Source organism: Lithobates pipiens, unplaced genomic scaffold (assembly GCF_037356315.1).
Source record: "Lithobates pipiens isolate NorthernLeopardFrog02 unplaced genomic scaffold, aLitPip1_a1.2 Scaffold_1, whole genome shotgun sequence".
Lineage (NCBI taxonomy): Eukaryota > Metazoa > Chordata > Amphibia > Anura > Ranidae > Lithobates > Lithobates pipiens.
In genome coordinates this window covers 158,312,386-158,600,743 of record NW_027507685.1, presented here as the reverse complement: position 1 = coordinate 158,600,743, position 288,358 = coordinate 158,312,386, and the positions used below count along the sequence as shown (strand labels likewise).

The 288,358-nt window shown below is 45.0% G+C and overlaps 5 protein-coding genes and 3 long non-coding RNA genes across 17 annotated transcripts in view; 5 read left to right on the top strand and 3 right to left on the bottom strand.

Annotated features, from left to right (window-relative positions):
* The window catches only part of G6PD (glucose-6-phosphate dehydrogenase), a 58,416-nt gene extending 35,800 nt beyond the window's left edge, over positions 1 to 22,616 (top strand). For all 3 annotated transcript variants that reach the window (XM_077478813.1, XM_077478810.1, XM_077478811.1), the window contains exons 3-13: positions 6,089 to 6,126; positions 7,395 to 7,503; positions 10,873 to 11,090; positions 13,529 to 13,687; positions 13,769 to 13,894; positions 13,974 to 14,067; positions 15,858 to 16,044; positions 16,387 to 16,622; positions 17,159 to 17,235; positions 17,315 to 17,407; positions 18,998 to 22,616. In XM_077478813.1, the coding sequence (XP_077334939.1) occupies positions 6,089 to 6,126; positions 7,395 to 7,503; positions 10,873 to 11,090; positions 13,529 to 13,687; positions 13,769 to 13,894; positions 13,974 to 14,067; positions 15,858 to 16,044; positions 16,387 to 16,622; positions 17,159 to 17,235; positions 17,315 to 17,407; positions 18,998 to 19,088 (1,428 nt within the window). In that variant the 3' untranslated portion in view covers positions 19,089 to 22,616. The remainder of the gene's footprint in view (positions 1 to 6,088; positions 6,127 to 7,394; positions 7,504 to 10,872; positions 11,091 to 13,528; positions 13,688 to 13,768; positions 13,895 to 13,973; positions 14,068 to 15,857; positions 16,045 to 16,386; positions 16,623 to 17,158; positions 17,236 to 17,314; positions 17,408 to 18,997) is intronic.
* Positions 22,617 to 53,083: 30,467 nt separating this feature from the next.
* LOC143977741 (uncharacterized) lies at positions 53,084 to 62,884 on the top strand. Of its 3 annotated transcripts, XR_013273863.1 has the most exons (6): positions 53,084 to 53,220; positions 55,735 to 57,081; positions 58,759 to 58,935; positions 59,240 to 59,333; positions 59,765 to 60,026; positions 62,580 to 62,884. XR_013273863.1 is itself a non-coding variant. In XM_077478801.1 (5 exons), the coding sequence occupies exons 1-5, from the start codon at positions 53,142 to 53,144 to the stop codon at positions 59,943 to 59,945; spliced, it is 1,878 nt and encodes a 625-aa protein (XP_077334927.1). In that variant the 5' UTR covers positions 53,084 to 53,141; the 3' UTR covers positions 59,946 to 60,085. The 3 variants fall into 3 exon arrangements, 2 of the variants coding, with proteins under 2 accessions (XP_077334927.1, XP_077334928.1); XM_077478801.1 differs by lacking the exon at positions 62,580 to 62,884 and having other exon boundaries at positions 59,765 to 60,085; XM_077478802.1 differs by lacking the exons at positions 53,084 to 53,220; positions 62,580 to 62,884 and adding an exon at positions 53,756 to 53,905 and having other exon boundaries at positions 59,765 to 60,085.
* Positions 62,885 to 68,915: 6,031 nt separating this feature from the next.
* On the bottom strand, positions 68,916 to 86,797 carry LOC143977798 (uncharacterized). Of its 2 annotated transcripts, XR_013273869.1 has the most exons (4): positions 86,636 to 86,778; positions 85,639 to 85,664; positions 69,746 to 69,868; positions 68,916 to 69,635 (listed from the first exon to the last, which is right to left on the bottom strand). It is a non-coding gene; the product is annotated as an uncharacterized LOC143977798 (long non-coding RNA). The 2 variants fall into 2 exon arrangements; XR_013273868.1 differs by lacking the exon at positions 85,639 to 85,664 and having other exon boundaries at positions 86,636 to 86,797.
* Positions 85,079 to 91,667, top strand: LOC143977772 (uncharacterized). 2 transcript variants are annotated; one of them, XM_077478804.1, is made up of 5 exons: positions 85,079 to 85,212; positions 87,849 to 89,120; positions 90,362 to 90,538; positions 90,843 to 90,936; positions 91,365 to 91,667. In XM_077478804.1, the coding sequence occupies exons 1-5, from the start codon at positions 85,134 to 85,136 to the stop codon at positions 91,543 to 91,545; spliced, it is 1,803 nt and encodes a 600-aa protein (XP_077334930.1). In that variant the 5' UTR covers positions 85,079 to 85,133; the 3' UTR covers positions 91,546 to 91,667. The 2 variants fall into 2 exon arrangements, with proteins under 2 accessions (XP_077334930.1, XP_077334929.1); XM_077478803.1 differs by lacking the exon at positions 85,079 to 85,212 and adding an exon at positions 85,776 to 85,906.
* Positions 91,668 to 103,632: 11,965 nt separating this feature from the next.
* On the bottom strand, positions 103,633 to 152,946 carry LOC143977720 (uncharacterized). 3 transcript variants are annotated; one of them, XR_013273860.1, is made up of 4 exons: positions 120,094 to 120,343; positions 119,104 to 119,129; positions 104,122 to 104,244; positions 103,633 to 104,020 (listed from the first exon to the last, which is right to left on the bottom strand). It is a non-coding gene; the product is annotated as an uncharacterized LOC143977720 (long non-coding RNA). The 3 variants fall into 3 exon arrangements; XR_013273858.1 differs by lacking the exon at positions 119,104 to 119,129 and having other exon boundaries at positions 120,094 to 120,336; XR_013273857.1 differs by lacking the exons at positions 119,104 to 119,129; positions 120,094 to 120,343 and adding an exon at positions 152,558 to 152,946 and having other exon boundaries at positions 103,634 to 104,020.
* LOC143987010 (uncharacterized) lies at positions 120,834 to 124,972 on the top strand. The gene is made up of 5 exons (XM_077485457.1): positions 120,834 to 120,870; positions 121,004 to 122,404; positions 123,650 to 123,826; positions 124,131 to 124,224; positions 124,669 to 124,972. The coding sequence occupies exons 1-5, from the start codon at positions 120,834 to 120,836 to the stop codon at positions 124,847 to 124,849; spliced, it is 1,890 nt and encodes a 629-aa protein (XP_077341583.1). The 3' UTR covers positions 124,850 to 124,972.
* Positions 152,947 to 159,358: 6,412 nt separating the features above from the next.
* Positions 159,359 to 229,919, bottom strand: LOC143977694 (ceramide kinase-like). 2 transcript variants are annotated; one of them, XM_077478798.1, is made up of 13 exons: positions 229,585 to 229,919; positions 220,312 to 220,413; positions 201,324 to 201,449; positions 186,576 to 186,707; positions 185,698 to 185,761; positions 184,885 to 185,030; positions 179,159 to 179,233; positions 177,233 to 177,385; positions 175,313 to 175,415; positions 170,881 to 170,930; positions 168,332 to 168,546; positions 160,981 to 161,165; positions 159,359 to 159,929 (listed from the first exon to the last, which is right to left on the bottom strand). In XM_077478798.1, exons 1-13 carry the CDS (start codon positions 229,700 to 229,702, stop codon positions 159,869 to 159,871), a joined length of 1,530 nt encoding a protein of 509 aa, XP_077334924.1. In that variant the 5' UTR covers positions 229,703 to 229,919; the 3' UTR covers positions 159,359 to 159,868. The 2 variants fall into 2 exon arrangements, with proteins under 2 accessions (XP_077334924.1, XP_077334925.1); XM_077478799.1 differs by having other exon boundaries at positions 186,576 to 186,704.
* A 6,501-nt stretch (positions 229,920 to 236,420) lies between these two features.
* On the top strand, positions 236,421 to 252,660 carry LOC143988484 (uncharacterized). The gene is made up of 4 exons (XR_013276871.1): positions 236,421 to 236,510; positions 247,354 to 247,725; positions 251,399 to 251,533; positions 251,619 to 252,660. It is a non-coding gene; the product is annotated as an uncharacterized LOC143988484 (long non-coding RNA).
* Positions 252,661 to 288,358: the final 35,698 nt, after the last annotated feature.

Sequence of the window (288,358 nt, the reverse complement as noted above, 5' to 3'; positions counted from 1 at the left end):
ACTCCCTACCCGCTATGCAGAGAATGTTCATTCATATATATATATATATATATATGTGTGTGTGTGTGTGTGTGTGTGTGTGTGTGTGTGTATATATATCCAGATCACATCCCATCACCTGTTAATGTGTGAATAGAGATGCAATGGATTCCCCCATGTTGCATGAAATTTATTGCGCAGTTATTATGCAAAAAATACACTAAAAATGAATTTTTGTGTAAACAAACATATTCTACCCAAATTGTGGTGTGTGTGTGTGGGGTTTATTTTTTTTTTTTATATTTTTTTTAATTTTTTTTTAAGAATATAAAATATGGGGTTGTGGAGATTAAATGGATACCAAAAATGTCAGTCTTAAAATTGCTTATACCCGTGAAATTTACAAAAAAACAATGGTATCCCAAATACTCCATAGCCGACCCTTTAAAAGTCTTTCTAGGCAATAAGTTTGAAATTAACAGTAAACTATGGCCCTGGAATTCTTGCTTTCACTCTGCTGTGCCTGACGATACCTTGCATGCGTGACGCAACTGATATTTACATGCATGTGCTCGGCTTAGGCTGGATTCAGACCTATCCGTTTTTAGTGCTTTTTGCATTTTGCGGGTTTGCACTACAGAACATGTTCCATAGTAAACAATGTTACATGGACTGTAGTGCAAAATGCACTAAAACTGCATGATGTGAATCCAGCCTTACACTGTGCTTTTATGTGTGTGTGGGGGAGGGGTGCTGCAAAATGTTTAATTGTATTTTTTAACACAAATTTTATTTTTTACTTCTATTGCTATCACAGGGGGGCTAAGCATTGGCAGGTGACAGATGCACATTGGCAACTAGATACATCCCAAAAGATCTGCAAGTTTTGGAGTTGTCCTAAACCAGTGGTTTAGCCATTACAATTTAGCCCTTGTAAGACCCCTTTCACACCAAGGGCGTTTTGCAGGCGCTATAGCGTTAGAAATAGCGCCTGCAGTCTGCCCACAAACTGCTGCTCCATTCATTCGAGTGTGAAAGCCCGAGGGCTTTCACACTGGAGCGGTGCGCTGGCAGGACGTCAGGAAAAGTCCTGCCAGCAGCTTCTTAGGAGCGGTGCGTTTACCGCTCCTCCACCGCTGCTCCCCATTGAAATCAATGGGGCAGTGCGGCATTACCGCCAGCAAAATGCCGGTATTGCGGCGTAGTGTAGGCGGTTTTAACCCTTTCTCGCCCGCTAGCGGGGGTAAAAGCAGCACGATAGCGGCCTACATGCGCTTCAAATCCGACGATAAAACTACACTAAAAATAGCACGTTTTACCGCCAACGCTATGGATGCGGCAGTATGAAAGGGGTCTAAAAGTTGCTCCAAAGCTTTGCGCTTTCAAAAATTTATTTTTATTTTTTTGTACTGCTTTCAACACAACAACTTCATATTCACTTGCTGCCTAATATATCCCATCCACTTTCAAATGCCATTGTAACCATATATTCACTTTACCTGTCAGTGGTCATAATGTTATGGCTTATCGGTGTATATTAAATAGGGCAGCTGTGAAATCAGGAGCCCCAGTGCTAGCATCAGGTGAAGCCTTTTCCCCTGACCTCCACCCTCCGCCATCTCACTTTGGTTGTCCCCTGTGAACACTTTTTTGCAGAGCATGTTAAGTGGATAGTTGATGGTCACATCCCCTACGGCCACTAGGGATGAGCCGAACACCCCCCGGTTCGGTTCGCACCAGAACTTGCGAACGACCCCCGCGTTCGGTACGAACGTTAGAACCCCATTGAAGTCTATGGGACTCGAACGTTAGAATTGGAAAGTGCTAATTTTAACGGCTAATATGCAAGATAGTGTCCTAAAAAGGGTTTGGGGACCTGCCTCCTGCCTCAGGGGACATGGGTCACTGCAAAAAAAAGTTTTAAAAACTGCCGTTTTGGCGGGAACACTGATTTTAATGACGATTAAAGTGAAAAAAAAAAAAGTTAAATATTCCTTTAAATATGGTGCCTGGGGGGTGTCTGTAGTATGCCTGTGAAGTGCCACGTGTTTCCCGTGTTTAGAACAGTCCCTGCACAAAATGACATTAAACGGAAATAACACCATTTAAAACTGCTTGCGGTTTTAATGTTATATCTGGTTCCTGCAATATGGTTGAAAATCATTGAGAAACATGGCATGGGTAGCCCTCCCTGCCCATTACCAGCCTATTTGGGTCTTGTACGCATATTAAGGGGAACCCCGTACCCATATTAAAAAAAGGAAATGCGTGTGGCCCCCAGGCCCTATATACTCAGAACAGCAGTATACAGGCGGTGCAAACAAGACAGGGACTGTGTAGGTTTGTTGTGTTAAGTTGAATCTGTTTGTCATTTTCAACCGGTACATTTTTAAAGTGTAGCTCCAGTCAAAAAAACTATCTTTAAGCTTTTTGGAAAACATAGGGAAGGGTTATCACCCCTGTATAATTTGTTTTGTTGTCCATCTTTTTTCATCTCACTTGCTGCTGTCTCCTTGCGTTTGCAAGTAGGAGATGTTTGTAAGTTGGATGTTTGAAAGTAGGGGCCTGCCCTATATTATAGCGGTATGTACTGGGTACAGAGCACGCAGACAGCACGCGCTCTCCTAACACTACTGACTGCAAGCTCTATTATTAACCACTTGTTAGCCCAATGTTTGCATAAAGTGAAAGATGAAGTTATGCTGAGTAAATAGATATCAAACATGTCACTCTTCAAAATTGCACATGCCCGTGGAATGGCGCCAAACGTCGCTACTTAAAAAATCCCCATAGGCTACGCTTTAATTTTTTTTTTTACTGGTTACATGTTTTGAGTTGCAGAGGAGGTCTAGGACTAGAATTATTGCTCTCGCTCTAACATTCTCGGCGATACCTCACATGTGTGGCACATGCGAGCACATGGGGACATGGGCGCTTTAATTTTTATTTTATTTTTTTATTGTTCATTTTACTTTATTTTAGTTTGACATTTTTTTTCCCCAAAAATATATTTTTGATCACTTTTATTCCTATTACAAGAAATGTAAACATCCCTTGTAATAGGAATATGGGGTGACAGGTCCTCTTTACAGTGAAATCTGGGGGTCAATATGACCCCACATCTCACCTCTAGGCTGGGAAGCCTGAAATAAAAAATAAAAAAAAGATTCTGGCTTTGATCGTACTGGCGAGTTGGTAGAAGCACCGGAGGGCGGTGAGGGGTGGGGGGCGTCTATGGCTGGGTATTTCAGGCTATCACCGAGTATGGCTGGGTATGGCAATTTATGGCAGGGTATTACAGAGTATTGGCGGGGTATTGGCGGGGTACTACAGAGTAATAGCAGGGTACTGCAGAGTAATAGCAGGGTACTGCAGAGTAATAGCAGGGTACTACAGAGTAATGGCAGAGTACTGCAGAGTAATGGGGGTTACTGCAGAGTAATGGGGGTTACTGCAGAGTAATGGCAGGGTACTGCAGAGTAATGGCAGGGTACTGCAGAGTAATGGCAGGGTACTGCAGAGTAATGGCAGGGTACTGCAGAGTAATGGCAGGGTACTGCAGAGTAATGGCAGGGTACTGCAGAGTAATGGCAGGGTACTGCAGAGTAATGGCAGGGTACTGCAGAGTAATGGCAGGGTACTGCAGAGTATTGGGGGTTACTGCAGAGTATTGGGGGTTACTGCAGAGTAATGGCGGGGTACTGCAGAGTAATGGCGGGGTACTGCAGAGTAATGGCGGGGTACTGCAGAGTATGCACTGGTATTGCAGAGTATTGGCAGGGAATTGAGGGGTTAAATTCGGTGAGCAGCGATGTGGGCACTTCAGATGCAGCCCACATCGCTGCTGACACCGATCTCTTTCCCCTCCGCTGTACCGATCGGTACAGAGAGGGGAGGGAGGAACCGGCGTCATAACATGACGCCGGTTTGTTTCCAAGTGATCACTCCGTCATTTGACGGAGCAATCGCGTGGTAAACGGCCGCTATGAGCAGCCGTTTACCGTGATCCGTGATGCGCCGGGTCCTGTGGACCCGGCGGTCACGGATGCTCTCGAGTGCGCACACCTCGGGGCACGCGAGAGCAGAATTCTGGGAGGCCGTTAATTAACGGCCTCTCAGAGTTAAACAACCGCCCTGAAGCCGTTAATCGGCAATGGGCAGTTGTTAAGTGGTTAAAGCTAGATCACTAGCTATATAGGTGAGGTGAATATAGTGGTGTATACTGCAGTCAGGGCACAGACAACAACCACTACACAGCAGCAAGATAGGAAATCAGCCAAAAACGATTGGTGTGTACTGTGTTGAAGGTACACAGAACACCCACTGCTTCAGATGCTAAGTAACACACTACACGAAGCCGCCTCAAAGGCGGCCTTATATAGTGTGGGGCGTGCACTACACAGCCTGAGCTATGATTGGCCACAGGCAGGATGCCTGTGGCCAATCATGGCTCTCCTCGCTGCCGGCGCTGCGATTGGCCAAGCATGCGGGGTCACAGTGCATGCTTGGCCAATCATCGGGCAGCAATGCACTGCGCCAACGCAGTGCATTATGGTCCGCGCGCGCGGCACTCGAATTTTGACGCGAACGGCCAAAACGTTCGGAATTCGCCGAACGCACGAACAGCCAATGTTCGAGTCGAACGTACGTTCGACTCGAACACGAAGCTCATCCCTAACGGCCACCATGGTGCTTCATTCCAATGCTTTCCCCCAGTCCTCTTGCCTGGGTTTTGTTAGAGATCACACAACACTGTCCAATCAGAGTGCTCAATAAATAAGTGCATGATGTCACTGCAGTTAAAGTGGTGAGCCCTCTACAACAGGGATGCAGGTGTGGTTGCTAACCCCTCTTATGCCAATGCTTTTACCAATAGACCCCTTCCATATGGTCCTTCTGGCAGTCCATGTTTGACCTGTGATTACACAGATTAAAACTGGACTACAATGTATTCCTATGGGCGGGTCGGTCTTTATCCCACTCGCATCAGGTTGATGGACTGAATACAAGAAGTTTGCACCCAGGTCCACTTTTACTGACTTGGCCGGATGTGAGTGGATATAGGCAGACACACATTTGATTACATTCAGCCACCTTAAGATATTACATAACTAGATGGAGGAAAGATCAGAAAGGACATGGATGTCACATATGAGACATCGGTTTCCATTGTGATCTGACTTGGCAGAGGATCAGTCTAATAGCTCCTGCTGAGACATGACGGGGGCGCCCTCAGGGTAGCCATCAGAAATTTTTAGGCCTGGGCCTGACCATCAATCTTAGTGGCTGTCCCATGGAATCTGACATCCCCATATATTCTGCAAAAAAGCCCAATCCAACAAAGATTAAGTTACAGCACAGGCCCATAGCAACATTGTCAATTTACTAAAAATATGATTTCTAACAACAATGTCTCCAGTTCAAAGTGAGCAGTCAGGCAGGCTCAAGGCAGCACAGTTCTTCCACATGGCTGAGCTGTGACTGCAGGGAGAGGCAGAGTGCAGATGATATCACTCCACCTTCCCCTATCTCTGGCTGCAGTCAGAACTAAGTGAGCTGCATTGGCTCACTCTGCAGCTACCCTGCTAAAGCAATAGTATATAGAGTGCTTCTCCCTCGCTGTCTCTGTTGGAGGTGCTGAAACACCGTTCCAGCACATTCTGCCAGAAAAAAAAAGCCCTGGCTGTAACTATACAGTAAGATAACAACTTGTTTTGGGGGCCTGGGTCCGTACCATGCTGTATTTGCTACTAAAGAACAGAGAAACTCTGTTGGGGCCTGGGCCCCTCGGGATGCCTGGGCCTCCTACATGTGTATGGGCTGTCCCCCTCTGACGGCAGCCTTGGGTGCCTTTTTAAAGAAGATGCAAACCCCTAAAATCTATTAGAATCTTAACCTGTTGATGTAGCATTTAAGTGATTTAAAGTGGCAACTTTCATTTAAAATAACTTCCTGAAATGCCATGCAAGCCTTCACTGGAGTACACGTAGATAGAAAGTTACTGCAGAGGATCAGCACCAATGAGAAAAATAACAGAAGCAGTATTTTGGAAAAATGGCATCATACAACATCATAAAACATAATGACATTCTGCTTTTGTGTTCTACAGGGTGATTTAGCCAAGAAGAAGATCTATCCAACCTTATGGTAAGAGGAGTAACATTTAATTAGATTTTAGTATATGATTCTGTTTATAAAGCAGTCCCTCCATTTCAGTTCAAGAGAACTTTATGATAGTAAAATACTGTTCTCTGCCTGGCATCTATTCAATGGCAAGCTGATTCTGGCTCCCTTGCAGGGCGAAGCAACAGGTTCTCTTTAAAGTGCAAGCAAACTCTTTCTAAACTTTCCCCTACATAAGTTTAGTATACTGTACTGAAGGTACCATACCTTTCCGTATTCGGGTTGTGATCCCTTTTTAAGGGGGACCAACATGAGGCAGTTTGGAGTACTCAGGGTTCTCACCTGTGCAGGGTGGGGGGTTCCGTGGTGATCCAATAGAGGGGAAATGGATTTGCAGTTCTCCCAGGATTAAGCCCTGATATGGGTATTGGAATTCAAAGGCTCAGATCTTGGGTGGGGAAAGAACCTCCAGTCCCGACCATAGGTACTGTGGTTCTGAGGGGGTTAACCCACCTGTAAGAGAGGCAGATAACAGCCACCAGGTACACATGAGTTATTGTATGGAGCAGGACACAGCTGTGAGTGAAGTGATCTGTTGCTGGGCTTCTGGGACCTTTGCCTGGACTCCTGAAGTAGTTCGGAATTTTGAATCTTGTTGTGGGTCAAGTTTATGCTAGCGGTCTTGTGATTCACATTTGCTATACTCCCTTACACAGCCAGGAACATCACTCTACAAATTCCTGGTTCAGTTTTATGTTTCTGAGAGGGTGACCTCCCACTGCCACTTGGACAGAAGTAACAATACTCAACCAGTATCCAATGAGCAGGCAGGAGGCAGCATAGGCAACTGCAATACCAACCTAGATAATGTGTCTCCTGCCTGGCTGTGCAGTGTGACTGAGGTGTGTAAATCGCAAAATTGGATGAACAGAGTTACAAATAATTTGGCATGTATACAGTTATCACATAAGTATTTAGCGGTTTACCTGGTGTGCCACTCTTTTTTAATTTATTTATTTATTTATTTTTTATGAAGGTTTTATAAAGATTCCATTTACTAGTCCAATGCAGTAATGATGTGCAAATTGCAGTAAACCATAACAATCAATCAGATCTCATAATGTTATAATTATCACATTGACTGGCTGCTGCAAGTTAATCCATGTTTTTATATTTGCTTTCAAGCCTGGTTGTACCTTTAGTGGAATGGTACTTGCAGGAAGAAATGCTATAGCACTATGCTGTGGTGGATGTGCAGGAATGAGATATTTTACTCTCTTACTGTATTGCAGGTGGCTGTATAATGACGGACTGCTCCCAGAGGATACCTATATTGTGGGTTTTGCCCGTTCAAAACTCCATGTACAGGACATCAGGAAACAGAGTGAATCATACTTTAAGGTAATGGTTTTATGAACGGTGGGTAGGCGCAGAGTGGCCCTACACATCATAGAATGAAACTCCAATGGAAATGGACCAAATAGGCCAAATAAAGGGTGTCTGTAGAAACAGATGATAGTTGGATACATTTTGGGGTGCACAAAGATTCCTGTTTTGGGCTTGTGTCAATGTTATCAGTTGGAGATGCTTCTGAGATCATTAAGAATTCATTGACAGGTGCAGTTGACCTCCTTTTTCACCTGATTTTATGGGTTTTGCTTTCCTGTATACTTACATGGGAATGCAAAACCCTTTCTAAGCAAACAAGAGCCTGTCAACATAGACCCTCATGTTTTACTAGGATAGAGGCAGACACCTACTGTCCCGTCTCATTATCAGGTGCCCCTTTTATTACCTTAGAAGGTGCACCCATAGCACCATCTCATTATCTTTGAAGGGGAACCTTTTAGCACCAACTGATTAGTTTGGGCAGAGCACCTGTAGCACCATCTCATTTATCTTGGGAGGGGAACTCGCAGCACCATCTCCTTGTCTGGAAGGGGCACCCACAGCATATATACACACTAGTTTTAATGCAAACTTGCTTTGTACATATTCTTAGATTGTAAGTAGGGGTGCAACGGATAGTCACCGATCCGTGATCCGAACGGGTCAGCCTGTTCGGATCAGAACACCCCGCGATCCACTGCCTCGGTCTAGCTCCGGAGCGGCAGCCGTTTACAATGTTATCACTCCGTCAAATGACGGAGCGATCACTTGTAAACAAACCGGCATCATGTCATGACGCCGGTTCCTCTCTCCCTTCTGTGTACTGATCTGTAGAGTGGAGGGGAGAGATCAGATGGAAGCAGCACTGTAGGCTGGATCTATAGTGCCCACAGTGCTGCTCTGTGACAAGTGCAGTCACAGCCATCCATCCATACTCTGCCATACTCTGCGATACCCAACCATGCTCAGCCATACCCAGCTATATGGTGGTGGAATTTTCACAGGTTTTTGCAAATTCAATTATTATTTGCTGATCCGATCCGTGAGTTTTTTTTGATCCGTTGCACCCCTACACAGCATCATCCCCTTGTCTGGAAGGAGCACCTATAGCACCACTTTATTATTTTGGTAAAAATGTTAGAAAAGGTTTTCAGACTTCTCGGACCACTTGTTCCCCCTCCATGAAGAACAATCCATGGAGCTCTGTTGGAGCAACAATGGATTATGATCATCCTGTTTATGATCAGGCTAAGCATATTGCAAGCATTGTAGCAAATTCCAGATTACCCAGTAGGCTACTTGCCTTGCTTTAACAAACTAAAGTGCCTTCTAAAGCACTGGTTAGAAACAAGCATGCAGCCAGTAAAATTGTAGCACCTACTTTTCATACTTGTTCTGCATTCGTTACTTAGAAAGCACTTACAGCTGATCAGCAATGGAAGCTTCCATAGTCATCATTAGGGATGGGCCGAATAGACCTCTGTTCATTTCGTACCAGAACTTCCAAACGCTGCAAACGTTCAGACCCAAATAACGAACCCCCATTAAAGTCAATGTGACCCGAACGTCAAAAATCAAGTGCCATTTTGAAGGCTTATATGCAAGTAATTGGGCATACAATGGTTATAGGGGTCCGGGTCCTGCCCCAGGGGACATGTATCAAAAAAAAAAAAAAAAAAAAAAAAGTTGAGGGGAATAACTATTTTTAAAATGAGCAATGATATTTTATTTTTAAAGTAAAAACCTAAAAATGAAAAATTCCTTCCAATATACTGCCTGGGGGTCCCCTTAGTCTACCTGTAAAGTGGCAGATCTGTACCATGTCTAGAATCTGCTGCAGAAATAATTGCATTTTATAGCCAACAAAAATTACATTTCTTTTTTTTCCCCTCCAAGCTGCTTTTATTTTGCTCAGCAACAGCTGGGAAGCCAGTGTGTATGATGAGGCCACAATGTAGTGCACTGGTAACAACCCTATAGAGGTGCTCCTGATGAAAAAATTGCAATGATCTGCATATGGTTGGTGTTTTTGCCACGTTTGATGTGCCTGAGACTCAGTTTGCAGATAGCAACGGTGCGATCTGCTGCAGATGTGCTGAAAAAAGGCCCAGACAGCTGAGCTTTGGGGAGTGGGCTGGGAGATGACAGCTACAGAATGTGATGGAATAGGGTGGTTGCTCTCTACTCGTTCTTGATATCTGCCTCATTGGGGTTGTGCTGCCTCACCTTCAGTTTCATCTCTCCCTGGCACCCAAGTCGTGTCGTTGTCATCATCTCCTCTCTCTAGGCTCATGTTCCTGTCCTCCTCAACCCCAGAACCAACATCTGAATCCAGGAATGGCTGGGCATCATCAAGGAGCAGGTGGCTGATGCAGTGGAGTCAGCTGACTCCTCAATGGCTAATGTTGGGGCTATGGCAGGTTTATCCACTCTGGCAACTGCAGGGGACTGCACACTTGCCTCTGCTTGTGTGACAGAGGATAAGGAAGGTTTAGTAAGCCAGTCCACCACCTCCTCTGCATGCTTTGGTTGGATAGATACACTTTAATCAATGTAAAGAGGCGTTTGGTGCACTTTAATTTGAGTACTCTCACTGCACGGATACTCTATAATATACTGCACCAAACGTACAGTGACACACACAGCACTATATGGAGTTAAACTGGCAGTGATGCACACAGAAGTAAATGGCATTGAACTGGCAGTAACTTTATCAAATAGTTGGTGTTCCACCGTCACTACACTGACGCTATCTGAACTGTCCCTACTCTAGCTATACACTAATGTAAAGATTACTGATATGGTCTCACTACACTACACTGAAACTATCTGACCTGTCTCTACTCTAGCTGCACACTCAGCAAAGCTGAATGGTGGTCCTCCTCACTACACTCACACTATCCGTAGACGGATACTAAACTCATATTCTACACTGACAATTGAAGCAATATAGCACACTAATTAATAGCACTGAACAGAGCCCTGTTTTATCTCGCTCCACGCTGAAATCACACTGAAAATGGTTGCTATTGAAAGAATACTTTTATACTGTGGGGCGGGAATGAACCATGACTGTGTCCAATCATCCCTCAGACAGTGCTCTGTTTCACTGCTTCAGCCAATCAGGGCTTGCAATGCATTGTGGCTGGTTCAGGAGGGGGCGAACAAACGTTTGGCTGTTCGTCAATTCGGCCCATCCCTAGTTAACATAGCAAAGATTTCCTCTAAAGTGCCTGTTCTGCATTTTGAGTGGATATCCTGTCAGGATTTATAACAAGCTCTACTTTTGATGCAAAGACTGACGTCACCACCATGTGGAATATCCATGTTACTACTTCAAAATAGCTGACTGTTTTTTTTGTTTTTTTTATTGTGCCATAGGCCACAGCAAGTGATGCACAGAAATTGGACTCATTCTTTAAGAGGAATTCCTATGTATCTGGACAGTACTCAGATGAAGCTTCTTTCAAAGCACTTAACCAGCATTTGCAGTCACTGCCTAATGGGTCCAAAGCTAACCGCTTATTCTATTTGGCAGTACCACCCAGCGTGTATCATGATGTCACTCGGAACATCAAGTTAACCTGCATGAGTGCAACGTAAGCAATGATATTCCCTTGTCTTTAATATTGAAGCATTATTTTTATAGGTCATGGCTCACATGCTCAGATATGTTCCCAAACTATGCTATGCAGGCTGTGTTCTTCTGATTTTTAAAGTGGTATTCAAATAAAAAAATAAATAAACAGAAAATGTACGACAGAAGAGACCCTGTTAGTCTCGTCAGTCAGCGGTAATGTACGCTGAGCCATGTATGCACAGTTCAAAGTAGATTATGTCACCAGCTCTGTGCTGTGATGACGTGACGCACGTGCTCATGTGCAGGAGTGACACCATCATAGCCGGGCCATTCAACCAACTGAACCGTGGAAGGACTGGGAGAAGATGGAGACGCCCAAGTGCTGACAGCGCAGTGCTGGATTCCTCCCTTGACAGGTTCAGTGCATATTATGGCAAGAATCTCCTGGGGAGGCGTTTAGAAAATGGGTTATCAACAGAGTTTAATTCCGCTTTAAGCTTGCTCTAGACATCAAAATATCAGATATGTGGGTAATTTGGAAGTGTCAAATTCTTCATATCACATTTGAATCACCCAAGCTAGGGCTGCATTAAGGCTAAGTAAGAACCCCAACTTCCACATTATTACCCTAACTTAAAGCCCAACTCTGGGCCTCCCAAAAAACCCTGCATTGCAAGGTTCATTACATCTAGGGGTGCCATAATAAATGGTAATCCCTACCATATTCCATGCTTTAGCCCCCCGCATCCTCCTTTCTAAGATGTTCATGGCCAGGGTCACACATTCACCACCACTATGTACAATACAGTATTTACATTGTACTGGGGGACCACCCACAGACTGGACCTTCGAGCAGATGAGGGCAGTGCTGGAACTTGCTGTAGATGGGGATAGGGTAAGTAATCCTGTCTGTTCCTCTACCTTCTACACATAATAATTTTAACCCTGGCAGTTCAGAGAGCCTCCACCGCAAGCGTAGATTATTATTTATTTATTTTCTAATTCCTGGAGTTGGGCATTAAACCTGCCTTTCCAATGCTCCTTCATTAGTGCCGGCATGTTCTTCTGTGTGCCAGTTTCTGTCCATCTTCATTGGCCCAAGCGGGATGACATCACTCCTGCGCAGATCTCGTCTCGGCACCATTCCAGCACTGTAGGCTGAGCTGCATCAAGGAAGACCATGAACGGGCAAGTAGGGGCATTTTATTGCCAAAGAGACATTGCAAGCCTGCCTGCTCACTGTTTGTTACAGCCAAACTTGAATTCTATTAAAAGGAAATGCTCATATGTCCAATTTGTAAATCGCCCTTATCCATCCTATTATCTATTTCCCCTATCTATTGCGTTATCCAATCTGGAGAGATTGTTCTGTGATAGGCTTGATGTGCACAGTAAAAGGGAGGTGGGAATATTACCGGTGCAAGCCTCTCCTGCTTTTGGCCGTGTTGAGGCTGTTTTTCTGAGTCTGGTGCAAATGATCTGAATGGAATACATTTCTGTTCCAGTATTTTGCATTGTGCTTGTCAAATGAGTCGCACACATGTGCACCCTTGTCAAGTTACACAAACCCTACAAATGATGGTTCCAAGTGTCAGCCTGTTCACAGCAACAGAATGTCTCAACAAAAATGGTTTGAGAGTTGATTTAACAATATCTCTTACTGGCTTGTAAATATGAAATGGTAATGAGCAAAGTTTCAGATTTTATGAATTAAAGAAGTTTTAAAGTGATACTAAGGGATAAAATTTGCGGGGGGGGATTAAAATGTAAAAAAAAAAAAATTCTATTTCCCTACTTTCTGTAACAATATTGCATAGAAAAGTCCCTTACCACCTCTTCTGACCCTAACCTGTCTGCACTTCCCCATTCCTCCTTCCTCCTGGCGCCTTCTTAGCAAGTCAGGTGCTATGGAGGCACGTGTGCATCCCTGGACACACAGTGCTGGCAAGCCACGCCCCTGTACCTCCTCAGAGCAGCGGTGCTGCCGCTGGGGCTGTGCTGGAGCGGTGTCAGGAGCTAGGTGTTTATGGATGGGGGTAGAACAGGTAGTGGGAAGTGTTTTACCTTAATACAAGTAATGCATTGGGGTAAAAAAAAAGACTTTCAATCCACTTTTAATAATTACACTTGAACATAATAAAGTTACAGAATTGCCATACATTCTTTTGTTGAATGAATGGATGAACAGCCCATGCACTGGCAGAATTACGATTGCGTTATCCTGGGAGCATTTTTCTAACATCAGCAAATTTTTAGCTGCAAACTGGCTTCACGCTTTTAGGTTTCGTGTCTTAGGAGTTCTAATCTGATACCAGCTGATGTCAATAGTGGCAAAGACGATTAGCTGCTTCGCCCAGGTCAACTTTAATTGCATCTTATATTTGCATTGTGATATTTTGACGTGTGTGTGTGCGCGCTTTATTTATTTATTTTTTTGTTCCTCCCCTTGTTATGAAGTGGCTGGAATCGGGTGATTGTGGAGAAACCCTTTGGGAAGGATTTGGAAAGTTCAAACAAGTTATCTGAGCACATCTCTTCACTCTACCAGGAGAACCAGATTTATCGTATTGACCATTATTTGGGCAAGGAAATGGTACAGAACTTCATGGTGCTCAGGTTAGATCAATGAACTCTCTTATTTTACTTGCATAATGCCTGCCTCTAATATTTTGCTGACCATCCTTTTGACGTATTTAGATTTGCCAACCGGATATTTGGGCCGCTATGGAACCGGGATCACATCGCTTCAGTGGTGTTGACCTTCAAGGAACCATTTGGCACTCAGGGTCGTGGAGGATACTTTGATGAATTTGGAATTATCAGGTAATATCAGTATAACAGGTACATCTGTTGGTTATCCCTAGGGATGTTATCTCATCCTTTGTGTATCTCTGTTCTCTAGAGATGTGATGCAGAATCACTTGCTGCAAATGATGTGCTTGGTAGCCATGGAGAAACCGGTGTCTACCAGCTCTGATGATGTGCGCGATGAGAAGGTAATGGGCCAACTGGGCCACTAAAAAGGGGGGGGGGGGGTGAAAATCCTACAATCATTCACCCACAGTTGATCCAGAGGAAGGTGAAAAATCCCAGCAAAGCATGATCCAATTTGCTACAGCAGGGAAAAAAAAAAAAAACTTTAGCTATAAATGTTAGTACGCTGTTTATATTTTGTACATTTTAGGAAAGAATCCAGGCCTTTCTTCAAGCAATCTACTGAGCTGGAAAGAACCACCTCTGGAGGGTGTTTATAAGCTACCCATAGAAAGCCAGCCAACCTAATCACCCAGGTTGGACTTATGTCTGAGCGCTAGCTTAACCTCCAGTCAGTAACAACTAACTGGACAAGCTAGAAAACCTACCCCGTTATCTGATTAGTTTTATTCTTCTCTGTGTTAGGTGGCAATGTCTGTAGCTCCCCCTCCCATTAGCTATAAATGTTTTGCTGAACCCTCCCATCCTGCCTAGGCGCATGTAACCTGAAAGTGCGATTAGCAACCACTACCAGTTAAGTTATCACCATGACTAACCAATCATGTTTATCACACAGAGAGCATTCTAGAACTGCATTTTTTTTCCCACATTTTTGTCCATTTCTCAGCTTTTCATATAAATATAAAAAGATATTTTTTTTTTAAAGCCCCAGAAGTGCTAAAGATGCGGTGTGAAAATGGTATTCATTTTAATTTAAACATTATTGCTGGAGTAATTTAAGTACCAAAGCTTCAAAATTTAGATCTAGCTGGACATAAACTGTTAATAAATTAGTTCTTGAGAGCAGGACTGGTCTTCCCCCCCCCCCCCCCCCCAGCCTCCTTATACTTTCCTAAGCCCAATCTCAATCCAGCGCTGTGCACAAGAGCAGTGGCCTTCTCCACTTTCTCCCTCAGACAGCAGTGGCACCCATAAGCTCCTAGTTGAACCGAACTGTGATATGTGTGTCTATGGATACACAGAGCCAGCTTGGGAGTGAGCTTTCTATGGTGGACACTCCGCAGGGGGAAGAGCCAAGATCTTTGGCAGGGAACCCCAGAATAGCAGTATGGGGCTGCGATGTGCAAAGCCACTGGACAAAGCAGGTAATTATAGCATGTTTGTTTGGGCCAGCCATTTTTTTTTTTTAAATAACAATTTGCTTCACTAACAGATACGACTGCTGGGAGAGCTGTATAAACTGTATGTAGCCTCGGCTGTGTTTTGGCAATGGTATGGGGACCTTTCAGTAACGTTCCCAGAACAAAATTAAGTCTGGCTGAGTGATGCTCCGCTATTTTACAGGTAGTATTGTATTTTTTTTTTATCAATCAATTCAGGGCACTGATTGGCTGAGTTGGAGATTGTGACATCTTCCAGCCTGTGTGCCTCATTCATTCATTGAGGAAATACAATGCTTCCTGTGAAGGGCTGAGCAGTACTCAGCTTGACTATTTTGTTCTGGGAATTGGATGGGAAATCTTCATGCCCCTGCCAGAATACAGCACTGTATACTGTATGCAACATCAGGTACATACAGTTTATACAGCACTACCAACAGGTGCATCTGCTAGCGAAGCAAACCATTTGTGTAGACCAGACAAACTATTTAAAGTCACAAGAAACCCGGAGTTATGCCCCATACACACTATCAGATTTTCTGCTGATTTTTTTTTTTTCCCCCCTTCAGGTTTACCAAAACCATGTAGTGGAAGGGCCTGCCTGGTTTGACCTCATATTATTATATGGTTTTGGTAAATCTGAAGGAAAAACTGATAGTGTGTATGGGGCTTTACGTTTGATCTCTTTGCAGGTGAAAGTTCTGAAGTGTGTTCCTGAGCTGACCCTTCCCAATATTGTTTTGGGACAATACGTTGGAAATCCGGAAGGAAAAGGTGAAGAGCAAAAGGGCTATCTGGACGATCCCACCGTACCTAAAGGATCTCTCACACCAACATTTGCTACTGCTGTGCTGTATGTACAGAATGAACGATGGGATGGTAAGAGGTCTTTCTGTCCTGTCTGTGTGCTCATTCTCAGTATATCTATTTCATATTGCAGCTTGGGGCGTACAGCTGGCATTTTTAGATTATGCTCATGTTTACATGTGCAGTAAGATGGCACTTGTAATGCCTCTACGCAGAAGGTCATTCTTAAACCATAAATAACTAGTTTACAAAGACAGCTGATTGGTTGAAGTTGGAAAGTTTGCAGAGCTGATTGGGTGAAGTAAGACACCTTGCATGGTCGATTGGTTGACATGAGACATTTTTGGTCTTATTTTAAATATCACAAGCTGCGTTCAGAGGTGAAGTACTCAGGTGTGATTGTCGTACCTCCAGGTGTCCCGTTCATCATGCGCTGTGGGAAGGCTCTGAATGAGAGGAAGGCCGAGGTGAGGCTGCAGTTCCGAGATGTTCCAGGTGACATTTTCCAAGGACAGTCTAAGAGGAACGAGCTGGTGATACGAGTGCAGCCCAATGAAGCCGTTTACACCAAGATGATGACCAAGAAGCCAGGGATGTTCTTTAATCCTGAGGAGTCTGAGCTGGACCTTACATATGGGAATAGATACAAGGTATCTGCAACACATGTAGAGGACCGGTCATGGGACGTGGGGTTCCTATTTAGAGGGGTTCCTTGATAAAATAAATTTCACAATAGTTATGTTGCGCATAGCTACATTTCCGTATCTGTCTAGCTACTACTATATGCAGACACCGTGGGTTTGATTTACTAAAACTGGAAAGTGAAAAATCTGGTTTCTATGCAGAGCTGCACCAATCAACTTCCAGGTTTTCTCGTCAAAGCTTAATTGAACAAGCGAACGTTTAAAGCGGATTGGCTACTATGCACAGCTGCATCAGATTTTGCACTCTGGATTTAGTAAATCGACCCCAATGGGAGTTGAGTTTTTACCTTGACAATGACATGCTGGCTGACCAAACCATAAACCTCGTGAGGAATATCTGAAGACATTGAACCCAAATTTTAGATTATCAGTTTTGTATCTGAAGGACTTAATTAACAGTTACATACATAAGAATGACATGTTACCATCTCATTGCGTATCGTGGCATTGTTGCTTATGGTTTGTCTCTGGTGCTCTTACAGGATGTGAAGTTGCCAGATGCTTACGAGAGGCTAATCCTAGATGTGTTCTGTGGGAGTCAGATGCACTTTGTGCGCAGGTAGGTCCCTCTCCGTATGAAAGAGGTAGGTAGATGGCTCTAGTCCTGTATCTGTAATTGTTTTGTCTCTTTATTCTAGTGATGAGCTGAGGGAAGCCTGGAGAATCTTTACTCCTATTCTGCACAAATTGGAGCAAGAGAAGATCAAACCCCTGCCTTACAAATATGGGAGGTGAGTAAGCCAGTCCCACTGGAGGTAATAATCACATGAGAGGGAACAAATTGGCTTTAAAAAAAAAAAAGTTTTACCACTTTTCTGTTTTAAGGCGTATGTAAAGGCAGAAATGTTTAATTTTAGACTTTAGACTCTGGCAGGATTCACCCTCTTTGTCCTGCTGACCACTGTTACCAAGGCAGAAAGTGAGTGGAATACCATACTTTCAGAGTTGTCACTAGAGTAAGAAGTGTGGAGAAAATCTTTAAGTGGGGATACCCCTTCCTATGGCAAATCTTTCCAGCAGCACTCAGACAAAAATAACCTTGATAGGGGGTTTAAACTCACACTTTGCTAAACAAAAAATAATCATAAGAAGGTTTTGGCTGGGGGGGGGGGGCTTTTGCTTCAGGGGCAGTATTTTGGGGATTTTCATTTATCTTTGGGTTTTATTGTAGAGCAGAAAAGGAGACAATACTCCTAATAGTCTCCAGAGGGAAGGAAACATGCACTAACTTGGTACCCTAAGCACAAGTTTGCATGAAGTAAAATATTTTCTTTATTTATACAAAGATAAAAAAGGACAAAATGTATCCACATACAAAGAAAGCAACAAAAAAAAAGAAATTTGATTGACACACAGTAACACTGCACTGACACTTAATAAGAGAAGACCTGCAGACTTGCATAGTGCTGGACTGAATGGGGGCTCAGGTAAGTATAAGGGGGGGGGGGCGGGTTATGCCGTCTCCCAAACATTTTTTACCTTAAGGCAAAAAAAATGTTTGTTTTACATCCACTTTAAGGCATACCAAAATATGTCACGTGGAAGATTTGTATATATTCAAGGTCCCCTAAAGCCTCATGAGAAGACCATCTACCTGCTGTATTTTTTTTTGGCCATTAGGAATAATATTCAAACAAGCATTGCCCCCACTAGACTAATATGATTTGTAGCTCAATTTTGGTGCGCTGAATTTCAAACAGGATATGCCAAACACAAGTAAAGTCGAACCTGAGCTCCTAAACAGTGTACCCAAACTGATCTTTTATTCTTTCCTTAAACAAAACCCTGCATGATGGCTGGCACGTAACTTGTGTCCAGCATTAGTAACATCCTGAATATGGGTGTAACCTGTTACAAAAGGTGAACTTATCCTTTTTACACCCCGAGCAAACTGATTGAAAATTATGCTACTTCTCTTGAAGTAGCACGATTTCAAAATAGCATTTCAGTGCTACTTCAGGTTCAACTTGTAAGAAATCTGTGTGCCTTCATGCACAGATGTCTATGTGAGTCACACCGGAACTTGCAAAAAGTGGTGCAGAAACTACTAGTCGCATAGATTTGACCACTTCCAGTGCAGACAATAGGGTGCAACTTTTCATGCGATTTGTCAAATCACACGACAAGTCACGCTGGTGTCTAATTGAACAAGCTGAAGTTAAAAGCTGATTAGTTACCATGCACAGCTGCACTGGAATCTGAGTGCTCCAGTTTTAGTAAATTTCCCAACTATATATCCTTAGAACTCAACTACAGCACTTTAAATATAGCTTCCTTCCACCATGTCTCTCCTCTCTGATTCTGACTTTGTTCTGTTTCAGCCGGGGCCCTGCAGAGAGTGACGTGTTAATGCAGAATGCTGGCTTCCGGTATGAAGGAACATACAAATGGGTGAATCCAAACAAACTGTGACCACCTCCCTGAAGACTTCAGAGCCTAAAACAATCTGAAGACTTGCCGGCACAATAGACCACAACCTCGGGAATCCCAGGGGACCAAAGCACAACTTCTCCTGCGCTGACTTCTCGGCTTGCACCCCACTTTTCATACATTGAACTGTCACTAGTCAGCGATACAAAGTAGCTGTGCTTCAACAAGTTTACATTTCATCAGTGTCGCAATTTCTTCTCTTAAATTGTATGCATAGACTTTTTTTTTTTTGAGATGGAGGAAAGCTTAGACCCATCCCCCCAGCCCCCCCTTGCAAGTTTTTATTGCTGTTTATCTCTGCAGCATTGATTCACATTGACCATTGTCCACAAGATAATGCCAGATTTTTACAGCCCTCACCAGAACAGGAAGTGAGGGTAAATCTTCCCATGAGCACAGCTGTTCTATTTGATATTGTCTAAAAGGGGAATTCACCTACGAATTCCTGTTGCATCTAAGGAAGTGAAAGTAAATGTCCCTAATGAGACAGACAGCAAAAAAAAAAAACTGATTGGGGTTTTACGTATCCCTGCCCTATACTGAAAAAAGAAAAGTTTTGACTATACATAAACTTAAAGAGTTAGGTCACTTTTAGCAGCATTTTACAAAAAGTCCCCAATGCAATTCCAGATCCACTGAATGGTACATACTTATTTTCAAATGTTGCACCTGCTTTCCACTGCATATGCAGATGTAGAGCGGCTCTCTGCAGAAACGACTGAACCCTTCAATCCCCACTGTGTTCTGAGGTTTGCAGGACAGGCTGGATGCAACCCTAACCCTAGCGGTTGCCTGGGCCCGTTAAAAATGTGCGTATCTGCAGTGAGCTCGCTCCTTCTCTAGCTGTAGCGACTATGTTCTGTTCTGGGGATCTGGAACTGCATAGGGGGGCTTTTTGTGACATGTTGCAAAAAGTTGAACTTGCACTTTAAATGGCCCATTCACACAGCTACAGCATGACATACAGAAAGCTTATCTCCATGTTTCATGTCATTTTAAAAAGTTTGTTTGGACCAAACTGGTCCAAATGAATGATTTGCTTCACTAAGTGCTGCAGTGTCTCTAAGCACTCTATGTAGTGCATGTAGCTTCAGCTACATACAGTACTGCAATTCATAGGCAGCTTTGTATTCTGTAAATGAATACAAATCTTCCTCTGATTGGCCGAGTCAGAAAGCGTGATGTTACCCAATCAGAGAAAGCTTTGTATTCATTCACAGAATAAAAAACTGCCTATGAATGGATGGGCGCTGCTCACCCAGACTTTTTTTTTTCCCCCGAATGTGAGACGTTGAGCTCACAACTCAGGCCCCAATGCTGCTAGTGCTTCCACAAGCTGATATCCATGTTTCATGTCACGTATATGGTTAGTGTGGACCAAGCTGGTCCAAAAAAAACATTTTCTTCACTAAGTACTGCAGTGTCTAAGCACTTTTTTTTTTTTTTTTTGTATTCTGTGAATGAATACAAATCTTCCTCTGATTGGCCGAGTCAGAGAGAGTGATGTTACCCAATCAGGGGAAGATTTGTATTCATTCACAGAATACAAAGCTGCCTATGAATTGCTGAGCGCTGCTCAGCCAGACTGTTTTGTTCCAGGAGACCGGAAGTCTCTCACAGCCTGTCCTGTACTGTATGTAGCTGAAGCTACATGCACTACATAGAGTGCTTAGAGACACTGCAGTACTTGGTGAATAGTTCTTTTGGACCAGCTTGGTCCGCGCTAACTATATAAAGTGACATGAAACATGGACATAAGCTTGTGGAAGCACTGGCAGCATTCGGGCCTGAGTTCACAAGCTTTAGTCGGCTTTCAATGGATTTTTCGTTACCATTCAAAATGTATAACCTGTTTTGAAACTAGTCAGGAGAAGATAAACTGCAGGTAAAATGCATCTGTCATTGACTTCTGATTGATCTCAGAAGCATCTCCTGTGGTCAAATTGATGCCATTGACATAAGCCCAAAGCACAGACATGGGTCCTTGGCGTGTATGCACATTCTACCAACTCAACTGTATTGTGTACAAGGGATGTCATTCACATGCAGTTCAGAAGACTTGGATACAGGAAACCCCCCCAGCAGACTGTCAACTCAACTGGGGCTGTAACACTAAACCTCATTTACATCAGATTTATGTGCCAGTTGCAGCAAGAACACAGTGTATTCCTGCAGCTGAATTCACAGGCAAATGCCATACTGCACAACCTGTTCAAAGCCACAGCAGGCGGACAGCTGTCACATCTGCCTGTGAGTGTTCAGATGTAATTGTGCATGATGTGATTACCCATGGTTGGGTGCAGATGATCGCACCTGGATGCAAACAGCTTGAGCCCACATTGGGTAGATTTGGCATGCGATTTGACATTCCCAAAACTAGTTCCTGTACTACTTTAGGTGACTTCAGGGGCGATTTGAATAGAAATCTGTGCATGAACTTGCAAAGGTGTCTGTCAAATCGCTCCTGATGTCGGACTGCATTGCTGGTTTGAAATGGTGTGCGTTCAGCCGAACTCTCATGATTCAAACCCGCATCGGTGTTAACCTGGGCTGAATGCAAATGAGGTCCAAGTCACACTGTTTAACACTGCCTGCAGCAGCTCTCGTTATTCTCACTATGCAGCGGGGAGATCTACGAAAAACAGGAGAGTGCAAAATCTGGCGCAGCTCTTCCTAGAAACCAATCGGCTTTCAGGTTTTATTGTCAACGCTTAATTGAACAAGCTAAAAAACGTAGAAGCCGATTGGCTACCATGCACAGTTGCACTGGATTCTGAGCGCTCCAGTTTCAGTAAATCTCCCCCAGGTTCTCCTTAATAGCATGACTTCACATGCTTCGCCTGAGCCCCAAGCAGTCATAATTGGGCAAAACTTCACCGCTTGCTGGTCCGCCCCCCTTCGGCCTTCTACACATTACTTGTGGCCAGCGAGGCAACCTGTCATACTGATGGGCCAATAGAAGTGTGGTGTACTGGTGAGCTCTGATTCTACCCATCAATTTTGGAGCTTTGCTTGATTCTAACTGTCCAGAATTCAGGTGGAGCCGAGGTTACGAAAAGCTTCTGCACTTTTGGGTAATTACGCTTTAAACCTGTCCACAGCTTTTATTATTCAGTATAAAGAGTCTCTTTGCGCAAGGTACATGCACCATAGGGGCGTATAAGGATGTTTGCATCTACTAATGCCCAATAGTACCCTCAGTCTTTTGGGGCATCAAGCTGTAGCTGTGTTTGGGCCCTTACAATCTGGGGAGATTCACTGAAACTGGTGCAGCTGTGCATAGAGCTGCAACAGACTGTGTGTGCGCCAGTTTTAGTAAATCTCCCTGTTTCTCATTCCTATCCAGCTCTGGTACCACAAGTGATGCAGTTTTTTTTAGAATTGTGCTTGCATATTAGCAGCCTCATTTACAGGTTTAGATGGTTACAGGATTGTTGCAATGTTTATGTGCTTAATTTTACCTTTTTTTTATTTTGATATTTCTGACTTTAGTAAATACTTTAATGCATACAGGTTGTCTTTGCTTTTTTTTTTCCCCATAAAGTGCACCTCTGTTTTACTGTGTTCAGAGCAGAATTTCTATAATATTGTATTGATCTGACAGATCTAATATTTTATAATCTAGTGGTTGTCAACTTAAGAGATAAAAGTGGCCTCAAATGCAGCCCCTTACATCACCAAAGGCCCACACATAATGTTTAATGTATGTAATGCTTGAGAGAAATGTCAACCTGCACACCTAATAGTAGAAATGAGGGTCAGAGAGTGGGGTCATGCCACATTTTTGGCTGTAGATATCCTGCAGAAGACAATACGAAAATGGGAAACATGTTACATGAGGCTAGTAGAGATCAATGCTATTTCTCTAATCCAGTGGTCTTCAAACTGTGGCCCTCTGCTTGCTTTTAATTTTGCCTTTGAGGCATTATTCCTGACACCAACTATTTCTCCCCAATACCAAAGGTCAGACATATTTTATTTCCACTAGGCACAGTCCAGCCCCCCTAAAGTCTGCAGGACAGTAAACTGACCTTTTCTTTCAAAAGATTGGAGACCCCTGCCCTAACCAATGTTCCCACTACAGGCTGCTTAGGTCAGAGAGCCATACATAATATGGCCCACAGGCCACAGGTTGGGCACTGGGGGTATAAATATTTGATTATGCAGTTGCCTATACAGCTAAAGCATTTTTTACATAATTCAATGAATTGCCGGAAGAGTGACTCCTCCTTTTATCAGATAACTGAGTTTGAGGTTTCAGTTGAGAAAAAAGTTGTAAAGCTAGCTCATTATTATACAATATTTATATAGCGCCAACAGTTTTTACATCATGAGGTCAGACAGTACAGTTACAATACAACTTTAATACAGGAGAAAATCGAGGGCCCTGCTCTTTAGAGCTTAACCATTAGGTGTCCGCACTATAGCCGAAAGACAGCTGCAGCGCGAACGCCAATTGCCGGGAGGCCGTCCCTGGACGTCCTGTTTACTTCCGTGTTGCATCAGGGAAGTTCTGTGCTGGCCGTGTCCCCTGCACACAGCCAGTAACAGATCGCTGTAAACGGCCAATCACAGCAGCCTTTTACAGTGCGATCGGCGTGCCCAATGAGAGATGATCTCATATGTAAACATATGAGATCATCTCTCATTGCTGGCTTTCCCTCCTCACACAGACAGCGTGTGAGGAGGGAGAGATGAACAGCTGCAGCTGTTTATAAAAATAAAATAATAATAAATAAAATAAAAAGGTCCCACAATGATGTCACTGCCATCAGTACCACATATTGGTGCCATCTGTCATCAGTGCCACCTGTCAGTGTTACGTGCCATCTGTTATCAGTGTCACATGTCATCAGTGCCATCTGTGCCACATATTAGTGCCATATGTCATCAGTGCCATGTCAGTGTCACTGTCCTGGTGCTCCAGGGCCTTCAAAAGTGTAATAGGTAGTCAACAAGTTAGATGTTTAATTTGTGCTCCTAGAACACCTGACGGTGCTCCCTGCATGTTGGGCCTCTCTGAAGTGGCCAGGCTGTGGAAAAGTCCCACACGTGTGGTTTCGTAATACTCGGGAGTAGCAGAATTTATTTTGGGGCGTCATCTGTGGTATACACATGCAAAGTGAGAGAAATAACCTATTACAATGACAATTTAATGGGGAAAAAAAAAAAACATTTTGCAAAGAATTATGGGAAAAAAATTACATCAAAAACTTCACCATGCCCCTTACTATATACATTGGAATGTCTACTTTCAAAAAATGGGTCATTTGGGGGGTATTTGTACTTTCCTGGCTTGTTCGGGTCTCAAGAATTGAGATAGGCTGTCAGTACATCAGATGTGATCAATTTTGTATGATTTGCACCACAGCTTGTGGATTCTCTAACTTTCCCAAAGACCAAATAATATCCACTAATTTGGGTTATTTTTACCAAAGATATGTAGCAGTATAAATTGTACCCAAAATTTATGAAGAAAAATTAATGATTTGCAAAACTTTATCACAGAAACAAAGAAAAATTTATTTTTCTTCAAAATTTTCGATTTTTTTTTTTTTTTTCATTTATAGCACAAAAAGCTCTATTTGTGTGAAAAAAGGACAACAAATTAATTTGGGTACAGTGTTACATGACTAAGTAATTGTCATTCAGAGTGTGAGAGCACTGAAAGCTGAAAATTGGTCTGGTCACGAGGGGGGTTTAAGTGCCCAGTTGTCAAGTGGTTAAAATCTGAAAGGGAGAGTCAAGTGATACAAAAGTAATAACTATGGTGGTGGTGGTGGTGGGGGGGGGGGGGGGGTGAGCTGGTGGAGAAAGTGGAAATACAGTAGTTAGGTGGTGTGATAGGCTTCTCTGAAGAAAAAGGTTTTCGGGGATCACCTAAATGTGGACAGAGTAAAAAGACAGTCAGACAGATTGGGGTAGGAAGTTCCATAGGAGAGCCTCTGGAGAAGCCCTGCAGGAGACAAGGGAGTTAGAGAGAATGAGGAATTAAGAGAACGATTTGATTGGTATTTTCAGACTAGGTGACTAGGTTAGTGATGTACCTGGGAGTTAAAGTTGTGGATGGCTCTGTAAGAAGTTTTTAGCATTTCAAATTTAATTAGTTGGGTGAGTGGTAGCCCATGGAGGGAATGGCAGAGAGGAGCAGACACTGAGCGGTTGGTAAGGTGGATGAATCTCGCAGTGCTGAGGGTCAAATCCAGACTGAAGGGAATCATGTAGGTTATTCTTAATGAGGTGGTTACTTGGTTGTAGACCAGGCGTTTGGAGGAAAAAGGGGAGTGTTACACATTTACTATATTTGAGATTTAATATCTCTCAGATATGATCTGGGTTAAATGAGAGTTCTTTGACCGTGAGTAAACGTTTAACACAATAACAAATTTATTGGCATATAGTAAAGTAGGCCTAGACTAACACACACACACACACACACACTCTATTTACAGATATATTCCTTAAAACATTAATCTATAAAAACGGTAGGACCTAAGACTTAAGACAAATATATTTAGTTACAAGTACAAGGCATACATTTCCCATAATTATCAGGCTATGACCCACAAAGCTTCCATTTGGATGGCCGCTCTACCAGATAGCGTTTCCCTCCCATCTAGTCTGTCTGTGTATATCATTACAGGCTGATGCCTCATTGGTTGGTGGGCTTCCCCATTCCTGGTTAAGGCTGCCTACATCTCCAATCCCTATACTTTGCATAAGTCAGCCCCCTTTTAATGCAAATTCTTGTGACTATTCTGAAGCAGGAGATTAACTTGACATTTTCCTGGGAAGTGAAGTATTGATTGCAGGTTGGCCTCCCTTCATTGCATATCCAAACACAGCAGACTTCTGTGAAGATAATGTTACACTCTACATAGATAGAAGCTAAATGAAATCTATTCATAATTGCAATATTTTACAGCTATTAATGGAAATTTCACAAACTCATAAGGAAACAGGAGCAAGGAGATGGGGCATAGGTTAAAATATTGGTTGGGTCCAAGGAAGCCTTTTTAAGCATGGGGGTGACTAGTGCATGTTTGAGAGTTGGGGAAGATACAAGAAGAGAGGGAGAGATTGAAGATGTGAGTTAGAGCGTACAATAGAGCCAAAGGGTGACTATAGTATTTGAAAAGGGGCAGGTGGTGAGGTGGGCATTAGAAAAAAAATGTTATTTATTTTTTTAGGAACCTCATCTATAGTGGCGGGGTTGAATAAGGGAAGTGATTGTACCTGTGGACAACAGGTGTTAAGTGGGGGAGATCTGTACAGTGGAGTGTGATACAATTTTGGTGATAATCTTATTTTTTTTAAGTTATGGGCAATGAGTGACTTAGTGGGTGGAGTACAAAGTAGAGAGTTAAGGCCCATACACACGACCAGAAAATCGGAAGTTAAATTTTGTCCGATGAACAATCTGCCGATTTTCTGATGGTTAGCATAGTGTTTTTGACAGCCGATTACGAATTTTCGGATGACAAAAACTGAATGTGCAGGCTTCAAAATTGGTGTCCAATGTGAACAAAACGTCTGATTTTTGTTAAGTACAGTTTTCGTCTAAAAAAAACAACCAACCAAACAATAATAAGAGCAAGACTACACATGCTCAGAAACAAAAAGAAAACGTACAAAACAATTCAACACATTACATCACTTCGGATGCTGAAATCTGTCGTACGAAAATGTTCTTATGGAGAGTAACCTCTTCACTTTCGATATGAAACTAGCATGCAACAAAAAACAGGAAAATTTGTCCAATAATCTGATCGTGTGTACAAAGCTTTAGGAGGTAGAGTTGACGGGGGACTGGATGAGAAGGTGGTAATGAGAGTGATAAAATAGTTTTTTTCTTGGCTGTGAGGGAGGCAGAAATTGTATTTTTGGAGGCTAGCTTTATATTATTTGAGGTCTCTGAAACTTGTCCTAAGCCATAGCTCAAGGGCACAGATTAAAAAAAAAAAAAATTGGACACGTCTGGCGTTTGGTTTTCTTAATAAAACAGCTTAAATAAACTTTAAAATAAAAAGGTGATTCCTGTTCTCAGCTTAAAGAGTTGTGTGCTCTTAGGTATTAACAGTATATCTACCATTATTACCAAATTGGTGCTTTTGCTTTCCAGGGTACATATTGTAAATGATGTATAGACCTAAAGGTTTCATTCACACCATAAGGTGCATTGGAGTGGCACATTTTTCATTTCAATTATTTTTTTATTGAGTTTTAAACATAATATACACAGAAGTCGATACAAAAGGGTTCCAAATAACCACAACAATTTGCCAAGGGCCACATTTGGACGACATTATATAAATTACTGACATCTGGAACAGTACAGCAGAACACAAAAGAAAAGAAAACAACATGAGTCAGGAGATATCTCATAGTAAGCAAAATCATGGCAATTGTTATTTAATTAGTCTTCAGTATAGATATAGTTCTTATAGTCTTCAGTCTTTCCAGGGACTCTATATCAATAGTGACATTAAAAGAGTCAGTAGCAAGTGCGTACATTTTTTCATAAGTGAAATGTTGGTGAACGAAGGACACAACTTCGGAGGTTGTTGGGGGTAGGTAAGGTATCCAGTGTCTCATCACGACTAGTCTTTCTGCTAACAATACAGGACTGTATTTCACAAGGGAATTGGGATACTTTCTATACCCAAATTCAATAAAGCTAAACCTGGGGAAATCTGTATTGGGACAGCTATGCTGTCTAAGTGTATTTGAAACCTAGGAAGCCAATATTAAGCTAGTGATATAGCGTACCTAATGTTTAAACAGCTCAACAAGACGTCAGCGATAGGCAGAGCTCTTTGACAAAGTGTGTTTGAGCACAAAACGTGTAAAAGTGTACTATACACTGATGTTTTTGCCACCACAATCTTGTGGTAGGAGCTGTGTTTTTCTTGCAATTCTTATTTTTATGGCCTTTTTGTACATGTGAGCTTTTTTACAGTTAAACCCCGCCAAAGAGGTATGCATATTTACTGATGCTTGCTGCTGCACCTTCATTGATGCAAGAACCGGCTGAAATCTACCTCTGTCCACGTAACACAAGGCTCACCTTCTGGCGAGTGCATTATATACTGGTGGAGGGATATCACGGTGGAGAACCTATAGATAAGAATAGGTGGCTAAAAAAAGCTTGTTTATAACAAATGTGTGCAGCCTATTATATTAGGACAGTGATAGAAAACTCCATTCCAAGTCGATACCTCATACGGGGATACGCATCGGGTGTAGCCATGTTCTGTGACGTCACTACTCACCAGCCTGCAGGACGAGGTCCACAGCTGTGTCTGTTTTTTTTTTTTTTTGCCTTCCTGAATTCTTGTAAGTGCAATCAGTTAGCTTTCAATAAATGTCCATTTTTGATACTTTTGTGCCAAAGAGCAGGAAGATTGGTGGAGCTGTGAGTGTGTTTGATATTTTAGTATCCAGCGAAGTTAATATCCTACCAGGAAGGAGCTTTCTTACTGAAATATCAGGAAGAGTGGAACATCACAGCTGATTTATATATAACAAGTGTGTGAGATCACGATCATCTGGAATCCATTACTTCTGGTAAGATGCGCATAATTTCCTGGGTGTTGGAGAGAGTACCGTTTTAAGCACAGTAGTGTATGAACTCACACAAAGAGCACCTTTTTGGACACTTTTGTTTACTATAGGATTTTAATAACACCTTCAAGTGTGGACGTTTCTTTTTGCAGAGCTTTTTAGCACGGTCATATTTGTAACACCCTCTACCATAAGTAGGTGGGAGGATTTTGCAAGGGAAATTGAGTGCAGGTAAATTGATCTGGGGGCAGGGAATGGTTAGTGCAGCAGTGGATGTGACCGCCTGTGCTTTAGTTCTGAGGCGCCCCCCCTGTTTCCAGGGAGAATGTTCTGGAAGGGTGGCAGGGCATGGCAGGCAGCTCATGTAAGGAGCTCTGACCAATCACTAACAGGAATTAGCAGGGGACAGGCCTCCCATATAAGCTGAGGTAACAGCCTGCTGGGGAGGAGTTGTCGGCCAGGAGACGTGGAGAATGGAGTACTGGGCAGCAGCAGGGACCCCATCCCCATCTGGGGGGGGGGGGGTGCACAAGGCCTAGCAGGGGAGAGCTGGGAGGGAGCTTCATCTTTGCATGGTTATGGATGAAGTGTTTTGGAAGAGAGGGGCTGGAGAAGCTGCCAGAATGTATGTCCAGTTAAAGCTCTCCATCATGGATTGGGGGCAGGAGAAGGTTGGTGAATGGACCACAGTGGAGTTCTGGATGAGGCATGCCAGGGGAGCTGGGTGCGAGGCCAGAGGACAGACTGTGGAGAGAGTATAAAATTGCTGCAGCCTGAGGACCTGCTGGGAGCAGTAGTCCAATCAGCACATACTACTAATTTACTAGGCCACCTGGGAGAGGTACTGCAGACCTTTGGCCTAGTAACAGTTTAACCAATTCTAGCCAGCAACTGAGACTGTTCAGAGTGGTCTCTTATCAAAAGAGGACGATATGACAAGAAGAATAAATGATATACAGTGTAAGTTTGTGCAGGAGAGTGGAAGTCCTAAGAGCAACAGTCTGCAGGAGATATGCAGAGAAGAAAAAATAGTCTGCATGGTGTTATGCAAGGGGAAGCGCCTGTAGATATTACATGCACATCAGTACTTCACGGATCAACCTCTTGTTAATTCTTAAATATGATTGCAAAGCAATTGTTCCATGGTCAACCCATGTTTCCTTTCCCCCAATAAACAAAGAAGGGAAAAAAAAAAAAAACACACAAAAACGCAAAATGACTGTTTATTGTCTCAGAAGTGATAGATGGAGGTCTGGTAGCAGGGTGACATGGTGGATGTTAGTTACTAGTAGTAACCAAGCGCTACATAGAATAATAGGTTGCACACTTATTTGTTATATGTATTAAAGTTAAGTATTTATACTTTATTTGCAGCACCTTCATATGCACATTTCATTTGGTTTTTGGGTAGGCGCGAGATATCTACTTTATACATAAGAAAGTTTGCTGCCATTGAGCAAGCGTATAGGTGGAGCCCAATTTATCTTCCCATGCTAGAAAGGTAGAGGACTTGGTAAAACTGCACTCATCTCCTATTACAGTGTAGGTAAGGGAAATACCACCCTTCGCAGCTCCAGGATTTTGGGAAAAAAAAAAAAAAAAGCTAGGAAGTTGACATGAAGTAACTATAGTATTCCCTGTCAGGTAGATTAAATTCATTCCTTAGAGTGAGGAAGTGTTTAAGCATGCCTGATAGAACATATTATGCACCCATAACACACCGTTGTGCAGCTATTCCTTATAATTGAAATTAGGAATAACTAGTTGACAGATTTCAAGGGGAATTGGTATAGTTTTGTTTGCAATAAGTTTTTATTCAAAAGTTGAACAAATTTCTTAGGCTACAAATAGTATATCAGTACAGAAAGATCCATGCACTCTTAAAAAGGTGAACAAGTGTCTGATCCATATGTCTATAACGTAAAATCATTTATAATGGTAATTACAGTTGAGTCAGGATACTGCCCGCTTGACCTGAACGGAATAACTATAACTTCTCAGCAATGTTGGCTCAAGCTGTAGCCCCTTTAGCATAGCTCAAGATTGGGGCCCTTATCACCAAAGTTGACCAGGTACTTAGAGAGAGGTATGTAGAGTTATTTTACATAGCTCCCACATTGGTGTCAAAAAATGAGAGGCTCCAGGACTATACATTTGTATCTAAGGTAAATCATTGAAAATAAAAAAAGAGGGAAATCGTTAAAATAAGAAAGAGATGAGGAGAGAGAAGGGAAGGAGAGAAAAAGGAGAAGAATAAAAAAAAGGTCAGAAATCCAAAGGAGGAATTGGTATAAAGTTTTGTATGGCATTGGAACCCAAGGTTAGAACTTTCCAAGCCTGGATAGTTGCTAAAACAGTGGGAGGTAGAGAAGATGGGGGAGAAACTGTTGAGAGAGAGTAAAAAGGCGACTAAAAGTTTACCTGGAATCTTTTCAGACTCCATCAAAGCCCACAAGGCAGGATAGGGATGTGTAAACCAACATTTTAACTGAGCTAGAATGGAGGCCAATTGCACAGAACCACATGACCCAAACACCCAGCCCTTCTATGCCTGGTAAGTTTGTTAAAGGCACAGCAAGATCTCCTCGTCTGCCATAGAAACCTGTTCACAGATGCTTGTAACTTACAGAAGTAAGAGGCAGGGACCAGGATAGGGAGAGTTCTAAATAGATATAATAACTGTTGTAGTACCATCATCTTAATGGCAGCAAGACAACTATTTTAGAGATGTGTAGTAAGGAAGTGTGGATTTTGGACATGAGGGGTAGGTAATTGGCTCAAAATAGTTTGGTAGGTTTAGTAAGAGTAATTCCAAAGATAGCAAAATTTCCTCATCCTTCCAAACAAAAGGATACAAAGCCACCAGTAAGTTTCTATCTGCAGAGTCTAACCTTAGGTCCAAAATATATATGGTTTAAGTTTTAAACATTAGGATGAGGTCATCCACAAAAAGACTGATAAACGAGACTTATTTTTCTACTACAAGACCATGGATGACTGGGTGGGACCCACAGGGCCGCCTTTAATATTGATTGGGCCCTGGGCAAAAATTTTCTTAGGACCCCCCTCCCCCCATGCAATTTCACTCTCCACCTTCTCTGAGATAAATAGCAGCTAGACTTAAAATCAGTTTACCGTTTCAGATGAGGCAGCTATTGAGATTAGTTGCCAGAGGTTACAGCATATCATTACTGCTTACTGACTGGTTGCTAGAGGTTACAGCACTCCTTAAAGCTCACTGATTAGTTGCTAGAGATTACAGCACATGATTTCTGCTTGTTGATTGGCTGCTAGAGATTACTGTACAGTAATACTGTTCACTGGTTGCTATAGGATACAACACATCATCTCCTCACTGCAGGGGGGCATGATATACATATGAATACTGCCTTATTTACATATCAATGCCATTGGCCTCAGCTAATTACATATGCATGTCACTGCTATTTACATATGAATGCCGGTTATTTAAATGTAAACACAGGTCTGCATGTGAGTCATCTGTACACAACGATAGGTCAGAGCTGGGCAGCAGCTATCAGGACACAGCACAGGACTAAAACCTCAAGGGACAAGGGAATGTAAACTGGGATAGTTGGCAAGTATGAGGCAGCTGCTTTGGGCCCCACGACAATGACAGGGCCCAGGGCAGCTGCCCCTTTTGCCCTGCCTTAAAGACGGCCCTGGGGACCCAACGTAGGAAGCTAAAGGCCCCATCAAAAGATTAAAAATTAGGAGGGGCAGCGGACAACCTTGGTAGGTGCCGTTAGTAGTATAAAAGGGATGGGACAGCATGCCATTTATATAAACTTGAGCTGAGGGGAAAGTATGCAAGGCCATAATTGCCAAGAGACTGACCAGAAAATTCAAAGTTTCTTGAGGACTTCCACCAGGTACTGCCAATGAATGCGGTCAAACACCCTCTCTGCATCCAATGGGAGAAGCAGAGAAGGCATTTTTTTGAGCCAGTGGCGAAGTGTATGATACTGACCACTCTTCTGGTGGCACCCAACATCTGTCTATCTTAGTGAACCCAGATTGATCAAGGTAGGTAAAATATCAACTAGAACGTAAAGCTATTAGTTTAGCATACAATTTTTAAATCACTATTCAATAAAGAAATAGGCCTAAAGATCTGAGGGACGTCAGGAGTGCCACATTTTTGACAGACCATTCGATTCAGTGGGCTTCCCAATGTACCAGAATGGGCAAAAAGTGCAGACATGATTTTTAAAATTATGCGGTTCCATGAGGTTTGGCAGCCATGAAAAAGTAAACAAAATGTTACCAGCACACCAAGGATTCCTCAAAAAAAGGTCCAAAGTATAATTCTCATGGTCCCATGGTACACATAAGGCAACAGTTTGGAATCACGCAGGGATCCTTCATCAGGCAAGTGACGAAGGGGCTCGGCTTGGCTCTGAAACATTGCCTTATGTGTACCATGTGACCAAGAAAATAAAGTTTTGGACCCTTTTGGAGGAATCCTTGGTTTGATGTGCTGGTGACCTTTCGTCACTTGAATTGTCTATGGTTCTCAGCCTGTGGTCATTACCAAATAGCCATTTTCAGGAATGTGTGCTTAGGGAATATTGCGTTTGGCAGCCAAGAACACACCTGCCTTTACTAGATGCGTGGTGATCAAATTCAGAAAATGATGGCACCTGTGCACATCTGCAGAATGCAGCACAATTTTGTGAAGCCATGATTTTTTAAATTGAGCCGCACCAAACCACAAGGTACTGTGGGACCATGCATTCTGGCAAATGCACCTGTATTTCCTAGATGCATGTGGGTGCCATTAAAAATGCCACCCACACATGTGCAGAAGGCAGCGTGTTTCTGAAATGAACAAAAGTATCCACAATGTTGTTACCTATTTGTAATTCAGACTCTACTGATATTTTGCTGCACCCCTAGAACAAGTCCAGTGCTGGATCATTCTGTCAGTTCCCCAGATGAAGTTGCAGCACCATGTAAAGAGGAGTCAGATGGAAGGACACTGCATCCTAATGGGCCAACAAGGTAGTGGATAAGGGCAAGAAACTGTGCATGAGCGACTCAAGAGAGATTTCTGCTGCCAATCGATGTTCTTCAGAGGTGGTGGCACTATCCTCCAGGACTGTACAAAAGGTGGATACATATTTTAAAGCTAATACTGGAAAGCATAAGCGCCGATTCATGGTGGCTATATTGTTTATCCTTAAGACCCCTTTCACACCAGGGTGTTTTGCAGGCGCTATAGCGTTAGAAATAGCGCCTGCAATCCGCCCTAAAGTAGCTGCACCATTGTGTGTAGTGTGAAAGCCCCGAGGGCTTAAACACTACAGCAGTGCGCTGGCAGGACGTCAGAAAAAAGTCCTGCCAGCAGCTTCTTTGGAGCGGTATGTTTACCGCTCCTCCCCATTTAAATCAATGGGGCAGCGCTGTAATGCCGCCGGTAAAACGCCGCTATTGCGGCGTATTGCCGGCGGTTTTAATCCTTTCGCGGCCGCTAGCGGGGGGTAAAAGCGCCCCGCTAGCATCCAAAATGCGCCGCAAATCCGGCGCTAAAACGCCGCTAAAAATAGCGGCGTTTTACCGCCGACGCAAAGGGCGGTGTGGTGTGAAAGGGGTCTAAGAGCACAAAACTTTTTTATGGCGAGTGCAGGAATGCACTTCATGTTTTTTTATTATCGTTATTTCATGATAATTAGGGGTATCGGATTTGGAGATTGTAGGAGCTACTACAAGTCTATAGAGCAGGGGGGTCTCCAAACTTTTTACTTCGAGGGCCACATAGTTTATTTCACACATACTTGCAGGCCGAAAAAAAAAAACATTTTATAAATAAATCTGCAGCGGTGGAATAGAATACAATTTGCCTTGCTGCATGGTGCACCTGTGTCCTCTGCCCATACATAATTGCCATAGCCTCATGCCTTACATCTTGTCTTTGCATCAGAGTCTCCCTGAAGATTTGTGTCCCCATTAGCTTTCCTCTGCAAATTGATGTCCCCATCATAGCCACCCCAAAGGCTTGTGTCCCCATCACCCATTGGAGTCTCTCCACAAATTTGTGTCCCCAGCAGAATCTCCCCGCACATTTGTGACCCCATCAGAGACCACCCCTCCCCACACACATTTGTTTCACCCTCAGAGGCATCACCCTCCCCTACAACTGTGTCATCACAGCTATCGACAGCCCCCCCCAACTGTGGGCCCATCACAGCCACCATCCACAACTGTGTCCCCATCACAGCCACCATCCCCCTTCACAACTACCATCCCCCTTCACAACTGTGTCCCCATCACAGCCACCGGCCCCCTCCCCCTTAACTGTTCCCCCAACAGAGCCATCACTCCTCGTCACAATGGTATCCACATCAGACAATCCCTTCCTGTCCGCACATTTGTTTCCTACCCAACACACTGTCTCTCTGCTGTACAGTGTGCAGACCTTCTGCACCTCCTAGCTCCCGTCCCACTGTATGCAAATATACAGCTTCAGGACACCAATGGTAACAGCGAGGCGGGAGCAAATAGGTGCAGCCTATCCTAGCAAGTAACACATTGTGGAGGCTCCGGGAGTGGTTGTGGGACCTGCACTGCATATTGCCGGTGTCTTGTCTAATAACGTCCTCCATCGGATAGTGTCCGCTGTGTACTGCGCATGCAGATTCCGAAAATTGCCGAGGATGAACGGCGCCTGCGCCGTGAGTCCAGGTTCTATCCCCACTATCCAAGTGGACATAGAGCAGGAATAAAAAAGAGCCGAGCGCAGCGAGGCCGAGCCCGAAGCGTGGCGAGCGAAGCTCCCCCACGAGGGGCCCTTTAATACTCACAACCCTATGTCCGCTTGGATGGTGGGGCTACCACCTCCACTCATGGCGCAGGCGCCGTTCAGCTTCGGAAATTTTCCGAATCTTCGTCTGCTCCAGTGCATGCGCAGTACGGGGCGGACGCTATATGATGGCCGGACACTATACGGCAGAACACTGGCCAGAGTATGCATTTCAGGTTTCACAACCCGATAAAGAGACTGTCCCTTCAGCGAGTATGATGACTCCAGCTGCGGGCCAGTAAAAACATCCTAGCGGGCCGGATGTGGCCCGTGGGCCGTAGTTTGGAGACCCCTGCAAAAAAACAAAACAAAAAAAGTACCCAAAACGACTATTTACCCCTTCAATTCAGTCATCTCCTTGCTTTTCTCTACAGGAAAGCAATGCAAACAGCCTTTAAAATACTTACCTTTTAGCAAATATAGCGGATTCCAGGTAGTGATGAGCTGGTCCTTTCTGGAACCTGTGCATCCAAGACACCGATTGGGTATTCCAGTAGAAGCAGCCAATCAATGTCTCTGCTTCTTAACGATACCACCCTGTACAGAGACTGATAAAGACACATCCATGGAAGAAGCTCCTGCTTGCTAGAAGGTAAGTGTCTCTGAAATATGATCATTACAAGTGTTTCCATTAGGCCCTTTCATACAGGGCAGATTATATTCCAATCAGCAGGGGGTCAGCTTGCTGTTCAGAGTGGGCAAATGACAAATCCGTGCCCGCTCAGTTTCTGAAAAGCACTCATGGGCAGAGCCCGCTTACCCCCAACTACCCTCCTATCCGGGGGATGAATCCCCTTTAGTTTTCTTTGGACCAGATCAGACCAGTAGGTAGGCAGATGTAAACAAACCCAAACCTGTCTATGGGATGTATGGACTAACCAATCAGGTCTGCCTGAAAAGCTGACGGGCAGACCTGATCGGATCACCCATGTGAAAGGGGCCTTAGTGTTGGTAGAATTTATGCCTGCTTCCGGCAACTTTTATGCTGCTAGCCATGTGCAGTGCCAAGTTATTTATACATTTTATATTACACTGGAAGCTGTCGGTAGCACTTACATACGATGACTTTCAAAAGGGGGATTGATTTCGCTTTGTGACTTATTACCCCAGGGGTTGACAAATTTGCTTGGAATCTAGGAGCCAGCTAAAAAAGTTAGGAGCCAGGTCCGTGATGGCGATCTGGACCTGTCCCTGGCCTGACATGGAGACGAGTGAGGGGAAGATAGCCCCTAGCCCCCCACCTGTCTCCAAGTCATTGCCCATAGCTCTTAGAGGGACATTTTATTTGTTTTATTTTTTTTCAAATGACAATTTTTTTTTTAAATTGCATTTTAGTGTAAATATGAGATGTGAGGTCTCTCTGACCCCCGATCTCATATATAAAAGAGGACCTGTCATGCTTTTTTTCTATTACAAGGGATTTTTATATTCCTTGTAATAGGAATAAAAGTGATATACCCGTATTTTTCCGTGTATAAGACGCTACTTTATCCTTAAATTGTTAGGCTGAAATTCGAACAGCGTCTTATACATGGTCAGTCAGCCTGGGAGAGAGCCGCGCGGGTGCGTAGCTTACGAACGGCTTCCTCCAATCACGAGCTGTATGCTAGTGACGTCAGCTGGAGGTAGAGGCGGAGGTGGAGAGTGCGCAGATGCGATCCCGTTCGACGTGGAGACTGCGCAGATGCAGAGAGCGGAGCGTTTTGAGCCCAAGATGTCACAGAATACCGGTAATAAAAGTAAGAGACTGTCTTATTCTGCAAAATTCAAACTCAGTGTAGTTAGCTATGCAAAAGAGCATGGGAATAGAGCTGCAGAGAGACAGTTTGGACCTCCCCCCACTGAGAGTATGATCAGACAGTGGAGAAAACAGGAAGAGCAACTCCTTAAGATGCCAAAAAAGAAGAAGAAGGCCTTAAGGGGAAAACCAGCAAAATGGCCAAATTCGGAGCAGAGGCTTAAAACTTGGATTTTGGAGCAGCGCCAGAGTGGCTTATGTGTGTCAACCAAACTTATTCAATGTCAGGCAAGAATGTTTGCAGGCGAAATGAACATTGTTGATTTTACAGGAAAGGCAAAATGGTGCTTCAATTTCATGAGGAGAGAAGGGCTGGCCATGAGAACACGAACAAAGTTAGCTCAGAAAATGCCACCAGTTTACGAGGATAAAATCCAACAGTTTCACTCCTATGTCATAAAACTTCGGAAAAAATATGATTTTGAACCAAGTCAGATTGCAAACATGGATGAGGTCCCTCTCAATTTTGATGTGCCTTCCAACAGAACTGTTGATGTGAAAGGAATCAAAACAGTGCCAATAAAAACAAGTGGCCATGAAAAGACACACTATACTGCTGTGCTTTCATGCTGTGCAGATGGTACTAAACTGCCTCCTATGCTTATTTTCAAGAGTTAAACCTATCCTAAAGAGACCATACCACCTGGCATTATTGTGCAAGTTCAAGAGAAGGGATGGATGAATGAAGACATTATGGCCATTTGGTTTGCAAAGGTTTGGTCCAGAAGACCTGGAGGGCTCTTAAAGAAGCCAGCTCTGCTTGTCTTTGATCAATTCCGAGCACATTTAACAGAAAAGACTAAAAGGGTTGCATCAGATTTGCGAACACACCTAGCAGTTATTCCTGGTGGACTTACAGGTCAGCTACAGCCACTCGATGTTTCAATCAACAAGCCATTTAAGGTCCTGATGAGAGAAGAATGGAGCAGATGGATGCAAAAAGCAGGTGATAACTTGACCCCGGCAGGAAGAGTGAAAAAACCAACCATTACCGAGGTCTGCAATTGGGTCCTAAACTCATGGCATGGCGTCAAACAAGAGGTGATTGTGAAGTCCTTCAAGAAATGTGGAATCAGCAATGAAATGGACGGAACTGAGGATGATCTCACATATTTAGACAGTGACTCAGAAGACAGCAGTGATGCAAAAAAAGTTGAAGAAATTCTGTCTGGAACTAGTGATGAAGAAGAGAACATTGATGCAACAGAGGTTGAATAAAGTGATATGATGCATAATATACTGGTATGTAAACTTTAATTACTAAATAAAACTGTGTTCTGTTTTACCTGTTTAAAATATGGATTTCTTAATTCTGGGTTGCAAAAGTGGGGGGCGTCTTATACATGGGGGCGTCTTATACAGGGAAAAATACGGTACATTTTTTTTTAAAAGAACATTGAAAAAAAATAAAAGTTAAAATAAGAAAAAAAATAATAATTTTAAACGCGCCCTGTCCCGCCAAGCTTGCGTGCAGAAGCGACCGCATATATGAAAGCGATGTTCAAACCACACATGTGAGGTATCGCTGCGATCGGTAGAGTAAGAGCAATAATTCTAGCCCTAGACCTCCTCTGTAACTCAAAACGTTCAACCTGTAGAACTCTTTAAACGTCGCCTATGGAGATTTTAAAGGGTAAAAGTTTGTCGCTATTCCATGAGCGGGCGCAATTTTAAAGCATGACATGTTGGGTATCGATTTACTCGGCGTAACATTATCTTTCACACTATAAAAAAAAAAAATTGGGCTAACTTTACTGTTGTCTTATTTTTTTATATTAAATAAATTATTTTTCCCCAAAAAAGTAAGTCCGCTGTGCAAATACGGTGTGACAGACAGTATTGCAACGACCACCATTTTACTCTCTAGGGTGTTATATATATATATATAGTTTAGGGGTTCTAAGTAAAGAGAAGGAGATAGGCTGGCAGGCAGGCAGGTCAAGCTCCATTAGCATTGCTGGTTGTAATTCCAATGGCCACCACAAGAGGGCGCCAGATTCCAGAAGGAACCATAGGATCACAGAAGGCCTCAAAGCCGCGGGCTCAGTTACCGGCCGCCGGCGGCGTGGCCCATCGCGATCACGCCGGGGGGGGGGGGTCTACGGAGACAGGATAACCCCAGCTGTGCTGCCCTAGGCGCCAATGCGACCTGGCGCCCGAGTTTTGTCGAGCCCTGTATTACCCCATGTTGTTGAATAAAGCTCTGGACAATAAAGTGTTCTCCTCACTTTGGCATATTTCTTCTAACTCCCTGTTGTGTATTTGGGACAGGAAGTTCTCTCAATGGTATACTCAAAAAAATTACTTGGCAGCGATTTGACCTCTCTCTACTCTATCCAAGACCAAACATAAAATGGCTAAAAGGTATACTTAAAGCGGAGTTCCACCTACAAAAAAATGTAAAATCAGTAGCTACAAATGCTGTAGCTGCTGATTTTTAAAAGAAGGACACTTACCTGTCCAGTGCATGTGCAATGTCCTCACCTGAAGCCAACCCGCCCCTCTGCCTTGCGGCTTCACAGCCCGTTTCCCTACTGCGCACACAGAAGAGGGGCCGGACATGGCATAGATTGCTGCGGATACTTCGGCAATCTTTCGCTATAAGTGGGAGCAAATACCTATATTAGACAGGTATCTGCTCCCCCCTTCCACCAAAAAAAGTACCAAATGTGACAGAAATGTGAGGAACCGGATAAGCGGAACTTCCATTTCTCCCTCCAGCCTGTCCATTGTACAATTATTATTAGACAGGATTTATATAGAGCCAACAGTTTGCGCAGCGCTTAACATGAGAGCAGACGGTAGTTACAATGCAGGAGGAATCAGAAGGCCCTGCTCCTTAGAGCTTTCAATCTAGAAGACAAGGGACCTACATACGTACCTCTGCTCAGTATACAGGTAGGCTCAGTCTAAGTACTGACACATCACTTCAGTCTTTCAGACTATCCTGTTTTGTAGCGAAAGCTATTTAACCTTTTCAGTACCAGGCAATTTCACCCCTTTCTGCCAGGACAATTTTCAGCTTTCAGCGCTGTTGAATGACAATTCCAGGCATGCATTACTGTACCCAAATTACAGTGGTGTGAAAAAGTGTTTGCCCCCTTCCTCATTTCCTGTTCCTTTGCATGTTTGTCACACTTAAGTGTTTCGGAACATCAAACCAATTTAAACAATAGTCAAGGACAACACAAGTAAACACAAAATGCAATTTGTAAATGAAGGTGTTTATTATTAAAGGTGAAAAAAAATCCAAACCATCATGGCCCTGTGTGAAAAAGTGATTGCCCCCCCTTGTTAAAACATACTATAACTGTGGTTGTCCACACCTGAGTTAAATTTCTCTAGCCACACCCAGGCCTGATTATTGCCACACCTGTTCGCAATCAAGGCATCACTTAAATAGGAGCTGCTTGACACAGTAAGGTCCAGAAGATCCTTAAAAGCTACACATCATGCCGAGACCCAAAGAAATTCAGGAACAATTGAGAAAGAAAGTAATTGAGATCTATCAGTCTGGAAAGGGTTATAAAGCCATTTCCAAAGCTTTGGGAATCCAGCGAACCACAGTGAGAGCCATTATCCACAAATGGCGAAGACATGGAACAGTGGTGAACCTTCCCAGGAGTGGCCGGCCGCCCAAAATTACCCCAAGAGCGCAGCGACGACTCATCCAAGAGGTCACAAAAGACCCCACAACAACGTCCAAGGAACTGCAGGCCTCACTTGCCTCAGTTAAGGTCAGCGTTCATGCCTCCACCATCAGGAAAAGACTGGGCAAAAATGGCCTGCATGGCAGAGTTCCAAGGAGAAAACCACTGCTGAGCAAAAAGAACATCAAAGCTCGTCTCAATTTCTCCACAACACATCTTGATGATCCCCAAGACTTTTGGGACAACATTCTGTGGACCGATGAGACAAAAGTGGAACTCTTTGGAAGGTGTGTGTCCAAGTATATCTGGCGTAGAAGGAACACTGCATTTCATAAAAAGAACATTATACCAACAGTAAAATATGGTGGTGGTAGTGTGATGGTCTGGGGCTGTTTTGCTGCTTCAGGACCTGGAAGACTTGCCGTGATAAAAGGAACTATGAATTCTGCTGTCTACCAAGAGATCCTGAAGGAGAATGTCCGACCATCTGTTCGTGTACTCAAGCTGAAACGAACTTGGGTTCTGCAGCAGGACAATGATCCTAAACACACCAGCAAGTCCACCACCGAATGGCTGAAGAAAAACAAAATGAAGACTTTGGAGTGGCCTAGCCAAAGTCCTGACCTGAATCCTATTGAGATGTTGTGGTATGACCTTAAAAAGGCCGTTCATGCTCGAAAACCCTCTAATGTAACTGAATTAGGACAATTCTGCAAAGATGAGTGGGCCAAAATTCCTCCAGGACGCTGTAAAAGCCTCATTGCACGTTATCGCAAACGCTTGGTTGCAGTTGTTGCTGCTAAGGGTGGCCCAACCAGTTATTAGGTTTAGGGGGCAATCACTTTTTCACACAGGGCCATGATGGTTTGGATTTTTTTTCACCTTTAATAATAAACACCTTCATTTACAAATTGCATTTTGTGTTTACTTGTGTTGTCCTTGACTATTGTTTAAATTGGTTTGATGTTCCGAAACACTTAAGTGCGACAAACATGCAAAGGAACAGGAAATGAGGAAGGGGGCAAACACTTTTTCACACCACTGTAAATTATCATTTTCTTTCCAGGGATAGAGCTTTCTTTTGGTGGTAAAAAAAAAATAAAAATGTGTCATAAAATTTTGTTTTCTACTTTTGTTTTCTCTGACGGGCACTGATATGTAGAAATCATGGGCACTGTTATGCAGCACTGATGGACACCAGTAGATAACACTGATAATGAGGTACTGACAGGTGTTACAGCTGCGTTCTGACAAACGTTATTGATGGGGCACTGACTGGCAGCTAATGATCAATGTGCTGATTACTACAACAGACCCTCCCCCAATAAGGAGAGCCACTAATCGGCTCTCCCTGACAGCGCAAACCGAGGAATGCCGTTTACCAGCACTTCCATGTTCACACAATGATCAGCTGTGATTTATCACCTGGTAAGAAGCCTCTGTCAGACTGACACAGCACCTCTCGCCTCACTGCCCCCCCGGCGCAAGCTGGCATGTTGTCCTGCTGGACGTCATATGATGCCCAGTCAGGATAACAGAACCACTGCCTGGCCGCCAATCTGCTATAGGCTGGGTAGGAAGTGGTTAAAACAAAAAATAAGTGCGTTTTTTTTTTTGCGCTATTAAAAAAAAAAAAAAAAAGAAGAGGGTGGGGGGGGTGGAAAGAAGGATGGAGAGATATAGATATCCATTCATCAGTTTAGGCCAATATGTAGTCTGCTACATTTTTTTTATTAACCAAAAAGAATCACAATCAGCATATATTGATTGGTTTGCACACAAGTTATAGCGCTTACAAAACAGGGGAAAGATTTATGGCATTGTTATTTTTTTTTGTTTTACTAGTAATGGCAGTGATCAGCGATTTTTAGCAGGACTGCAACTTTGCGGCGGACAGATCAGACTCGCCTGGGGACCAGCGACATTATTACAGTAATCAGAGCTAAAAATATCCACTGATCACTGTATAAATGACACTGGCAAAGAAGGGGTTAACACTAGGGGGTGAGAGATAGAGAGCTGTTCTTAAGGAACTAGGAACAAACGATCATACTGTACTCCCCTGACAGAACGGGGATCTGCTTTGTTTACATTGGCAGATCCCTGTTCTGCTTCTGAGGAGCGAACGCGGGTGGCTGGCGGACATAGCGGCCACTGAACCCATGCATCAGCTCTCCTGCTGTGTAGCCACGGTGTTTTGTATACGAAATGACGTACGGGTACGTCATTTCATGCAATAGGGCCGCCCTGCCGCAGTATATAGGCGGTGGGTGGTCCTCAAGTGGTTAGTAGTAGAGCTATAGGCAACACTTTTTTTTTCTTAATTTTGGATAGAGAAAGGGAGGGTTGTAACCGCTGCTGTCAATTAAATCCATTGAAGTGGGGCCAAGTCCTGCTTTCTGTGTGGATAGACGCAGAAGCAGGACACGGGAGCGTGCCCATACAGGTGTCTATAAGTAGAACATTTCCGATCAGATCCGATAGTCAGTTTTTCAGGCGGACCTGATCGGACACTCCATTCACCTCTATGGGGCAGCGATTGTCAGCAGGGACATGTTCGCTGACACCCGCTGTTATCCGATCCCATCCTGTCCGTGAAATCCAGACAGCTGGAAACCCTATTTTCCATCCGTCTGGTGGATCGGATGAAAGTGGACCATTTTCTGCAGAGGAAAATGGGGCTCTGACAGGTCCATCTCAGCACAATGAGCAGAGACAGAACGTTCATCTGCCTGCCCAGTGGATTAATCCAACGCTGAGCAAAACCGAGTCTGCTGGGTGAACCACCTGTGTGAAAGGACCTTAATGCCGCATACACATGGTCAGAATTTCGGCCAGCAAAAGACCGATGAGAGCTTTTCGTCAGAAAATGCGACCGTGTATATGCGCCATCGGAATTTCGCTGGCCGAATTGCCGCCAGCAAAAGATTGAGAGCAGGTTCTCAATTTTTCCGGCGGAAAAAGTTCTGATCGTGTGTATGCAATTCCGACACGCAAAAACTCCTGCATGCTCAGATTCAACTATGAGACGGAAACTATTGGTTACTGGCTATTGAACTTCCTTTTTCTAGTCCTGTCATACATGTTGTACATCACCGCGTTCCTGATGGTCAGAATTTGGTGTGACCGTGTGTATGCAAGACAGCTTGAGCGAAATCCCGTCGGGAAAACCATCAGAACCTTTTCCGACCAAAATTCTGATCGTGTGTACGCGGCATAACAATTGGGGTAAATCATTCTAATGATCAGAAGACTGGTCAACAAAAATGACAATACTGGTCGATAAAATTATATGTAAACTGTGCTTAGCTGTTAGCCTGACACCACTGTGGTGGCGATTTGATTCTCATTGTGATTATGTAGTGCAACTTGGCTGCATTTTGACCATGGGGCCTTTTGCTGGAATTACACCAAAGTAGCGCAGGACCCTTTTCCAAAATCATGCCGTGTTGCATTGATGTGAATGGGCACCACTGAAAAGGTGATTTCCATTGTCATGCGATTCTGTGCAACTCAGGCTGCATCTGAATTTGCACTAGTGTGAGCCAGGCTGTAAACTAGAGTGCCAATTTAAAGCAGATGTTTAATTTAAGCAGTCGCACTCGCAGAGCTTTAACAACTAACATTTATACTATTACAAAAAAAAAAAAAAAAAAAAAAAAAAAAGGTACCAAACACTGGTTTCTTCTATTTTAGTGGTGGTCATGTGACTACTATGCTACTCCTACCTCCCCGATTTCCGATCAGTGGAGACGTCCTCACACAAAGATTACAATACTCACAAACCAATGCAAAAAAAAAAGTGGCATATATTTATGTTGTAAAAATAATTCTATTTTTGAGAGATATTGGGGCCCGTCTATCTCAGTGACTTGCTGCTCTCATTTAGGCCTGGTTCACATCTATGCTTTTTTTAGTGCATTTTCAGTTTAGCAGAAACACACTACAGTGCATGTAACATTGTTTCCTATGGATGTAGTTCACATCTGTGCATTTTATAGAAAGGGCCAGGGACTTTTTTTTTTCTCAGGTTTTTGGTTCTATAGACTTGAATAGATCAAAAGTGTGTATCGAAAAGTGCAAAATGCACCTGGAATATGCAAACTGCATAGGTCTTAAGGAGGTTGTGTGCATGTTTAACCACTTCCCGACCAGTGCACGACGATGTACGTCGACAGAATGGCGTACATGTACGTCCAATATTCAATGCCGCCTTGCCATCAGTAGTGCGCCGTCGCGGGACCCGCAGACTCGATCGTCGTGGGCATCCCCGCGATTGTCTCACGGAGCGGCCGAATGGAGGAAATGCCGTGTAAACAGCATTTCTCCATTCTGCCTAGCAACTAGTGACGCTGATCTCTGCTCCATGTGATTGGAGCAGAGATCAGTGTTCACTAAATGAAAGCCCAACCCCCCCACAGTTAGTAACACACCCCTAGGAACACTTAACCCCTACACTGCCACCCACTGGTTAACCCCTTCACTGCCAGTGTCATTTACACAGGAATCACTGCATTTATATAGCAGTGATTACTGTATAAATGACAATGGTCCCAAAAATGTGTCAAAAATGCCGGATGGGTCCCCCACAATGTCGCAGTCACAATAAAAATCGCTGATCGCCGCCATTACTAGTAAAAAAATAAATAATAAAAAATGATTAATAAAAATGCTATAAAACTATCCCTATTTTGTAAACGCTATAACTTTTGCGCAAACCAATCAATAATCGCTTATTGCGATTTTTTTTTACCAAAAATATGTAGAAGAATACGTATCGGCCTAAACTGAGGGGAAAAAAAATGTTTTTTTATATATTTTTGGGGGATATTTATTATAACAAAAAGTAAAAAATAATGCGTTTTTTTCAAAATTGTTGCTCTATTTTTGTTTATAGCGCAAAAAATAAAAACCGCAGGGGTGATCAAATACCACCAAAAGAAAGCTCTATTTGTGGGGAAAAAAAGGACGTCAATTTTGTTTGGGAGCCACGTCGCACGACCGCGCAATTGTCAGTTAAAGCGACGCAGTGCCGAATCGCAAAAAGTGGTCTGGTCTTTGACCAGCAAAATGGTCCGGTCTGCAAGTGGTTAACAATGCTATGATGGGTCTGAACCCACAGTTGGCATTGCTAGAAAAGCTTAGGAGGCAGGGCGGCATAAAAAGGAGACTGGCAAGATTTTTTTTTTTTGCTTCATTGCCTGGCACAAAATATAGAAGAGGATGAATTATGAAGGATACACTTAATGATATCCATAATTTCTCCTCAGCCAAAACACAAACTGTTACTACACATTTAAGTGTTCTATCCGCATCAGAACATCTGTTTGGAGTCTGAAACATAATCCCTAATGGCTCATAGCACTTGTACAATCTGCTTGGGTAAGAGAACAGGCAGCCAGGTGTGACACATTACATGACTTCTCTAGGACACTCCTATCCTGCAAGCTTAATCAGTAAAGAATGAAGGAAAAAAAAAACGGGGGGGGGGGGGGGGTGGAATATACATCTCTTCTAGATTGTAAGCTCTAACAAGCAGGGTCCTCTGATCTGTATTGATAGTGTACCGTCTGCGCTCATGTTGTAAATCGCTGCGCAAACTGTTGGGGATAAATATATATAGGCTGTTACTGATTAAAATTTTCAGGTTCGATTAATCTTTTTTTTTTTAATCGACTAATTTCGATTATAACGCACATACAGATCCAACTACTTTTAGCTGGTCTCCTTGCATTGCAACTCTGCATTAGTCAGTGGTAAATGTGGTATACACTATATACAATCACTCGACACTAGTTAGTTTCCACAATCCATGACTTAACTTCACACAAGTGACGTTGATGTCCGTGGCGTCACTGGATCTCCGATGGAACTCCCTGAAGACCCGGAAGCCAGTGGAGAGGAGTACTGATCAAAAGAATTTTGATCGATAAAAAAACAGGAATTGATTAATCGAGGAATTAGTCTTTTGTTTCCACTATAATATATTTTTATTTACCAATGAAACGGACATAGCTAGGAATCACAGGGCCCATAGCAAAATGTAGATGGGGCCCCAGTCAGTGGCAGATGGTTTACATTGCACACCCCCATCAAATCATTCCCCGCATCTATTACCTTTTGTACCACCACCCCCTCCCGTTAGAATGAAAGCTCTACGGGCCGGGCCCTCCTGTCCCTTCTGTATTGAACTGTGCTGTAATTGTGCTGTCCCCCCTCTACATTGTAAAGTGCTGCGTAAACTGTTGGTGCTATATAAACTGTGTATAATAATAATAATAATAATAATTACACCCCCTTACATGACGTAGCCAGGTGATAAGAATTAGGTGCATGTAGGACTGCACAGTGGCTTACCTTTCTTCCTTTACGAAAACATTTTTTGTTCATTTCCAATTCGATAATATGGGGTGAACTGTCCTGATTGGCTCTCGAAAGCTCTGTACCAATGATCAGATTAGAGGTCGACTGATATGGGTGACCGATGGCCGATATACAATGCCGTTTTTTTTGTTTTGTTTTTTTGCAGGTGCCAGATTTCACAGCTGATAGTGTAACTGTGAAACGGAGAGAGAGAGACTGACAAATTCAGCGTGATGTTGGAGGTGGCAAGACCAGGGGTGGGCGGGACCCAGCAGCTATCCAGCCAATGACTGGGCTGTTTAAGAAGGGGCGGTGCCACATACACGTAGCGACCCACCCAGATCCCATCCCGTTGGCTGGTGTTGGTCTCCACACTTGGCTGGCAGAGGTACGGCCAGTTCTCCAAAATGGGCAAATATCAGCCGATATATCAGTCGACCTCTAGATCAGATCAGATTTTTTTCTACGATTTTCTGATTGTATGTACAGGGCTTAACACATTTACAAGCATGTCAACTGTTAGCAATATAATAAAAATGCCTGCTCTAAGGCTGGCCATACATTGTATAACTTTCTTTTAGATTCACCAAAACCATGTAATATGAGGTCAAATCTCAACACTTACAATTTGTATGCAATCAGGAGGGCCCTTGCACTACATAGTTGAAGGTAAATCTAAAAGGAAATTGAAAAAGAAATTGTATAATGTATGGTCAGCTTTAGGGCTTCTTTACTCCACATGCAGTCAGGTGCATTTTTAAACACGTGTAATTCAACAAGCCTAGTTTACACCTGCAGTGCTTTTATTGTTCATTTTTCTTAAAAAGCACTGCTGCATATTTCTGCACAGAAATGAACTGCAAAGACAAACCGCCGGACTTTGAAGCGGAGGACCGCCGGACTTTCCGAAAGAGCGGACCCGCCAACACACAACCGGACTTATCCGGCGGACTAGGTACGCCGGACTATGGCGGGAGTCCGCCGTACTTTTGAAAATGAACGACTTAACCACACACGGAGGAAAGTCCGTTTATTTTGAACACGGCTCCAGGTAGCTGGGACTAGTGAAGGAAGTCGATGTCACCGCCTTCGGCGGCTAGATTGACACGTCGCTGGCCGCGTCACCTGGTATGGACTTAAAGGGGAAGCCCTATGCCGAAAAAACGCGCGCCCCCCCCCCCCCGGTCCATATAAGACCCTTATCTGAGCACGCAGCCCAGCCGGTCAGGAAAGGGGGCGGGGACGAGCGAGCGCCCCCCCCCCCCTCCTGAGCCGTACCAGGCCGCGTGCCCTCAACATGGGGGGGTGCTTTGGGGAAGGTGGGGCCCCCCACCCCAAAGCACCTTGTCCCCTTGTTGATGAGGACAAGGGCTCCCGGATTCTGATAAGCCCCCTACCCGAAGACCCCAACAGCCATCGGCCAGGGTTGTCGGGGTCTGCGATCAGCAGACTGATCGGAATCCGGGAGCCCCTTTAATAAGGGGGCCCCCAGATACCGGCCCCACACCCTATGTTAATGAGTATGGGGTACAATGTACCCCCCTACCCATTCACCTGTGAAAAAAAAAAAGAAGAAAAGAAGTAGTAAATAAAACACAACACAAGGTTTCAAAATCATTTGTTGCACATCTCCGGGGGTCTTCTCGCCAGACTCCTTCGCCATCTTCTGCTCTTTTACTAGTGGAGGAGCCCGACTTTGGGGGTCTTGAACCCCTCTTCAGTTCTTCTTGCCGGGGCTCCGCTTTCTGCCTTTAAGCTCTTTTACTAGCGGTGGCCCGGTCTTCTGTCGCCGCCTCTTCTTCCGACTTCGGGGGTCTTGTCCCCCTCTTCAGTTCTTCGTGCCGGGCCTCTGCTCCTTCTTCCAGCTCTTTTACTGGCGGTGGCCCGGTCTTCTGTCGCCGCCTTCTCTTCTTCCTTGAGATGTTGACTCAATGCTGTCTCTGGTCGTAATGACAGGGATGTGTTGCGCGGCGACATATATAGGGACAATGGGCGGGGTCACCGGTGATGTCCCCGCCTATTATGAGGTCACAGTCCAGCATCCCATTGCCCCTATATAAGTTGCCGCGCAACATGTCCCTTTTTATTACAGCCAGAGACAGCGTTGAGTCAACATCTCAAAGGAAGAAGAGAAGAAGATGACAGAGGCCCGGCAAGAAGAACGGAAGAGGGGGACAAGACCCCCAAAGTCGTAAGAAGACCCCCAGGAGGCGATGAAGAAAGCCGGGCTCCTCCGCTATTAAAAGAGCTAGCAAAAGAGCAGAACATAGCGGAGGAGTCCGGCAAGAAGAACCCCCCCCCCAAGACGGAAGAAGACCCTCGGAGCTGTGCAATAAATGATATTGAAACCGTGTGTTGTATTTACATTTTTTTCACAGGTGAATGGGTAGGAGTACATTGTATCCCATACTCATTCAGATAAGGTGGGGGGGGGCTAGCAACATGTCAATCTCGCAGCCTAAGGCAGCAACATTGACCTCCTGTGCTAGTCCCTTGTACCTGGAGCCGGGTTCGAAATGAACTGACTTTTCTCCATGTGCGGGAAAGTCTGTTCATTTCAAAAGTGCGGCGGACTAGCACACACACGGCCAGATTGTCCGCTGCACTCTCAGTCCGGCAGACAATTTTTGAGTCAAAACTACTTTCTAAGTCCACCTTAATTTTGAGTCAAAACTACTTTCTAAGTCCAGGACTTTTAGGGGAAAAAAAAAAAAAAGTCCGCCGGAGCCCACACACAGGCGGATTGTCCGGATAGTTTGATCGTGTGTACGCGGCATTAAATGCACATTCAGAAATGCAGTGTGAACACAGATTGCTTGCACCACAAACCCTAAACCATGATCCTTCACTCCATAGACAGAGCTATGGCCACTGCTCACAGGAATGGTTGTTATATATGGAAATGTAAATTTCAGAGTGTTTGTGATAAACTTGGCGTCCTCGGACGGTAACTCCATAGAGAACACATACATCACATCTAAAAATTTGAGTAGTAAACAAGGGATGGATTTTCTTCATCAATTGGGATGTACAGAGCAGCCCAGAGGCCATAGACTTTCCACAGCTCCATATTAGGCCTCTCTAACACTTGTGCGACCTGAAAGTGACACGACTTGAAGTAATTCCTGTGTAATCTTGAGGTCTATGGAGCTCAAGTCGCATCAAAGTCGGGCCAAAGTTGTGCAGGGACAACTTTGAAGTCACATAGATGTGAATGGTACTCATTGAAAATCATGGGGTACATCTTGTCATGCGACTTTACAGTCCCAAGTCGCATGTCTTTATGTTCCTTTATTTGCGTAAGGGGTGGAGACTATCACTGCACCGAAGATTGTAACTCCTCCCAGTCCTGTCCCAAGTTCTCTTCTGAATCAAAACAAGTAACAAGTAGCTGATGATAGAACAGGAAGCAATGAGCAACACATATTTACATGCATGTCAACTGTTTGCATTATAATAAATGTCTGCTTATAGGGCCACATCACACCACATACAGTCCAGTGGGTTTTTTTTTTTCACATCAAAAATGCATTGAAAGTAGGTTATATAGTTTACAATAGCACAGTTCACACCAGTTGCAGTTCCATAAAAAGTAGAACATGCTGCATTTTCCTGCACTGGAACGCTGTAAAATGCATCAAAAATGCCCTGGAACACAGATGTCCTTATTTAGGGCCAGTTCACACCATAAAAATACAGTTCTGCATTTGACACATTTTTTTTATGTGCTTTTGACTCATTTTTGATGCAGTCCTATTTTCTTAAACCTTAAATAGGGACATGTGTTTTCCAGTAAGTTTTATGCATGCAGAAATGCATCTGGAACACATTCAGACTACGTTCCCATGGTGTGAACTGGCCCTAAATAAGGACGTGTGTTCTGATGCGTTCCAGTGTATTTGATGCGTTGCACAGCGTTTCAGTATGGACCAGTCCTGGAAAAATGCAGCATGTTCTACTTTTTTTCTGAAACTGCAAGCACTGGTGTGAACTATGCCATTGAAAACCATAACCTAATTTCCATGCATTGTTAATGCAGAAGAAAAAAAAAACCCCCACAGCACTGGAATAAGGTTAAGAAAATAGGGGGGGGGGGGAGGGAATATGCATTGTACTGCATCAAAAACGCACTGGAACACTGTACTGCATCAAAAACTATGCAAAAATGTGCATGCAGAAGTGCATCTGGAACAAATCTGGACTGCATTTCGATGGTGTGAACAGGCCCTTAGACCCGCTATTTTTAGCACTGCTTTACCGTAGTTTTAGTGGCGCTATTTCAATGGGAAGGAGCGGCGAGTTCACCGCTCCAAAGAAGCTGCTGGCAGGAATTTTTCTGATGCCCTGCCAGCGCACCGCTCCAGTGTGAAAGCCTTCAGGAGTGAATGGAGCCGCTGTTTTAAGGCAGTTTGCAGGTGCTATTTTAAACGCTTTAGCATCTGCAAAACGCTCCCAGTGTGAAAGGGGTCTCAGGTTTTATTTACAGCAGATACAGTCAGGTGCGCTTATAAAACACAGCAAAAACGCACATGCAAGAAAAATGAATATATTTCAATGAGCCTAGTTTACACTTTTTTTTTTTTTTTTTTAAATGAACATAAAAACACTGCAGAGTTCAGTAGCATGCTGCATTTTTCTGAATCAGAACGCACTGAAAACAAGCATAAATGCATATAATTATCTCAAAACTGAACATGAATGCATGTGAATGCATGCCAACATATCAAAAACACACATGAATGCAAGTTAATGCATGTAAACACTTAGTAAAGCATTTTAGGAAATTAAAAAAATAAATAAAATAAATAAATAGATTGCAAATGCATTTAAATGCACTGAAAACCCACTAACTGTACATTTCTGCGTTTACATGCATTTTAGTGAACATAGATTAATGTATAAATAAAGAGAGAAGAAAAACAAAAAAAAAAAACACTAGGCTCACCTCACTATAACATCACATGACTCACTCTACAGTGTGAAAAAACAAAAAAAAACAAAACAAAAAAAACGGCTCATGTTACTATGACAACACATGATCACATGACCTACTCTATACAGTGTGGTGCAGTGAAGGCAGAGCCTCAGATAACACGAGTGGTTTGAGGAGTGAGGACGTGTTAATCTTTGTCTCTGACAAAACTAGAAAAGCGACGATGACAAATTCAATGTTATTATTTCTAATCGCGTTGGCTGTGCCAATCGCATTGATCGATGGATTTCCGGTATCAAGAGGTAATATTACACACTATTATAGTTTTCTTAGGAATAAAAAGCAGTCACATTATACACATTGCACTCAATTCCCATCACTTTAATAGAAGGATCTTAGCTTCAGCCACATCATGACAATACATAACTAGAAAAGTCTACAATTTCTGGGGAAATTGTGTGAAGTGTTCTTGCCTCCACCTACTGGAGTGGATGGAGTAACTGTTGCGTGGTTGGAGTGGCTCGAGTAACTAAAAAGTGTTAAAAAGCTTAATATCAAAAAACTTTTTGGGGGAAAAAAAAAAAATTTTTTTTTTTACAAAAAAACAAGTTTTGAAAACGTTTTTTTGTTTCGTTTTTTCAAAAAGCGTCTTTTTTTTGAAAAAAATAAAATAAAAATAAAAAAACGGTTTTGAAAAAATAAAACCTAGGCTCACCTCACTATGACATCACATGACTCACTCTACAGTGTGAAAAATAACGGCTCATGTTACTATGACAACACATGATCACATGACCTACTCTATAAAGTGTGGTGCAGTCAAGGCAGAGCCTCAGATAACACGAGTGGTTTGAGGAGTGAGGACGTGTTAATCTTTGTCTCTGACAAAACTAGAAAAGCGACGATGACAAATTCAATGTTATTATTTCTAATCGCGTTGGCTGTGCCAATCGCATTGATCGATGGATTTCCGGTATCAAGAGGTAATATTACACACTATTATAGTTTTCTTAGGAATAAAAAGCAGTCACATTATACACATTGCACTCAATTTCCATCACTTTAATAGAAGGATCTTAGCTTCAGCCACATCATGACAATACATAACTAGAAAAGTCTACAATTTCTGGGTAAATTGTGTGAAGTGTTCTTGCCTCCACCTATTGGAGTGGGTGGAGTAACTGTTGCGTGGTTGGAGTGGTTCGAGTAACTAAAAAGTGTTAAAAAGCTTAATATCAAAAAACTTTTTTGGGGAAAAAATTTTTTTTTTTTTTTTTTTTTTTTACAAAAAACAAGTTTTGAAAACGTTTTTTTGTTTTGTTTTTTCAAAAAGCGTCTTTTTTTTGAAAAAAATAAAAATAAAAATAAAAAAACGGTTTTGAAAAAATAAAACCTAGGCTCACCTCACTATGACATCACATGACTCACTCTACAGTGTGAAAAAAAACGGCTCATGTTACTATGACAACACATGATCACATGACTCACTCTATACAGTGTGGTGCAGTCAAGGCAGAGCCTCAGATAACACGAGTGGTTTGAGTGAGGACGTGTTAATCTTTGTCTCTGACAAAACTAGAAAAGCGACGATGACAAATTCAATGTTATTATTTTTAATCGCGTTGGCTGTGCCAATCGCATTGATCAACGGATTTCCGGTATCAAGAGGTAACATTACACACTATTATAGTTTTGTTTTTTTTCTTCAAAATGTTTTGGCTAATAATGGGGTGGTTATAAATTATTTGGCTGATCATGGGGGGGGGGGGGTCATAATATTTTGGATGATTTTGGGGTGGTCATAATGTTTTGGCTCATCGTGGGGTTGTCAGCTTTTGTAACCTCCCACTCTAGTTTTGAAGATGTCGCTGTTCATTCCTGTGGGACCAATTTCCCCGCAAAAACTTTATTTCGTGGACCATTCGGCAAAACGTTCCACAAAGTAATATCACACCAATCGGGAACAATCCGCACGTTTCAGTATATTGTTGTGTATGTAGTGTAAAAGCTGTGGGAGGAGTTAGGGTGGTAAATTTGGCTATAATAAGAACATATATATGTGAGAGAACAGTAAGTGGTCTTGCTATGCAAGAACACTTAATAAAGTCCACAGATTCTAAACGTTTTTTTAGGCACAGCTCAGACTTAATCAGATATATCATGTAAATGTATGCAAAGTGACGAAGAGAGTTATAGAGCGTAAATCAGCGTGTTTACTGCATAAGATCCAAATATTTCCGGGTATTCCACTCACATTAACAACAGAGCAGAACCAGAAGTAGCCGAACAGCTTGCGTCTCACCGTCCGGAAATGACATCACTGCCTGTGGTCAGCTGACACGATTTGTCCCGCCCACAGGTCGCTTTCTAAGTGGTGTAGTATGTCAATATATAAGGCTCAACTCCCCCCAGCTATTCTGAATCACATGATGGTTGAGAGTAACATCACATCCTCTTCCTGTGTTTTGTTAGGAGGTGTAGCCCGCTTCACTTTCACTAAATCATCCATATTGGTACACCCAAAAAAAAAAAAATCTAAAAAAAAAAAAAAGATGGGACTTGAATATAAGTTTGTAACGGTCTGAGGAATATCCAAATCTAATTAATCGAGGGGAAAATATTACAAGGCTAAAATATTAATATGTGAATGTATTCCATAAATTATTACATTGTACAACTAATGACGTATACAGTCAGGAAAGCCAATACATTTAAATATGATAGTAAACTGGCGCCATCATGTGGGCACATCGAAATATTATTATTTTAATAAAATTCCAATTTCTATATACAAAGGTGTATACGATCTAGAATGGATTAGTAATGTGGACCCTGTGTCCATACATGAAATAAATCTGTTAGATACATTTTGTTACTGTCCAAACAATTCAAAACCCCAACCAAAAACAATCCCATCATCACCAGGCTCCAACTAATGCATCACTGAGTTTTCATATGTACTCCCATCTAAATGTAAACATCAGAACACACCCATACATCTTCACCCCGTCTCTTATGTATTGATTCTATAATTGGATTGAATTTGATGTTTGGAATTTAATGGGAAATAAATTAAATTATGATAACTAATAATTGGATATAATTTATATATATATATATATATATATATATATTTATATATCCTTATGCATATGGCATAAGGGAATAGAAGCCATAGAGATACATCTTATACACAGTACATGGGAATTCCAATATACATTACATGGAGATTACAATTAAATAGACTTTGTCGCAAAACACCTGTGCGAGAAGGCTGTACTGGAAGTAACCATCGCCTGACATGCTAGTTCCAGGGCAACTTAGAGAATGAGATTTCAACTCATCGTCCTAGAAATAGCATTCAGTAAATGGGTCAGGGAACAGCTACTAGACATACAATGATTGCATATAATATATTAGGATTGTACTCATCTTTCTTAGATAATATAAAACTGAGAAACTAATATTTTTATTTCTTTTCTCTTCTGTGATTATAGATATTAATGAACGATATAGACCTGCTGTGTACGAACCGCCAGGCGATGAGTACAAGGCGGAGTTATTTGCACCTACGTCGTTTGGGCCAACAGGGGAAGATACCAAAGATGATGAGAAGGATTTTCCTGCAGAGTCCGAGCACAAAGTGGATGTGCTATATGCACCTGAAGAGTCCAAACTCGCACCTGAGGCGCACATAGCGGACGTGCTATATACACCTGAAGAGTCTGAGCTCGCACCTGAGGAGCACAAATCGGACGTGCTATATGCACCTGAAGAGTCCAAACTCGCACCTGAGGTGCACATAGCGGACGTTCTCTATGCACCTGAAGAGTCTGAGCTCGCACCTGAGGAGCACAAATCGGACATGCTATATGCACCGGAAGAGTCCAAACTCGCACCTGAAGAGCACAAAGTGTATGTACTACATGCACCTGAAGATAAAACTGAGAAATTAATATTTTCATTTCTTTTCAATCCTGAGATTACAAATCAGAAAGAACGTTATGTACCTGAAGAGTCAGAGCTCGCACCTGAAGAGCATAAAGTGGATGCGCTATATGCATCTGAAGAGCCTGACCTTGCATCTGAAGAGCCTAGTCTCGCACCTGAGGAGCACAATGCGGAGCCCAATCTCGCACCTGAGGAGGACAAAGCAGATGCGCTATATTCACCTGAAGAGTCCAAACTTACAGGTGAGCAGCAAAAGTCAGACCTGCCATATGAGCCTGCAGAGTCCAAGCTCACAGGTAAGGATACCCAAGCAGATGAGATGGATTTATCTGCGGAGTCCGAGCTCACAGGTGAAGATACGAAGGCAGATGAGATGGATGTATCTGCGGAGTCCGAGCTCACAGGTGAGGATATGAAGGCAGATGAGATGGATGTATCTGCGGAGTCCGAGCTCACAGGTGAGCAAGACAAAATGGATATGCTATCTGCACCTGCAGAGTCTGAGCGCAATGGTGAGGAGCTCAACGTCAACAGGCCATATGAACCTACAGAATCCATACTCTCAGCTGAAAATACCAACGTAGATGAGACAGATGTACCTGTGGAGTCCAAGCTTGCAGGTGAGGAGCACAAAGTGGATGCACCAGGTGAACCTGCAGAGTCTGAACTCACAGATAGATTGCGATGGATGGCAGATGAGGAGGATTTAGCTGCAGAGTCGAATCTGTCAGCCGAAGATACCAAATCTGATAAGATGGATATATCTGCGGAGTCTGAGCTCACAGGTGAAGATAGGAAGGCAGATGAGATGGATGTATCTGTGGAGTCTGAGCTCACAGGTGAAGATAGGAAGGCAGATGTGACGTCTCAGCCCCCAGACACCCAGGATACAGGTAAGAGAATATAACGTGATCATTTGAAGTCAGTGCTCTAATCAATGACTTCAATTTTGTCCGATTCCTGCTGAAATGACAAACAGTGACTGCATCCTATCAGATGGAATCATTGTTTGGCAGCACCAGCAGCCATAGCTGCTTGAATATGATAGAGATTCCTCCATTCATGCTGCTATTAGGCTGCTTTCACACTGGGGCGAGAGCAGCGTCGGCGGTAAAGCGCCGCTATTTTTAGCGGCGCTTTACCGTCGTTTTAGCGGCGGTGTGCGGGCGCTAGCGGGGTGGTTTTAACCCCCGCTAGCGGCCGAAAAGGGGTTAAACCCGCCCGCAAAGCGCCGCTGCAGCGGCGCTTTGCCGGCGGTATTGCCGCGGTGTCCCATTGATTTCAATGGGTAGCAGCGGTATAGGAGCGGTGAATACACCGCTCCTTCACCGCTGCAAAGATGCGGCTGGCAGGACTTTTTTCACCGTCCTGCCAGCGCATCGCTCCAGTGTGAAAGCCCTCCGGCTTTCACACTGGAGTTAAAGGGGCCGGTTTTTTTCAGGCGTTACACAGGCGCTATTTATAGCGCTGTAACGCCTGAATACCGCCCCAGTGTGAAAGCAGCCTTAGGGAAGACTTGCACAGTGTGCAGAAAAACTATTTGAGGGGTTTGAAAACTTGGGTGACTTCCTGGGAATTGAATTCCCTGCACATCCTGTCCTGTCTCCCAAATCCTTGGCTATGCTGTGTACCGACTAGCTGCCGAGTCCATACTTTTATAGATGCTTGCCCAGTCTTTCTTTTATTTTTTGGTATTTCTAGGGGACTTCCATTCACCCCTATGGTGAGGTCCCTGCATGTATATTTTATGAATGTCCAATAGTCAAACCAATTATGGAATTTGGGGTTCTAAAAAAGGACAATTATCAGTTCTAAGCAAATACACATTCTTTGTCATGAAGCAAAACACCTGTGTGAGAAGGCTCTAATCTAATGGAAGTAACCATCCCCTGACTCAGGAACCACACGCTTATGTCAAGTCAGTGCCTCGGCGAATAGGTTCTGTCCCACTGCCCCAGAACTAGCATGCAGAACACGAGCCACGGAAAATCTGCTTCAAGCCAACAGGGCTTTCTCACAACAAAATCCTATCGTGTGTACTTTCATGCCCTGTACACACGATAGGATTTTTTGACAACAAAATCCATGGGATGTTGGCTCAAACTTGCCTTGCATACACACGGTCACGCAAAGTTGGTCGGAAATTCCGAACGTCAAGAACGTGGCGAAGTACTACACGTACGACAAGCCGAGAAAAATTACGTTCAATAGCCAGTGCTGCTCTTCTGCTTGATTCCGAGCATGTGTGGCACTTTGTGCGTCGGAATTTTGTACACACAATCGGAATTTCCGACGGACAACGGATTTTGTTGTTGGAAAATTTGAGAACCAGATCTCAAATTTTGTGTGACATAAATTCCTATGGTAAATGTGTTATGGAGCCTACACACGGTCAGAATTTCCGACAAGTCCTATCCCACATTTTCCATCGGAAAATCCTATTGTGTGTACAGGGCATAATCATATTTTTAATGTATAAATAACATTCGCAATTTTGTATCCTCATAGATAATGTAACCCAAGGATGTACCTGAGAAATTTATATCTTTATTTCTTTTCTGTGATTCTAGGATTAGATCATCATGAGTATACTGCTTTGCTGGATAGCGACTATCAGTATATTCCATCCCTGGGAAAAGATCATCAATACTTGAGCAATTTGCCGGGTGGTCAGAGGATGCTGGATGAACCCGGAGACCAAGATTCCTCAGAAGATGTCCGGGCTTGGTATCACATCCAGGTGCAAGGTAAGTGAAATGTTCTGAAATAATAATAGGCTTAATGCCGCTAGTGTAATATTAATTATGTTTTAAAGCAGAGCTCCAGCCAAAACGTTCCTCTTTTTGAGATGATATGGTGTGGGGAGGAGTTGGGAAGATTTCTTCTTACTTCCTGTGTGCTCTCCAGGAGACATAAAATGTGTTCTTAATTTCCCCACCTGGAATTCCACATGATTAATTTTACCCAGCTATGTTATCATCCAGATACATTTAGAAGTGCTTACATGTGCTCTTATCAGTGAAAATAACATCTTCTTTCCTTCTTTTATAGAAGTTCCTGTTTGGCTCCTAGCTCTCATGACAGTGATACTCAGTGGGATTTTCTTCATGTTGGTCCTCATCTGCATTTGCGTAGCAAAGACTCAGTAAGTATCCACAATTTATACAATTCAAGATGTGTGTTTTTTTGTTTTGTTTTTTTGCCATAATCGTACATATAAACAGCAAAGCCTGGAGCAGGGTGGTGCTGTAATAGCACATAGGCCCCTGATCCAGTATTTCCAGGCATGTGCCGGTGACTACCTGTGGTATGACATGGGCCAATGATCCAATACTTCTAGGCCTGTGCTGGTGATAGCCTATGGTCCCACGTAGGCCCCAAACCAGTATTTCTTGGTCTGTGCCAGTGACAACGATCTATAATCCAGTACTTTCAGGCCTGTCTTGGTGACAACCTGTGATACCATGTTGGGCCCCTGACAGTGTTTCCAGGCTTATCCTGCTGTTTACCTTCGACTGTGTTTGTTGTTGCCCATTTTTTGTATTGTCCACTAAAAACGTTTTCCTCTTTTTTCAGGTGGAAACAAAAAGCAAGACTAAATGAAATAGAGCAACTAATAAGCGTTGTTGTTATAAAAAACAATAGATTGCACAAAGAAAGGAAGTATTTTACCCAACCAACAGATGAGGAAATGGAACTATATCTCGAGGATGTGCTACTGGAAATGGAAAGAGAAGGGAGTATTGCCCCCGTTTAGAATTACAGTTGGCACTGCTAGCTATAACCTGCGGGCGGTGCTGATCAAGTGGGGAAAACCTGATGCAGTGGTTTTACAACAGTAAGTGCTGGGACAAGGCGTGGGCAGGAGGAGCGGCTGCCCTGGGCACTATGGTATTATGTGGGGTGGGTGGGGGGGCACCACAAGGAGATTGAGGGGACGGGATTTGTGTTGGATGGGGGAATTTGGGGGGTGGTAGGGGTTAATTGTTCTAGCAGGACAGATTTGGGGAGGTGTGCTAGGAATACGTGTGTGTGTGTGTGTGTGGGGGGGACAGAGGACACTGGTGTGTGTGTGTGTGTGTGGGGGGGAGACAGAGGACACTGGTGTGTGTGTGTGTGTGTGTGTGTGTGTGGGGGGGTGCAGAGGACACTGGTGGGTATGGGGGGTGCAGAGGACACTGGTGTGTGTGTGTGTGTGGGGGGGGGGGGTGGGTGGGTGGGTGCAGAGGACACTGGTGTGTGTGTGTGTGTGGGGGGGGATGGGGGGTGGGTGCAGAGGACACTGGTGTGTGTGTGTGGGGGGGGGGTGCAGAGGACACTGGTGGGTATGGGGGGGGTGCAGAGGACACTGGTGTGTGTGTGGGGGGGGGCAAAGGACACTGGTGTGTATGGGGGGGTGGAGAGGACAATAGTGTGTGGGGGGGGGGGGTGCAGAGGACACTGGTGTGTAGGACACTGTTTTGGGGGGCACAGGACACTATTGTTGGGGAAGGGTCAGAAGTGGCAGAGTACACAAGCACTACACTGACACCAGTTCACATAGACACACATTTAACCCCCTGATAACCCCCCCCCAGGTTACCATTTCACCCTCTGTCACAGTATCACTAAGTACTGTGTACAGATTTTTTTACCGATCACTGTATTGGTGTCACCTATGAAGCTAAATAGCATTAGGGCCAGTTAGCGTCAGTCCCAGATAGGTTCAGAGTACCTGCCATATATTCCCTAATAAATATTTAACCCCTTGATCACCCCCAGTTAACCCTTTTAGGCCCTGTCACAGTATCATCAGTACAGTGTACAGATTTTTTTTCATCGCTGTATTAGTGTCACGGGTGACACTACTTAGTTAGCATCAGTGTCAGTCTTATATAGGGTCAGGGTCCCGCCCTATATTCCCTAATGAAGATTTAGCCCCCTGATCACCCCCCCCCCCCCCAGTTAACCCTTTCACTCACTGTCACAGTGTGGTTAGTACAGTGTACAGATCTTTTTTTTTTCTGATCACTGTATTAGTGTCACGGGTTAGCGTCATTCCTAGACAGTGGCAGATTTGAACTCTTTGATTGGCAGTAACCCTAACACACACTATACTACCATTACTAGTATAGTGAAAAAGAGGGGTGTAACCGCGCTAGAATAATTAAACGAAGGCAATTAAAACACAACAAGCAGCAGCATACAGTGTAATATTGTGCATTTTATTACTACGCAATTGTAAGTGCAATCATGTATAAAATTGTGTATAATAATAACCTATCTCTGTGTTATTAGCAATTTATATTTGCACTTTTCACTTTGATATCAAATCTTATTTATGCACTCTGCATTTTGATGTTTGTGAATATTATTAATGTATTCTTATTCAAATTACATTTGTACTTCTACCTGTAGCAGTATATTCCCTTACTTTGCTGGGAACAGCGCAGCACCAACCCCCACCTAATTTTACTTTCCTATGGGTATGGTTTGACCCATATTCGGTGCCTGCAGCAGTTCCATCCTCATTTTTTCACACATGCTAGTGCAGGAATAACTATATATCCTTTCACAAATTTGACCCTTGCCAGATAATTTGGTTGGAAACCTTTAACAGTTCACGAATGTAAGACCTTTCTGGGCCTATCCCTCAACAAGCGTGCCAGATATGGGATCAAAATGTATAAGCTCTGTGACAGGGCAACACCAGTGGTGGCTGCTGCTCTAGCCGGGGAGGGGGGGGGGGGGGGGGGGGGCAAAAAACAAACCACCCTTCCTCCCCTTGCAGGTGATACTCACGCGGTCAGGCTCTCAATCAGTGCTGATGCAGAGCACTGAGAGATCACTCTGGGCAACCATCTCCACAGGCTCTAAACATGTGCTTCAAAAAAGAAATTAAAAAATGGATGTATTAAGGAGGGCAGGGCCCCTGCTCCCTGTATACCACTGGGCAACAGGCTATACATGGTGTTTCCTGGTTTATGAGGGAAAAGATAGCACTTTGACACCTCTTTCAAACTGCAGTTGGTGCATGTGGCACTGTGCGATCTAATCGCCAGGGCTTCCCCCAACAGTTTGTAAATGCCCCACTTAGACAGGGGGAGAAAGCCTGCTTGAGGTGCAATGAATTGCTTGCATTTCACCACCGCAGTTAACAAAAACAAAAAAGCATATATGCCGAAGCATAGGGGCTGGGGTGGACAGAGGGCGGATTGCCCCTATGCTTCGGCAAATATTTTAAGTAATTTTTCTTGGCAGATTTCTTCATCCATATCAATCAATGTCAATGAAGTAATCTGGAGGTTCTTTTTTTCGTTCTGCCCATGGGTGTCAGGGCTGGGCTCAGCCCTTCCTTCTCTGAGCTTGCCGCTCAGCTGTCGGCTAATTGCCAGCTCCTTTCTCTCCACAGTGACTCAGCTGTTGTTGATCTGCTCGTCAGTCCTGTCTACTTAAAGCCGTCCAGCTCACTTCATTTCTGCCTTCGCCTTTGGTCACATCTCAGAGACTTTTCTCCTGCGTTCCTGTTGAAGACTTGATCGGCTGACGTCCCTTCTGGCTCCTGATTCTGCTTGCCTTACTACTACATTGATCTCTGGCTCTTTGACATTGGCATTGGCTGACTACCCGCTCTGGTTACTGAACTCCTGGCTATGTATTAACTACACTTACTCTGTTTACCTTTTTATTATTATTAAACAAGTGTGATTAACTGTACTTCTGTCTCGGTCTGATTCATGGTTTCTGACAATGGGCTGAGCGGGAAAAAAAAGAACATTGCATGTATGCCCTTTATTAAAAGGGGGTGGATGCAGGGCGGTATTCTAATGATGGGCATAGCATACGCTTTTTTGATTTCACGTCGATCGATGTGAGTAGAGAAATCTATTAGGTTCTCTTTTTTCATGCATGAAAAAAAAGAACATTACAATATATGCGCAACAAGGACCAGCAACATACTGGTATGTTGCTGGACTTTGAGTGGTTATACCGGAATGATGTCTGCAGGTTTAGGCATCATCTCGGTATAGCTTTTTTTCAAAGTAGACGCCTCAAGCTCTTTGCTGAGAGATGTGTTGAATCCATGTAATATTTGATATTTTGCCACAAGTTTCAGGAAAATTGCATTTTTTTTTTTTTTTACACAAAGTTGTCACCAACTATACAGTACAACCTTGGATTACAAGCATAATCCGCTCCTGGGGCATGCTTGTAATCCAAAGCACCCGCATGTCAAAGCGAGTTTCCCCATAGAAGTCAATGGAAGCGAAGATCATACCATATGCAATACTGCATGTGGCCAGAGGTGGGGGCGTGCGGGAGAGACTTGGAATTACTCGGAGACTGCTTGGCTGCGCTCAGAAACCCTTGGAAAGGCTTGGGAACTGAGTATTTCCGAGTACTTTTGAATGACTGAGTGTCACTGGCGTCCCTGCACCTTTGGCCAAATGCGGTACTGCACACCGCAGAGGCTTGACTCCTGCTCGTGTTGCGATACAACACTCCCAAACCAAGTCAGGATTAATAAAAATAATTGCTCATATTGCGAAACGCTTGTTAACCGCGTTACTCCCAATCCGAGGTTCCACTGTATTGCTCACACATGCCATGGGTATATGTGGAATTACACCCCAAAATACATTCTACTGCTTCTCCAGAGTATGGGGATACCACATCTGTAAGACTTAGCCTAGCCGCGTACAGGACCCCAAAAACCAATCCCCATCTTCAGGCTAAGAGCATAAAATGGTAATTTTATTTCCTCACTACCGATCAAAGTTTTGGAGCCCTTGAAATGTCAAGATAGCACAATATCCCCCCAAATGATCGGTAGCACTGTCCCCGTAGGGCTTGCTGTGTGTTGACTTGTTAGGCCTCCCTCTGATTATCTGCAGACAGTTGCTGGGTTTTTCACGTATCCCTCCTTAATCCCATAACATCGTTACTCAAACAGTCCAGGGTATTTGTTTTGTTCATATTTATTGTGGAACTTGGATGAAGAAATGAATAGTGGGATACTCCAACTGAACTATTCACAGTAGATGACAACTCTCACTTGGCCTCACCGGATTACTTGTGGAAGCAGACACACTTCTTTTACCATACTGCCACTTGTATGGAAGAATTAAGTCTTCTTTCTCTCTCTAGTAACAGACTTGAAGCTACTTTATCTTCAGGATACTCTCTAGCATCCTCTTTACTGACACCCGTCCTCTGACTCTTCTAACTGAAGGTTTGGCCCTCACAGGACAGGCCCCATGACAGATGTGTACTCACAACAGGCAGAATCAGATCCTTCCTGGTGTCTATCTTGCAGTTAGCTCTGCAGGACCTCTGGGTTCAGCTTCTCTTTGCCCTTGTGCACACGGTCGGACATTCCGACAACCAAATCCATCGGATAAATTCCGACGGATTTAGTCCGGAATTGGTGTTGCATACACACGGTCGGACTAAGTTGTCGGAATTCTTTCAGTTGCCAAGAATGCGGGGACGTAAGCCGCGTACGACGGGACTAGAAAAGGGAAGTTCAGCACCACGTCCGGCACCATTTGGGCTCCTTCTGCTGATCTTGTGTTTATCGCGTGTTAGTAGAATTTTGGTGAGAGACGATTCGCGCTTTTCAGATTTGTGCTTCAGATCGTTACTGCTCTTCAGTTTGTGCTTGTCGGTGCATATCTGCTTATCAGTGTGTGTAGTCAGTTAGCATTTGTTGGTCATTGTAGACCAGTGTTGCCAACCGCCCGTTAATTTATGGGCAGTCTGTAAATTTCACCCCATTTTCGATGCGCCTGTAAATGTCCGTTACGGGCAGCGGTGCCCGTAAAAAAGATGACTGCAGGCCGACATCTCTACTGCGCATGCGCCGTTCTGAAGCCTGCCAAGCTCGGGAGAACTCGTACACGCTCGGTCGGGCGCCATGGGCGGGCGCATGCGCAGTGATGTAATGTCGCCGCCTGGCACCATTTTTGAATGGCCGCCGCTCGTTCTCGGCGGTGCATCACAATAGCAGGAGACCAGGTCCGGGGAGGTTGATAATGCCTGTGCCTGGCCTGGATAGGATTCGGGAACGAGGAGCACTGACTGACCATCCATCCATCCAGGTCAGTCAGAGCTCAGTCAAATGTGCTGACCTACCTATATACTGAGCCAAGTGTGGAGGAGGAGGAGGAGGGAGGACAGAGCCATCAACAGACAGACCCCCTCCTGTATCATGTCAATTGTCCACACAGCCCCTGACCCCCTGCACCATGTCCATACAGCCCCTGACCCCCTACACCATGTCCATCCAGCCCCTGACCCCCTGCACCATGTCCATACAGCCCTTGACCCCCTGCACCATGTCCGCACAACCTCTGACCCCCTGCACCATGTCCGCACAGCCTCTGACCCCCCCTGCACCGTGTCCGCACAACCTCTGACCCCCCTGCACCAAGTCCACACAACCCTTGACCCCCCTGCATCACATCCACACAGCCCCTGACCCCCTTGCACCGTGTCTGCACAACCTCTGACTCCCCTGCACCATGTCCGCACACAACCGCTGACCCCCTGCACCATGTCTGCACACAACCTCTGACGACCTGCACCATGGGTCCTGCCAGTAAATTTTACTTCGGGGGGTTGGCAACACTGTTGTGGACTATATCTTGGTATATAGTACGCTTTGATTTTCATTGCTTATTGTCTGCTCGTTTCTGGTTTTCAGTTCGTTCTTTCAGGCCTTGCTGTTTATCGGGGCTTTCTGTTGTCCATTCTGACCTGCCGACCGTTTTCAAGCCATGTTTCATGTACGTACTCGTCGTAGAGTTCGTGCTGTGCAGGGGCTTGGTGTTGGACTTTTAGCTTTGATACAAGCCCGGTCCATGAACAAGGCGAGGAGGAGTTTGTGGACCCAGAATTGGTTGCGTCAGTTCTCACACATGCCTTTGCTTCGTGAGATCCAGAACAATCCCGATGATTTCAGGAATTATTTTCGGATGACGGACCCGTTTTTCACCATCTGCTGGCTTTGCTGTTCCCTTATATCAGCAGGCAGGATACCTGCATGCGGCAAGCCATCACTCCGGAGCAGAGGCTCATCGCCACGTTGCGCTACTTGGCGACAGGGATAACTCTTCAGGACCTCAAGTTCGACAGGCATCTCCCCCCAGGCTCTGAGATCATTATTCCAGAGACCTGTTCTGCCATCATTCAGATCCTGCAGAAGGACTATATGAAGTATAAAGAGAGGGGCAGTTTGGGACTTTAAATGAGGCACCAAGAGGAACCGGATGTAGAACAGGTTATTTATTATTAAGCCATAAACATGACATCATACAGTGAAGGATAAAAATTGCAGTAAAGATGTTATTTACAAATACTCAAATAGTAAAAACATTGAACACGAGTGGTATATAATATACAGTAACAGTCCCGTTATTGCTCCATGAACACATTCATATGAAACTTTGAGAAAAAAATAAAAGGAATAAGTGTCCACATAGATACTGTTATCAGAGTATGCATCTTTGCAAGCTTGATGCGTTTCGGGGAATAATACCGCCTCATCAGGAGATGATGCATATGACATATCTGTGAAAAAGATGTATATCATTGAATATATATTGACCCCAATCATCAAGGGAGATATAGGGGAAAAGGAGACATAGACGGGAAATTGCCATTGAATCACTACTCACTTAACAGACTCGACATGCCATTGGCGATCACCGAGAGATAACCTGTTCTACATCCGGTTCCTCTTGGTGCCTCATTTAAAAGGGATTTAAAGTCCCAACCTATTCTTTTCGCTAAGGACTATATGAAGGTAAGTTTTCTCCTTTAACATCACATTCTATGTATTTAATGTTTGCTAATGTGTTGTATTTGTTCCTCATTCCCTAATTACCATGATTGCAATATGCTCTGATTGATATGCTGTCCCTTTTGTCCTCATGCATGCTGGAAGCTTTTCAAGTTCCTTTTTTGTCCTTCATGCATATTTGCCTTCACTAACTTCCCCAGTATGCTCTTCTGGGGCCATAAACCTATAGCCTAGTCACTTATCAATGTATTTTGTCAGCTCCATAGTATTGCTTTCCCCTAAACACCCCCTAAAATGTGTACAAATGTTATGCGTGTGCTTAAATTCATGCAGAGTGCCAGATTTTTTTTTTGGTTGGGCCAAACTCATTAGGAACCCCCTCCCCCCAACTGCTAGGTCAGCTGATAACAATCCTCTATCTGCTGACTCTGCCAAACCCAATACACACTATACCTACCTTTAGATTCTGGTCAGATTTATGGATGAAATTACCAAAGCATGTAGTGCAAGGGCCTGCCTCAATACTTTCAAATGCTACAGTTTAAAGTTTTTTTTGCTCCTATTATTATCTGGATAGGTAATAGCAGAATGTCAAAATGTGCTTCCATTTGTTCCTTTTTTTGTGTTATCACACTTCTTACCTGTCCGGTGGTCTGCCAATAGTGTTGATGTGCAAAATTAGTCATTTTTTTTTATTGTTTGACTCCACAGTTTCCTTCAAAGCCACAGGAATGGCAGACTGTGGCCTCCCACTTTGCCAGCCGTTGGGACTTTCCCAATTGTGGAGGTGCAATTGATGGGGAAACACGTCCGCATCGTCCCACCCCCTAACTCGGGGTCCTACTATTATAATTACAAGGGGTATAATAGTATCGTGATGTTGGCAGTGGTGTTAGTGACCTATGACTTCCTGTATGTGGACGTGGGGAAAAATGGGCGGATGTCGGATGGTGGAGTGTTCGCACGGATGGAATTCTACTGGCGTCTCCAGAGTGGCAGTCTGGGCTTGCCACCTCCAGAGGAGAATGTAGAAGGACTCCCGTTTGTTTTCATCATGGATGAGGCGTTTGCTCTGGCAAACCATCTGATGCGCCCTTTCACGATGAGGACCCTCACCCCGGATCTTTAATGTGCGGCTGGCCAGAGCCAGAAGAGTTGTGGAGAACACTTTCGGGATAATGGCCAGCCGGTTCCACCTATTTTTGACGCCAATACACATGGCGGAATATAAACCAAATTACATTGTGCTTGCCTGCTGCATTCTGCACAATTTTTTGAAAAAACATTCAACAAACTATGTGGCCTCAGCTGGCCCTGATGCAGACTTGCCGGAAAACGTCATCCTCGGGGCCCTTGAAGCTGCTCGTCCTGGCTTGCCCCCCCAAAGCGCCCGCAAGGTCAGAAACCAACACATGGAGTACTTTGTGGGTAGGGGGGCCATTGATATGCCAGACAATGTCAGAGGCATTTTTTTAATAAATTTTTCTTTGAAACTGCAATCATCTTTGTTTTCATTTACTGCTTGGCTTTGTTTTAGGTGTCTCCTAGGTTTTTTTGCTGTTTTTTTTTGTCCCTTTTTCTACAACAGTGCAAAATGAGATGGCAGTCTTTTCTTCAGATAATCTTATTATGTTGTGGGTCTGCTACACACACACCTTTTTTTGTTGATAATGTATGTTGTGCATTACTGACAAAAATATTGATCATTTTCAGCACCATGGCAGAAATATGTGGGGTCATGAAAATGGCGTGATTGGGGAAATTTGAACATCACTGTGGGTGTTATTTACTAAAGGCAAATCCACTATGCACTGCAAAAGTGTACCTGAAACTGCACTTGGAGTGCAAAGTGGATTTGCCTTTAGTAAATAACGCCCATTGCAACAGAAAACAACAACTTTACTCCAAATACTGCTTTTGCACATTGAAAAAGGAAGCCACACATTGTTGAGAATTTAACTTTTTACTCAAAGCACATTCACATGTGCGTGAGTTTGGTGTATATAACATTATTTTGGGTAACATTTTTATAACTTGGTATTTTTGTGTAAACAGGCATGTATCAAAGCGTAACATACAGAACACAGGAACTTACAAAGTATAACTTTGAAAAGTGAAGACAATATCAGACATGAGTATGTACAAACTGTGCTGACATTGCCTTCAGCAGATGGGGTGTCACCCCTGGAAAAGCCACATTTGGAAGATGCACACAAATTGAGAATCATAAAGTGGCCAGTTTCCTCCTGATCCCATGCCTAATGTCAACATGTGCTATCTCCCATTATGGGGTATCAATGTATGTGTTTTGGGGGTGTAACCCCTTTATCTCAGCCACTTTAGTAGCAAGGAAGGGGTTGCACTCACAAAACACGTACATTGATCCCCCATGATGGGAGATAGCACATGTTGACACACTGTGCGCATCTTCCAAATTTGGCTATTCTAAAAATATAAAAGTGTTTTTGAAAATGTAAAAACGATGCTAGCTAGTTTGGGGTGTTTCAGACTCTCCCCAATACCTCAATGATGTTCTTCATTTTTTGTTGAACATCATTGATGTTTTTCTGTATAGTCTCTAAATCGCGATTGCACCCCATTATCTCCCCAATGAGGATCTGGGCACTTTCACTGGTAAAATGTGTGATTCTTCTTCCACATCACCTAAAAAAAATAAAAAATAAATAAATAAAATAAAAAACAACACACCATGTATTATAAATATGCAGACATACATTGATAGCTTACCAGAAGCTGTGGTCTCCGACACTCACCTGTTGTTGTGCCAATTTCAACAATCTATCCTTCCTGCTCCTCTGCTTCTGGTGTTGGTATTTCCCCTTCTTTGGGAAGTGTGGGGTCCCTGGTGTCCTCAGACGTCCCGAGTCTTCTCTCCCCTATGAGAATGTAAAAAAGGAATACTTAGCATACAGAGGGCAGAAATAGGAATATGAAACATTGCTTGGAAGTGTCGTACAATTGTGTTTTTTGGCAGAGTTCAAAAGGTGAAAACATTATTTTTGACGCTTTCTAAAGCTGGAATACTAACCTGTAGTGTGAGAAAATGTAGTCAAGTGCAAATTGGCAAAACATTGTTTGGGAGTGGGCTAACGAACGATGTTTATTACAAACGATTGAACCCATGAACATGAAAGTTGGGGCCAAGTCCTGCTTTCTGTGTGAATAGACGCAGAAGCGTGCCCACACAGGTGTCTATAAGTATAACATTTCCGATCAGATCCGATAGTCAGTTTTTCAGGCGGACCTGATCGGACACTCAATTCACCTCAATGGGGCAGCGATCGTCAGCAGGGACATGTTCGCTGACACCCGCTGCTATCCGATCCCATCCTGTCCGTGAAATCCAGACAGCTGGAAACCCTATTTTCCATCCGTCTGGTGGATCGGATGAAAGCGGACCATTTTCATTCTGATCTCCCCGCAGAGGAAAATGGGGCTCTGACAGGTCCATCTCAGCACAATGAGCAGAGACAGAACGTTCATCTGCCTGCCCAGTGGATCAATCCAATGCTGAGCAAAACTGAGTCTGCTGGGTGAACCACCTGTGTGAAAGGACCTTAATGCCACATACACATGGTCAGAATTTCGGCCAGCAAAAGACCGATGAGAGCTTTTCATCAGAAAATGCGACCGTGTATATGCGCCATCGGAATTTTGCTGGCCGAATTGCCGCCAGCAAAAGATGGAGAGCAGGTTTTCAATTTTTCCGGGGGAAAAAGTTCTGATCGTGTGTATGCAATTCCGACACGCAAAAACTCCCGCATGCTCAGATTCAACTACGAGACGGAAACTATTGGTTACTGGCTATTGAACTTCCTTTTTCTAGTCCTGTCATACATGTTGTACATCACCTCGTTCCTGATGGTCAGAATTTGGTGTGACCGTGTGTATGCAAGACAGCTTGAGTGAAATCTCGTCGGGAAAACCATCAGAGCTTTTTCCGACCAAAATTCTGATCGTGTGTACGCGGCATAACAATTGGGGTAAATCATTCTAATTATCAGAAGACTGGTCAAAAAAAATGACAATACTGGTCGATAAAATTATATGTAAACTGTGCTTAGCTGTTAGCCTGACACCACTGTGGTGGTGATTTGATTCTCATTGTGATTATGTAGTGCAACTTGGCTGCATTTTGACCATGGGGCCTTTTGCTGGAATTACACCAAAGTAGCGCAGGACCCTTTTCCAAAATCATGCCGTGTTGCATTGATGTGAATGGGCACCACTGAAAAGGTGATTTCCATTGTCATGCGATTCTGTGCAACTCAGGCTGCATCTGAATTCGCACTAGTGTGAGCCAGGCTGTAAACTAGAGTGCCAATTTAAAGCAGATGTTTAATTTAAGCAGTCGCACTCGCAGAGCTTTAACCACTTTCAGACCGGACCATTTTGCAGGTAAATGACCAGAGGTCTTTTTACAATTTGGCACTGCGCTGCTTTAACTGGTAATTGCGCGGTCATGCAATGTTGTACCCAAACAAAATTTGCGTCCTTTTCTTCCCACAAATAGAGCTTTCTTTTGATGGTATTTGATTGCCTCTGCGATTTTTATTTTTTGCGATATAAACGTAAAAAGACCGCAAATTTTGAAAAAAAATGATATTTTCTACTTTTTGTTATTAGAAAAATCCAATAAACTCAATTTTAGTCATACATTTAGGCCAAAATGTATTCAGCCACATGTCTTGGGTAAAAAAAAAGTCAATAATTGTATATTTATTGGTTTGCGCAAAAGTTGTCACATCTACAAACTAAGGTACGTTTTCTGGAATTTACGCAGCTTTTAGTTTACGACTGCCTATCTCATTTCTTGAGGTGCTAAAATGGCAGGGCAGTACAAAACACCCCCCAAATGACCCCATTTTGGAAAGTAGACCCCCTAAGGAAATTGATAAGTGGCATGTTGAGCCCATTGAATATTTTATTTTTTTGCCTCAAGCGATTGAATAATGACAAAAAAAAATTTTTTTTTTTTTTACACAAAGTTGTCACTAAATGATATATTGCTCACACATGCTATGGGCATATGTGAAATGACACCCCAAAATAAATTCTGCTGCTTCTCCTGAGTATGGGGATACCACATATGTGGGACTTTTTGGGAGCCTAGCCGCGTACGGGGCCCCGAAAACCAAGCACCGCCTTCAGGCTTTCTAAGGGCGTACATTTTTGATTTCACTTCTCACTACCTATTACAGTTTTGAAGGCCATAAAATGCCAAGATGGCACAAAACCCCCACAAATGACCCCATTTTAGAAAGTAGACACCCCAACCTATTTGCTGAGAGGCATGTTGAGTCCATGGAATATTTTATATTTTGCCACAAGTTGCGGGAAAATTACAAACTTAAATTTTTTTTTATTTTTTTTACACAAAGTTGTCACTAAATGATATATTGCTCACACATGCTATGGGCATATGTGAAATAACACCCCAAAATAAATTCTGCTGCTTCTCCTGAGTACGGGGATACCACATATGTGGGACTTTTTGGGAGCCTAGCCGCGTACGGGGCCCCGAAAACCAAGAACCGCCTTCAGGTTTTCTAAGGGCGTAAATATTTGACTTCACTCCTCACTACCTATTACAGTTTTGAAGGCCATAAAATGCCAAGATGGCACAAAACCCCCACAAATGACCCCATTTTAGAAAGTAGACACCTCAAGCTATTTGCTGAGAGGCATGTTGAGTCCATGGAATATTTTATATTTTGCCACAAGTTGCGGGAAAATTACAAACTTTTTTTTTTTTTTTCACAAAGTTGTCACTAAATGATATATTGTTCACGCATGCCATGGGCATATGTGAAATGACACCCCAAAATAAATTCTGCTGCTTCTCCTGAGTACGGGGATACCACATATGTGGGACTTTTTGGGAGCCTAGCCGCGTACGGGGCCCCGAAAACCAAGCACCGCCTTCAGGCTTTCTAAGGGCTTTACAGTTTTGAAGGCCATAAAATGCCAAGATGGCACAAACCCCCCCCCCCCCCCAAATGACCCCATTTTGGAAAGTAGACACCCCTAAATTTAGGGGTACACTAGTGAGACTAGGTAATAAATGGCGGGTGCCCTGAAACTATAAAAAAATTACTAACCAACCAGCGTCACCTGTAACAGTTATATGGTGATCACTGGTGAAAGGGTTAACTAGGGGGCAATCAGGGGGCTTTATGCGGTAGTATATGGGGGTCCCTGGCGCTATAAAAAGCTGCGGCGAACCTAAATACCTACCTGCCTAACTAGCGTCACCTGTGACACTAATACAGCGATCAGAAAAACGATCGCTTATTAGGCTGGGTTCACACTGGAGCGATGCGGGAACGCCACGAATCCGCGGCGGGTTCCCGCATCGCATGCCTCCCGGCGGCAGTTCACACTGCCCTATGCGAACTGCTGGGAGTGTCAGTGAAATGTTAATGACACCCCCAGATCAGTTCGCATATCGCAGTGCGATCTGCAAACTCGGATCGCATGGTGTGAACACCCATGCGATCTGATTCTGCTGCGGGCCAAAAAAAGGGTCCCGTGCGAATTTGCGGCGGGTGCGATGCGAATTCAGCCATACTATCTGTATGGCTGAACTCGAATCGCACAGAGATCGGATGTGATTTGCACTGCAGTGCGGTGCGAATCACATTCGTTCTCATAAACCGCTGCAATGTGAACCCAGCCTTAGTGACACTGGCGACGGGGGGTGATCACGGGGTTAAACCTTTATTGGGGGGGTACATTAGAACTAAAGGGGGCTAACCCTAACTGCCCTAACAGTTATTACAGTCACAAATGACACCAATGCAAAAAAAAAAAAAAAAAAAAAATGACATTGGTGTCACTGTGACTGGGGGGCAGGGGTAATTGGGGGGATGATCGGGGGGGTGTGAGTGTGCCTGGCATGTTCTACTGTGTAGTGTCGTGTTGGTGCAACTCACCGATCCTCTCTCCTCGGTGTCGGAACAAAAAATACCGACACGGAGGAGAGATTACATCACTTCCTCTCCTGTGTTTACATTACAGGAGAGGAAGTGATGTGACGAAGGATTTCTATTCTTCGGGAGCGATCGCGAGGGGGTGGCCATGAATGAATGGCCGTCCCCTCATCCGGGATCGCTCCCGAACGAATACCGACCGCCGCAGGCACCGGGCAGGGGCCCGATCGGGCCCCCGACCCGCGGGAAGGCAAGGACGTACATGTAAGCCCTTATGCCTGCCCGTGCCATTCTGTCGACGTACATCGTCGTGCGGCGGTCGGGAAGTGGTTAACAACTAACATTTATACTATTACAAAAATAAAAAAAAAAAAGGTACCAAACACTGGTTTCTTCTATTTTAGTGGTGGTCATGTGACTACTATGCTACTCCTACCTCCCCGATTTCCGATCAGTGGAGACGTCCTCACACAAAGATTACAATACTCACAAACCAATGCAAAAAAAAAGTGGCATATATTTATGTTGTAAAAATAATTCTACTTTTGAGAGATATTGGGGCCCGTCTATCTCAGTGACTTGCTGCTCTCATTTAGGCCTGGTTCACATCTATGCTTTTTTTAGTGCATTTTCAGTTTAGCAGAAACACACTACAGTGCATGTAACATTGTTTCCTATGGATGTAGTTCACATCTGTGCATTTTATAGAAAGGGCCAGGGACTTTTTTTTTTCTCAGGTTTTTGGTTCTATAGACTTGAATAGATCAAAAGTGTGTATCGAAAAGTGCAAAATGCACCTGGAATATGCAAACTGCATAGGTCTTAAGGAGGTTGTGTGCATGTTTAACCACTTCCCGACCAGCGCACGACGATGTACGTCGACAGAATGGCACGGGCAGGCATATTGGCGTACAGGTACGTCCAATATTCAATGCCGCCCTGCCATCAGTAGCGCGCCGTCGCGGGACCCGCAGACTCGATCGCCGCGGGCATCCCCGGGATTGTCTCACGGAGCGGCCGAATGGAGGAAATGCAGTGTAAACAGCATTTCTCCATTCTGCCTAGCAACTAGTGATGCTGATCTCTGCTCCATGTGATTGGAGCAGAGATCAGTGTTCACTAAATGAAAGCGCAACCCCCCCCACAGTTAGTAACACACCCCTAGGAACACTTAACCCCTACACTGCCACCCACTGGTTAACCCCTTCACTGCCAGTGTCATTTACACAGGAATCACTGCATTTATATAGCAGTGATTACTGTATAAATGACAATGGTCCCAAAAATGTGTCAAAAATGCCCGATGGGTCCCCCACAATGTCGCAGTCACAATAAAAATCGCTGATCGCCACCATTACTAGTAAAAAAATAAATAATAAAAATTATTAATAAAAATGCTATAAAACTATCCCTATTTTGTAAACGCTATAACTTTTGCGCAAACCAATCAATAATCGCTTATTGCGATTTTTTTTTACCAAAAATATGTAGAAGAATACGTATCAGCCTAAACTGAGGGAAAAAAATGTTTTTTTTATATATTTTTGGGGGATATTTATTATAACAAAAAGTAAAAAATAATGCGTTTTTTTCAAAATTGTTGCTCTATTTTTGTTTATAGCGCAAAAAATAAAAACCGCAGGGGTGATCAAATACCACCAAAAGAAAGCTCTATTTGTGGGGAAAAAAAGGACGTCAATTTTGTTTGGGAGCCACGTCGCACGACCGCGCAATTGTCAGTTAAATTGACGCAGTGCCGAATCGCAAAAAGTGGTCTGGTCTTTGACCAGCAAAATGGTCAGGTCTGCAAGTGGTTAACAATGCTATGATGGGTCTGAACCCACAGTTGGCATTGCTAGAAAAGCTTAGGAGGCAGGGCGGCATAAAAAGGAGACTGGCAAGATTTTTTTTTTTTGCTTCATTGCCTGCCACAAAATATAGAAGAGGATGAATTATGAAGGATACACTTAATGATATCCATAATTTCTCCTCAGCCAAAACACAAACTGTTACTACACATTTAAGTGTTCTATCCGCATCAGAACATCTGTTTGGAGTCTGAAACATAATCCCTAATGGCTCATAGCACTTGTACAATCTGCTTGGGAAAGAGAACAGGCAGCCAGGTGTGACACATTACATGACTTCTCTAGGACACTCCTATCCTGCAAGCTTAATCAGTAAAGAATGAAGGAAAAAAAAAGGGGGGGGGGGGGTGGAATATACATCTCTTCTAGATTGTAAGCTCTAACAAGCAGGGTCCTCTGATCTGTATTGATAGTGTACCGTCTGCGCTCATGTTGTAAATCGCTGCGCAAACTGTTGGCGATAAATATATATAGGCTGTTACTGATTAAAATTTTCAGGTTCGATTAATCTTTTTTTTTTAATCGACTAATTTCGATTATAACGCACATACAGATCCAACTACTTTTAGCTGGTCTCCTTGCATTGCAACTCTGCATTAGTCAGTGGTAAATGTGGTATACACTATATACAATCACTCGACACTAGTTAGTTTCCACAATCCATGACTTAACTTCACACAAATACTTTTTAAATTCAAACCACAGTAGCGTGACTATCCCTGCATCTCTGGTCTAACTAATTACTCTCACCTTATGGCATGGACCCCTGTGCAAACAGGTGGTCATGCAAGCGGGTATCAAAAAAGGTTAACACGGACCATAAACTTCTCTTATGTCTACTTAGACCTTAGCAAGGACGCCAGGTCATGGGTATAAAGAAAAGATCGAAGTGCTCACCGCTTAAGTATAAGATGTCATTTTGTGTTCAAACAAACTACTCACATAAAGATGATAAAAACACAGCATGTAAAGCCGACAATCATGTTAGTTCCGTAGGGCAGCAGCGGGTGATGTCATGTGTAGCTCCTCCCCCATACGCATTAAGTTCAATCAGAATTTTGATGTCACCAGACTCCTCCCCCCTTCCCTTCATTAGCAGACAGAGGCACTTGGGGAAGAGGGGGGGGGGGGGGGGGGGTCCGGTGACGTTGATGTCCGTGGCGTCACTGGATCTCCGATGGAACTCCCTGAAGACCCGGAAGCCAGTGGAGAGGAGTACTGATCAAAAGAATTTTGATCGATAAAAAAACAGGAATTGATTAATCGAGGAATTAGTCTTTTGTTTCCACTATAATATATTTTTATTTACCAATGAAACGGACATAGCTAGGAACCACAGGGCCCATAGCAAAATGTAGATGGGGCCCCAGTCAGTGGCAGATGGTTTACATTGCACACCCCCATCAAATCATTCCCCGCATCTATTACCTTTTGTACCACCACCCCCTCCCTTTAGAATGTAAGCTCTACGGGCCGGGCCCTCCTGTCCCTTCTGTATTGAACTGTACTGTAATTGTGCTGTCCCCCCTCTACATTGTAAAGTGCTGCGTAAACTGTTGGTGCTATATAAACTGTGTATAAGGCCTCATGCACACGGACGTTTTTACAGCCACTTTTTTGAGCTTTTTTTGCAGCTTAAAAACGGCTGTCCATGTTAGTCTATGGCTTCATGCCCACCTAGGCGTTTTTGAGCTGCAAATGGCATAGGCGTTTTTAAGCTGTAAAAAAAACCCAGGACCAGTGCGTTCCGTGGCGTGGAGCTAGAGCTGTAAAAACGCGAATCGCGGGAAAACGCGCAAAAACGCACATAAACGCGCAAAAATGCGCATAAACGCGCAACATATTTTCTTTGTTTTCTGAGTGCTATAGCCAAGAGATGTATTTCTTAAAAAACGCTACTTAACGCTAACGCTAAAAAACGCCCAAAAACGCCAATGCAAAACGCGGTAAAAATCATGTTTTTAACAACGATTTTTCCAGGCATCGGAGCTAGCTTTGCAGCCAGTTTTTTAAAACGTCTGTGTGCATGAGCACTAATAATAATAATAATAATTACACCCCCTTACATGACGTAGCCAGGTGATAAGAATTAGGTGCATGTAGGACTGCACAGTGGCTTACCTTTCTTCCTTTACGAAAACATTTTTTGTTCATTTCCAATTCGATAATATGGGGTGAACTGTCCTGATTGGCTCTCGAAAGCTCTGTACCAACGATCAGATTAGAGGTCGACTGATATGGGTGACCGATGGCCGATATACGATGCCGTTTTTTTTTTGTTTTTTTTTTGCAGGTGCCAGATTTCACAGCTGATAGTGTAACTGTGAAACGGAGAGAGAGAGACTGACAAATTCAGCGTGATGTTGGAGGTGGCAGGACCAGGGGTGGGCGGGACCCAGCAGCTATCCAGCCAATGATTGGGCTGTTTAAGAAGGGGCGGTGCCACATACACGTAGCGACCCACCCAGATCCCATCCCGTTGGCTGGTGTTGGTCTCCTTACTTGGCTGGCAGAGGTACGGCCAGTTCTCCAAAATGGGCAAATATCAGCCAATATATCAGTCGACCTCTAGATCAGATCAGATTTTTTTCTACGATTTTCTGATTGTATGTACAGGGCTTAACACATTTACAAGCATGTCAACTGTTAGCAATATAATAAAAATGCCTGCTCCAAGGCTGGCCATACATTGTATAACTTTCTTTTAGATTCACCAAAACCATGTAATAGGAGGTCAAATTTCAAAACTTCCAATTTGTATGCAATCAGGAGGGCCCTTGCACTACATAGTTGAAGGTAAATCTAAAAGGAAATTGAAAAAGAAATTGTATAATGTATGGTCAGCTTTAGGGCTTCTTTACTCCACATGCAGTCAGGTGCATTTTTAAACAAGTGTAATTCAACAAGCCTAGTTTACACCTGCAGTGCTTTTATTGTTCATTTTTCTTAACCACTACAGATCCGCGCTATTGCCAAATGACGGCATTAGCGCGGACCTACATTTCCGGGACTACGTCTATTGACGTCGTCCCGGTTACGAGCGGCCTGCGCGCCCCCTGAGGGGCGCGCGTGGCGCGCTCTGTGATCGGCGAGTCCGTGAGACTCGCCTGATCACCGATCCGTGTAAGGGGTCGATCCCGACCCCTTATCACGTGATCAGCTGTCAGCCAATGACAGCTGATCATGTGATAGAACGGAGCCGGTAATCGGCTATTATTCCTCCTCGCGCTGACAGCGCGAGGAGAGAAAAAAAAAGCCGATCACCGGCGGCCGTGATCGGGACATCAGTCCCGATCACGGCCATCAATACAAGGGACCACCTGCCACCTGCCTGTGCCCACCTGCCTGTGCCCACCTGCCCGGTTACGAGCGGCCTGCGCGCCCCCTGAGGGGCGCGCGTGGCGCGCTCTGTGATCGGCGAGTCCGTGAGACTCGCCTGATCACCGATCCGTGTAAGGGGTCGATCCCGACCCCTTATCACGTGATCAGCTGTCAGCCAATGACAGCTGATCATGTGATAGAACGGAGCCGGTAATCGGCTATTATTCCTCCTCGCGCTGACAGCGCGAGGAGAGAAAAAAAAAGCCGATCACCGGCGGCCGTGATCGGGACATCAGTCCCGATCACGGCCATCAATACAAGGGACCACCTGCCACCTGCCTGTGCCCACCTGCCTCCCGCAGTGCCATCCTGAAGTAAAATAAAAGCAAAAGTAAGTGCCCCCCGTCAGTGCCCCCCGTCAGTGCCCATAGTGCCCACAGTGCCACCCACAGTGCCACCCCACAGTGCCACCCAATCTGCCTCAAAGGTGCTGCACCCCAGTGCCGCCCATCAGTGCCCAGCAGTGCCGCCCATCTGTGCCCAGCAGTGCCGCCCATCAGTGCCCAGCAGTGCCACCTATCAGAGCCACCTATCAGTGCCACCTATCAGTGCCCATCAGTCCCATCTATCTGTGGTACCTATCAGTGCCCATCCGTGCCACCCATCCGTGCCACTTATCCGTGCCACCCATCCGTGCCATCTTATCTGTGCCCATCTTTGCCCATCAGTGCCGCCTTATCTGTGCCCATCGGTGCCGCCTTATCTGTGCCTATTAGTGCCGCCTTAACTATGCCTATCAGTGCCCACCGGTGCAGCCTATCAGTGCCCACCAATGCAGCCCATCAGTGCCCACCAATGCAGCCTATCAGTGCCGCCTAATCAGCGCACTTCAATGAAGGAGAAAAATGACCCGTTTGCAAAATTTTATAACAAACTATTAAAACATGATTTTTTTTTTTTTTTTTGCATCTTTTTTTGTTTGTTTAGCAAAAAATAAAACTCCGAGCTGTAACTAAATACCACCAAAAGAAAGCTCTATTTGTGGGAAAAAAATGATAAAAATTTCATTTGGGTACAGTGTTGTATGACCGCGTAATTGTCACTCAAAGTGCATCAGCGCTGAAAGCTGAAAATTGGTCTGGGACTGAGGGGGGTTTAAGTGCCCAGTAAGCAAGTGGTTAAAAAGCACTGCTGCATATTTCTGCACAGAAATGAACTGCAAAGACAGGTAAATGCACAAAAAATACTCATGAATGCCCGTAAACGTATCAAAAACACATGTAAATGTAGTGCAAATGCATGTCAACATATGAAAAATGCATGTGAATACAAAAAGCTAAAAATAAAAAAAAATTCCATCAATGAAAACATTGTTCTTAAGAACACACTGCAAACACTTATGCAGCGTACACACGATCAGACTGTCCGGTGGACTTAGCCCAGCGGACAAACCGCCGGACTTTGAAGCGGAGGACCGCCTGACTTTCCGAAAGAGCGGACCCACCCACACACAACCGGACTTATCCGGCGGACTAGGTACGCCGGACTATGGCGGGAGTCCGCCGTACTTTTGAAAATGAACGACTTAACCACACACGGAGGAAAGTCCGTTTATTTTGAACACGGCTCCAGGTAGCTGGGACTAGTGAAGGAAGTCGATGTCACCGCCTTCGGCAGCTAGATTGACATGTCGCTGGCCGCGTTACCTGGTATGGACTTAAAGGGGAAGCCCTATGCCGAAAAAACGCGCCCCCCCCCCCCCCGGTCCATATAAGACCCTTATCTGAGCACGCAGCCCAGCCGGTCAGGAAAGGGGGCGGGGACGAGCGAGCGCCCCCCCCCCTCCTGAGCCGTACCAGGCCGCGTGCCCTCAACATGGGGGGGTGCTTTGGGGAAGGTGGGGCCCCCCCACCCCAAAGCACCTTGTCCCCTTGTTGATGAGGACAAGGGCTCCCGGATTCTGATAAGCCCCCTACCCGAAGACCCCAACAGCCATCGGCCAGGGTTGTCGGGGTCTGCGATCAGCAGGCTGATCGGAATCCGGGAGCCCCTTTAATAAGGGGGCCCCCAGATACTGGCCCCACACCCTATGTGAATGAGTATGGGGTACAATGTACCCCCCTACCCATTCACCTGTGAAAAAAAAAAAAAGAAGAAAAGAAGTAGTAAATAAAACACAACACAAGGTTTCAAAATCATTTGTTGCACATCTCCGGGGGTCTTCTCACCAGACTCCTTCGCCATCTTCTGCTCTTTTACTAGTGGAGGAGCCCGACTTCGGGGGTCTTGAACCCCTCTTCAGTTCTTCTTGCCGGGGCTCCGCTTTCTGCCTTTAAGCTCTTTTACTAGCGGTGGCCCGGTCTTCTGTCGCCGCCTCTTCTTCCGACTTCGGGGGTCTTGTCCCCCTTTTCAGTTCTTCTTGCCGGGCCTCTGCTCCTTCTTCCAGCTCTTTTACTGGCGGTGGCCCGGTCTTCTGTCGCCGCCTTCTCTTCTTCCTTGAGATGTTGACTCAATGCTGTCTCTGGTCGTAATGACAGGGATGTGTTGCGCGGCGACTTATATAGGGACAATGGGCGGGGTCACCGGTGATGTCCCCGCCTATTATGAGGTCACAGTCCAGCATCCCATTGTCCCTATATAAGTTGCCGCGCAACATGTCCCTTTTTATTACAGCCAGAGACAGCGTTGAGTCAACATCTCAAAGGAAGAAGAGAAGAAGATGACAGAAGACCGGGCCACTGCCAGTAAAAGAGCTGGAAGAAGGAGGGGAGGCCCGGCAAGAAGAACGGAAGAGGGGGACTAGACCCCCAAAGTCGTAAGAAGACCCCCAGGAGGCGATGAAGAAAGCCGGGCTCCTCCGCTATTAAAAGAGCTAGCAAAAGAGCAGAACATAGCGGAGGAGTCCGGCAAGAAGACCCCCCCCCCCCAAGACGGAAGAAGACCCTCGGAGCTGTGCAATAAATGATATTGAAACCGTGTGTTGTATTTACATTTTTTTCACAGGTGAATGGGTAGGAGTACATTGTATCCCATACTCATTCAGATAAGGTGGGGGGCCAGTATCTGGGGGCCCCCAGATTCCGATAAGCCCCCTGCCTGCAGACCCCGACAACCAACGGCCAGGGTTGTCGGAAAGAGGCCCTTGCCCTCGTCAGCATGGGGATAAGGTGCTTTGGGGTGGGGGGGGCATGGCCCCCCCTTCCCCAAAGCACCATCCCCATGTTGAGGGCACGCGGCCTGGTACGGCGGGGGGGGGGCCCCCCGTTTTTTTTTGGCGTAGGGCTTCCCCTTTAAGTCCATACCAGGTGACGGGGCTAGCAACATGTCAATCTCGCAGCCTAAGGCAGCAACATTGACCTCCTGTGCTAGTCCCTTGTACCTGGAGCCGGGTTCGAAATGAACTGTCTTTTCTCCATGTGCGGGAAAGTCTGTTCATTTCAAAAGTGCGGCAGACTAGCACACACACGGCCAGATTGTCCGCTGGACTCTCAGTCCGGCGGACAATTTTTGAGTCAAAACTACTTTCTAAGTCCACCTTAATTTTGAGTCAAAACTACTTTCTAAGTCCAGGACTTTTAGGGGGAAAAAAAAAAAAAAAAAAGTCCGCCGGAGCCCACACACAGGCGGATTGTCCGGATAGTTTGATCGTGTGTACGCAGCATTAAATGCACATTCAGAAATGCAGTGTGAACAGTTTGCACCACAGTTTGCACCACAAACCCTAAACCATGATCTTTCACTCCATAGACAGAGCTATGGCCACTGCTCACAGGAATGGTTGTTATATATGGAAATGTAAATTTCAGAGTGTTTGTGATAAACTTGGCGTCCTCGGACGGTAACTCCATAGTGAACACATACATCACATCTAAAAATTTGAGTAGTAAACAAGGGATGGATTTTCTTCATCAATTGGGATGTACAGAGCAGCCCAGAGGCCATAGACTTTCCACAGCTCCATATTAGGCCTCTCTAACACTTGTGCGACCTGAAAGTGACACGACTTGAAGTAATTCCTGTGTAATCTTGAGGTCTATGGAGCTCAAGTCGCATCAAAGTCGGGCCAAAGTTGTGCAGGGACAACTTTGAAGTCACATAGATGTGAATGGTACTCATTGAAAATCATGGGGTACATCTTGTCATGCGACTTTACAGTCCCAAGTCGCATGTCTTTATGTTCCTTTATTTGCGTAAGGGGTGGAGACTATCACTGCACCGAAGATTGTAGCTCCTCCCAGTCCTGTCCCAAGTTCTCTTCTGAATCAAAACAAGTAACAAGTAGCTGATGATAGAACAGGAAGCAATGAGCAACACATATTTACATGCATGTCAACTGTTTGCATTATAATAAATGTCTGCTTATAGGGCCACATCACACCACATACAGTCCAGTGTGTTTTTTTTTTTTTCACATCAAAAATGCATTGAAAGTAGGTTATATAGTTTACAATAGCACAGTTCACACCAGTTGCAGTTCCATAAAAAGTAGAACATGCTGCATTTTCCTGCACTGGAACGCTGTAAAATGCATCAAAAATGCCCTGGAACACAGATGTCCTTATTTAGGGCCAGTTCACACCATAAAAATACAGTTCTGCATTTGACACATTTTTTTTATGTGCTTTTGACTCATTTTTGATGCAGTCCTATTTTCTTAAACCTTAAATAGGGACATGTGTTTTCCAGTAAGTTTTATGCATGCAGAAATGCATCTGGAACACATCCAGACTACGTTCCCATGGTGTGAACTGGCCCTAAATAAGGACGTGTGTTCTGATGCGTTCCAGTGTATTTGATGCGTTGCACAGCGTTTCAGTATGGACCAGTCCTGGAAAAATGCAGCATGTTCTACTTTTTTTCTGAAACTGCAAGCACTGGTGTGAACTATGCCATTGAAAACCATAACCTAATTTCCATGCATTGTTAATGCAGAAGAAAAAAAAAACCCACAGCACTGGAATAAGGTTAAGAAAATAGGGGGGGGGGAGGGAATATGCATCAAAAACGCACTGGAACACTGTACTGCATCAAAAACTATGCAAAAATGTGCATGCAGAAGTGCATCTGGAACAAATCTGGACTGCATTTCGATGGTGTGAACAGGCCCTTAGACCCGCTATTTTTAGCACTGCTTTACCGTAGTTTTAGTGGCGCTATTTCAATGGGAAGGAGCGGCGAGTTCACCGCTCCAAAGAAGATGCTGGCAGGAATTTTTCTGATGCCCTGCCAGCGCACCGCTCCAGTGTGAAAGCCCTCAGGAGTGAATGGAGCCGCTGTTTTAAGGCAGTTTGCGGGTGCTATTTTAAACGCTTTAGCATCTGCAAAACGCTCCCAGTGTGAAAGGGGTCTCAGGTTTTATTTACAGCAGATACAGTCAGGTGCGCTTATAAAACACAGCAAAAACGCACATGCAAGAAAAATGAATATATTTCAATGAGCCTAGTTTACACTTTTTTTTTTTTTTTAAATGAACATAAAAACACTGCAGAGTTCAGTAGCATGCTGCATTTTTCTGAATCAGAACGCACTGAAAACAAGCATAAATGCATATAATTATCTCAAAACTGAACATGAATGCATGTGAATGCATGCCAACATATCAAAAACACACATGAATGCAAGTTAATGCATGTAAACACTTAGTAAAGCATTTTAGGAAATTAAAAAAATAAATAAAATAAATAGATTGCAAATGCATTTAAATGCACTGAAAACCCACTAACTGTACATTTCTGCGTTTACATGCATTTTAGTGAACATAGATTAATGTATAAATAAAGAGAGAAGAAAAACAAAAACAAAAAAAAAACACTAGGCTCACCTCACTATGACATCACATGACTCACTCTACAGTGTGGAAAAAAAAAAAAAAAAACGGCTCATGTTACTATGACAACACATGATCACATGACCTACTCTATAAAGTGTGGTGCAGTCAAGGCAGAGCCTCAGATAACACGAGTGGTTTGAGGAGTGAGGACGTGTTAATCTTTGTCTCTGACAAAACTAGAAAAGCGACCATGACAAATTCAATGTTATTATTTCTAATCGCGTTGGCTGTGCCAATCGCATTGATCGATGGATTTCCGGTATCAAGAGGTAATATTACACACTATTATAGTTTTCCTAGGAATAAAAAGCAGTCACATTATACACATTGCACTCAATTCCCATCACTTTAATAGAAGGATCTTAGCTTCAGCCACATCATGACAATACATAACTAGAAAAGTCTACAATTTCTGGGGAAATTGTGTGAAGTGTTCTTGCCTCCACCTACTGGAGTGGATGGAGTAACTGTTGCGTGGTTGGAGTGGCTCGAGTAACTAAAAAGTGTTAAAAAGCTTAATATCAAAAAACTTTTTGGGGGGAAAAAAAAAAATTTTTTTTTTTTTTTTTTTTTTTTTACAAAAAACAAGTTTTGAAAACGTTTTTTTGTTTAGTTTTTTCAAAAAGCGTCTTTTTTTTGAAAAAAATAAAATAAAAATAAAAAAACGGTTTTGAAAAAATAAAACCTAGGCTCACCTCACTATGACATCACATGACTCACTCTACAGTGTGAAAAATAACGGCTCATGTTACTATGACAACACATGATCACATGACCTACTCTATAAAGTGTGGTGCAGTCAAGGCAGAGCCTCAGATAACACGAGTGGTTTGAGGAGTGAGGACGTGTTAATCTTTGTCTCTGACAAAACTAGAAAAGCGACGATGACAAATTCAATGTTATTATTTCTAATCGCGTTGGCTGTGCCAATCGCATTGATCAACGGATTTCCGGTATCAAGAGGTAGTATTACACACTATTATAGTTTTTTTTTTTCTTCAAAATGTTTTGGCTAATAATGGGGTGGTTATAAATTATTTGGCTGATCATGGGGGGGGGGGGGGGGGGTCATAATATTTTGGATGATTTTGGGGTGGTCATAATGTTTTGGCTCATCGTGGGGTTGTCAGCTTTTGTAACGTCCCACTCCAGTTTTGAAGATCTCGCTGTTCATTCCTGTGGGACCAATTTCCCCACAAAAACTTTATTTCGTGGACCATTCGGCAAAACGTTCCACAAAGTAATATCACACCAATCGGGAACAATCCGCACGTTTCAGTATATTGTTGTGTAAAAGCTGTGGGAGGAGTTAGGGTGGTAAATTTGGCTATAATAAGAACATATATATATGTGAGAGAACAGTAAGTGGTCTTGCTATGCAAGAACACTTAATAAAGTCCACAGATTCTAAACGTTTTTTAGGCACAGCTCAGACTTAATCAGATATATCATGTAAATGTATGCAAAGTGGCGAAACAAATATCAGTGCAATCCCCCTCCCCCGGTGTTTCCTCCTCTCACTGGTATGCAGACAATAGGAGGACTGCTGGGCTCTGTAGTCCCACATGCTGCGGCTGCAGCTGCAATCCTTCTCCTCAACAAACCTCCAGGGGTGAGTACAAAGAGAGTTATAGAGCGTAAATCAGCGTGTTTACTGCATAAGATCCAAATATTTCCGGGTATTCCACTCACATTAACAACAGAGCAGAACCAGAAGTAGCCGAACAGCTTGCGTCTCACCGTCCGGAAATGACATCACTGCCTGTGGTCAGCTGACACGATTTGTCCCGCCCACAGGTCGCTTTCTAAGTGGTGTAGTATGTCAATATATAAGGCTCAACTCCCCCCAGCTATTCTGAATCACATGATGGATGAGAGTGACATCACATCCTCTTCCTTTGTTTTGTTAGGAGGTGTAGTCCGCTTCACTTAAACTAAATCATCCATATTGGTACACCCAAAAAAAAAAAATCTAAAAAAAAAAAAGATGGGACTTGAATATAAGTTTGTAACGGTCTGAGGAATATCCAAATCTAATTAATCGAGGGGAAAATATTACAAGGCTAAAATATTAATATGTGAATGTATTCCATAAATTATTACATTGTACAACTAATGACGTATACAGTCAGGAAAGCCAATACATTTAAATATGATAGTAAACTGGCGCCATCATGTGGGCACATCGAAATATTATTATTTTAATAAAATTCCAATTTCTATATACAAAGGTGTATACGATCTAGAATGGATTAGTAATGTGGACCCTGAATCTGTTAGATACATTTTGTTACTGTCCAAACAATTCAAAACCCCAACCAAAAACAATCCCATCATCACCAGGCTCCAACTAATGCATCACTGAGTTTTCATATGTACTCCCATCTAAATGTAAACATCAGAACACACCCATACATCTTCACCCCGTCTCTTATGTATTGATTCTATAATTGGATTGAATTTGATGTTTGGAATTTAATGGGAAATAAATTAAATAATGATAACTAATAATTGGATATAATTTATATATATATATATATATATATATCTCCTTATGCATATGGCATAAGGGAATAGAAGCCATAGAGATACATCTTATACACAGTGCATGGGAATTCCAATGTACATTACATGGAGATTACAATTAAATAGACTTTGTCGCAAAACACCTGTGCGAGAAGGCTGTACTGGAAGTAACCATCGCCTGACATGCTAGTTCCAGGGCAACTTAGAGAATGAGATTTCAACTCATCGTCCTAGAAATAGCATTCAGTAAATGGGTCAGGGAACAGCTACTAGACATACAATGATTGCATATAATATATTAGGATTGTACTCATCTTTCTTAGATAATATAAAACTGAGAAACTAATATTTTTATTTCTTTTCTCTTCTGTGATTATAGATATTAATGAACGATATAGACCTGCTGTGTACGAACCGCCAGGCGATGAGTACAAGGCGGAGTTATTTGCACCTACGTCGTTTGGGCCAACAGGGGAAGATACCAAAGATGATGAGAAGGATTTTCCTGCAGAGTCCGAGCACAAAGTGGATGTGCTATATGCACCTGAAGAGTCCAAACTCGCACCTGAGGCGCACATAGCGGACGTGCTATATGCACCTGAAGAGTCTGAGCTCGCACCTGAGGAGCACAAATCGGACGTGCTATATGCACCGGAAGAGTCCAAACTCGCACCTGAGGCGCACATAGCGGACGTGCTATATGCACTTGAAGAGTCTGAGCTCGCACCTGAGGAGCACAAATCGGACGTGCTATATGCACCTGAAGAGTCCAAACTCGCACCTGAAGAGCACAAAGTGTATGTACTACATGCACCTGAAGATAAAACGGAGAAATTAATATTTTCATTTCTTTTCAATCCTGAGATTACAAATCAGAAAGAACGTTATGTACCTGAAGAGTCAGAGCTCGCACCTGAAGAGCATAAAGTGGATGCGCTATATGCATCTGAAGAGCCTGCCCTTGCATCTGAGGAGCACAATGCGGAGCCCAATCTTGCACCTGAGGAGGACAAAGCAGATGCGCTATATTCACCTGAAGAGTCCAAACTTACAGGTGAGCAGCAAAAGTCAGACCTGCCATATGAGCCTGCAGAGTCCAAGCTCACAGGTAAGGATACCCAAGCAGATGAGATGGATGTATCTGCGGAGTCCGAGCTCACAGGTGAAGATACGAAGGCAGATGAGATGGATGTATCTGCGGAGTCCGAGCTCACAGATGAGCAAGACAAAATGGATATGCTATCTGCACCTGCAGAGTCTGAGCGCAATGGTGAGGAGCTCAACGTCAACAGGCCATATGAACCTACAGAATCCATACTCTCAGCTGAAAATACCAACGTAGATGAGACAGATGTACCTGTGGAGTCCAAGCTTGCAGGTGAGGAGCACAAAGTGGATGCACCAGGTGAACCTGCAGAGTCTGAACTCACAGATAGATTGCGATGGATGGCAGATGAGGAGGATTTAGCTGCAGAGTCGAATCTGTCAGCCGAAGATACCAAATCCGATAAGATGGATATATCTGCGGAGTCTGAGCTCACAGGTGAAGATAGGAAGGCAGATGAGATGGATGTATCTGTGGAGTCTGAGCTCACAGGTGAAGATAGGAAGGCAGATGTGACGTCTCAGCCCCCAGACACCCAGGATACAGGTAAGAGAATATAACGTGATCATTTGAAGTCAGTGCTCTAATCAATGACTTCAATTTTGTCCGATTCCTGCTGAAATGACAAACAGTGACTGCATCCTATCAGATGGAATCATTGTTTGGCAGCACCAGCAGCCATGGCTGCTTGAATATGATAGATATTCCTCCATTCATGCTGCTATTAGGGAAGACTTGCACAGTGTGCAGAAAAACTATTTGAGGGGTTTGAAAACTTGGGTGACTTCCTAGGAATTGAATTCCCTGCACATCCTGTCCTGTCTCCCAAATCCTTGGCTATGCTGTGTACCGACTAGCTGCCGAGTCCATACTTTTATAGATGCTTGCCCAGTCTTTCTTTTATTTTTTGGTATTTCTAGGGGACTTCCATTCACCCCTATGGTGAAGTCCCTGCATGTATATTTTATGAATGTCCAATAGTCAAACCAATTATGGAATTTGGGGTTCTAAAAAAGGACAATTATCAGTTCTAAGCAAATACACATTCTTTGTCATGAAGCAAAACACCTGTGTGAGAAGGCTCTAATCTAATGGAAGTAACCATCCCCTGACTCAGGAACCACACGCTTATGTCAAGTCAGTGCCTCGGCGAATAGGTTCTGTCCCACTGCCCCAGAACTAGCATGCAGAACACGAGCCACGGAAAATCTGCTTCAAGCCAACAGGGCTTTCTCACAACAAAATCCTATCGTGTGTACTTTCATGCCCTGTACACACGATAGGATTTTTTGACAACAAAATCCATGGGATGTTAGCTCAAACTTGCCTTGCATACACACGGTCACGCAAAGTTGGTCGGAAATTCCGAACGTCAAGAACGTGGCGAAGTACTACACGTACGACAAGCCGAGAAAAATTACGTTCAATAGCCAGTGCTGCTCTTCTGCTTGATTCCGAGCATGTGTGGCACTTTGTGCGTCGGAATTTTGTACACACAATCGGAATTTCCGACGGACAACGGATTTTGTTGTTGGAAAATTTGAGAACCAGATCTCAAATTTTGTGTGACATAAATTCCTATGGTAAATGTGTTATGGAGCCTACACGGTCAGAATTTCCGACAAGTCCTATCCCACATTTTCCATCGGAAAATCCTATTGTGTGTACAGGGCATAATCATATTTTTAATGTATAAATAACATTCGCAATTTTGTATCCTTATAGATAATGTAACCCAAGGATGTACCTGAGAAATTTATATCTTTATTTCTTTTCTGTGATTCTAGGATTAGATCATCATGAGTATACTGCTTTGCTGGATAGCGACTATCAGTATATTCCATCCCTGGGAAAAGATCATCAATACTTGAGCAATTTGCCGGGTGGTCAGAGGATGCTGGATGAACCCGGAGACCAAGATTCCTCAGAAGATGTCCGGGCTTGGTATCACATCCAGGTGCAAGGTAAGTGAAATGTTCTGAAATAATAATAGGCTTAATGCCGCTAGTGTAATATTAATTATGTTTTAAAGCAGAGCTCCAGCCAAAACGTTCCTCTTTTTGAGATGATATGGTGTGGGGAGGAGTTGGGAAGATTTCTTCTTACTTCCTGTGTGCTCTCCAGGAGACATAAAATGTGTTCTTAATTTCCCCACCTGGAATTCCACATGATTAATTTTACCCAGCTATGTTATCATCCAGATACATTTAGAAGTGCTTACATGTGCTCTTATCAGTGAAAATAACATCTTCTTTCCTTCTTTTATAGAAGTTCCTGTTTGGCTCCTAGCTCTCATGACAGTGATACTCAGTGGGATTTTCTTCATGTTGGTCCTCATCTGCATTTGCGTAGCAAATACTCAGTAAGTATCCACAATTCATACAATTCAAGATGTGTGTTTTTTTGTTTTGTTTTTTTGCAATCGTACACATAAACAGCAAAGCCTGGAGCAGGGTGGTGCTGTAATAGCACATAGGCCCCTGATCCAGTATTTCCAGGCATGTGCCGGTGACTACCTGTGGTATGACATGGGCCAATGATCCAATACTTCTAGGCCTGTGCTGGTGATAGCCTATGGTCCCACGTAGGCCCCAAACCAGTATTTCTTGGTCTGTGCCAGTGACAACGATCTATAATCCAGTACTTTCAGGCCTGTCTTGGTGACAACCTGTGATACCATGTTGGGCCCCTGACAGTGTTTCCAGGCTTATCCTGCTGTTTACCTTCGACTGTATTTGTTGTTGCCCATTTTTTGTATTGTCCACTAAAAACGTTTTCCTCTTTTTTCAGGTGGAAACAAAAAGCAAGACTAAATGAAATAGAGCAACTAATAAGCGTTGTTGTTATAAAAAACAATAGATTGCACAAAGAAAGGAAGTATTTTACCCAACCAACAGATGAGGAAATGGAACTATATCTCGAGGATGTGCTACTGGAAATGGAAAGAGAAGGGAGTATTGCCCCCGTTTAGAATTACAGTTGGCACTGCTAGCTATAACCTGCGGGCGGTGCTGATCAAGTGGGGAAAACCTGATGCGGTGGTTTTACAACAGTAAGTGCTGGGACAAGGCGTGGGCAGGAGGAGCGGCTGCCCTGGGCACTATGTGGGGTGGGGGGGGGGGGGGGGCAGCACAAGGAGATTGAGGGGATGGGATTTGTGTTGGATGGGGGAATTTGGGGGGTGGTAGGGGTTAATTGCTCTAGCAGGACAGATTTGGGGAGGTGTGCTAGGAGTGTGTGTGTGTGTGTGTGTGTGTGTGTGTGGGGACAGAGGACACTGGTGTGTGTGTGTGTGTGTGTGTGTGTGTGTGGGGACAGAGGACACTGGTGTGTGTGTGTGTGTGTGTGTGTGTGTGTGTGTGTGTGTGTGTGGGGGGGGGGGGGGGTGCAGAGGACACTGGTGGGTATGGGGGGGTGCAGAGGACACTGGTGTGTGTGTGTGTGTGTGTGTGTGTGGGGGGGGGGGGGGGTGCAGAGGACACTGGTGGGTATGGGGGGGGGGTGCAGAGGACACTGGTGTGTGTGTGTGTGGGGGGGGGGGGGCAAAGGACACTGGTGTGTATGGGGGGGTGCAGAGGACAATAGTGTGTGGGGGGGGGGGGGGGGTGCAGAGGACACTGGTGTGTAGGACACTGTTTTGGGGGGCACAGGACACTATTGTTGGGGAAGGGTCAAAAGTGGCAGAGTACACAAGCACAACACTGACACCAGTTCACATAGACACACATTTAACCCCCTGATAACCCCCCCCTAATAAATATTTAACCCCTTGATCACCCCCAGTTAACCCTTTTAGGCCCTGTCACAGTATCATCAGTACAGTGTACAGATTTTTTTTCATCGCTGTATTAGTGTCACGGGTGACACTACTTAGTTAGCATCAGTGTCAGTCTTATATAGGGTCAGGGTCCCGCCCTATATTCCCTAATGAAGATTTAGCCCCCTGATCACCCCCCCCCCCCAGTTAACCCTTTCACTCACTGTCACAGTGTTGTTAGTACAGTGTACAGATCTTTTTATTTTCTGATCACTGTATTAGTGTCACGGGTTAGCGTCATTCCTAGACAGTGGCAGATTTTAACTCTTTGATTGGCAGTAACCCTAACACACACTATACTACCATTACTAGTATAGTGAAAAAGAGGGGTGTAACCGCGCTAGAATAATTAAACGAAGGCAATTAAAACGCAACAAGCAGCAGCATACAGTGTAATAACACAAAAGTCAATAACATAGAAAAAGCTGCGCAAAAAAATTTTGAGTCCATAAAACAAACATGATGGCAGAAAATAAAATGTGAAGGTTGTAGTCACTGATGAATCACAACACCGCAGTGTGCATGCACAAACAGATAAAGTGCCTGACCACCGTAGCTGTCAATTATGCTTACCAAACAGCAAGTGTTTAAAAGCAGGTGGCTTGAACCCAGCCTGGGCCTTTAAACTCTCAGATGACCACAACCCAAAGATAATCGAATATCACTGCTCACTTCGTTCGTCTAATATCCGTAGCTTTCAGTAAATGCTCAGGAAGAGAAAAGGATTAGCTATAGTGTAATATATTCCAAACTACAGAAATGTATTAAGTATATATTACACTTACAATTTTCGTAGTTTATGCATTTTATTACTACGCAATTGTAAGTGCAATCATGTATAAAATTGTGTATAATAATAACCTATCTCTGTGTTATTAGCAATTTATATTTGCACTTTTCACTTTGATATCAAATCTTATTTATGCACTCTGCATTTTGATGTTTGTGAATATTATTAATGTATTCTTATTCAAATTACATTTGTACTTCTACCTGTAGCAGTATATTCCCTTACTTTGCTGGGAACAGCGCAGCACCAACCCCCACCTAATTTTACTTTCCTATGGGTATGGTTTGACCCATATTCGGTGCCTGCAGCAGTTCCATCCTCATTTTTTCACACATGCTAGTGCAGGAATAACTATATATCCTTTTACAAATTTGACCCTTGCCAGATAATTTGGTTGGAAACCTTTAACAGTTCACGAATGTAAGACCTTTCTGGGCCTATCCCTCAACAAGCGTGCCAGATATGGGATCAAAATGTATAAGCTCTGTGACAGTGCAACACCAGTGGTGGCTGCTGCTCTAGCCGGGGAGGGGGGGGGGGGGCAAAAAACAAACCACCCTTCCTCCCCTTGCAGGTGATACTCACGCGGTCAGGCTCTCAATCAGTGCTGATGCAGAGAGATGCAGAGCACCGAGAGATCACTCTGAGCAACCATCTCCACAGGCTCTAAACATGCTTAAAAAAAAAAATGGATGTATTAAGGAGGGCAGGGCCCCTGCTCCCTGTATGCCACTGGGCAACAGGCTATACATGGTGTTTCCTGGTTTATGAGAGAAAAGATAGCAGTGTGGAGCCCCCCCCTCAACTGCCCAGACTACATAGGAAGCAGTGGCAAGATTGTTTGGGACTTGGTGTTGACCTTGTTCCAAAAAGGGTACCATTTATACGTGGACAATCTTTATACAAACGTGCCACTTTGACACCTATTTCAAACTGCAGTTGGCGCATGTGGCACTGTGCGATCTAATCGCCAGGGCTTCCCCCAATGGTTTGTAAATGCCCCACTTAGACGGGGGAGAAAGCCTGCTTGAGGTGCAATGAATTGCTTGCATTTCACCACCACAGTTAACAAAATAAAAAAAAAAATAATGCATATATGCCAAAGCATAGGGGCTGGGGTGGACAGAGGGTGGATTGCCCCTATGCTTCGGCATATATTTTAAGTAATTTTTCTTGGCAGATTTCTTCATCCACATCAATCATTGTCAATGAAGTAATCCGGAGGTTCTTTTTTTTTCGTTCTGCCCATAGGTGTCAGGGCTGGGCTCAGCCCTTCCTTCTCTGAGCTGGCCGCTCAGCTGTCGGCTAATTGCCAGCTCCTTTCTCTCTACACTGACTCAGCTGTTGTTGATCTGCTCGTCAGTCCTGTCTACTTAAAGCCAATTTCCTCCCCTCGCAGCTGATACTCACGCGGTCAGGCTGTCAATCGGTGCCGATGCAGAGCACTGAGAGATCACTCTGGGCAACCATCTCCACAGGCTCTAAACATGTGCTTCAAAAAATAAAATGGAAGTATTAAGGAGGGCAGGGCCCCTGCTCCCTGTATGCCTCTGGGCAACAGGCTATACATGGTGTTTCCTGGGTTATGAGGGAAAAGATAGCAGTGTGGAGCCCCCCCCCCCCAACTGCCCAGACTACATAGGAAGCAGTGGCAAGATTGTTTGGGACTCGGTGTTGCCCTTGTTCCAACAAGGGCAATTTTTCAAGAACGTGGACAATTTTTATACAAACGTGGCACTTTGACACCTCTTTCAAACTGCAGTTGGCACATGTGGCACTGTGTGATCTAATAGCCAGGGCTTCCCCCAATGGTTTGTAAATGCCCCACTTGGACAGGGGGAGAAAGCCTGCTTGAGCTGCAATGAATTGCTTGCATTTCACCACCGCAGTTAACAAAAACAAAAAAGCATATATGCCGAAGCATAGGGGCTGGGGTGGACAGAGGGCGGATCGCCCCTATGCTTCGGCAAATATTTTAAGTCATTTTTCTTGGCAGATTTCTTCATCCACATCAATCGAATTCAATGAAGTAATCTGGAGGTTCTTTTTTTCGTTCTGCCCATGGGTGTCAGGGCTGGGCTCAGCCCTTCCTTCTCTGAGCTTGCCGCTCAGCTGTCGGCTAATTGCCAGCTCCTTTCTCTCTACAGTGACTCAGCTGTTGTTGATCTGCTCGTCAGTCCTGTCTACTTAAAGCCGTCCAGCTCACTTCATTTCTGCCTTCGCCTTTGGTCACATCTCAGAGACTTTTCTCCTGCGTTCCTGTTGAAGACTTGATCGGCTGCCGTCCCTTCTGGCTCCTGATCCTGCTTGCCTTACTACTACATTGATCTCTGGCTCTTTGACATTGGCATTGGCTGACTACCCGCTCTGGTTACTGAACTCCTGGCTATGTATTAACTACACTTACTCTGTTTACCTTTTTATTATTATTAAACAAGTGTGATTAACTGTACTTCTGTCTCGGTCTGATTCATGGTTTCTGACAATGGGCTGAGCGGGAAAAAAAAGAACATTGCATGTATGCCCTTTATTAAAAGGGGGTGGATGCAGGGCGGTATTCTAATGATGGGCATAGCATACGCTTTTTTTAAATTTCACGTCGATCGATGTGAGTAGAGAAATCTATTAGGTTCTCTTTTTTCATGCATGAAAAAAAAGAACATTACAATATATGCGCAACAAGGACCAGCAACATACTGGTATGTTGCTGGACTTTGAGTGGTTATACCGGAATGATGCCTGCAGGTTTAGGCATCATCTCGGTATAGCTTTTTTTCAAAGTAGACGCCTCAAGCTCTTTGCTGAGAGATGTGTTGAATCCATGTAATATTTGATATTTTGCCACAAGTTTCAGGAAAATTGCATTTTTTTTTTTTTACACAAAGTTGTCACCAACTATACAGTACAACCTTGGATTACAAGCATAATCCGCTCCTGGGGCATGCTTGTAATCCAAAGCACCCGCATGTCAAAGCGAGTTTCCCCATAGAAGTCAATGGAAGCGAAGATCATACCATATGCAATACTGCATGTGGCCAGAGGTGGGGGCGTGCGGGAGAGACTTGGAATTACTCGGAGACTGCTTGGCTGCGCTCAGAAACCCTTGGAAAGGCTTGGGAACTGAGTATTTCCGAGTACTTTTGAATGACTGAGTGTCACTGGCGTCCCTGCACCTTTGGCCAAATGCGGTACTGCACACCGCAGAGGCTTGACTCCTGCTCGTGTTGCGATACAACACTCCCAAACCAAGTCAGGATTAATAAAAATAATTGCTCATATTGCGAAACGCTTGTTAACCGCGTTACTCCCAATCCGAGGTTCCACTGTATTGCTCACACATGCCATGGATATATGTGGAATTACACCCCAAAATACATTCTACTGCTTCTCCAGAGTATGGGGATACCACATCTGTAAGACTTAGCCTAGCCGCGTACAGGACCCCAAAAACCAATCCCCATCTTCAGGCTAAGAGCATAAAATGGTAATTTTATTTCCTCACTACCGATCAAAGTTTTGGAGCCCTTGAAATGTCAAGATAGCACAATATCCCCCCAAATGATCGGTAGCACTGTCCCCGTAGGGCTTGCTGTGTGTTGACTTGTTAGGCCTCCCTCTGATTATCTGCAGACAGTTGCTGGGTTTTTCACGTATCCTTCCTTAATCCCATAACATCGTTACTCAAACAGTCCAGGGTATTTGTTTTGTTCATATTTATTGTGGAACTTGGATGAAGAAATGAATAGTGGGATACTCCAACTGAACTATTCACAGTAGATGACAACTCTCACTTGGCCTCACCGGATTACTTGTGGAAGCAGACACACTTCTTTTACCATACTGCCACTTGTATGGAAGAATTAAGTCTTCTTTCTCTCTCTAGTAACAGACTTGAAGCTACTTTATCTTCAGGATACTCTCTAGCATCCTCTTTACTGACACCCGTCCTCTGACTCTTCTAACTGAAGGTTTGGCCCTCACAGGACAGGCCCCATGACAGATCTGTACTCACAACAGGCAGAATCAGATCCTTCCTGGTGTCTATCTTGCAGTTAGCTCTGCAGGACCTCTGGGTTCAGCTTCTCTTTGCCCTTGTGCACACGGTCGGACATTCCGACAACCAAATCCATCGGATAAATTCCGACGGATTTAGTCCGGAAGTGGTGTTGCATACACACGGTCGGACTAAGTTGTCGGAATTCTTTCAGTTGGCAAGAATGCGGGGACGTAAGCCGCGTACGACGGGACTAGAAAAGGGAAGTTCAGCACCACGTCCGGCACCATTTGGGCTCCTTCTGCTGATCTTGTGTTTATCGCGTGTTAGTAGAATTTTGGTGAGAGATGATTCGCGCTTTTCAGATTTGTGCTTCAGATCGTTACTGCTCTTCAGTTTGTGCTTGTCGGTGCATATCTGCTTATCAGTGTGTGTAGTCAGTTAGCATTTGTTGGTCATTGTAGACCAGTGTTGCCAACCGCCCATTAATTTATTGGCAGTCTGTAAATTTCACCCCATTTTCGATGCGCCTGTAAATGTCCGTTACGGGCAGCGGTGCCCATAAAAAGATGACTGCAGGCCGACATCTCTACTGCGCATGCGCCGTTCTGAAGCCTGCCAAGCTCGGGAGAACTCGTACACGCTCGGTCGGGCGCCATGGGCAGGCGCATGCGCAGTGATGTAATGTCGCCGCCTGGCACCATTTTTGAATGGCCGCCGCTCGTTCTCGGCGGTGCATCACAATAGCAGCAGGAGACCAGGTCCGGGGAGGTTGATAATGCCTGTGCCTGGCCTGGATAGGATTCGGGAACGAGGAGCACTGACTGACCATCCATCCATCCAGGTCAGTCAAATGTGCTGACCTACCTATATACTGAGCCAAGTGTGGAGGAGGAGGAGGGAGGACAGAGCCATCAACAGACAGACCCCCTCCTGTATCATGTCAATTGTCCACACAGCCCCTGACCCCCTGCACCATGTCCATACAGCCCCTGACCCCCTACACCATGTCCATCCAGCCCCTGACCCCCTGCACCATATCCATACAGCCCTTGACCCCCTGCACCATATCTGCACAACCTCTGACCCCCTGCACCATGTCCGCACAGCCTCTGACCACCCTGCACCATGTCCGCACAGCCTCTGACCCCCCTGAACCGTGTCCGCACAACCTCTAACCCCCTGCACCATGTCCGCACAAACTCTGACCACCCTGCACCATGTCCACACAACCCTTGACCCCCCTGCATCACATCCACATAGCCCCTGACCCCCTGCACCATGTCCGCACACAACCGCTGACCCCCTGCACCATGTCTGCACACAACCTCTGACGACCTGCACCATGGGTCCTGTCAGTAAATTTTACTTCGGTAGGTTGGCAACACTGTTGTGGACTATATCTTGGTATATAGTACGCTTTGATTTTCATTGCTTATTGTCTGCTCGTTTCTGGTTTTCAGTTCGTTCTTTCAGGCCTTGCTGTTTATCGGGGCTTTCTGTTGTCCATTCTGACCTGCCGACCGTTTTCAAGCCATGTTTCATGTACGTACTCGTCGTAGAGTTCGTGCTGTGCAGGGGCTTGGTGTTGGACTTTTAGCTTTGATACAAGCCCGGTCCATGAACAAGGCGAGGAGGAGTTTGTGGACCCAGAATTGGTTGCGTCAGTTCTCACACATGCCTTTGCTTCGTGAGATCCAGAACAATCCCGATGATTTCAGCAATTATCTCCGGATGACGGACCCGTTTTTCACCATCTGCTGGCTTTGCTGTTCCCTTATATCAGCAGGCAGGATACCTGCATGCGGCAAGCCATCACTCCGGAGCAGAGGCTCATCGCCACGTTGCGCTACTTGGCGACAGGGATAACTCTTCAGGACCTCAAGTTCGACAGGCATCTCCCCCCAGGCTCTGAGATCATTATTCCAGAGACCTGTTCTGCCATCAATCAGATCCTGCAGAAGGACTATATGAAGTATAAAGAGAGGGGCAGTTTGGGACTTTAAATGAGGCACCAAGAGGAACCGGATGTAAAACAGGTTATTTATTACTAAGCCATAAACATGACATCATACAGTGAAGGATAAAAATTGCAGTAAAGATGTTATTTACAAATACTCAAATAGTAAAAACATTGAACACGAGTGGTATATAATATACAGTAACAGTCCCGTTATTGCTCCATGAACACATTCATATGAAACTTTGAGAAAAAAATAAAAGGAATAAGTGTCCTCATAGATACTGTTATCAGAGTATGCATCTTTGCAAGCTTGACGCGTTTCGGGGAATAATACCGCCTCATCAGGAGATGATGCATATGACATATCTGTGAAAAAGATGTATATCATTGAATATATATTGACCCCAATCATCAAGGGAGATATAGGGGAAAAGGAGACATAGACGGGAAATTGCCATTGAATCACTACTCACTTAACAGACTCGACATGCCATTGGCGATCACCGAGAGATAACCTGTTCTACATCCGGTTCCTCTTGGTGCCTCATTTAAAAGGGATTTAAAGTCCCAACCTATTCTTTTCGCTAAGGACTATATGAAGGTAAGTTTTCTCCTTTAACATCACATTCTATGTATTTAATGTTTGCTAATGTGTTGTATTTGTTCCTCATTCCCTAATTACCACGATTGCAATATGCTCTGATTGATATGCTGTCCCTTTTGTCCTCATGCATGCTGGAAGCTTTTCAAGTTCCTTTTTTGTCCTTCATGCATATTTGCCTTCACTAACTTCCCCAGTATGCTCTTCTGGGGCCATAAACCTATAGCCTAGTCACTTATCAATGTATTTTGTCAGCTCCATAGTATTGCTTTCCCCTAAACACCCCCTAAAATGTGTACAAATGTTATGTGTGTGCTTAAATTCATGCAGAGTGCCAGATTTTTTTTTTGGTTGGGCCAAACTCATTAGGAATCCCCCTCCCCCCAACTGCTAGGTCAGCTGACTCTGCCAAACCCAATACACACTATACCTACCTTTAGATTCTGGTCAGATTTATGGATGAAATTACCAAAGCATGTAGTGCAAGGGCCTGCCTCAATACTTTCAAATGCTACAGTTTAAAGTTTTTTTTGCTCCTATTTTTATCTGGATAGGAAATAGCAGAATGTCAAAATGTGCTTCCATTTGTTCCTTTTTTTGTGTTATCACACTTCTTACCTGTCCGGTGGTCTGCCAATAGTGTTGATGTGCAAAATTAGTCATTTTTTTTTTTTTATTGTTTGACTCCACAGTTTCCTTCAAAGCCACAGGAATGGCAGACTGTGGCCTCCCACTTTGCCAGCCGTTGGGACTTTCCCAATTGTGGAGGTGCAATTGATGGGGAAACACGTCCGCATCGTCCCACCCCCCAACTCGGGGTCCTACTATTATAATTACAAGGGGTATAATAGTATCGTGATGTTGGTAGTGGTGTTAGTGACCTATGACTTCCTGTATGTGGACGTGGGGAAAAATGGGCGGATGTCGGATGGTGGAGTGTTCGCACGGATGGAATTCTACTGGCGTCTCCAGAGTGGCAGTCTGGGCTTGCCACCTCCAGAGGAGAATGTAGAAGGACTCCCGTTTGTTTTCATCATGGATGAGGCGTTTGCTCTGGCAAACCATCTGATGCGCCCTTTCACGATGAGGACCCTCACCCCAGATCAGAGGATCTTTAATGTGCGGCTGGCCAGAGCCAGAAGAGTTGTGGAGAACACTTTCGGGATAATGGCCAGCCGGTTCCACCTATTTTTGACGCCAATACACATGGCGGAATATAAACCAAATTACATTGTGCTTGCCTGCTGCATTCTGCACAATTTTTTGAAAAAACATTCAACAAACTATGTGGCCTCAGTTGGCCCTGATGCAGACTTGCCGGAAAACGTCATCCTCAGGGCCCTTGAAGCTGCTCGTCCTGGCTTGCCCCCCCAAAGCGCCCGCAAGGTCAGAAACCAACACATGGAGTACTTTGTGGGTAGGGGGGCCATTGATATGCCAGACAATGTCAGAGGCATTTTTTTAATAAATTTTTCTTTGAAACTGCAATCATCTTTGTTTTCATTTACTGCTTGGCTTTGTTTTAGGTGTCTCCTAGGTTTTTTTGCTGTTTTTTTTTGTCCCTTTTTCTACAACAGTGCAAAATGAGATGACAGTCTTTTCTTCAGATAATCTTATTATGTTGTGGGTCTGCTACACACACACACACCTTTTTTTGTTGATAATGTATGTTGTGCATTACTGACAAAAATATTGATCATTTTCAGCACCATGGCAGAAATATGTGGGGTCATGAAAATGGCGTGATTGGGGAAATTTGAACATCACTGTGGGTGTTATTTACTAAAGGCAAATCCACTATGCACTGCAAAAGTGTACCTGAAACTGCACTTGGAGTGCAAAGTGGATTTGCCTTTAGTAAATAACGCCCATTGCAACAGAAAACAACAACTTTACTCCAAATACTGCTTTTGCACATTGAAAAAGGAAGCCACACATTGTTGAGAGTTTAACTTTTTACTCAAAGCACATTCACATGTGCGTGAGTTTGGTGTATATAACATTATTTTGGGTAACATTTTTATAACTTGGTATTTTTGTGTAAACAGGCATGTATCAAAGCATAACATACAGAACACAGGAACTTACAAAGTTCAACTTTGAAAAGTGAAGACAATATCAGACATGAGTATGTACAAACTGTGCTGACATTGCCTTCATCACATGGGGTGTCACCCCTGGAAAAGCCAAATTTGGAAGATGCACACAAATTGAGAATCATAAAGTGGCCAGTTTCCTCCTGATCCCATGCCTAATGTCAACATGTGCCATCTCCCATTATGGGGTATCAATGTACAGTGGTGTGAAAAAGTGTTTGCCCCCTTCCTCATTTCCTGTTCCTTTGCATGTTTGTCACACTTAAGTGTTTCGGAACATCAAACCAATTTAAACAATAGTCAAGGACAACACAAGTAAACACAAAATGCAATTTGTAAATGAAGGTGTTTATTATTAAAGGTGAAAAAAAATCCAAACCATCATGGCCCTGTGTGAAAAAGTGATTGCCCCCCTTGTTAAAACATACTATAACTGTGGTTGTCCACACCTGAGTTCAATTTCTCTAGCCACACCCAGGCCTGATTATTGCCACACCTGTTCGCAATCAAGGCATCACTTAAATAGGAGCTGCTTGACACAGTAAGGTCCACCAGAAGATCCTTAAAAGCTACACATCATGCCGAGACCCAAAGAAATTCAGGAACAATTGAGAAAGAAAGTAATTGAGATCTATCAGTCTGGAAAGGGTTATAAAGCCATTTCAAAAGCTTTGGGAATCCAGCGAACCACAGTAAAAGCCATTATCCACAAATGGCGAAGACATGGAACAGTGGTGAACCTTCCCAGGAGTGGCCGGCCGCCCAAAATGACCCCAAGAGCGCAGCGACGACTCATCCAAGAGGTCACAAAAGACCCCACAACAACGTCCAAGGAACTGCAGGCCTCACTTGCCTCAGTTAAGGTCAGCGTTCATGCCTCCACCATCAGGAAAAGACTGGGCAAAAATGGCCTGCATGGCAGAGTTCCAAGGAGAAAACCACTGCTGAGCAAAAAGAACATCAAAGCTCGTCTCAATTTCTCCACAACACATCTTGATGATCCCCAAGACTTTTGGGACAACATTCTGTGGACCGATGAGACAAAAGTGGAACTCTTTGGAAGGTGTGTGTCCAAGTATATCTGGCGTAGAAGGAACACTGCATTTCATAAAAAGAACATTATACCAACAGTAAAATATGGTGGTGGTAGTGTGATGGTCTGGGGCTGTTTTGCTGCTTCAGGACCTGGAAGACTTGCCGTGATAAAAGGAACTATGAATTCTGCTGTCTACCAAGAGATCCTGAAGGAGAATGTCCGACCATCTGTTCGTGTACTCAAGCTGAAACGAACTTGGGTTCTGCAGCAGGACAATGATCCTAAACACACCAGCAAGTCCACCACCGAATGGCTGAAGAAAAACAAAATGAAGACTTTGGAGTGGCCTAGCCAAAGTCCTGACCTGAATCCTATTGAGATGTTGTGGTATGACCTTAAAAAGGCCGTTCATGCTCGAAAACCCTCTAATGTAACTGAATTAGGACAATTCTGCAAAGATGAGTGGGCCAAAATTCCTCCAGGACGCTGTAAAAGCCTCATTGCACGTTATCGCAAACGCTTGGTTGCAGTTGTTGCTGCTAAGGGTGGCCCAACCAGTTATTAGGTTTAGGGGGCAATCACTTTTTCACACAGGGCCATGATGGTTTGGATTTTTTTTCACCTTTAATAATAAACACCTTCATTCACAATTTGCATTTTGTGTTTACTTGTGTTGTCCTTGACTATTGTTTAAATTGGTTTGATGTTCCGAAACACTTAAGTGTGACAAACATGCAAAGGAACAGGAAATGAGGAAGGGGGCAAACACTTTTTCACACCACTGTACGTGTTTTGGGGGTGTAACCCCTTTATCTCAGCCACTTTAGTAGCAAGGAAGGGGTTGCACTCACAAAACACGTACATTGATCCCCCATGATGGGAGATAGCACATGTTGACACACTGTGCGCATCTTCCAAATTTGGCTATTCTAAAAATATAAAAGTGTTTTTGAAAATGTAAAAACGATGCTAGCTAGTTTGGGGTGTTTCAGACTCTTCCCCAATACCTCAATGATGTTCTTCATTTTTTGTTGAACATCATTGATGTTTTTCTGTATAGTCTCTAAATCGCGATTGCACCCCATTATCTCCCCAATGAGGATCTGGGCACTTTCACTGGTAAAATGTGTGATTCTTCTTCCACATCACCTAAAAAATAAAAAAATAAATAAAAAAACAACACACCATGTATTATAAATATGCAGACATACATTGATAGCTTACCAGAAGCTGTGGTCTCCGACACTCACCTGTTGTTGTGCCAATTTCAACAAGCTCTCCTTCCTCCTCCTCTGCTTCTGGTGTTGGTATTTCCCCTTCTTTGGGAGGTGTGGGGTCCCTGGTGTCCTCAGACGTCCCGAGTCTTCTCTCCCCTATGAGAATGTAAAAAAGGAATACTTAGCATACAGAGGGCAGAAATGGGAATATGAAACATTGCTTGGAAGTGTCGTACAATTGTGTTTTTTGGCAGAGTTCAAAAGGTGAAAACATTATTTTTGACGCTTTCTAAAGCTGGAATACTTACCTGTAGTGTGAGAAAATGTAGTCAAGTGCAAATTGGCAAAACATTGTTTGGGAGTGGGCTAACGAACGATGTTTATTACAAACGATTGAACCCATGAACATGAAAGTTGGGGCCAAGTCCTGCTTTCTGTGTGAATAGAGGCAGAAGCAGGACACGGGAGCGTGCCCACACAGGTGTCTATAAGTATAACATTTCCGATCAAGTCAGTTTTTCAGGTGGACCTGATCGGACACTCAATTCACCTCTATGGGGCAGCGATTGTGAGCAGGGACATGTTCGCTGACACCCGCTGCTATCCGATCCCATCCTGTCCGTGAAATCCAGACAGCTGGAAACCCTATTTTCCATCCGTCTGGTGGATCGGATGAAAGCGGACCATTTTCATTCTGATCTCCCCGCAGAGGAAAATGGGGCTCTGACAGGTCCATCTCAGCACAATGAGCAGAGACAGAACGTTCATCTGCCTGCCCAGTGGATCAATTCAATGCTGAGCAAAACTGAGTCTGCTGGGTGAACCACCTGTGTGAAAGGACCTTAATGCCGCATACACATGGTCAGAATTTCGGCCAGCAAAAGACCGATGAGAGCTTTTCATCAGAAAATGCGACCGTGTATATGCTCCATCGGAATTTTGCTGGCCGAATTGCCGCCAGCAAAAGATGGAGAGCAGGTTTTCAATTTTTCCGGGGGAAAAAGTTCTGATCGTGTGTATGCAATTCCGACACGCAAAAACTCCTGCATGCTCAGATTCAACTACGAGACGGAAACTATTGGTTACTGGCTATTGAACTTCCTTTTTCTAGTCCTGTCATACATGTTGTACATCACCTCGTTCCTGATGGTCAGAATTTGGTGTGACCGTGTGTATGCAAGACAGCTTGAGTGAAATCCCTTCGGGAAAACCATCAGAGCTTTTTCCGACCAAAATTCTGATCGTGTGTACGCGGCATATCAATTGGGGTAAATCATTCTAATTATCAGAAGACTGGTCAACAAAAATGACAATACTGGTCGATAAAATTATATGTAAACTGTGCTTAGCTGTTAGCCTGACACCACTGTGGTGGTGACTTGATTCTCATTGTGATTATGTAGTGCAACTTGGCTGCATTTTGACCATGGGGCCTTTTGCTGGAATTACACCAAAGTAGCGCAGGACCCTTTTCCAAAATCATGCCGTGTTGCATTGATATGAATGGGCACCACTGAAAAGGTGATTTCCATTGTCATGCGATTCTGTGCAACTCAGGCTGCATCTGAATTTGCACTAGTGTGAGCCAGGCTGTAAACTAGAGTGCCAATTTAAAGCAGATCTTTAATTTAAGTAGTCGCACTCGCAGAGCTTTAAACAACTAACATTTATACTATTACAAAAAAAAAAAAAAAAGGTACCAAACACTGGCTTCTTCTATTTTAGTGGTGGTCATGTGACTACTATGCTACTCCTACCTCCCCGATTTCCGATCAGTGGAGATGTCCTCACACAAAGATTACAATACTCACAAACCAATGCCAAAGAAAAAAAAAAAAAAAAAAGAAGGGGTACAAACATCACCAATAACAAATTGAAGATTAAAAAAAAAAAGTGGCATATATTTATGTTGTAAAAATAATTCTATTTTTGAGAGATATTGGGACCCGTCTATCTCAGTGACTTGCTGCTCTCATTTAGGCCTGGTTCACATCTATGCTTTTTTTAGTGCATTTTCAGTTTAGCAGAAACACACTACAGTGCATGTAACATTGTTTCCTATGGATGTAGTTCACATCTGTGCATTTTATAGAAAGGGCCAGGGACTTTTTTTTTTCTCAGGTTTTTGGTTCTATAGACTTGAATAGATCAAAAGTGTGTATCGAAAAGCGCAAAATGCACCTGGAATATGCAAACTGCATAGGTCTTAAGGAGGTTGTGTGCATGTTTAACAATGCTATGATGGGTCTGAACCCACAGTTGGCATTGCTAGAAAAGCTTAGGAGGCAGGGCGGCATAAAAAGGAGACTGGCAAGATTTTTTTTTTTTGCTTCATTGCCTGGCACAAAATATAGAAGAGGATGAATTATGAAGGATACACATAATGATATCCATAATTTCTCCTCAGCCAAAACACAAACTGTTACTACACATTTAAGTGTTCTATCCGCATCAGAACATCTGTTTGGAGTCTGAAACATAATCCCTAATGGCTCATAGCACTTGTACAATCTGCTTGGGTAAGAGAACAGGCAGCCAGGTGTGACACATTACATGACTATGACACTCCTATCCTGCAAGCTTAATCAGTAAAGAATGAAGGAAAAAAAATAAAATAAATCTGATTTGTATTGATAGTGTACCGTCTGCACTCATGTTGTAAATCGCTGCGCAAACTGTTGGCGATAAATATATATAGGCTGTTACTATTTTCAGGTTCGATTAATCTTTTTTTTTAATCGACTAATTTCGATTATAACGCACATACAGATCCAACTACTTTTAGCTGGTCTCCTTGCATTGCAACTCTGCATTAGTCAGTGGTAAATGTGGTATACACTATATACAGTGGTGTGAAAAAGTGTTTGCCCCCTTCCTCATTTCCTGTTCCTTTGCATGTTTGTCACACTTAAGTGTTTCGGAACATCAAACCAATTTAAACAATAGTCAAGGACAACACAAGTAAACACAAAATGCAATTTGTAAATGAAGGTGTTTATTATTAAAGGTGAAAAAAAATCCAAACCATCATGGCCCTGTGTGAAAAAGTGATTGCCCCCTAAACCTAATAACTGGTTGGGCCACCCTTAGCAGCAACAACTGCAACCAAGCGTTTGCGATAACGTGCAATGAGGCTTTTACAGCGTCCTGGAGGAATTTTGGCCCACTCATCTTTGCAGAATTGTCCTAATTCAGTTACATTAGAGGGTTTTCGAGCATGAACGGCCTTTTTAAGGTCATACCACAACATCTCAATAGGATTCAGGTCAGGACTTTGGCTAGGCCACTTCAAAGTCTTCATTTTGTTTTTCTTCAGCCATTCGGTGGTGGACTTGCTGGTGTGTTTAGGATCATTGTCCTGCTGCAGAACCCAAGTTCGTTTCAGCTTGAGTACACGAACAGATGGTCGGACATTCTCCTTCATGATCTCTTGGTAGACAGCAGAATTCATAGTTCCTTTTATCACGGCAAGTCTTCCAGGTCCTGAAGCAGCAAAACAGCCCCAGACCATCACACTACCACCACCATATTTTACTGTTGGTATAATGTTCTTTTTATGAAATGCAGTGTTCCTTCTACGCCAGATATACTTGGACACACACCTTCCAAAGAGTTCCACTTTTGTCTCATCGGTCCACAGAATGTTGTCCCAAAAGTCTTGGGGATCATCAAGATGTGTTGTGGAGAAATTGAGACGAGCTTTGATGTTCTTTTTGCTCAGCAGTGGTTTTCTCCTTGGAACTCTGCCATGCAGGCCATTTTTGCCCAGTCTTTTGCTGATGGTGGAGGCATGAACGCTGACCTTAACTGAGGCAAGTGAGGCCTGCAGTTCCTTGGACGTTGTTGTGGGGTCTTTTGTGACCTCTTGGATGAGTCGTCGCTGTGCTCTTGGGGTAATTTTGGGCGGCCGGCCACTCCTGGGAAGGTTCACCACTGTTCCATGTCTTCGCCATTTGTGGATAATGGCTCTCACTGTGGTTCGCTGGATTCCCAAAGCTTTGGAAATGGCTTTATAACCCTTTCCAGACTGATAGATCTCAATTACTTTCTTTCTCAATTGTTCCTGAATTTCTTTGGGTCTCGGCATGATGTGTAGCTTTTAAAGATCTTCTGGTGGACCTTACTGTGTCAAGCAGCTCCTATTTAAGTAATGCCTTGATTGTGAATAGGTGTGGCAATAATCAGGCCTGGGTGTGGCTAGAGAAATTGAACTCAGGTGTGGACAACCACAGTTATAGTATGTTTTAACAAGGGGGGCAATCACTTTTTCACACAGGGCCATGATGGTTTGGATTTTTTTTCACCTTTAATAATAAACACCTTCATTAACAAATTGCATTTTGTGTTTACTTGTGTTGTCCTTGACTATTGTTTAAATTGGTTTGATGTTCTGAAACACTTAAGTGTGACAAACATGCAAAGGAACAGGAAATGAGGAAGGGGGCAAACACTTTTTCACACCACTGTACAATCACTCGACACTAGTTAGTTTCCACAATCCATGACTTAACTTCACACAAATACTTTTTAAATTCAAACCACAGTAGCGTGACTATCCCTGCATCTCTGGTCTAACTAATTACTCTCACCTTATGGCATGGACCCCTGTGCAAACAGGTGGTCATGCAAGCGGGTATCAAAAAAGGTTAACACGGACCATAAACTTCTCTTATGTCTACTTAGACCTTAGCAAGGACGCCAGGTCATGGGTAGAAAGAAAAAATCGAAGTGCTCACCGCTTAAGTATAAGATGCCATTTTGTGTTCAAACAAACTACTCACATAAAGATGATAAAAACACAGCATGTAAAGCCGACAATCATGTTAGTTCCGTAGGGCAGCAGCGGGTGATGTCATGTGTAGCTCCTCCCCCATACGCATTAAGTTCAATCAGAATTTTGATGTCACCAGACTCCTGCCCCCTTCCCTTCATTAGCAGACAGAGGCACTTGGGGAAGGGGGGGGGGGGGTCCGGTGACGTTGATGTCGGTGGCGTCACTGGATCTCCAATGGAACTCCCTGAAGACCCGGAAGCCAATGGAGAGGAGTACTGATCAAAAGAATTTTGATCGATAAACAGGAACTGATTAAAATCGAGGAATTAGTCTTTTATTTCCACTATAATATATAATTTTTATTTACCAATGAAAGGGACATAGCTAGGAACCACAGGGCCCATAGCAAAATGTAGATGGGCCCCAGTCAGTGGCAGATGGTTTACATTGCACACCCCCATCAAATCATTCCCCGCATCTATTACCTTTTGTACCACCACCCCCTCCCTTTAGAATGTAAGCTCTACGGGCCGGGCCCTCCTGTCCCTTCTGTATTGAACTGTACTGTAATTGTGCTGTCCCCCCTCTACATTGTAAAGCGCTGCGTAAACTGTTGGTGCTATATAAACTGTGTATTATAATAATAATAATAATTACACCCCCTTACATGACGTAGCCAGGTGATAAGAATTAGGTGCATGTAGGACTGCACAGTGGCTTACCTTTCTTCCTTTACGAAAAAAGAATTTCCAATTCGGTAATATGGGGTGAAGTGTCCTGATTGGCTCTCGAAAGCTCTGTACCAATGATCAGATTAGAGGTCGACCGATAGCCGATATATGATGCCTTTTTTTTTTGCGCAGGTGCCAGATTTCACAGCTGATAGTGTTAAGCCCCATACACACGGTCGGACTTGTACAAACTTTTCCGTGGACTTTTGTACAAAGTGTGTTGTCCACAAGTTTGTATTGCATACACACGGTCGGACTTTTTGACAACAAACACGAACGTAATGACGTCACAACGTACTGACGCCGCTTCAAAAGAGGACGTTCAATGACTCCAGCGCCACCTTTGGTCAACTTCTGTATTGTAGTCTGATCGTTTGCAATGGTTCTAAGCATGCGTGTTTGTACCTTGTACAAAAGTCCGATGCTTTTGCATACACACGGTCGGACTTTGCTCCATCGGACTTCTGTTGTCAAAAAGTTTGTCCGTTCGCAGAGCCAACAAAAGTCCGATGAAAACAGAAAAAGTTTGTCCGATGGAGCGTACACACAGTCGGATGTTGCTCCAAAACAGCTAATTTGCATGTTTGTTGTCAAAAAGTCCGACCGTGTGTACGGGCCTTAACTGTGAAACGGAGAGAGAGACTGACAAATTCAGCGTGATGTTGGAGGTGGCAGGACCAGGGGTGGGCGGGACCCAGCAGCTATCCAGCCAATGACTGGGCTGTTTAAGAAGGGGCGGTGCCACATACACGTAGCGACGCACCCAGATCCCATCCCGTTGGCTGGTGTTGGTCTCCACACTTGGCTGGCAGAGGTACGGCCAGTTCTCCAAAATGGGCAAACAGCCGATATATCAGTCGACCTCTAGATCAGATCAGATTTTTTTCTACGATTTTCTGATTGTATGTACAGGGCTTAACACATTTACAAGCATGTCAACTGTTAGCAATATAATAAAAATGCCTGCTCTAAGGCTGGCCATACATTGTATAACTTTCTTTTAGATTCACCAAAACCATGTAATATGAGGTCAAATCTCAACACTTAGGCCGCGTACACACGGGCGGACTGTTCGCCCAACTTTGTTTGTCAAACAGTTTCGGCAAACAGTCTGCTCAAAATTAGCATGGACGGACATGGCCACACACTGCACTTTTTGAGCGGACTGTTTCAGCGAACTGTTTGACAAACAGTTCGCTCAACTTTTGAAATGAACGGACTCGCCCACGTAAGGCGGAGGCAAATCCGCCCATTTCGAGTGCGTGTACAGGTAGGCGGGGCCCGCGAAGGAGACGTCGCGGGCTCCGCCGCCTGGAATGGACTTAAAGGGGAACCCCCACGCCGAAAAAAATCGGCGTGGGGGTTCCCCCAAAGTCCACAACAGACCCTTGTCCGAGCACGCTACCCGGCCGGCCAGGAAAGGGGGGCGAGCGAGCGCGCCCCCCCTCCTGAGCCGTACCAGGCCGCGTGCCCTCAACATGGGGGGGTGCCTTGGGGAAGGGGGGGCCGCGCGGCCCCCCCACCCCAAAGCACCTTGTCCCCATGTTGATGAGGACAAGGGCCTCTTCCCGACAACCCTGGCCGTTGGTTGTCGGGGTCTGCGGGCGGGGGGCTTATCGGAATCCGGGAGCCCCCTTTAAGAAGGGGGCCCCCGGATACCGGCCCCCCACCCTATGTGAATGAGTATGGGGTACAATGTACCCTTACCCATTCACCTGTGAAATAAAGTACAAAAAAAAACACAACACAGAGAAAAAATATTTTATTGCACAGCTCCGGGGGTCTTCCGTCTTCGGGGGTCTTCTCGCCGGACTCCTCCGCTATCTTCGTGTAGCTCTTTTACTAGCGGAGGAGCCCGGCTTTCTTCCTCCCCGCCGCCGGCCTCTTCTCCCGACTTCGGGGGTCTTGTCCCCCTCTTCGGTTCTTCTGCCGGGCCACCGCGCCTTCTTATAGCTCTTTTACAGGCGGTGGCCCGGTCTTCTGTCGCCGCTGCCTTCCGTTCTTCTGTCGCCGCCTTCGGTTCTTCTGCCGGGCCACCGCGCCTTCTTGTAGCTCTTTTACAGGCGGTGGCCCGGTCTTCTGTCGCCGCTGTCGCTGTCGCCACCTTCCGTTCTTCTTCTTCTTCTTGTTCTTCTTCCCCAGGAGATGTTGACACGTCGCTCTCTCCGGCCAGAATGCCAGAGCCGCGCTGTGCGGTCACTTATATAGTGACAATGGGGCGGTGTCACATGGTATATGTCACATGGGTTGGTCACATGGTGACCCCGCCCCCTTACGATGTCATAGTCCCCATGTGACATCAACCCATGTGACCAACCCATGTGACATATACCATGTGACACCGCCCCATTGTCACTATATAAGTGACCGCACAGCGCGGCTCTGGCATTCCGGCCGGAGAGAGCGACGTGTCAACATCTCCTGGGGAAGAAGAAGAAGAAGAAGAAGAACGGAAGGCGGCGACAGAAGACCGGGCCACCGCCTGCAAAAGAGCTACGAGAAGGCGCGGTGGCCCGGCAGAAGAACCGAAGAGGGGGACAAGACCCCCGAAGTCGGGAGAAGAGGCCGGCGGCGGGGAGGAAGAAAGCCGGGCTCCTCCGCTAGTAAAAGAGCTACACGAAGATAGCGGAGGAGTCCGGCGAGAAGACCCCCGAAGACGGAAGACCCCCGGAGCTGTGCAATAAAATATTTTTTCTCTGTGTTGTGTTTTTTTTGTACTTTATTTCACAGGTGAGTGGGTAGGGGTACATTGTACCCCATACTCATTCACATAGGGTGGGGGGCCGGTATCCGGGGGCCCCCTTCTTAAAGGGGGCTCCCGGATTCCGATAAGCCCCCGCCCGCAGACCCCGACAACCAACGGCCAGGGTTGTCGGGAAGAGGCCCTTGTCCTCATCAACATGGGGACAAGGTGCTTTGGGGTGGGGGGGCCGCGCTCGCTCGCCCCCCTTTCCTGGCCGGCCGGGTAGCGTGCTCGGACAAGGGTCTGTTGTGGACTTTGGGGGAACCCCCACGCCGATTTTTTTCGGCGTTGGGGTTCCCCTTTAAGCCCATTCCAGGCGGCGGAGCCCGCGACGTCTCCTTCGCGGGCCCCGCCTACCTTCACACGCGCTCGAAATGAGCGGACTTTCCTCCGAGCGGGAACAGTTTGCTCATTTCGAAAGTAGCCTACACACGGGCGGACTGTTCGCTCAAACACAGTTTCAGCGGACAGTTTTTCGGAATTTCCGAAAGACTTTGTCCGTCAAACTGTCCGCTGAAACTGTCCGCTGAAAGCCCACACACGAGCGGACTGTCCGCCCAAACACTGTTCAGCGGACAAGGTTGGGCGAACAGTCCGCCCGTGTGTACGCGGCCTTACAATTTGTATGCAATCAGGAGGGCCCTTGCACTACATAGTTGAAGGTAAATCTAAAAGGAAATTGAAAAAGAAATTGTATAATGTATGGTCAGCTTTAGGGCTTCTTTACTCCACATGCAGTCAGGTGCATTTTTAAACAAGTGTAATTCAACAAGCCTAGTTTACACCACTGCAGTGCTTTTATTGTTCATTTTTCTTAAAAAGCACTGCTGCATATTTCTGCACAGAAATGAACTGCAAAGACAGGTAAATGCACAAAAAATACTCATGAATGCCCGTAAACGTATCAAAAACACATGTAAATGTAGTGCAAATGCATGTCAACATATGAAAAATGCATGTGAATACAAAAAGCTAAAAATAAAAAAAAATTCCATCAATGAAAACATTGTTCTTAAGAACACACTGCAAAACACTTATGCCGCGTACACACGATCAGACTGTCCGGTGGACTTAGCCCGGCGGACAAACCGCCGGACTTTGAAGCGGAGGACCGCCGGACTTTCCGAAAGAGCGGACCCACCCACACACAACCGGACTTATCCGGCGGACTAGGTACGCCGGACTATGGCGGGAGTCCGCCGTACTTTTGAAAATGAACGGACTTAACCACACACGGAGGAAAGTCAGTTTATTTTGAACACGGCTCCAGGTAGCCGGGACTAGTGAAGGAAGTCGATGTCACCGCCTACGGCGGCGAGATTGACACGTCGCTGGCCGCGTCACCTGGTATGGACTTAAAGGGGAAGCCCTACGCCGAAAAAACGCCCCCCCCCCCCGGTCCATATAAGACCCTTATCCGAGCACACAGCCCAGCTGGTCAGGAAAGGGGGTGGGGACGAGCGAGCGTCCCCCCCCTCCTGAGCCGTACCAGGCCGCGTGCCCTCAACATGGAGGGGTGCTTTGGGGAAGGTGAGGCCCCCCCACCCCAAAGCACCTTGTCCCCTTGTTGATGAGGGCAAGGGCTCCCGGATTCTGATAAGCCCCCTACCCGAAGAACCCGACAGCCATCGGCCAGGGTTGTCGGGGTCTGATCAGAATCCGGGAGCCCCTTTAATAAGGGGGCCGCCAGATACCGGCCCCACACCCTATGTGAATGAGTATGGGGTACAATGTACCCCCCTACCCATTCACCTGTGAAAAAAAAAGAAGAAGAAAAGAAGTAGTAAATAAAACACAACACAAGGTTTCAAAATCATTTTTTGCACAGCTCCGGGGGTCTTCTCGCCAGACTCCTTCGCCATCTTCTGCTCTTTTACTAGTGGAGGAGCCCGACTTCAGGGGTCTTGTCCCCCTCTTCAGTTCTTCTTGCCAGGCCTCCGCTCCTTCTTCCAGCTCTTTTACTGGCGGTGGCCCGGTCTTCTGTCGCCGCCTTCTCTTCTTCCTTGAGATGTTGACTCAACGCTGTCTCTGGCCATAATGACAGGGATGTGTTGTGCGGCGACTTATATAGGGACAATGGGCGGGGTCACCGGGTGATGTCCCCGCCTATTATGATGTCACAGTCCAGCATCCCATTGTCCCTATATAAGTCGCCGCGCAACACGTCCCTTTTTATTACAGCCAGAGACAGCGTTGAGTCAACATCTCAAAGGAAGAAGAGAAGAAATTGACAGAAGACCGGGCCACCGCCAGTAAAAGAGCTGGAAGAAGGAGGGGAGGGGAGGGGAGAAGGACCGAAGAGGGGGACAAGACCCCCAAAGTCGGAAGAAGACCCCCAGGAGGCGATGAAGAAGAAAGCTGGGCTCCTCCGCTAGTAAAAGAGCAGAACATAGCGGAGGAGTCCGGCAAGAAGACCCCCCCCCCCCAAGACAGAAGAAGACCCTCAGAGCTGTGCAATAAATGATTTTGAAACCTTGTGTTGTATTTACATTTTTTTCACAGGTGAATGGGTAGGGGTACATTGTATCCCATACTCATTCACATAAGGTGGGGGCCAGTATCTGGGGGCCCCCAGATTCCAATAAGCCCCCTGTCTGCAGACCCCGACAACCAACGGCCAGGGTTGTCGGGAAGAGGCCCTTGTCCTCGTCAGCATGGGGATAAGGTGCTTTGGGGTGGGGGGGATGGCCCCCCTTCCCCAAAGCACCATCCCCATGTTGAGGGCACGTGGCCTGGTACGGCTCGGGGGGGGGGGGGGCGCTTGCTCGTCCCCACCCCCTTTCCTGACCGGCGGGTTGCGTGCTCGGATAGGGGTCTTATATGGACCTTGGGGGGGGGGACCCCCACGCCGTTTTTTTTGCCATAGGGCTTCCCCTTTAAGTCCATACCAGGTGTCGGGGCCAGCAACGTGTCAATCTCGCAGCCAAAGGTGGCAACATTGACCTCCTGTGCTAGTCCCTTCTACCCGGAGCCGGGTTCGAAATGAACTGACTTTTCTCCGTGTGCGGGAAAGTCTGTTCATTTCAAAAGTCCGGCGGACTAGCACACACACGGCCAGATAGTCCGCCGGAGCCCACACACAGGCGGATTGTCCGCCGGATAGTTTGATCGTGTTTACGCGGCATTAAATGCACATTCAGAAATGCAGTGTGAACACAGGTTGTTTGCACCACAAACCCTAAACCATGATCCTTCTCTCCATAGACAGAGCTATGGCCACTGCTCACAGGAATGGTTGTTATATATGGAAATGTAAATTTCAGAGTGTTTGTGATAAATAAAATTGGCGTCCTCGGACGGTAACTCCGTAGAGAACACATACATCACATCAAAAAATTCGAGTAGAAAAACAAGGGATGGATTTTCTTCTACAATTGGGATGCAGCCCAGAGGCCATAGACTTTCCACAGCTCCATATTAGACCTCTCTAACACTTGTGCGACCTGAAAGTGACACGACTTGAAGTAATTCTTGTGTAATCTTGGAGGTCTATGGAGCTCAAGTCGCATCAAAGTCGGGCCAAAGTTGTGCAGGGACAACTTTGAAGTCACACAGATGTGAATGGTACTCATTGAAAATCATGGGGTACATCTTGTCATGCAACTTTACAGTCCCAAGTCGCATGTCTTTATGGTCCTTTATTTGCATAAGGAGTGGAGACTATCACTGCACCGAAGATTGTAGCTCCTCCCAGTCTTGTCCCAAGTTCTCTTCTGAATCAAAACAAGTAACAAGTAGCTGATGATAGAACAGGAAGCAATGAGCAACACATTTGTCTGCTTATAGGGCCACATCACACCACATACAGTCCAGTGGGGGTTTTTTTTTTTCCCACATCAAAAATGCATGGAAAGTAGGTTATATAGTTTACAATAGCACAGTTCACACCAGTTGCAGTTTCATACAAAGTAGAACATGCTGCATTTTCCTGCACTGGAACGCTGTAAAACGCATCAAAAATGCACTGGAACACAGATGTCCTTATTTAGGGCCAGTTCACACCATAAAAATACAGTTCTGCATTTGACACATTTTTTTTATGTGCTTTTGACTCATTTTTGATGCAGTCCTATTTTCTTCACCTTAAATAGGGACATGTGCTTTCCAGTAAGTTTTATGCATGCAGAAAAGCATCTGGAACACATCCAGACTGCGTTTCCATGGTGTGAACTGGCCCTAAATAAGAACGTGCGTTCTGATGCGTTCCAGTGTATTTGATGCGTTGCACAGCGTTTCAGTATGGACCAGTCCTGGAAAAATGCAGCATGTTCTACTTTTTTTCTGGAACTGCAAGCACTGGTGTGAACTATGCCATTGAAAACCATAACCTAATTTCCATGCATTGTTAATGCAGAAGAAAAAAAAAAGAAAACCCCACAGCACTGGAATGCATGTGGTGTAAACTGGGCCTTAAGGTTAAGAAAATGGGGGGGGGGGGGGGGGGGGAATATGCATTGTACTGCATCAAAAACGCACTGGAACACTGTACTGCATCAAAAACTATGCAAAAATGTGCATGCAGAAGTGCATCTGGAACAAATCTGGACTGCATTTCGATGGTGTGAACAGGCCCTTAGACCCGCTATTTTTAGCACTGCTTTACCGTAGTTTTAGCGGCGCTATTTCAATGGGAAGGAGCGGCGAGTTCACCGCTCCAAAGAAGCTGCTGGCAGGAATTTTTCTGATGCCCTGCCAGCGCACCGCTCCAGTGTGAAAGCCCTCAGGAGTGAATGGAGCTGCTGTTTTAAGGCAGTTTGCAGGCACTATTTTAAATGCTTTAGCGTCTGCAAAACGCTCCCAGTGTGAAAGGGGTCTCAGGTTTTATTTACAGCAGATACAGTCAGGTGCGCTTATAAAACACAGCAAAAACGCACATTCAAGAAAAATGAATATATTTCAATGAGCTTAGTTTACACTTTTTTTTATTTTTTTAAATGAACATAAAAACACTGCAGAGTTCAGTAGCATGCTGCATTTTTCTGAATCAGAACGCACTGAAAACAAGCATAAATGCATATAATTATCTCAAAACTGAACATGAATGCATGTGAATGCATGCCAACATATCAAAAACACACATGAATGCAAGTTAATGCATGTAAACACTTAGTAAAGCATTTTAGGAAATTAAAAAAATAAATAAAATAAATAAATAGATTGCAAATGCATTTAAATGCACTGAAAACCCACTAACTGTACATTTCTGCGTTTACATGCATTTTAGTGAACATAGATTAATGTATAAATAAAGAGAGAAGAAAAACGAAAAAACAAAAAACACTAGGCTCACCTCACTATGACATCACATGACTCACTACAGTGTGAAGAAAAAAAAATAATAATAAAAAAAAAAAACGGCTCATGTTACTATGACAACACATGATCACATGACCTACTCTATACAGTGTGGTGCAGTCAAGGCAGAGCCTCAGATAACACGAGTGGTTTGAGGAGTGAGGACGTGTTAATCTTTGTCTCTGACAAAACTAGAAAAGCGACAATGACAAATTCAATGTTATTATTTCTAATCACGTTGGCTGTGCCAATCGCATTGATCGATGGATTTCCGGTATCAAGAGGTAATATTACACACTATTATAGTTTTCTTAGGAATAAAAAGCAGTCACATTATACACATTGCACTCAATTCCCATCACTTTAATAGAAGGATCTTAGCTTCAGCCACATCATGACAATACATAACTAGAAAAGTCTACAATTTCTGGGGAAATTGTGTGAAGTGTTCTTGCCTCCACCTACTGGAGTGGATGGAGTAACTGGGTGGAGTGGCTTGAGTAACTGTTGCGTGGTTGGAGTGGCTCGAGTAACTGAAAAGTGTTAAAAAGCTTAATATCAAAAACGTTTTTTTGAAAAAAAAAAAAAACGGTTTTGAAAAAAAACGATTTTGAAAAAAAAAGATTTTTTTGTTTGTTTTTTTTTTTTTAACTTTTTTTTATTTTTTATTTTTTTTCCTTCAAAAACAGTTTTTTTTGTTTTTTTTTTAAAAAAGGTTTTTGAAAAAAAAAAACGGTTTTGAAAAAAAAAAAAAAAAAAACCTAGGCTGACCTCACTATGACATCATATGACTCACTCTACAGTGTGAAAAAAACGGCTCATGTTACTATGACAACACATGATCACATGACTCACTCTATACAGTGTGGTGCAGTCAAGGCAGAGCCTCAGATAACACGAGTGGTTTGAGTGAGGACGTGTTAATCTTTGTCTCTGACAAAACTAGAAAAGCGACCATGACAAATTCAATGTTATTATTTCTAATCGCGTTGGCTGTGCCAATCGCATTGATCAACGGATTTCCAGTATCAAGAGGTAATATTACACACTATTATAGTTTTCTTAGGAATAAAAAGCAGTCACATTATACACATTGCACTCAATTCCCATCACTTTAATAGAAGGATCTTAGCTTCAGCCACATCATGACAATACATAACTAGAAAAGTCTACAATTTCTGGGGAAATTGTGTGAAGTGTTCTTGCCTCCACTTACTGGAGTGGGAGGAGTAACTGGGTGGAGTGGCTTGAGTAACTGTTGCGTGGTTGGAGTGGCTCGAGTAACTGAAAAGTGTTAAAAAGCTTAATATCAAAAACGTTTTTTTTGTTTTTTTTTTCAAAAAACTTTTTTTTATTTTTTTTCCTTCAAAAACAGTTTTTTTTTAAAAAAAAAAAGCTTTTTGAAAAAAGAAAAAAAAAAAAAAACGGTTTTGAAAAAAAAAAAAAAAAAAAAAAAAAAAGCCTAGGCTCACCTCACTATGACATCACATGACTCACTCTACAGTGTGAAAAAAAAACGGCTCATGTTACTATGACAACACATGATCACATGACTCACTCTATACAGTGTGGTGCAGTCAAGGCAGAGCCTCAGATAACACGAGTGGTTTGAGGAGTGAGGACGTGTTAATCTTTGTCTCTGACAAAACTAGAAAAGCGACGATGACAAATTCAATGTTATTGTTTCTAATCGCGTTGGCTGTGCCAATCGTATTGATCAATGGATTTCCGGTATCAAGAGGTAGTATTACACACTATTATAGTTTTTTTTTTCTTCAAAATGTTTTGGCTAATAATGGGGTGGTTATAAATTATTTGGCTGATCATGGGGGGGGGGGGGGGGGTCATAATATTTTGGATGATTTTGGGGTGGTCATAATGTTTTGGCTCATCGTGGGGTTGTCAGCTTTTGTAACCTGCCACTCTAGTTTTGAAAATGTCGCCATTTCTTCCTGTCGGACCAATTTCCTTGCAAAAATGTTATTTCGTGAACCATTCGGCAAAACGTTCCACAAAGTAATATCACACCAATCGGGAACAATCCGCACGTTTCAGTATATTGTTGTGTAAAAGCTGTGGGAGGAGTTAGGGTGGTAAATTTGGCTATAATAAGAACATATATGTGAGAGAACAGTAAGTGGTCTTGCTATGCAAGAACACTTAATAAAGTCCACAGATTCTAAACGTTTTTTAGGCACAGCTCAGACTTAATCAGATATATCATGTAAATGTATGCAAAGTGGCGAAACAAATATCAGTGCAATCCCGCTCCCCCGGTGTGCCCTCCTCTCACTGGTATGCAGACAATAGGAGGACTGCTGGACTCTGTAGTCCCACATGCTGCGACTGCAGCTGCAATCCTTCTCCTCAACAAACCTCCAGGGGTGAGTACAAAGAGTTATAGAGCGTAAATCAGCGTGTTTACTGCATAAGATCCAAATATTTCCGGGTATTCCACTCACATTAACAACAGAGCAGAACCAGAAGTAGCCGAACAGCTTGCGTCTCACCGTCCGGAAATGACATCACCACCTGTGGTCAGCTGACACGATTTGTCCTGCCCACAGGTCGCTAAGTGGTGTAGTATGTCAATATATAAGGCTCAACTCCTGCCCCCCTATTCTGAATCACATGATGGTTGAGAGTGACATCACATCCTCTTCCTGTGTTTGGTTAGGAGGTGTAGCCCGCTTCACTTTCACTAAATCATCCATATTGGTACACCCCAAAAAAAAAATCAAAAAAAAAGGCTGGGACTTGAATATAAGTTTGTAACGGTCTGAGGAATATCCAAATCTAATTAATTGAGGGGAAAATATTACAAGTCTAAAATATTAATATGTGAATGTATTCCATAAATTATTCCATTGTACAACTAATGACGTATACAGTCAGGAAAGCCAATACATTTAAATATGATAGTAATTGATTCTATGATAATTGGATTGAATTTGATGTTTGGAGTTTAATGGGAAATAAATTAAATAATGATAACTAATAATTGGATATAATTTTTAGAATATGCATATGGCATAAGGGAATAGAAGCCATAGAGATACATCTTATACACAGTACATGGGAAGTCCAATGTACATTACATGGAGATTACAATTAAATAGACTTTGTCGCAAAACACCTGTGTGAGAAGGCTGTACTGGAAGTAACCATCGCCTGACATGCTAGTTCCAGGGCAACTTAGAGAATGAGATTTCAACTCATCGTCCTAGAAATAGCATTCAGTAAATGGGTCAGGGAACAGCTACTAGACATACAATGATTGCATATAATATATTAGGATTGTACTCATCTTTCTTAGATAATATAAAACTGAGAAACTAATATTTTTATTTATTTTCTCTTCTGTGATTATAGATATTAATGAACGATATAGACCTGCTGTGTACGAACTGCCAGGCGATGAGTACAAGGCGGAGTTATTTGCACCTACGTCGTTTGGGCCAACAGGGGAAGATACCAAAGATGATGAGAAGGATTTTCCTGCAGAGTCCGAGCACAAAGTGGATGTGCTATATGCACCTGAAGAGTCCAAACTCGCACCTGAGGCGCACATAGCGGACGTGCTATATGCACCTGAAGAGTCTGAGCTCGCACCCGAGGAGCACAAATCGGACGTGCTATATGCACCTGAAGAGTCCAAACTCGCACCTGAGGCGCACATAGCGGACATGCTATATGCACCTGAAGAGTCTGAGCTCGCACCTGAGGACCACAAATCGGACGTGCTATATGCACCTGAAGAGTCCAAACTCGCACCTGAGGCGCACATAGCGGACGTGCTATATGCACCTGAAGAGTCTGAGCTCGCACCTGAGGAGCACACATCGGAAGTGCTATATGCACCTGAAGAGTCCAAACTCACACCTGAGGCGCACATAGCGGACATGCTATATGCACCTGAAAAGTCCAAACTCACACCTGAAGAGCACAAAGTGTATGTACTACATGCACCTGAAGATAAAACTGAGAAATTAATATTTTCATTTCTTTTCAATCCTGAGATTACAAATCAGAAAGAACGTTATGTACCTGAAGAGTCAGAGCTCGCACCTGAAGAGCATAAAGTGGATGTGCTATATGCATCTGAAGAGCCTGACCTTACATCTGAAGAGCCCAGTCTCGCACCTGAGGAGCACAATACGGAGCCCAATCTCGCACCTGAGGAGGACAAAGCAGATGCGCTATATTCACCTGAAGAGTCCAAACTTACAGGTGAGCAGCAAAAGTCAGACCTGCCATATGAGCCTGCAGAGTCCAAGCTCACAGGTAAGGATACCCAAGCAGATGAGATGGATGTATCTGCGGAGTCCGAGCTCACAGGTGAGCAAGACAAAATGGATATGCTATCTGCATCTGCAGAGTCTGAGCGCAATGGTGAGGAGCTCAACGTCAACAGGCCATATGAACCTACAGAATCCATACTCTCAGCTGAAAATACCAACGTAGATGAGACAGATGTACCTGTGGAGTCCAAGCTTGCAGGTGAGGAGCACAAAGTGGATGCACCAGGTGAACCTGCAGAGTCTGAACTCACAGATAGATTGCGATGGATGGCAGATGAGGAGGATTTAGCTGCAGAGTCGAATCTGTCAGCCGAAGATACCAAATCCGATAAGATGGATATATCTGCGGAGTCTGAGCTCACAGGTGAAGATAGGAAGGCAGATGAGATGGATGTATCTGTGGAGTCTGAGCTCACAGGTGAAGATAGGAAGGCAGATGTGACGTCTCAGCCCCCAGACACCCAGGATACAGGTAAGAGAATATAACGTGATCATTTGAAGTCAGTGCTCTAATCAATGACTTCAATTTTGTCCGATTCCTGCTGAAATGACAAACAGTGACTGCATCCTATCAGATGGAATCATTGTTTGGCAGCACCAGCAGCCATGGCTCCTTGAATATGATAGAGATTCCTCCATTCATGCTGCTATTAGGGAAGACTTGCACAGTGTGCAGAAAAACTATTTGAGGGGTTTGAAAACTTGGGTGACTTCCTGGGAATTGAATTCCCTGCACATCCTGTCCTGTCTCCCAAATCCTTGGCTATGCTGTGTACCGACTAGCTGCCGAGTCCATACTTTTATAGATGCTTGCCCAGTCTTTCTTTTATTTTTTGGTATTTCTAGGGGACTTCCATTCACCCCTATGGTGAAGTCCCTGCATGTATATTTTATGAATGTCCAATAGTCAAACCAATTATGGAATTTGGGGTTCTAAAAAAGGACAATTATCAGTTCTAAGCAAATACACATTCTTTGTCATGAAGCAAAACACCTGTGTGAGAAGGCTCTAATCTAATGGAAGTAACCATCCCCTGACTCAGGAACCACACGCTTGTGTCAAGTCAGTGCCTCGGCGAATAGGTTCTGTCCCACTGCCCCAGAACTAGCATGCAGAACACGAGCCACGGAAAATCTGCTTCAAGCCAACAGGGCTTTCTCACAACAAAATCCTATCGTGTGTACTTTCATGCCCTGTACACACGATAGGATTTTTTTGACAACAAAATCCATGGGATGTTGGCTCAAACTTGCCTTGCATACACATGGTCACGCAAAGTTGGTCGGAAATTCCGAACGTCAAGAACGTGGTGAAGTACTACACGCACGACAAGCCGAGAAAAATTACGTTAAAATAGCCAGTGCTGCTCTTCTGCTTGATTCCGAGTGTGTGTGGCACTTTGTGCGTCGGAATTGTGTACACACAATCGGAATTTCCGTCGGACAACGGATTTTGTTATTGGAAAATTTGAGAACCAGATCTCAAATTTTGTGTGACATAAATTCCTATGGTAAATGTGTTATGGAGCCTACACACGGTCAGAATTTCCGACAAGTCCTATCCCACATTTTCCATCGAAAAATCCTATTGTGTGTACAGGGCATAATCATATTTTTAATGTATAAATAACATTCGCGATTTTGTATCCTCATAGATAATGTAACCCAAGGATGTACCTGAGAAATTTATATCTTTATTTATTTTCTGTGATTCTAGGATTAGATCATCATGAGTATACTGCTTTGCTGGATAGCGACTATCAGTATATTCCATCCCTGGGAAAAGATCATCAATACTTGAGCAATTTGCCGGGTGGTCAGAGGATGATGGATGAACCCGGAGACCAAGATTCCTCAGAAGATGTCCGGGCTTGGTATCACATCCAGGTGCAAGGTAAGTGAAATGTTCTGAAATAATAATAGGCTTAATGCCGCTAGTGTAATATTAATTATGTTTTAAAGCAGAGCTCCAGCCAAAACGTTCCTCTTTTTGAGATGATATGGTGTGGGGAGGAGTTGGGAAGATTTTTTCTTACTTCCTGTGTGCTCTCCAGGAGACATAAAATGTGTTCTTAATTTCCCCACCTGGAATTCCACATGATTAATTTTACCCAGCTATGTTATCATCCAGATACATTTAGAAGTGCTTACATGTGCTCTTATCAGTGAAAATAACATCTTCTTTCCTTCTTTTATAGAAGTTCCTGTTTGGCTCCTAGCTCTCATGACAGTGATACTCAGTGGGATTTTCTTCATGTTGGTCCTCATCTGCATTTGCGTAGCAAAGACTCAGTAAGTATCCACAATTTATACAATTCAAGATGTGTGTTTTTTTGTTTTGTTTTTTTGCCATAATCGTACACATAAACAGCAAAGCCTGGAGCAGGGTGGTGCTGTAATAGCACATAGGCCCCTGATCCAGTATTTCCAGGCATGTGCCGGTGACTACCTGTGGTATGACATGGGCCAATGATCCAATACTTCTAGGCCTGTGCTGGTGATAGCCTATGGTCCCACGTAGGCCCCAAACCAGTATTTCTTGGTCTGTGCCAGTGACAACCTGTCATACCACAGATCTATAATCCAGTACTTTCAGGCCTGTCTTGGTGACAACCTGTGATACCATGTTGGGCCCCTGACAGTGTTTCCAGGCTTATTCTGCTGTTTACCTTCGACTGTATTTGTTGTTGCCCATTTTTTGTATTGTCCACTAAAAAAGTTTTCCTCTTTTTTTAGGTGGAAACAAAAAGCAAGACTAAATGAAATAGAGCAACTAATAAGCGTTGTTGTTATAAAAAACAATAGATTGCACAAAGAAAGGAAGTATTTTACCCAACCAACAGATGAGGAAATGGAACTATATCTCGAGGATGTGCTACTGGAAATGGAAAGAGAAGGGAGTATTGCCCCCGTTTAGAATTACAGTTGGCACTGCTAGCTGTAACCTGCGGGCGGTGCTGATCAAGTGGGGAAAACCTGATGCGGTGGTTTTACAACAGTAAGTGCTGGGACAAGGCGTGGGCAGGAGGAGCGGCTGCCCTGGGCACTATGGTATTATGTGGGGTGGGGGGGGGGGGGGGCACCACAAGGAGATTGAGGGGACGGGATTTGTGTTGGATGGGGGAATTTGGGGGGTGGTAGGGGTTAATTGTTCTAGCAGGACAGATTTGGGGAGGTGTGCTAGGAATACGTGTGTGTGTGTGTGTGTGTGTGTGGGGGGGGGGGGGGGACAGAGGACACTGGTGTGTGTGTGTGTGTGTGTGGGGGGGGGTGCAGAGGACACTGGTGGGTATGGGGGGGTGCAGAGGACACTGGTGGGTATGGGGGATGCAGAGGACACTGGTGGGTATGGGGGGGTGCAGAGGACACTGGTGTGTGTGTGTGGGGGGGGGGGTGGGTGCAGAGGACACTGGTGTGTGTGTGGGGGGGGGTGCAGAGGACACTGGTGGGTATGGGGGGGTGCAGAGGACACTGGTGTGTGTGTGGGGGGGGGGGCAGAGGACACTGGTGTGTATGGGGGGGTGCAGAGGACAATAGTGTGTGGGGGGGTGCAGAGGACACTGGTGTGTAGGACACTGTTTTGGGGGGCACAGGACACTATTGTTGGGGAAGGGTCAGAAGTGGCAGAGTACACAAGCACTACACTGACACCAGTTCACATAGACACACATTTAACCCCCTGATAACCCCCCCCCCCCCCCAGGTTACCATTTCACCCTCTGTCACAGTATCACTAAGTACTGTGTACAGATTTTTTTACCGATCACTGTATTGGTGTCACCTATGAAGCTAAATAGCATTAGGGCCAGTTAGCGTCAGTCCCAGATAGGTTCAGAGTACCTGCCATATATTCCCTAATAAATATTTATCCCCTTGATCACCCCCAGTTAACCCTTTTAGGCCCTGTCACAGTATCATCAGTACAGTGTACAGATTTTTTTTCATCGCTGTATTAGTGTCACGGGTGACACTACTTAGTTAGCATCAGTGTCAGTCTTATATAGGGTCAGGGTCCCGCCATATATTCCCTAATTAAGATTTAGCCCCCTGATCACCCCCCCCCCCCCCCAGTTAACCCTTTCACTCACTGTCACAGTGTTGTTAGTACAGTGTACAGATCTTTTTTTTTCTGATCACTGTATTAGTGTCACGGGTTAGCGTCATTCCTAGACAGTGGCAGATTTTAACTCTTTGATTGGCAGTAACACTAACACACACTATACTACCATTACTAGTATAGTGAAAAAGAGGGGTGTAACCGCGCTAGAATAATTAAACGAAGGCAATTAAAACACAACAAGCAGCAGCATACAGTGTAATAACACAAAAGTCAATAACATAGAAAAAGCTGCGCAAAAAAATTTTGAGTCCATAAAACAAACATGATGGCAGAAAATAAAATGTGAAGGTTGTAGTCACTGATGAATCACAACACCGCAGTGTGCATGCACAAACAGATAAAGTGCCTGACCACCGTAGCTGTCAATTATGCTTACCAAACAGCAAGTGTTTAAAAGCAGGTGGCTTGAACCCAGCCTGGGCCTTTAAACTCTCAGATGACCACAACCCAAAGATAATCGAATATCACTGCTCACTTCGTTCGTCCGATATCCGTAGCTTTCAGTAAATGCTCAGGAAGAGAAAAGGATTAGCTATAGTGTAATATATTCCAAACTACAGAAATGTATTAAGTATATATTACACTTACAATTTTCGTAGTTTATGCATTTTATTACTACGCAATTGTAAGTGCAATTGTGTATAATAATAACCTATCTCAGTGTTATTAACAATTTATATTTGCACTTTTCACTTTGATATCAAATCTTATTTATGCACTCTGCATTTTGATGTTTGTGAATATTATTAATGTATTCTTATTCAAATTACATTTGTACTGCTACCTGTAGCAGTATATTCCCTTACTTTGCTGGGAACAGCGCAGCACCAACCCCCACCTAATTTTACTCTCCTATGGGTATGGTCTGACCCATATTCGGTGCCTGCAGCAGTTCCACCCTCATTTTTTCACACATGCTAGTGCAGGAATAACTATATATCCTTTTACAAATTTGACCCTTGCCAGATAATTTGGTTGGAAACCTTTAACAGTTCACGAATGTAAGACCTTTCTGGGCCTATCCCTCAACAAGCGTGCCAGATATGGGATCAAAATGTATAAGCTCTGTGACAGGGCAACACCAGTGGTGGCTGCTGCTCTAGCCGGGGAGGGGGGGCAAAAAACAAACCACCCTTCCTCCCCTCGCAGGTGATACTCACGCGGTCAAGCTCTCAATCAGTGCTGATGCAGAGCACTGAGAGATCACTCTGGACAACCATCTCCACAGGCTCTAAACATGTGCTTCAAAAAAAAAAAAAATGGATGTATTAAGGAGGGCTCCCTGTATACCACTGGGCAACAGGCTATACATGGTGTTTCCTGGTTTATGAGGGAAAAGATAGCACTTTGACACCTCTTTCAAACTGCAGTTGGTGCATGTGGCACTGTGCGATCTAATCGCCAGGGCTTCCCCCAACAGTTTGTAAATGCCCCACTTTCACTGACACTCCCAGCAGTCCGCATAGGGCAGTGTGAACTGCCGGCGTGAGGCATGCGATTTGGGAACCCGCCGCGGATTTGCGGCGTTCCCGCATCGCTTCAGTGTGAACCCAGCCTCAAGCCACTTTCCTCCCCTCGCAGGTGATACTCACGCGGTCAGGCTCTCAATCGGTGCTGATGCAAAGCACTGAGAGATCACTCTGGGCAACCATCTCCACAGGCTCTAAATATGTGCTTCAAAAAAACAAAAATTGATGTATTAAGGAGGGCAGGGCCCCTGCTCCCTGTATACCACTGGGCAATAGGCTATACATGGTGTTTCCTGGTTTATGAGGGAAAAGATAGCAGTGTGGAGCCCCCCCCCCCTCAACTGCCCAGACTACATAGGAAGCAGTGACAAGATTGTTTGGGACTTGGTGTCGACCTTGTTCCAAAAAGGGTACTATTTATACGTGGACAATTTTTATACAAACGTGCCACTTTGACACCTCTTTCAAACTGCAGTTGGCACATATGGCACTGTGCGATCTAATTGCCAGGGCTTCCCCCAACGGTTTGTAAATGCCCCACTTGGACAGGGGGAGAAAGCCTGCTTGAGGTGCAATGAATTTCTTGCATTTCACCACCGCAGTTAACAAAAAATAAATAATAATGCATATATGCCGAAGCATAGGGGCTGGGGTGGACAGAGGGTGGATTGCCCCTATGCTTCGGCATATATTTTAAGTAATTTTTCTTGGCAGATTTCTTCATCCACATCAATCATTGTCAATGAAGTAATCTGGAGGTTCTTTTTTTTTGTTCTGCCCATGGGTGTTAGGGCTGGGCTCAGCCCTTCCTTCTCTGAGCTGGCAGCTCAGCTGCCGGCTAATTGCCAGCTCCTTTCTCTCTACAGTGACTCAGCTGTTGTTGATCTGCTCATCAGTCCTGTCTACTTAAAGCCACTTTCCTACCCTCGCAGGTGATACTCACGCGGTCAGGCTGTCAATCGGTCCCGATGCAGAGCACTGAGAGATCACTCTGGGCAACCATCTCCACAGGCTCTAAACATGTGCTTCAAAAAATAAAATGGAAGTATTAAGGAGGGCAGGGCCCCTGCTCCCTGTATGCCACCGGGCAACAGGCTATACATGCTGTTTCCTGGTTTATGAGGGAAAAGATAGCAGTGTGGAGCCCCCCCCCCCAACTGCCCAGACTACATAGGAAGCAGTGGCAAGATTGTTTGGGACTCGGTGTTGCCCTTGTTCGAAAAGGGAACAAGGGCAATTTTTCAAGAACGTGGATAATTTTTATACAAACGTGCCACTTTGACACCTCTTTCAAACTGCAGTTGGCACATGTGGCACTGTGCGATCTAATCGCCAGGGCTTCCCCCAACGGTTTGTAAATGCCCCACTTGGACAGGGGGAGAAAGCCTGCTTGAGGTGCAATGAATTTCTTGCATTTCACTACCGCAGTTAACAAAAAAAAAAAAAAAAATAATGCATTTATGCAGAAGCATAGGGGCTGGGATGGACAGAGGGTGGATTGCCCCTATGCTTCGGCATATATTTTAAGTAATTTTTCTTGGCAGATTTCTTCATCCACATCAATCAATGTCAATTAATTAATCTGGAGGTTCTTTTTTGTTCGTTCTGCCCATGGGTGTCAGAGCTGGGCTCAGCCCTTCCTTCTCTGAGCTGGCCGCTCAGCTGTCGGCTAATTGCCAGCTCCTTTCCCTCCACAGTGACTCAGCTGTTGTTGATCTGCTCGTCAGTCCTGTCTAATTAAAGCCACTTTCTTCCCCTCGCAGGTGATACGCGGTCAGGCTCTCAATCGGTGCTGATGCAGAGCACTGAGAGATCACTCTGGGCAACCATCTCCACAGGCTCTAAACATGTGCTTCAAAAAAAAATAATGGATGTATTAAGGAGGGCAGGGCCCCTGCTCCCTGTATGCCACTGGGCAACAGGCTATACATGGTGTTTCCTGGTTTATGAGGGAAAAGATAGCAGTGTGGAGACCCCCCTCAACTGCCCAGACTACATAGGAAGCAGTGGCAAGATTGTTTGGGACTTGGTGTCGCCCTTGCTCCAAAAAGGGTACCATTTATACGTGGACAATTTTTATACCAACGTGCCACTTTGACACCTCTTTCAAACTGCAGTTGGCGCATGTGGCACTGTGCGATCTAATCGCCAGGGCTTCCCCCAATGGTTTGTAAATGCCCCACTTAGACAGGGGGAGAAAGCCTGCTTGAGGTGCAATGAATTTCTTGCATTTCACCACCGCAGTTAACAAAAACAAAAAAGCATATATGCCGAAGCATAGGGGCTGGGGTGGACAGAGGGCGGATTGCCCCTATGCTTCGGCATATATTTTAAGTCATTTTTCTTGGCAGATTTCTTCATCCACATCAATCAAATTCAATGAAGTAATCTGGAGGTTCTTTTTTTTGGTTCTGCCCATGGGTGTCAGGGCTGGGCTCAGCCCTTCCTTCTCCGAGCTGGCCGCTCAGCTGTCGGCTAATTGCCAGCTCCTTTCTCTCCACAGTGACTCAGCTGTTGTTGATCTGCTTGTCAGTCCTGTCTACTTAAAGCCGTCCAGCTCACTTCATCTCTGCCTTCGCCTTTGGTCACATCTCAGAGACTTTTCTCCTGCGTTCCTGTTGAAGACTTGATTGGCTGACGTCCCTTCTGGCTCCTGATCCTGCTTGCCTTACTACTACGTTAATCTCTGGCTCTTTGACATTGGCATTGGCTGATTACCCGATCTGGTTACTGATCTCCTGGCTATGTATTAACTACACTTACTCTGTTTACCTTTTTATTATTATTATTAAACAAGTGTGATTAACTGTACTTCTGTCTCGGTCTGATTCATGGTTTCTGACAATGGGCTGAGCGGGAAAAAAAAGAACATTGCATGTATGCCCTTTATTAAAAGGGGGTGGATGCAGGGCGGTATTCTAATGATGGTTATAGCATACGCTTTTTTTATTTCACATTGATCGATGTGAGTAGAGAAATCTGTTGCCCAACAAGGACCAGCAGCATACTGGTATGTTGCTGGACTTTGAGTGGTTATACCAGAATGATGCCTGCAGGTTTGGGCATCATCTCGGTATAGCTTTTTTTCAAAGTAGACACCTCAAGCTATTTGCTGAGAGATGTGTTGAGTCCATGTAATATTTGATATTTTGCCACAAGTTTCAGGAAAATTAAATTTTTTTTTTTTTACACAAAGTTGTCCCCAAATATACAGTGCAACCTTGGATTACAAGCATAATCCGCTCCTGGGGCATGCTTGTAATCCAAAGCACCCGCATGTCAAAGCGAGTTTCCCCATAGAAGTCAATGGAAGCGAAGATCATACCATATGCAATACTGCATGTGGCCAGAGGTGGGGGCATGCGGGAGTGACTTGGAAATACTCGGAGACTGCTTGGCTGCGCTCAGAAACCCTTGGAAAGGCTTGGGAACTGAGTATTTCCGAGTACTTTTGAATGACTGAGTGTCACTGGCGTCCCTGCACCTTTGGCCAAATGCGGTACTGCACACCGCAGAGGCTTGACTCCTGCTCGTTTTGCGATACAACACTCCCAAACCAAGTCAGGATTAATAAAAATAATTGCTCATATTGCAAAACGCTTGTTAACCGCGTTACTCCCAATCCGAGGTTCCACTGTATTGCTCACACATGCCATGGGTATATGTGGAATTACACCCCAAAATACATTCTACTGCTTCTCCAGAGTACGGGGATACCACATGTGTAAGACTTAGCCTAGCCGCGTACAGGACCCCAAAAACCAATCCCCATCTTCAGGCTTTCTAAGAGCATAAAATGCTAATTTTATTTCCTCACTACCGATCAAAGTTTTGGAGCCCTTGAAATGTCAAGATAGCACAATATCCCCCCAAATGACCTGTAGCACTGTCCCCGTAGGGCTTGCTGTGTGTTGACTTGTTAGGCCTCCCTCTGATTATCTGCAGACAGTTGCTGGGCTTTTCATGTATCCCACCTTAATCCCATAACATCGTTACTCAAACAGTCCAGGGTATTTGTTTTGTTCATATTTATTGTGGAACTTGGATGAAGAAAGGAATAGTGGGATACTCCAACTGAACTATTCACAGTAGATGAGGACAACTCTCACTTGGCCTCACCGGATTACTTGTGGAAGCAGACACACTTCTTTTACCATACTGCCACTCGTATGGAAGAATTAAGTCTTCTTGCTCTCTCTAGTAACAGACTTGAAGCTACTTTATCTTCAGGATACTCTCTAGCATCCTCTTTACTGACACCCGTCCTCTGACTCTTCTAACTGAAGGTTTAGCCCTCACAGGACAGGCCCCATGACAGATCTGTACTCACAACAGGCAGAATCAGATCCTTCCTGGTGTCTACCTTGCAGTTAGCTCTGCAGGACCTCTGGGTTCAGCTTCTCTTTGCCCTTGTGCACACGGTCGGACATTCCGACAACCAAACCCATCGGATAAATTCAGACGGATTTAGTCCGGAAGTGGTGTTGCATACACACGGTCGGACTAAGTTGTCGGAATTTTTCGGTTGCCAAGAATGCGGGGACGTAGGCCGCGTATGACAGGACTAGAAAAGGGAGGTTCAGCACCATGTCTGGCACCATTTGGGCGCCTTCTGCTGATCTTGTGTTTATCGCGTGTTAGTAGAATTTTGGTGAGAGACGATTTGCGCTTTTCAGATTTGTGCTTCAGATCATATCTGCTCTTCAGTTTGTGCTTGTCGGTGCATATCTGCTTATCAGTGTGTGTAGTCAGTTAGCATTTGTTGGTCATTGTGGACCAGTGTTGCCAACCGCCCGTTAATTTATGGGCAGTCCGTAAATTTCACCCCATTTTCGATGCGCCCGTAAATGTCCGTTACGGGCAGTGGTGCCCGTAAAAAAGATGACTGCAGGCCGACATTGCTACTGCGCATGCGCCGTTCTGAAGCCTGCCAAGCTCGGGAGAACTCGTGCGCGCTCGGTCGGGCACCATGGGCGGGCGCATGCGCAGTGATGTAATGTCGACGCCTGGCACCATTTTTGAATGGCCGGCGCTCGTTCTCAGCGGCGCATCACAATAGCAGGAGACCAGGTCCGGGGAGGTCGATAATGCCTGGCCTGGATAGGATTCGAGAACGAGGAGCACTGACTGACCATCCATCCATCCAGGTCAGTCAGAGCTCAGTCAGATGTGCTGACCTACCTATATACTGAGCCAAGTATGGACGAGAAGGAGGGAGGACAGAGCCATCAACAGAGACAGACCCCCTCCTGTATCATGTCAATTGTCCGCACAGCCCCTGACCCCCTGCACCATGTCCATACAGCCCCTGACCCTGTGAGGATCAAGGTATAAGAATAAAAATGGTTGACAGTATGTTTCACTAAATGCTTATCTCGTCTGTTTTCAGTTGTTTTAAAGACACATCATCCTTAAGGCCGGATGGGTGCAGTCACGTACACATAAGAGGAAACCATGTCGTAAGGGTCATCTGCCACATCAGCTCTAAAAGCAGAAGACACTTAGAAATTGCCTTTTATAGAAGTTGTTTTGTTTCAACATTTTTAACGCCTGTCTTTTTTAGTGTATAAAAAGAGCTGTGTGATAATAAAGGACCTCAGAGTGAGTGCGACCGTCTGAGCAGACATACTGAGAACTTCTTTCCGTGTCTCCTTGCTTAGATAAGACTCTAATAATTATTGGGAAACGGTAACATAACTTATGAATAGGTGACTTGCAGTAGTCACGCCTAACATTTTTGGCGCACGAACAAGGGACTTCGCTAAAGAAACTACAAGAGGCGAACGAACATAAGGACGGAACGAAGAGGTCGGGCACATCAGGAACCACAGACAAAACCTGCGCAGGTAAGAAAAGCTTTATTTTCTTATAAACTCTGTGCTTCTTAGATTTGTGCCCACCCGATCTGTCTGTATTGTTCTTCAGGTAAAACCAACCTCTGTAGTAAGCGAGTCTTGAATTTAATATTTGACTTATGTTACCGTTGTTTCTTGTCTGTCTCCTTGTCATCTGTCTGTTGTGACTGAGATAAGCCCTGTTTGTATGGTGTGAATTGAAACATATATCATCTCAATGGGTAACGGAATGCGCCCTTAACTCGTAAGAGTACTTGGGGGTCCGACACTTAAGTTTGATATACGCTTTTTGATTCATGAGCCTAAAAACGGGTTGAAAGTATAAGTCCTGACTGCCTCAATAAAGCAGGAATAAGAAACGAATGCTGAGAAATTCCATGTTAAAGGGAAGGGAATAAGGTCTCCACAAAGTCCCGGAGATCTAGTCATATGTGTTTGGCCACCTACAAGTGATGATTGTGATTATTGTTTCTGTTGTATTAGTAGTCGCATTTATCTGGTTGGGGTGTAAAAGTAGTTCGGTTTCAGAATAAGTACCCCAGACAAAGTTTTAGTATTTTGGCACCCTAGGAGGAGAAGGCAACGAGACACTTAGTAAGTGATCCAAACGCCACCTAGGCAGGACTGTCAAAATGGGCCAGACACATGGTAAACCCCAGGAGGAATCTCAGAAATGTTATGCTGTTAAAGACATAATTACAATGTTGTATGGGAAGGACAAGGCACAGGGCACGAATAGGGTTCTCAAGAAATTTGGAATGGATGGAGAAAATGGGCTAAGTGTAGAAGGTTGGGAGAATATAAAGAGAGACAGACAGGGAGAGGTCCTGCAGAACAGATGGGTATCACAAATACAATGTTTAATTAAGGTTTCCAACAGGGCTAAAGAGGAGGGATGGAAGTATTGTCATGAACAGGGTGGATGGGACATGAAGGTCCGACGCAAGAGTCTCCCTTCTGCTCCCGAGGATGGAGTAAAAACGGAAGGTACTCCACCTCCTTATACCACTACCACACCAGGTAGCGAAAGACCAAAACTTTATCCTTCCTTAAGAGGAAGAGGATGGGTATGCCGAGTATGCGGTACCCAGAATACAGACTGGGCACAGGAATGTGTACATTGCGGAGCTCAAATACCAGAGTCCGTAGCTCCAGTCCACAGTCGGACTAGGGTAATACAAGTAAATAATCCAAATGCGGGTCAAGCAGGACAGCTACCTACAGTGACTCAACAAGTCGTTCTGAGGACATGGGCACCTTGGTCGGCTGACACTCTTATGGCATTAATACAGAATGCTCCTGATCCCATAGCAAAACCTGCCGCATTCTGTAGATTCGTGACACAATTACTAGACACACATGAAGCAACTTGGCAAGATGGGGAAGATTTGTGTAGACATAAAATGACACTAACGATGTTTAATCAATTTATGAATGAAATTGCTCCACATAGACCACAAGGGGATCCAGCGACAAATCCACCAGGAGTACACCCCCGTCATATAGACTCTAGACTCCTGTTTATTAATCAGTTACGAGAATTTTGCCAAAGGAAACAGCAGGAAAGGGGTTCGACAGCGCCCATAAAACAGGCCCCAGGTCAGACTGTTACAGAATTTTACCTCAACATGGAAAGCATGATGGCTGACGAAGGTCTAGATTTAGCCTTACCCGTCACCATTAGGGCTTTCAATCGACAGTTTATGGAAGGACTAGTACCCCAAATAGGTGACAAACTGAAGGCATGTACTCCCGAATGGAGAGCCATACGGGACAGAGGAACATTGTTGCAGAAAGCACAAGGCATAGAGGCTGATTTAGCAGAAGCTAAACCCAGGACACCGGGAGTTAACACTGTTGCCCGGGTCAATGAAGGAGGGAATTCCTCCCGTAAACCTCTTACCTGTTATTACTGCAACAAGGTGGGACATATAAAAAGAGACTGTAGGAAAAGAATAAAAGACGAACAGGAAGGAAACACGGACAGAGACACGAGGGACTACAGACAGAGGCGTACCAACGATAGGGACGATCCGACCGCATGACTTGCCCCAGTCCTAGCTGAATCAGAGAATAAAATGCTCCACATGTTGATGAAGGTGGAAGGTAAACATATTCCTTGTTTAGTTGACACAGGAGCATCACGCAGCTTATTATCTGATTCAGTAGTCCCTCCACACATGACATCCCGTGACACCATACCCATAAGTGGTTATGACGGTCTTTTGTCCGATGCCCCACTGACTAAACCTTTAAAAGTAAAAATAGGGAATCACATGTTTTTGTCACGCTTTTTGATTTCCAGAGGAGCCCCTACTAATTTATTAGGAGCAGATATTCTTCAGAAAATAGGAGCAAACATTACTTATCATCCAGATGGTATGGTCACCTTAGCAATAGGAGATGACCCAGAGGGTATAGAAATCTGTAATAAAATACAATGTTTGGAAGTAGAACCAGAACTGTCCAATACACCCTCGCCGGAAATAGATCAAATTCTGTCTAGCCTTCCGGAAGGGCTATGGGAAACACATCCAGCAGACGTTGGGCTTTTGCCCATACCCCCGGTTACTCTACAGCTGATTCCAGGAGCAGTTCTCCCCCAGCAGAAACAGTACCCACTCAGTGCGCCCCAGGAAGCAGCTATAGAACTACAAGTGGAGGCTCTACTCAAAAGTGGAGCATTAAAAGAAATACAGTCACCAGCCAATACCCCATTGTATCCGGTCAAGAAAAAGACATTGGGGGATGGCCCAGTAAAGTATAGAATGGTACAAGACCTAAGGGCGGTAAACAAAATATTGGCCCCAATAACGCCACTAGTACCAAACCCGCATACTTTACTTTCAGAAGTACCATCAGATAGCTCCTCATTTACTGTTATAGACTTGGCTAATGCTTTCTTTTCTGTACCCCTGGCGGAGGAATGTCAACCGTGGTTTGCGTTCCGTCTCAAAAACCGCCAGTTGACCTGGACACGCCTACCGCAAGGAATGGCGCATTCGCCAACTCTATACTCGCAAGCCCTACAGACAGTGTTGGGGGAATGGCAACCACCTGACACTTGTGTATTGTTGCAATATGTAGATGACCTATTGTTATGTTGTCCGGATAACGATACTTGTTTAAAAGCCACTCTATCATTGTTACAATTCCTGGCTGAAAAAGGGTGCAAAGTGAATAGAACTAAGTTACAGGTATGCCAGAAAAAGGTTGTCTTTTTGGGCCACTGTATATCCCAGGGTACTCGACACCTCACTGAAGAACGAGTCCAGGCCATAAGACAAATGAATGTCCCACGCAACTTTAAGCAACTTCGTATGTTTCTGGGAATAGTGTCATATTGTAGACAATGGATACCACATGCCAGTTCTCTGATGCAGCCATTATATGATTGCTTGAAAATAGTACCCTATGTACTCACAGAAGCAGGTCATAAGTCTTTTAGCACCTTAAGAAAGTTACTAATTTTGGCACCTGCGATCGGGATCCCTGACTATACCAAAACATTTCATTTGTACATTGCTGAAATCACGGGACACGCAACAGGGGTGTTGACACAACAACACATCAAACAAAGGCCGGTAGCATATTTCTCAGCGGCTCTCGATCCTGTCTCTAGAGGATCACCGTCCTGTGTACGAGCAGTCGCAGCAGTGTCAATTATCATTGACAAATCCTCAGAAATTGTCTTAGACAATCCTGTAGTGGTACATACCACACATGACATATATGCCATCTTGTCACAAGTTCAGCCAAAGCACATATCAATGGCGAGGCAGCTGCGTCTGCAATGCACCTTGCTCCTACCTCCCAATGTTACCTTCCAGCGATGCACTTCCTTTAACTTAGCACAACTTCTACCCTTACAGACAGATTTGACAGGGGGGAGTAATGGTGAAGGCACAGCACAAGAAACTCAGGATTCTGACACACTTTCATTTCATGACATAACATCTGATGAACACGATTGTTTTCAACTTATGGAACAAGAGATCACGGGGTTCCCACATGTCACAGACACACCCATTGCAAATGCAGAACACACACTGTACATAGATGGTAGTAGATTTGCCGATGACAAAGGTAAATATCACACAGGTTATGCTGTGGTAACGGACACACAGGTAATTGAGGCAAAGTCATTACCAGCACACATGTCTGCACAGGAAGCGGAACTAACAGCTTTAGAAAAAGCCTTAGAACACTTAGAGGGACAAGAAGGGAACATTTACACTGATTCTGCATACGCCTACGGTGTGGCACATGATTATGGCCACATATGGAAAGCTAGAGGTTACCTTACAGCAGCAGGTACACCTGTAAAACATGGTGAAGGAATCAAAAGAGTCCTGAACAATCTTCAAAAAGTTAGAAGAGTAGCCATTATGAAGATAGCGGCACACACGAGCGCAAAAACAATTGAGGCAAAAGGAAATGCATTTGCAGATTTAACTGCAAAACAAGCAGCTCTAGGGGAAGTAAGCCCTGAGACCTTAGCAACGGTAAAGGTGAGCATCCCAGAACCGACATGGCAGCAGATGAGTAAACTACAGGAGCAAGCAGGAGAGAGCGAGAAAGATAGATGGGTAAAAATGGGAGCAGCACCAGGCCTTGACAATATATGGAGGGAAGGAGGCAGAATATGCCTACCTGCCTCTCTATACCCCGCAATGGCAGCGGCTGTCCACTTGCCCACTCATGTCAGCTCCAATTCTATGTATAGGATTGTAAGCCAAGGATGGCTAGCCCCTGGATTCAGTAGTACTGCAAGGAACTACTGTGCTGCATGCCAAATCTGTCTGTTAAATAACCCAGGACAGAGAGTGAAAACCCCACGTAAACATCAGGTTCGGGCCCAATATCCCTTTCAGAGACTGCAAATTGACTATATCCAAATGCCTAAGAGCGGCCCATTTGAATTTTGTCTCGTGTGCATCTGCTTATTTTCAGGCTGGCCAGAAAGTTATCCAGTGAAGTCAGCCACAGCGAAAGCCACAGCGAAGAAACTGATCACAGAGTTAATACCTAGGTTTGGTCTTCCTGAAACCATAGAATCAGATAGGGGAACACACTTTACAGGAGAAATCATGCAGAATGTAATGGCTATGTTAGGGGTTCAACAAAGTTTCCACACCCCTTACCACCCACAGAGTTCAGGATCAGTAGAAAGAGTAAATGGGACAATAAAGTTAAAAATACAAAAAGCTATGCAAGAGTTAAATAAACCTTGGCCAGAATGTCTGCCTTTAGCTTTGTTCTCCATAAGGTATACTCCAACGGGAAAAACAGGGTTATCCCCATATGAAATACTTTTTGGGAATGCACCCAGACTAGGTTTATACTTTCCACAGAGTATGCAATTGCAATGTGATAGTTTGACTGCATATGTGATACAATTACAACAGCATCTAACTAAGATCCACAAAAGTGTGTATTCTTCTCTTCCAGACCCTAACTCAATAGCAGGTACTCATTCGCTGAGCCCCGGAGATTGGGTCTATGTAAAGAAACATACCAGAAAAGCTTTAGAGCCACGGTTTGAAGGACCATATCAAGTACTGCTGACCACTCCCACATCGGTCAAGTTGGAGGGTAAAGCAGCCTGGATCCACGCTTCACACTGTAAAAAGGAGCCAGTTGGAAAATGACAACATGTATCTTTTTATTCTTTTTGTTTTAGTAATCCTGACCAATAGTTTGGTTACCTCACAGAATGAAATTCACAAGGATGAAGGATTTTCTAAAAAAATGTTATTACTGAAGTTTAAATATGCTTATGCTCGGAAGTCAGGATATGAGAAATGTTGGATTTGCAGTAAATTACACCCCAGTACAGCAAACATACCACTGATGGCAGTTCCTATAAATTATACTGACCTTGCTAACAGTAGCATTAACATAACTGGAACAAATACCAGCAAGACAGTAATGTTTAAATCAAATGGTCTCGCCTTTCCCCCTGCCTGGTGTTTCAACTTAGGGAACACAACGGGAGGAAATAGAGAATGCCAAGACAGCAAGTTTAATTTGTCCATTGTCGTATTAAATGGAAGCTTCTACCCCAGTAATTCCAGCACACACCAGACATTATCTGACTTCCTCACTAACATTGTGGATAATAATGTTAGGTGGTTAGTATCCAACTTATCCCTCTATGGATACACCTCTCGTTATAGAAATGATATCAGTTCAAGATCAGTAGCTCTAGGAAACAATATATACATCTGTTGTGGGGATAAGTGTTATACCTGGATACCTAGAAGGGCTCAGGGATGGTGCTACCTCGCAAGTTTGGTACCAGTAATGGGAGTAGTGGGTGATGAACGAGGTGATCACCTACTAGAAGCTAGTATGCACCCCAGATATCCCCTCAGATATCGTAGCAAGAGAGAAATATTCTTAGAGCAGGACATGGCATGGGCTTGGTTCCCGTCCTGGACAGGATGGGGTATAGACTTAATGAAGCGACTAAATAACTATACTGGAATAATTAATGATATTTTGGAGAAAAACTCTGATGACATTACTAAGTTAAATCTAGAGACCAGAGCCATCACAAAACAAATAGAATTACATGAGTTAGCGATTGAAAGTATGAGTGCAGCATTAACAGGACTCTGTGAGGCTACAGAAGACTATAAATGTTGTACTTGGATACATAACACCAGCATCGAGATACCCGACTATTATGACATCATTGCACGACACCGCACGGAAGTAAAGGATCTACAGGAGAAGGCCCGTAATATTGGCCGTGACTGGGATCCGTTTGGTGGAACTTTTAGCTTCTCAGGGTTATTCTCTTGGCTTAAGAAGGCAGCGATGACAATTATAGTGGTGCTTTTATTTGTATTTCTTCTTTATGCGTGCTTTAAACTGCTCATGTGCTTTTGCAAGAAAGCCAAGGTAAATGCTGTAGAAAAGATGGAACTTTTGTAAGTTGATAAGTTGGATAAGATAGGTGGATTTGGTTCCTTGACATCACCCATCTGTCAGAAAAGCCACTCTTCCTGAATTTTAGATGTTGGTACTATCCAGGGGGATGGGTGTATACCCCTCTGACAACTCGCGGTCAGGGAGAGTACTTTGGACATAGGCCGACTAGAACTTGTTCAGGTGGACCCAGGGTAAGAGGGAAGGGTGATGTCAAAGGGGGAAATTGTGAGGATCAAGGTATAAGAATAAAAATGGTTGACAGTATGTTTCACTAAATGCTTATCTCGTCTGTTTTCAGTTGTTTTAAAGACACATCATCCTTAAGGCCGGATGGGTGCAGTCACGTACACATAAGAGGAAACCATGTCGTAAGGGTCATCTGCCACATCAGCTCTAAAAGCAGAAGACACTTAGAAATTGCCTTTTATAGAAGTTGTTTTGTTTCAACATTTTTAACGCCTGTCTTTTTTAGTGTATAAAAAGAGCTGTGTGATAATAAAGGACCTCAGAGTGAGTGCGACCGTCTGAGCAGACATACTGAGAACTTCTTTCCGTGTCTCCTTGCTTAGATAAGACTCTAATAATAATTGGGAAACGGTAACATAACTTATGAATAGGTGACTTGCAGTAGTCACGCCTAACAACCCCCTGCACCATGTCCATCCAGCCCCTGACCCCCTGCACCATGTCCATCCAGCCCCTGACCCCCTGCACCATGTCCATCCAGCCCCTGACCCCCTGCACCATGTCCATACATCCTTTGATCCCCTGCACCATGTCCGCACAGCCTCTGACCCCCTGCACCATGTCCACACAGCCTGTGACCCCCCTGCACCATGTCCGCACAGCCCCTGACCCCCTGCACCATGTCCGCACACAGCCTCTGACCCCCTGCACCATGTCCGCACACAACCTCTGACCCCCTGCACCATGTCCGCACAAGCTCTGACCCCCTGCACCATGTCCGCACACAACCTCTGACCCCCTGCACCATGTCCGCACAGCCCCTGACCCCCCTACACCATGTCCGCACACAACCTCTGACCCCCTGCATCATGTCCGCGCACAACCCCTGACCCCCTGCATCATGTCCGCGCACAGCCCCTGACCCCCTGCATCATGTCCGCGCACAGCCCCTGACCCCCTGCATCATGTCCGCACACAACCTCTGACCCCCTGCACCATGTCCGAACAGCCCCTGACTCCCCTGCACCCTGTCCGCACACAACCTCTGACCCCCTGCACCATGTCTGTACAACCTCCTGCACCATGTCCGCACAGCCTTTGACCCCCTCCTGTACCATGTAAATGAAGAAATATGTTTTTTGACTTTTGTTTAACTTAGCTTCATGTTTATTGTTTAAATATTGATATTTGCACTGTTTAGCCCTGAAAACAGGCATTGTAGGTACTTTTTTGCAGTGCCAGTAAATTTCATGATTTTTGCCAGTAAAAAAATGGTTGCATTTGTAAGTTTTGGAGTCCTGCCAGTAAATTTTACTTCGGGGGGTTGGCAACACTGTTGTGGACTATATCTTGGTATATAGTACGCTTTGATTTTCATTGCTTATTGTCTGCTCGTTTCTGGTTTTCAGTTCGTTCTTTCAGGCCTTGCTGTTTATCGGGGCTTTCTGTTGTCCATTCTGACCAGCCGACCGTTTTCAAGCCATGTTTCATGTACGTACTCATCGTAGAGTTCATGCTGTGCAGGGGCTTGGTGTTGGACTTTTAGCTTTGACACAAGCCCGGTCCATGAACAAGTCGAGGAGGAGTTTGTGGACCCAGAATTGGTTGCGTCAGTTCTCACACATGCCTTCGTGAGATCCAGGAGAACAATCCTGATGATTTCAGGAATTATCCCAGGATGACGGACCCCGTTTTTCACCATCTGCTGGCTTTGCTGTTCCCTTATATCAGCACGCAGGATACCTGCATGCGGCAAGCCATCACTCCGGAGCAGAGGCTCATCGCCACGTTGCGCTACTTGGCGTCAGGGATAACTCTTCAGGACCTCAAGTTCTCGACAGGCATCTCCCCCCAGGCTCTGGGAATCATTATTCCAGAGACCTGTTCTGTCATCAATCAGATCCTGCAGAAGGACTATATGAAGTATAAAGAGAGGGGCAGTTTGGGACTTTAAATGAGGCACCAAGAGGAACCGGATGTAGAACAGGTTATTTATTATTAAGCCATAAACATGACATCATACGATGAAGGATAAAAATTGCAGTAAAGATGGTATTTACAAATACTCAAATAGTAAAAACATTGAACACGAGTGTTATATAATATACAGTAACAGTCCTGTTATTGCTCCATGAACACAATCATATGAAACTTGGAAAAAAAAAGGAAATAGTGTCCTCATAGATACTATTATCAGAGTATGCATCTTTGCAAACTCGACGCGTTTCGGGGAATAATACCGCCTCATCAGGAGCTGATGCATATGACATATCTGTGAAAAAGATGTATATCATTGAATATATATTGACCCCAATCATCAAGGGAGATATAGGGGAAAAGGAGACATAGACGGGAAATTGCCATTGAATCTCTACTCACTTAACAGACTCGACATGCCACTGGCGATCACCGAGAGATAACCTGTTCTACATCCGGTTCCTCTTGGTGCCTCATTTAAAATCCCAAACTGCCCCTCTCTTTATACTGCAATTAGGGATTTAAAGTCCCAACCTATTCTTTTCGCTAAGGACTATATGAAGGTAAGTTTTCTCTGTTAACATCACATTCTATGTATTTAATGTTTGCTAATGTGCTGTATTTGTTCCTCATTCCCTAATTACCATGATTGCAATATGCTCTGATTGATATGCTGTGCCCCTTTGTCCTCATGCATGCTGGAAGCTTTTCAAGTTCCTTTTTTGTCCTTCATGCATATTTGCCTTCACTAACTTCCCCAGTATGCTCTTCTGGGGCCATAAACCTATAGCCTAGTCACTTATCAATGTATTTTGTCAGCTCCATAGTATTGCTTTCCCCTAAACACCCCCTAAAATGTGTGCAAATGTTATGCGTGTGCTTAAATTCATGCAGAGTGCCAGAATTTTTTTTTTTTTGGTTGGGCCAAACTCATTAGGAACCCCCCTCCCCCCAACTGCTAGGTCAGCTGATAACAATCCTCTATCTGCTGACTCTGCCAAACCCAATACACACTATACCTACCTTTAGATTCTGGTCAGATTTATGGATGAATTCACCAAAGCATGTAGTGCAAGGGCCTGCCTCAATACTTTCAAATGCTACAGTTTAAAGTTTTTTTGCTCCTATTATTATCTTGATAGGTAATAGCAGAATGTCAAAATGTGCTTCCATTTGTTCCTTTTTTTTTTGTGTTATCACACTTCTTACCTGTCCGGTGGTCTGCCAATAGTGTAAGTAAGGAGGGGTTGGCCAAAGTATCACACGTTATTTATGCATTCAGCTCTCAATGAAGTGGAGAGGGTTACCTGTCCAAAACACCCCCCCCCCCCCTCATTTTTTGCAATGACCCATTAGATGGGGGGTGGGGGAGGGATGGGGGGTGATGAATCTGATAAGGGGACCTTATACTTTAGGCTCAGTACTCATTTCCCAAAATGTTATACTGATATTGTCCAAAAATGTTTGTGTCTAATCTGCTTGCAATGTTGATCTGCAAAATTACTCATTTTTTTTATTGTTTGACTCCACAGTTTCCTTCAAAGCCACTGGAATGGCAGACTGTGGCCTCCCACTTTGCCAGCTGTTGGGACTTTCCCAATTGTGGAGGTGCAATTGATGGGGAAACACGTCCGCATTGTCCCACCCCCCAACTCGGGGTCCTACTATTATAATTACAAGGGGTATAATAGTATCGCGATGTTGGCGGTGGTGTTAGTGACCTATGACTGCCTGTATGTGGGGAAAAATGGCCGGATGTCGGCTGGTGGAGTGTTCACACGGATGGAATTCTACTGGCGTCTCCAGAGTGGCAGTCTGGCCTGCCACCTCCAGAGGAGAATGTAGAAGGACTCCCGTTTGTTTTCATCATGGATGAGGCGTTTGCTCTGGCAAACCATCTGATGCGCCCTTTCCCGATGAGGACCCTCACCCCAGATCAGAGGATCTTTAATGTGCGGCTGGCCAGAGCCAGAAGAGTCACAGAGAACACTTTTGTGATAATGGCCAGCCGGTTCCACCTATTTTTGACGCCAATACACATGGCGGAATATAAACTAAATTACATTGTGCTTGCCTGCTGCATTCTGCACAATTTTTTGAAAAAACATTCAACAAACTATGTGGCCTCAGTTGGCCCTGATGCAGACTTGCCGGAAAATGTCATCCTCAGGGCCCTTGAAGCTGCTCGTCCTGGCTTGCCCCCCCAAAGCGTCCGCAAGGTCAGAAACCAATACATGGAGTACTTTGTGGGTAGGGGGGCCATTGATATGCCAGACAATGTCTGAGAGGCATTTTTTTAATAAATTTTTCTTTGAAACTGCAATCATCTTTGTTTTCATTTACTGCTTGGCTTTGTTTTAGGTGTCTCCTAGGTTTCTTTGCTGTTTTTTTTTTTTTTGTCCCTTTTTCTACAACAGTGCAAACCCAAGTTCTGAGCAAAATGAGATGACAGTCTCTTCTTCAGATAATCTTATTATGTTGTGGGTCTGCTACACACACACACCTTTTTTTGTTGATAATGTATGTTGTGCATTACTGACAAAAATATTGATCATTTTCAGCACCATGGCAGAAATATGTGGGGTCATGAAAATGGCGTGATTGGGGAAATTTGAACATCACTGTGGGTGTTATTTACTAAAGGCAAATCCACTATGCACTACAAGTGCACTGCAAAAGTGTACCTGAAACTGCACTTGGAGTGCAAAGTGGATTTGCCTTTAGTAAATAACACCCATTGCAACAGAAAACAACTTTACTCCAAATACTGCTTTTGCACATTGAAAAAGGAAGCCACACATTGTTGATAATTTAACTTTTTACTCAAAGCACATTCACATGTGCGTGCGTTTGGTGTATTTAACATTATTTTGGGTAACATTTTTATAACTTGGTGTTTTTGTGTAAACAGGCATGTATCAAAGCATAACATACAGAACACAGGAACTTACAAAGTTCAACTTTGAAAAGTGAAGACAATATCAGACATGAGTATGTACAAACTGTGCTGACATTGCCTTCATCAGATGGGGTGTCACCCCTGGAAAAGCCAAATTTGAAGATGCACACAAATTGAGAATCATAAAGTGGCCAGTTTCCTCCTGATCCCATGCCTAATGTCAACATGTGCCATCTCCCATCATGGGGTATCAATGTACGTGTTTTGGGGGTGCAACCCCTTTATCTCAGCCACTTTAGTAGCAAGGAAGGGGTTGCACCCACAAAACACGTACATTGATCCCCCATGATGGGAGATAGCACATGTTGACACACTGTGCGCATCTTCCAAATTTGGCTATTCTAAAAATATAAAAGCGTTTTTGAAAATGTAAAAACGATGCTAGCTAGTTTGGGGTGTTTCAGACTCTACCCAATACCTCAATGATGTTCTTAATTTTTTTGTTGAACATCATTGATGTTTTTCTGTATATTCTCTAAATCGCGATTGCACCCCATTATCTACCCAATGAGGATCTGGGCACTTTCACTGGTAAAATGTGATTCTTCTTCCACATCACCTAAAAAAAAAAAAACACACACCATGTATTATAAATATGCAGACATACATTGATAGCTTACCAGAAGCTGTGGTCTCCGACACTCACCTGTTGTAGTGCCAATTTCAACAATCTCTCCTTCCTCCTCCTCCTCTGCTTCAGGTGTTGTTATTTCCCCTTCTTTGGGAGGTGTGGGGTCCCTGGTGTCCTCAGACGCCCCGAGTCTTCTCTCCCCTATGAGAATGTAAAAAAGGAATACTTAGCGTACAGAGGGCAGAAATAGGAATATGAAACATTGCTTGGAAGTGTCGTACAATTGTGTTTTTTGGCAGAGTTCAAAGGTGAAAACATTATTTTTGACACTTTCTAAAGCTGTAGTGTGAGAAAATGTAGTCAAGTGCAAATTGGCAAAACATCGTTTGGGAGTGGGTTAACGATGTTTATTACGAACGATTGAACCCATGAACATGAAAGTGGCCATTTTAAACTGTACAACATTAAATTAAAGCACATGGAGCAGTATGCAAGCAATAATAATAATATGAACACACAACAACTGCTTACTTTTTTGAAGAACTCGCTTGAACCTTCTGTACTGATCGTGCTCCCTCAGCTTCAGGTCTGACCAGCGTTTTCTCAGTTGATCCTTGGATTGTCGTACCCCAAAATTCTTCTGAAGACTCTTCACAACTTTAGTCATGATCTTGGCCTTTCTGATATTTGGGTTTGGGTAAGGTCCATACTTCCTATCATAGTCGTTCCTCTTCAATATGTCCACCATCTCCAACATCTCAACAAAATACATATTTGAGGCCTTAAATCTTCTCCTCCGGGGATTGGGACGTTTCAGGCTCCGGGCTTTCCTCGTCTTCCTCCTCGTTAGTGGAATTATTATTGCGCTCCTGCTGTGTCTCCGCCATGTGCTCTCCCCACTGCGCTGAAAGAGAAGGGGCGGGGAATAGTCTAGAAAGAACGTCAGGGGCGGGCGGAGTTTCACGCATGCGCACTATATATAAAACGCAACACGCATGTGTCGTACATACGATCTGTGAGCAGAGTGAGGAGCTGACGCGTGCAAACGAAGGTACAATTTTTAACTTGGTACATCACTAGCCTATACTACTTCTATATAGGCATTTGTTGGGACAAGATTAGGAGAGTTTAACATGGAATTATTAGGGTTTGTCTTGTGTTGTGTCTTGAAGACAAGATGGATCCCTTCCAGAAATTGCATTTTATGGGGCTATTCATTGATCTGCTCAGGGAGCTGCCCTGCCTGTGGCAGATGAACAACCCCTTTTATAATGACCTAAGAAAGAGGAAGGCAGCGCTGGAGAAACTGCTTCGTTTTGTAAAGACCATGGTCCCCACGGCAGACATGACCTATGTGAAGGCCAAAGTTGGTGCTCTGAGGAGTACATATATCAGGGAGCGCAAGAAGTACCAGGATTCCCTGAGATCAGGAGATCCAGATGCCATTTATGTCCCCAGGATGGTGTACTATGAGAGGCTGCATTTTCTGGCAGACCAGGGGGAACCCAGGCCACCACTCTACAATCTTCCTTCAAGGCTTCCTTCACCCCCAGCTGAGGCTTCCAACGTCCAACCTGGGCCTTCTAGGCAGCAACATGTGGACGGGCCCAGCTTGAGACAGGTATAGCATTGTTGAACATATTTCTTGTTGTACATTTAATGATGCTAACTAGATGTTATTATTGATCAGTAAGTTGTGATTTAACAAAGTGGTTTACATATCAATAGACAGTAATGACCAAAAATGATTGGGACAAGAATGAAAAATGCTGGGCTCAGAATGATAGTCTGTTCTATTTGGTAACATTCAATTTGTAACAGTCATGAGCACAATGATGGCCTGGGTTCAGTCTGGTCTGACAGAAGATGCAGCCTCTTGTAGGACAACAGGCTGGGGACATAGATGGCATCTGCTCTTCCTGATCTCTTGGACTTCTGGACCAGACTGCTCTCCCTGAGATATGTACTCCTCAGGCCTCCAATTTTGCATTTTCAAATTAGTTCATGTCTGCCCTGGGGGCCAAAGGCTTCGCCAAATTGACCAGTTTCTCCAGCGCTGCCTTCTTGCTTATTTGTTTGACACCTAAATAAAGGTTTTTTTTGGTTGACGAAATACTTGCCTATGTGTTTTAATTCAAAAAGGACAGTTTATTTGTCAGTGGGCAGGTACATTTCAAAAATACAAAGTCAAATGAATAACAAGGGGCACCAACACCAAACAACCTCCTCTAGATTAAAAAAAAAAAAACAATAAAATAAAAAGATAATAATGGTGTTGTGGTAAGTTGACACACAAAACACAACAAAAAAACTACGAAGATGAGCAAACTGTCAAAAAAGGAGATGTTGATTAAAAAAAACCATCCACCAAATTTAAAAACAAAAAAAAAAAAAAAATGATTGGGGAGATGTGACGAATTAAAATAGTTTATTCATGAAATGAGTAAAAAGAATAAAGAAATAAGTTTGAGAGAAGTGTGTGTGAATATGAGCAGCAAAACAACTTCATTCTTGTAGGTTTGTAAAGAAAAAACAGACAAATGTGCTATATCGATTACAAGCGGTAATTTTACCTGACCGAGCGCTTCCATCTCAGAATTTATTGTGAGCATGCGTGGTACCTTGTCTGTCAGACTAGGCTACACACGATCGGAACTGACGCGATCGGATCATGTTGTGGGAAAATTTTATAGCCAAGCTCTCAAACTTGGTCTGTCGGATATTCCGACTGAAACAGTCTGATGGAGCCCACACACTGTCGGATTATCCGACAACGCGGTCCGATCAGATATTTTCCATCGGAATATCCCACCGTGTGTACAAGGGCTTTGACTTTCAGGCCCTAAGTTCAATCCACTGAGGCCACATGGCAGCTTTTAAAGAGGAGGGGCAGCCCCCCTCCCTCTGGGACCCTGCTTTCCAGCTGAAGACCCCAAGAACACTTGCCCCTGGCTTTTAAACAGTCACCCAGCACGCAATGAGGCACTTTCCTCTGCAAATAGCCATGGCTGTAACAATGCCTGTGCCCTCACTTGTCAGGTTTACTCCCACTGTCCAATATGGCTCCCTATTGGACCAGTATGAAACATTCAGACAAGCTGAGCTGCACCTGAGCACCATGAGCAGACCTCACCAATACATCCTGCTCCCTCGTAGGCAGAGAGTATTGTAAATTTGCCTAATGTTCCTCCTGTTAGGCAGAAAGACCCTAAACTACATGTCTGGGGTATTGTTCAATTCCAGGCTGAATGCCATTTCCGTTACCCATAACATACCAGTAATACAACCAGACACCTTGCTCTTTGGGTTTAAATGGCAGCCTTTTATTAACAAAAAACATAACAGCAAAAACATTTTAAATCCTTAAGACATCTATAATCATCTGGTAACATAACTGCCTAGGATTTTTGAAGGCACTATTAACATCACTATCTGTATCCGGCACCACCTTGCCTCTTACCCGGCCCCTAGCTGTGACTTACGCCAGCACAGGGACATTCATTTGGCAAAACTCACCAGCCGATACAGCCACCCCTTACTTCTGCCCTCATTAGGGCAGGTTCACTCATTTCTGTGATGGGCCCAGCCAATCGTTCTCCAAATAACGTTACCATACCCCGCCTTCAAAAACCCTATGGCTACTGTCATAGCCGGCTGGCATGACACCTTACGCCTGGCCGGCCCGCCACACCTCTATGGCTCACTGAATACCGTCCTGTAGTCCCAAAAACCACAGGTCAATCCCCACCACATTCAGATGTACACCAACCCCTCTCAAAATCCATGGCTTCTTCTCCAATTCCCTGCGATGGATAGCCAAACCCCCATTGAGAACAAAGAAATTTGCCACTGCTTTATTCACTTTTATGCGGGCCCTGTTAACCCTGTCCACCGAAACAGCCAAACGCCAAGAAGCCCTAGCCACCATGTCTGACCATATGACAATGGTGTCAGGGAACAGGGTCCGCAACCGCAGCAAATCGTACTTGATGTCCCTGCACAATTCCCTGGAGGCCCTAAGCCCTAGGTCATTACTCCCTACATGCAGGACCAGGACATCAGGGGGCCTATCCAGCCTAGAATAATGATGCACTTCAGGGAGTACCCGTGACCACAGCATCCCGGGAACCCCAATCCATCGAATCTTAACCTGGTCCCTTTTAAAGCCCTACTGTCACCCCCCAAGGCCTAACTTTTACCCCAGAACACGTAAGAATGGCCCAAGATCCACACCAAACATTCAGAACCTGCAAAACAAAACAGCATGACAGTACAGAACCCCGGAAAGCCCGGCAACATGAAAAAACACCAGAACCACGGACGCTGACACGAGGACTAGAAACTAGGAACTAGGAACCGCAGCCCTACCCCTGAATTCCATTGTCTCAACCTACCTACAAGTGGGGCCACACGTACGACCTAAAACGACGCGACTCCCATTGCCCAATTCTTTTTACCAGTTCGTCCTCCATTCCCCACCGTACCGCCTCTGTGGCCGCACCAATCCGGAAGGAGTGAGAGGAGTAGTCCTTCACCTCAAACCCCACGGCCTGTAAGCTCTTATGAAACACCGCCCCAAACTGGAACCGAGACAACGCCGACCCATCTTGATGAATCGGATAACAAAGGCGATGCCGGGACGGCCGCCAAGGACACCCACTTACCCTTCCCGATCTGATCCGTCTTGGAACGCCTGACCAAAATCGAAAGGACCTCCCCCCGGAGCAGCACGTCTTCCAAATCCAAAACCCCCACACCCCCCCCCCCCCCCCGTTTTGACAAGCATACCAGTTGGCTGACGCAAAACGCCCCAAAGAATGCCAAGGTAAACGCCGTCCTGAGAGCTGCTTCATAAACTGAAGAGCACATCCCGTCCAAGGTGTTTGTGATAGCGCCCAGCAACTGGAAGGATACCGGGCGGCGCCTGTCCGGTGTAACCTTACCCCGATGGTAACACCTTAAAACCCTCCTCACCAGCACATGTTTAGTAACATCACCAACCCCTGACATCTGAAACAAAAAGGCTAAACCCACCACCTTTTTCCTCAATTTAGCTGAAGAAACCCCGTCTTCCACATCTTTTCCAATAGAGTCCAGTACCAAACCCAAGCGCTCCTCATCCGAGGAACACCCACCCTTTTCAGCCTCCAAGGCACGCCATTCACCCCATACCTTCTCATACACAATGTAGCTGTGCATACTGAGTTCCGGAGCAGACCCCCATAATACCGGAAGGAATGGGGAGATGACCAAGTCAGCCATCGGGGGTGCCCCAAACGGACCAGCCATCCTACCCAAAGCTACTTCCTTGGCCAGTTTAGCAGACACCACGGCCGGGTGCCGCTGTGTGGAAATCAAATTCCGAGGGACCGGCGGAACACTGGCCAATGTGTTAGGAATAACAAAACCCACAGGAAAACCCCTGAACAAAAGATCTGCCGCCGTCCTATCCGGATACCTACTTAGGAAGGGAGCCAATCTTTCACTTTCACTGTCGTCCTCCCTCTTTCCAGACTCACCCGACTTACCTTTGTTCTGTTTGAAACACTTCGGGAGCAGATGGGATCCCCCGCAGCCGGAGCACTCATGCCGGAAATGGCACGCTCCTCCAAACTTGCAGTTCCCCTCATTGAACTGCCAGCAGAAACCCTTCCTCTTTCTGGCCGATGAAGACGAGGTTCCCGCAGCAACACCAGCCCCCCTTGGAAAGTGGGAGCTGGATGCCCGCACCTGGGTCATCAACTTCATCCACAAGCTAATATCCTTGTGGTATCACCTAATCTACGACCTAACCGCATTCTGTTGCCTGAATTGCTCATCGTAGCGCAACCAGGACACGCCGCCATAAACCCGATGCGCTTCACCTACTGCGTCCGCATCTCCCCGATCATGCTAGCCAAAATATTAAACGCTTGGAGTCAATTACCAAACGTCCTGGGAATAAGCCAGTACCGCCGTTTTCTTCCTCCTCCTTCTTACTTTCATCTGGTTTGACCTTATCCAGATTAAACTTATCCAATGGTAAGAGGGAAAAAAATGTCGACATACTCAACCTTGAGGTGAGCTCCCAGCGGGCCCTCGAAGCATATATAAACTTCGCATTTGGCCGCATCAGCCAAACGCAAGCCATCCGAGACGCTCAACGCCTTCTTGTTCGCCTCCTGCGCCTTGTCCGGGGCCTGTGACAAACCCTCGCTAGCCACTTTGTCCCCCCCCAGCTGTCCTTCCCCCACCGGAGGAGACGGGGACACCACCGCCCCATCCAACTGTCTAGCAGGGGCTGCCGTTCCCCCTAAACTGGCCCCCAACCCCAGTGGAGCGGCTGGAATCGGTGCCGCCCTCCAAGCAGCTACTGGGGAAGCCCCCCCGCGGGTCCAGCGACCCGCCTCATACCGGGTCAGCGGTACTGCCTGCTGGGGTACTATCCCTGAGTCACCCTCGGACGCTATCCGACAAGCCAGAAGTGCAGCCACCCTTCAAAGCCTGACCCCCCCTTCCCATGCCCAGACACAGCCCCATGCACATCAGACAGACACTGATCACACTCACCAGGCTGCCCATCCCCCACAGCTGCATCTCCAGAGCCAGGACACCTCTCTCCTCCGTCAGCCAGGTCTTCCCCCTCCGAGGAGGAGAGCTCCCCTTCCGAACGGATCACAGCTCCCTGTCACTCTCCGCCCGATCGGTGCACTCTCAGAGCCTCCCACAGTCCGCTGACGTCACTCCCGGCCGCCGTTCGTCTCCTTGGTTCGCTCCGCCTCCCCCGCTGTGCTCTATGCCTGGATCCACTGAGAGGAGCGGAACGCTGGTCCTGATGAGTGGTAGCAGCACCATTGCTTCCTCCAGCCGCACCTCCGCTTCTCCTCCTGGCACCCCAGGCATCAGGCCAGCACTGGGTGAGCGTCCTCTCTCCCGCAGGGCCATTCTGACTGCAGGCCTGGAGCCTGCAGAGTCCAGAGAATCCGAAGAGGGGGGGGGGAGCGGGCAGAAGACCCGCTTTGCTCCCCAGGGGCACGCCTCTGACGGGGATTTCTCCAAGCACCCCCAGCCTGAGAAGGCGCTCTCTTGGCTGCAGAGGCTGAAGGGTCCATGACTTGTCTCCCAGTGCTGCAACAACCCCGTGGGGTCAATTGAGGGCTCAAACGCTCAGGAGGGTGTAACCTCCTAGCACGCTGACGAACAGGGGCTGGTGTAGCAGTCACCTGCCCTGACCCCGGCAAAATACCCACTAATTGGGTACATAGCCACTGCGGCCCATTAGTGACCGCAGCCGCATGGAAGGTGGACAGCATTGCCTTCAAGTCCTCCATCACAGAATTGAAAATGTCACTGGATGCTGAGAATGTCACTGGTTGCTGTCCCAAGATGAATGATTCTAGAATCCCCACACCCCTCCTAGCAACCCCTAAGGACCACCCAACCCCATCCTGCCACACCCTACTATCCAATTGAATATCTCTGTAAGACCCTCCTTAATTTCAGACCTCCTATTGTAACTGAATTATTTTAACCCCCACCTTATCTTAGTCTTACTGTACAAACCCCATCATGTAGGCCCTCAGCCTAAGCTCTGCTTCAGCTACTGGCCTGTACTCTCTCTTCCAGCACTTACCTAGGAGGGTTCTACAGACCTCAATTTCGAAAGTAGACACCCCAAGCTATTTTCTGAAAGGCATGTTGAGCGGGGGCGTAACTAGAAATTACAGGGCCCCATAGCAACATGTTGTATGCCCCCCCCCCCCCAAAATAATGAACTCTACATATGGTATTATTATATTAACTGTTATACAGTATTACATGTAACATACACCTAGTGGAATAATTGTAAATGTAGTGCACAAATAGGCTAGCAGCAGGGACTCCACTGAGCTCAGCATGCATGTTCTTATAGAATAGTGAGCACACACCTACTAATACATTACAAACCTGGAAGTTGGCTGGGGAGCCCTTCCTCAAGCACTCAGTTGGGCAGCTCGGATTGCGACCCTTGCGGGAAGGAGGAGCAGTCTGGCTGCGGGCAATGCACTGCAGGCAGCGGGAGTCGACCCGGGACTGGCTGGCACTGAGCACATTCTGCCGTGGATCTGCACTGCAGAATGCCGCTGGAGGAGGAGATACAGATGCTTGCTCTGGACAGGGCTCTAGCTGCTGCTCTCTCATTGCTACTGCGGCCGGAGGCAGAGAAGCAGAGGAGGTGGGTGGGCTCGAAGCGCTGCGCAGGGCAGCTCTGGGTAAGGTGGCCCTTGCAACGCTCAGCCTCTGACTGACTCTGCCAATGACGTCACTGGTTGCTAGATGCGAGGCAGGGCGGCCCTAACAAACAGTTTGGCAGTTTTTATTAAGGTGGCTATGTGTCCTTATTTCATTCTGGGACACTGTATTGTCCCAGAATGAAGGTGCCCAGGACACGGGACACATCTAAACTGAGGGACAATCCCACATGGGCACCCTACTGTGGGTCCTAGGGTCACAGACGCCTGGGTGCAGAAATATTTATGGTGCCCCCACATGGGCGTTGTCATCTTACCAACCCCTCCCCTTTACAAATGTTTGAATGGCAACAACTCAAACACAGAGATACACCCCTAAGAAGTCTTCGTTACCCTGGGATCCTCCCATGATCTTTTAACAATAAAGAAAATACAGGAAGAGCGTACACTGAGATCTGCAGGGGAGTCTCTGATGCACACAGAGAGGGCTTCTGTTACAGAGTCTGTTGCAAAGAACCCCCAGACATAGTACAGGAGACGGTCAAAGACTGCAGACATGATACAAGAGATGATCAGAGTCTGCAGACATAATACAGGATATGGTCAGAGACTGCAGACATTATACAAGAGATGGTCAGACACTGCAGAAATGGTACAGGTGATGGACAGAGACTGCAGACATAATACATGAGATGGTCAGAGACTGCAAACATAATACAGGAGACAGTCAGAGACTGCATTCATAGTACAGGAGATGGTCAGAGACTGCGGACATGATACAGGAGATGGTCTGAGACTGCAGTTCCTATGGACGTTAGTAGATAATGGCTGATCGGTCCTCTCACCTGAGCCAGCGATACAGCAACGGTTCCCCTGAACATGTCCCACAATCCTCTTCTCTGCTCCTTTTTCTATTCTATTTCTTCCCTGGCTGATATGAAGGCGGGGAAAGAAATATAGTGGGCGGCTGTGCTGGCAAGCGCCGCTCACTAGTACAGCAGCATGCGTAAGGAGGACGGGGGGGGGGGGGGGGGGAGAAGAGCCCGCAGCTGCAGTGGCGTCACTAGGGTTGGTGTCACTAGGTGCGATAAAACATGGTGTCACCCCCACTCCACCAACTATAGTTACCCCTCAGTACAGACCCCCCTTCACTAACTAGACCCTCCTCCGTCAGTGCAGACCCCTCACTAAGTATAAACCCCTCCCTCAGTACAGGCCTTCCTCAGTACAGACCCCCTCCATCCGTATAGAACCCCCCCCCCATTATTACAGACCCCCCCAGGACAACCCCCCTCCCATTATTACAGATCCACCCACCAGGTCAAACCCCCCTCCATTATTACAGACCCTGCCCACCAGGACAAAACACCCAGCGGCAGCTGGAGAGGACAATGTGCAGCCGCACGGCCCGGGTGAACAGATCACAGCAGGCAGGAGATAGACACAGTGAGGAGGAGGAGAACATATGTCAGGCCCGGACACCCCCAGCGACATCACTGCACAGCTGGTCCCCATCCACAAAGAGACAGCCGCTCCGATCTCCAGCTGCTTCCCTTCTCTGACAGGAGGAGGGAGGGGGGGACGGGCTTCATCAGGAAACACAGCGGTGACAGACGGAGAGAGCCGCCTCTGGACAAGGAGAGGAGGAGGGAGGGGAGCACTCTGGAGCTTCAGTGCCCCCACCTCTCTGGCGCCCGGGTGCACTGCACCCCGCGCACCCACCTGGGATCGGCCCTGTGTGGGCCCCACTCGGCTGTGCACCCCACTCGGCTTCCGCGACTGATGTTGAGTCCATGGAATATTTTATATTTTGCCACAAGTTTTGGGAAAATTACAAAAATGTATTTTGATTTTAAATTATATATTGCTCAAACATGCCATGGGTATATGTGAAATTACACCCCAAGAAACATTCTGCTGCTTCTCCTGAGTACGGGGATTCCACATGTGTGAGACTTTGTTAGTCTAGCTAAGTACAGGACCCCGAAAACCAATCACTGCCTTCAGGCTTTCTAAAGGCGTAAATTGGCTTATTTCACTTCCTCACTACCTATCACAGTTTCGGAGGCCATGAAATGCCCAGATAGCACAGAACTCCCCAAAATGATCCCTTTTCGGAAAGTAAGCACCCCAAGGTATTTTCTAAGAGGCATAGTGAGTATTTTGCAATTCTCATTTGTTTTGGAAAATGAAGAAAGAAAAGGGAAAAAATGTTTTTTCTTTTTCTTTTCCCAATTTTCAAAACTTTGTGACAAAAAAGAGAGATCTGCAAAATGCTCACCTTGCTTCTTAGCAAATACCTTGGGGTGTCTTCTTTGCAAAATTAGGTCATTTGGGGGTGGGGGGTGTGCTATCTTGAAATTTCATGGCCTTCAAAACTGTGATAGGTAATAAGAAAGTAAAATAAGCAATTTACGCTCTTAGAAAGCCTGAAGGCGGCGATTGGTTTAAGGGTCCTGTACGCGGCTAGGCTCCCAAAAAGTCTCACACATCTGGTATCCCCGTACTAAGGAGAAGCAGCAGAATGTTTTTTTGGGTTATAATTCCACATATACTCATGGCATATGTGAGCAATATATAATTTCAGTAACAATTTTGTTTAAAATGTAAATTTGGGGGGGGGGGGGGGGGGTTGTATTTCCCTACCATTTTAGCACCTCAAGAAATGAGATAGACAGTCAAACAAAAAGCTGCGTAAATTCCAGTAAATATACCATAGTTTGTAGATGGTATAACTTTTGCGCAAACCAATAAATATACGCTAATTGAATTTTTTTTTGCCCAAGACATGTGGCTGAATACTGTTTGGCCTAAAGCTGGGTTCACATTGGTGCGACGCGACACTTGTCTTACTTTGGATCCGACTTTGCCCTGCGACTTGAAGTCAGAGACGCGTCCGACTTTAATGAACGGGGATCCGACTTGGATCCCCACCAATACCAGGCGCTGTGTTTGGTATGAATCTTGAGGGGGAACTCCACGCCAAATTTTAAATACAAAACCAGCATGGGTTCCCCCTCCAAGAACATACCAGGTCCTTTGGTCCGGGAAGGATTTTAAGGTGTGGGGGTCCCGTGAAAAACTCCATACCAGACCCTTATCCGAGCACGCATCCTGGCCGGTCAGGAAAGGGGGTGGGGACGAGAAAGCGCCACTAGACATGTTTTTAAAGTAATTTATTAGGCAGCACCAGGGGTCTCTTCTGACTTGGGGGGTCTCTTCCTACTTTTCCGCTCTCTCCAGCCTCTTCTCCCACTCTCCGGCCCCTTCTTCCGCTCTCCAGGGGTCTTCTGCCGGGCTCCTCCGCTTTCTTCTGCTCTTTTGCCCACTCTTTTGCTAGCGTTGGCCCGGTCTTCTCCGTCACCGCCAGGGGCATTATGGGGCCGTGACATGGGTCAACGGATGACATCACCCGGTGACCACACTCCATGCCTATATAAGTCGTTGCGCACCTCGCACGCGGCATTACATCGGGAGAGAGCGTCGTGTCAACATTGGAAGAAGACCAGCCAACGATGGCAAAAAAGCGGGCAAAAGAGCAGAAGGCAGCGGAGGAGCCCGGCAGAAGACACCAAAGAGTGAGAGAAGAGGCTGAAGAGAGTGGAGACATTTCGGGAATAGACCCCCCCAAGTCAGAAGAGACCCCTGGAGCTGCCTAATAAAATTACTTTAAAAACCCGTCTAGTGTGTTTTTTTAATTGATACTTTTTTGCCCCAGGTGAATGGGTAGGTGTACGATGTACCCAATACTCATTCACATATGGTGCAGGGCTGGGATCTGGGGGCCCCCTTATTAAAAGGGGCTCCCGGATTCTGATAAGGCCCCTGCAGACCCCGACAACCAATGGCCAGGGTTGTCGGGAAGAGGCCCTTGTCCTCATCAACATGGGGACAAGGTGCTTTGGGGTGGGGGGGCCATAGTGTGCCCCCTGCCCCAAAGCACCCACCCCCCCATGTTGAGGGCATGGTTTAGGGGGGGGGGCGCTCGCTCGTCCCCACCCCCTTTCCTGACTGGCCGGGCTGCGCGCTTGGATAAAGGTCTGGTATGGGTTTTGGGCGGACTCCTACGCCGTTTATTCGGCGTAGGGGGGATTCTTCTTGAAATCCATATCAGAGTGAAGGGCCTGGTATGCCCTTGGGGGGGGAACCCATTCTGTTTTTTTAGTTAAAATTTGGCGTGGAGTTCCCCCTCAAGATCATCAGCACAAATCACATGCCAAAGTTGGAACAGGCAAGACGGCAATCCGAATTTGATCTGACTTCAATGATATTCAATGGGCTGAAGTAGGATCAAAGTTTGACCAAAGTAGTGCAGGGAGCATTTTCAAAGTCGGACCGACTTGTGTCAGACCAGTTAAGACGGCTCCCATAGGGAAACATTTATTTTCACACATCATGCGACATGAGCTCCCAATGTTGGAGCATTTGTCACACCAGCATGAACCTGGCCTCAGGCCCCTGTCAGGCAGGGTGGACTCCATCAAGCACATCCTAAAGCTCAGCGGGGGATCTCTCCATTGATCTCCACTGAGCAGGCGGATGACAAATTGGTGCCTGCTCCGCTGTGCAGAGCGGGCACAGCCCGCTGTGCAGAGCGGACACAGCCCGCTGTTCTCTATGGCGCAGTCGGATGGAAATGGACCGCTTGTCCATTTCCATCTGTCATCTGATCGCCGGACGGTTAGGGAACGAATTCCCCCATAGGTCTGTATTTAGCAGACAGGATCGGATCAGGTGCTGGCGAGTGTCAGATCCACCACTCCACAGAGAGCTATGGATGGTCCGATTAGGTCCGCCTGAAAAACTGACCAGTCAGTGTCAAAAGTGCCTTACAGTGGTGTCCAGAAGGCCATCCTTACAGACAGTACAAAAGTCATTGGTGTCATGCTGCCAGGTCTGCCTAGTGGTGTTGGCCCTGGAACTTTGCAGGCACTATCAAGTAGGAGGTCAATCAGTTACAGCCCAAGGCACCCCTAGCGGCCTCTGGAGCAAAGCTGGTTGAGAATGGCTGCTCTATAGTAATAAACCATCTTTATGCTGACATATGTTGGTCTTCAACCACTTTTCTGCCACCGCAAGGGCACGCTCTTAGCTTGGAAATAATCACTTTAATGCTGACACAAGAAAGCACTTGAGTCGATTTAAAGTAAAGGAATTTTAATGAACTAAATCCAGTCATCTCAGAAGCACCATTTATATACATTCACAGACCTCACAATAGTTCTTTACAGCCTGCAGGTAACTCTGACTGTACAATGCCCATTGTAGGAAGGTTTTGCTCCAGAAAATTTAGTCCAGGAAAATTAACGTTTGTCATGAATTCAATGCTGCTCCTTTACAAACATAAATAGTTCACTCAAGCTCCAGGCTTGTCATATTGGTTTTCTGTTTATAAATCAACAACATGTAGCTATAACTGGTGCCCCATTATGGGGTATAACAGATAAATATTGATAAAATTCTGCATTTGCCAAAGTTCATAAAGTAAATGGGAGATCTCTGGCAGTGGTTTAAAGTGCATGGCAGTGTGAAGAGTTCGTCCAGTCGGCACCGTACTGAGCTAGCAGCAAAAAATCATTCCTTCTGTTCTGAACACTGGCGTGTCATCACAAATGGGCTCCACCCATCACGGCGGACATAGCGGTCAGGCTTATCTGCTTGCCTTGTCTTCAATTCCCCGGGCGAAGAGCTGGATGAGCTGATGATGTACCCTACAATGGATAAGAATGAGACAATGAGACCACCTCCAACTGAAAGGGAATGTGTTTTTGTGTATATTTTATGTTCAAGACTACAAAAAAAATAAAAACTAGATTTAACCGTTAGGTAAATATAAGCACTGCACTGGAATATTTTATCCCAATTTTAGTCAGCAGGTGAAACTGTAGAGACTCATTTTCACAGGCTGATCTAACTTGCTGAGAAATGCCTCTTTTTATTTTTACAGAGCTCAATAGCTGAAGCTCAAATTACAATGAGATGCACTCATGTGCACGACAGAAAAATTTGTTTCTTTCGGATTCATAAAACATAGTAAAAACGCATAACAAATGCAATGCACTGTGGCAAAAACACACATGCGTATTTGCCACATTTTTGCAATGGAGCAGTGTGAAAGCAGCCTAAGGCGTGGTTCAAACTGCCATGACTTAAAAGTCACGTGCCGTTTGTGCGACTTTGAAACCGATCCCAGCGTGACTTCTTTAACCACTTAAGCCCCAGACCATTTTGCTGGCCAAAGACCAGAGCACTTTTTGTGATTCGGCACTGCGTTGCTTTAACTGACAATTTTGCGGTCGTGCTCCCAAACAAAATTGACGCCATTTTTTTCCCACAAATAGAGCTTTCTTTTGGTGGTATTTGATCACCCCTGCAGTTTTTATTTTTTGCGCTATAAACAAAAAAAGAACGATAATTTAAAAAAACAAAACATTTTTTACATTTTGCTATAATAGCAAATATATATATATATATATATATATATATATATATAAAAAAAAAAGTTTTCCTCAGTTTAGGCCGATACGTATTCTTCTACATATTTGTGGTAAAAAAAAAAAAAAATGCAATAAGCGTTTATTGCATAAATCTATGCATTTTTGTGCAGATCTGAAGACAAACTCAGGTCTATGTTTATTCTCAGTGGACCCTGCCCTCTATCAGAGGGGATAGATCTGTTGGGTAGGTTACAAAATGTTGGCCAGGAAAAAATGCTGAACTTCGTGCACTGAAGGCGTGCAAGCCTGATTTCCCGTTTCTGACCTGATGCTGAGCTGGGCACAATCCAAAATTTCTCCATCACAGTTCCACGTGCTGGCGACCGACTCCTCCCCACAGGGGCAGACAAACATGCGTTTCTGACGCCGCACTATCTCCTCGTCATCAAGCTGCTCGGGGGTAAAGCGCATGGCGTGTATCCGATGGACTTCCACGTTGGGAAAAGCAAACTGTCAGAGCAGGAATCAATTATGAGATATTATGATAATAATAATACATCAAAATACATTCAGGTATCATTACATATGGACTTTTTTATATTGTTTGATTACATTTTGCCTTTTAGTTTTTATATTCACATTATATTTAGTTGTGATCCCCCCCCCCCAATATAATATACTGTATGGGGCCCTTTCCAACACTTTTAGTAGCAGCCTCTGAAGCCCTGTGTTGACATATATACTTTTTATGACAGCATCGTGTAGTACGGTGATGCCTAATTGGCCAAATTCCAGGCATACCGCCAATCACACAGATTAAATATAAATCCGAGAGCTGCTTTGCCTGCCAAACAATTTGCATTTCTGTCCATCCAGTTCTGACATTTACACAGCTTCTTCCCTTGCAAATTCAATAACACTTATGGATCTCTTCCCCATTTCCAGTCTAAGCTCTGCAGTACAGGGACGACAAGAAGCTGATACCAGGTCAAATTTGGGTACTTACACTGCTTTAATTTAAAAACATATTTAATGATATACTAATGATTACAGAGCTGTGGTCATTTAACTTCCAAGTACTCTCATTCAGTAGGCCAGTAAGACAGAGGTAGTCACAATCACATATGCTAGTTCTAGATGAAAATATAATGATTCGCAGCAGGGATATCCCAACTACGGCCCTCCAGCTGTTGCGGAACTACACATCCCATGAGGCATTGTAAAACTCTCACACTCACAGACATGACTAGGCATGATGGGAATTGAAGTTCCTGAACAACTGCAGGGCCATAGTTTGGAGACCCATGTGTGAATGCAACAAATGGACCACATTTTATCTTTTATTTTTATGTAGAGTTTCTCCCTAAAGAAACACTAATTAAATGATAGAGACGTTTTCACTTTGCAAATAAAGTACTGTACATACAAATCACTATTGGCTATAATAAAAGGATACTCAGTGTTTCTTTGCTACCCCGCTGTTCTGTTTTTTTTTGGGTCTTTGAAAATATCTGCTACACCTGAATATTGGCGAGCATCTTACCTGCTACCCCCCTTCCTCCTAACTGCCAAACACTGTAATATGGCCGAAGAGGGAAGGTCATTAAAGGCTTAGTTCACCTTTACTAAAAAACTGCCTATGCATGTAAGAGACCACTTTCCTGTGATGGTGGGGGCGAGTAGCAACTGCTGGGAGTGTCTTAGCATTGTCCTAGCAACAAGACAGCATGTCCAGGCTTCGGGAGGTATGTAAACGGCCTACAGCTATGACAAGGGCTTCATCCAACTTTAGTTAAATGCAATGTTTTTTTATTACTTATTTTGTAAGTTTTGACAGACATGGAGCTTACACAGAGAAAAGGCTCCGGGAGGTGAACAGGGTGGAAAGGGGAGCACAGTGCAGTCATAGGCGTGCACAGGGAGTGTGCCAGGTGTGCCTGGGTACACCCTAATCACTCTGTGCAGTGCTAATTCCCCCTGGGGCTTCCCCCTGTGTTGGGCCGCCACCACAGTGCTGCTTCTCTCCACTCCCCTGGCTCCTGCGGGGGATGTTTCAGGATGGAGAGCATGGGAAGGGGCTATTCAAAATGTCATTTACCGGCCCCTTCCTTTTCTAAATGAACATGGTTAACACACTCACTGTGTTTATTCACAATTGAAGCATAGTAAACTGTTTACTATGCTTCAGGCTGTGAAAGAACAGGAAGCTACTCAACTCAGAGTACATTCATTCACTGTTCAGTGCAGCTGAGGCTGCAGAGAGAGATGTGTGTGTGTTTGAGCTTTGGGGTGTACACCCTAATGCCTTAGGCTGGGCACGCCTATGAGTGCAGCTATGCATCTATAGATGGGTGGAGGTGGGCTATCAATAGAACTTGTCACTTTGGTCTACACAAGCAACAGAACTATCCTCCTTTTCAAACAGTACAGACTTAGACCCCATACACACTGATAGATTTTATGCAGATTTTCATCTTCAGATTTACCAAAACCATGTAGTGCAAGGGCCTGCCTGATTGCATACAAATTGAAACTCTTAAGGTTTGACCTCATATTATATGGTTTTGGTAAATCTGAAGACAAAAATCTGCAGAAAATCTAATAGTATGTATGGGGCTTAAGGGCCAGTTCACACCATAGAAACGCAGTCCAGATGCTTTTCTGCATTTGCGTTTTTGATTCTTTTTTGGTGCATTTTTGATGCGTTTTTGATGCAAGCCAGTGCTTTTTTTATTTTTTGTCTTTTTCTTAACCTTAACTGCCAGTTCACACCACACGTTTTTGCTCTGCATCAAAAACACACGGAAAGTAGGTTATATGGTTTCCAATCACATAGTTCACACCAGTGCAGTCAGTTCAAGGGCTTTTCAGTTCCAGAAAATAAAGTAGAACATGCTGCATTTTTCCTGCACTGGACAGTACTGGAACGCAGTAAAACGCATCAATAATGCACTAAACCACACTGGAATGCATCAAAAATGCACTGGACCCTAGTAAAGTGGGGGGGGGGGGGGCAGGAAAAAAGCCACCTGGAATGCATCCGGAAACACATCAAAAATGCACTGGACCCTAGTATAGTGGGGGGAAACAAAAACAGGAAAAAAGAAGACAAAAGGCACCTTGAATGCATCCGGAAACACATCAAAAACGCACCAAAACGCATCAAAAACGTGCACGCAGAAATGCATTCAGAGTGGATCTGGAGTGCGTTTTTGTGGTGTGAACCAGCCCTAAATAAGACCATGTGCGTTCCAGTGTGTTTTGGATGCTTTTTACAGCATTCCAGTACAGTCTAGCGCAAGAAAAATGCAGCATGTTCTACTTTTTTGTTCTGGAACGCACTGGAACTATGCCATTGAAAACCATATAACCTACTTTCCATGTGTTTCTGATGGAGGAAAAAATGCACTGGTCTGCATGTGGTGTGAACTGGCCCTAAACATTTCATATGAGGACCTCTCTACAGATATTTGAACCTATACTTGTCTCTGCAAATATCCATTCAACAGTAATAACACTCCCTAGTGGCAGTAAAACAAACTGCATTTTCACATTTGAGCCAATATAGTTTTCCACTTTAAAAACATAAAAAGATTAATATCAGAGATAGCAATGTAGCGGCGGGCTCCTGAAGAGCACGCACGCGCTATGTTTTTCAAAATTTAACTTTACCCAAACTACAGTTTGGTTTGGGTCTATTTGTCTAAATTTGACTTCTGTGTCAGTCTGACCGGACTGTGAAATGTTCAGCCTGGGGGGGGGGGGGGGGGGGGGGGCACGGTCTCTGTTGGCAGGCGTGGAACTATGATCTGGTCAGGCACTTAAGTTACTTTCTTTCGGAGTCAGGTCGGGGGGAGTGGCCCTCTCGCTGTGCCCTCTGGGAGAGGGTATTTAAGATACGGACGTCACGTGGTTCGGGGTTTCGGTCCAGTATGCTGTGCTGATTACATGGTCCTGGTCCTCCTGACCAGCCCCCATTAAGACTATGGCCTGGGGTGCGGTTCCACCCGACTTTGATGTCTTGGGGCTGGCTAGCCCAAGGCATGGAAACTAAGGAAGGATTCTGAGGTGGATGGGTGCCGTCTCCGGTCCGGGAGAGACCCATTGGACTTGAAGTATTCCAGGGGAGGACTCTTTAGAACACCACGTGTGAGTTTGGTTTTCTTAACAAGAGGAAGGGCTGAAGTAACCGAGAGAATCCGGTCTTGTGGATATTGCCAAGTGGGCTGAAAGATCCAGGTATCCTACAAGTGTTCTACAGCTTAGTTTCCCCATGTGTTCTGCAATGTCGTCTGTGATAAAGACTTAGTTCCTGAGTAAGTACCTTGTTGGCTGCTAGGCCTTGTGAGAGAGGGACTGTCCAACCTGAGTGCTCATCCAGCTGCGAATGGCTATTCTCTGGATGCAGTCAAAGTAAGCAAGTTCCTTAACCACTAGAGATCCGCGCTATAGCCAAATGACGGCTACAGCGCGGACCTCCTTTGCCGGGACTACGTCTATTGACGTAGTCCCGTGCACGAGCGGCCTGCGCGCCCCCTGAGGGGCACGCGCGGCGCGCTCTGTGATCGGCGAGTCTGAGACTCGCCTAATCACGGATCTGAGCAAGGGGTTGATCCTGACCCCTTACCACGTGATCAGTTGTCAGCCAATGACAGCTGATCATGTGATACAACGGAGCCGGTAATCGGCTATTTTTCCTCCTTGCGCTGACAGCGCGAGGAGAAAAAAAAAAGAGCCGATCACAGCCAGCTTACCAGTGCCCACCTGCCCCCTGCCACCTCAGGAATAAATAAGTGCCCCCGTCAGTGCCCATAGTGCCACCCAGCAGTGCCCATAGTGCCACCCATCAGTGCCCACAATCTGCCTCAACGGTGCTGCACCCCAGTGCCACATATCCGTGCCCATCAGTGTCATCTACCAGTGCCCAGCAGTGCCACCTATCAGAGCCACCTATCAGTGCCACCTATCAGTGCCCATCCATCAGTGGTACCTATCAGTGCCCCTGCGTGCCACCCATCGTGCCACCCATCCTTGCCACCCATCCGTGCCATCTTATCTGTGCCCATCTTTGCCCATCAGTGCCGCCTTATCTGTGCCCATCAGTACTGCCTTATCTGTGCCTATCGGTGACACCTTATCTGTGCCTATTAGTGCCGCCTTAACTATGCCTATCAGTGCCCACCAGTGCAGCCTATCAGTGCCCACCAGCGCAGCCTATCAGTGCCGCTTCAAAATTGCAAAATTTTAGCAAAATTTTATAACAAACTATTAACCACTTGCTTACTGGGCACTTAAACACCCTTCTGCCCAGACCAATTTTCAGCTTTCGGTGCTCTCACACTTTGAATGACAATTATTCAGTCATGCAACACTGTACCCAAATGAATTTTTTGTCCTTTTTTCCCACAAATAGAGCTTTCTTTTGGTGGTATTTGATCACCTCTGGGGTTTTTATTTTTTGCGCTATAAATGAAAAAAGACCGAAAATTTTGAAAAAAAACGCATATTTCTTTGTTTCTGTGACAGAATTATGCAAATTATTAATTTTTCTTCATAAATTTTGGCCACAATTTATACTGCTACATATCTTTGGTAAAAATAACCCAAATTAGTGGATATTATTTGGTCTTTGTGAAAGTTAAAGAGTCTACAAGCTGTGGTGCGAATCGCACAAAATTGATCACATCTGATGTACTGGTGGCCTATCTCGCTTCTTGTGACCCGAACAAGTTAGGAAAGTACAAATACCCCCCAAATGACCCCTTTTTGGAAAGTAGACATTCCAATGTATTTAGTAAGAGGTATGGTGAGCTTTTTGATGTTGTCATTTTTTTCCCACAATTCTTTGCAAAATTAAGATTTTTCATTTTTTTTTTCTCCACAAAATTGTCATTGTAATAGGTTATTTCTCTCACATGGCATGTGTATACCACAAATGAAACCCCCAAAAAATTCTGCTACTCCTCCTGAGTATTACAATACCTCATGTGTGGGACTTTTTCACAGTCTGGCCACATAGAGAGGCTCAACATGCAGGTAGCGCCATCATGTGTTCTAGGAACATAAATTACACATCTAACTTGTTGACTATTTATTACACTTTTGAAGCACCAGGACAATGACACTGATGACAGATGGCACTGATATGTGGCAATGATGACACTTTTACGTGGCATTGATGACACGTGGCACTGATGACAGATGGCACTAATACGTGGCACTGATGACACGTGGCACTTATACGTGGCACCGATGACAGATGGCACTAATACATGGCACCGATGACGTGTGACACTGATGACAGATGGCACTGATAAGTGGCATTGATGACACGTGACACTGACAACAGATGGCACGTGACACTGACAGGTGGCACTGATGACAAATGGCACTGATACGTGGCACTGATGACAGATGGCACTAATACGTGGCACTGATGACAGATGGCACTATGTGGCACTGATGACAGATGGCACTGGGGGCAAATGGCACTGGGGGCAAATGGCACTGGGGGCAAATGGCACTGGGGGGCAGGTGGCACATGGCACTGGGGGGCAGGTGGCACTGGGGGCAGGTAGTACTGGGGTGGATGGCACGGGGGCAGGTAGCACTGGGGTGGATGGCACTGGGGGCAGGTGGCACTGGGGCGGATGGCACTGGGGCAGGATGGCACTGGGGCAGGATGGCACTGCTGGGGCAGGATGGCACTTTTTTTTTTACTTTTTTTTTTAACTCGAAGCAAAGCATAACGGCTGCTACTGCAGCCGTTCATCTCTCCCCTCTCACACTCTGTCTGTGGGAGGAGGGAGAGCGGCGCTGAGAGATGATCTCATATGTTTACATATGAGATCATCTCCCATTGGGCACGCCGATCGCGCTGTAAACGGCCGCTGTGATTGGCCGTTTACAGCAATCTGTGTTTGCCTGTCCCCGGGGGACACGGCGAACACAGAACTTCCGCGATGCATGCCCGTGGCGGCGCGCATTGCGGAAGTAAACAACAGGACGTCCAGGGACGGCCACCCGGACAAAAGCGCCTGCTCTACGGCCGTCATTCGGCTATAGGGCGGGCGCGAGGTGGTTAAACATGATTTTTTTTATTTTGCATCTTTTTTTGTTTGTTTAGCAAAAAATAAAACTCCCAGCTGTAATTAAATACCACCAAAAGAAAGCTCTATTTGTGGGGAAAAAAATGATAAAAATTTAATTTGGGTACAGTGTTGTATGCCCGCGCAATTGTCATTCAAAGTGCATCAGCGCTGAAAGCTGAAAATTGGTCTGGGCAGGAGGGGGGTTTAAGTGCCCAGTAAGCAAGTGGTTAACGTTTATAGACTTTGACATTGAGAGTACCTGAATTCCTTCCCAACCCTCTGATCCCAAGTTAAAAGACTGTTCAATGGTTGAAGTTTGCAAATAAAATCCATTCAAGTGGATCTGTTGTCAGTCTCAAGTTACTGGGCCATCTACCACGGGACATCCCCTAGACGTGCAACGAGAAGGCAGCGGTGGGTCCAAAAATGACCAGCAGCTCCTTCGGGGGTTAGTGCTACAGTTACTTTTTGCAAACCCAATAAGATTCATACCAGTGATGGTTGCTATGTATGTACTGTATAAAAGCAAACACAAGCACGAGAAAACGGTTCTGCTTTCCTCCTGCTCAGCACAATCTCTCTTACCTGGTCCTTGCCATTCGTGTGTCTGTTGAGATATTTCAGGAACTGAAGGGTGCTGCACTTTTGTACTATTATCAGATCAGCGGTGCCATCTGCCAGGTGTGCAGTTGGTGAAAGGCCATCCTGGCTCTTGGGACAGGCGCTGGACATGCTAGTAATGTTGAGTGCTGCAAAGGATCCAGTAATGGATTTCCACTTTTCTGATTTTGAACCATTATCTGTCAGGAATAAGGAGTGGATCATTTTAGAAAGACATAAACTCATTTTTTCTATTACAAATTACTCCGATATAACTTTAGAAATAGTAAATTGTGCTTAAGTAGTACCCTGGAAATCTATATTTTGGTCTGGGATTCTTCCTGGAAAGTTGCACTACACTTCCCTGGTGTATGACTGTGCCTAGGCACTCCTGTGATACCGCCTCCTAGTTGTATATCTGCAGTGGGGGATCTAAAGCAATCTGAATATATTGTAACAAGTAGGTGAGCTTAAGGGGGCTCTTCTCTATTGACCACCAATTTAAAGGGGCCCTTCCACTGACCACCCTTCTCCAATGTCCACCAATCTAAGTGAGTAAATTCTTGAATGTGTACTGAAGAGTGCCTGTATCATAACCCCACTCAGATACGAGGCATGTGTGCACCAATACACAAGCCAGGAACTTCCACCAGCATCCTCATTTGCACAAAGACGCATACAACTTGGCATGCCAGTGTGTGCGTGTCCAATTCCAGAACTGCCACCAAATGCCCTATTTAAAGCAACAGTGACAAGAGATTACTGGATGATATTCAGCTTGCCCACATATCCAACATTTATCCTGATTTCTTGTTACAGACTCCACTTGCCTCTGTTTTTTCCCTCTGCCTTATCCCTGGTTGTTACTTGGCTCATTTAAGGATTCTCCTGATCAACCTTGTCTGACCTTGACTCTGACTGCTGTTACCTCTTATCCTACTAACCCTCCGTGTATGACCTCTGCTCGTATCTTGACCTTGACCACACCTCTTCAGCTTCTCCCTACAAGTCTGTTTTTGCACCAACTTCATCCACTATGGGTGTCATAACACCACCTGCTGGTGAACTTGACCTAATCCACCACAATTGCGGTGTACCTTGTGTTCCCACTAACATCCTCACCTCCCTGCCTAAGAAATACCTAGTTGGACACCTCCTAGAGCAGCCACCAGCAGATCAGTTTATGGGCATGCTTTTTTGAGCCTTGCACTCCCTGTCATCACCTGCAGTGGTGAATGGACCATAGCAGCAAGGGAAGCCCTCTCATCACTTTGCTGTCCATTTAGGAAAATGGCAGCCTGGTACAAAAGTTTATTTCACCTAAAAGTCTTTTTGAAACACAGCCAGTGTGGTTCAGTCAATGGAATAATATCCTGTCACTTTTGTTCCTAACAATAAGTATAGAGAATTCTTTCTAAACAGTAATGCCCCGTACACACAATCGGATTTTCCAACAGCAAATGCTGGATGTGAGCTTGTTGGCTGAAATTCTGACCGTGTGTATGCTCCATTGAACATTTGTTGTCCTACTTTCCACAAACAAATGTTGGGTATCAGGTTCTCAAATTTTCAACCAACAAAACGTTGTTGTCGGAATTTCCGATCATGTGTACACAAGTCCGACGCACGTTGTATGCCACCACGTTTCCACGTTTGTAATTGTTGGTCAACATGTGTGTGACCAAGTGTATGCAAGACAAGTTGGAACCAACAACCTTCAAACAAAATTCCACTGTTTTGTTGGTGGAAAGTCCGATCGTGTGTACAGGGCATTAGACAGCAGTAAATACTGGGCTTTGAGGCTACATTCACATGACCACATAGCAGATGCCTGTGTTCTATCGAATACTGCCTCCTGTTGGATAATGTATTAGACGGTCTGTGCATGCGCAGTATGCAATGTTACTCCAGCTCATATGTTGATCAGCTGGCGCGACGTCAACATTGCCCATGCGCATGCTGCCCACTGATTTGTATAGAGTACAAATCTGACAGCCATCGCCTACAGCTGCTCTCGCACACAGTGTGCACAGGCAGTATTTACAACTGCTGGAAAGAATGTACTAATCTACTGAAATTTGCTGACAGTTGAGTGCGCTGCCTGTACACATTATGTGTGAACAGCTGCAGCTGTCATCAGCAGTTGTCAGATTTGTACTCTGTACAAATCAATAACCAGCACCGCCACCATCATGAGTGGTTGCATGTGGATAGAGTCCAAGACCCTGGAGTGTGCGTCCAGGATTGGCATTTTTGCAGTTTCAGCATCCATACAAACTGGCCACAGCTAAGCGTTTACCTACCTCTGAATGCAGCAAACTATATATACCCCATTGCCACATGAATTCAGCCCAATTAGAAAAAAGTGGGTGTGTCCTTCATTGAAACCAATTAGATTCCAGCTATATTTTTTCAGAATAAGTAAATGATAACCGAGATAGGATATACTATGCACTATAATTTCTTCTTTTGTTTCTCTATTGTTTCTATAAGCTGCCCCATCTGATAACAACAAGAACTGAATGACGTCTTACTTTTAAATTTTGCCGACAGTCTTTCTGATGACTCAGAGCAGACAAGACACCTGTAAAGAGAAAAGCACAAAGAGGATATAAAAAATAAACAATGAAGGTTGTTGCCTGTAAAGTCATTCACAAATTTTCCTGCTACATGAAACACAGGTGGAGCTATACTCTTATGAGGCAACAGATTTTTATGGACCACTGTGCCTCAACTTTCAGTTTTTTTTTTTTTTTTTTTTATTGTGTTTTTTATTGCATATTGAATATAGAGCATGGTATAGTACAGAAACTAAAAAAATACAAAGAAAACAACATCTGGCACATTGAAATAAAAGAAATAAAAAATTGTAGATTTAGTAACATCAAACAGATCTAGTACAAAATGTGTAACAATATTAAAGGGAATACAAAAGGGGTGTAATCAGAGGGCTATAACCTAGAAGTAATTGAAAACTGAAGATGAGGGACTGAAATGTTGGGTTGAGGGGTGTGATGCCGTACTCAGATTTGTCCCACAAATCCCAAACTCTATCAAATCTGTCCACTGCATCACCTACCTGGGCTTCCATGTGTTCCATGCTACGTATATCGGCAATAACCTGTAGAAATTGATACCAAGATGGGGGGGGGGGGGGGGGGTTTGGGTGGGGGACAACCAGCAGATTGGGATAACTCGCTTGGCGACCAGTAAGATATAGGAGGCTAATTTGTTCGAAGCTTTCCCCAATTCAGAAAAGGGGAGACAGAGAAGGAGATGTAACGGATCCAGCGGAATAGGTTGCTCAAATATACACTGGCGACATCACCATGGAGCAAAAAGGCACAATTAATTCACATTGCCAGAAGATGTGGTAGTGGGTGCCTCTAGATTTACCACATCTCCAACAAAGAGTAGAGAAGGAGGGGTCATAATGATGCAGTAGTTCTGGAGTACTGTACCAGAAGAGTAGTATTTTAAGTGCGGTCTGTCTCTGCATCACGCACCTGGATACTTTGGACGTTGATGTCCATATCTTAGCCCATTGAGGGAGACAGCTTGGCATTTGGGTGATATGGGCCCATTTTCGGATATAAGTGTGTAAGTCCTCAGAGAGTGGAGAGGACTCCTGCAGTAATTGGTATATGGTAGATATTAGCCGCATTTGATGGGGGCCTTGGGAACAAATTAGCTCAAAGGCTGTTGGTTTAGGTAGAGTATGGGTCAGAGAGAGAGTTGATAGGTAATGACTCCCTTGGAGATATGAGTAAAACAAATTGTTGGGTATCCAGTGCTTAGACTGGAGGTCCGCAAAAAGGTCGGGAGCTTTCGGGTAATTCGATGAGCAAATTGGCGGAGCTGGAACGACCCACTTGAGCCCAGGGAAGCATTTGAATGTGGGATAGGCTGTCTGGGATTAAAGGGTTGTAGAGAACATTGGGGGGGGGGGGGGGGGTATGGCGAACAGAGAGCGAACCTTGTAGTTTGAAGTTTAGGATCCTGGTGCAGTGGAGGCAACTAGATTAGGGAGCAGGGGTGAGTAGGGAACAGAGAACCCATCTCAATCTCCGACCACCTATTTGGCGGCGAAAGGCTAGACCAGGATATCACTGCACAAAGATGTGAGGCCAGGTAATATTTGTGAATGTCTTGGGCCCCCAGACCCCCTTGGTTTCTGGGAGAGAAGATCACTGAGCTCGCTACTCTGTGTGCCTTCCCCCATATGAATATTAGGAGCCATCGTTTGATCAGTTTCAGTTGAGACATGGGTATGGGAACTGGCAGGGTCTCAAAAAGGTATAGTAGTTTAGGCATGACCGACATTTTGAACACATTGATTCTGCCTAACCATGATATTGGAAGTAAATTCCAGCAAGTTAACATGGCATTTATGTGCTTAAACAGTGGTGTGTAGTTAGTTGAGTACAGGGAGGAGTAGGTAGGGGTAATTTGTATGCCTAGATATTTAAGAGATGTGGTATGGGTATGAGCTTTTCAGGGATGTTAGATCGGATATGTAAGGGCAAGGTTTCCGTTTTAGAGGTGTTGATTTAGCAAGCAGACAGGGAGCTAAGCCGAGAAAGCAGAGCGTGTAGGGATGGGAGGTAAATGCGAGAGTGGGTGAGTGTCAGCAGAATATCATCCGTGAATAGGGATAATTTATATTCCCTATGGCGCATTGGAACCCCTCAGATATCAGGATGAGACCGTATAGCTTCCGCCAAGGGTTCCAGACATAGAATGAATAGGAGTGGGGATAGAGAGGCAGCCCTGTCTAGTACCGTTTGACATAGGGAAGGTCTGGGATGTAAATGAGGTCATGAAGGGTTGGAATACAGGGCTGACAGAGAAGATATGAATGGACCATGAAACCCAAATTTGGAAAGGGTAGCAAACATGTAGGGCCAGCTTAGTCTATCAAATGCCTTTTGGGCATCTAGGCTGAGGATCAGTGCAGGTCTGCATACTCTGTTCAGCATATCGGTGATATCGATGGTGCGCCTAGTGTTGTCCAGCGTGTCTAGTAGGGACACTCTTGGAGAACTTATAGAACTTTTGCTTAGCCCATAGGAGGGATTGGTCTATAGCGGACATCTCCAGGGACTTTAGCCTGTTTCGTAGCAAGGTTATTGTCCGCAGTCAAGCCACCATGGAAGAGTGAACTAGGGAGCGCTCAGCTGTTTGCAGTTTGGCCAGTATGGATGATTTCAGGAGAGCGGTATCATTCTTTCTACAGGAGCTGACTGAAATACATTGCCCCCTGAAATACGCACTGTGAGCTTCCCATAGAGTGTATGGACTGGTGACAGTGCCTACACTGAGCTGGATGTATTCTGTCTGAGCGAGGGAGAGTACATCTTTAGTTTTGGGGTAATTTAGCAGTGATTTATTAAGTTTACAGTGACATTTCTTAGGTTACACAGTGGTGAGGGAGAGGTCTAGAATCAGGGGGGCATGACCCGACCAGCTGATGCTGACACTATGTTGGGTAGGAGAGGGGCCATCACAAAAAAAGTGGTCAAGTCTAGAGAACATTTTGTGGGGGGGGGGGGGGGGGGAGATATTAGAATAAAAAACTTTTTCTAGTAGGATTGTTTAATCCTCCAGGTGTCAAACAGGTTGTGGGCACGTGTCAGTTTGCGAAAAAGATGTGGATAAGGATTGCGCTGGCAGGGGTAGTTTAGCGTGGAATAGGAATCTCCTATCTCATGTAGGGGAGATTATGGCATTGAAGTCTTGTGGTCTGGCACCTGCAGGAGGTTTGGGAGCCAGAGACCTGTGGCCCCGATCAAGTCTATGGCCACTATGTCAGGAGCAAGATGGTTGAACAGGCCTAATAAGTACAGTCTGATGTTAGTGTCAGCCACATGCTCTGAGACCCCTGATCCTGAGATGTTGGCACCTGAGATGTTGTAGCTAGGACATGGAGTTTTTAAGAGAGGCATTTTCCTCTTCCAGGGCCTAAACATACTGTAATGTCTCATCAAACTTGATTTATAAAGTGGCTGTGCGCTCACCAAGCTGGTCGATTTCCCCTCTGAGTTCCCTAGAAATCTTCCCACCTCTTGGACTATTCCCCTTGTGAGCTGCTGTGCTAGAGCCTGTAATTTGACATCAAGCAGTTCAGGGGTTAAAACGGACTGAGAGGGTGAAAGGAGATGTGGAGGAAGGGCTTGCTGGGAGTTGTCATGTGCCATCTGGGTGCTAACGTATTCCTCCGGGTCTCCTTATGTAATCGAGACCAGGGATTGAGGCCTAGTCAAGTAGCAGTCCATTGTAACTACAGGCCGCTGTGCTTGCAGGGTCCGATAGTACAGTCGCTGGTCCCCGATCTTTTCCATGGGGAGCTAGGAGGCTCTAGGGGTCTATATGTCTTACCCCCATGGCGAATGTATGCCGATGTAGCTGTGCAGGTGTCACGGAGAGAAGAGCGGGCCTGGAGCTCACAGATCCCACGTCCATCATCTTGAAGAGCTGCGCATGCGTTCCCGTGCCCCAACTTTACTTTCTATGATTTCCTGTTGTCAGAACTATGGATGGAGCTGTGCTGTTATGAGCCAACAGACTCAAATTGGCTGCTGTAGCTTTAAATTCAGGGCTGTCCAACTGTCAGCTTATGGCACCTTTTGCAGCCAGAGAGGCCCCCTGGTTTCAGCTTACTCCACCATTCTTGTTGGTAAATTCCACCTGTCAAAATGACAGCCAGGGCTCTATTTATGCAGTAGCAGCTGGCACTATGCATAATTCCCTGTTTTTGGAAACATAGATGGATTTGAGCTTCTGAATGCCAAAAGACTCAGCTTGGCCACTGCAGTCTATAACTTATTTCCCATAATTCCTACTTTTGGAAGCTTGGATGGAACTAGGCTTCCATAAGAATGTGGCTACCCCTTTAAAGTGATTTATTCATGTGCCTATTCACAGAGAAAAATATAAAGCATATAATTGTGAAAAGCATTGTGTTACCCTGTCCTGCAGCGAGTATTGTCTCTTGGGCTGGAATCATCACTGGCCTCCAGGAATTCTACTGTTCCACGGTAAGAGCGGTTACTGAGTACCATCTTTATACCTAAGATAAAAAAGTATGTATGGATGTGTTTGCAGGTGCAGTAGTGAGGTTATTCCTCTCCTTTCCTGTAAGCATGTTCACGATGCTAAACTGACAACAATGTACAAAGCAAAAGAGCTTTCAATGAACCATAGTGTTGTATCACCCTCTCAAGTGCTGCTGTGGAGGGGTTACAGAAGGCTGCTATCTAGACATATTACAATGCCAATAATGGTTCTATTTGTAAGTGTAGGGAACCTCACATATGCTACAGTATTTTGCTTCTAAACCAATTTACTACGTTTGCAGAATAGGTTTAATCAGCCTCAGCATACATTTACTTTTTTTTCTAGGCTCTGCAGACCTTGACCAAACTCAGTGGGTTGGCAGGGCCTCCAGGACTGTTTCCTACCTTCTCAGCTTCTGTCTGGATAGGATGTGCGATTTGAATGCCACTCCGCTTGGGCCTTGCCTAAGCCGGAGAGCCATGTGCCAGAGGCCTGCGGACTTCAACTACCTGCTGGAATGGACCTCTTGAGGTAATTGAACTGGATCTTCTTGCTGAAGAATGTCACAGAGATGTTGCGAAGAAGCTACCATCTGGACATTGGAAGGAGGATTAATTGCCCAACATATAGAGTTGGATGTACCCATAGGGTGTCACTATGGATACCAGGAAGACAACTGGTGCCACGTCCTAAAATCAGTGTAGAATGTTGTATATAGAAAGTTATCGCCTTTATAGGCACATACACTACAAAACGTTAAAACAATTCTGTCTTTATTACAGTTACATTAAAATGAATCCACAGAGAAGATAGGACCTATATATTTGGAATTATTACCCCCTGTATACCCATGATCATAATAGTACTCAAAAAGCCAAAGAATATGAATGAGGGTTATTCATTTACCTTATGGGGGTTCCAGATTCCAAATTGTAGCTTGCTCTACATGTTTTGTGACTTGGCGTTGCTTGCTCAGAAGCTATATTGGTGCATAATGTGTGTATCAAACAACAATCAAGGTAGAGCGAAGGGGCAAAAGGCGGAAAGAAGCATGGGAGACACAGGCAAGCATCAAGGGGACATGTGGCTTGCTTTGAATTGCCTGAACCATAGATATCACCACAGAACAAATCACTCGAGTGATATAAACTCTATATGGGAACCGCATGCAACCTTTTTTTGTTAATGTAGTGAGTAACAGATATATTGTCATATCCAACATCATAGATGTAAATCCACATTGCTCTACACATAGAATCGTTTCCTATCTCCCAAAGGTAGTATGTCAGCAGACTAGGTGGAATTATATAGGGATATTCCTGGCCGCAGCCAGCTAAGGAGATCGGACTGCCTCCTCTGAGTTCCCTGAAGGAATAAGCCTCAATCATATTCTTTGGCTTTTTGAGTACAATTATGATTTTAACCTTTTGTAGTGTATGCGCCTATAAAGTCCATAACTTTCTATATGCAACATTCTACGCCTAATTGCCCAGCAATCAAGGCATCTTTTGATTCTGATCAGATTGTCAATGGACAATGTGATTAGAGAGAAAGAACCACTGTAACTTAAGAACTGCTCCTACTGATTGATCTATCTGGCTGCTCTCACAGGGCCAGAAATTACCCAGAGGCTGTACTCAAAAGGGTTTCACAGCTACTACAACTACTACTATTACTACTACCACTACTTTCAAAATACTAGTTCTATTGTTGTACTTTTTTCAGGCATCCTGCACCCTTAAACCCTCTCTCTTAAAATTCAGTTCAGCAATGAAAGTTGATAAACACTAAAGCGATTGTCGCCCAACCTATATAAACCCCAAGTCTCACCTGCTAGGTCATATCTCATAGGTCCCATCAAGCGCATACGCTCACTCTCCCTCAGAACATCCCCAAAGAAACCATAGCCGGTCAGAGACACAGAATATCTCATGAGTTGTCCTTCATGGTAGGAAGCACAGACATCCATGGGCTGTGTGTCTCCTGTGAATAAACACAATGTTCAAGTCTCTAAGGCTATTTGAATAAAAAAAAAACAAAAAAAAACGTTTATAGTTCAAGGGGAACAAAGTAAATGCAGTTTAAGTTACTCAGTTTGAATATTACTGTTACTATTGGCACTGCCTTAGCCTCATTCACACAGGCTTATTTGCCAGTGAGCAGATTCATGCAGCAAGAATCAGCAGATTAATGTGGCTGAAATCAAAGGTATGCCACTATTCGCATGTATCCACACAGGTAGTCAGATGACCAAGCCCTGGCAGACAAATAACGTCCTAGAGCAGTCATCTGTCACCAGCTGCAGGTAACCATTTTATGCCATTGTTCTGTGTAAGCGGCTGCAGCTGTCTAGAACCACCTGTGATTACAGCTGCAAGAATCTGCTTACCAGAAAATCCATGTGAATGAGGCCTATAACTGTATGTATAGACAAAACTTTTCTCTTTTCATTCTGGATAAAGTGGGGAAGGATTGGAACTCTTGTCAAGCTTTTATGGCTGTCTGTATCCCTGCTAGGTAAATTTTCCCTCTCTATTAGTCCTGGTAACCACTTTCACTTATTCAATCAGCAGCTTGCAGCTAATCGGCTGCAACGCTAATCAGTGTATTCCGACAGCGGAGAATCCCTGCTGTCAGAATTCAATGTCCCCGCATTGGGGATTCCTGCATCCACTCCTGAATCCAGGATGGTAAAAGCTGGGGATCCTAGTAGATGATAGGCTCAGCAATAGTATGCCATGCCAAGCTGCTGCTAACAAAGCAAACTGAATATTGGCATGCATTAAACAGGGTATTAACTTCAGGGATAAAATGATAATTCTCCCGATGTACAAGACTCTGGTCCAGCGGCACCTGGAGTATGCTATCCAGTTCTGGGCACCAGTCCTTAGGAAGGATGTACTAGAAATGGAGAGAGTACAAAGAAGGGTAACAGAACTAATACAAGTTCTGGGGGATATTAGTTATGAGGAAAGGTTGTGAGCACTACTTATTCTCTATGGAGAAGAGACGCTTGAGAGGGGAAATGATTTCAATTTACAAAAATACTGTACTGCTGACCCTGCAATAGGGATAAAACTTTTTCCCAAAAGGGAGATGAATAGGACACGTGGCCACTCATTAAAATTAGACGAAAAGAGGATTAACCTTAAACTGCAAAAAGGGTTCTTTACTGTAAGAGCGGCAAGGATGTGGAATTCCCTTCCACAGGCGGTGATCTCAGCGGGGAGCATCGATAGTTTAAAAAAACTATTAGATAAGCACCTGAATGACCACAACATTCAGGGATATACAATGTAATACTGACATAATCACACACATAGGCTGGACTTGATGGATTAGGTTCTTCATTCAACCTCACCTACTATGTAACTATGTAACACACTGATTGTGTGGATGCAGAAATCTTTTTTTTTTTTTTTTTCCAGCTAAACTTACAGTGTTTACCCAGCTATAGACAGAAAGAGATGGAAAATCGGGTTTCACCAGAACAAGAGGTGAGAGTAAATATTCCTATTGGGATATTTGTTCCGGTGATAACTAAGGGGGGAATTCCCCTCACCATCTTGAGGTTTCCAATCACTTTCTGCTATGTACTAGGACAGGAAGTGATGGAAAATCTCCCCAATGGGACACAGACCTCAAATAATAAACTGATGGGTTTAACCCTTCCCTGCTCTATCCAAAACAAACAAATGGCTATACATATACAGTACTTTTGTTTATAAATATGCTATATTACAAACATTTAGTTACCTATAATAATGTGCAAGGCTGATGTCACTGGGTCATTAATCCCCATTGTAGCAAAACACACACAATCTGTAGAACCTGCAAGAGATAAAATAGAGAATCAGAATATATGTTATGTGTACCTAAAGTAAAGCCATTGTTATTCAACATAAATAAGATTTAGTAATAATAAACCTCTGTATGATAAGTGCACAGGTCTGCTCTCATTGCAGATACATAAATGATGCAACTTGCTATGCTTTAGCCATGTCTGCACCACTGTATACCTGCCATAAAGAAGACAGGCACCCAAGCATGAAGTGTCATGTGATATGTCACAAATGAGTCCCAATTACGCTAAGCACTTACTAACATGCTGTAGGTGTGGTATTGCTTGTGAAAACATCTGTATCAACATATCAGTAGCGAGAACTGTCCCAGATTTCGAGGAACTGTCCCTCCTCCCTTGTCTCTCATTTTGGTCTGATCTATATAGTTGTATATAAAATGCACTATTTCTGTTTCAAAAAGTGTTTTCCAGCGCTAAACCTTTCATCCAATTTCAAAATTTCTGTATTTGCAAATTGCAAAAGCCGGTATAAAGGAAAAGTAGTGGTAAAAAGAAGCACTTGTGGGTTTAAAGGCACTTATATAAGACTATGCCAGCCCCTCTATAAGAGGCTGGCATAGCACACTGTGTAAGTTTTTTTAAAAAAACGAGTGTTCTAAATACCAAATTTCAGCTGTCTTCAGGCCGGTCACATTACTTGCGGCCACTTTACAGCTCCGGTGGATGTCTTCTGCGGCAGGGGCCGTGATCAGCCAGGGAGATGCAACTTGCTCCTCCGCAGAAGACGACTGCTCTATGCATACATTAGTGGCCAAGGGAGTGGAGAGAGATAAGGTCTTAGCTGCTAACTTTTAACAAAAGTCAAAATTTGCATATTCGTATCAGTCTGTCTAATCTACTCATGGGAACAGAGGGGCGCCAGACTGAGTGCAGTATAAATCATATATTTAATAAAAACAAGTAGTAACTCACAGGTTAAATTAGATGAGTTCAGTATGTGGTGAAAATCGCCAGTCCTGGAGTCCAGGACCAGTCCAGCAGTGTGCATTAAGACGACTCTCATTCACTTACATTGATTTTATCATGTTGAGCGACTTAAGGCAACTTGGGACGACTTCAAGTCGGATCCAATGTTGCTCCTGTGTGAATGGACTCTTAGGCTTGGTTCACACAGGGGGCGACATGAGGCGACACGACTTGCCGTGCCGCGACCTGACAAGTCGTCCCCGTTCTGTACTACGGAACCGTTCTAAGATGAGCGGCTCGAGTCGCTCCGACTTAGAAAAAAGGTTCCTGTACTACTTTTGGGCGACCTCGGGCGACTTGCATTGACTTCTATACAGAAGTCATTTGCAAGTCGCCGCTGAGGTCACGGCACGGCAAGTCGTGTCGCCCCCTGTGTGAACCAAGCCTAAGGCTCGGTTCACACAGGGGCGACTTGTCCAGGCGACTTCGCCGCCTGACAAATCGCCCCCGTTCTGTACTACGGAACCGTTCTAATAGGAGCGACTCGAGTCGCTCCGACTTAGAAAAAAGGTTCCTGTACTACTTTTGCGGCGACTTCGGGCGACTTGCATTGACTTCTATACAGAAGTCGTTTTGCAAGTCGCCACTGAGGTCGCGGCGCTGCAAGTCGTGCCGCGTCCTGTGTGAACCGAGCCTTAGGGAGCTGCCTCCAGGTGCTAATCATACATGATCTCGGATCATTTATGGACATTATGTTTTAAACAAATGTTTTAATATCATGTGTGCTTATTCACACACACATTTAATGTATACCTATATTCCAGTTGCTATATAATTTTATGTTATCACCATATCCAGCGCCGCTGTTCACCCCTGTTTTTACTGTCTAATCTACTCAGGCTGCACATTTCACATAAGGGAAGAGTAGGTTTGGAACGAACTATGGAGTCGTTTATGAAAATACCACAATGTTTATGTGCAACAGAAAGCTGCATTTAAAACTGACTCCAATGGAACTGTTCTAATTGGTGCGACTCAACTCGTTCCGACTTAGAAAAAGGTTCCTGCACTACATTTGGTGCAATTTTAATACAGATTGCATTGACTTCTGTTAAAGAAGTCATATGCAAGCCGCGATGAGGTCGTGCAGGGACATCAGATTCAAATTCGTGTGAAAGTCGCGTGACTTTGAAGTCGCAGCAGCTGAGCTGGAAGATCAAAGCTAACAGTGGAATAATACAAGGAGGAATTTTAACAATCTTTCAGACACAGTCTACCAAGAATTAAAGTAGAACTATAGGCAGAACTTTTTTTTTTTCATTTTGTATAAAGCAAGCAACGGTTATAACCCCGACAGTTTTTTTTTTTTTTCCTTGCCATCTGAGTCCCATTGCAGAGGTTTTACCTTCACTTCTTGTCCCACAGCCAAGCAGGAAGTGAGAGGAAATCTCGGCAAATGAAGGGAATTCCCTGGGGACCCCAAGGTCACCAGAACTAGCGTCCCCATTGGAAGATTTCCCCTCTATTACTTTTCTGGAGAAAATCCCAAATTTGCGATTTTCTTTTACTTTCACTTTTAATGATAACGGCAAACAGGCCAAATAGAGAGGGTGAATCTCCCTAATGGGGACACAGACAGCAATAAAAACTGTCAAGTGTTCTAATCCCTCTCCATTCTATCCAAAAAAAAAAAAAAAAAGTTCTGCCTTTAGTTAAACTTTAAGAGATAACCAAGCTGGACCCAGCATATGGTAAAAGAAAAAAAAAAATTCCCAGAGTCCCACTTAAAGCATATGATAGGAAAATGAAAAGACTGAACATTCTTTAATATCACTGATGTTTAACGCTTGACATATTGTCCCTTCCTTCAGAGCAGGGCTCGAGTCCTGCGGGAACGCATGGGAACGGCGTTCCCGTACTATTCCCACAGCGGGAACGCCGTTCCCATTAGCTGCCTGAGGGCTGAGGCTATGCAGCGCGTAGTTCGCCGCCGCTCCTCAGCCGCCGAGTGACTGGTTGCTAGGCAGAGGCCGCTCCGCATCTAGCAACCGGTCACATGACTTCGGCCGTGCACGTGGGCACACACTGGCGCGAGTCAGTGGGCAGGCTGACACACGCTGCGCGCCTGCTTGGATATGGAGTTCCGGACTGTCCCCCCCCTCCTCCCCTCTACCCAGTGCCAGTCAGTCCTGGCCTCCTGGGGCCACACGCTGCACTTTTCCAGGTTACTTCTCCCCGGAGAACAGAAGGGAAGAGAATACCAGGTTAGTCACTAGTGTGTAAGTTGCACTCTGCAATACCCTGCCAATACTCATCAATACTCTGCAATACCCTGCCAATACTCATCAATACTCTGCAATACCCTATCAGTATCAATACTCTGCAATACTCTGCGAATACTCTGCAATACCCTATCAATACTCTGCAATACCCTATCAATACTCTGCAATACCCTATCAATACTCTGCAATACCCTATCAATACTCTGCAATACCCTATCAATACTCTGCAATACCCTGCAATACCCTATCAGTATCAATACTCTGCGAATACTCTGCAATACCCTATCAATACTCTGCAATACCCTGCCAATACTCTGCGATACCCTGCCAATACTCTGCGATACCCTGCCAATACTCTGCGATACCCTATCAATACTCTGCGATACCCTATCAATACTCTGCGATACCCTATCAATACTCTGCGATACCCTATCAATACTCTGCGATACCCTATCAATACTCTGCGATACCCTATCAATACTCTGCGATACCCTATCAATACTCTGCGATACCCTATCAATACTCTGCGATACCCTATCAATACTCTGCGATACCCTATCAATACTCTGCAATACCCTATCAATACTCTGCAATACCCTGCCAATACTCATCAATACTCTGCAATACCCTGCCAATACTCATCAATACTCTGCAATACCCTATCAGTATCAATACTCTGCAATACCCTATCAATACTCTGCAATACCCTATCAATACTCTGCAATACCCTGCCAATACTCTGCAATACCCTGCCAATACTCTGAAATACCCTATCAATACTCTGCCAATACTCTGCAATACCCTATCAATACTCTGCAATACCCTGCCAATACTCTGCAATACCCTGCCAATACTCTGCAATACCCTGCCAATACTCTGCAATACCCTGCCAATACTCTGCAATACCCTATCAATACTCTGCAATACCCTGCCAATACTCTGCAATACATACCCTGCCAATACTCTGCAATACCCTGCCAATACTCTGCAATACCCTATCAATACTCTGCAATACCCTATCAATACTCTGCGATACCCTGCCAATACTCTGCGATACCCTATCAGTATCAATACTCTGCAATACCCTGCCAATACTCTGCAATACCCTATCAATACTCTGCAATACCCTATCAATACTCTGCACTACCCTATCAATACTCTGCACTACCCTATTAATACTCTGCAATACCCCGCCAATGCTCTGCAATACATACCCTGCCAATACTCTGCAATACCCTGCCAATACTCTGCAATACCCTATCAATACTCTTCAATACCCTGCCAATACTCTGCAATACATACCCTATCAATACTCTGCAATACCCTGCCAATACTCTGCAATACCCTGCCAATACTCTGCACTACCCTATCAATACTCTGCAATACCCCGCCAATTCTCTGCAATACATACCCTGCCAATACTCTGCAATACCCTGCCAATACTCCGCAATACCCTATCAATACTCTGCAATACCCTGCCAATACTCTGCAATACATACCCTATCAATACTCTGCAATACCCTGCCAATACTCTGCAATAAATACCCTATCAATACTCTGCAATACCCTGCCAATACTCTGCAATACATACCCTGCCAATACTCTGCAATACCCTATCAATACTCTGCAATACCCTGCCAATACATACCCTGCCAATACTCTGCAATACCCTGCCAATACTCTGCAATACCCTATCAATACTCTACAATACATACCCTGCCAATACTCTGCAACACATACCCAGCCAATACTCTGCAATACCCTATCAATATTCTGCAATACCCTGCCAATACATACCCTGCCAATACTCTACAATACTCTGCCAATACTCTACAATACATACCCCGCCAATACTCTGCAATAACCTGCCAATACTCTGCAATAACCTATCAATACTCTGCAATACTGTGCCAATACTCTGCAATACCTTGCCGATGCTCTGCAATACTCTGCCAATACATACCCTGCCAATACTCTGCAATACCCTGCCAATACTCTGCAATACTCTGCCAATACTCTTCAATACATACCCTGCCAATACTCTGCAATACCCTGCCAATACACTGCAATACCCTATCAATACTCTGCAATACCCTGCCAATACTCTTCAATACTCTGCCAATACTTATTCCTGTTTGTGGGATATTTTCTAATGGGCTGTGTAACAGAATTTGGAACAGGGTGTATTTGTGGTAGAAATTCCCTGCGAGGGAAAGATCATCACCCATTGTGTTGATTGTTTTGTTTGACACGTTATTTTGTTTTTGTAAACTGGCACTTTACAATAAATGTTGTACTGTATTTTCTGTGAAGTATATATGCATATGAGCGTACCTTTTTTTTTTTTTTTGGTGGGGGAATGGATCTTGGGTGGGAGTTCCCACACTTTTTTTCCCAGGACTTGACCCCTGCTTCAGAGTGACTATTCCTACCTGCAGGTATGATTCCAATGCGCAGAGTACACGGTGTCAGTTTTGTGCCCTCCTTGTCCTCACAAATGCCATTGTCAGTCTGGGTACGTCTCACCAGACCATGAAGCAATTCACTAAACATCCCATCGCCACCAACACACACAACCCTGCAAACACAAAGCATGAAAACTCACTACTAGTACCATCCATATGTATAATAAATTATGTCCCCGTATTTGGCCATATCCAAAATCTTTTGAAACGGCTACAAATATGTGAAGCCACCTCTAGGTAAAGGTGCCTAATACCTGTAGAAGTTTTTTTTACAATAGTTTTAACAGTAAAGCCTGGTAGACACTACAGATTTTTACACCCAGCGGGTTGCACGGAAAAAAAAACCTGTCAGCTCTGGTCGGAGACGCTGTACTAATATTCTGACATTAGTACAGTGATTTCCCCCCCCCCCCGCTGAGCTATTGTTTTCTGACAGGGGGACAGCCCCCCCCAACCCCTCCGATCAGTGCTCTCTTCCACTGGCTAAGAGCCAATGGCCTGTCCATTAGGGGTGCCCGGGCACCACCTCCTCCCTCCTTGCCACCCACTATATGAAGTGGGTAGATTTTTGCATAGCATTAATCTATCCATGGCCGCCCCCATTCATGTGTTCGGCCCAGGGCATTGGGTGCACAAATTACAGCGGCCAGGGTTTTTTTTTTTAAGCAGTGACATTTATACAGCAATCAGAGCTATAAAAATGCACTGATTACTGGGTAAATGTCACTGGTACTCCATTTTAGATTTATGTTTGCCTTTAATTTGGTGAATATTATTTACCCATCATACGTCTGGAGATCAGAGTCCAATATATGATCCCTGGCATGGTTAGCTCTGGTTGTTTCTGAAAGAAAAACGGATAGGAAAGTCATTTATGACTCATTTAGCTCTAAAATAGCACAGATTTATTAGAATTTCAGAAAAAGAAGCGACAACACCTTATGTAAAAGAAACTTTTTATGATGTCCTTATTTCTTTGTTAGAAAATGAGGTTTGAACTTTTAAACCCGTGTGTGTCCTCAGTGTCATTTCTATACAGATTGCAATTAGGAAAAATAAAGTACAGCTACTATGGTATATCAGTAAATTTTCTAATGCAGGAATCTCCAAACTACGGCCCTCCAGCTGTTGCGGAACTACACATCTACACAACTACACATCTACACAACTACACATCTCATGAGGCATTGCAAAACTCTGACAATCTTAGACGTGGCTAGGCATGATGGGAATTGAAGTTCCTGGACAACTGGAGGGCCATAGTTTAGAGACCCCTGTTCTAATGCTTACCTATGGTCATTTCTTATGTGATTCTCACATTTGGTGCTTGAATTTCTATATAACTTTTATTGTATTGGATACAAGTATAGTGGTAGAAAAGCTGCTGGAGGGAGCCTGTATCTGACTCAATCAATTCTCTTTGCAGTTACAGTGGTACCTTGGATTACGAGCATAATTCATTCCAGAAGAATGCTTGTAATCCAAAACATTTGTATATCAAAGCAAGTTTCCCCATAGGAGTCAATAGAAACTAAGATAATTCGTTCCACAGTGACTACTATTGTATGTAGTACCATATGGAGACTCATCATGATAAGATTATATTAATAAGGCTATTTTTTTTTTTAACAACATGTAAAACAAGAGCTGAAGCCTACCAATCACATCAGTTTCAATCCCAGCCAGCTGGAAGAGATGGCTTATTTCAGTGTAATAAATTCTCGGTGCTTTGCCACGCCCTCCATAGGGGTTAATGAATACAAGTAGTTTCTTTGGCCTTGTGTTACCTGCTGTAGAAACAGATAATTAGTGCAAAGAGTAATAACAATATGCAATAACATATTACAGTGGCATTACACTGTCAACCTCTGCAAGCAAAAATTAATGTTCTTCTTAGCCAATTTTTAGATGCCAATTATCCCAAAATGCAGGCCGCTTGCGATAATTGGAAGAGAATTCGGCAGGCTGGTTGTACCCAAGTTGATCGATCAATCAACTTTTGTACCTGCCCATCAATGGTTCGAATCTTGGCCAGTTCCGTCCGAGACTCAAACCATGTATGGCTGGCTTACAACGGAATCGTAGACAGAAAAGCACAATTCTGCCAACAATTCTGGAGCGTGCTAAAATCACAGCAAAAATGCACCAAATGTGCTTAGGTGCCATTCATTTTTAATGGCGTGCCAAAAAAGGGCATTATGACACATTTTTGTTGCGCAATTGCACATAGAACACACCAACGTTGCCTCCAAAGAAAGGTACAAGAGGTCATTTGGCGCGTTTCTGAAGAGGAAGGGTAGCCCATTCGTATGAGCAAATAAAGTACAAAAAGATCCTTATCGCGACACTCCCGCATCACTAGATGTGAATGGGGCCAAAGGCAAACAATGTTCTATATCTGTATTTTTTTTTACTGTTTATATAAAATCCTTAATTTACAAATTAAAATATTAACACAGAATATAACAATACATCCATGACACAATGGAGGAGATTTACTAAAACAGGTGCACACAGAATCTGGTACAGCTGTGCATCGTAACCAATCAAGTGTGAGCCCACATTCACACTGAGGGCAGGTTTGAAACTGTGCGAGATCAGCTGAACTCACATGATTTCAAACTGGCATTTCAGTCCGAAGTTCATGCACTGATGTCTTTTGAAGTTGTCCCCCAAGTCGCCAAAAGTAGTGCAGAAACCACTTTTGGGAATCGTTGCGGCGCTGCAAAGTCGTCATCACACCGATTGGCATGCGATTTGACATGTGAAATTGCTTGTCAAATAGATTGGCTACTATGCACAGCTCCACCAGATTCTGTGTGCTCCAGTTTTAGTAAATCTCCCCAATAACATCCTCAAGACACGGGCATGACAGAACACTATGGGTTTTCTAAACTGAGAATGCAGTAGTGGTTGTCTCCTTTCAGACACGGGGGGGGGGGGGGGGGGGGCATATGCTAAAACTAGAGAGTGCAAAATCTGGCGCAGCTCTGCCCAGAAACCAATCAGCTTCCAGTTTTTAATGTGAAAGCCTAATTAAACAAGCTAAAGTTGGAGGCGGATTGGCTACCATGCACAGCTGCACCAGATTCTGAATGCTTCAGTTTTATAAAATCTAACTCTTGGTCTCTGGAATTTGACAAATCTGATACATGTAAGGAAAGGGGGAGCCACTGGTATGAAATCAACTGTATGTGTAAATTTCTGCGTGACCTATTAAACTCTGTAAACACTGTTTTAAAACAAAAGAGCAAAGCAGAGTCTAAAAAAAAAAAAACAACAAATCTGATATTATTCATTAATAATTTTTGTTTTTATATTTGTATTGTGTTATATATTATAGTAGAGAGTACAATGAAAAAAAAAAATCAACATTTATAATTTAAATAAAAAATAAGATAAAAGAGTAAAAAAAAAAAAAAAAAATCCAAGACAAAATGTATAGAGTGAATAATACCATTTTTGTGAAACCTTGGCTTTAGTCTGAAATCAGACGTAATTAGATTCCAAAACTATGCTGGAAAATGGGTTGGAAAATTTTAATTATAATCTGATCGTCACAAAGAACAACAGTTCCTATTTTAAACATTAAGGGTGAATGAGGAGCAATGTGTTTACAATACAGGCACATGCCAAATAATGACTCAGGGACAAAGATGCTTAAGACTCAATGAAAAAAAATAAAAATAAATAAATAGTGAGATCCTTCCTAATGAGTAAGCGCGTCTCCTAATAAAGAAGTTCACAGCATTTAATCCATATTTCCATACATAAGCTGCCCAAGAAATTAGTCTGTAAGTAGATGACTGAGTTTTATAGGTGAGCCATTGTCATACCTACAACAATGTGCGATTTCTCCCCATCATGAATAAGCTGGATTAGGATGGCGAAAAAAACCATAGGTCAAAGTGTAAAGCTGACCAAAGATGGCTCAAATTTCATCCGATTCCTGCCAAATCTGTCAAAATTAAATCCTTAAAGCGGAGTTCCAATCTCACACTTAATTTTGCATTATTCAGCTGCATTAAATGCAATTAACAACATTTGGAAAAAATATATATATTTTTTTTTACTCACCTTTTCATGTCTGTTGCTAGGTAATCTGCCTCTTCCTCTCCATGGTGCCTGACATTTCTCTCACTGCCATCACAACGGGGGGCAAGCACTTCTGATGCCTGTTGTGATGGCAATGTCAGAAGTGTACGGCGCTACGCCATACATACTGCACATGCGTGAGAACAGGAGGTGCATGCTGGTTCCTCAGCTGCACCAGAGCCCGAAAGATAGTGCCTGTGGGATTCACCTGTAAACTGCCAGGAAGAGAGGAATATAAGATATATTCCTCTATGAAATCTGCAATCGAGCGCAGATTCAGCACTGAAACATGAGTGCTATAAATAAGCGTATCAAACAAAAGATATTCATCCTAAAAAAAAAATTTTCAACAGTAGGAACTCCGCTTTAAAGCTGGGTTCACACTATTGCGAATCGGATGCTGACAATTCGCATGTCAGAAGATTGTGACCAGCTCTCTATGGAGTCGGTTTACACATCTCCGGAGCAGCTCTGGTGCGAATTGCACAGCAGTCATGTGCGTCTTCTGTCCATTTCAGGTTCGAATTCAGCCAAAAATTCGGACTAAAATCGGGCCTGAAACGGTGAACAGGGATGCAACAGACCCCTGTTGTGATCTGCTCCATGCAACAGTGTGAAACCAGTCTTAGTAGCCTTGCAAGCATATTCTGACCCATTAAATGTCCATTTTAAAAAAACGACTAAGCCTGGTGGAAAAAATTGGCTGAACAGTGATTGAATCCTATGCAGTGAAGATTCCTTCATCCACGCTGTTGGCATGGAAGGAAGAATCAATTGATTTCTCTTATTTACACCATATACCGAATAGTTGGAATTTGAGATGATTCGTGCCAGTTGTAAATGACCATTTAGTATCAAAGAGCACAAGAACCTCTTTTTTCTATACTTTATGCAAAACTAAAAAATGTTTGGCTGGAGTTTGCTTTCAACTCACTACTAGCTTGTCTTTATCCAACATAGTGTAGCCGAATTTAAAATGACTACACAAGCATCTTAAAGGTAAAAAGAACTGGAAAGAATGAAAAAAAATGAAAAAAGGTAGAGTTTTTTTAGCTGCTTGAATAAATAGTGTATTATTCATAGTGCTTTAAAGCAGAACTAACGTCCCCAGAATACTCACCTCCACTCCAGTAATGAGACCATTGGACCTCTTGCTGGCCACTGACATCTTCTCCCCATGCTTCCGGATGTCAGACTCTTAGCCTCTTGATTTGCCATAGTGCACATGTGCATGGGGTTCACCTGCCCTGGCACGCTGGCATTGTAATGCAAATGTATGTTGAGCTGCACATGTGCAAGGACATTGCGAGCAGGCATTTGTATTTTTCTTTTGCAATAAAAAGCTTATTGCTCACAATTTTTGATATTAAAGCTTTAATTTCAATTTAACATTATAGAACAAATTCAGTTTTATGTGACCATGATCTGGCTAATTGAGAACCTTCACAGACAGCCCTTTAAAACCTAACCTAAGTCTGAAAATTAACCATCAGCACATAGAGCCAAATTAAACCCTTTTAATATGTTACTATAATGCAGTCAATGCATTATAAATATAATATTTTTTTTATTGCTGCCAGCACATAGGAGAGTCTGACCTCAGCTCATACACACAAGCTCTCCTGTGATCTCATAGCTCACTCCCTGAACCCATTGATCAAACCAGTTTTCAGGAGGGCTGTTGCGTGTGTATAAGAGCCTTAGTCTGACTCTCCAAGATCTGCCGACAAAGGGATTTTAACCTTTGCTGCAAGGCATATTCATTACTGTAAACACAGACTGACGGCATTACAGTAACATTATGAATAGTGATGGCCGAACGGTTCGCCCGGCGGTCGTTTCGCGGCGAATTTCCGACTTTCGCCGTCCGCGGGTTCGAACGCCTTTTTCCGTCGTTCGCCCCGGCGGACTTACGTGTTTAATGTATACAAGAACTTTAACCTTTCGTGACACGTTTATCATGTGTTACAGGACAACCAATTGAGACATGACAGCTCATGGACACTTGGACATTCCCCCTAACCTATAAATACACCCGATCCGGTGGCCATTTTACATTCTTTCTTCTGTCACTGTAGGGAAAGGATCCTGTGTGGAGTAGGGACAGAGAAAACGCTAGCTATTTGGTACACAAAAGTTCTTTTCAGGACTGGTATAGGTGTTAGGTCAGCAGCCTGAGTTTCTTTTGTCAGTTTAGATAAAGGGACAGAGCGCTGTATGCTGCTATTTTAGGGACAGCTCAGCCAGATTAGTCTTTCTTCATCATCATCATCATCATCATCATTAGCTGTTACTATCAGGTCCACAAAAGAGCTGTTCCAGCTAATCGTTCCAGCCTACTCTTTTTTGCCAATTTGTATAGGGACAGGCAGGAAGCAGTGTGTCAGGCAGTGAGGATAATTTTAAAGACTTGCTGTTACTATTAGTTCCACAAAGGTTCTTTTCAGGACTGGTATCAGTGGTACGGTAATAGGCTTGTACACGTATAATATTCTTTCTTCCAAATATAGAAAGAATATTATACTTGACTGCTGCCCTTCTGCTGCAGTCTGCTAATCATTCACAACTCACTTGTTCCACAAAGCTCTTTATCAGGACTGGTAACTTGGTCTGTCTAGGGTGCTACGGTACATAGGCTTGGGTGCGGTACAGTCTGCTGTTCTGTAAGGACCGCTATCGGTCCACAATACATAGGGTTGCCGTGCACTACTGCTGACCGCTGCCCTATACTGCAGCAGTCCTTCAGCGGTATAGGGACTGACGCACAGTCTGCTAAACACTAATACACAACCTGCTTGGTCCACAAAAGTTCTTATAAGGACTGGTAACTTGGTATAGGGTGCTACGGTACATAGGCCTGAGTGCAGTACAGTCTGCTGTTCTGTAAGGACCGCTATCGGTCCACAATACATAGGGTTGCCGTGCACTACTGCTGACCGCTGCCCTATACTGCAGCAGTCCTTCATTGGTATAGGGACTGACGTACAGTCTGCTAATCACTAACACACAACCTGCTTGGTCCACAAAAGTTCTTATAAGGACTGGTAACTTGGTATAGGGTGCTACGGTACATAGGCCTGAGTGCAGTACAGTCTGCTGTTCTGTAAGGACCGCTATCGGTCCACAATACATAGGGTTGCCGTGCACTACTGCTGACCGCTGCCCTATACTGCAGCAGTCCTTCATTGGTATAGGGACTGACGTACAGTCTGCTAATCACTAACACACAACCTGCTTGGTCCACAAAAGTTCTTATAAGGACTGGTAACTTGGTATAGGGTGCTACGGTACATAGGCCTGAGTGCGTTACAGTCTGCTGTTCTGTAAGGACCGCTATCGGTCCACAATACATAGGGTTGCCGTGCACTACTGCTGACCGCTGCCCTATACTGCAGCAGTCCTTCAGCGGTATAGGGACTGACGCACAGTCTGCTAAACACTAACACACAACCTGCTTGGTCCACAAAAGTTTTTATAAGGACTGGTAACTTGGTATAGGGTGCTACGGTACATAGGCCTGAGTGCGTTACAGTCTGCTGTTCTGTAAGGACCGCTATCGGTCCACAATACATAGGGTTGCCGTGCACTACTGCTGACCGCTGCCCTATACTGCAGCAGTCCTTCAGCGGTATAGGGACTGACGCACAGTCTGCTAAACACTAACACACAACCTGCTTGGTCCACAAAAGTTTTTATAAGGACTGGTAACTTGGTATAGGGTGCTACGGTACATAGGCCTGAGTGCGTTACAGTCTGCTGTTCTGTAAGGACCGCTATCGGTCCACAATACATAGGGTTGCCGTGCACTACTGCTGACCGCTGCCCTATACTGCAGCAGTCCTTCATTGGTATAGGGACTGACGTACAGTCTGCTAATCACTAACACACAACCTGCTTGGTCCACAAAAGTTCTTATAAGGACTGGTAACTTGGTATAGGGTGCTACGGTACATAGGCCTGAGTGCGTTACAGTCTGCTGTTCTGTAAGGACCGCTATCGGTCCACAATACATAGGGTTGCCGTGCACTACTGCTGACCGCTGCCCTATACTGCAGCAGTCCTTCAGCGGTATAGGGACTGACGCACAGTCTGCTAAACACTAACACACAACCTGCTTGGTCCACAAAAGTTTTTATAAGGACTGGTAACTTGGTATAGGGTGCTACGGTACATAGGCTTGAGTGCGGTACAGTCTGCTGTTCTGTAAGGACCGCTATCGGTCCACAATAGATAGGGTTGACGTGCACCACTGCTGACCGCTGCCCTATACTGCAGCAGTCCTTCAGCGGTATAGGGACTGACGTACAGTCTGCTAATCACTAACACACAACCTGCTTGTTCCACAAAAGTTCTTATAAGGACTGGTAACTTGGTATAGGGTGCTACGGTACATAGGCTTGAGTGCGGTACAGTCTGCTGTTCTGTAAGGACCGCTATCGGTCCACAATAGATAGGGTTGACGTGCACCACTGCTGACCGCTGCCCTATACTGCAGCAGTCCTTCAGCGGTATAGGGACTGACGTACAGTCTGCTAAACACTAATACACAACCTGCTTGGTCCACAAAAGTTCTTATAAGGACTGGTAACTTGGTATAGGGTGCTACGGTACATAGGCTTGAGTGCGGTACAGTCTGCTGTTCTGTAAGGACCGCTATCGGTCCACAATAGATAGGGTTGACGTGCACCACTGCTGACCGCTCACCTATACTGCAGCAGTCCTTCAGCGGTATAGGGACTGACGTACAGTCTGCTAATCACTAACACACAACCTGCTTGTTCCACAAAAGTTCTTATAAGGACTGGTAACTTGGTATAGGGTGCTACGGTACATAGGCTTGAGTGCGGTACAGTCTGCTGTTCTGTAAGGACCGCTATCGGTCCACAATAGATAGGGTTGACGTGCACCACTGCTGACCGCTGCCCTATACTGCAGCAGTCCTTCAGCGGTATAGGGACTGACGTACAGTCTGCTAAACACTAATACACAACCTGCTTGGTCCACAAAAGTTCTTATAAGGACTGGTAACTTGGTATAGGGTGCTACGGTACATAGGCTTGAGTGCGGTACAGTCTGCTGTTCTGTAAGGACCGCTATCGGTCCACAATAGATAGGGTTGACGTGCACCACTGCTGACCGCTGCCCTATACTGCAGCAGTCCTTCAGCGGTATAGGGACTGACGTACAGTCTGCTAAACACTAATACACAACCTGCTTGGTCCACAAAAGTTCTTATAAGGACTGGTAACTTGGTATAGGGTGCTACGGTACATAGGCTTGAGTGCGGTACAGTCTGCTGTTCTGTAAGGACCGCTATAGGTCCACAATAGATAGGGTTGACGTGCACCACTGCTGACCGCTCACCTATACTGCAGCAGTCCTTCAGCGGTATAGGGACTAAGAGTTTTGTCACAGGGTCATTTAAAAAATGACATGCAGAGGAAGAGGCAGGCCCTTCCGCAGGGGTGGTAGGGGTAGGGCAGGAGCAACAGGCTTGAGCCAAAGTGGGAAGTTGCAGAAGGTGCGTTCAATTACTTTAAAGGATGCACCAGACTTGGTTGAGTGGCTCGCTCAGCCTTACTCTTCTGCACCCTCCTCATCCTCTCGATCTGCACCCTCTTCTTCACTCTCTGCTATGTGCACCCCCAAAGACACTACCACCAACAACACGACCACCACCACCACCACCACATACCTTCCGCTTGAGTCACTGGAATTATTTTCCGATCCATATCAAGAGGACATTTCTGATGCGCAGCCACTCTTGGTATTGGATCAGGAAGAGGAGGTAGCAACAAGCGCTACTCAGCAGTCTGACGCCAGTACCCAGATCAGCCCAAGGAGGAGGTTGGTCCCCGGTGTTGCTGCCTACTCTACTTATAGCGGTGGGGAAGGTGACGTTGATGATGACGTGTCTAGTGATGTCACGTGGGTGCCCACAAGAGAGGAAGAGGAGGGGAGTTCAGAGGGAGATATGGACCAGCAGATAGGGAGGAGAAGCAGCAATGACTTACATTGCACAGCAGGGACAAAGCAGACTGCAAATGTATCAGGAGCGAGTCATCGACCATGTACGGTCACATCTGGCGCTCCCAGGACACCGGCACATGGCTCCGCAGTGTGGGCTTTTTTTAACGTGTCCGCTGCTGACAATAGCGTTGCCATCTGCAATCTTTGCAGTCAACGCGTTAGTCGCGGTAAGCCCAATACTCACCTAGGGACGACCGCCTTAAGAAGGCACATGAGCAGCCATCACCGAGCCCAGTGGGAGCAACGGAACACACAAAGCCACACTGCAGGCTCTCACCGTCCAGCCTCGTCTTCTACTTCTCCTTCTCCTCTCTCCTCACAATTGTCCTCCACTCCACCTTCCATCACGCCAAGCTCACATTTTTCTGCAAAAAGGCAGGCTTCCGTGGGCCTAATGTTTGAGCGTAAAAAAATGATGACGCCGGATAACCCTCTTGCCCAACGGTTGGCGGCTGGCTTGTCAGAACTCATAGCCCGCCAACTACTGCCATATAAACTGGTGGACTCGGAGGCCTTTCGCAAATTTGTGGCCATTGGAACACCACAATGGAAGGTCCCAGGAAGGAAGTATTTCTCAGAGAAGGGCATCCCAGAGCTATATGGCCATGTTCAGCGGCAAGTGAATGTATCTCTGGCACACAGTGTCGGTGCCAAGATACATCTGACCACAGACACGTGGTCTAGCAAACACGGGCAGGGAAGGTATATCAGTTTTACTGCCCACTGGGTGAACCTTCTGACGGCCGTCAAGCATGTAACCCGTGGCACCCGTGTAGATTTGGTTTTACCGCCACGGATTGCATGCAGGCCTGACTCTTCTTCTCCTCCTCCTACTCCATCCTCCTCCCTCTCCTCCTCAGCTGCCTCCTCCTTTTCCGCTGCTAGCGTCTCTTCCACTGCACCGCCCAAGCTCCCCAGAACCTATTCCACATGCCAGGTGAGACGTTGCCATGCCGTGCTGCGTCTGTTGTGCCTGGAAGCAAAGAGCCACACTGGCCCGGCACTCCTTTCAGCTTTGCGTTCACAGGCAGATGAGTGGCTAACACCGCTCAATTTGACAGTTGGTAAAGTGGTGTGTGACAACGGTGCCAATCTGCTTAGCGCATTGAAACAGGGCAAAATCACGCACGTGCCGTGCATGGCACACGTCTTAAACTTGGTCGTGCAGCGATTCCTTGTCAAATACCCTGGGGTCCAGGACATCTTGCGGCAGGCAAGGAAAATCTCGGCCCATTTCAGAAGATCTTACACGGCCATGGCTCGCCTTGCTGACATTCAGCGGCGACACCATCTGCCGGTCAGACGTCTTATTTGCGATTGCCCGACGCGATGGAACTCAACCTTCTATATGCTTGATAGGCTGCTCCAGCAGAAACGTGCAGTTAACGTCTACCTGTATGAACTCTGCGAAAGAAACGGTTCTGGGGAGCTGGGTTTTTTTTCACCGCGCCAGTGGCTGCTCATGCGCGACACATGCAGACTTCTGCGGCCATTTGAGGAGATCACCAAACTGGTCAGTCGCAGCCATGGCGCCATCAGTGACATGGTACCTTATGCCTTCTTTCTGGAGCGTGCATTGCGTCGTGTCATTGATCAGGCTGTGGAGGAGCAGGAGCGGGAAGATGAGGAAGTCGCAATGCTGGATGAATTCCCAGGGGGGGCTACTCTATCTGAGACAAGTCAACAACAGGAGTCTGATGAGGAGTCAGAGGAGGATGGTGCCGGGGCGGATGAGCAGGAGCAAGAAGAGCATGCTTTAAACCTTTCTGGGATCCCTGTTGTGCGAGGATGGGGAGAGGAGAATGAAGAGGACGACATTATCCTGGATGATGAGCAGGAGCCAGGCCACCACACCGCTTCCACTTTAGTGCAAATGGGGGCCTTCATGCTCCAGTGTTTTAATAGGGACCCCCGTATAAAAAGCATGAGGGTCAAGGACCAGTACTGGGTGGCAACGTACTTAGACCCCCGGTACAAACACAAAATGGCGGAAATGTTACCGCCGTCGCAGAGGGCTGTCAGAATGCAGCACTTCCAGGCCTTGCTTCGAGAAATGCTGCATTCTGCTTTTGCGTGCGCTGGCAGAGGAGCAATTCCCACTCCCAGAGAAGGATTTGCGGGTACCAATCCAACAGCGCCTGCAAGAAGAGGCCGGTTTGAAGATGTGTTGGTGACTTCGGATATGAGGTCATTCTTTCAGCCGACCCATCGACAGGTGTCATCCGGATCCAGCATCAGGGAACGCCTAGACCGTCAGGTGTCCGACTACATTGGGTTAACGGCCGATGTGGACGCTCTGAGGAGTGATGAACCCCTAGACTACTGGGTGGGCAGGCTTGACCTCTGGCCAGAGCTTGCCCAATTTGCAATCGAACTGTTGGCTTGCCCCTCATCCAGTGTCCTGTCCGAAAGGACGTTCAGCGCAGCAGGGGGGATTGTGACCGATAAGCGTACTCGCCTAGCTCACCACAGTGTTAACTACCTCACATTTCTAAAAATGAATGAGGCATGGATCTCGGAGGAATTCAACACATGTGATCAGTAGACCATGTATATGTCTATAAACAATTTTTGGAATCAAGCACACAGACCTTCTTAATTCATTTGGCTCACTTCCCTGACCCAAAAAAGCACACCGTACTATATGCCCCTACCCTCCTCTTTGAAGAGGTTGAGCGGTGTCATATTTCTACTGGGGCTGCTTATTATGAGGGGTTCCCACCATCCCTGTGCTGTGCTGACTTCCTCCTGGGTGTTCTTATTATGAGGGGCTCCCACCATCCCTGTGCTGTGCTGACTTCCTCCTGGGGGTTCTTATTATGAGGGGATCACACCATCCCTGTGCTGTGCTGACTTCCTCCTGGGGCTGCTTACGGTGCTGCTGTCAGCGCTGTATGTCACGGAGCTGCTGTCAGCGCTGTATGTCACGGAGCTGCTGTCAGCGCTGTATGTCACGGAGCTGCTGTCAGCGCTGTATGTCACGGAGCTGCTGTCAGCGCTGTATGTCACGGAGCTGCTGTCAGCGCTGTATGTCACGGAGCTGCTGTCAGCGCTGTATGTCACGGAGCTGCTGTCAGCGCTGTATGTCACGGAGCTGCTGTCAGCGCTGTATGTCACGGAGCTGCTGTCAGCGCTGTATGTCACGGAGCTGCTGTCAGCGCTGTATGTCACGGTGCTGCTGTCAGCGCTGTATGTCACGGAGCTGCTGTCAGCGCTGTATGTCACGGAGCTGCTGTCAGTGCTGTATGTCACGGAGCTGCTGTCAGCGCTGTATGTCACGGAGCTGCTGTCAGCGCTGTATGTCACGGAGCTGCTGTCAGCGCTGTATGTCACGGTGCTGCTGTCAGCGCTGTATGTCACGGAGCTGCTGTCAGCGCTGTATGTCACGGAGCTGCTGTCAGCGCTGTATGTCACGGAGCTGCTGTCAGCGCTGTATGTCACGGAGCTACTGTCAGCGCTGTATGTCACGGAGCTGCTGTCAGCGCTGTATGTCACGGTGCTGATGTCAGTGCTCTGTATTACGGTGCTGCTGTCAGTGCTCTGTATCTCCTGCACCCTCTTGTTTGCCTACCCTGGTCCCTGACCTTCCCTCTCCTCCATTGCCTTCATTAGCTCCATAGTCCTGAATTGTCAGAACAATTTCCCAAATAAAAAAAAAATGCTTGTAGTTATCGATCCCAAATTCACCTCATACATGTATTATGCTATTGTCCAGGTGGTGGGACTACGTGCTACCCCCTAATAATTACCCCGTGGCCGCAAATTCGACCTAAAGGTTTGCGAAATTCGCCTCCCATTGAAGTCAATGGAGCCCGCGGCGAACGGTCGTTTTCGCGAACGTTTGTGTCCGTTCGCGTTTCGCGTTCGCGAAACGTCCCGTCGGAAGTTCGTCCATCACTAATTATGAACATTCAGTTAGGTCAGAAGTCTGTATTTACTAATTTATTAGTTTGGGTATAGCAGTTGAGGTGTGGATTGGACACACACACACTGGGGTTGATTTACTAAAGGCAAACAGACTGTGCTTTTTGCAAATGCAGTTGCATACCACAAGAGCAGTTGCTCCAGATCTTAGGAAATGAGCAGAAGTTCTGCTGATTCCATCATCCAATCACGTGCAAGCAAAAATGCATTTTTTTTCCCCATTTTCCTTGCACGTGATTGGGTATTCTTTGCAAAGTGAAGCTTTACCTCATTTACTAAGCTCTGTAGCAACTGCACTTTGTAAAGTGCACAGTCTATTTGCCTTAAATAAGGCAGTAAATCAACCCCATAGTGTATTTTCTTGTCAATGGCTAGAAACTAATAAACAGAATTTTTAAAAAAGGATACAACTGGGCTTTAGGTGTTAAAGATTCATTTTCAAAATCTGGTTTAAGTATTAGAGGGTTGTTTGTGAAATTTAGTCCTCAATCTAAACATCAAATTTAAGCCCCTTACAGCCCGTTCACACCTGAACGTTTTGTAGCCCTACGCCTGAAGCTACAAAACGCTGGAGGGGAAAAAATACATTATTCTCAATGGAGATCGTTCACATCTCCACTCCATGTCGCCTGAAGCCGAACGCCTGAAGCTCAAACAAGTTCTGGACCCTTTTTTGTCGCGCGAATCGGGCTGATTTGGACGTTTTCATTCCCATAGAAACTAATGGAAACGCTCGATTCGAGCGACAACGCGCGACAACGAGCGTTTCTACGGGCGTTTTGACGCTGTATCTGCTCAAGAAAAAATAAGCAGATGAAAAATATTTTTCCTATTGGCTGAAAAAAAACGCCGAAGTTAAAAAACGCTCGTTGTCGCGCGTTGTAGTGTGACAAAACGCTCGTTGTCACGCGTTGTAGTGTGACAAAACGCTCGTTGTCGCGCGTTGTAGTGTGACAAAACGCTCGTTGTCGCGCGACAAAACGCCGGTTAAAACGTTCAAACACGCTACGCTCAGGTGTGAATGCAGCCTTAGTGCCCGTTCACACAGGGGCGACGCGACTTGCAGCGCGACTCACAGACGCGACCTGCACACGACTTCAGCGGCGACTTGCAAAATGACTTCTGTATAGAAGTCAATGCAAGTCGCCTGAAGTCGCCCCGAAAATACTACAGGAACCTTTTTCTAAGTCGGAGCGACTTGAGTCGCTCCTATTAGAACGGTTCCATAGTACAGAACGGAGCGCGACTTGTCAGGCGGCTAAGTCGCCTGACAAGTCGCGGTAGTGTGAACGGGCACTTAATCTAGTTAATTCCATAAACTAATTTTTAATCGGGTCTATTAGGTCAAGCTTACCTTTTGTAGCTTAGGCTTTAGTACAGATTAGTGGCGACAATTGGTCACAATTTGTTTTAGTGCAGAAATACTGTACCACCTCCTAAAACTGTGTCTTTGAAGAGTTTAGGTCTACTTTTTTTTTTTTTTTTTCAATTAATCTCAAGTATACTACTGTAGTATAAAAAAAAAGTGTGTCCTCAAAAGGTAGATACCAGCTGTCGATGTTCTTATGTAGACATGAGAGTTATAACTATGACCCTAAAGTGAAAGTTCACCCTAGAAGTCATCTATAACAATTAAAACAGCCAAATAACACATGTACCTTGATATGTGTAAGGCACAATGCTCTGGTTGGCCAACAATCATCACTGGAAGTTGACAGCCATTTATGGTTTTGCTCAGCCTCCCATGCTATCTAATTTCAAACCTCAACTGGGAAACCCTTTCTCTATGCCCTATAGACAGCGTGAAGGAGGCTGAGCAACACTATTGATCTGCATGGTGTCTCACATAAATGAACAGTAGGTTTCAGTGCTGTTTGCTGGACAACCAGAGCATGGACAGATATCAAACATGGTGCTATGCATTTATTGCAGTTTATTGTTCATAGAGACATTCTAGAGTGAACTTCCACTTTAATCTCTTGCCACCAACTTTAAGTGGGTGGTAATGTCAGAAAGCAGAGGTGGTTTTCCAATGATGTGATCCCTATGATTGAGAGCCCATTCTGCTGGCTCCTGTTCAATAATAATAATTGGGAGCTGCCCCTGGCAAATCTGTCAGTGTACCGGGCGCACAGTGAATGCGCTCTCAGCACAGAAACACGGAGACACATGAACGTATATGTGTAGTGGCTGGGCATTAAGGCCCACCCACCCCGCCGCTACGTGTTTGTGTTACGATACCGGTAAGAGGTTAACTAATGAAAAAAAATGCTACTTTTAGTTTCGTCAATAATATATATGAACACAGCTTCTAAAGCTCATAAACATATTTTTACCATGAGAGAGGTTTTACTCACCTGTCTGTTGTATTTTCTCTTGAATATGTTGTACCCAGCCATGAGCCACCTGTGCATCTGGAGCTGTGAACGTCACCGTTTGCAGAGACCAGCGCTTACAGGACTTATTACGCAGAACGTAATACACTGTAATGAGACATCAACAGTTCCCTTTCAGAAATTGCATGAATTACACAAAAAGATGGTGCTTATACAGGATCTGGAAATATGGTTATCTTTTAGAAGACATTTTACCTGATTTAAAAAAAAAAAAAAAGCTCAGGCTCACTTGAAACAATTAGAAAGGTTGAGTAAGGATATTGGAATAAGCATACTCATCCATCCATTGTAACAAGAAGAAGTTGTTCTGATTCCTGGGTCATGCAGCCAAGTATTAGGTTGTGCGCTCTACACTCTGGGCACAAATGTTAACAGATTCTTCACTCATATTGACTCAAGACTCTACTACATGAGCTTTTATGTCTAAAGCAGCATTAGATAGTGGGATTGATTTACTAAAGCTGGAGAGTGTAAAATCTGGTGCATCTCTGCATAGAAACCAATCAGCTTTCAGGTTTTATGTCAAAGCTTAACTGAACAAGCAGAAGTTAGAAGCCGATTGCCTACCATGCAGAGCTGCACCAGATTTTGCACTCTCTGGTTTTGGTAAATCAACCCCAGTGAGATCTAGAACCAAAGCAGCACTGAATAATGGCCAACAGAAAGTGTATAACCACTTCATGCCCAAGGACGTCATATGACATCCTTGACTGAGTGGAGATATCTGAATGATGCCTGCAGTTACAGGCATACTTCAGATATCATCTTTTTCAGCCAGCGATTCCCTGCTCCGTAACAACAATTATAGCAGCAGTTCAGCCGCTTGATACCTCTGGCAGCGAGAAGTCCCCCGATGCTTCTACTGGCTCACCCGTGCGTCGGCGAGCCAGAGAAGGAATCTGTCGGCAAAAGAAGTTAGCCATAAACATTTACAGTGACCAGATGGTCCCCAGCAGGGTCTATGATGTTTGAAGGTCGGGGTGCGACATTATAGCTTCACGCCCGGTCTGGCAGTTGTAAATACTGCCGTATACTTGGCAGAAATGTCCAAGATAATTTGTTTTTTATCTCAGCCTTTCCTGCGTAGAGGAGAGATCTGGGGACTTATTAACGCCTGATCTCTCCATAAAGAGGACCTGCCATGTCCTACTGCTATTACAAGGGATGGTTACATTCCTTGTAATAGGAAAAAAAGTGATACTTTTTTTTTTTAAAGGGAAAGCGAAAAAAAAAAGTGCCACTGTCCCTGCATGCTCGTATGCAGAAGCAAACGCATACGCCGCCCCCACATATGTAAACGGCATTCAAACCACACTTCCTCTGTAACTTTAAACATGTAATCTGTAAAAAAAAAAAAAAAAGAAAAAAAGAAAAAAGGGTCGTCTATGGAGATTTTTAAGTACCGAAGTTTGGCGCCATACCACGAGTGTGCGCCATTTTAAAGCATGACATGTTAGGTATCGTACTCATAGGTAGGTACTCGTAACATCTTTCACATCATACAAAAAAATTGGGCTAATGTTTAATGAATAAAAAAAAATAAAAAATTTAAACAGTTTTTATAAAAATGTTTGGGGGTTCTGAGTAATTTTTTAGCAAAAAAATGATGATTTTTACATGTAGGAGACCAGTGCCAGAATAGGCCCGGTATGGAAGTGGTTGAGCAAATTCTAATGAATCCATCCTCAGCATTAACTCCAACAGTGGGTCGTACACCACACAACACAAACTCACCCAATGCTTGGATGTCTTTTGACCAATGAACAGAGCCACAATGAGTAAATAAGCCAAAAGTTTAGGATAAATTAAACCATTAGAGAGGGTGAGTAAGGGTATTGGCATAAGCATACTCATCCATCTGCTGTAACAAAAAGAATCTGCAGTGTTCTGATTCCTGGGTCATGTGGCCAACTATTATGCCCCGTACACACGATCGGACTTTCCAACAACAAAATCGTGGATTTTTTTTTTTCCGAAGGTTGTTGGCTCCAACGTACACAAGGTCACACAAATGTTGGCCAACAATTACGAATGTGAGAACGTGGTGACGTACAAGACGTACAACGTGCAGATAAAAAGGAAGTTCAATAGTCATGTGACATCTCTATTACAAACGCTAGTTTCACAAGACTGAGCGCCTCCGGCTCGTACTTCCGGCTCGATTCCGAGCACGCATGAACTTGGGTGTGACGGACTTATTTACACACAATCAGAAAGTCCGACAACAAAGTTTTGTTGGCGGAAAATGTGAGAACCTGCTAGACAACATTTGTTGGGGAAAGTCTGACAACAAATGTTCGATGAAAAAAAACACACGGTAGGACTTTCAGCCAACAAGCTCACATCCAACATTTCCCGTCGGAAAGTTTGATTGTGTGTACGTGGCAATAAGGCTGTGCGCTCTGCACTCTGAACACAAATGTTAACGGAGTCTTTGCTCATGTTGACTGAAGATGCTACTGTATTAGCTCTTACAGCCAACGTGGCATTAGATGGTGTGATCTAGAATCAAAGCAGCACTGGATAGTGGCAGACAGGTTTGGCAAATTCTAATAAACCCACCCTCAGCAATAAGTCCAAAAGTGGGATGTATTGCACCCAACACCAAGGCACCCAAGCCTACACTTGGGTGTCTTTTGATGGCCAAAATGGGTAAAGAAGCCAAAAGCCTAAAGATATAAGATCAGGCTATAAGAATCAAGATTTACACTTATAAAAGGTGTATGACACCTGCAGCAATATTGAGCAATATCCATAGAATAAAGAGTTTTTCTTATAATGTAATCTTTTGATGCTGACTACCCGTCAAACTGTCATATCCACTGTTTGCATACCATTATTAAATATAGATCAAAAAAATTCAGAAGTCAGTTGCTGATTTCTTTACTTCCTGCTGCACACAAGGGCTGACATAAAGAATTGTATGTTGATTACTTTAATCTTCCAAATTCTATTGCATTTCCATGGAAAATCTATTAATAATGTTACTAACCATTTTTTAACTATCTCATCAAACAGCACTTTAGATGTTGATTGATTTTATGAATATCTGTCAACATACTGCTAGTAAGTTTTCCACAGTGATAAGTCATTTCTATTTGCAAAGGCGTTAAGATAGCAATGCACGCAAGACCACGTCCGCATGTAGACTTTGACCTGCTTGAGCTAAAAATATCAGCATTATTGCCTGTCAAGTCAAAGGAAAGATTGCAAAGGCCGGTATTTATAGCAATATAAGTACAATATATGTAACCCTGTTCTAGTGTATTCTACAAACTATATAACTGCCATAGACAATATGCAATCTCACAATTAAATGATTGCAAGTTCTGGTAAGCCTGCCTGGGCAGTGGACATCCCAATTGTGTGCTAAAGATGAAATTTAATTGGGCTGTAACCTGTGATCTTAAAGCAACCTTTTTAAATCCTGGGGGGGGGGGGGGGTCATGGCACTAGATGGAAAGGGTGGTTGGGGGGGGGGGGGTGACTGTAGGTGGATGCTGCTATGGGTAGTATGGCTAAACAGAAAAAATATATGTGGGGTGCTGAATGTATTCCCATAGTAATCTGATAGGGCAGTGGTCAGAGTGCAGCACAAAAGAGAATAAAGGAGACTAAATGTGCCTATAGCAGTGGATTCTGGTGGCCATTTTTGGTTAGCCCATGCTCTGTATGAATATGTTGCTCTTACAAGCATTTAGTAATCAAAACAGGTCATCTAGCCACTGTGATTGGAGTGTTGGGGGTGACTGTGGGTTGATGCCACTCCAGGTAGCATGACCAAGCAGAAAGGATCACAATGGGAACACATTTTCATAATCTAAATGTGTCTGTGGTAATGGATTCTTGGGGCCGTTTTTGGTTAACCTATGCTCTATATGAGTATGCTACTCTTGCAAGCATTTAGCCATCTAAACTGGTAATCTGGCCATTTGGATTGGAGAAGAGGGTGTGACTGTAGGTGGATGCCACTCCAGGTAGCATGGCCAAGCAGAAAGGATCACAATGGTCACATGCCTGATGAAGGGGTCCTGTGTGGCTCTGAAACGTTGCTTTCTGCTGTAACAATGTGATCATTGATTAAAGAGCTGTTGTGGAACTACATTTCCCATGAGGCATTGCAAGGCTGGCAGTTATAATTACTCCCACAGGCATGATGGGACTTGTAGTTCTGCATCAGCTGGAGGGCCCCAGGTTGCCTACCCCTGGATTAAAGCTTTGGACACATTTTTGGAGATCCTGGTGTGCTGGTGACACTACTTTCTTTGACTACACACGGTTCCAGTCGGTGGTTGCGTCAGCAATATTCCCAAAGCACACATTCCTCTACAGGAATGTGTGTTTTGGGAATATTGCATTAAGGTCACAATGGGAACAAATTTGTCTAAATGTGTCTGTAGCATTGGATTCTGGGAGCCATTTTTGGTTAGCTTAGGTTCTGTTTGAACATGGAGTTCTCACAAGCATTGGGCCATAAACAATGCGCTGTCATTGCTAAATGCCAGGTTCCGGTTTTTCATAGGTAACCTAGATCACTTTTTAAAAGGACTGCCATTAAAAACATTTTTACAGTCCACAGTGTCTGTACAAGACTGGAAGAATACATTTCTGACATGTCACAACATTGCTTTTAACATTAAAATAAGCTCTGGTCAAGAGACTTTGCCTAAACAGTGATTGTAAAAGTGAGGGGCCCCAAGGTAACGAAGAGGGGTGTGCCTATAGTTTATATAGGTATGTATGGGTAAGGTAGGAGGAAATGAAAAGTTGTAGTGATTCCAATAGTGAGGGGTGAAAAACATTTGAGAACCACTGTCTTAAAGACACCTAGAATGAATGTAACATGGAGGCTGCCATTGCTAACATCTCCTTCTGAAAATACTGGTTATCTGGTTATCATGCCAACCTATTAGCTTTAGTACAAATTGAGTCATTGACTTGTAAATCAGAACCTCATCAGGACATGTCCCAGTTTTATGATTAAAAGTATATCTAAAGGCAATATGGATTAGAAGTATATCTAAAGGCAGAGGGATTAGAACACCTGTCAGGTTTTATTGCTTTTTGCACTGTTTACCATTATCATCAAAATGAAAACGAAAGAAAATCCGAAATTTTGGGTTGTCAGCAGAACAGACGAGAGGGGAATCTTCCAATAGAGACACCAGTTCTGGTGACAACTGTGGATTCTCTCACTTTGGAGGGATTTTCTCTCACTTCCTGTTTTGCCAATGGGTCAGGAAGTGAAAGGAAATCATCCAATAGGACACAGCAGGTAAAAAAAACGAAAAACTGACACGGGTTTTAACCCACTTTTAATCTGTCCAAACTAAAAAATAGCAACTGCTTTCTTTTCTGTTGTGTAACAGATCTAGTCTAAAAGTCTAAAGCACCATTCCCGGTAATATATATATGTGTGTATTTTTGCATTGGACAGCGCATAACACCTGTCAGTTTTTTTGGCTGTTTCTGTATTAGTAGTACAAGCTTTTTAGCTAGAACGCTAAAATTGTCATCTGATCAGTAGTCATACAGAAACCATATGTTTATTTTGCTCTCATTTTTATCAGTGGATTGTGAATTCTGATACCAGGAAGTGAAGCAGCCATCTTGCTTCCTATAGCTCACTGGGCCGTACAGAGGCTATTACAACAGCTTCACTTAATGAAATCTTACTGTTAACATTTCAATGCTCAGCATTGCTTCCACCCCGTGAGAGAAAATCATCACATGAATAGAGTCTCGTCAATGCAGGCATTTAGTCAAATTCCAAGGTAATGCAGATCCACACCCCTGTAGAGCTATACATTAAATCTCAGATGCGTTGAGCCTGTGAGAAAATAATAGTGTTGACGTCACTGGAACTGCTGACAGAGAATGTGGCCAATCACAACCACAAGAAAACAAAGGTCACGTTTACCTGCAGGCTGAGGAGAAAGCCAAGTAAATGACCCGCTTTAAGTTGCTTATGACTGGGAGCTGCACCATTGTCAGTGTGACATGTCATTGTGAGATATAATCTGCTGTAGTTTCAGAATCTCACATTACATTTGAGGCTGGAGTGTCCATACCGGATAATCTATTCTCAATGTATACACAGGGGAGTTTTGCTAAGATGGTTGCTAGGACGTTGGCAGCTGGACCACACAGGGTCATTGGTTGTTATTGTTTAGGTGCCTGCCTTCACTATAACAACCAGTAACATTTTATGCCATTGATGCACAGTGCTGGGCCACAGCATTATTGTCTGCTGGGTCAGCATCCTAGCAATCAAAGGGGGGTTGTTGGACGTTAAAAACAAGGTGGCTTTCAGGGGGAGGGAGAGGTGTAGTGTTGTCAACCTTGGGGTGGGGGCAGCAAAAATGGCTGCCTCAGGCAAACTCCTGGTCATAAATATGTTTTGTAAATCTGTCTCATGATAGTGTGAGAAAAGGCGGACATTGTGGCAGATTCATGTACGTGCCAGTAGGGCATCTATGGATCGGTCACAACTCTGACAGAACTGTCACATGTTTCTCCCTGTAAGGCAGTGGTTCTCAACTCCAGTCCTCAGGACCCACTAACAGGCCAGATTTTAAGTATTACCTTGGGGAGATGTAGACTAGAATACTGCACTCACTGAGCAGCAAATGATATCACCTGTGATGTATTCAGGTATCTTGCAAACCTGGCCTGTTAGTGGGTTCTGAGGACAGGAGTTGAGAACCACTGTTGTAAGGTGTAGGAGTTTTACAGGTAGATAATCTACTTGGAGAAAATAGGAGGGCAATGGAAATGTATCAAATATCAGTTCCACAGGAACCCAAGGTCCACACGTCTGTTTCATGCAGGCCGCATTTACGCAGGCTATTCAAATGAGTGAGCTGCTGCCTCCATTTCCACAAAAAAAAAAAAGTGAATGCACCTTTTTAAAGACACATTCGCAGGGAAATTGCATGGTCTTTTGACCGTGCAATTTCCCTGCGGTTGTCACCCCCGCAAACGCGATGCATGTTTAGAATGAATGGTAGCCCTGAGTGTTTCCTAAGAGCAGAGTGATTTGGCTGTGGGTGGTTGCAGGTGTGGGAACAGATGCGATTCCTGCACCCACAAACAGAACACACAGTGTGGGCTAGTGTGAACCTAGCCGAACACAGAGACACATTTTGTTGCAAAGTTGTCTCAAAAATTTTACACAATAATACTAATACAAATGACTCCAACATTAATAACCTCCATTTTCCTTATCACCAATATGGCAGGATTTATGAATTGAATTGATGTGAACGTGGCTGTATAATTTCCTGGTGTTGCAGCGGTCACTGTGTGATAGGGGGCACCACTGATGGACTTTTTAATTATTTTTTTGTTATTATTTACAGTATTTGCAAGCTCCATTTTCTAGTTTATGCCGAGGCAGAGACTCACAGACATACAGAGCGTGCCACATATTTGTAAAGCTCCTCCGAATGGCAATTTGTTTATTAAAGTATTGTTTTTCATAAACAATTGCCTTGTTTTTTTTCCTTTAAATAAAATACCATATGTGCTTGTTTATCATGCTTTAATACACATTGGTGCTGCTTATCTCCTGTAGCCTCTTTGCAGCCACTTACTGTCTACACAAACACCAGTGATGGTTGCATGGCATTACACAGGGCAGGTTTCCTGCTGGTGACAACAGTGGGCCATGGCTACCTAATATATAATATATGTTAAAATGGTCACTTGTAGTCGCCATCAGAAACACTGGGACAAAGCATGAGCACTTTATCATATTAAAGTATTTAGTAACTATAAAATAAAAATGTGTATATGAGGTAAGTGCAGCAATAATGAACGTCCAGGAGATTTCCACTTCAGGGAAGGGAGATAAAAAAAGATGAAGACTTTCTAAGAATTTGCAGACTTCTCTTACTTACATCAGTTCACTCAGAAAAACGAGTAAAACATGCTGGCAAACACGTCATGGTCACTGCTGTAAAAGTCACCTGTCACATTAAGCTGTCCCTTTAAGCCATACATACATGGTGACATAGTTGAGAAGTATAGAAAGCCCTCAAGGAACCCAAACTCATTGAACTTTTTGTCCTCTCATCATCTGGCTTTTGAGGATCATAGGAAGAGTAGAGACAGAGGTCTACAATGCCCGCAAGGAAACCAAACGCATTGAACATTTTGCCGTCATTCTTCTGACTTTTGAAGGTCCTAAGAAGAAGAGTAGAGGCTGAGGCTTACATAGTTTATCTATAATGTTTTGGGCCCTAATTACTAAGAGATGCTCACGTTAAAGTGAACCTTCCATTAAAAATGGAAAGTCCACTTTACTGTTAGTGGAAAAAAAAAAACATTTAACTCATCCCTGGCTTCCGACCTTTCCAGTAAGCGTTGGTGAAGTCATGTTGCCTCTGGGGAAAGCTGGGAGCTTGAAATCCCACAAGAATTTAGCCAAGCCCATGGCAGGAGTGCATTTTTGTGGGATTTTGAGTCCCTAGTTTTCCCAAGCAACAGGTAACATCATCCACAGTTGCAGTAGCTCTGAGCTCAGCAATGCTGATGGAGAAGATAGTGAACCAGACAGATGAAGAAAAAAGTGAACCAGACAGGCAGGGCTTTGAATGCCTATTCCTGTGATGATGGGAGTGAGCAATAACGGCTGGGAGTGTCTTATAAAATGTCCTAGCAACAAGGCCGGACAGGGTGATGACATCTCTTGGAGTTTTTTTGGCTAGGTTTTGGGTGGTACATAAATGGCCTACACCTACATCCATCTTTAGTCAAAGTTGCAGTTTGTTTTTATCTACAGGCATAGCAGTTTATTGATACAAGGGAACTAACCCTTTAAAAGAGGAAGTAAACCCTAATGGGTGTTACTTTCCCTTTCATTCCCTGCAAAGGCAAAGCATAATGGACTACTATGCATCGCATAGTAGTCCATTATGTGTCACTTACCTGACACAGGAGTCAGCGAAGTCACCGCTGTCCCCTGTAGTTCCGAGCGTCCATCTTCTTGGTGGGTCTCCGTGGGTCTCGCTGCTCCGGCGCTGTGATTCGCCAGAGCAGCGATGACATCACTCCCGCGCATGCGCACGGGAGCCGAGACTCGCGGCATTGCCGTCATCGACGATGCCCCGCTCAGTGCGCCTGCGCACCGCTGTCTACGGCGCATGCGCCATAGATAGCGGTGCCCGTCTTTGGGCAAATATCTCCTAAACCGTATAGGTTTGGGAGATATTTCTTGGACCTACAGGTAAGCCTTAATCTAGGCTTACCTGTAGGTCAAAGTGGTTTGTAAGGGTTTACAACCACTTTAAAGCAGGCAGAACTAACCTCATTGTTTAACTGTTTGCCAAAACATTTGAATCCAATTCAAATTTCAAGGCATGCCATGAATGATAACTGTAACAGTTGCTTATGCCTCATACGAACCGTCAAGCCATCAAATGGCTGATATCATAACTGATCACATATGCAGCACCATGGCACTTGCAGATTAAGCAAAGACTAGTTGGCGGTATCCTTAGATATAAAGGATAGGAGGGTTTAGTTCTTAAATTTTGAATGTCGCCCAAAGTCCCTAGGCAGCTCATTGCTCTGCATTTTCATTGTAGTTAATATCCAGTTTTATGTGCGTTGTTTTTTTATTATTGTTATTATACAGGATTGTTTTAGCGCTAACAGTTTGCGCAGTGCTTTACAGCATGTTGGCAGCCAGTTCAAAATGAATGGGCTGCCAAAACACAACACATGTCAACACTCAAACACCACACATGTGTTTCCATAATGCACTGGTGTAAGAAATACTCAAGGTGACAGAGTTACCCATGTGGATATAAATGCTGGATATATTCCCAATACTCATTAGAGCTGAAGAAGCTACATGGTTGAGTGAAAAGACATCTTCAACATTACAGAACAAGTTTTATATGATTAAAGCTGGCCAAACACGGATGGAAATTGGGCTGGTTTAGCAGGAACCGGGCAAATTTGAATCCATCTATGGGCAGGCTGGTTGTAGTGAAGTCAATCCATTGATCAACTTTAGTACAACCAGGGTGTCAGTTTTTTTCCGCCATAATCTGATGGTGAGGAAGGCTCCCCGAATCCCCCCACCAACAGAACACAATAGTGCTGCAGAAAGGATTCCCCCATCAATGCTGATTGTGTTGATGAGGGATTCAAGCTGTTTGCTTGCCTTCAAACTGTGGTTGAAGGCAAGAAATTTGTAGAATGTATGATAATTTACTTTCTCAGACTCTTCTGTTTGCAACACTTGATAGCATGCCACCTCTGTAAATGATACAAAGACCATTCATTTAGCTCTTACTCTTAACTACGGTAATTTACACCCTATAATTATACCAAATCTGTAGCCTAATAGACAGTTGCTTCATCATCATTACACACATGTGACATAACTCATTTTTACAGGACATTGGTTCAATGTGCAGAGTGACTATGTCCACTGTAAGTTTTGTAACAGTTTATTATAAGACTGGCCCACCTGAAGGTGATGTTTTACCTATGTAAGGCTTGCCATACAGGGTTCAAATCTTGGCTGGTTCAGCAGGAACCGGCCGAGATTTGAACCATGTATGGCCAGGCTTAATGTATCAAATTGACCGAGCGATCAACCAGCCACCAAATTCTCTTGCAATTATCGCTAGCAGCTATTGTAGCCACTAGTGATAATCGCAAAAAAGAATCTGGCAGGCTGATTGTGAATAATCCCTGTCTTCTCTCAGCGGTGACAGCTGGTCAGCCTAAGATTTCCTAAAGATGGCCGTACACTAGTAGAATTTCATTTGAAATGGTTCCTTTTACGAACATTCAATTTTCTAATGGCTGATAAAGTCAAATAGATGTTCATATTCAACCTACTGTAAGTGACAAGAAAATTAGAAGGAGCGGATAGAAACTTTTTCTGGAATTAATTAACTTTTTTTTTTTTAATCAAGTAATTTTTACTAAACATTTTGTCAATACAAAGACGGATATACAGCAAGGTAGGAGCAACCTAAAGAGATGCTCAGAATGATATACTGTACAATAGAATGCACACACAAAAACCAAAAAAAAAAAATTTGTAGAAATATAAGAAAAGAAAATATAGCACTTTATGGACTCAATTAAGTTAGGGTTAAACACTTAAAATAATTAGAGTACATTTGTACATGGGAGAAATGACAGTCTTTTTAAAAAAGAATTAAGGGTCTGTTCACACCAGAAAGCGCTGTAGGAAACTCATGTTCTGTGCATGTTTCCCGCACCGCGTTAAAAACGAAGGTGCCAAAATCTTTCCAATGGGGACCAACCCAAAAGGAAATATCAGTTCTGGGTGGACTGACCCTTTAACCACTTATCTACAGGGCACTTTCACCCCCTTTATGCCCAAGCCATTTTTCAGCTTTGAGCGCTGTCATAGTTTGAATGACAATTGCGCGGTCATGCTCCACTGTAACCATGTGAAATTTTTATCATTTTCTTCACACAAATAGAGCTTTCTTTTGGTGGCATTTAATCACTGCTGGGATTTTTATATTTTTCCTGAACAAAAAAAAATCCGAAAATGTAAAAAAAATAAAAAAAAAGTTTCTTAGTTTCTGTCAGTAAATTTTGTAATGTAATTTTTCTCCTTCATTGATGTGCGCTGATAAAGGGGCACTAATGGGCACTAATAGGCTGCACTGATGGGCACTGGTGAGGTGGCATTTATGGGCACTGATAAGGCGGCACTTACGAGCACTGATTAGGTGGCACTCATGAGGCGGCACTGATATTTTGCACTTATGGGCACTGATAGACGGCACTGATAGGCATTGATAGGTGGCACTGATGGTCCGTGATAGCCAGCACTAGTGGGCACTGATAGACAGCATGGATAAGCGGCACTGATGGGAACTGATGGGTGGCACTAATAATCACTAATGGGCATTAATGGGTGGTATTGATGGACTTTACTGATAGGCATCACTGAGAGGTGGCACTGAAAGCCAGCACTGACAGATATCACTAATGATCACTGATTTCTGGCTGTGGTGGGCACCGATTGTTGGCACTGGTTGCTGCCCCTGGGTGCACCATCATATGACGTCCACCCAGAACGAGAGCCTCAGCAATTTGATGGTGGGCAGGCAGCAAGTGGTTAAATAATGTACTGCCCATGATGTATATAAAGTCAGTAGTGTTGTCTTAATAATATAACATTGTACAAACTGACATATGAAGCCAGATGTTGCCCCCCGTAAATTCCATAAGACCTGGGACCTTTGAGTGAATTCAGATCGCAATATACCACCTAGTACTTAAGGGAATGAAAGGAAAAGGGGGGAAAACTGTTTCTAAAACCCCCTTCCCTCATGGGACTATGGCAGCAGGGTTTCTAGTGTCCCCTTAATTAAAAATGCTGGATGTTCTATTACCTATCACCCAGTCAGTTTAAAAAAAAACGGTAAGGTGTGCTATTGGTCACCTTCCCCTGGCACTTAGTATCCAGGCAGTTTTGAAAAAGAGCAGGAAGGGGTTTTATTGGTCCTTTCCTTGGATAGGTCAGTTGTCCTAGTATCCAGGCAGTTTAGGAAAAAAATGGGAAGAATTGGAAATAAAAAGGGGTTCGGAACCCCTGAGGTTCAGTGGCTCCAGTAAGCACAAGCTGTGGTGTTCTCTCCCTCCCTCCCTATCTGTCATGGCTAATTATTATGTAGCAGTGTCACCTTTGTTTAGGGGGACAGTTTGAGAGCCTAGGTTTTCATGACTAGGTCTCTCAAAAGTGTTTATTATATGATTATCTTCTGAAAAAATAATGTTTAACCCTTTCATGACTAAGCCTATTTTTGGAATTTGGTGTTTACAAGTTAAAATCCATATTTTTGGCTAGAAAATTACTTGGAACCCCCAAACATTATATATATATTTTTTAGCAGAGACTCTAGAGAATAAAACGGCAATTGTTGCAATATTTTATATCACACGGTATTTGCGCAGCGGTGTTTTAAACGCAACTTTTTGGGAAAAGGGACACTTTCATGAATTGAAAAAAAAACAGTAAAATTAGCCCAATTTTTTTGCGTAATATGAAAGATAATGTTACGCCGAGTAAATAGATACCAAACATGTCACACTTTATAATTGCGCGCGCTTGTGGATTGACGACAAAGTACGGTACCTAGAAATCTTAATAGGCGACGCTTTAAAACATTTTTACGGTTACCAGGTTAGCGTTACAGAGGAGGTCTAGTGCTAGAATTATTGCTCTCGCTCTACGATCGCGGCGATACCTCACATGTGTGATTTGAACACCGTTTACATACGCGGGCGCGACTTCCGTATGCGTTTTCTTTGCTTCGCGAGCTCGCGGGGTAGGCGGGCGCTTTAAAAAATTATTTTTTATTTTTTTATTTTTTTTAAAATGACTAAAATTGTTTAAAAAAAAAAATTTGATCACTTTTATTGCTGTCACAAGTAATGTAAACATCCCTTGTGACAGTAATAGGTGGTGACAGGTACTCTTTATGGAGGGATCGGGGGTCTAAAAGACCCCCCACCCCTCCTTTACACTTCAATGTATTCAGATCGCCAAAAACTGCGATTCTGAATACCGTATATATTTTTAAAACCGGCGCCATTGGCAGCCGAGTAAACTGGAAGTGACGTCATGACGTCGTTACCATGATTACTATGAGGAGACTGGAACGAAGCCGATTACGGCTTCATTCCAGTTCCTCCCCGGCAGCCGGAGGCAGCGGAATTAGAATCGGTGCTCCTGATCGAGCAGGAGCACCGGTAACAGCGGCGGGAGGGGGGGGGGACGTCCCCTCCCGCTCCTCCGGCATAACAGCCGAGCGGTTTTTAGCTGCATCGGTTGTTATGGCTGGATAGCCAATCGCCTGCTGAAAAGAACGGTACCGGGATGATGCCTGCAGGTGCGGGCATCATCCCGGTATACCCCCCGGAAGCCGAGTACGCACATCTGGGGAAGGGGTTAATGTTATGTTATGCTATTTATTTATTGCCAATAATAATAAATGCCCCGGCCAACTTTATCCAACAAAAAGATGTGTAGCGTGTTTTACTTTATTGTTTAAAAACCTGATGTCTCCTGTCCCATGCCTAGAGCCAAGGAACTATTGCTGTTGCTTTTACTCAACTTCTGTATTTGTATACACTGTTATATTGATAATCGGCATTCGATCTATTTTGCATAAATGTTCCTTCAAGAGGAAGTAAACCAATACTTCCTCTTTGTCTCCCTGCAATGGTAAAGCATAACGGAGCCCATTATGTGTCACTTACCTGACACAGGAGCCAGCGATGTCACCGCTCTCCCCTGTAGCACGGAGCGTCCATCTTCTTCCGGGTATCGCTGCTCCGGCCACTCACAGTGCTGGAGCAGCGCACGGGAGCCGCCACTAACAGCATATGGCCGTTAGCAGCGGCATGCTCAGTGCGCCTGCACCGTAGACATCAGTGCCTGTCTTTTTGTAAATATCTCCTAAACCGTGTAGGTTTAGGAGATATTTCTTGGACTTACAGGTAAGCCTTAATCTAGGCTTACCTGTAGGTCAAAAGTGGTTTGTAAGGGTTTACAACCACTTTCAGTCCCTGATCGAAGTGTAATGAATAGACATTCTTTACATTTTGTATTGAGATACTTGAGCACTGTTTGCTCTGCCTTCTTTATACTATTTCTCATTTTGTTCTTGTAAATTGTATGTATAATGAAGTTACCTATTAATAAAAAGAAATTAACAGAATGTACTGTATTTTATACCACATAACACATCAGTTCAGGATATGCACTACACTTGGTGACAGGCCAGATCGTGACTAATACACAACAAAATGTCCTCCATAATGAATGTTAGGTCTGGGCAGGTGTGTACATCCTGTAATATAAATGGACGTGACACGTGTGCTATAGATGACAGCTACAGTATGTTAGTCAGGCTAGACTAGAACTGATTTACCAACGATCCAGAGTCTTCTACTGATAAATCTACCACATATCAAGGAATAACGTGAATGATTGACTAGACAATATGAAAACTTTTAGTTCTCACCAAGTACACATATACAATAGGTAGTGATACAAAATACTATTCAATGTTACATACTTACATAGTAGGCGAGGTTGAAAAAAGTCCATCAAGTCCAACCCGTGTGTGATTATATGTCAGTATTACATTGTATATCCCTGTATGCTGTGGTCGTTCAGGTGCTTATCTAATAGTTTTTCAAAACTGTTGATGCTCCCCGCTGAGACCACCGACTGTGGAAGGGAATTCCACATCCTTGCCGCTCTTTTGTTTTGGAAACAATGAGGAAGGGTTACAACTAATGGTGGGGTACAACTTACTGGTACTCCTTTAGGGCCCATTCACATTTATCTGGTCTGTTGTGATACATTAATGCACACAGGTAGACATGCAAAGTATAAAGGCAGCTCACTCATTTGGTGGGCTACCACCGCACCACAATGGATCCAAAAACAGGTATGATAATGCACCATTTCTTCCTACACAAAGCACTGCAGTGCACGGTAGTGGTACTAGGAGTACATTGTATTACACCGACCAAAAAATATAGACAGAAAAATGTTTAGCTTTCCTTCTCTTTTAAGAAATGTAGCTGATTTACTACTGTCTGAGTGCTCAATTGTGTGCATGGGAATTTAACCTCTTGCCAACCACGTAACGCAGGGGTCTCAAACTGGCGGCCCTCCCAGCTATTGTGAAACTACAAGTCCCATCATACTTCTGCCTGTTGGAATCATGCTTGTAACGGTCAGCCTAGTAATGCCTCATGGGACTTGTAGTTTTGCAACAGCTGGAGGGTTGCCAGTTTGAGACCTCTGATTAACCGCTTGCCGACCAGCTGTCATTAAAAAGTGGCAGGTTGGCATGATTCCGCAAACCCTTGTAGCTATACGTCGGCTCGCTGGATCGGGATGGCAGGTGCGTGCACACTGCCGGAGGCGCGCGCACGCTCCCACTGCACTGCAGGGGCGTCGGTGCTCGTGGCCGATGGTCACGATGACCGCCGGCCATGAGAAAACGCGAGCATGAGAGGCAGAACAGGGACATGTGTGTGAACACACAAATCCCTTTTCTGTTCTGTGAGGAGTGACAGATTGCAAGTTCCTAATAGCTAGGAACCACGATCTGTTATTTCCTCTTGTCAGTCCCCTCCCCCTACAGTTAGAACACACACATAGGGAACACAGTTAACCCCTTTATCGCCCCCTAGTGTTAACCCCTTCCCTGCCAGTGACATTTTTATAGTAATCAGTGGATCAGAAGATTTATAGCATTTTCATAGCACTGATCGCTGTATAAATGCCAATTGTCCCAAAAAGGTGTCAAAAGTGTCCAATGTGTCCGCCATAATGTTGCAGTCCCGATAAAAATCACAGATCACCACCATTACTGGTAAAAAAAATAATAATAATAAAAATGCTATAAAATCTATCCCCTATTTTGTAGACGCTATAACTTTTGCGCAAACCAATCAATATACACTTTATGTAGAAGAATACATATCGGCCTAAACTAAAAATTGTCACTTTTTTATTTATTTTTTATTTTTTTAGCGCAAAAATAAAATAAAATGCAGAGGCGATCAAATACCACCAAAATAGATCTCTATCTGTTGGAAAAAAAAAGCGCATACATTTTGTTTGGGTGGAGCGTCGCACGACCACACAATTGTCAGTTAAAGTGATGCAGTGCCAAATCGCAAAAATTGGTGCGGTCATTCAGCAGCCAAATCTTCCGGGGCTGAAGTGGTTAATGCATATGTGCAGCCACAGGGAGGGTTGGGCTCCTTGAGGGTAGGGACAAATGTGAGCGTGCAATGTACAGGGACAGGGACAATTGTACACACTCACTCAGGTTGGACTGGTGTCTTTATTCAACCTTACTATGTATCCATGTAACTACCTATGTAAAAGCAGTGTTCTGTCAGATTAGCAAACCTGTGAGATCAGCAGGCTTGCCTCTGCTTTTAAAATTCAATGTCTAAACAGTCAGATGGATTTTTAAATACTGCATTTTACTATATAAGCTCAGTTTACTGTTAAAAATAAGTGTGAAATGCATGATTCTGGTGAGTGTAACAAGATGTCCGTTTCGCCGCCTTCTCGCTGTATCCTTACTGTGGACGAGTGCGGGGTGTAGAAAGATGGCGGCGACGGAACGTCTCTTCCATTATAAAATCTGACGGGTCGCCTAATCTGATGAAATAACGGTTAAAGGGTTGCAGAGACGGGACAGCAAAAGGTTAAAAGAAGTACAGAAATTTGCCGCACATGTGACTGAACATAGCTCCACTCTATTCACTTTGCTAAGTAAACATTCTGTACTCCTTTAGTAAATCAATCCTAGTGTGTAGTCAGGTAGATGAGTCATGTAACTCAAACTGATATGTTGCTTCAATGCACAGCAATTAAAGTATTTCACTGAGAAAAATCAAGCCACCACCAACCCTTCCCTCTTCAATGTTGAGAAAAAAGGCCCACTGACACGTTTCATTTTTACCAGATGTGTTTTTCCACTGAAATCAATGCAAAAATAAGCCTATAAACCTCCTGTGTAATTCTCCTCCGCTCCACGTGCCAGTCTTGTAAGCAGCGTGTCAATGCCCATTGATGTGCAGTTTGGTGGGTTTCCATTTATTTCTAGAAAAAATGCATCTGGTAAAAATGGATTGTGTAAAGGGGTCTTAGGCTTGGCCCAAGTGTATGCAAGTGCACATTTCCGCACGTTTCCACGCATAGGGCAATCCATTTAGTTCTAGTTCTGGTGGGCCTGGTGACTACCTGGAATCTCCCTCACTTTGGAGGGATTTCCTCTCACTTCCTGTTTCTGCTATGGGACAGGAAGTGAAGTGAAGAGAACTCTCTTCAATGGGGATGCAGATGGCATAACCCTCCTGTACTCTATCCAAACTGAAAAAATGTTTTGCCTTGCCATTTCTACATATTTACATCTAAATGTAAGTTTTTTTTATTAAGTATATGTCCCTTATTTTTTGCCTTAGCTTTCCTTGTTTTTAGTGCAGAGTTTTAGCACCAGTAATTTGTGATTTACTTACTGTAAGGCTACATTCACATGGGCAGCCAGGGGCGCATAGTTTGCTGCGTTTATAGACTAAACGATGGATACAACAACACTGTGTGCTATGTCCGAATACAAACTGCCCGATCAGCTGAAGTCAGTGTGTGTGCAGCCAGAACGCTGAAGAAATGGCGACCCTGGTCACCCATTGTCTGCATCTAGGGTCAGTCAGGGGCTCTATTCAGATGAATGCTCACATGAGAACAGCATGAGTGCCGACCATTGATCTAAGCAGAGTTCACATCTGACAACTGTGCAGTTACAGTATGTGCAGGCAGTGTTTACATCCGCCAGCTATAATCAATCGATTCTTACCAGCGGCTGCCCCATGCAGATGAATGTAGCCTAAGTGGGAATAATTACAAATCACTGTTCACAATGCAGTGGTACTAAATAAAGGTTGATGTGATTTTTTGGTGTCATTCATACATGTGGCCCACATGAACACACGCCTGTTCAAATGCCATGCGACATATCTCCTTCCAACAGCCTGTCAAATGCCTTCTGAAAAGTGATCCTCTGCAAATCTTTCTTCAGAGGGCACCGCTGGTGTGAACAAGCCCTTACTAAATTCATAAAAGATCTTCATAGTTATGAAAGGATTAGAGTTGCACAAGGCTAATGAATGCAAATTCAGTCAGGTGGACAAACAGGTCCTCGTATTTATGACGAGGTAGGTGTAATTGCCAACAATAAAATGGCAAACGCCAATCAGAATGCGGCGTAAGCTTTTAAAGGTTTTGGGAAGTGTTCCCCTACTTAATAGAGTGACTCAGCGCCTTCACCTTTTAAACTTTAATTACACACAGGATGCAAAGCAGACAACTGTACTTCCTCCATTCCAGTGTCAGTTTTACCTGTGAACAGGTTGCTAGGAGCATTGATTGTCTTTGACTGTTGTTTACTGTCACCTTGCCGAACAGAGACAATTTCATTCACGGGAACAGAGACCAACTGACCTGAAAAGAGAAAAGAGGATGTGAGAGTTTTCATGTAATATACCCATCTGGCACAAATATGAGCACATTGAAGTAAACTGGTGATTGATTACTGAGAACAGGAAGCTGCTGAGACAAAAATGTTTATTCAAATAATCAATGCTGGCAACTAGTCAGACAGGAAATATTAAAGTGTATGCATAGAAAACCTTTCATTTCCTTTTGGATAGCATAGGAAAGGGTTAAGGCCCCGACAGTCCCATTTTTATTCACAGCTGTGCTGCTGCTAAAGAGAATTAACCTTGACCATTCTCAAGTAGACAGAAAGTGATTGGAAATTCTAAATTGTACATAGTTACATAGTTGGTAAGGTTGAATAAAGACATGTGCCTTTCCAATTCAACCAGAGAAAGTGTGTAGGTGTGTGTGACTACCGTTTCCCCTTATCCTTGTACAATATGTTCACTAAGAAACGCATCTAAACGTTTTTTTGTTTTATCTACACTCTCTGCTGACACCACCAACTGTGGAAGGGAGTTCCACATTCTTACCACTTTAACAGGAAAAAAACTGTTATGAAGTTTAAAGTAGTGTGTGTATATATATATATATATATATATATATATATATATATATATATATATATATATATATATATATATATATATATATATATATATACACACACATATACACACACACACACACAGTATCTCACAAAAGTGAGTACACCCCTCACATTTTTGTAAAACATTTTATTATATATCTTTTCATGTGACAACACTGAAGAAATGACACGTTGCTACAATGTGAAGTAGTGAGTGTACAGCTTGTATAACAGTGTAAATGAGCTGTCCCCTCAAAATAACTCAACACACTGCTATTCATTTCTAAACCACTGGCAACAAAAGTGGGTATAACCCGAAGTGAAAATGTCCAAGTTGGACCCAATTAGCCATTTTGTCATGTGACTCGTTATTACAAGGTCTCAGTTGTGAATGGGGACCAGGTGTGTTAAATTCGGTGTTATCGCTCTCACTCTCTCATACTGGTCACTGGAAGTTTAACATGGTATCTCATGGCAAAGAACTAAGGATCTGAAAAAAAGAATTGTTGCTCTACATAAAGAAGGCCTAGGCTATAAAAAGGTTGCCAAGACCTTGAAACTGAGCTGCAGCACGATGGCCAAGACCATACAGAGGTTTAACAGGACAGGCTCCAATCAGAACAGGCCTCGCCATGGTCCACCAAAGAAGTTGAGTGCACGTGCTCAGTGTCATATCCAGAGGTTGTCTTTGGGAAATAGACGTATGAGTGCTGCCAGCATTGTTGCAGAGGTTGAAGGGGTGTGGGGTCAGCCTGTCAGTTCTGAGACCATACGCTACACTCTGCATTGAATTGGTCTGCATGGCTGTCGTCCCAGAAGGAAGCCTCTTCTAATGGTGATGCAAAAGAAAGCCTGCAAACAGTATGCTAAAGACAAGCAGACTAAGGACATAGATTACTGGAACCATGTCCTGTGGTCTGATGAGACCAAGATGAACTTATTTGGTTCAGATGGAGTCAAGCGTGTGTGGCGGCAACCAGGTGAGGAGTACAAAGACAAGTGTGTCTTGCCTCCAGTCAAGCATGGTGGTCGGAGTGACATGGTCTGGGGCTGCATGAGTGCTGCCAACACTGTTCTATTGCAGGTTGATGGATCAGTTTCTGTTTTGTTTCTTTATGCTAAAAAGAGGTGTTACCATAGGAAATAACGAGCCCTAACAAAAGACTACCCAGAATTTGCACCTTATTTCCAGCCACAATCAAGTCTATCAGGAAATTGTTCCTGGAAGTAGATGTGTGAATAACTCTGACATCGGAGTGCTAAGAGACCCGAGACACAAGATAGCTATTTAAAAAAAAAAAAGTGTGATTTTGGGATTATCACCGTTTCATCCTTGAAAAGGGGTGTGGATTTTTACTATGTGCTAAAAAAAAATACTTTTTTTAGCTAGTTTCTAAATTTAGGAATGGTCTTTTCGCACTTCTTTTTTTTGTAATTTGAACAATTGTACACAAGGTATGTGCAGGTTTCCTGTACCTGTAGGCAATGTCCTGCTATTATCTGGCACCATAGCATGTGTACTTTATACATGTAGCACTAACCCCTGAAGGAGCTGCTGGTTTGATTGGGCTTACCATTTCCACCTCGATTTGTGTCTAGGGGTTCCCATGGTAGATGGCCCAGAAACTTTAGAGACTGACAACAGATCCGCTTAAAAGGATTTTTTTTTGCAAAAAACGTAGTTAACGAACAGTCTCTTAGTATAGGATCAGAGGGTTAGGAGGAAAGTTCAAGTACTATTAGTGTCAAAGTCAATAATAAAGGACTTGCTTACTTCGACTAAATCCAGAGAATAGCCATTCACAGCTGGATGTTCAGTAAAGTTGGATAGTCCTTCTCTCACAAGGCCTAGAAGCCAACAAGGTGCTTAAATCAGGAACAAGTCTCTGCCACAGATGTTGTTGCAGAACATGTAGGAAACTAGAACTTGTAGAACACTCGTGTGATACCTGGATCTTTCAGCCAGTTTGGCGATACCCACGAGATTGGATTCACTTAGGTCCCTCAACCTCACCAGGCTCTTGCTAAGAAGCCAACCCGTACGTCGCCTTCTTCTGAAGAGTCCTCCCCTGGATAGCTACAAAGTTTTTGGGCCTCTCCACAACCGGAGATGGCGCCAGACCACTTCAGAATCCTTTCTTAAGTTTCCCTGTCTTGAGCTAGCCAGCCCCGAGACATAAAGTCGGGTGGATTCGCACCCCAGGCTATAGCCTTCCTGGGGGCTGGTCAGGAGGACCAGGGCCATTGAGTCAGAACATACTTCTGGACCAGAACCTCGAACAACGTGACATCCACATCTTAAGTACCCTCTCCCAGAAAGCTCAGCAAGAGTGACACTCCCACTGGGCGGGCTCAGAGAGAAAGTAACCTTAAAGCACCCAACCAGACTGTGGTTCCATGCCTGCCAGAAGAGACAGTGCCCCCCGGTGGCCAGGCTGAACACCCTATAGTCCAGTCAGACTGATGCTGAGGTCAAAATTTGGAATAATTATACCCAAACTAAACTGCAGTTCAGGTGTAACATTAAATTTCAAAAACATAGGGCATGCTCTTCAGGAGCCGGCACTACATACAGAATGTATTTAAGGTCATAACTCTGTCAGATGGAGATATAGGTGACATGCCATGACTGCCTTCAGTAAGAGAGAAATGGAGATTTGGGTACCAACCTGCAAGCTTGGCTGGGTTCCAACTGCCCACATACAGTATTAACTTCCCTACAGAAAGCCACATAAATAAACTCAAGGCGGCCATTGATGATGTCAATAGAGGTCATTCTCAAATGTCATTCAAAAGTACTTTAAAATTTTGAATTTTAACATTTGATTTTGGAATGAAATTTCTCAAATGAAAATCAGATACACTGCTAGAAATGAGTTTGTTCAAGAAAAATTTCCCTTGCTGCTTCTAGGAAATTTCTCATCATGAAAATGAACGTTGAATTGGCCCCACTAACAAATCAGAAAATCAAACATTCCTAAACACAAAAAAATGTGAATGCATTTCTACTGGTGTATAACCAGCTTTAGGAGCTGGTAGCCATTTCGGCAGGTGCCAAAAGGAGCAAAAGCAGAGATCAGAAAAGGTCCTTTAAGGCCCCTTTCACACCTGAGCATTTTGTAGCTTGAAGCCTGAAGCTACAAAACTCTTGAGGGGAAAAAAATCCATTATTCTCTATGGAGAGGTTTCACGTCTCCACTCCAAGTCGCCTGAAGCCATACCCCTGAATCTCAGACAAGTTCTGGACCCTTTTTTGTCGGTCGAATTGGGCAGATTTGGGTGTTTTTGGAGCAAGAAACAGATGACAAAATCTAAAAACATAGCGACAAATGATGAAACAGATAACGATGCATGGAAACACGTAAATACTCGCATCAAAATGCCGGAAAAAATGCACAAAACGCTACTCTCAGGTGTGAATGGGGTCTAACCTGTCCAGTCATCTCCACCAAGTGTGGTCAGCTGCTAGGAGCCTAGTGCATTTAACAATGCAAATAATCGTCACTTGATCTACAAAAAACTATTTGTGCTAATGGATTTAAAACAATAAAATGTCAATGAAATTGCACAGCGAAATACAGTGGAATACTGTTCATTACACTCAAACAGGAATGATAGGATGGAGGGACAGGGGAAGGGGACAAACTGTTGTCTCTAAAGAGTGATGGCCTTATGTTGGCTTGAGATGAAAAAGAGAGTCTTTTAGATATAGTATATGACAAGGAAATCTTGCTAGATCACGTCAGCCTGGCCCCTTTTGCAGGTATAGCTATGTAAAAAACATTCAAAATAAGTGCCTATACAGTTTAAAAAACAGTAACACACTGTTTCAGTCTGCTCTGCACATGCTCAGTTGCTCTCTATTTTCAGGCACTGTACCAAATTTGTAGAGGCCAATCTGCTGACAGCGTAAAGATTTACTGATGCTCAGGGGCTCTGAGATTCAGCAAAATGGCAGCCTCTGGCTTCAAGAAACAGGAGCAATGCTGCAGGCAATTTACAGTACACATTAATTTTTGTAGCATAATAATTAATGAGGTGTGTATGTTCCTTGCTAAAGAAACGTTCGTTTTATCAAGTTGTTATGAGTAAAGTTCCATTTTAAGCTGGCCAATAATAGTAGATTTTCTAATATTTGTGCAAATATTCATACACTTAATGACTTGACAAGCGGATCTGAACGGTCCACAGGTGTGAAAGGGACCCAAGGCGTCATTCTCATGAGGCGGATCCACTTCCACGGAGTCCGCCCCTGTCCGCCAGCTCAGCGGGAGATCTCTCCGTTGATCTCCGCTGCGCCGGAGGATGACAGGTCCCTCTCTGCTCACTGAGCAGGGAGGGGCTTGTCGAGTGCTGCTGGTTTCTATGGAGAGATCGGATGAAAACAGACAGCATGTCCGTTTTCATCAGATCTCACCCGATCCGCCAGCGACGGATGCAAACGTAGGGCCATCCGTCTGCTTTTAGCGGATTGGATCGGACATGTCATCGCTGACATCCGTCGCTCTATAGACTAGCATGGAGCGCCCGTTTAGGTCCGTCGTCAAAACTGATAGGCGGACAGTGTGAAAGGGGCCATAAGAGTGTCCTAAAGGGGCTTTCCATGTGTGTCCTTGATTAATGTCAAAGTGAATGGAGTCTTCCAGTTTGATCAATCGTTGAATGGCTTAAGCCAGTTTTTTTTTTTTTTTAACCAAGAAGGCTAAATTTAAAATAAATGAGAAACTCACGAGGAGCTGTATTAACTATGCAATTTTAGTACAGCGATTTCCCTTCTTAGCTATTGTGTTCTGACAGGGGGGCTGCTTCTGTTACACAGGCTGCTGCACACACAGGCTGAATGTCGGCCAGTTGTGATGAACCGGCTGATATTTGGCCCATGTGTACCAGGTTTTACATATGACAATGGACAGCTTGATCTCAGACACAATTTTACAGCCAAATAGGACATCCAAAATGTAGTGTTCTGCCCTTCTCTCTGGGTCCCCATTGAGAGATTTTCCTCACATCTCAGTGACCACAGAGGAAGATCTTCCCAACTACCACAAAAACAATAATATAGCTTATAGACACTTTGGGGTAAAGCTAGAGAGTGTAACATCTGGTGCAGCTCTGTATGGTAATCAATCAGCTTCTAACTACAGCGTGTTCAATTAAGCTTTGACAAAAGATTCTGGAAGCTAATTGGTTTCTACGCAAAGCTGCACCAGGTTTTTCACTCTCCAGTTTTAGTAAAGCAATCCCTTTGTGTCCGAGGCATCCATTTCTAGAGGCCTTGGAGTGGGGATGACAAAGGTAATCATGCGTTCCTCTACTTGTAAGAATGTCCCCTGCATTATGAAGACCATAACCAATGGCAACCTTTAGGTTCTGTTAATACCTTAGCAATCAGAGGACTACATTTTCTGTTACGCGATTATCTCTCAGGTTAGAACGAACATCTCTGGTACCGTTTACATCTAATTTTTTTCATGTTTTCTATGTTCGTACTGGGTTGCGCTTTAACCTTCTTGCCCCGTAGAGTCGCAGGTCCTTTATACACATACTGAGTTGTGATCTAGATGTGTATTTCCTGTGGATAACATTGTCCTCCAGAGTTGGGAGCTAGATCTACAGATGTGTATTACTCTTACAAAGCATTCCTTTCTACACAGTGTTTACACATGTAGGTGTCTGTTCAAAATCTCTATTTGTTCTTGGCACCATAAATTCCACTGCTCTATTCAATAATTAAATCCATGGATTAATGGTCAACCAGAGCTGACACAAAGGTAGATCAACATCCTGCACTCAGCACTATTTACAAGGACAAAGGTAGAAAAACACATTTAATGCAAACCTATATTTACTATTTTAAGAACGAGACAGTAAGAATTTGCATCAGATGGGGCACACTGGCGGCATCTGATGGATCACAGTAGCAGCAATTAATGAGCACACTGGCAGCATCAGATGAGGCACACTGGCGGCATCTGATGGGGCACACTGGCGGCATCTGATGGGGCACACTGGCGGCATCTGATGGGGCACACTGGCGGCATCTGATGGGGCATAGTGACTGCGTTTGAGCAAGTTGAAATTAGAAGCTTATTGGCTAACATGCACTGCTGCACCAGTTTTTTTTTTTTTTTTTGCACTCTCCAGTTTTAGTAAATCATCCCCAAGGCATTGCAATTGAGATCTCCAGTGCTTTCACGCAACCTCTGCACAGTTCTTCAATCAAGAATGCTGTTGATTTGAGCACAAGGCAGGAGGCATGTTGGATCTCTGGAGATCCACACCAATGTGCTTTTTGTGACAGCCTGAAATTGGACAGCAGCAGACCTAAGAAGTCTGTGCTTTTTTGGGGTCAATTCCTTTGAACATTCACAAAGTAACTGCAATTATGTCCCCACCCAAAGACCACCGTATCCTTAATGCGTTTCATAAACAAACTAAAATAAAAGGGTGTGATCACAAGGATCCTTGTCATCAAGCCATTTTTTGGTGAAACACGTTAAGGAGACGGTGGTCTCTGGATGGAGATGCCATAGTTTCAGCTACTTTGTGGATGTTCAAATAAAACAACCCAAAAAAGCAGAGATTGGGATGCGGCTCTCATTTATACATTTTCTCTAATGGTGAGCGACGACGGGCTTTCTTGAGCCGTCACTCTGTCAGCCCATAGACAAGATATAGGAGCAGGTCTGGATTAGTGTTGCGGGTCTAGGATGTGTAGACCCAAGCATATGTTATGTTTAAGTCAGCATGACTGCTTTACAGTAATAAAATATAAGGGTTCAGTTGGGTTTTTATGTAAAGCTGTCAGAAGAGAAAAAGGAGGGGGGCACTGTTGACCTTATGAAAATGCTAGGTCCCTGGCTATTGTTCTAAGATCAGAAAAGTCAGAGAAAATTGGTCATTTTTTTTTCTCTGCATGCTTGCTCTAGGTCTGTATCTCAGAGTCCTGGAACAGGAGCAATGTCAGAAGGGGAATTTAAGAAAGGCATCCTCCAAGTTTCTCTTATTACAGGTTTCCCGTAAGAAGAGGAAACTCCAGGGAAGTAAAACCAGTGACCATAAATCAGGGGTTGGGCTGTAATGGGAATGTACAGAGAGTGCCATTTAAACTTGTTCAGCTGTACAGAACACACACAGAGAGGTTTTTAACCCTTTTAATGCTTAAGCCTATTTCTGACATTTGTTGCTTACAAGTTAAAATCCATAGTTTTTGCTAGAAAATTACTTAGAACCCCCAAACAGCCAACTGCTGGCTCTAAAAAAACGGTACTGGGGTGATACCTGCAGCTGCAGGCATCACACAGGTATGACTCCTTCAAGCCTGAACGCAAATTTGCGTACTGTCAGCGTGAAGGGTTGTCTTTAAACATATATGGGGATAATGATGGTTATTCATACATTTAGGACAGGATAAAAACTAATACTAGTGCTTTGTTAAAAACAATTTTTTTTTTTTAAATGGATCAAATTATAAAAGCAAACTGTGCACGTTTAGGCTTCATGCACATGGGCGACCTCACCCGTAAGCATGCTGCATATTTTGATGCCCAGGATATCCTGGTGCTGAGTGCTTGCCACCCATAGACATAAATTGGTGAATGCAGCTGTATTCAGTCCCCCCCCACCCCACAATATGCGTAAAGTGGCGCATGCGCACAGATGTAATGTTCTGAAATGCAGATAAGCATGCTTTCAGGGACTTATGCCTGCACCACTTTATGCAAGTATACCTGCAATGCTAAGTATAGCCGCCTTCACCCACTCATATCTATGGGCAGCCATATGCACTGGCAGGACATCCTGGGCAAAAATTGACACAGTGTGTTTACACTGTATGGGTCAATGTGTCCATGTGCATGTGCCATTAATTGTGTCTTAAAAAATATACACACTTTGAAACAATAAACACATCACGGTTATTTTGCTTGTGCTAATTTTCTGATTATTATTATTATAATATTATATTATATTATTATAATACACGGGCTTACATTTTACCATGGACAAGCTCTTTAAGGGTCCTAGCTTTTTATTTTTTATATCAAGTGGTTGTGGTAAACGCATGTTTTTGCATGTAAACATGCGTAAAATACTGACCGGCAATGCTAATTGTTGTTTTATTTTTTATTTATATATACACAGTGCTAGTTTACATGCCTGAGTGTACAGGCCCATTAAAAACAATGGGCTGCATTTAGAGCAGAAATCCCAGGTTCACGCTGACAGCGGGAACGAAAGCGATTTTGTGCGGGTTGCTGCACAGATGTCAATGGAAATCGCACCCCAAAAATCGACAAAAATAGTACAGAAACTACTTTTGGGAATCGGTGCGGCACCGCCGGCAATTGCTGCCGATATGGCATGCGATTTGACGCGTCAAATCGCATGCCAAAACTCTCCAATGTGAAACAGGGCAAAAACAAAAAAAAAATAATAATAAATCAGAATGCCTAATAAAAAGCAGTCCATTGAATGCGGTATTTACCAATCCAATGTAAAGAACATTTGTGTACTGTCTGAATGAGACCCACAATTCACACGTTGGTAGCCACATAAAAACGTAAAACAGGAGCCCTTGTACTCACTTTTTTGTTTCCATGTCCGTTTCTTGCTGTAGGACCAGGTCAGAGCCTCCTCTTCAAACGTCAATGAAACCTCAGCTCCTTGTAGTCGCAGTAAGCACATGTTATTTTCTCTCTCCATAATAATTTAGAATAAATCCCAGGACAGAATAATTCTGTGCTGCAGGTGAAAGAAATGGGACAATAATTTGCGGTCTATAAATATTTGAATTGTTTTTTAGTTACTGCCTGCATTGCCTATGCCATGGATCTGATGGCTCTACCGGTGTTTCAGAGCCCAGCTCTGTGTGTAGTGTTGCCTGTCCTTGCTGGCTTTGAATGTGTCACAGATTTCTACATTCTTACCAGTGCTGTCCAACAGGTTCTGCCTCCTGAGCCTCCTCCTCCTCCTCCTCCTTCACGTGGAGTAGAGGACAAACTTTATGTGCATGACGTGCACTGGGGACACACAGCTTTCTTTTGTTTACCCCAAACAAGGGCAGTGTGTAGGGAGATAATTGAATGTGTACAGGGATGTCACAGAGACCATGGTGTTGTCCCTGGTTGCTATTGGGGAAAGCATCTTATACTAACAAGAGCTGTACATGACTTACAGGACATTGTCCACAACCATCATGGACGCATTGGACGCTCTACCAGATTGTGAGACTATATAAAGAAAAATGATAACGCTAGAAAATAATGAAATAATAATAAAAAAAATGATATTAATAAATATATATATATATATATATATATATATATATATATATATATATATATATATATAGCGATAAAATATGTATTGAACATGTCACCATTTGTCGAGGTAAATATATTTCTGAAGGTGCTGTTGACATGAATTTTTCAATCCATGAAATCCAAGCATGCAAAGAAACCAAAACAAATATGTTCAGAAATTAGTTATGAATAAGTATTGATCACAAAAAGAAAGGGAGGTGCAAAAAGACAAAAACTGATATTTATCAGTAATTAGAAAGCAATCCAGCCCCTTGTCAGTGCAAATTAATATCATTTGGCTCAGTCTCAACTGATGGCCTATAAAAAGGTGTCTCATTACCAAGGTGTCACACAAGAAACATCTCATGATAGGTAAAAGCAATGAGTTCTCTCAAGACCTTCACAACCTTATTGTTGCATAACATACTGATGGCATTGGTTAAAGAAGGATTTCTAAATTTCTGAATGTTCCAGTGAGCGCTGCTGGGGCCATAATCCAGAAGTGGAAAGAACATCATTTCACCATAAATTGGCCACGACCATGTGCTCCTTGCAAGTTTTCTGATAGAGAAGTGAAAAGAATTATCAAAAGAGTTGTCTAAGAGCCAAGGACCACTTGTGGAGAGCTTCAGAAAGACCTGGAATAAGCATGTACAATTGTTTCAAATAAAACCATAAGTAATGCACTCAACTGCCTTGGCCTATATGTTCGCTCACCATGCAAGACCCCATTGCTGAAGAAAAAGCATTTTGAAGCTCGTTTAAAATTTGCTGCACAACATTTAGACAAGCCTGTAAAATACTGGGAGAATATAGTCTGGTCAGATGAAAGCAAAATTGAACTCTTTGGAGACCATAATACATACCATGTTTGGAGGTCAAATGGCACTGCACATCACCCCAAAACACCCCCATACTAACAGTAAAGTTTGGAGGTGGAAAATCATGGTGTGGGGCTGTTTTTCAGCATACGGTACTGGCAAACTTCATATTGTTGAAGGAAGGATGAATGGAAAAAATGTAGCAAGACAGTCTTAAAAAAGATAAAAATCTGCTGCCATATACCAGGATGATGAAGATGAAATGAGGGCGGACATTTCAGCAAGACAATGATCGTCAAAGAAACTCAATTGGTTTCAAAGAAAGAAAATAAAGTGGCTAAAATGGCCCAGCCAATCATCTGACTTGAATCCAATAGAAAATCTATGGAAAGAACTAAAGATCAGAGTTCCTAGAAGAGGCCCAAAGAGCCTTCAAGATTTGAAGACTGTGTGGAAGAATGTGAAAATGATACCTGAGCAATGCATGCGACTAGTTTCTCCATACAGGAGGCGTCTTTACCAACAAAGGATTTTGTACGAAGTATTAAATAAATTTCAGTTAGCGTGTTAAATACTTTTTCCCTGACCATGATGTACCGGAGTGTGTGGAAGAAATCCAGACAGTCGATTTGTCAGATTTACATCTGTAGCTGCCTTGAGTGTGTGTGTGTATGTGTAAACCCCTCAAAGCTACCAATGTATATTTAGGTTGGTGGCAGTAAAAGGATTAAAGGGGTTGTAAAGGTAATTTTTTTTTTATTTGCTAGCTAGCTTCCTTTAACCACTTCCCTACCCGCCCATAGTAATATGACGCCCGCAGATGGGATCTCCCATCCTGGACGGGTGTCATATGACGTCCTCTCATTCCCGGCTGTCTAGGGTGCGCGTGCGCCCGCGGCATCGCTTGGGACCCGTTGCGCGTGTCCGACAGCCGCGATGTCCGCCGGGCAAGCGCGATTGCCCGGAAACACAGCAGGACCGTGGATCTGTGTGTGTAATCCACGTCCTGTCAGAGGAGAGGAGACCAGTGGTGTGTTCCCAGATAAAAGCAAGGGGGTTTAGGTCGCGCTATGGATTGTGGTTCGGGTAAGAGCGGCCCCTATTTTAATTCCAACCCAATGAGGGTGGGAACAAAGATAAAGTAGGGGGGAGAGAAATAGGCTTGGCGCTATACCCTTTAAAATTTAAAAATTTTGAAATTTGAAACTTAGGTACACAATTAGCAAGAAATTTCCAGCGTGCTGGATAATAAAATGAAATGAATTTGAATAAATGTGTGTGTGTCAGTAAGTGTCAACAAACAATTATTATATCCTTAAAGACCATAAGTGTCATAAAAAATCATAAATTCATAAACCATAAATCAATTGTAACAGCATGCAGTATGCAAATGCAAAATATAAAGTGCAAGGTGCTGGTGAACAAATTGCAATCACTGGTGTTGTGACAGAACTATATGAGTGGGAAGTAGAGCTCAATAGTATAAAGATTAAAATATATAGATATAGAAATAAAAATAAATAAATATATATATATATATATATATATATATATATATATATATATATATATATATATATATATATATATATATATATATATATATATATATAATAGTCCGTTTATCTGTCAGTGCCCGTTCACACTACCGCGACTTGTCAGGCGACTTAGCCGCCTGACAAGTCGCGCTCCGTTCTGTACTATGGAACCGTTCTAATAGGAGCGACTCAAGTCGCTCCGACTTAGAAAAAGGTTCCTGTAGTATTTTCGGGGCGACTTCAGGCGACTTGCATTGACTTCTATACAGAAGTCATTTTGCAAGTCGCCGCTGAAGTCGTGTGCAGGTCGCGTCTGTGAGACGCGCTGCAAGTCGCGTCGCCCCTGTGTGAACGGGCACTCATACATATCGGGTCCTCACATGATAAAAGGTGCATATTAAATAATTAAATAAAGGTACAAAAAAGTGAAAAAATGTGGTAAAATTTTCTAGAAAAATATGGCGATATAAAAATGTAAGTAAAAATAAAAATAAAAATGAAAAATAAAAATAAAACGTAGAGGTAGGGATTAAGATAAAGATAGTAAATAATGTCCCAAAAAGATTGGTGTCCAAAAAAGAAAAAATGGTGATAAATTAGTGGGGTGTCCTCTGTGGGTGAAAGTGGAGTAAAGAGGGAAGGTGGCTTCAACTGTTGCTCCCGGTGCTCTGTGACCACTTATGCAATTGCTCTCACCAGAGATATGACCCCTTCCGGGGTGGATCAGCCTTCACAGTATCAGCCACTGTGTTGCTCTTTGGCTTGCCTCTATTGCGGTTCTGGGAGACCCTCGTTCCTCCGTTTTATATGCCGTGCTCGGTTATATGTAATGAATAAGAGGCATATCCATGGTGTAGTATGTTTTATAAAGATTCGTATTTATTATATAGGCAAAAAGTTACGCACAAACATCCGTTCGTATATGTGTTAAAAGGAAAGATCCCGTTCGGCTATCTCGCCGTCTGAGTTAGCAGTGTATGCTGTCAGTACAGAGGAACACCGATCGGTCTCCTCCCCTTGTGAGTCTCCTCTCCCCACAGTTAGACCCCTTTCACACCACACCGCCCATAGCGTGGGCGGTAAAACGCCGCTATTTTTAGCGGTGTTTTACCGCCGGATTTGCAGCGCATTTCAGCCGCTAGCGGGGCGCTTTAACCCCCGCTAGCTGCCGAGAAACGGTATTACAGCGCTGCCCCATTGATTTCAATGGGGAGCAGCGGTGGAGGAGCGGTAAACACACCGCTCCTTCACCACTGCAAAGAAGCTGCTGGCAGGACTTTTTCCTGACGTCCTGCCAGCGCACCGCTGTAGTGTGAAAGCCATCGGGCTTTCACACTACAAACAATGGTGCAGCTTTTTTAGGGCGGATTGCAGGCGCTATTTCTAACGCTACAGTGCCTGCAAAACGCCCTGGTGTGAAAGGGGTCTTAGAGTCACTCCCAGGGAACATAATTAACCCCTGCAGCGCCCCCTAGTGTTAACCCCTTCCCTGCCAGTCACATTTACACAGTAATCAATGCAATTTTATAGCACCGATCACTGCGTAAATGTGAATGGTCCCAAAAATGTGTTAAAAGTGTCCTACATGTCCGTCACAATGTTGCAGTCATGAAAAAAAAATAATAAAAAAAAAATCACAGATCGCCGCCATTACTAGTAAAAAAAAAAAAAAAAAGTAAATCTGTCCCCTATTTTGTAGACGCTATAACTTTTGCGCAAACCAATCAATATAGGCTTATTGCGATTTTTTTTTAACCAAAAATATGTAAAAGAATACGTATCTGCCTAAACTGAGGAAACATTTTTTTTTTTTTAATTGGTTATCATAGCAAAAAGTAGAAAATATTGTGTTTTTTTCAAAATTGTTGTTCTTCTTTTGCTTATAGCGCAAAAAAAAAAAAAGGTGATCAAATACCACCAAAAGAAAGCTCTATTTGTGGGAAAAAAATTACATCAATTTGTTTGGGTGCAACGTCGCACGTATGCGCAATTGTCAGTTAAAACAACGCAGTGCCAAATCGCAAAAAGTGCTCTAGTAAGGAAGGGAGTAAAATCTTCCAGGGCTGAAGTGGGTAAGCTAATGTTAGTGCACTTAACTGTTCCTTCGATTTCTCTTCTAAATGTCACTAATCCTTGTTTGAAATCTTCACTTCCCTTTGGTCTTCATGGAGCTTGTCACTGTCAGTCGAGCCGTTTTTCCTGGTGGTGAGTGATTGTGCTCACTACCTCCCTAAGACTACAGCCCTGCGTGAAGACACTCTCCAAGTATCAGAAAGACACAGGGGCTGGGGGTTAGTGGGCATGTCCACGACGCCACAGTGCCGTCTCCCCTGCCTTATTTTATATACATTCATTGGACAGTAGAACATTGTACACATTACCATTTAGTTAATATATGCGTACTGTAAAGGCTGTGGAGGCGGGAATGGGCATCTAATTTATGCTGCTTGTGAAACAGAACGTTGCTCATTCTCATTAGACAAAATATACAAGAAGGGCACTGCGCTTGCGCAGTGCCACTAAGCACATTGGGAAATAAAGTGCTGTGGTTCCCGTGATGTCGCTTTAATGCACGCGCACCACAAACCCGGAAGTAGAGGAAAGAATCACTGTAGCATAGCAGGACGACGATTATTATATACACATTTAACAGGTAAGAAAATGTTTTTGGAGGAAATCATACATCTCCGCGCTGTTTTTTTTGCCAATTTTCTTTACATTCAGCAGCTGTCAGCAGGGAATCCTGCTGACAGCTAATGACTCATTGGTTGTGAAGTATGGCTTCCTGGCCCCCTCCTTAGCAATCAGCTATATATAGCGTTTGAAGTTCAGTTCGGTCACTTTGTATAAAAATTGATATCCGTATCTATTTTTGATCCGTTAAAAAAAAGAAGAGAAGAAAAACGTAACTGAACACAAAAACAGAATGTTCATATGAAACCAACCTTAGGCATATCTAAAGCCAATTGTCACTTTAGATAAAAGGGAGGGTTAAAAGTGCTGCAATTTTTTTTTTTGCAATCTGTGTCTCATTAAGGAGATTTCCTGGTGCATCATACACATTCGTTGTGACCCCCCCCCCCCACACACACACAACCTGATATGACTGGTTAATAGGGATGAGCTCCGGCGCGTTCGCACACTCCACATGCAGAGCCCGCCAGGAAGTCAGCGCTCCGCTAATCACAGGCAGTGAGACATTGTCCGATCTCTGTAGCCGTGCATTGGGGCGATGTCTCACTGCCTGTGATTAGCACTGCGCTGCGCAGACTTCCTGGCAGGCACTGCGCGTGGAGTGTGCAAACACGCCTGAGCTCATCCTTATTGGTTAACTATAAATCAAAGACAGACCCGGCTCACAACGTTCTACTTTTTTTCCTCACCTGATCAGGACTAAAATCGCAAGGTATCCCTTACTGTTTGTCGCCCCAACCAGGTTCAGCCTCTCCTGGGTGGAAGTCCTTCCTGTACAGTCTCTAAATGAGTCTATATGGTTGGCACCCCATTCTGGTGGTCTGGGGGGGCATATTTCAGCCTCTCCTGGGTGGAAGTCCTTCCTCTACCGTCTCTAAATGAACTATATGGTTGGAGTCCCATTCTGCTGATGCAGGCTTCTCAAAAAAGGCTTTAAACAAGCTTTGATGTAAGTTTCCTTTTGCTATCCATATGCTTTTTACTTCTTTTCTCTGTGTTATGGGCGTTTGCCATTCCCAAGATGGCTGCAGCAGTGCAAGTATACTCTGAGCATGAGAGACAGGAAGTGATGCAGCCTCTTGGTTTCCTGGCTAGAGCTTTTCCAGAATGGTGATCTGAACATGCTCAGGCACTGATATCATCACTAATGGCAAATGTGAGTTCTAAATGGTTTTATGGCATTTTTGGGCAACAAATGGTGGAGCTCTCTATTTATGCATGCTGGATGCTTATGTGGTCATTGTTTGCAGGTATTTTTTTTCCCCTTTTATGGCATTCACCTGTGTTTTTCTTTTCTCCTGCTCAGTGTTGCTCTAGGAGAGTGATGGCGAACGTTGGCACCCCAGATGTTTTGGAACTACATTTCCCATGATGCTCATGTTCTCTGCAGTGCAGATGAGCATCATGGGAAATGTAGTTCCAAAACATCTGGAGTGCCAAGGTTTGCCATCACTGCTCTAGGATTATTGTGCTCTTTATCAAATTCACCTGGGCTCTTACTATCCCCTTTTCTATGCTTGCTCTGGGATCACTGTGTTGGGCTCAGTTTCCACTAGTTACTGCAAAGTCGCATGACAAGCCATACCCCATGATTTCCAATGAGTACCGTTCATATCTGTGTTCATAGACCCTAAGAATACACAGATATTGCTTTAAGTCGCATCAATTTTGCGTCAAAATCATGCTACTTTCAGGTCGCAATAGTGGAGACTCAGCATTATGCTGTTTTTAAATTCAATCTGCTGATTTGCTTTGTTTTTATTGGAAACGCTGTCCTGTCAGACCACCTGTTGCTTTTAAGGTATATGGATTAGGTACCATATTTATCGTGTATAACACGCACTTTTTTCCCCTTAAAATCAGGGGAAAATTGTGGGTTCGTGTTATACGCCGATCCCCCGCCGTTGTAAGCCTCTGAGCGGCTTTCAGTCGCCTTCGGCCCTTCTCTGCGGCTTTCAGCCGCCTTCGGCTGTTCTCTGCAGCTTTGGGCTGTAAGAGAACGGCCGAGACCTGGCAGAAGCTGCTGAGAACGGCCGAAAGCTCCCAAGAACCGCAGAGATACACAGGACATGCTGCTCTGTATCTCGGCGCCGCCATTTTTAAAAGGCAAAGCTGCAAATAAAACTGACAAGGCTGCAAAAGACACTGACAAGGGTGCAACGGTGAACAAGGCTGCATGAGAAAGCTGCATATGACACTGACAAGGCTGCAAATGATGGACAAGGCTGCAAATGACACTGACAAGGGTGCAATGATAGACAAGGCTGCAGATGGACACTGATAAGCCTTTTTTTTTTCCTTTAACTTCCCTCCTAAAAGTTTTTTTCCTTAAAATTCCCTCCTAAACTTGGGGTGCGTGTTATACACCAATAAATACGGTAAGTAGTGAAGACTGAGAAAAAGAGAGCTATATCTATAGTCCTGTAAGGAGTACAAGATGGAGGGAGCCTTCTGGCGGTCAAGACAAGTCACCATCTAAGAACAGGCATCCAGGCAATGTTGATTTAAGCTCATCATCTCACCCCTCATTATCATTGCTCCCCGTTTACAAACATCAAAAGTTACCAGCCCTAACAGTCGCTGCATTTGTCGTGGAAAGTCATTGCCTGCCAAGCTAGTATGTCAAATCTGCCTGGAACAAGCACTATACAGCCCTGCAAGGACCTCAAGATGAAGCGAGCTTGCTAAAAGCCAGAACAGTCGCCGTTCAAGCGCAGACATACATGCAACATTGATCAATGTAATCATCTCGCCTCTCATTTTGTTTGCTCCCCGTTTACAAACACCACAGATTACCAGCCCTAATGGTTGCTGCATTTGTGGTGGAAAGTCATTGCTTGACAAGCTATAGTGCATTAATTGCCTAGCACTTCCAACCAGAACCAGTAGGCGTCCAAATAGGAAAACTTGCCATGAGAAGAAAGCGTTAAAGGGGCCACAAACTTTGAAGATTGCCCAATAGAGACTTTTTTGCAAGCGCAGCTAAGGCGCAATTGCCTGGGTGGAAGTGGAGGGAACTCTCCACAAGGTTAGAAGGTACTAATTTCCTTCATTGAACAACTGGAAGAGTTAATCCAGGAAGAATTGAAGGGGATAGAGAAAAATGCCCTTTATAAACAGGCTTTCAAAACTGTATACCCTGAAAAAGCTAGAGGTCAACCTGCTGCAGTCTCCTCCGATGATGGATGCATCATGAATGTAGCTGGCAAGACATGTCACGTTTAAGGAGGCTCTAGTCCGAAAATTAGATCTAGATCTGAAGTGCTCCTACATACTGTAGCATCTGCAGGTGCTGGCACACCAGCAATAACCAGCCCATGTGCTGAGTGAGTCTAATGGGAGTGGTTTCATAATTATTAACCAGCTGCTGCACCTGTAGGACTATGAGGAAAGTGGCAGGGTCTGCATCCCTTTAGACGTGATTCCCTATTGGGAGTATCTTATCAAAAATGAAATTTTTATTGCAGAGGGTGGCAATAAATCTGACTTTTATCTTGGTGCAGACGTCTGGGAAAATCAGTGAATCAGTCATACAAGCAGGAAATTATGTTTTCATTCTATGTACAGAGCACCTCCAGATAGTCATGTTTCATTGCATTTTACAGAAAATTGCAGCTCTGCAGATAAAATAAATAAAAAATAAAGTGGAGTAACACTTTAAATAAGCCCGTCTGGAAGAAGTGAAGAGACAAGGTGGTAACAGATTTGTAAGAGCTGACGGCATACTCTGTGGTGGACGTGTCAGACATCAATTGATGGTTTTTCAAGAGCAGTCTTCCCTCGCATTTATGGTAAGGAGTGCATTATGGCTGAAGCCATGGTTGGTGGATCCCGCCCAAAAAAATGGTGCAAGACACCAGAACACAGATCCAATCTATTTGGGAGTAGACAGGATACAGCCATCTCAAGGGTGACCATTAGCAGGTCAGGGTGAATATCATCTGACAAAAAACAGACATTTCAAAAAGGTCCAGCATACAGGTGGTGACTCCCAAGTCGATACCAGGAGGCAAAATCCTACGGACCGAGAAAAAGATTAGTAAACTAATTGGAGAAATACCCAATCTTCATTATTGAAGCCTTAAAGATCTAAGGCTCCTGTCTTAGAACAGCAGAAGTCCTTTTTAAGGGTGCACTAATCCAGGGGGTGCCTGTGCAAAGCTTTACGCATGCACCTGGAGGGAAAACCTTCAGTATCAGTGGGCCATATCAGCTATATTGGCGTGACATTGGAAGTTTAAGGGAGGGCCGCCTTTCTGGTACAATCATTTTTATTGAAAAAGTATAACATGACAAACTCACCCATGCAGGGGCATAATTCAATGAGCATACCGATCATATAATATTGACAGGTGGGAAGTCCACCTTTCAATCTCTTCCAGTCAGCCAGGCTACCAGAGTTGATGGGAAAAGTAAATAAAAAATTCTGGTCCAGTTTGTAGCTGGTAAAAAAAGGAAAAAAAAAAAAGCAATCGTGAAGGTTCTAGTTACCCAGAGGAGATGAGGATTCGGTTCACCTCTTTTCCTAGCAAAAAAAAAAAAAAACAGGTAATCTGTGCCCCAGTGCTAAAGTTGACAAGCAGCACAGGAAGTTAGTCATGCAAGATGGAAAACATCCAATGAATTATATTCATAGATCTGGGAGACTGAATTCTCCTGTAGATTTATCAGACACCCAATTGTCCCAATTCATCCTCAATTCCCCTACCAGCTTGAGTCCCTCCCCTTCAGTCTGTACATCTCCCCCAGGGCACTCACAAAGGTCTACAGAATTGACTAAACTCTGCAAACCCTAAAGACTGTATTTCTGGTTGCTACAACCTCTGTGAAAAGGGATATCAGAACTGCAGGCTTTGTACTCAAGGAGCCTCATTTAACGTTCTACCTGGACAGAATAGTCCTAAAACTCCAGACTGCTTTCATTCATCAGGTGTCTTTCTCCTTTCAATTTAACCAGGAAGTAAATTTTCCGTCTTTCTTGGCTGAGTGAGAGAACCACATCCTCCTGAATGTTGAGCTAACGCTGGTGACCTGCTTGCCAGCTACCTTTTTTATTTCAGGAAAGCTGAAATATGTTCTTGGTTCCAGGGTGGCTTAAGGCAGGGTCAGTCAGCATCAACGCGTTCAGTCACCTCCTAGATTAAGACAATTAAAAGAGCCTACTCTTCAAAGCCTTCCTGTTTTAGAGGTCTTAAGAGCACATCTAACTAAGGCAATGCCAGCTCTGTGGACAGCAATAGGCATTTTCATGGCAGCATACAGATGCCCACCCAAATGGTGAGAGTTACAGAGAATGCTGTGAGCCTGGTCTGTCTTTGATTTATAGTTAACCAGTCCTATCAGGTTGTGGGGGCATAACCCATGTGTATGCTGCCGTGAAGATGCACCAGGAAAGGAAAATTACAGAAAGGTAAGTATACAATTTTCAGTTTTTCCTTCACTTCCTGTCATGTAGACTCAACAGGAACTGAGAGGATCGCTTTCCAATAGGAAGGAAATCACCTCAAGAATTCCCCCTATTCTTGTTCTATTGGAAACTATAAATTTTGGATTTATCCCCACTTTCATTCATGGTGAAACTAGTGATCAGAACAATGGAAAGAGTATAGTTTGTCATCTCTGCCCTGGGAGACCTTGTCCTGGCACTGGTTGTTTAGCGCAATTTGTAATGTTAATTGCATCAAATGAAACAAAATGGCTAAAAAGTATGTGGCGCCATCTAAACTATGTGCTAATTTAAATAAAAATGTAAATTCAACAAAAAACAATGCATGTGTGGCCAGCATAGGGCTAACCATCGTCAAAGGATATTGGTCTAAAGCAGTGGTCTTTAAAATGCGACCAGGGGGCCAGATGCAGCCCTTTGCTTGTGCAGCAGTGCTGTCTGTGCAGTCGCTGTGTCCCAATAGACAACAATGGGACTGCCGGCATGGGGATGTACGCAACACCTGTGCAATCTTCTGCCGGTAAAACACACTCCTGCATGGGGAATGTTATTGCCCCATCTGAACGAGGCCTTAGCTAATAAATGGTGTTAACCTAAACCCAAACTTCTACTTTTGTTGATGACTAACAGGGTACATTGTTATTATTTTTTCCTAATACAATAGTTGAATAGTTAATACAATAGCACATTAAAATGGTAAATAAATTATATAGTCCCCAATGTAAGCTGTCTATACCACATATATATGTCTTTCAAAAGCACATGGACAACAAGCCTCAAGCTCAGCATTTGGAAATGGCAACACAACATCTCACTTATTACATGGCAAAGGACACCAACTTCCAAGTTCCAACACTCTTACCATATTTCACCTATGGAGGATCTGGGTCCCATTAGTTGGACAGGACATCAAGGTACGTTTCTCGTGCATATGGCCATGACAAACAAGTTTTTTTTTTTTTTCCAACTAGAGTAATCTGGATTCTCTGTAGAATTTATTGCAGCAAACTCAGAGTGAGGAAGTTATACCAACTGTCAAGTTTCATTGTCGTCTGTGTCCCCCTTGGGGATAGTAACTGAGGAAAAATAGAAATGCTAAATTTTCAAGTTGTACCCAGAACAAGAAATAACTTCCCAATGGAACACAGACAGAAAAGGAATACCTGGCAGATGTTTTAACCATTTTCATACTCTTTCCAAAAATAAAAATACAATTCTTGGCTATACGTAAACCTTCAATTTTAAAAGGTTTACTGCTATGGTCCAGAAGCCCAAATAAGATCTCTGAAAAATATAGCTGTGTAATTTAAGGGAGGTTTAGTGTTAATTGTATATCTATCTATCTTGCTAGTAGCCTTTAAGAAGTTAGTTGCTTCAAAACGTTGAATAAATCCGTAACTTTTGGTGGGCTATCTACCAGGGCACTGCATTCCAAATATATGAAAAACGATAACACTTTTTGAAAATGTACTTTTTAGGTATCAAAGGACTACACACACATTATCATAAATTACAAATTTATTGACAACTTATTAAAACATTTTCCATAAATGTACTAACACTCAATTCAAGTTGCACATAATAGTAGAAAGGGGAACCATAGCACATTCATGGAAAACCCCAACCATTCCTTTTGTGGAAGTCAAGCACTGGGTATCCCAGGTTATGATTTTAGAAAAAATGACAGCCCACAAAAATAAGTTACCTAAGTTTTGCAAAATATGGCAACCATGGACTGACTGCTAAATTCAACCATCTTTTGACTTGCAGTCGCTGCTTCTGTAATAATGTGGAGGTACAAGGCGTCTGAGTGTTGGAGTTCTTTGTTCTGCGTGCCCTCTTTCCTTCCGCTCTACCTTCCTTTCTTCTGCATCCTCATCTTTCCTTCCTACTTCTCTCCTAACCCCATAACCCCCACTTCCCTCCTCACCCCCTTTTTTCCCTTCTCATTTCTTTATCCCGGGGAGTGAGGGGGTGGTCCTGTATACCATTGGAGGTGCAGTGCCATGTCCCTTTTCCTTTTTTAATGGTCTCAGTTCTTCAACACAATTTTTTCCTTGCTTAAGAACCCTTTGGAACATGAAGCGTGTGTGTGTGTGTTAATACTTCCTATGTTCTCTCCTAATTCAATGACTTGGTCCATTTGATTGCACTGAGTTATGTTACTCTATACCAGGGATATACAATTAGCGGACCTCCAGCTGTTGCAGAACTACAAGTCCCTTGAGGCATAGCAAGACTCTGACAGCCACAAGCATGACACCCAGAGGCAGAGTCATGATGGGACTTGTAGTTTTGCCACAGCTGGAAGTCCGCTAATTGCATATCCCTGCTCTATACCATTGCAGATGTCACTGTTTTTTGTATATGTTGTTCGATTTTGTCAAATGTGTTCCTGACAAAAAAAAAAAAAATAGAAATGTATTGGAACATTTTCCACAACATTACAAAAGCCAGTTAGGGTTATACAACTCCCTCCTTGTCAGGACCCAGGTCTGAACCTGCAACCTCTGCTGTGTCTAGCAATGTCTCTTCTTGCTTAGCCACCTAGAATGTTTTCTGAACAATTCTTTGAATGATACTACCTTGAACCTTGCTTCTCTTGAACCTTGAACCCTTTGCTCCTCCCAGGAACTTCCTATTTAGGCCATGCCTTTGCACTTCCTGTTTGCCAGATTTTTGTGCTTTCTCCAGGCAATATTTTGCTCTTTTCACTCTTGCTGCCATCCGTATCTTTGCTACCACTTGTTACCTACTTTTGGCTTGTTCCTCAACTACACTTCCGCTTAATCCCTTTATTGACTATGCTTTTGCTTATCCCTACCTGCTATATCTATTACTGGACCCCAGCTTGCTCATCTCATGATGGGTCGATTTCTGAGGACTGTGACCTGCTACTAACACATAGCAAAACCCATCTCCATCATCAGGAGGTCTGGCAAACAGTATTTAGACTCTGTAGCTCGGGTGAGCCTGTGCCATCTGCCAGGGTGACCTACTTCTGTGCTTATCCAGCAGGACGGTGGGAGCCTTTCTACTGCTATAGCAACTGGCCTTCGATCCTGACTCCAGAGCCGATCTGCAGGTACCAGGCAATGGATGTCCACTGGCACTAGTTGATCATTGGTCAGAGACACAGAACAGAGCTTGTAAACAAGGTAGAGCTCTGTTTTGACAGGGGGAAGTAATAGATTTTTTTCAGGGAAAGAAAATCCATCACTTCCCTTAGTAAAAGAAGCACATACAGCACATAGTTAAAGTGATTATTTTTTTTTTTTTAACAAAGCTTTACAAACGAGTTATACTTACCTGCTCTGTGCAAGGGTGGCCCCAATCCTCCTTTTCTGGGGTCCCCTGGAAGCGCTCCTGGCTCCTCCTCTTCTCGAGTGCCCCCACGGAGAGCTGCATTCCATGGGGCACTCATGCGGGCACGCTCCCGAGTCCTGCTGTTGCATCCATTGACATAGACAGCAGGACTCAACCCGCCCCCATGTCACTGAATTTGATTGACAGCAGCGGGAGCCAATGGATCGATCTATCCAATGAGAACCCGAGACAGTGGCTGGAGCTGCTGTACTCGTCCCCATCGCTGGAACGATTGGCCTCAGGTCAGAAAAAGAGGAGGGGTTAGGGGGGGTTACTGCAGCAAAAAATGTTTTTCACCTTAGTGCATAGAAGGGGTTGTAAACCCTCAATTTTTTCACCTAAATGCGTTCCATGCATTAAGATGAAACACCTCCTTTCATGCAGCAGCCCCCCTTTTACTTACATGAGCCCTGTAATTCCCACGACCAGAATGAGCACACCAGTTCCAGTCGGTGTTTTGTGTCCTGATTGGATAGCTTGATAGTAGTGCTTGATGCTGCTGTCAATCAAATCCAATGACGCAGGCACGGGGTGGCGGGGCTGAGTCCTGCTGTCTATGTCAATAGATGCAGCTGCAGGACTCGGGAGCACGCCCGCATGGGTGTCCCGAAGGAGAGCGCTTCTCCAACGGGGCACTCTAGAAGAGGAGGGTCGGGCCAAAAGGCGATTCAGTTCGCATTGTGCGCTATACAAGTATTTCATTCATTCATTCATTCAAAATGCAAAATCAACTGCACAGAGGAGGTATGATATAAATAAATGTTTAACCCCTTCCCAGCCAGGGTCATTAGAACAGTGACGGTGCAAATTTTTAACATTGATCACTGTATTAGTGTCACTGGTTCTCACAAAGTGTTAAAAGTGTGAGTTAGGCCGCGTACACACGGGCGGACTGTATGGCCTACTTAGTCCATCGAAACACATTTCAGCGGACAGTCCGCTCGTGTGTGGGCTTCAGCGGACTTTTTCAGCGTGCAGTCTGGCGTACTAAGTATTTCAGATTTTTCGAAATTCTGTCCGTCATACTTTGGTTTCAGCAGACAATCCGCTCGTGAGTAGGCTAGTTCGACGGACTAAGAATGGCGCATGCTCAGAAAGGATTTACACGGCGGAAGGTTGCATTGCTGTGTATTGGACTTCCTATTTCTAGTCCCGTCGTACGTGCTGTACACGTCATCGCGCAAGCTTTCGACGGACTGTTTGTGCATCCGTGTGTGGTCAAGTCCATTCATTCGAAAGTATGACGGACTGTCCGTCGGATTGTATGACGGACTAAGTAGGCCATACAGTCCGCCCGTGTGTACGTGGCCTTAGTGTCTGATTGTTCACCACAGTGAACAACAATCGCAGTCCTGCTAGTTACTATAAAAAATTAATAGATAAAAATTCAAGTATGGATATCATGATTTGTGGATGCTATAACTTTTGTGCAAACCAATCAATATACACATATTGGGATTTTTTTTTTTTTTACCAAAAATATGTAGCAGAATACATAATCGCTTAAATTTATGAAGAAATTTGAATATTTTTATTTTTATTGGATATGTTTTATAGCAGAAAGTAAAAATATATTTTTTTCAAAATTGTCTTTTTGTTTATAGTGCATAAAAAATAAAAAAAAACGCAGTGGTGAGCAAATAACACCAAAAGAAAGCTTTATTTGTGGGGAAAAAATGACATACATTTTATTTGGGTACAGTGTTGCATGACCGCGTAATTGGCAGCTAAGGTAATGTAGTGCCGTATCACAAAAAATGGCCTGGTCATAAAAGGGGTAAATCTTCTGGAGGTCAAGTGGTTAATATATACAGTAATAATCAAGGGTGTCAAGATCCAAAAAGTAAAGGATAAGAGACGCTTGGGTTAAAAAGGTTGTTGAACATCTGCAAGGTACAACACGTTTAAAGCCTGTGTGTTTCCAATGTACACTGTGTATTGGATTTCCATGTGCTAACTTCTGGTTCTATTCACATATTGTTAAAGTAAATTAGCTGACATCATTGGAGGGGGTGTCAGGATTTTCTCCTATTGTCCCCGAGCAGCTGAGCAGTGTAAGAAGCGTGAACAGGACATTCATTGTTCAGCTCCGTACAAATCTCCATACTGCCAGGTCAATGGTGACGTCAATGTGACACCAGTAAAGAAACAAAACAGAGAGAAATGTCAAAGGTATTTTTTTACCAGCCATGTCTTTGTTCTGTATGGACTGTCACTCCCTGTCAATGACTGCTTTTTCTTTTTTTGTTTATAAACAATATATTATGATTAATTTTGCTTTTATTTAACTCGATCAATATAATCTGATAGGATTGAACATTTAATGGAATTTTAGGGTTCTTGCACATGGTACTGCTGTATGAACAGTAATCACTCTTGCAGGAAATACACCATTTTCTGTACACCTGTGTATACAGAGCCATTGTAAAACAATTGGTTTCATTTAGATCAGTAGAGAAAAAGACACCCGAATTAGACATTTTTGGAATCCATGTACAAAACCCCTAAATGTTGATTTTAGGCCTGATTCACACCTATGCAGGTTGCAGTTGGCATATTGCAGGTGCATTTTGCGTATTTCAATACATGCTTTTCATCCATTGAGGTCTATGGAACCAAAAAACAAAAAAAAGTCCTCAACCCTTTCCATAAAATGCACAAATATGAACTACATCCATAGGAAACCATGTTAAATGGACTGTAGTGTGTTCCTGCAAAACTGAAAATGTGCTAAAAAATGCATAGGTGTGAACCAGGCCTCAATCTTTTCATATGTGCAACTTTTGTTAAAAGAACACTTGGTGATCCTGCCAAGAATGTCATTGCTCAGGCACTTCCTGTTATGGGGTGATAACCAGGGCTTTTTTTCAGTGCAAACATGGGGGATGACAAGGGGTACTAGGGTGATGCTTGAAGCTGTGGAACCTATTATCTCTGGGTGGATCTATTATGGAGGGGGGATTTGTTTCTGGGGAAATCTATTGTTGCTGGGAGTGAGCTACTGTTGATATAGGGGTCTATTGGTCTGGCTACTGGAGGGTATATTTTTGTTGGGGTAGATCTATTGTTGCTGAGGGGGTCTAATGCAGGGGAGTAATTTTACTGCTTTTCTTGTTACCTTTTAACAAATTCCATACAAATTACTTAGCATCACAAAATAATACTTGGTTCTGTATTCCCTAAAAAGGCCAGTAATGGGCCAGCCAGGGCTCCATGACTGAATGGACACGGAACTGTGACTCAGCTCAGATGCCTCATAGCAAGCTGCTTGTTGTGGGTATCGCCACAAAAGGGAGGGACCATGAGCAAAGAGGGACACTAGAAGAGGAGGATCTGGGATCAAATATGTCCTCTGTAGAGATGCTGGAGATGGTGGACATTTTGAAGAGGGACGTTACCCAAAACGTGAGAAAGGCCAAGATCATGGCTAAAGTTGTGAAGAGTCTGCAGAAGAATTTTGGGGTAAGACAATCCAAGGATTAACTGAGGAAACGCTGGTCAGACCTGAAACTGAGGGAGCACGATCAGTACAGAAAGATCAAGCGAGTTCTTCAAAAAAGTAAGTATTTGTTGTGTGTTCATATTATTATTATTACTTGCATACTGCTCCGTGTGCTTTTCTTTACTGTTGTACAGTTTATAATGGCAACTTTCATGTTCATGGGTTCAATTGGTCATAGGAAACATCGATCGCCACTAAAATACAATGTTTTGGGAAGTTGCAGTTAACTACATTTGTTCAGGCCTATTTCTTTGAAAGAAGTTTGTTGTCTAGATGGGTTTGTAACTAGAATGAAATGCAAACTTGATTCAGTGTAAAGGAGATGACACTCAGCACCAGTTTACACATCTGGACTCAGGAGCACTAGTGTGGGACACCAGAACACCCTTTTTTATTAGGTTGTCCACACACATGCTCCAGTGGATACTATAGGGGTGTCTCCATCTGTGAAACTTGCACAAAACAGCTAAGTATTCCAGCTCTAGAAAGCTTAATGCCGCGTACACACGACCGGACTTTCTGGCAGACTAGGTCCGATGGTCTTCCCGACTGACTTTCCAAACGAACGGACTAAGGCCGCGTACACACGCGCGGACTGTTTGCCCAACCTTGTTCGTCAAACAGTTTCGGCAAACAGTCCACTCAAAATTTGCATGAGCGGACTTGCCCACACACGAGCGGACTGTTTCAGCGAACTGTTTGGCAAACAGTTCGCTCAACTTTTGAAATGAACGGACTCGCCCACGTAAGGAGGAGGCAAATCCGCCCATTTCGAGCGCGTGTACAGGTAGGCGGGGCCCGCGAAGGAGACGTCGCGGGCTCCGCCGCCTGGAATGGGCTTAAAGGGGAACCCCAACGCCGAAAAAAATCGGCATGGGGGTTCCCCCAAAGTCCACACCAGACCCTTGTCCGAGCACGCTACCCGGTCGGCCAGGAAAGGGGGGCGAGCGAGCGCGCCCCCCCCCTCCTGAGCCGTACCAGGCCGCGTGCCCTCAACATGGGGGGGGTGCCTTGGGGAAGGGGGGGCCGCGCGGCCCCCCCACCCCAAAGCACCTTGTCCCCATGTTGATGAGGACAAGGGCCTCTTCCCGACAACCCTGGCCGTTGGTTGTCGGGGTCTGCGGGCGGGGGGCTTATCGGAATCCGGGAGCCCCCTTTAAGAAGGGGGCCCCCGGATACCGGCCCCCCACCCTATGTGAATGAGTATGGGGTACAATGTACCCCTACCCATTCACCTGTGAAATAAAGTACAAAAAAAAACACAACACAGGGAAAAAATATTTTATTGCACAGCTCCGGGGGTCTTCCGTCTTCGGGGGTCTTCTCGCCGGACTCCTCCGCTATCTGTGTGTAGCTCTTTTACTAGCGGAGGAGTCCGGCTTTCTTCCTCCCCGCCGCCGGCCTCTTCTCCCGACTTCGGGGGTCTTGTCCCCCTCTTCGGTTCTTCTGCCGGGCCACCGCGCCTTCTTGTAGCTCTTTTGCAGGCGGTGGCCCGGTCTTCTGTCGCCGCTGCCTTCCGTTCTTCTGTCGCCGCCTTCGGTTCTTCTGCCGGGCCACCGCGCCTTCTTGTAGCTCTTTTACAGGCGGTGGCCCGGTCTTCTGTCGCCGCTGTCGTCGCCGCCGCCTTCCGTTCTTGTTCTTCTTCTTCTTCTCCTGGAGATGTTGACTCGACGAGCTCTCCGGCCGGAATGCCAGAGCCGCGCTGTGCGGTCACTTATATAGTGACAATGGGGCGGTGTCACATGGTATATGTCACATGGGTTGGTCACATGGTGACCCCGCCCCCTTACGATGTCATAGTCCCCATGTGACATCAACCCATGTGACCAACCCATGTGACATATACCATGTGACACCGCCCCATTGTCACTATATAAGTGACCGCACAGTGCGGCTCTGGCATTCCGGCCAGAGAGCTCGTCGAGTCAACATCTCCAGGAGAAGAAGAAGAAGAACAAGAAGAAGAACAAGAACGGAAGGCGGCGGCGACGACAGCGGCGACAGAAGACCGGGCCACCGCCTGTAAAAGAGCTACAAGAAGGCGCGGTGGCCCGGCAGAAGAACCGAAGGCGGCGACAGAAGAACGGAAGGCAGCGGCGACAGAAGACCAGAAGACAAAAAAAACACAACACAGGGAAAAAATATTTTATTGCACAGCTCCGGGGGTCTTCCGTCTTCGGGGGTCTTCTCGCCGGACTCCTCCGCTATCTGTGTGTAGCTCTTTTACTAGCGGAGGAGTCCGGCTTTCTTCCTCCCCGCCGCCGGCCTCTTCTCCCGACTTCGGGGGTCTTGTCCCCCTCTTCGGTTCTTCTGCCAGGCCACCGCGCCTTCTTGTAGCTCTTTTGCAGGCGGTGGCCCGGCAGAAGAACCGAAGAGGGGGACAAGACCCCCGAAGTCAGGAGAAGAGGCCGGCGGCGGGGAGGAAGAAAGCCGGACTCCTCCGCTAGTAAAAGAGCTACACACAGATAGCGGAGGAGTCCGGCGAGAAGACCCCCGAAGACGGAAGACCCCCGGAGCTGTGCAATAAAATATTTTTTCCCTGTGTTGTGTTTTTTTTGTACTTTATTTCACAGGTGAATGGGTAGGGGTACATTGTACCCCATACTCATTCACATAGGGTGGGGGGCCGGTATCCGGGGGCCCCCTTCTTAAAGGGGGCTCCCGGATTCCGATAAGCCCCCCCGCGCGCAGACCCCGACAACCAACGGCCAGGGTTGTCGGGAAGAGGCCCTTGTCCTCATCAACATGGGGACAAGGTGCTTTGGGGTGGGGGGGCCGCGCGGCCCCCCCTTCCCCAAGGCACCCCCCCATGTTGAGGGCACACGGCCTGGTACGGCTCAGGAGGGGGGGGCGCGCTTGCTCGCCCCCCTTTCCTGGCCGACCGGGTAGCGTGCTCGGACAAGGGTCTGGTGTGGACTTTGGGGGAACCCCCACGCCGATTTTTTTCGGCGTTGGAGTTCCCCTTTAAGCCCATTCCAGGCGGCGGAGCCCGCGACGTCTCCTTTGCGGGCCCCGCCTACCTGTACACGCGCTCGAAATGGGCGGACTTTCCGAGCGGGAACAGTTTGCTCATTTCGAAAGTAGCCTACACACGGGCGGACTGTTCGCTCAAACACAGTTTCAGCGGACAGTTTTTCGGAATTTCCGAAAGACTTTGTCCGTCCAACTGTCCGCTGAAACTGTCCGCTGAAAGCCCACACACGGGCGGACTGTCCGCCCAAACACTGTTCAGCGGACAAGGTTGGGCGAACAGTCCGCCCGTGTGTACGCGGCCTAAGTCCGTTCGAAAGTCTGTTCGTTTTGAACGTGATGACGTAAGATGGGACTAAAAAAGGAATTTCAATAGCCAGTAGTCAATAGCTTCCATTGCATCGTATTTGGTCCCGCGGACCAGCATACAAACAAACGGTTTTCCCGATAGGAATTGAGTCCGTCGGACCGATTTGAAACATGTTCTATTTTTAGGTCCGTTTGATTTTTTTTTTTTTTTTTTTTTTTTATGAAAAATTATCGGATTAGCCCACACACGATCGGATTGTTTGATGGACTGATTCCGTCAGACCTAGTCTGCTGGAAAGTCCGGTCATGTGTACGCGGCATAAAAAAATGTTTTCAGTTTGGAACTTGGCCAAAAAATACAATTGTACGACACTTCCAAGCAATGTTTCATATTCCTATTTCTGCCCTCAAATATCAGTGTGCTAAATATTCCTTTTTAAAATTCTCATAGGGGAGAAAAAACTCGGGACGTCTGAGGAAACCAGGAACCCCTGGCCTCCGAAAGAAGGGGAAATCCCAAAACCACAAGCAGGGGAGGAGGAGGGGGGAGAGGTTTTGGAAATTGTCAAAATTGTCACCACAACAGGTAAGTGTCTGACACCACAGCTTCAGGTAATAGATGAATGCCTGCATATTTATAATACATGGTGTGTTTTTTTGCTTATTCTTAGGTGATGTGGATGTTGTGGAAGAAGAAACTCATTTCACCAATAAAAGTGCCCAGATGTTTTAGGGAGAATCTAAAACGCACAAAAATACCTAGCATTGATTTTTGTTTTTAAAAACAAGTTTTACATTTTCTGAAATTTTGAAGATGCACACAGTGTGTCAACATGTGCCATCTGCCATCACGGGAGATCAATGTATATGTTTTGTGGGTGCAACCCCTTCCTCGCTACTAATGTGGCTGAGATGAAGGGGTTGCACCCCCAAAACACATCCATTGATCCCCCATGATGAGAGATAGCACATGTTGACATTAAGCATGGGACCCAATCTTTCGATACATGGCTGATGTATCAAAATTTCAGGGCTTTAGCTCTAGAACTTAGTCTATGGTTCTTAATATTTACCTGGGGGGATTTCCTCAGGCTGCATCAAGTAAATGGGAGAAGGACGTGGGAACATTCGAGTATGAGCAATGGGAGGAAACACTCCAGGCGGTACAAATTTATTCAGTGAATGTGGCCCAGAGGCTATCTCAATTATTTACCGTACTCGGAGTACATTTCACACCCGACAGACTGTTCAGGATGGGAGTGGGACTGGACTCCAACTGCCCCAGGTGCGCGCGGGATCACAGGGACTTAATACATCTGCTCTGGAAGAGCCCCAAGCTACATTTATTCTGGACAGGGGTACTGGCCACCATTAACAGTGTATACCAGACCACCATACCTACAGACCCAAAGCCATGCCTACTTGGGATACTAGATGACATTCCCATGGAGAACAATGCTAAACAGGCCTCGGCCAGGGCCCTGTTTCAGGCTCGCAAGCTGATCCTCTGGCATTGGAAGGCGGTTGAGCTTCCAAGGTTGAAGGAGTGGATTGCCCAAATGGGGGATCCCATAAGAATGGAGAAATATGTCTTCCAGCATAGAGGTCGGCCCAGGAAAGTTTGAAAAACTTTGGGCACCCTGGTTGAATGCTCCCGACCTCTCTCCAGTTGATCTCGTCATGGATAGACCGTTGAGGTGAAAGACAGGGAAGCGAGGTACAAGCGTGGGGTGGGGGGGAGGGGCACACACTGTGAGGCACTCACCGTAGGTAATTCTGAATATGAGGCGGACAAAAGAAGAAACAAGCTAACAAGCTAAATAGATAGGACGGATTGGTGAAGGTTGAGAGAGCTGTTTTGAATATACATCTTGCAAGGTTAATTGTATTTTATGACAGATTCAATGCTTGAAATGTGAGATGTAAAATATATATATGTGTTTTTGTTATCTAATAAACATCTTTGATTTAAAAAAATATATAAATACAGCAAGAGATGGAATCAACAGCTGACATGTTTCACAGCATAACTACTGGTGCTTACTCACAGCTGACTCTTTAGGCAAAAGACAAAGTTTTATATACACATGCCAATATGAATTAACAGAGTAAACGAGGTGGGCTTAATTGATTAAATGAGAAATCGGTAAATGAGTGGATACTCGTTACACATGGCAACTCGGCTCTGATTAAATCAACATTACATTTGCCGAGACCCATGTCTCACACAATATTACCACTTTGATGCAATTTTAAATGATAAAGCCAAAATCGCTACTGAAGTGTGTACATTTGATGCTTTTTATATAGTTGCTGATGACGTGTCTATATCTCTAAAAACATGGATAGGAAGTAAAAACATCTAAAGACAATAAGCAAAGAACAAAAAAACGAATACATGCATATGTATATCATTTCACTGATGCTGAAGGAAAAAGCATGCTTATGCATGCTTATGAGAATATCTGCAAAAAATTGTCATCAACGGCAAGAGATTGAATGCATATATATTTATCATTAAATGGAGTATTACATCAAAAAGACCTTTATTTTGTTGTGTTAAAGCTTAAATCCTTCTAGCAAAAAATATAGGACACTTATTAACCCCCCTTTTTTTTTATAATATATATAGAACAATGATGTTCCTCCCATAAGGCTGCCTTTTTGCATGTCTTTTTTTTTTTAGGTTTCAACATGCTAATTAAAGAGGAGCTGCACCTAAAAAAAAAAATATTAAAAGCCAGCAGCTACTAATATTGCAGCTGCTGACTTTTAATAATATCACACTTACCTGTCCCAGGTTCCAGCGATGTCGGCGGCAGATAACGAGCGATCGCTCGTCTCGCTGCAGCCACCGCCGCCATCCTCTGTCAGGGAATCGGGAAGTGAAGCATGAGGGCTTCACTGCCCGGTTCCCTACTGCGCATGCGCGAGTTGCGCTGCGCTTCTCTTATGGTCCCCCGCTGTGTCTCTGGGAACTGTGTGTTTCCCAGAACACAACGGGGGGGCGGAGCCATGCAGGGGTGGGCGGAGCCATGCGGCGGTCTGGCCGGAAGTGGGTGCAGATACCTGGATTATCCAGGTAACTGCACCCCCCTCCCCCCCCCCGAAAGGTGCCGATTGTGGCACCGGAGGGGGGGAGGGATAATACTAGCGGAACTTCCCCTTTAGGGTGAAGAACCGCTTTAAAATAGTTGTATATACATACACAAATGTGTATGTATATGTAAAAACATGAAAAAAAATAGTTTTTGTCGATATAGACATATACACACGTGTGTGTGTGTGTGTGTGTGTGTATGTATGTATATATATATATATATATATATATATATATATATATATATATATATATATATATATATATATATATATATATATATATATGTGTGTGTGGGTGTGTAATATATAAAAAATATATACTCCTCTGTGAGGCTGGTGTGCCAGATGCCTTTAAAAAAAAAAAATATATATATATATATATATATATTTTATGTTGAAAAGGGACGGGCACTAGCATACACACAGGGTGGATTGCAAGAAGAAAAACGACCGTTGCTACTTTTTAAGCAAACAATTGCATACTTTTAGACTTTTTGTTGTTAAGGAGACTGGTGTCACTATGAGGGAAAAGAAAACATTAAATACAATTTAAGGATGAACATGAATGTTGTCGCTCATAAAAATGAGTGACATCTCACTCAAATTTCATACCTGCTGGTATTAAAGATAAAGCTCCAATAAACCTCACCTTTGCACAAGACCCTGGATTTATCTCCTCCTCTGATAGGCAACACTATTTATTCTACACCTTGGATAGCTAGACTGGAAACATCTTTCTGATGTATATTATTCCAGTGCCTGGCCACGTTGGTGTTGTGGTCTTTATGTATGTCATATAGATGATCTTGAAACCGATCACGCAACCTGCGTGTCGTTCGACTTATGTACTGTATATGACATGACTTGCATGTGATAATGTATACCAAATATTTGGTGTTGCAATTTATAAAAGCTGTAATTCTTGAAAATTCTTCTATGGTGTCTCCCCTTAAAATATGTTTACAACATAGACACCCATTTGATCCGCAATAAAAGGTGCATTTAAATCTCAAACAATGTTATCATGGGCGCTTACCTGTATATAGGTCAGGTGACAAAGTCCTACTCAATATGGGGGCTCTGCGCGATACAGTTTTCACTCCTTTAGACAAATTTCAGCGTAAATGGGGTCATTGGATAAGATTGGTAGATCTTTCAAAACAATATTTTTTTATCTTGTTGTACTCACTACTATAGGGGGTAGAAAAAATAGGGGTTTGGAGAGTGGAATTGGTGCGAGATCGATTTATTTTTCTATTGCTTATTTTATCTTTCAGTAGATGTTCTCATGGGGTATTTGCAGCACTATTCATAGCTCTATGCAGGATTATGCTAGGATAACCCCTATCTTTGAAACGTTTAAACATGACCTCCGCTTCATGTTTATAATCCTTGTCTTCACTACAAATCCTCTTTAATCTCAAAAATTGTCCTGCGGGGATTCCTCTTAGGGTATGTTTTGGGTGACTCGAATCAGTGTGTAAAAGCGTGTTGCCTGTTATAGGTTTCCTAAAAATCTTTGATGTCATGTTCAGGGGCGGACTGACCATTCGGCCACTTGGGCACTGCCCGAGGGCCCCGGGCCACTAGGGGACCCCATCAGGGTTGTCAGCCTCAGTAAAACCAGGGACAGTATGTAAAAAATCTGTGTTTTCTTTACATCTGTCTCTGAAATGTTCCTTTCCGACATCCTTTTGTTCTAAAAATCCTGAGATTCTAGCTGCCCCACCTCTCCAGTACCTTCTCAGCCAATAGAAACATGTATGTGTGTTTGTGTATATACTGTGTGGCCCCATAATCTCTGATTGCCTGGGGGCCCCATAATCTCCTAATGCCTGGGGTCCCCATGAGTTGTCAGTCCGCCCCTGGTCACGTTACAATTTTTTCCCTCTAGATGAACATCTAAATAATTGATGAGCGTAGAGCTGCTGTCACTGGTGAATTTTAGATTTACATAGTTACATAGTTACATAGTTAGTCAGGTTGAAAAAAGACACAAGTCCATCCAGTTCAACCTTAAAAAAGATTTAGATCGTTGTCATTCAAGTATGACAACCAATCATCCAAACTACCAGCGCTATCATAGGCTATAAAGAGCAGGTCATGGGGACAGTAGAAGAGATTAACAGTGCGACAGGGATTATCACCTGAAAAGATGCGGGACCTCGCCCACCATCCCATATAGAGATTAGCAAGGGGTGGGGAGAACTCCTATCAAATAGTCACCGTCAATCATGAAGAAATTGCGCACGAGAAGATATTCTAAACACTGTAAAATAAACTCCTGATGAGCTAAAGAATAGCCACTGTAATTAGATAGGAAAAATTACATTACTCTTAGTCCCAAGAAGTGGGGGATGCATGAATAGGTAATAGGTAACATCGCATGTCACCAATTTAGATCCATCATCCCACTTAAAATCCCCAAGTTTAATTAGGAGGTGTTTAGTGTCCCTCAAGTAACCTGGCAGTGCAACCACTAAGGGCTGTAACTGATGATCAATCCATTGTCCTAAACATTCATTAAGTGAACCTATACCAGCTACAATTGGTCTGCCTGTTAGGGGACTACATCCTTTATGAACTTTAGTTAAAAAATGGAAAACGGGTTTGATGGGACGTTCTGGGATGAACATGTCTCTTTCCTTTTTTGAAAAAAATGCTGACTGTGACCCCTCTATCCAATAGTGATGATAATTGTTTGGTAAATGATTGTGTGGGGTCACCTTTAAGACGTATGTATGTTGCGGGGTCAGATAACTGGCGAATGGACTCAATCCTGTAAGCTTCGCTACCCATAATGACTACTGACCCCCGTTGTCTGTATTTTTAATGTTCTCATCTGCAGTGAGATTATCCTGCATGACCAGTGTTGCAGACTTTCGAGCAAGGTGAGTCAAATTACTCTCGATTAGTCTCTGAAATAAATCCATATCCTTTGCATTTGTATCTCAGGAGGAGAAGATTTTTGCGGCCCAGACACCTGGAGAAGGTTCTTATTCCTGTTTGTCTACAGGGTGGAGGGCAGAGCCCAGACATTTCCTGGAAAATGCTAAGCCTAGCTTAAGCCCTTCCCTGCTGAGACTTGTCCAGAGAAAGAGAGTACACAGGGTACACACAGCTCCAAGGCTAACCTGCATGAGATCCAAAGTCCCTGAATGTACCTGGGTGCCAGCTTGGTCTGCAACTGCGATTAGTAAAGATAATTAAAAAACAGGCTTCCTTATTTAATCCATACATGCCAACGCCGTTATTTATTAATTACAATGAATAGTAAAGAATAAGCACTGACATGCAAAACGCATTTACTGGCTGTCCTGGAGTTATGTGCTTTTTTGTTTTTTTTACCTGTATGGATTAAATAAAGAAGCCTGCTTTTTGTACGTTGGTGTGTCGCTATTTTTGTTTTCTATCTTCAGCCTAAAGCATTCTCTCAACTCCAACGCCAGCTTACAAGTACATACCTATGGCCTCTACTAGTCTCTCATGGAAAGGGTACCCTTAGCTGAGAGGAAGAACTGTTCTAAAGTTTACAATATAGAGCGTCCCCTTGTTATTGTTAATGGTTCTGGAGTATCCCATACTATCCTACACTCCATCCAAATTATTTAACAATAAAACCACAAAAGACATCCCCTAGACTCAGAGATGTAGATAAGGTCATACCAGTGTTCCGTCAGCTGTGGAACTGAACATTATTCCAGGGAGATCCCAAACTTTTTGCCAAGAGCTCCTTGGTAAAAAGGTTGAGAAACCCTGCTTTTTTGGGCCTCCAGCCATCCATGTGCCATAGTGACCCTTCCTGGCTTCCATGTGCCATAGTGACCCTTCCTGTCTTCCATGTACCATAGTGATCTTGTCTTCCATGTACCATAATGATCCTTCCTGTCTTCCATGTGCCATAGTGATACTTCCTTAATGCCTTCCATGTGCCATAGTGATCCTTCCTTCCTGCCATAATTTTGAGGTTTATATTTATCCCTGAGACTCCAGTAGGATAAAAACCCTCACTTTTTTGGTCCTGGTTACCTTCCGTAGAGAAATCGTTAGGACCCGATATCTGCCGGTATTCTGCCAAAAACCAGATTCCAGATTCAAGCCCCAACCATTCAAGTGGACATATGGTAGCACTTCTCTCACCACGCTTCGCTTGCCACGCTTCAGGCACGGCCTTGCTTGCCAATTTTTTACTCTAACTCTATGTCCACTTGGATGGTGAGGCTTGAACCTGGACTCAGTGCGCAGACGCCATTTATCTTTGGAGACTTTCGGCGTCTCTTTGTCTTCCATACTGTGCAAGCACAGTACAGGGCGGACTCTATACCACGGGGGACATTATTCGACACAACGCCGGCACCCGCTGATTGTTTGGCACACTGACAGAATAACAGTCTACACAATAAACAAGCCAGATTTGGCGTTTTCTCAGTACAGAAAGCATGGATCCTGTGTTTCTGTAAAGCAGAAACCCACACCCATGCCTTCTACTAGTAAAAGCAGTGTCATTAGTACAGTGACAGTGCACATTTTTAGCACTGATCACTGTCATAATGTCTCTGGTCTCCAAAAAAGCATAAAAAAAAAAGTGTTAGGTGTCTGATTGTTTTTTCCGCAATATCGCAGCCCCACCATAAGTCGCTGAGTGTAGTCATTACTAGTAAAAAAATAAAATAAAATAAAAAAAAGTAAGAAATAAAAATATGCCATAGTTTGTAGATGCTATAACTTTTGCGAAAGAACTAATCAATATACGCTTATTGAGATTTTTTTTCACCAAAAATATGTAGCAGAATACATATTGGCCTAAAATGATGAAAAAAATGTTACATTATTTTTATTGGATGTGTTTCATAGCAGAAAGTAAAAAAAAAAAAAAAATATATATATATATATATATATATATATATATATATATATATATATATATATATATATATATATTTTTTTTTTAATTGTCAGTGGTTCTTTGTTTAGGCCTCATGCACACGAGACGCAGTTAAACGCGCGTTCAGATGCAGTTGGACAGTTTTTTCAACTGCCCCTGAACTCATTCAATGTTATCCTATGTGTCCATGCACACAGTCTCGTTTTTTTCCGTTTTTATGCAGTTGCGTTTAATCTCGTTTTTCCAGAAGCAAAAAAATGCGTTCAGAAGCAAAAATGTCCACGTTTCAGACGCAAAACGCGGCAAAACGTGGTAAAACGCCGCTACCGCGTTTAGCCGCGTTTGCGTTTATATGCGTTTTTAAAGGTGACCTTTTTTTTTACATTAAAAATCTCAAAAATGATTGCAAATGATGAAAAACCATTAGAAAAATATTTTAAACAATTGCAATTGCAAGTGGACAATCCACAACTTGTGGCAAGTGACATGGCAGGTGGCAAGTGATGTGGCAAGTGGACAATCCACAACTTGTGGCAGGTGAAGTGGCAAGTGACGTGGAAAGTGGACAATCCACAACTTGTGGCAGGTGACGTGGCAAGTGACCTGGCAGGTGACGCGGCAAGTGACCTGGCAGGTGACGTGGCAAGTGGACAATCCATAACTTGTGGCAGGTGACGTGGCAAGTGACGTGGCAAGTGGACAATCCACTTGTGGCAAGTGACGTGGCAAGTGGACAATCCACTTGTGGCAGGGGATGTGGCAGGTGACGTGGCGAGTGGACAATCCACAACTTGTGTCAGGTGACGTGGCAAGTGGACAATCCACAACTTATGGCAGGTGATGTGGCAAGTGGACAATCCACTTGTGGCAGGTGACGTGGCAGGGGACGTGGCAAGTGGACAATCCACAACTTGTGGCAGGTGACATGGCAGGTGACGTGGAAAGTGATGTGGCAAGTGGACAATCCACAACTTGTGGCAGGTGATGTGGCTGGTGACGTGGCAAGTGGACAATCCACATCTTGTGGCAGGTGACGTGGCAGGTGATGTGGAAAGTGGTGTGGCAAGTGGACAATCCACAACTTGTGGCAGGTGATGTGGCTGGTGACGTGGCAAGTGGACAATCCACAACTTGTGGCAGGTGACGTGGAAAGTGGACAATCCACATCTTGTGGCAAGTGACGTGGCAGGTGATGTGGCAAGTGACGTGGCAAGTGGACAATCCACAACTTGTGGCAGGTGATGTGGCAAGTGATGTGGCAGGTGATGTGACAAGTGGACAATCCACATCTTGTGGCAAGTGACGTGGCAGCTGACGTGGCAAGTGACGTGGCAAGTGGACAATCCAAAACTTGTGGCAGGTGACGTGGCAAGTGACGTGGCAGGTGACGTGGCAAGTGACGTGGCAAGTGGACAATCCACAGCTTGTGGCAAGTGACATTGCAGGTGGCAAGTGGACAATCCACAACTTGTGACAGGTGACGTGGCAGGTGATGTGGCAAGTGGACAATCCAAAACTTGTGGCAAGTGATGTGGCAGGTGATGTGGCAAGTCACGTGGCAAGTGGACAATCCACAACTTGTGGCAGGTGACGTGGCAGTTGGACAATCCACAACTTGTGGCAGATGACATGGCAAGTGACGTGGCAGGTGATGTGGCAAGTCACGTGGCAAGTGGACAATCCACAACTTGTGGCAGGTGCCGTGGCAAGTGACACGCTAAATACAAGTACACTGCAGCTCTCACAGCTGCTGCTACTCACTCTGGTCTCACAAAATTGCTGAAATAGTTAATTTTTGAGCTGGGGAGGGTCTATGATGTTAGCTTAACTAAACGCTTCTAGACGCAAACGCGGTAAAACGCCGCTAAATTGCGGTAAAAATCGCGGCAAAACGTGCGTTTCTAAACGCCGGTTTCAACATGTGTCCAGCAGCGTTTGCATCTGCGTCTCGTGTGCATGAAGCCTTAGAGTGAAAAAGGTGATCAAATACCACCAAAAGAAAGCTCTATTTGTGGGAACAAAAAGGACATAAATGTTATTTGGGTACAGCATTGCACAACGGCGAAATTGTCAGTTAAAATAATGCAGTAGTTAATCAACATCAGAGATGTCCAAAACAACAATGTTTTGGGACTTCTCAGGGCCACTTTATCATCGCTTTATAAAATAAACATTGGTACCTTTTTGATAAGCATTGATGCAATGTTAATAAAGTAAACGAAACATGCAAGGAAGGTGTGCTGATAAAATATATTACATTACTGCGAGGAAAAGGGCCTATAGCACACTGTTTGTGATGCCCTGCCAAATACTGTGGTGGAAGTTCTGAACAATGAGGAGACCCCAACTGACTAACTACAAACATCACAAATTGTGTAACTGGATAAAAGGAGATACTGGTGATGAAATGGTTATACTATGCTGACCTAATGTTTTTCTGATGCTCAAAGCACAAATCCAGACAAAGGGTTAAACACACAGCCGAAACACAGATATGGGAATTGTTTCACCTGCCAAAGGATTTGTATTTCTGCCCATCCAGTTTTAAATTTACACAGCTCTGCCACACAACATAGTTATGTCTGGCAGGGCAGGAGACCTGATTTTTCTTTGGTGCAGTTCAGTAGCACTTACAGGTCTTGTCCCTCCCCCAGCATGTGAGTGGGCAGTGATAAGAAGAAGCAGCAGCCTGATTAGCTACCCCTGTCATATTCTCCTCCTCCTCCTCCTTGTTATCACTTCGGTATAGCAGAGTGGCTCTTTGTTTTTCTTATTCCTCACCCAGTCTTTTCTCTGCTGTACTGAGCACGGCAAGATTATAATGCTACGTTGAATTCAGGCATATACAGTACAACATACGAGAAGATTGTGTCTAAAGGTCACAATGGCTGAGTTTTGGGTGCAGCACACCAATTCTAATTAGTGTTTTCTGGACTGTCTTGCCCAGTACTAGCACAAACCAGTGTATAGGAATGCTATGACACATTGACTCTTGTTAGTACTCTAAATAATGCACTGATAATGATCAGAGCTACTCACGTTTCTTCACTTATGAATTCAATTTGTTCATTTATTTCTAAGATACCTAAAAACAAAGTGGCACCAATTACAAAATCCCATGGCAAGCATATCTACAGTATGTACCCATACACCTTATGATGTGATTATGCATTTAGGTCAAGTTATATATTGTGTGTGGGAGAAGAAAATAAGATATGATTGTAAATGTGGGGGGATCCAAACAGTGGCTCCAATCTAAACAATAAAAATTGAACATTTTATCAAATACTTCGCGTAATTTTCCTTTCCTGGCACCAATCCCTGGCAGAATGCTTTTACATGTATGCTGTGGTTTTGGCACCAGGGAAACAGAAAATTGTATCAAATACTTGCCGTAATTTTCCTTTCCTGGTGTCAATCCAGCGCAGTAGACATGTGCAATTAGTTTTGTACGAATCAAAAATTCGTATGATTTTCCGGAAATTCGTACATTCGTGAGAATCCGACATACAAATTTTTATGCATACAAATTTTGTACGAAATACAAAATTTAGTTTACATTTATCATAACGAACTTTCGTTATTGTTACGAAAAGTTAACAAAACTAAAGGTTAAAAACCCAGGAAGTCAGCACAGTACAGGGATGGTGGGAGCCCCTCATAATAAATTTATCATAAAGAACTTTTCGTAACAATAACAAAAATTCGTATTTCGTATGAATCCGAATTGAATTTCAGGGCACGAATTACGAATTAATTTTAATACGGAACGAAACAAATTTATTGACTGTGCACATGTCCACAGCATAGCATTCCTGTGGTAGTGTGCTGCCATGCTGGCGCCAGGAATATTCATTTTGCCTACATATAGGCACACCTACACATTAAGGGGTTTTGAACACAGGCAGGTGAGCCCATTCAACATAAAAAAACTGTCCAGGAAGCCCAGGTACAGCATACAGCCTCTCATAGCCATGAGGCCCCATTCACATCTCAGTGTTTTGTAGCTTGAAGCTTGACTCCAAGTTGCCAAATGCCTGAAGCTCAAAATTTCTTGAGCTTTTTTTGTATCTCGAATCGGGAAATTAATGGAAACGCAATTTGTTGTGTGTTTTTCTGCTAAAATAAAAAAATATGTAAAGCATACAAAAGTAATAATATATGAATACATAAATGTAAAATAAATACACAAATAACTAAAAATCATCATAAATAATATATTTATTTTGTGTTAGTTTGATCGTGTGTACACGGCATAACTCTATCTGGCAGACTTAGCCTGGCGGACAAACCGCCGGAAAGTCCGCCGGACTTTCCGAATGAGTGGACCTGCCCACACACGACCGGACTATGGTGGGAGTCCGCCGTACTTTTGAAATGAACGGACTTGCCCACACACTAGCGAAGGAAGTCAATGTTCATTTTGAACGCGGCTCCAGGTAGATGGGACTGGCGAAGGAAGTCAATGTCGCCGCCTTCGGTCCCACCCATTATGATGTCACAGTCCCAGCATCCTCTGGAGACCAAGTCCGCCGGATAGTTTGATCGTGTGTACGTGGCATTAGTTATTTTATTTTTTAAGACCCCTTTCACACCACACCGCCCTTTGCGTCGGCGGTAAAACGCCGTTATTTTACCCCCTGCTAGCGGCCGCGAAAGGGTTAAAACTGCCGGCAATACGCCGCAATAGCGGCGTTTTGCCGGCGGCATTACAGCGCTGCCCCATTGGTTTCAATGGGGAGCAGCGGTGGAGAAGCGGTAAACACACTGCTCCTTCACCGCTCCAAAGAAGCTGCTGGCGCACCTCTGTAGTGTGAAAGCCCTCGGGCTTTCACACTACAAACAATGGTGCAGCTTCTTTAGGGCAGATTGCAGGTGCTATAGCGCCTGCAAAACGCCCTGGTGTGAAAGGGGTGCAAGGGTTAGGGGTTAATTATTTATTATTTCCTAGTATTAATTTATGTAGTAGTAGCAGTAGTAACACCCTAAAAATTTTTTTATAAATAACCATAACCTCTAAACCTCACCCCCAACTCCTAATCTTAACCTAACCTTAATGCCGCGTACACACGACCGAACTTTCTGTGAGAATAAACTCTGATGGTCTTTCTGTCGAACGGACTTGCCTACACACGATCACATCAAAATCCGTTCGTTTAGAACGCAATGACATACGACGGGATTAGAAAAGGAGGTTTAATAGCCAGTAGCTAATAGCTGGCCTTGCATCGTATTTGGTTCGTCGGACTAGCATACAAACGGTTTTCCCGATTGGAATTGATTCCATCGGAAATATTTAAAACATTAAAACATGTTCTATTTCTAGGTCCATCAGACTTTTTGAAAAAAAAAAAGAAAAAAAAAGGCTGCTAAAGCCCACACACGATCGGAATATCTGATGAAATGATTCCGTCTGACCTTGTCTGCCAGAAAGTCTGATCGTGTGTACGTGGCATAACTCTAACCCCTTACCCTAATGAAAAAAATAATAATGATAAAAAGAAGAAACAAAAGCTTATGGATGAGCTAAAATACCTAGCAACAAATGATGCAACAGATGTTGGTTTTCTCTTTACCAAAAACAAAACACAAAGGGGAAAGGGCCTGAAAGCGTGTGTGTGTGTGTGTGTGTGTGTGTGTGTGTGTGTGTGTGTATATATGTACATGTATGTGTGTATATATATATATATATATATATATATATATATATATATATATATATATATATATATATATATATATATATATATTGAAAATTTCTCCAAAACATAGCTAACCCAATAGGGGCAGTGTCACTCTGGTCCAGCATACTGTATATATATCAAAGAACCTAGTGTTTTCCTGTCAAGACTTAGGCCGCGTACACACGGGCGGACTGTTCGCCCAACTTTGTCCGCTGAACAGTGTTTCAGCGGACAGTCCGCTCGTGTGTGGGCTTCAGCGGACAGTTTCAGCGGACAGTCTGACGAACAAAGTTTTTCGGAATTTCCGTAAGACTGTCCGCTGAAACTTGGTTTGAGCGTACAGTCCGCTCGTGTGTAGGCTTGTTCGTCAAACGAAGTTCCGCGCATGCTCAGAAAAGATTTACACGCCGAAGGTTGCATTGCAGTGTATAGGACTTCGAATCTCTCGTCCCGTCGTACGTGCCGTTCACGTCATCGCGCAAGTTTTAAGCGGACTGTTCGTTCGTCGTGTGTGGTCAAGTCCGTTCATGCTAATTTTGAACGGACTGTTTGTCAAACTGTTTGACGAACCTAGTTGGGCGGACAGTCCGCCCGTGTGTACGCGGCCTGACAGGAACCAGAAGACCAAATGAGTGTCACATCATACAACGTGAAGATAAAAGGAATAATACATTTATTTTGAAATAGAAAAATACAAAACACTCCACAATGGGAGGTAAAAATATGGACACATGCAACTAAATAACATCCACAGACACAGATTCCTGTGTCATGCAATCTCCGGATGTGGCAACATATAGACAAAGAACAAAGACACACTACAAATAAAACATGTAGACAATTGTCTGGACGCCAAGGATCTATGTGCGGGTATCCCTGCCACGACAATATGTCATACAGTGATTAAATTGCAAAAATATGCACATAAGGCAGGGGCATCTGAATAGAGGTCCCCAGAAGACTCGAGCCCATAAAGTGCAAAGAGAGAGAAGGTGGGAGAAGGAGATATGCAGATTAAACCGAAAGTCCTATGGGGATGGTAAAAACAAATAATAATGGATGGCCCCCAATAGAAGAAAAAGTATATCAATTTATAGTTGCCAATATATGAAGGCTAGTGGTGGAACAAAAGTTGCATCAAATGGGAAAAAATGGCTGAGGTAGCAGGTATTGATAGAAGAAGGCTGTGTTGGGGACTTCCCAACCTCCTAGGATATCATACAGATAAATAGGGATCCGGAGTGGACTTGTGCTTTAATCACATTCGGATTTATAGTCCAACAGTAATACGGTATCATGGCCTAGATTGTAATCCCATTATGTCTGAATAGCACTGATATGGGTCAGGGTACTAGGCTTTTATAATGTCTATATATCACGTTAATGTTAGCAACTTGATAAAAAAGACCAGCCATACGATACCCTTCCCGAGATGGTGCTTTCTCTAGGGAGTAATGTTCCCACAAGGACAGCTTCGTGTATTAAATATTAAAAAGGCTGTTCAGCAGTTCCGTATTGATGATAGCGCTAGGCAGCCCTAAAGGTTTCGTCCGACATCTTAAAGCCTCCGTACTGAACTACGGCTATTCGGTACTGCCCAAATCAAGTCTGTACTGAGGGGTGTCTGTAATGCTGGGGGGGTTTGCACTGAGGTGGGGGTGTCTGTACTGAGGTGGGGGTATCTGTACTGATGGGGGGGCTCTGCACCAAGGTGGGGGTGTCTGTACTGAGGGAGGGGGTCTATATTGAAGGGTGGTCTGTATTGAGGGATGGGGATCTATACTGCGGGAGGAGGGTCTGTAGTTAGTGGAGGGGGGGTCTGTACTGAGGGGGGACTATAGTTGGTGGGGGGTGACACCATTTTTTTTTGCACCGGGGGACACCAACCCTAGTGACGCCATTGTGTGTGCTGCTGTACTCCAGCATACGCTAGGGTTACCGTAAACATAAGTAGGGGCATCTACAAAAAATAGGGAACATTCTATTCTTTGCATACATCAGTATGCTATGCTTGTTCTTACGATAGCACCAGCGTAATACAGCAGCGCACACAGGGGTGGACTGAGAACTCACGGGGCCCCCGGTCAATAGAAGATCATGGGGCCCCCTTGGTCTCCATACTCAAACCACACCTGCACAGGGAGACACTGGAGGGAGAACATACACACAGGGGGACACTGGAGGGAGAAACCACACACAGGGGGACACTGGAGGGAGAATGCACACACACACAGGGGGACACTGGAGGGAGAACGCGCACACACACACAGGGGGACACTGGAGGGAGAACGCACACACACACACAGAGGGACACTGGAGGTAGAACTCACACACAGGGGGACACTGGAGGGAGAACTCGCATACAGGGGGACACGAGGGAGAACGCACACACACACAGGGGGACACTGGAGGGAGAACTCACACACAGGTGGACACTGGAGGGAGAACTCGCATACAGGGAGATACTGGAGGGAGAACGCACACACGGGGGGGGGCACTGGAGGGAGAACGCACACACGGAGGGGACACTGGATGGAGAACGCACACACGGGGGGACACTGGAGGGAGAACGCACACATGGGGGGGACACTGGAGGGAGAACGCACACACGGGGGGGGACACTGGAGGGAGAATGCACACACAGGGGGACACGCACACAGAAGGACACTCACACAGGACATGCACACAGGGGGACACTCACACAGGAGGACACTCACACAGCACAGGGGGACACGCACACAGGGGGACACTCACACAACACAGGGGGACACGCACACAGGGGGACACTCACACAACACAGGGGGACACGCACACAGGGGGACACGCACACAGGGGGACATGCACACAGGGGGACACGCACACAGGGGGACATGCACACAGCACAGGGGGACATGCACACAGGAGGACACTCACACAGCACAGGGGGACACTCACAAGGGGACACTCGCACAGCACAGGAGGATACGCACACAGGGGGACACTCGCACAGTACAGGAGGACATGCACACAGGAGGACACGCACACAGCACAGGGGGACACGCACACAGCACAGGGGGATATGCACACAGGGGGATGTGCACACAGGAGGACACTCACACAGCACAGGAGGACACTCACACAGCACAGGAGGACACGCACACAGCACAGGGGGACACTCACACAGCACAGGGGGACACACACACACAGGAGGACATGCACACAGGGGGGCACTCACACAGGACATGCACACAGGGGGACACTCACACAGGAGGACACTCACACAGCACAGGGGGACATGCACACAGGGGGACACGCACACAGGGGGACACTCACACAGCACAGGGGGACACTCACACAGCACAGGGGGACACTCACACAGCACAGGGGGACACTCACACAGCACAGGGGGACACTCACACAGCACAGGGGGACACTCACACAGCATAGGGGGACACGCACACAGGAGGACACTCGGCACAGCACAGGGGGACACGCACACAGGGGGACACGCACACAAGGGGACATGCACACAGGAGGACACTCACACAGCACAGGGGGACATGCACACAGGGGGACACTCACGTAGCACATGGGAACACTTACAAAGGGGGACACGCACACAGCTCAGGGGGACATGCACACAGGAGGACATGCACACAAGGGGACACACACACAGGGGGACACGCACACAGGAGGACACTCACACAGCACAGGAGGACATGCACACAGGGGGACATGCACACAGCACAGTTGGACACGGTGGGGTGGGGGGACCCTGGGCCCATATATCTGTACCCCCCCATCATGTGTGGCGGCCCTGGTGTCTCGGCTTCGCTCACCGAGTCACCGGATGCCGATAATAATACTTCTAAAGGCGTGCTGCTCCCCGCCGGCCCCTCCACTCTTCTCGTGCGTCCCATGTGATGTCACGACACATACAGTACAAGCACGGGGGGACGCGCACACAGCATAGGGGGACAATGTGGGGTGGGGGGACCCGGGGCCCATACATCTGTACCCCCCCATCACGTGTGGCGGCCCTGGTGTCTCGGCTTCACTCACTGAGTCACCAGATGCCGATAATAATACTTCTAACGGCGCGCTGCTCCCCGCCGGCCCCTCCACTCTTTTCGTCCATCCCATATGATGTCACGACACACACAGTAAAAGCACAGGGGGACACGCACACAGCACAGGGGGACATGCACACAGGGGAACACTCACACAGCACAGGAGGACATGCACACAGGGGGACACACACTGCACAGGGGGACATGCACACAGGGGGACACTCACACAGCACAGGGGGACATGCACACAGGAGGACATGCACACAGGACGGCACTCTGCACAGGACGGCACGCTGCACAGGACGACACTCACACAGCACAGGGCGACACTCACACAGCACAGGGGGACACTCACACAGCACAGGGGGACACTGCACAGGAGGACACTCGGCACAGGAGGACACTCTGCACAGCACAGGGGGACACTCACACAGGGGGACACACACACAGGGGGACACGCACACAGCACAGGAGGACATGCACACAGGAGGGGTCACTTGCTCAGCACTGCCACCATTCATAGAGCTCCTTGTATTTTTCTTTTTTTTCAGTGAAGGCGTTCTTTGATTGGACAAGGTGAAGAGGAGGGGTGGTGACGAAACATCATCATCTTTACCATGTCCAACCAGAGAATGCTTTTTTTTTTTTTTTTAAATCAGAGAAGAAGTTTATTGAAAAACCAAATAACAATACCACAGGCATATCCATACTGTAACAAGTACATATAGAATAGTAATTATTATACATGTCATATAGTACAGATCTGCAGGAGCTACTTCTGTATGCATAGAGTAAACTTGAATACAATAATGCTGCCTGATGTACCAGATACATTAAGTTAGCAGATTTAGCTTGTCCCTATAAGGCCAGTATGTCCTTATAGGGGAATTCTTCTTCTAAACATTTATATATAAAGATCTTGGTATCCTCAAGATTTGTACAACGCTCAAACCAAAAACAATAAAATCAAATAATAAAGAAAAAGAACACATACCCTCTCTTTACTCTTCATACATTTGTATTTGTACACCATGGTTCTCTAAATGTAATTATATTTGTTTCCAGGGGCGGACTGACCCATCGGTCATTCGGTCGCCGTCCGAGGGCCCGGACCCATTAGGGGCCTGTGGCCGGCCCAACGAGAGGCCCCTTAAAGCAGCTGTAATAATACCGCTAACAGCGCACTGCTCCCCGGCCCCTCCTTCCCTCCCGTCTGTCGCAGGTGCATGCATTGTACACTACATCACCTAGGACGGGCGAGAAGAGAGGAGGGGAGCAGAGCGCCGTTAGCGGTATTCTTACAGGCATCGGGTGACCAGGGTTACTGAAACTTAATTTTTTTACTGGAGGGCCGCCATTGGAGGGAGGGGGCACTGTAATACAGCTGTATGGGGCCCGGACCAGACTTCAGTGTGCTCTTCCCCCCTCCCCACACTACGCCCCTGTATGCTCTCCCCCCAGTTTTCCCCTGTGTGTCCCCCCCCAGTGTTCCCCTGTGTGTCCCCCCCCAGTGTTCCCCTGTGTGTCCCCCCCCAGTGTTCCCCTGTGTGTTCCCCTGTGTGTCCCCCCCAGTGTTCCCCTGTGTGTTTCCCCCCTGTGTGTTTCCCTCCCCCAGTGTTCCCCTGTGTGTGCCCCCCCAGTGTTCCCCTGTGTGTGCCCCCCCAGTGTTCCCCTGTGTGTCCCCCCCAGTGTTCTCCTCTGTGTCCCCCCCAGTGTTCCCCTCTGTGTCCCCCCCCAGTGTTCCCCTATGTGTCCCCCCAGTGTTCCCCTCTGTGTCCCCCCCCCCAGTGTTCCCCTCTGTGTCCCCCCCCCCAGTGTTCCCCTGTGTGTCCCACCCCCCAGTGTTCCCCTGTGTGTCCCACCCCCCAGTGTTCCCCTGTGTGTCCCACCCCCCAGTGTTCCCCTGTGTGTCCCACCCCCCAGTGTTCCCCTGTGTGTTTCCCCCCTGTGTGTTCCCCCCCTCCCAGTGTTCCCCTGTGTGTCCCCTCCCAGTGTTCCCCTGTGTGTCCCCTCCCAGTGTTCCCCTGTGTGTCCCCCCCCAGTGTTCCCCTGTGTGTCCCCCCCCAGTGTTCCCCTCTGTGTCCCCCCCCAGTGTTCCCCTGTGTGTCCCCCCCCCAGTGTTCCCCTCTGTGTCCCCCCCCAGTGTTCCCCTCTGTGTCCCCCCCCAGTGTTCCCCTCTGTGTCCCCCACAGTGTTCCCCTGTGTGTGCCACCCCCCAGTGTTCCCCTGTGTGTGCCACCCCCCAGTGTTCCCCTGTGTGTGCCACCCCCCAGTGTTCCCCTGTGTGTGCCACCCCCCAGTGTTCCCCTGTGTGTGCCACCCCCCAGTGTTCCCCTGTGTGTGCCACCCCCCAGTGTTCCCCTGTGTGTCCCACCCCCCAGTGTTCCCCTGTGTGTCCCCCCCTCCCAGTGTTCCCCTGTGTGTCCCACCCCCCAGTGTTCCCCTGTGTGTCCCACCCCCCAGTGTTCCCCTGTGTGTCCCACCCCCCAGTGTTCCCCTGTGTGTCCCACTGTGTGTTCCCCCCAGTGTTCCCCTGTGTTTTCCCCTGTGTGCTCTCCCCCCAGTGTTCCCCTGTGTTTTCCCCTGTGTGCTCTCCCCCAGTGTTCCCCTGTGCGCTCCATCCCCTGTGTGCTCCCCCCCCACAGTGTCCCACTGTGTTCTGCCCCCCTGTGTGTTCCCCTGTGTGTTCCCCTGTGTGCTCTCCCCCCCACAGTGTCCCTCTGTGTGCTCCCTTCCAGTGTACCCCTGTGTCCCCCCTCAGTGTTCCCCTGTGTGTCCCCCCCAGTGTTCCCTTGTGTGTCCCCCCCCCCTGTGTGTTCCCCCCCAGTGTTCCCCTGTGTTTCCCCTGTGTGCTCTCCCCCCAGTGCCCCCCTCCAGTGTTCCCCTGTGTGCTCTCCCCCCCCCACAGTGTCCCACTGTGTTCTTCCCCCCTGTGTGTTCCCCTGTGTGCTCTCCCCCCCCCACAGTGTCTTTCTGTGTGCTCCCCCCAGTGTTCCCCTGTGTGTCCCCCCCAGTGTTCCCCTGTGTGTCCCCCCCCAGTGTTCCCCTGTGTGTGCCCCCCCAGTGTTCCCCTGTGTGTCCCCCCCCCCAGTGTTCCCCTGTGTGTCCCCCCCCAGTGTTCCCCTGTGTGTGTCCCCCCCAGTGTTCCCCTGTGTGTGTCCCCCCCCGTGTTCCCCTGTGTGTCCCCCCCCCCAGTGTTCCCCTGTGTGTCCCCCCCCGTGTTCCCCTGTGTGTCCCCCCCCCAGTGTTCCCCTGTGTGTCCCCCCCAGTGTTCCCCTGTGTGTCCCCCTGTGTGTCCCCCCCCAGTTCCCCTGTGTGTCCCCCCCCAGTTCCCCTGTGTGTCCCCCCCAGTATCCCCCTGTGTGTCCCCTCCCCAGTGTCCCCCTGTGTGTCCCCTCCCCAGTGTCCCCCTGTGTGTCCCCTCCCCAGTGTCCCCCTGTGTGTCCCCTCCCCAGTGTCCCCCTGTGTGTCCCCTCCCCAGTGTCCCCCTGTGTGTCCCCTCCCCAGTGTCCCCCTGTGTGTCCCCTCCTCAGCATTTCCCTGTGGGTGTCCCCCAGTGTTCCCCTGTGTGTCCTCCTGTGTGTCCCCTCCCCAGTGTCCCCCTGTGTGTCCCCCCCTGTGTGTCCCCTCCTCAGCATTTCCCTGTGGGTGTCCCCCCAGTGTTGCCCTGTGTGTTCTTCCCACGTGTGTCCCACTGTGTGTTCCCCTGTGTTTTCCCCTGTGTGCTCTCCCCCAGTGCCCCCCTCCAGTGTTCACCTGTGCGCTCCATCCCCCTGTGTGCTCTCCCCCCCCCCCCCTCACAGTGTCCCACTGTGTTCTTCCCCTCCTGTGTGTTCCCCTGTGTGCTCTCCCCCCCCCAGTGTCCCTCTGTGTGCTCCCCCCCAGTGTTCCCCTGTGTCCCCCCCCCACAGTGTTACCCTGTGTCCCCCCCCCACAGTGTTACCCTGTGTGTCCCTCCCCAGTGTCCCCCTGTGTGTTTCTCCCTTCCCCAGTGTCCCCCTGTGTGTTTCTCCCTTCCCCAGTGTCCCCCTGTGCCATCCCCCCGTCTCAGGGTCTCCTTGTGTGCTTCCCAACCCCTGAAGTGTCCACCCTCTGTGCTCCCCACCCCCCACATTGTCTTCCTGTGTGCTCCCCCCAGTGTCCCCCTGTGTGCTTTCCCCTGCCCCAGTGTCCCCATGTGCCCCCTCCTCCTCCCCAGGGTCCCCCTGTGTGCTCCACACCCGCCACAGTGTCCCCCTGTGTGCTTCCCCCTCCCAGGGTCTCCCTGTGTGCTCCCCCCAGTGTACCCCTGTGTGCTTCCTGCCCCCACCCCCCACAGTGTCCCCCTGTGTGCTCCCCACCCCCCACAGTGTCCCCCGTGTGCTCCCCACCCTCCCACAGTGCCCCCCGTGTGCTCCCCACCCCCCACAGTGCCCCCGTGTGCTCCCCACCCCCCCACAGTGTCTCCCCACCCCCCACAGTGTCTCCCCGTGGGCTCCCCACCCCCCATAGTGTCTCCCTGTGGGCTCCCCACCCCCCACAGTGTCTCCCTGTGGGCTCCCCACCCCCCACAGTGTCTCCCTGTGGGCTCCCCACCCCCCATAGTGTCTTCCTGTGGGCTCCCCACCCCCCACAGCGTCTTCCTGTGTGCTCCCCCCAGTGTCCCCCTGTGTGCTTCCCCAGTGTCCCATTGTGTGCTCTCCCCCCCACAGAGTTCCCCTGTGTGCTGTGCTCCCCCCCATGTCACCCTGTGCAGGTGTGGCTTGGGACGCAGGGGCCCCATGATCTTCTATTGCCCGGGGGCCCCATCAGTTGTCAGTCCGCCCCTGTCTATTTCCTATATGAGCAAGCAGTACAATTATTTCCATCTCTGTGGTATGTCACATCTGTAGTAGCCTATCCTTAATTAGCTGGGTTGGGGCTAAACCAGGTGTGTCTAACCAGGGTTGCCACATTGCATAGAATTTTTTCAGAGCCTTTCTATGTTGGTAGGTAAGTTTTTCCCTTATTAGCATGTCATTTACCAGTTGCATCCATCCTTTCTCCTTTTGGGACTTTCGGAGTTATCCAGAATCTCGCAATTGCCTTGCATGATAAATATAGTAGACGTAGTACTGCGGTATGGCCACTCGGCGAGAGAGAGGGTATCTCCAATGCGCCACGTAGACATACAGCTGAGTCCTGTGGAATTGGAATTTGAAATACGTTAGAAGGCTGGCTATTGGCCAGCCTGCATTTGTAGGAGGAGTGTGGGGCTTTATAATCTCCACCACCTCCTCCTTATGCTCGTCGGCTTCACTTCTGGGTTACGAGTGTGGCGGCCGGTCACTTCCGGTTTTAGGTTAGGGCGCTGTGTTCAAACAGCGTGTGCATTCTGCTGGCCTCCCGTGGGTCGGTATTGGCATCCGCAGTGTCGGCCGTTCAGGGGTGCACCAATCGGATTACCTTGTGCTTTCAGCATTCGGTCAGGTAGATCTGGGGTTAGAGGGGGAGGAGGGGCTTTTTTGCAGGGGGTTATTAGTGGTGGTTGGGGCAGGATTCTGGGGGGTAGGTGGCGGTGGCTCATGGCAAATGGTATTGTTTGTCTTTTTGCTGGAGTCTGGGGGGGGGGGGGTGTTGGTACTATTTGCAGGGGGGCAGTTGCTGTGGTTGGTTTCAGGGGGGGTTTGTTGGTTAATTGTGCATTCATCTGCTTGCTGTTTGGTTTTCATTGCTGCCACCACCCCACACACAGGGTGCTCTTCTCTCTGCAGGTTATCCAAGGTTGCTGCATAATAATCCAGGTAGGTAGCCGTGTCATTTCTTTCCGTTGATCTACTGGGGGGGGGGGAGCACGGGCGCCTAGGCACAAGTAGTTGCATGGACGTCATCATGTGCCTTGCTGAGCCTGGTAGTCCCTCAGCCAGGTGGGCACTTCCAGCCTCACTGGGCTGCCATCATGGCCCACCTGGGTCACGTTAGGGGGGCACTGCACCTGCGTCGGGGCCTGCCAGGCGCAATACTGTGCTCAGTTCTCGCCAGTGGCTGGAGGTCCTCACTATCAGCACCTCATGCCTTAGTCTAGTTGTTCCTCAGCTGAGTGGCCACGTCTAGCCCCTCATTTCGGGCTGCCGCTCATCTCTCACTGGAGGACAATGTTTCAGGGGGTCACGGTCACTGTCAGGTGGTCTGGGTTTGCGCTTCTCGTAGGGTCTGCAGTGCTTTATCTCTGGTCCTGGTTCCCAGGCAGATGGGCAGGGCACACACGGCCAGGTTCGCCTCACACCCTCCCCCATGAGTTGGAGTTGTGGGGTACAGCAGTGGTTAGTCCCAGCTGGGTGGCCACGGGTCAGCACTTGTTTTCCACGCCACGTTGCAGGTGCTCAGGGTAGTTTCCCACCACAGGGTAACCCTTTTTCTCCCACCGCAGAGCACGTTCCACTCTGGTCGGGGGGTTTCATTGGGTCAGTACTTCATAGTTAGGTTGATTCCGGCTTGCATCTATTATTATCATTTAGGGCGTTCGTTGTGGTGTTACAGGTGGATTCCTCTTCATTCAGGAACGTTCAAGGTGGGTTCTGGGACCTTTTCTTAGGCCTTAGTTAGTGGGTTACATGCTAGGATCTGTCACATCTACGGATCCGTACAGGCTGAGGTTTTCGTTTTTAATTGATTGTATACGTTGCACGACACGTACATTCCTACTGTCTGCCTACCACGGTCTGTAGGTATTAGCCCTGAGTGTTCATTTTTAATTACTGTGCAGCGCCACAGTTTGCTCGGGCTCACGCTATACTCACGCTATACTCACGCAGGGCGTCGCAATCATTATTATCTCTCATGTGCAGGTCCTTGTTTTGTCAGCACCACTCACCATGTTATTAGAGAGGTTAGGGCTGTACGGGTCAGGGTGGAGTTGACTTATCAATTGTTTTATCACAGATTGGATCATGTCGCACGTCTCGGAGAGTGACGAGTGTGCTTTTATTCCATCTACTCCGGCTAGGGGCTCGGAGCATGGCAGCACTGCATCCCGGAGGAACTGGACTATACCCAAGCTCATTGCTGAGCTCCGTTTCAGGGGCATTCCTTTCCCGGCCACAGCCAGGAAAGCTAAGTTATTCAGACTCCTCTTTCCAGTCCCTTCTCAGCCACAGCCTTCCACCAGTGCGGAACATGTATCACTGGTCACCTCACTGACGCAGATCCACACAGTTTTGAATACCCTCTCTACTTCTGTCCAGCTGCTGCAGGACAGAATGGAGGTGCTGGAGGCCCGTCCAGCCAATGTGGTAGTTCCAGCAGCTGCCTAATCTCCTGGGCCATCCGGATCCTCTGCAGGTAATACCAGTGGGCCATTACCTTTGGCGGTTCCTTCTACATCTGCCATGTTGCCTTCGGTTTGCCCTGCCCATTTCATTCTGTCCAATCTCAAGAAAGATATCTTGGAGGGGAAGGACATTAATCTGGCATCCCTACTAATTGCATCACAGGATGTAGTGGAGAACAAGGCTTATGCTTGCGGGGAGGTCTCGGTGGTCCTTAGAACCCGTGATCCCAGGCTTAACCGCAAGCTAAGCATTGCCGAGTTTGTCCTTGCATTTGGTATCTCATCTGCATTGTTAGTCTTGGCAGGAGGGGGGAGCTGGACCTCTATCTTCACAACGTGGTAGATTTGGCCCACAAGTACGGCAGTTCCGCCTTTTACGGTTATCACAGGTCTTTTTCATCTAAAGTCATGGCCATGTAGGCCCAGTTCCAGTTGGTCACTTGCTGGAGCAACCTTGACACGGAGTTATTCTGCAGGCATTTTGCCAATCAGAAATCTCCAACATGTGCCAACTGTCAATCAGCTGCCCACACCGCTAACTGGTGTCCCAACCTGGATCACTTCGGGGCTTCTGGGGCCAACAGGCCAGGGTCCAGCGGTCCTTCCTCAGGGCCTTCAGGACTATTTGACAAACTCGGCAGACCTATCCATTTGCTGGGCAAGGCTCAGCTTTGCAATAATTTCAACTACACCACCTGTAATTTCAACCAATGTAGGCTGCTTCATGTATGTGCCAATTGTTTTAGGGCCCATCCCAAAACCGCCTGCCCTATCAAACCAACCAGGGAATCCTGACTGAGCCGGGTCAATGTCCACAGGTTGGAGTTTTGGTTAAGTCGCCACCCGTCCCAGGCTTTTAAACGTTTTTTGGTGGATGGGTTTTTGGAGGGTTTCCATACGGGCCTGATTACCCTTCCTTTGCATTCCCATATATGTGCCAATTTGGTCTCTGCTACCTCCAATGCCGGCTTGGTGGATAAGTTGTTACAAGATGAGCTGTCAAAAGGGTTTGTTATTGGGCCTTTTCTGTCCCCACCTTTCAGCATGTGGAGGGTGAGCCCCATTGGTGTTGTCAAAGGCAAATTTTCAAATAAATACCGGTTGATTTACAATCTGTGCTCCTCATTCATCACCAATTCCTAGTTTAAATTCACTTATACCATCCGAGGAATTTTCTCTGCAATACGCATCAGTGGATTCGGCTGTTCAGCATATCTTGCAGTTAGGCAGGGGTGCATGGTTGTCTAAGGCTGACATCTCTGATGCCTTCAAACTCCTCCCCATCAAACCATCTCTCTGGCAGTGGCATGCGTTCAAATGGCGGGATCAGTTTTACTTTGCTACCAAGCTGACGTTCGGCTCCAAGAGCAGCCCCTGGCTGTTTAACACATTTGCCTCAGCGCTCAATTGGATTCTTTCATCACAGTTGGGGTGCGGTAAGGTCATCCATTATTTGGATGACTTCTTGCTACTAGAGAACCCGGCGCAGCCACCCAAAGATCTCGCCACTCTCTCTGAGTTGTTCAGGGATCTGAACGTCCCCTTGGCTACCCACAAGATCGATGGGCCTTTCACGGTGATCACTTTTATAGGGATCACCTTGGACACTGTCCGCATGATGGCCAGTTTGCCACAGGACAAATTAGTTAGGATCCGCGGGGTCATTCACAAGTTGGTCAGATCCCCAGTGTGCTCTAAGAGGGAGTTACAGTTTCTCTTAGGCATGCTCAATTTCGCCATGAGGGTCATTCCTCAGGGCAGGTCTTTTGTCTCCTGACTCCTGGCTCTCCTTCCACTCTTCCAGGATGCTGATTCAGGGCTGCGGTTGCAGGCCGATGCCAGGGCGGATCTTCTGATGTGGGATCAGTTCCTGTGTGAGTAGAAGGGGATTTCCATGTTTACTCATTCTCCCACTACAGCCTCCCCCAGGGTCTTCTCAGATGCTGCCGCGTCGGTAGGTTTCTCTGCCATTTTCGGGGACCAATGGCTCGCTGGCCCTTGGCCATCGGAGGTGTCGGAGATTCCGAGTTTTTCCCGGACTTCCGCTCTGTTTGAATTTTTCCCGTTGTGGCGGCGGCTTGCACCTGGGGACCCCCGTGGTCCAGGCAGACTGTAATTTTTTTCATGGACAACATGGCCACCACTGAAATTTTCAATAAGGGGAGCTCAGGGGAGCTCAGGGTCACTCTTGATCATGGCATTCATGCGCAGGTTGACATGGTTAGGTCTCAAGTTTAATTTCCGCTTCCAGGAGGAGTTTATCAGTTGGGTCTATAATGGGGCTGCTGATGCTTTATCCAGAGCTGATTTTCAGCGTTTCTTTTCATAGCATCCAGAGGCAGATCAGAGGGGCTTGCCAGTTCCACCATTTGCCCAGCTGAAGTTGGATTAAACGCTCTCGAGGCTCAAGCGGCCTGCCTTATCAATGCATCGTTGTCCAGGAACACACTCAAGGCATACATGACGGCGTGGAAGTGTTTCTGTGGCTTTTTATCCCTTTTTCCCTGTGCCAGGGGGTGTAGTGTGAAGTATATGCTGGCTTTCATGGCTTATTGCCATGACAGGTTGGCATTATCCTATAACACCATCAAATTGTATCTTTCTGGTGTCCAGCATTTCTTTTCCCTGCTCCATCCTGAATCACCGTCATTTTTTGCGGCTCATCCCATCAGGGCGTTGCTCAAGGGTATCCAGAAGACTCAGGGGAGGCCTGCTGTCACGCACTTGCCTATTTATAGGCAGATGATCCAGGGGCTAGCTGATTTACTATCCCTCTCGCCCTTTGGGTTGGGTCCCAGTTTGGTCCTGAAGGCAGCTGTATACCTCTGTTTCTTCGTGTTCCTCAGACCTGGGGAGGTCTCCTGAGCCGGACTCCACAAGGGTAACCTCACCAGGTTACCAGACCATTTTTCTTTACAGCTCCCCAACAACAAGAGCCACCAGGTGGGGCAAGGTTTTGTCATCAACTTCTACAGTACCAACACTGCCTGGTGTCCTGTGGAGGTGTTGGATCAGCTCACATGCTTATTCTCTGCAGCCCCTCTCGATAGCCCATTGCTTCCCTTCCCTTCTCTAGGACTCTCCTCCAGTCAGTTCATTTCCCACGTCAGGATTTTGTTGGGTAGGATGGGGTTTAACCCGAGACAGTTCTCGGGTCACTCCTTTAGGATTGGGGTGGCTTCTAAGCAGGGGGTCCCTTCCCATGTCATCAAGTATATGGGTCACTGGCAATCATCTTGTTACAGCAGGTACATTCCGGATCTCCACGTGGAGGTTAAACAAGCTTTTAACATTTTGTTGGATTAAGTATTGTCATGTTGGTTTCATTAAAGTCACTTACCGTACCTAGTTGGTGTCTCTTTGCCCTCTTTTTTTAGCATACTCTCACAGGCGATCATGGCACACCTCAGGTCGCTAGGGGTGGGGGGTCACGTTCAATCCAGTATCCAGACTCTGACTACAAGTTAGAAGGCTGGCTATTGGCCAGCCTACATTTGTAGGAGTGTGGGGCTTCATAATCGCCACCTCCTCCTCCTTATGCTCGTCGGCTTCACTTCCGGGTTCCCTCCCACCAGTTACCCATTTTTCATTCATTTATTCATTTTTCACTCCGGGTATGCCCTCTTTTTAGCATACTCTCACGGGTGATTATGGCACACCTTAGGTCGCTAGGGGTGGGGGGTCACATTCAATCCAGTATCCAGACTCTGACTACAACTGAGATATAGTTGTTAGAACGTATTGCCAATATCTGAACATTTTTGGGCATTTCCACATCATGTGCAATAGATCTCCTTCATCCCTGTTACATTTTGGGCATAGCGGGGAGCTTCTAAATCACCATTTATGTAGTTTGGATGGAGTTCTATACACTCTGTGTAACAAGAATAAGCGTGACAGCCTGTGCGAAGTAGAGACTGAGACCAGTGGGGCCGATGTCAGACAAAGCTCCCACTGTTCACTGTCAATGGGACCCAGATCTTTTTCCCACCCCCCGTTTGCAGGGCAGTTTGGAGGCATCGTTTGTTGAGTTGAGTAATCTAGCGTATGTTCTCGAGATCATGTCCTTCCTGTCTCCTAACAACGACACATCATTCATCAAGGGGACAGCCTGAGCTCGTTTTGCACTGCATGCCGAAGCTGCAGGTATTGATAAAACTACATTCTGGGAATTGCAAATTCCTCTTGTAGGTCTGTAAAAGATTTAAGTACTGTACCCCTGAACAGCTGGGAGATGTAATGGGCACCCGCCACCTCCCACTGATGAGAATTTGTGAGTTTATATGATTCCTTATAATATTTATTCTTCCATATGGGAGTGAAAGAGCAGACTCTTTTAATATTCATAAGAGATCTGATATATTTCCAGAAAGTGTTTAAGAGCACTATTGTAGGGAGAGATTGTAATATATGGGTAAGACCTGCTTCCAAGTGTGACAGTGCTGCAAGTGTGGAGTCCTGTGGGACCAGTAGGGACCTAATAGGATCCTCAACGTCCAGTTCCCCCCTGCCACCCAAGTGTTGGATCTGGGAGGCTTCCAAGTACTATCTAGCATGGGGTATTGCCAAGCTACCTTGGTCTTTTGCTAATTGTGACAAATGTAGGCTAATCCTTGCAGATTTATTTCCCCATGTTAGATCTCTAAATTGGGCATCTATTTGTGTGAACCATTTGTGTGGTATTCATATGGGGGTGTTATGAAATACGTACAGGAATTGCTGGGCCCACACCATTTTAATCAAGTTCGCCCTCCCGGTTACAGATAGAGGTAACTTCACCCACGCAGCGCATTTCCCTCTAAATTTACAGAGTAAGGGTGCCAGGTTTAAAGTGGGGTACTGGTTTGGGTCCGCTGTCACTTGTATGCCTAGATAACGGAATTTATCCACTGTGAGTATGTCTTTGGCACACTCAGGTAGTGGTTTCGGCAGGGGGTCTAGGGGAAAAATCACAGATTTAGTCCAATTAATACTAAACCCAGACAGCTCGCCGAAATCTGCTATTAGTTGCATCACATTTTTCAGGGAGTGGACTGTGTCTCCAAGATTAATCGGTGTATCATCCGTGTACAGAAAAATTACATCTTGTCTGGGGCCTCTGCAAAAATCTGTGATGTCTCGTGAGGTTCTGACAAGAATGGCTAAGGGCTCGAGCTCAAGGGCAAATATCAGGGGCAACAAAGGGCACCCCTGTCGAGTGCCTCTGAAGAGATTGAAGGGTTCCGATACATCACCATTGATTCTCATTCTTGCAGATGGGGCGTGATAAAGTAATTGAACCCATTTTAAGAAAGAGGGGCCCAGAGATATGGCCATTCGACACTGTCAAATGCTTTGGTCGCGTCTAACGAAAGAATGGCTCCTGGTGCCTTCCCATTCTGTGTGTGAGCTAGGGCCTCTTCTGTCAGTGGGGTATTTAACTGGTCTGCATCCATCTTAGACAGACGGGGTATTGGGTACCTATCGAGGAATGAATACATTTCCTCTGTAGAGGGGTGTACTTTGGATGTATAGACATCCTGGAAACATTTCTTAAATGTCTCCATGATAGTTTGTGTGGAGTAACAAAGTGTCCCCTGTGTGTCCGCCACTATATGTGATGCTGGTTGTTGTGATTTGGCTAGTAAAGCTAACATGGGGGCATGGCCTGAAGCTGCATGGCATAGGACGCACTGAGTGAGAGCTCCGGCTGCATACTATCCTGTATTCTATCCTTTCTGTCAGAACTTGTCTCTTTTGGCGGCACATTATCCTGCCACCCTCGAGTGATCACCCTGAGCCTATGTCGCCACCGAAAAGAGCCCAAGGAGCGATTGCCAAACTCGGCAAATTCCGAGCGGACTGCCCGGACCTCATTGAGGAAGATGGCGCCGCGGCGGGCTCGAGTGAGGAGAGCCCACCCTCCAGCGACACGGCCCGCATCCTTGAGGCTGTCACCCTCTGCCGAACCTCCCTCACCTCCAGGATAGAGGAGATCAAGGTCGACATTTCTCTTATCCGTCAGGACCTGCACAAGCTCCGGGAGCGGGTCGGCGAGACAGAGCGCAGGATTGGGCAGGTGGAGGATGACATCCCTCCCCTCCAGGTCACCACCGAAAGACTGCAACACCAACTCAATGTCGTCCTGAGTAAACAAGACGACATGGAAAACAGGCTGCGCTGCTGCAATCTCCGGTTCCTGGGACTGCCGGAGAAGGCGGAGGGCTCCGATCCTTCCGCATTCCTAGAACGCTTACTTGTCACCACCTTTGGCAGAGAGGCCTTTTCCTCCACGTTCGTCATGGAGCGTGCTCATCGCTTGGCCTCCAGACCTCTGCCTCCTGGTGCCCCACCACGCACCTTCATCGCAAAGATGCTGAGTTACCGCGACCGCAACGCGGTCCTGCGTCTCACACGCGAGAAGGGTAACATACCGTTTGATGACCAGTGCATCGCGGTGTTGTCGTATTTCTCTGCCGAGGTCCAGAAGAAGCAGGCACAGTTCACCGAGGTCAAGAGCCAACTCCGCACCCGCCATCTGGCCTATACAATGTTGTTCCCGGCTAGGCTCCGGGTTATCCGGGACGGCAAAACCCACTTTTTTGATGATCCTGCCATGGTGCTGGCCTGGCTGGAGCAGCGGCAGGACGTGGCCCCTGCATAGATGTGACTACCTCCATTTTACAGACCTGCTGAGCCATATCCTGCCGCGTTTCATTGGGGACTACCGCACCATGTACTGTGAGTAATATCTGATCATTTTCCTCCCCCTTCCTCCCTTTGACACTGTACTTGCTCCGGCTGGGGTCAGCTGAAGGGGTTGGTTACGGGGCTCGCTCATCCCCTGTGTGCCGCTCACCTTTGCCATGACTGTGCCCAGTTTTTTTTTGGGGGGGGGGGGGTTTAATTGACACGGACCTTATCTGTCCCCCTTATCCTGAGAACAGACCATGCAGCCGGGGTCTCGGACTCCGCTCTCGGCTGCCTCCGGATGCTGAGCCCACCTGCTCTACCATGCAGCACAGTTAATCTGTGTTCACCCTCATTGTCGGCGGGGAGCGTGCCCGGCTATGTTCCACGATTCCACCTACGTGTTTCTCAAGCTCCTCTCCATGGCCGGGTACGCCTCTCGCTGCCCTCACAAGATGTGTTTCCCTGGCCGGCTTCAGCCCACACAGTTGTGGAGGGCTGTATAGAGTTTGTATTGCCATGCCGGTCCAGAGTAGGCGCTGTTTATTTTACTTAAATAGCCACTTGGCTTTGTTCTATTTCTATATGGTTTTATAGGTATGTATTGTTTTTGCACTGTCTGACATTTCATGGGTTGTACTGCTCAGTATATTCAGGTCCAAACATGTTGCTCTTGGGCCCGCCCCCGGGTCGGGGCCACAGCGGGGTTACTGCACGTGGCGCCGCCCTGGGTTGCGGGGTGGAGCTGATGGTTTCCTGTGTGTCTGTATACCTATGTCAGCTGTCATTGGTGGGTGCGGGGCTGGGTGCTCCCCTGTTGGTCCGCTTGCCTCACATGGTATGCATCACCGGACATGGCGACTCTTAAACTGGTTACTTGGAACGTGAGGGGGTTAAGGGCCAGGCCTAACTGGCTGTATTCTGGCGTTTTGGAGAATCACATCTCTATCCTTGTAATTAAGGAGCTTGAATAGGAAGGGCCTTGGAGGAGCTCCTGGTTGTGGTGGTCTAGCCGAAACCCGGTGTGCGCGTTCCACTGAGAACATGGGAGAAAACACTAATCTACCAAAGGCGTTGGTCAGCCATCTTTCAATAAACTCCACTGGGTTCTTTCCCTCCATGCGCTCTGGTATTCCTATGGCCCTCACATTTTTCCTCCTCATTCTATTCTCCATGTCATCTAAACGGGCGACATGTTGTGAGAGCAGGTGGTAATTGTATGTAAGGTCATTCTGCATGGGCGCCATGTCATCCTCTAAGGAGCTCACTCTCCCCTCCAGTGCAGAGGTCCTTTCCCTGAGTTTTGGTGTGTCATGGTGCAGAAAAGTGATCTCTGCCTTAACCCCTTTTATCTCAGTAGTAAGGGCTGCTATTGAAACATTGCAGGAGTTCACTGCCGTGAAAATGTCCCTTAACGTAGGTTCCCCCTCACTGTCAGGGCTGAGCCGGGATAGAGGCCTAGCAGAGGCGTTTTTTGGGGTACTCACTGTGCCCCATGGTAATGTGGCGCCATTAGAATCCTTCAACAACACAGTGTGCTCTACCGGAGAGGGTTGCTGGATCCCAGGAGAGCGGTATAGAGAACAGCTTTGCAGCCACCTCCCTGTGTATTTCCTTTGCGGAGGGTTGCGAGGCGGCTCCATTTTAGCCCATGAGGTCCGCCGAGTGGGAGTGATTTTGCCGCTTCATGGCAGACATCTGGCTCCCGGACGACATTGAACAGCTCTGTTGGGGTCAGCGGGTCTTCTTTACACCGTCTGGTGGTTCGTAGAGCAGAGTGGAGCGGGCTCCCAGGATGATTGTAACAGAGATTTGGCGGAGCTGTCTGTGTGTGCGTCCAGATACATCCGATGCCTGGCCATGCCCAGAGAACGCCTTTTAATCATTGACCTACCGGATAGCAAGCAATTGAGCTTCAAGTTTGAAAATGACTTGTTAAGCTATTACTAGACTTGCCAGGCCTCAACAGTTTGTTTCACAATTGAAGCAAGTTTGCTGCAAGTTCTAGTTCAGTTATGTTGTGCAATAGTCATCCCACCACAGGGCTCACTGTGGTTGAATTTTCATGCTATAGACTTGCAGAGCTTTTGCTGTAGACTCACCACTGCAACTTTGCTCTTGCTAGAGACCTGCCAAACAAAATTTGCTACAAATTGGAAAAGTGTCAACTAGAACTTGAACTTGTGCTTCAAGTGCTCTGCAAGTGTACAACTTGCCAGTGAAAACATGCAGAAATTTAACAAGACTTACAATTCAACACTGCCACAAATTTGTGGCACGTTATCCTTGCTATCTGGATAAATACAAGGCAGTTGTTTGAATTGCGGAGGTACGAGTGGCCCCCTGTGGTCAACTGCTCACATAGAACTGGACCATGATCCAGATGATCTCGGCTATAACTGTGGTAGCACTGACTTGTACTGTGATTTCTAGCTTCCCCAATGGTCCACCAGGTCCACCAGATATGAATAATGCATACTTACATAGTGCCAAGCTAGAACAACGTAAGTAGGCAGTACAAATAATTCCTAGAGTTCAGCTTTAATCATCTAAAAATGGTCCCATTCATATCAGTGATCCGTAGTAACACCCACTTTACCGCAACGTGCATGGATGTTATGTGCATTGGTGTGCTGTGGAGCCAATGGCTAATGCAGTTTAAAGGAGTGTGTACGTTTATATCCTGCGGCTTCTCAGTTAGCCTGAATGACTGATTATGAAATACGACAGGTGAAATTATTTTCTGTTCAAGCTTTTACCTTTGATGTTATTCAGTGCTGAATTCTGCTGGTAGCCTGTAACCACAAAAACCTGAATATGCTCTGTCTAGGCAAACCGGTGGCTAAATTTAGAACTCCTCTAGAGCATGTGACTCTTTGAACCACTGCTCTAGATACCGCAGGAAAAAAATTCCATACAGTTCATCAACTGCAATCTGGACTTTCCAACTGTAGAGCCGTCTTTCGGGTTTTCAGGCAGATCTGAGCTCTATGCAAGTCTATGGGCAAGGTGATGTAAATAGATGTGTGTGTACATTTGGTTACTTTTGAGTCTGTCTAGGTCTGAAAAAAATGCATCCTTTTCCATTTTCTCAGACCAAAATGTGACGGATCTGAGGTTGTAAGGAGCAAAAACACGTTTACATCCACCTGCCCATAGATTTACCATGGGTCCATTAAGGTCCGGGTGGAAAAACTGGACACTGATGTCACAAAGTGATATTCATACTGTTCGGTTGCAATTCATCTGTGAATGGATCCCCTGCTGATCAGACTCTACTCAGGTAAAAGGGGCCTTAGATTTCTGTTTTATATGGTTTTCCACTTCTGTACGCAAAGTGCATGTGTTTTTCATGAGCGTTTAATAAAGTGAAAACCCATTCTAACTTTATTTTCTAGTTTTGGACAGTATAAGGCAGTAGTGCTCAACCATAGTGAGATCAGGCCTAGGAAATTCTTCCAAAACCTTTAAAAACAAACTTTCTCTATACAAGGGTTATTGCACACAGAATATACACAGAGCTAATACATAAAATAAAAAATAATCACCAGTTGGTGACCTGATTATGCAGCCTTTAGTTAGTGCTTGGCTTTGCAAAGTATGCCGATAAATCTATACAGATGCACATACCCTAAAGCAGTCACCTCCAAACGGTGGCCCTTTGCTTACCTTTATTCATCCCTTGGGGTACTATTATTGCCACTGATACCAACATTGAGGCATAATTCCTCCCATTGACACCAACAGTGGGGCATAATTCCTCAGCTGTAACCCACAATAAGTGCTTAAAGCCTCTGAGATGGCCACCTACTGCCCCTCCACAGCTCAGTGCTCCAATCAGCGTGGAGAAGCAGAGAGGAGAGACGCTGACTGACATTCAGCAGTTCTCTTCTCGGGGATCTGTGAAAATCGATGTTCGGTGGCTCAGTTCTCAGTGTAGAGACGCCAGGGGGCAGATGCAGCATTGCTCTGATGCTGCATCCACCTAGGTAAGTATGAATCTTTAATAAAAAAAAAACAACAACTTCCTTCTCTTTTAAGGATCCCTGCTGAGGCTATCAAGGTCCGATGAGTTGGATGTTGCTGAGTGAGGGTGCAAGATGAGGAAAGGTTCATCCAAACCCAAAGCACACTGCAGAAAAAGAAAGAGATAGCCGGCTAGCCACTCAAACCGGGCGAGGTGTACGGCGGCCGGGCTATCTCTTTATGGTTTTTCAACTGATAACAATGGGGCACTATTGCTCCCACTGACACCAACAATGGGGTACTATTCCTACCACTCACTTTACTGATGAGGCACTGTTTCTTCTACTAATACCAATGATGAGGCAGTATTCTATCCACCTTTACCAATGATAGGGTACTATTCCATCCTCTAATCCCAAAAATGGGGAACTATTCCTTCCAACTATACCAATGATAGGGTACTATTCCTCCCAAAATTACCAATGATGGGGCACTATTCCTTCCATTAACACCAATGATAGGGTCAGTGGCATCACTAGGGGGGTGCTGGGAGTGCGGCCCGCACCCGGGTGACACCCAGCAGAGGGTGACACCAGACTCAGACTGGCACTGGCGCCACAACTCCCTCCTTCCCTTCCGGGATCTTCTCAGCTACACGCGATGTGCAGAGAGAGTGGGGGAGGAGGGAGAGAAGCACAGACAGGTGTCCAGGGTCCGACCGTCCCACATATTGCAATCATATCTCTCTCCCTGCTGGCTGCACTCGCCTCCTCCTCGGATCTGTCGTTTCAAGTACACAGGCCGGGAGGAAGAGCCGAGGAGGGAGAAGAGGGACAGCACACTACAACACCTGCCTGGGGCCGAGGTATGAAGTAACACAGGCATTGCAGAGGAGGGGACATGGTGATTTGGGGGGGGGGGAGGTGCGGCATTGGCAGGTAACGGCTATGCTGCCAGCAGTAATTTTAGAGGGGGGTTGAGGATATACACTAGGGGGTGCTTTGTTTTGCGTTAGAAATTGCTTGTGCTAGAAGTAGGAGGGGGAGCAGATTTGACGTTTAACCCTCTCCCATCCTGGCTCCATTTATTCCCCTGATTTCATCCCAGCTCCATCCATTCCCCCATCCCACCTCCATTCATTCCCCCAATCTCATCCAGGCTTCATCCACCCCCCTGATCCCATTCCAGCTCTATCAATCCCCCAATCCCATTCTGGCGCCATCCTTTCCCCAATCCCATTCTGGCTCTATCCACCACCCTGATCCCACCCTGACTCCATCCACCATCTCATCCCATTCGGACTCCAGCCACTCCCCAATCCTATTCAGGCTCCATCCATCACCCCGATCCCATCTGGGCTCCATCCACCGCCCCGATCCCATCTGGGCTCCATCCACCGCCCCGATCCCATCTGGGCTCCATCCACCGCCCCGATCCCATCTGGGCTCCATCCACCGCCCCGATCCCATCTGGGCTCCATCCACCGCCCCGATCCCATCTGGGCTCCATCCACCGCCCCGATCCCATCTGGGCTCCATCCACCGCCCCGATCCCATCTGGGCTCCATCCACCGCCCCGATCCCATCTGGGCTCCATCCACCGCCCCGATCCCATCTGGGCTCCATCCACTGCCCTGATCCCATCCAGGCTCCATCCACCACCCCAATCCCATTCTCGGCTCCATCCACCATCCCGGTTCCATCCGCCACCCTGATCCCAGCTCCATCCACTACCCCATTCCATCCCGGCTCCATTTATCCCCCTGATC

Bases quoted from the DNA above. Each gene is read 5' to 3' on its own strand.
- LOC143977772 (XM_077478804.1), top strand. From the start codon at position 85,134: ATGACAAATTCAATGTTATTATTTCTAATCGCGTTGGCTGTGCCAATC. The intron at 89,121-90,361 runs GTAAGAGAATAT...CTGTGATTCTAG, and splicing joins CCCAGACACCCAGGATACAG to GATTAGATCATCATGAGTAT. The intron at 90,937-91,364 runs GTAAGTATCCAC...CTCTTTTTTCAG, and splicing joins ATTTGCGTAGCAAATACTCA to GTGGAAACAAAAAGCAAGAC.
- LOC143977694 (XM_077478798.1), bottom strand. From the start codon at position 229,702: ATGGAGAGAGAAAATAACATGTGCTTACTGCGACTACAAGGAGCTGAG. The intron at 168,547-170,880 runs GTAAGACGTCAT...TATTCCTGACAG, and splicing joins ACTGTCGGCAAAATTTAAAA to ATAATGGTTCAAAATCAGAA. The intron at 159,930-160,980 runs GTCAGAAACGGG...TATCCATTGTAG, and splicing joins TGTGCCCAGCTCAGCATCAG to GGTACATCATCAGCTCATCC.
- LOC143987010 (XM_077485457.1), top strand. From the start codon at position 120,834: ATGAGATTTCAACTCATCGTCCTAGAAATAGCATTCA. The intron at 123,827-124,130 runs GTAAGTGAAATG...CTTCTTTTATAG, and splicing joins GTATCACATCCAGGTGCAAG to AAGTTCCTGTTTGGCTCCTA. The intron at 124,225-124,668 runs GTAAGTATCCAC...CTCTTTTTTTAG, and splicing joins ATTTGCGTAGCAAAGACTCA to GTGGAAACAAAAAGCAAGAC.
- LOC143977741 (XM_077478801.1), top strand. From the start codon at position 53,142: ATGACAAATTCAATGTTATTATTTCTAATCGCGTTGGCTGTGCCAATC. The intron at 53,221-55,734 runs GTAATATTACAC...CTGTGATTATAG, and splicing joins TGGATTTCCGGTATCAAGAG to ATATTAATGAACGATATAGA. The intron at 58,936-59,239 runs GTAAGTGAAATG...CTTCTTTTATAG, and splicing joins GTATCACATCCAGGTGCAAG to AAGTTCCTGTTTGGCTCCTA.